At 44.3% G+C, this 268,912-nt stretch overlaps 6 protein-coding genes and 2 non-coding genes across 18 annotated transcripts; 2 read left to right on the top strand and 6 right to left on the bottom strand.

Moving 5' to 3' along the window:
* Positions 1-55,035: 55,035 nt before the first annotated feature.
* On the bottom strand, positions 55,036-74,721 carry POLR1D (RNA polymerase I and III subunit D). 4 transcript variants are annotated; one of them, XM_075742116.1, is made up of 3 exons: positions 74,582-74,721; positions 64,397-64,471; positions 55,036-56,395 (listed from the first exon to the last, which is right to left on the bottom strand). In XM_075742116.1, the coding sequence occupies exons 2-3, from the start codon at positions 64,411-64,413 to the stop codon at positions 56,110-56,112; spliced, it is 303 nt and encodes a 100-aa protein (XP_075598231.1). In that variant the 5' UTR covers positions 64,414-64,471; positions 74,582-74,721; the 3' UTR covers positions 55,036-56,109. The 4 variants fall into 4 exon arrangements, with proteins under 4 accessions (XP_075598231.1, XP_075598229.1, XP_075598232.1 ...); XM_075742114.1 differs by lacking the exon at positions 74,582-74,721 and adding an exon at positions 74,176-74,335; XM_075742117.1 differs by lacking the exon at positions 74,582-74,721 and adding an exon at positions 73,782-74,089.
* Positions 74,722-74,794: 73 nt separating this feature from the next.
* On the top strand, positions 74,795-135,639 carry LNX2 (ligand of numb-protein X 2). Of its 5 annotated transcripts, XM_075742109.1 has the most exons (11): positions 74,799-75,131; positions 90,070-90,166; positions 107,763-108,267; positions 117,052-117,290; positions 118,374-118,573; positions 121,825-122,196; positions 124,169-124,315; positions 126,558-126,735; positions 128,333-128,564; positions 130,331-130,489; positions 133,244-135,639. In XM_075742109.1, the coding sequence occupies exons 3-11, from the start codon at positions 107,867-107,869 to the stop codon at positions 133,377-133,379; spliced, it is 2,064 nt and encodes a 687-aa protein (XP_075598224.1). In that variant the 5' UTR covers positions 74,799-75,131; positions 90,070-90,166; positions 107,763-107,866; the 3' UTR covers positions 133,380-135,639. The 5 variants fall into 5 exon arrangements, with proteins under 5 accessions (XP_075598228.1, XP_075598224.1, XP_075598223.1 ...); XM_075742113.1 differs by lacking the exon at positions 90,070-90,166 and having other exon boundaries at positions 74,795-75,131; positions 134,253-135,639; XM_075742108.1 differs by lacking the exon at positions 90,070-90,166.
* Positions 135,640-160,361: 24,722 nt separating this feature from the next.
* Positions 160,362-185,421, bottom strand: GTF3A (general transcription factor IIIA). Of its 3 annotated transcripts, none has more exons than XM_075742127.1 (10): positions 185,142-185,421; positions 184,565-184,665; positions 183,932-184,028; positions 183,652-183,740; positions 182,654-182,727; positions 181,347-181,430; positions 180,716-180,945; positions 180,561-180,620; positions 180,184-180,292; positions 160,362-160,450 (listed from the first exon to the last, which is right to left on the bottom strand). In XM_075742127.1, exons 1-10 carry the CDS (start codon positions 185,331-185,333, stop codon positions 160,377-160,379), a joined length of 1,110 nt encoding a protein of 369 aa, XP_075598242.1. In that variant the 5' UTR covers positions 185,334-185,421; the 3' UTR covers positions 160,362-160,376. The 3 variants fall into 3 exon arrangements, with proteins under 3 accessions (XP_075598242.1, XP_075598241.1, XP_075598240.1); XM_075742126.1 differs by lacking the exon at positions 160,362-160,450 and adding an exon at positions 165,560-165,965; XM_075742125.1 differs by lacking the exon at positions 160,362-160,450 and adding an exon at positions 171,274-172,452.
* MTIF3 (mitochondrial translational initiation factor 3) lies at positions 176,544-180,085 on the top strand. The gene is made up of 3 exons (XM_010310388.2): positions 176,544-177,087; positions 178,332-178,477; positions 179,811-180,085. Exons 1-3 carry the CDS (start codon positions 176,625-176,627, stop codon positions 180,021-180,023), a joined length of 822 nt encoding a protein of 273 aa, XP_010308690.2. The 5' UTR covers positions 176,544-176,624; the 3' UTR covers positions 180,024-180,085.
* Positions 185,422-251,264: 65,843 nt separating the features above from the next.
* RASL11A (RAS like family 11 member A) lies at positions 251,265-252,568 on the bottom strand. The gene is made up of 4 exons (XM_075742118.1): positions 252,354-252,568; positions 252,162-252,218; positions 252,001-252,080; positions 251,265-251,798 (listed from the first exon to the last, which is right to left on the bottom strand). Exons 1-4 carry the CDS (start codon positions 252,472-252,474, stop codon positions 251,346-251,348), a joined length of 711 nt encoding a protein of 236 aa, XP_075598233.1. The 5' UTR covers positions 252,475-252,568; the 3' UTR covers positions 251,265-251,345.
* Positions 252,569-260,208: 7,640 nt separating this feature from the next.
* RPL21 (ribosomal protein L21) lies at positions 260,209-264,764 on the bottom strand. Of its 2 annotated transcripts, none has more exons than XM_075742119.1 (6): positions 264,651-264,764; positions 263,442-263,520; positions 262,751-262,812; positions 261,774-261,886; positions 261,178-261,328; positions 260,209-260,346 (listed from the first exon to the last, which is right to left on the bottom strand). In XM_075742119.1, the coding sequence occupies exons 2-6, from the start codon at positions 263,506-263,508 to the stop codon at positions 260,257-260,259; spliced, it is 483 nt and encodes a 160-aa protein (XP_075598234.1). In that variant the 5' UTR covers positions 263,509-263,520; positions 264,651-264,764; the 3' UTR covers positions 260,209-260,256. The 2 variants fall into 2 exon arrangements, with proteins under 2 accessions (XP_075598234.1, XP_075598235.1); XM_075742120.1 differs by having other exon boundaries at positions 264,622-264,745.
* LOC142600222 (small nucleolar RNA SNORA27) lies at positions 261,582-261,714 on the bottom strand. Its single transcript, XR_012833662.1, has one exon. It is a non-coding gene; the product is annotated as a small nucleolar RNA SNORA27 (small nucleolar RNA).
* On the bottom strand, positions 262,104-262,178 carry LOC142600207 (small nucleolar RNA SNORD102). The gene has a single exon (XR_012833647.1). It is a non-coding gene; the product is annotated as a small nucleolar RNA SNORD102 (small nucleolar RNA).
* Positions 264,765-268,912: the final 4,148 nt, after the last annotated feature.

The following is a 268,912-nucleotide window of genomic DNA, read 5'->3' on the forward strand; positions in this document are numbered from 1 at the left end:
CACTCAAGATCAAACTCTTTGCTTGCAAGAATATCAGGACTTTAACTTCCCAGTTCCTCAACACACAGAAGAGATTTCCTAGAGGGTTTTGCAATGCTGCTATAAAGCCACATGCAGAAGCACACCATGAGTGTAGCCAAAGGAGGAATATGGCGAACGGGGCAGAGTGTTTTACTCTGGATCAATGGCTGGTAGGTTGTGCACGGTGAGTGGCAAGGGTTGTGAGAAAAGAGGGAGGCTTGCTTGCCTGCAGAGGGTTTCCTGGCCATTGCTGGTGGCGTAGTGACAGACCCTGAAAGTTGCAGACGAGAACTGTGTAGCTTGGTTCCTTCTTTGATGTTGGCAAATGAATGTTCCTCAAGTGTTTATCACACATGAATGTGAAGTGATTATCTTAGATGTTTATTCAGCTTGTGTAAAGCAGACCTCACCAAGGTATGTTAATTCCTTTAGCTTGCCAGTCCTGGCAGTAGAGGAACACTCTCAACTGACAAAACAATTTTCTTCTTTTTACTACATTTTGAAGACTTAAAAAAAATCCCTTTTGAATACAGTAGAGTATTCAGAACATATTAGGTTAGATGTATTTCTGTCTGCATATCTGGATATGAACTTGTGTATTATATTATTAAACATATCAATTGATATATCAAGTGTATAGCATGGGAATGTAAAGCCATATACAACCATATTGTAGCAATTTTATAGAAATTGTTTCTTGGAAGCTGAGCACAGTCATTTGTTGGCCTCCTTATATTTGCATGAAAATCTTCCAGTACACAGCAGAATATTTTTTAGAGACACAAAACAAACATTAACAAACCCACCAGTACGGATATCCAAGTCAGTGTATGACAAATGTATGTGATGGCCCTGCATTTTTTTGTATACTTCAAATGCAAGTAAAGCCTGCAAACCTCATTCTTCCACTTCCTTGTGTTTGTGAGTATAATGACCCAACACATACAAAGTTTGGATTTGTAGTTGTTACAGTCTGTCCTGGGCTAGTAACAGACCTAGGAAGTCTCCTACTCAAAACGTGAACTTCACAAATCTGAGTTGTGCTTTACACCTTTTTGCTGTTAGATCTTAATCTTCCATTTTTGGACAGTGGTGTCAAAGACTCTCCTGTCCTGTGGCCCTGTGTACCTGGTGTGCAGAATTGCAGCTGAGCTACTGCTGGGGATGTGCATGAGCAAGGAGGCTCAAAGTTGCTCCTGAAGGAGCTCACTTCTTGGCTTTAGTCTATTGCTCCAGTTCCTCCTATTATGGGCTAAGGTGGTTCCCTCCATTGTGCTTCAGAGATACTGTCCATCACATGAACCCAAGTAGACCCGTGTTATGTTTTGGGGAGAAAACCTGAAGCCCTGTGCTCCGATAGCTCCATGAAAAAGAGTATCCCAAGTTATGGACCTTACAGCAGTGAAGTTAAGTGGGGAGACAGCATACCCCAAAATACAAGTTGTATATCATGGGCTTCTGGAATCCCACAGAGCTTGGCAGACCCTTGAACTTCGACTCTTGCAGTTCATGTGAAATACTTACCTATGAAAGGACACATTTGTGGCAATATAAATGCTTATTGGCAGCCATTCAAATTAATCTTTATGGAAGCTGCAACTCTTTGGAACATGGAGCCTCCAAAAGCCATGGGGTTGCACAGTGTGGTAGCCAGGAGCAGGCTGTGTGGAGCCCCTCTACTCTATGGCCTCTCCCACTTTTGACTTCTATGCTTGAATCATTGCTCTTCTGATACCTTTTGGCAACTTGTGTAGCTGAGGTCAGAGCCCTTTAACTCCAGTCCTGTCCCAGAGCATGGAAACTAATTAGAACCCTGTGTGTTAACAAATGTGTCCTGGGAGACTGAAGTAATCCATTAGATTTTAGTCAGCCATTTCTCTTTACTCTGTATTTTCTAACTTTTCCCTCTAGTTTTCCAACTCCACTCCTTCTTTGGATGCTCTCTGTACTTTTCCTCCTTGTCATCAGAGTGTTTATCATTTTCTCCATCACTATCTTCACTCGCTGTCTTTATTTTCTTCTCTTCAGCCAGACCACTATCTCAGTAAGTGAAGCAATTCTTCTAATAGCTTTTCGTGCAGAAGTGTGAGAGAAGAAGTCTGAGCCTGGATGAATGAAGACTTCCAATTATCCCCACCAAAAGATCAAACTAAGAGGGAGGACAAACAGGACTGATATAGTCTCTTCTCCAAATTTTTTGCATTGCCCAGACACAGGGCTAGAGAAAAAAAAAAAAAGAATATGCCATAAAAGGACAGCATTTTGTCTGCCACAGATTAGGAGACTCTACTGTCTTGATCACAGACACATAAAATTAAATGATAAATTAATCTCACTGTAAAGAACAGGCTAGGGGAAAATCAATGTTGCAATCAAGTAAGATGAGGAGAGAAATTCCAGAAATTTCTACAGATGTCAGGAGACCAATTGTGCCCAGAGATGAATAAATACTTAGACCAAATCTTTCAGCGCCAATTTGAAAAAACAACAGCAATTTGCACAAACCATCCCTTTTTCTTTTTGAAAGATTTTAACCAAAGTTCCACTTGTTCTTTTTTTCATCCCCAAGCTTTGATCAAATATTGAAATAATTTCTTTCATGGTTAAAAACAGCTGAAAAGGGACAGGAAGTGGGGAGGATGTCAGAAACCTCCAGACCCAGGTTGGATTTTGGTGTGTTCATTGATATACTTAATGTACACACAACAGCACCTAGGAGATCTTCTTTGCTAAGTAGTATCCTGGCCAGGTTGCTTAAGGAAAGGACAGGGGACTCTCTGCAGGCAGAACATCGTTATTATGGCAATGTCTGAAGGGTAAAATATGACCAATACATGTCCTCCAGCTGTTTTGTCATTAAAATTGCCACAGATTTGGCTTGACCAAACAGAGAAAGCAGGGTCACATAAAGGAGCTTAAATATCCTGGCAATGCTCACCAGTATTGTCATCACATAGACAGCTCTGGGCCTGGCTGGAGGTGTGTGGTGCAGAGCCCTCTCTGCAGCCTTGCTGCTACCCACAAGGACTCTTCAGTACTGGCAAAGGCACAGCAAGGAAAAGTGGGACTAAACCTCCTACTTTTGTTTTCAGTTTTACCCCATTTAACAGATGAGCTGTCCTACAGCAAGAAAAAACAGACCCGAGTGTGTCTGCCATGAGTTTCCATCTCATTTGTACTGTGGACACTCTCTGTCTTTCATGTCATGAAGCCCCCACCTTTCCAGCAGTATAATGAACCTCACATCAGGAAAGATCCTTCTCCCTTCAGAAGGGATGGGATTTTTTGGCCACTGATGGCCTCAAAACTACATCTTCTTTTTTGGAGTTGAGACAGTGAAGGAAGGCTCCTGAGCCCAATTTGCTTTGCTGTTCTGGGCAGGATCCTGCAGCATCTCTCAGTATAGGAAGCACTTTGCTCTCAAGTAGAGGCAGCAGCGCTTTGGAAGAGGCTCTGACCAGTCTGGGTACTGCTGGGCTTCCCTCTCTGGTACAGCAGTCATTTTAGTAGCTGTAGCTCACAAGTCTTGGCCTTACCATCATGCTCTTCGTGAAGCTGCAGCACGCTCTCCTCCCTTTGCCCAGGGTATTTGCCAGGGCTGATCTGTTTTAGGGCATCACCTTTTCCATCGGCTGGTCCATCCGCGCTTTGGTCAGAGTGCTATTTTTGGCCTAGGGAAGCTCAGCTTCTCTCAGCAGAGATAACAACCAAATCATTTGCAACCCTGAGTGCTTCCACAGGGAGAAAGAAATCCTACAGCTCTCCCTTTTTTTTAGACATTTTGGGGCACTTATTTTAAGGCTTGATTACTAATCATTTAACTTGCATGTACCTTTTGACTTACTATGGTACTTAAAGTGAAAAGTTACTTTAACATACAGGTTTAGCAGAACTTCCATGAGGCACAGCTGTTCAGCATCCCACTAGGTACAGTTCACAGCAGTTATAATTTTTTATGCACACACACATATACAGACAGTGAATGCAAATATGTGTCTCTCCCAGGGCAGCAAGGCTGCAGACCCATTCCTCACAGAGTTTGGCGCTTCGGCTCTGCTCCCAGGTGTGTCAGGACTGGAGAGGACCTGCACATGAATCCAGCTGCAGCTGGAGGCTGTTACTGCCCTGGCCTGGGGACATAGCCTCCTGGGGCTCTGGACTTATGCTGTCCCTGCCCCAGGGCCATCACGTCTGCTCCTGCACAGCCTGGGGTGCTGGGTAACCATCTTTTGCAAGCTCATCCAAAGCTGGATTTTCAAAGTAAGTGTCTGACTGGTTTAACCCTGTGTTTATTTAAGCAGTAGATTCAGCAGAGCACAGATGTGGTTCTTAGACGAAATGAAAAAGGGTTAGGAAGGAAGAGGAAAGCACTATTGTAAGGAGGCACAAGAGCAGGACTTCTGTTGTTGTGTGCCATGCTGTTGCATGAGGCTGTGTATCTGTGTGTTGGTAGTTTGCTCCCTTGGCGTGGTGGGTGACCCAGCAGAAACACACTTTTTTGAGGGATCTGACTGTCCCATTTTTGGAAACATGAGTTTTCTGTAAGGTGCTTCTGTGGCCTGTGGGGAGGGCAGTGCACAGCACGGCTGGCCCATCCCAGGGGTGATCATGGTCACTGAGCAGGAGAGGGGACTCATCACAGCCCGGGGTCCCCAGAGCGGAGCAGCCCATGGCCAGCCCTGCTCCCATCAATCACCCCCTCTCATGGCCAGCCAGGACTCCATGCCCGTGGTGGCTGGAGAGGCTCTCCAGGAGTCCCAAGCCATCCCCGGAGGGAACAGCAGTCCCAGAGCCAAGGCTGGGGTCAGAGTCGTTTGTTTCTCCCCAGCCAGTTTGCAAAGAACAAGCGTCATGCACGGCATCCCCCCGGCCCCATGCTCGGCTGGGGGGTGCAGCCGTCTCATTGCCCCTCGGCCTCTCCTGCTGACCTTTTCTCTGCTGCTGCTTTTTCTCACACAGGGGATGTTTGTGTGTGGCTCTGAAAGGCGGTCTCCTGTTTGTCCCGTGGCTGTCGCCGCGCAGCACACACCGAAAGGATCTGTGGCAGGACCAGGGCATTGCTCAGGGACAGCCGCCGAGGTGTCGGGGCCGGTGGGTTTGCAGCGCCTGCCGGCTGGGTATTGGTGGCACGTGGTGTTGGCGATAGCCAGGAGCCCTCAAGCTCGGTGTCTGTGAAGACAATAGCTCCACAACTTCTATATTGCTGCGTATTTCAGAAAGGCTCCTCTGCCTCTTCACAGAGTAACATGATTTAGATCAACAGTAAAATCTCCCTTTGAAGGGAGGAGACCCTAGAGTGAATGATTGCCCTGGATGCATGTCATAGGGAAAAGAAGCACAGGAGTGTGTGTGTGCTGTGCCTGTCTATTCAGGACCGTCCCAAGCTTGTCCGTAGATGAGATGCTCCTTTGAGGCACGTGTTTGCAATCTAAGTTAAATGTCAGAAATACTTTGCAGACATGACAGCTAATCAAATGTAAAGCATGCCCAAAAACAGACTGAAGGCCTGCTGAAGGCTGCTAATAGAGTCAAAGTCATGACAAATGTTTCCCTCTCCCTGTAAAACGAAGTTGAAGAAATACTGAAGACGCCAGTAAAACATTAAAAAAATCCAAAACACAAACACACTTACAAAGATGCAGTGCTGGAGGCTGAAAATCACTTTTGTGGGCCCCGTGAAGACTACCAGCAAGCAGAATCTAATTTAGCTGTTTGTTATATTATCTCAGATTATTTGTGAGGGATGAATACACTACTAGTGTTCTCCTGAGACCAACTCTTTCTGCAGACCTCTGGTGACTCCAGAAGCTACTGTCAGTGGCTCCTGCCTGGAAGCATCGCAGGTCCTGTCCCACCCTCTGCCACAGCTTTGTCATTTAGTTTTCCTGACTCCTTATACATTACTAGGATCGTGACATGCATCTTCTCTGGTCTGCATTTCTGACACTGATCTTTGTGTCCCGATTTGTATTTTTCAGATTTTTATTAGCACTGATACATATTTAACAGAAGAAGAGGTGCAGTGTTTTGGAAAGATGCTCAAATAGTAGCTGATACCTGTAGCAGCTGACAAAGCCCCCCCCCCCCCCCCCCCAACCCCCCCCCCCCCCCCCCCCCCGAAAAATCAACACGGAAAGTTTGCTGAGGATTTGAAGACCAGTTTATTGTTTTCTGCATTTCTTTTACATTCAGATCTTATTTCTCCTGTTTATATGGACTCGTTCAACACAGGCAATGCAGGCAAAGTGTCAGAAGTTCACCACCCCTTGTACATGTTCCTTTGGTGTCCCCTCAGCTATGCTCACAAGTGAGGAACGGGGGAGCGTTACCTCTGCTGCAGCTCCTGTAAGAGGTGGGGAAGGCAGCCAAGATGTGGGTGTTGGCAAAGGGAAGAGCTCTGCCACCACCAGACCAGAGCATGTGTGGCACTGGATGGGGGAGGCAAAATAGGGAAAGACAAAGACTAATTACCCTCCATCCCCCTCAGTGTCCAGGTAAAGCTTTGACCGCATAAGCTCCCACTAAACCCCCACAAGACTGCGTGGGTGCACACAGCCATTGTCCCATCTACCTTCCCTACACACACATTCCTCCCCACTGCCAGCTGCTTTCTCACAACTTCCTCAGCTCTGTATTTGCAGCATGTAATTTTTGCAGGGTAATGCCCATCTCTGCTGAAAAGCATCTCAAATTTGGGTTGAGTATCATGAGGAATAGTGTGGGGTACTCAAGTGGAGCATCTCCCTAGGTTTAAAAGTGTAAAAATCTCAGCTGTCTGTTCATTAACTAACGTGTACCAGAAGGCTAGAGTGCTGAGCATCGCAGTGCCAGAGAAACCTGGTCCAGAACAGCACAGCATGGTGGGGTTCAGACATACCAGCAGCAATAGCACACTGCAGACTGTTGCTGTGCTCGTTTCACTTGGCAGTCATATATTGTCTCACCTGGAATTAAAGGACATGGGTTAGACCCTCCTCAGGAAACAATAGTGTTGGATCCATGGGTTTGAGTTGATTTTTCTGTTGTTTCAATGTCGACTTTGCCATCTGGGAAGCCATTCTGAGGACAAGGCTGAGTTTGCATCTCCCTCCTGCAGAGACAGAGCTCACTCACTGTGGTTTCTGGAGCAGTAAATGAAAAGGAAGGGAAAGTCACCTTTGTGGTATTGCTGGCTGGAGGGTGAGAAATATGCACATTTAACTTTGCCCAAATCAAACGTGAAAATTGTTTCCCAGTATTGAAGCTTCACCTCTGTTCACACAGACAGAGCTTGCGCACAGAGAAAGGTCAGAAAAAGCACCAGCAAACAAGTGCTTGTGAGAAGAGCTTGGGACAGCTGAACGTGCATGCGTGTGCGTGCGTGTGCACATGTGTGTGTTAGCAGGTCTTTTGGTAGCATGACAAAGTCAACTTATACTTTGCCCTGAAGTTGTGGAGTTATGAAAAACTGGTGTGAGACATAAATGAGACTCCCAGTATACATTTATTTCCCTGTTATTTCCTACTATTTAAGTCCCTGCAGTGTTGAACCGTGTAACCAAAAACATGACTAATGAAGTTTTGACTTTTCTCAGAGCACTGGCTTCTTTATGTGTCATTTCACCACTAGCAGCAGCCCAGTTCACATTTTTGTCCAAAACAAGCAGAGAAAACCATGTAATGTCACAATGTTTTGAAATGCAACCCCTCCTGCACCCACACTGAACTTCAGTCTGCCTTTTGATGTCCATCCTCTGACTCTGCCTTAGGTTCCTCAGGGCAGAAACTACCTTCTGACCGGGTGTTTGTACAGCACCTGGGTCCCCCAGGGTCAGCCTCAAAAGCCTTCTATTTCTACAAGCTGACTCCAAACCAAGGTTATGGAAGCCCAAGTGATACTTCCATCACAGTGTTTTACAGCTCTTTCAGGTTCAGAGATCCTGGAGCAGCTCAGACATCAAATGTAAATCAAAGTGGAGATAGCGTTACTCTTCTCCAGCCCAGGGAAGGGGAGGAATCAGGTCCTTCCTGAAATGTCATTCAAAAAAGAGCATGTTTTTCAAGCAAGCATCCTTCTTTTGGGCAGATTGGAGAGATGGGCCCAAGAAGAGCAGAAGACAGAAGTCTTGTGACACATTCGTATTATTTTGTGTGGTGTCTCTTAATTCAGCATGCAGGCTGATACAGAGAAGTTTTTAACATTGAACGCCTGCGGCAGCATTTTAGATATTAAGGTAAATGATTTCTCCTACATGGGGAGCTTGTTCGGGGAAACTGATCTGGTACATCACGATCTCTTCACATATTTTAGTACATGCTTGCTCAGAAATATACTTATGGTAGAGATATAAAATACAGCAAATTAGGAGGAAGTAAAAGCCACAGAAGGATTTTCTGGTTAGCACAGCATTCAAAAAAGTTGTAAAATAATGAATAGTGAAGAGGATGGAGAATTCCAAAACAGGTAGAGTAATTCTTTTACCATGAGATATTTATGTGTGTTAAAATACAACGGAAGAGCACGGAGTTTGGTGGGTCAGAGGAGAAGCCTGACTCCTTTTGGTTGTGTTAGTCTCAAATCTGTGAGTGCACCTGCGTAACCTGTCCCTGGGAACAGAGGCTTCCCTCGTAGTTTCTCATTGCTTCAGGTTGGGAGTGTTAGCTTCACAGCTAGAGGAGAAAACTGCCAAAGGTTGTTTTTCTACTGGTTTCATATCTTAAAGTATCTTTTTCAGTATAGCTTAACAATATCCCACCATCAAACAAACAAACAAACAAACACCACAAACCTCCCTTTTTCAAGCTGGCTGTTGCTCACCACCACTCTCCATGTGCCCATCACCTCTTTCAAATGAAAACCAGCACCTCTGTAAATTGAACAGACTGAAAGAGTTTTCTCCAATTAGAGTTTATGGATTACGCTTTCTTGCAGAAAAGCCCCAACTTTCTGAAGCATTCAGTGGCATCCGAAAATACTAGATATTTAAATTATCACATTCCCCACAATTTCAACAAATACTAGGTTTACTATTTAAAACTTTATAGTAAAAATGAGATAATAATCAAGAGAAATTCTCCCTTAGTCATGGAAAAATGTCTCCAGCAGAGTCTCACAGAATAGCTCAGGAGAGGGGCACATCTTTCATTAGAACTAAAAACTAACTACAGACACAGTGAACACCCAAACATGAGAAACATAAACAAAAAAAAATAACCCATTCATTTGACTTTTTTAAAAACAGTGAGTCTAGAAAAAATAAAAACATTTTTGTAACAATGTTGCTGTTAATGCATATCCCATTTTTAAAATTTAATTTTCTCACACCAACTTATCATACCTGCTCTGTCACTGCTCCTCTCTGTTGCTTCACATCAGGCTCCAGGCAGTTGGGCACGATAGATGGCTCCTGACATTTGTCCACCTCTCAGCATCCAGACAGGACCAGCGCTGAGAGACTGTGGGTGCTTACAAGGGGAAAAACTACTACATCTATGCTTCCTTGCCTCAAAATAAATTTTGTTTACTACCACACCTTCAGGTTCCTGGTCAAATGTGCTCTGAAGTCAGTGGAAGAACTGCCACTACTTCCAATGGCTTTTGAATATCTATCACCTTGCAATGCTTTCCAGTGTTTTGCTGTTGTCCACTCTTCAATGAGTTTGTTTTGTTCTGTTCTCCACACCAGCATGGGGAATAAGTTTCAGAAGTTTCTGTTCCTCCTTTCCCTTCATGATTTATCTTCACAAAGCTTTGTTTCTTACTCTGATATCTGGGTGTCCCTGAAGCACGGTCCAGCTATCCTCCTTGTGTCCTGACGGTGCCAATAGCAACAGCAGCTGAGCACTTTAGGGGACCTGCGGACAAGGGGAAGTCTTGTGTGACAAAACCCAAGGTAGGAGCTCATGCCAGGCAACACATCTTGCTTAGGATGTGTTTATATTAGCATTTTTGTGGGGAGCAATAGCATGATTTTGAAGCAACTCCACAACCATCTCCTCATGTCACACTTGTGTTTGCTCAGCACAATGGTTTGAGTGTGTGTGAGCCAGATGCCTTCTGGAGAAAAGCAAAATGAGAAGCTCTGCCCAAGTGGCACATCAAGTGGGCTCCAATTCATAAACACGGACATGAAAGTCTGAACCAGTCACTGGCCCCTCGGGAAGCAAGAAAGCAGAGGCACAGTGGAGACTTCTAGGCTTCTCCTAGAGGACAATTGCCATGCTAGCTGCACACAATACAGCGTTTCTTCCAACACAGGAGGCTAAATCCCAAAGAGAGAATTATGGGGCACCTGAGTCATGCTCGCTACCTCCTCATCCATGAGAAACAGTGCAAGCAGAAGTAGGAAAGCACTGAAGAACAAGGGTGTTAAAGCACAGAAACAACTGAAGTCCCGTTTCCATGTTAAGTCCAGTACAATACATCCACCTTACTATACAGACTTGGTAAAATCAATGGTATTTTAACATTTGATGACACTAGGAGATGGCTCTAAATTTACAGGTTTTACATTGTCTGACATTTTAAACCATTTTACACGTTTTGCTTACTAGTTTTATCACTAGAATAGAATGAACAAATTTATGGGAGATAAGGACATAAATGCAATGCAATTAATTAATGCAATTAATAAAAGGAAGGACACTTGCTCTTCTATAGCACAAGAAGAAAACCAGACACAAACATATTCTTGAGCTTTTTTTCCTGCTTATGAAACTATCTTAGAGGTTTCTTTGTCTACTTTCTAGATTGCTCATAGAAATATTTTCTCAAGCAGTGATTATTCATGGTTTCACAATGGACATGCAGGTCACTGTTAGAATAAAAAAAGTAAAACCTCCGAATTTTTCTTTTGCTATTAACTTCAAATATGGAACAAAAAAGTCTTTATTTCCATCAATAATAGATAAGGGTCAAAGGCTACACATTAAAATCCCCTCCATTAGGCACAGTCAATTGAATTTTGAAGTTTGGTTTTCTATTCTGGAGTCTTGGTTGGGAACTAAACGTAAGAAGAAGTCACATTTCCTGGAAAAAAAAAAGTCTGAGGACAAAGGGACCTGCTGATGAGTGTTCACACGACTCTGGGCTATGGCAGCAATACGGACCAGGTTCTGACTCCTAGCTCTAAGGAGGCAGTGATGGATGATGTCCCAGTGTGAAGGCTGAGCAGTGATAAATGAGGCAGCCACGCTGAGCGCACTCAGGGTAGCATGGTAGTTTTACAACACATCATAAAACAACGCTGGCTGCTGCTTTGATGGACAAAACTCATGGAGACTGGAGAGGAAATATCAGCTGTCTGTGATAAGGCATTGGGAAGGTCTGGCTGGCAACCAAATGCAAACAGGAGCACCTTTGCTGGTGCCTCTGCTGGGAGAGCAACAGCCATTTGGTGGGTAAAGATAGCTTGTGCCTTTGCTCTGTGGATGGCCATCGAGGGGCTGTGGGGGAAGAACACTGAGCAACATGGGAGAGAAAGCCTCTGAGGTATTTCAAGCCTTGGTCTCAGACACACAGGTATGATGGGACATTTGGGACCTTGCTCCTGGACTTTGGAAAAAGACAGGCACTGAAACTGGGTGGTACAAAATTCAGAGAGATTAACTGAGTCTGGGTTCATGTTTGCATTGGTCGTTTGAGCAGATTTTCCATGCTGAAGGTATGGGCCCTCAAGCCTGGGTGAGAGGAGAGTGTCCAACCCATCTCTGCGACCTGCAGCTCTGCAAAAGCAACCAGGGCCGGAGCTGGGTCTGGCTGAGATGGGGGAGGTGGTGTGGGCAGTGGAGGGGAAAGAGATATTAAAGAGCATTGAGGTGAAATCAAAGTAACAGCCCTTTGCTAATGTCCATTCCATTGTCTGAGCTGCTGGCCATGGATGGTGCAGAGCAGCACGGTAAGTAAGGAGCCCTGATGCAGTGAAAGCTCCTCAGCGAGTGGAAGTTCAAGGTACTGAAGCACGGGCTTAGCAGAACAAACACTGACTAGGTTTGTGGTGGAATATAACACCAAACATACAATCTCCAACACACAGAGGCTGGAAAGGGAAAGTGTGAGGAACACTACGTAAGGGTGGGAGTCATCACATCCACCCTTGGCTGCCCAAAATGTTGGAGTCAAGAGGAAGTGAGTCAGATGGGCTCCTGCTGCAGCTCATGGAGGGAGGGAGGCATCTCCAGCTGGCAACTCATTCCCTGGCAGGGCAACCTCATTTCTCTAGGACCCCACTCCAAAACTCAACCACATATATCATCTGCCAGAGTCCCACTCCACCTCTGAGTAATGACTGTAACCACACTGCAGTTACATTACCCAAGGCTGCAAACTCTCCGGCACATGCCTGGCTTTCCACATGTGAGCAGTCCCTTTGAAGTAAGTGAAGTTAAGAACATGCATCAGGTGTTGCATTATCAATGACTAAATCAACTATACGAATCCTGAATTATTAGTACAGATCCTATATAAAAAATATGAAAATAAGTAAGTTTATGCAATACTGAGGTCATATGCTGAACACTATAAAAATCTCAAGCTGATTAATTTTTGTATTAACATAATTCTTTTTTTAAACTTTGATACATGTGACAATTTGCATACATTGCACAATCCAGCAGGCAGGCCATATACCACCTTCAGATTGTGATTAAATGTGTGGATCAGTGAAACCAACAAAATGAGCCAAGTTTGGAGGCGGAGATAAAAATGTTTGTTTGTTTATAAATGTTTGTTTTATTTGATCCAGAATTGCTAATTCAGCAGCATTTCTCAGAGGGAAGACTGAAGACAGAGAGAGCCTATAAGGTAACTTTCAGTTCCTTTTGCCCTCCACGATGTCACAGTGCCTTTAAAAAGGACTCATCCTTTATTCAATTGAATTATTCAATTTATCTTATTTAATTAAATTTATCCTGTGTAATGGGCTAGATAGATGACCTAGACTATCCCTAGAATATTGGCATTTTTTTAATCCCTAACTTCCTTGGTTCTGTAAATGTATGTATCACTGGGGTCCAGGTCCAGCCTGAAAACAGCAAATAGCTCAACTGAAATACGGAGATCTTCACCAAAAGAAGTAAAAGCCATGGGACACCGAGCTCCCAGGGAGATACCTGCACAGAAGGATCTGACCCTCCTGCCCAGTCCTACCCAGCCACCTACAGCAGTAAGGTCCTATGAAACGTATGGAAAGATTCAAAAATCAGATCTCAAAGGGGAAAAACCACGATGGTGGAATGTATCACAAACCCAACAAATCAAAAGAAGTGTGCTGTCCTGTACGCAGTCTGCTGTGCCTGCTAGAGGGGAAGTTCACTGGTAGGCATGTCCACATGGCAGATTTCTTGGCACCTCTCCTCTGAAAAACCGCCAGTCCCACTTCTTATCAACCCACTCTCCCGTAACCCTGAAGTTTGGACTACCCAGTCAAGGTGTTCCTTGCACAAGACATGGTAAAATAATATCATTGGACATTTTTGGGTAAAATACATTTTTCTGCCCATGTTTGATGCAACATTTTTATTCTGATGCAACATTTATACTGTGAAGCTGTATCATGTGCATTGGAGAAAGGACTGGGAATTTGCCCCACAGGAGGACAAAGAAGGGACGTTATTACGCCTTTGCTCTTTCTATTAGCTATCACCTCATTTTGCTCCAGGCTTTTAAGGAACACGTTGAGGCTTGAAAAGAGACAAAATGGGAAAAGATGGCAGAAATATGAGTCAGGGTGGTAAGGAGAAATGGGATGAGGAGCACGGTCAGAAGGGGTCAGACAAGGGCAGAAGAGCTGTAACATAGTACCATAGAAGGGAATTTCTGCTCCTTCATTGTGCCTAAGGCACACATTGAAGGGTAAAGCTGCCATAAACCCTGAGCATGGCTTGATAACCCCAGGCTCTCATGTATGCACTGCAGAGCACTCTCTGTGCAAAGCAAAGGAGAAGGAAGCACACTTCAGACCCATGAATTGCTAAATTGCAATTCATTGCAAACATTTCCCTATGGCTGCCAAAGTCAAATGCAGAGGAATAAGAAAACTGGGCCCAGTCCCAGGCAGGGTATGTTTGGTCTGATGTGAACAAACATGTTTCTCTTGATTTGGACCTCAAAAACACAGCAGGATATAAAAACAGTCCCTAAGCACGAGGACATTAGCCCTCCTGATTCAAAATCAAGATGTAAGAAATGCCACTGAGGAATTTACAGCAACAGTTTTGCAAGGCCATGGGACCTCAGAGCCACTGCTGTTGTCAGTTGCCTGCCTGTGGTGGGTTGACCCTGGCTGGGGGCCAGGTGCCCACCAGAGCCGCTCTATCACTCCCCTCATTCACTAGACAGGGGAGAAAAAGTACAACGAAAAGCTTATGGGTCGAGATAAGGACAGGGAGAGATCACTCACTAATTATCGTCACGAGCAAAACTGACTGAACTTAGAGAGGGAATTCATCTAATTCATTACTAAGCAAAACAGAGTAGAGAAATGAGAAATAAAATCAAGTCTTAAAACACCTCCCCCCACCCCTCCCATCTTCCTGGGCTCAACTTCACTCCAGGCTTCAACCTCCGCCCCCCTCAGTGGCACAGGGACAGGGAATGGGGTTATGGTCAGTTCATCACTCCGTGTTTCTGCCGCTTCTTCCTCCTCAAGGAGAGGACTCCTCTCATTGTTCCCCTGCTCCAGCATGGAGTCCCTCTCACGGGAGACAGTCCTTCATGAACTTCTCCAACGAGAGTCTCTCTCACGGGCTACAGTCCTTCATGAACTTCTCCAGCGTGGGCCTCTCCCATGGGGTGCAGACCTTCAGGAGCAGACTGCTCCAGCGTGGGTCCCCCATGGGGTCACAAGTCCTGCCAGCAAACCTGCTCTGGCGTGGGCTCCCCTCTCCACGGGGCCACAGGTCCTGCCAGGAGCTTGCTCCAGCCTGGGCTTCCCACAGGCCACAGCCTCCTTCAGGTGCCTCCACCTGCTCCGGCGTGGGGTCCTCCACGGGCTGCAGGTGGAATCTCTACACCCCCTCATCCTTCCTCCATGGGCTGCAGGGGGACAGCCTGCTTCACCATGGTCTTCTTCACCACAGGCTGCAGGGGGATCTCTGCTCCGGCGCCTGGAGCACCTCCTGCCCCTCCTTCTGCACTGACCTTGGTGTCTGCAGAGTTTCTTACATCTTCTCACTCCTCTCTCCAGCTGCAAAAAGTGCTCTCTAACTGTTTTTTCTCTTTCTTAAATATGTTATCACAGAGGCGCTGATTGGCTTGGCCTTGGCCAGTGGCGGGTCCATCTTGGAGCCGGCTGGCATTGGCTCTATCAGACACAGGGGAAGCTTCTAGCAGCTTCTCACAGAAGCCACCCCTGTAGCCCCCCCACTACCAAAACCTTGCCATGCAAACCTAACACAACCTCCCGGGGCACCCATCCTGCTGCGGGTTTCTCGAACCCTGCAGTGTCCCCCATCAAGATGGGCATTTGTCCCCAGAATACTCAGATTGGCTTTGTAGTTTTCCTTTCTTTTTCCCTTGTATTTTGAGAGGTATTAAGGTCTTCTGTTGTGTCTTTCCTTTTGATCAGTGCCACTGCAGCGAAGTATACACCTGCAAACTCCCTTTTTTGTATTCTGGGGAGGTAGTTCAGGTTTCCTGACAAGACAGTGTCTTTGCTGGTTCAGGATGCTCTTCAGGTTCAGAATGAGGGTAGACATCACTGCTGCATCTCATCTCCAAGATAAGTACTATAGAGAGCTCCAGACATGAGTGAATAATATGTCCAGCTCCCAGAAGCTATGCCTGTAATAATAAATCTGAGTTTCACTTTTTTCTTTCTGCTGTGTTTTAGCCAATAGTGACCACCTTCTCAAACTCTCCTCTGCAATCAGGACACCATGAAATATATTTATGGGTGTTTCTTAGCCCAAGCTGAGAACATTATATAACCATCCAGTACCTAAAAGGGTCCTAGAAGAGATCTGGAGAGGAACTGTTTACAAGGGCATGGAGTGATAGGACAAGGGGGAACAGCTTTAAGATGAAGGAGAGTAGATTTAGATTAGATATTAGGAAGAAATTCTTTACTATGAGGGCGGTGAGGCACTGGAAGAGGTTGCCCAGAGAAGCTGTGGATGCCCCATCCCTGGACGTGTTCAAGGCCAGGCTGGATGAGGCTTTGGGCAACCCGGTCTAGTGAAGGGAGTCCCGGCCCATGGCAGGGGGGGTGGAACTGGATGATCTTTGAGGTCCCTTCCAACCCAAACCATTCTATGATTCTATGATTCTGTGATAACTCAGAACTGTAGGAACTGGGACTGAGAAAAAATAGAAATCATGAGACATTTATCAAAACTGCCAAACCTGGCAAATGATGAAGCTCACTGGGTTTTTTTGCTGCTGCTGTCAGATCAGCCTGTCCAATTTGGTAGGCTGAGCTAAAAGACAGAAACCCAGATGAGGACCTTCTGTCCTTTTGTAGAGTCCCCACTCAAGGCTCTTCCCTCAGCCCTGTGTCCCTGAGTCTTTTCCCTCTCTGCTCCTTTTGATGTGGTCTCTCCCTTCTGTTACCTTGGACCAAAGGCTTGTGGTTGTAGCTGCTCTGCTTCTCACCTGCAGGACAAGTCAAGCTTCAACCACCATTCAATCTCTGAATTGTTTATTTTTTTCCTCCACTTTTCTTTCTTTACTTATCCTAGTTTTTTGGCTGGGATAGAGTTAATTTTCACAACAAGCTGGGAGGGGACACAGCCAGGACCCAAACTAGCCAAAGGGGTATTCGATACCATATGACGTCATGCTCAGTGTATAAAAAAAGAGAGTTGGCTGGGCAGGAGGGGTCACTGCTCAGGGACAGGCTGAGCATCGGACTCCAGGCTGTGAGCAAATTGCTTTTTGTATCAATGGCTTTGTATATTCTTTATTTTATTTTATTTTATTTTATTTTATTTTATTTTATTTTATTTTATTTTATTTTATTTTATTATTGTTTTTATTTTCCTCTTCCTTTGCTGTCCTAGTAAACTGTCCTTATCCCAACCCATAAGTTTTACCTTTTTCTTCCGATTCTCCTGCCCATCCCACTGGGGCAGGCAGGGAGGATTGAGCGAGCAGCCACGGGGTGCTCAGCTGCCAGCTGGGGTAAAACCATGTCAGTCCTTTTTGGTGCCCAATGCGGGGCTCGAAGGGTTGAGATAACGACAGATCTGACCAGAGCATGATAAAACAAATTTGTTATACGCATACATTATATTAGGTAAACAGTCGCTGGTCACAATGGTGTTTTGTTTGTTCACATGGCTGTGGTATGTAAACTCTTACTTGCTGTATGTATTCACTGCGGTGCTGTTTATCACCTCTGGGAGAGGGGTCAGGACTCTTATTTTGCTGTACTGTGTAATATCGACTTATCATATCATAACTTCACTGGTCGGGAGGTTAAGCTGGTATTTGTATGTGGCATTGCTGTCATGCCCATACCTCGGAGGACATCTCTCAAAATTTATTAATAATCGCACCCGATCTATGGGGAAGATGAGGGGGATAATTTCTCCAGCTCTTTCACCTCCCCTTTTTCCTTCAGGCTGGTTACAACAGCTTTTGAGAATTTTGAATACCCTTGGGATGTTTGGGCTAGCATGCTCCTATTGTTATGTCTCCTGAATGTGTTCAAAGTCTTGGCTGTGGTTACAAAAAATAGTTTGAAGAATACCACTCAGAGATCTGCCCTGAGGCTGGATAGTCATGGGTGGCATGGCATGTGGGAGAATATGGGCAGGTATCTAGAGAACTTCTCACCTCCAATGGTTTGGAACTTCACTCCACAACAGCTACAGGACCTTGATAAAGTGATAGAATATTTAAAAGGAAAATACTGTGGCTGTTCCAAGGAGGCACAACTTACTGCACTGTGCTGGGCCCTGGCCACTGTCTACCAAACACTGCTCAATAGTAGGCAGGACCCTCAGGGGAAATGAAGGAAAACAGACTGACAGACCCTGTGGCTACTCAAACCCTGGCAACAGGCACTGCAGCTGAACCAAAAAACCAATCCATGCTGTATCAGTTGCCCCTATAAAGAAGAGCAAATACACCAAAAAATCAGTGCTCTTAGTGAGGGATGACAATGAACCAGGACCATCACAAGAACAGGAGGAAGAGGCAAAACCAGAGGTCATCACCCCATCCCTGTCCCTGAGTGAGTTGCAAGATATGCGAAAAGGTTTCAGCTGCTGTCCAGGTGAGCACATTGTTACACGGATGCTCTGGTAACAGGGCTAGTAGTCTGGAATTGGAGGGTAGGGAAGCCAAGCAGCTGGGATTCCTGTCTAGGGAAGGGGGCATTGAAAAGGCAACTGGAAAAAAAGACACAAGCCCTCAGCCTCTGGAGGTTACTTTTGTCAGGTGTGAGGGAAAGGTGTCCCTTCAATGAAGATGTATGTCGCCCAGGCAAGTGGACTGCCATGGAGCAAGGTATCCAGTACCTGAGGGAATTAGCCATGCAGGAGATGGTTTATTTTGACCTGGACAATGTGCAGTTACCCACAGATCCAGATGAAGTCCAATGCACAAGACTCATGTGACGGAAATTTGTATGGAGTGCACCATCATCATATGCCAACTCACTGGCAGTAACAGACTGGAAAGGTGAAGAAGTATCAATGGTGGATGAAGTGGCTGGCCGATTCTGGTAATATGAAGAAAGTCTCTCTTCCTCCCTCATCTTGGCTGTGCAGAAACTGGACCAGTATCTCAGCTATTAGGAGTGGTTCCTCTGCTCAAGAGAGAGGATATAGAGGGTACACACCATGAGGCACCCTGTGGTTTTACCTGCGTGACCATGGAGAGGACATAAGGAAGTAGGATGGAAAACCTAATTCGACCCTTAGAGACACAGATATGTGAGTTGCAAGGGAAAACAATCATAAAAGAGGATTCTTCCAGGAAAAATGCCACTCTAGTTTCCAGCAGGCAGTTCCCCAGACCGAGTAGAAGGCCTGATCATACTTATGATCCTCTTGAAGGGACTTCTAAATCATTTTAACAAGAAGTAAGTAACAACTATGAAGAGCAGGATTAGAGGGGCCCTGCCTCCAGCCAGCTGGAGGAAAGAGACAACTGGGTTTACTGGACTGTGTGGATCTGATGGCCTGGCACGTCAGATCCACAAGAGTACAAGACTCTAGTGGACACCGGTGCACAGTGTACCCTAATGCCATCAAGCCATGAAAGGGCAGAATCCATTTCTATTTTTGGGGATCCCAACAGCTGACTCTACTGGAGCTGAAGTGAGTCTAACTGGGAATGACTGGGAAAAGCACCCCATTGTGACTCGCCCAGAGGCTCCGTGCATCCTGAGCACAGACTAGCTCTGGAGAGGGTATTTCAAGGACCCAAAAGGGTATCGGTGGGCTTTTGGTATAGCTGCCTTGGAGACAGAGGAAATGAAATTGCTGTCTACCTTGCCTGGTCTCTTGGAGGACTCTTCCACTGTGAGATTGCTCAGGGTCAAAGAACAACAGGTGCTGATCACTGTTGTGGTGAACAGCACACTGGCGGCAATATTGCACCAAGATTCCCTGGTTCCCATCCGTAAGCTGATTTGTCAACTGGACAGTCAGCGAGTGATCAGCAGTACCCGCTCACCCTTTAACAGCCCCATATGGTCAGTGCAGAAATCTACTGGAAAGTGGAGACTGACAGTAGACTATCGTGGCCTGAATGAAGTCACGCCGCCCATGAGTGCTGCTGTGCCAGACATGCTAGATCTTCAATATGAACTGGAGTCAAAGGCAGCCAAGTGGTACGCCGCGATTGATGCATTTTTCTCAATCCCTTGGGTAGCAGAGTGGAGGCCACAGTTTGCTTTCACTTGGAGGGGCATCCAGTACACCTGGAACCGACTGCCCCAGGGGTGTGTGTTGGGTTTGCGTGGCAAGGTTTTGGTAGCGGGGGGGCTACAGGGGTGGCTTCTGTGAGAAGCTGCTAGAAGCTTCCACTGTTTCTGATAGAGCCAATGCCAGCTGGATCCAAGATGGACCCGCCGCTGGCCAAGGCCAAGCCAATCAGTGCCTCTGTGATAACATATTTAAGAAGGGGAAAAAAAACCAGAGAGCGCTTTTTGCAGCTGGAGAGAGGAGTGAGAAGATGTAAGAAACTCTGCAGACACCAAGGTCAGTGCAGAAGGAGGGGCAGGAGGTGCTCCAGGCACCCGAGCAGAGATTCCCCTGCAGCCCATGGTGAAGACCATGGTGAAGCAGGCTGTCCCCCTGCAGCCCATGGAGGAAGGATGAGGGGGTGTAGAGATTCCACCTGCAGCCCGTGGAGGACCCCACGCCGGAGCTAGGTGGAGGCACCTGAAGGAGGCTGTGGCCTGTGGGAAGCCCAGGCTGGAGCAAGCTCCTGGCAGGACCTGTGGCCCCGTGGAGAGGGGAGCCCACGCCAGAGCAGGTTTGCTGGCAGGACTTGTGACCCCATGGGGGACCCACGCTGGAGCAGTCTGCTCCTGAAGGTCTGCACCCCATGGGAGAGGCCCACGCTGGAGAAGTTCATGAAGGACTGTAGCCCGTGAGAGAGACTCTCGTTGGAGAAGTTCATGAAGGACTGTCTCCCGTGAGAGGGACTCCATGCTGGAGCAGGGGAACAATGAGAGGAGTCCTCTCCTTGAGGAGGAAGAAGCGGCAGAAACACGGAGTGATGAACTGACCATAACCCCAATTCCCTGTCCGCTGTGCCACTGAGGGGGGCGGAGGTTGAAGCCTGGAGTGAAGTTGAGCCCAGGAAGATGGGAGGGGTGGGGGGAGGTGTTTTAAGACTTGATTTTATTTCTCATTTCTCTACTCTGTTTTGCTTAGTAATGAATTAGATGAATTCCCTCTCTAAGTTCAGTCAGTTTTGCTCGTGACGATAATTAGTGAGTGATCTCTCCCTGTCCTTATCTCGACCCATAAGCTTTTCGTTGTACTTTTTCTCCCCTGTCTAGTGAATGAGGGGAGTGATAGAGCGGCTCTGGTGGGCACCTGGCCCTCAGCCAGGGTCAACCCACCACAGGTGGAAACACAGCCCCACCATTTGCCATGTGCTGATCCAGAGCGCATTGGAACACCTGATATACGTTGATGACATCATCGTATGGGGCAACACAGCAGAAGTCTCTGAGAAAAGGAAGAAAATAGTCCAAATCCTTCTGAAAGCTGGTTTCACCATAAAATGAAATAAGGTCAAGGGACCTGCACAGGAGATCCAGTTTTTAGGAGCAAAATGGCAAGATGGACATTGTCAGATCCCAATGGATGTGATCAGCAAAATAGCAGCTATGTCTCCACCAACCAACAAAAAGGAAACACAGGCTTTCTTAGGCGTTGTGGGTTTCTGGCAAATGCACATTCCAAATTACAGTCTCATTGTAAGCCCTCTCTATGAGGTGACCCAGAAGAAGAATGATTTCAAACGGGGCCCTGAGCAATGAGGAGCCTTTGAACAAACTAAACAGGAAACAGTTCATGCAGTAGCCCTTGGGCCAGTCCAGGCAGGACCAGATGTAAAAAATGTGCTCTACACCACAGCTGGTGAGAATGGTCCTATCTGGAGGCTATGGCAGAAAGCACCAGGGGAGACTTGAGGCCAGCCCCTGGGGTTTTGGAGTTGGGGATACAGAGGATCCAAGGCCCAGCTGAAAAAGAGATATTGGCTGTGTATGAAGGGGGTTGAGCTGTTTTGGAGGTGGTTGGTACTGAAGCACAACTCCTCCTGGCACCCCAACTGCCAGTGCTGGGCTGGATGTTCAAAGAGAGGGTCTCTTCTACACACCATGCAACTGATGCTACATGGAGTAAGTGCGTTGCACTGATCGCACAGCAGGCTTGAATAGGAAACCCCAATCATCCAGGAATTCTGGAATTGATCATGGACTGGTCAGAAGGCAAAGATTTCAGAATGTCACCAGAGGAGGAGGTGACATGCGCTGAAGAGGCCCCATTGCATAATAAACCACCAGAAAATGAGAAGCCATATGCCCTGTTCACTGGTAGGTCATGTCGCATTGTGGGAAAGCATTGGAGGTGAAAGGCTGCTGTATGGAGTCCTACATGACACGTCACAGAAGCTGCTGAAGGAGAAGGTGAATTGAGCCAGTTTGCAGAGCTGAAAGCCATCCAGCTGGCTTTAGACACTGATAAAAGAGAAAAGTGGCTGATGCTCTACCTCTGTGCTGATTCATTGATGGTGACAAATGCCCTGTGGGGGTAGTTACAGCAATGGAAGCAGAGCAACTGGCAGCGCAGAGGCAAACCCATCTGGGCTGCCCCATTGTGGCAAGATATTGCTGCCTGGCTAGAGAAGCTGGTTGTGAAAGTACATCATGTAGATGTCCACGTACCCAAGAGTCGGGCCACTGAGGAACATCAAAACACCCAGCAAGTGGATCAGGCTGCTAAGATTGAAGTGAATCAGGTGGATTTGGATTGGCAACATAAGGATGAATCATTTATAGCTTGATGGGCCCATGACACCTCAGGCCACCAAGGAAGAGATGCAACATATAGATGGGCTTGTGACCAAGGGGTGGACTTGACCATGGATGCCATCTCACAGATCATCCATGAATGTGAAACAAATTGCACTGCAATCAAGCAAGCCAGGTGGTTAAAGCCTCTGGTATGGAGGACAATGGCTGAAATAAATACAAATATGGACAGGCCTGGAAGATTGATTATATCACCCTCACAAACCCGCCAAGGCAAGCGCTATCTGATTACAATGGTGGAAGCAACCACTGGATGGCTGGAAACACATCCTTTGTCCCATGCCACCGCCCAGAACACTATCCTGGGTCTTGAAAAGCAAGTCCTGTGGTAACATGGCACCCCAGAAAGAACTGAGTCAGACAACAGGACTTATTTTTGGAACAACCTCATAAATACCTGGGCCAAAGAGCATGGCATTGAGTGGGTGTATCACATCCCCTACCATGCACTGACCTCTGGGAAAATTGAATGATACAATGGACTGTTAAAGACTACACTGAGAGCAATGGGTGGTGGGACCCTTAAACACTGGGATACACATTCAGCAAAGGCCACCTGGTTAGTTAACAGTAGGGGATCTACCAATCAAGCTGGCCCTGCCAAATCAAAACTTTCACATACTGTAGAAGGGGATAAAGTCCCCATAGTGCGCATGAAGAATACGTTGGGGAAGACAGTCTGGGTTAGCCCTGCCTCGGGCAAAGGCAAACCCATCCATGGGATTGCTTTTGCTCAAGTACCTGGGTGCACTTGGTGAGAGATGTGGAAGGATGGGGAAGTCCGATGTGTACCTCAGAGAGATTTGATTTTGAGTGAGGATAGACAATAAATTAAATTGTATGATGTTAATTGCTAAATAACCCTGCCAGTGTATGTCATCACTACTACAATTGCTATATGCTGTATCAATGGTATTACAGTAAGAACCACTCAAATTAATGAAGGATGAACTTTGATGAAACCGAGCAAAGTGCAGCGATGGTGGAACCAGAACTGGCTTCAGCAACTGACACCCAGCAACTTCCTTGAAATGGACATCTTCAACCCGCAGACTGTGGGCATGGACTATGCCAGATATACCAGCCACGAGTTCCAGGTGCAGCATGGAACAATCCCACACCACACACCATCTCCCCTGCCCTGAGAGGCTGTTATGACAGATGGAGCCCAAAGTCGTGGACTAAATAAACTCAATGGACATTTTAGAGAGATGGCCCATAGACTAAGGGAATGATATCCGCATGTGTGTGTATATACACATATCCCAAAGGCATGAAGATTGGTGGTGATTAATTGGAAAGCATAGATTCTGGCTGTGACATAGATCATATAGAATAAGAGGTGGATAACGTCCTGGTTTTCAGCTGGGATAGAGTTAATTTTCACAAGAAGCTGGGAGGGGACACATGCAGGATAGCCGACTCAAAAACTAGCCAAAGGGATAATCAGTATCATGATGTCATGCTCAGTATATAAAAAAGGGGGCTGGTCAGGGAGGAGGATCACTGCTCAGGGATGGGATGGGCATTGGGCTCTGGGTGGTGAGCAAATTGCATTGTGTATAATCCACTTTGTATATTCTTTTGTAAGTTTTGCTGTTCCTATTTTCCTCTTCCTTGGCTGTACCAGTAAACTCTCCTTATCACTACCCACAAGATTTATCTTTTTCTTTCAAGTCTCCTCCCCATCCCACCGGGGTGGTGGGGGGAGGAGTGAGTGAGCAGCTGTGTGGTGCTTAGCTGCTAGCTGGGGCTAAACCACGACATTTACTCTTTACTTTCTTTTTCCCGACGTGCTCTAAAAAATAATATTCTTGTTTCATAAAGAAATAACCTGGCACATAAAAGAAAAAAGCACGACTATCACTGCTTTCACCTTCCCGAGTGAAACAACCTCCAAACTCCCAGATTTTGTCAAATGGATAACAGTGATAACTGAAACAGGGTAGAAACTCCTAATGACAATTTTCTACCATAAAGACAGCTTTGTCAAAATCAAAACATGTCCCAGGAAGGTACCAAGCCTGAAAAATTTTCAGTTAGAGGTTGCAGTGGTTTGTCCTGACTTTTTTACTCCTTACTAATAACATTGTAAAATATTCCATTTTGATAAAGTCAAAATAAAATGGTTTGATATTTTTATTCCAGTACTGGTGTTATGGTAGCACATATGTTTTACCATTACCTAACATTTTATTGTAATGCTTTCACTTTATTGAAGTTAAATGAATTGTAAAATGAAAAAGTTTTGAATTACCAAAGCAAAATCTTTCAAGGATCCTAAATCACTTCTTTTTTTTTTTTCACTTCAATGTGGCATTTGGCAGAAAGTTTAAAGCCCTGGCTTTGCATTTGGATGTAGTTCAATACAAAATGCCAACCCAGTGAGGTGTATCCACAGCATTCCTCTCCCTTCCTCCAGCCTCCTTGGCGTGGAGCAGTCAGCTCCTCACTGCTCTGAGCGTGCTCCCACCCGTCACAGGACGCCTTATACAGGTGGCAGGTCTCATAACTTGTTATTTAAAAACACACTTCATAAGCTGTTGGTAACATTATAGGCTGGCTTTAAAGATGACATGGCTGATAACAAAACCATCAAGCACAAACTATGTTGTAAACTATTGATGGGAAAGTCACCTGTTCTCAGGAGATTTTAACTGCTAAAAAAACTTATCAGTTCGAACGAAAACCCAGAAGCAAATAAAGTTCACATCAGTGGAGAGTAGACAAAAACGTAGTTCTCTGCCTACTTTGCAAATTCTTTTTTACTTCTGAAAAGCAGAATTTTCATGAAACTTGCCTAATAAAACACCAAATTGTGTGAACTCATCTGTTGGCACCAAGGCAGGGTGCACTGAAAACTCTCACTACAGCTTAAGCTTTTTGGTTTCAACTTAACTTAATGACATTATTCCTCGTTAACTTTAGTTAAAATGGGATGTGCATTCAAACAAACAAGGATGTTCCCAAGGCCTTTCCACCAGTTCAAACTCCTGATTTCAGGCAAGCCTTAGCCATATTCTGCCATTGATAAGGCCGAACTAATACATAGAAGGGAGATGTCTCTAAGAGCCTGCAAAGCTGAAACACGAGTGGTCGAAACAGGTCATGCTCCCACTGCTCTGCTGCAGGTTCAACTTCTTGACTTTCAGGAAGAGGCCTTTGTAGTCAAATCCTTGTCTGCATGCTCCTAAACAAAGAACATGCTTGAACAACACATCTGGGAGTGATCATACTTTTGAGTAGTTTTCATCTACCCTGCAAACACTTACCTGGAGCAACAGAGAAGCCAAGATGTTTGTTCAGTTGGTATCTACCACCTCATGTGGAGTTATGGCAACAATTAACTAAGCTAAACTAGCAAAGAATATAATCAAAACCCTATGGAAATTAACAGAACATCTCTGACTTCAATGGCATTATGAGAAATGATCCAAAATGTTATTCGAATGTTCATAATAGCTTGCAGCTCAGTGGGAAGACATTAATGTACCATGAACTTAAAAAAATTAATTTTCCTGCCCCAGTATTGTGTATCACTTCTCAGATCAAGATAGAGTTTGTCCATGTTCGTATGTATGAAGCAAAGTGAATTCATTAGCTGATGAGATGAAAAGTCTAGGGAGGAATCATAGGCAAATTACTGTTGAATTTCTTCTTCATGAGATAACCAAACAGAGATCACCTTCAGTATTTTCTGCTCCATGTGACCTTTGAATGGAGTAGAGATGATGCAGTATTTTTCCTTTTTTTTTTTCCTCACAGCCTGTGATGCCAGTCTGTTATGCACTGACTTTACCTTTTAGCCCTGCACAGGCGTAAATCACTTTGATGACATGCTCGCACCCCTGTAACCTCTTCTTGCGACCTCATCCAAAGAGTCAATCTCTGATCAACTCCCCTACATTAGGTCACCTATATCTGCCTTGGCACAGTGGAAGTGAAAAAAGCTGTTTTACATTACTACTACTACTACTACTACTACTACTACTAGCACATCCTCTCCTTTCCAATGATATCTTAAAATATCTTGTGAGAGACTTGGCAGTGGTCTTGTCCTCTCTTTCCAGTCCAGCTACCATGAGCAGAAATACTAGAAACTGAGGCTTTGACTCCAGGGGTGCACTGGTGCTGGGGTTGGACCCTCCCTGACTCTTGCTTGCAGGGTGGCAGACCCGTAAGAGAGTGGTTAGTCTTTACTGTGCACACCCTGTAGACCCGAATGGTAGAGAGAGCATGAACATTTGGCTTTTCCTTTCCAAAAACTGTAGTAGCTGCTATTCCTTTCCATGCCTCCTGGAAACAGTCCATCTACCTTAGATCTCACCTGGCCTTCAAACATTACAACATAGAAAATGCGCTGCCCACCAGACCTGTCCACCCTAGAGCTTTAGCAGCAGTGTCTTAGCCAGGCAACTGCTGCCATCCAGCTAGGATGCTGGTTAAGATGCTCAAGAGAAAGGTGAAAGGATCATAGTCATTATTATGCTCATTTCCAGCAGGCTTTGGTTCCGCAGTATTTTCCTTTCTTTAATGTAGAGTTGTGACAAGACATGAAATAGTGGGCAGCTGGAAGGTGTATTTCTCTCCATTGTCCAGCTGTGACTCTCAGAGGACTATAAATTGCTGAAGATGTTGATTTCCTGAATCTTCTATCCTTCTCCTTGCTGATGGATGTGAGGATAAGTATAATACCCCGTTGTCCGCAGTCCTACATGACACAGGCACTTGCTCGCTACTGTACTTTGGCTGGATTGTCCCCTCACATGTGGGAGTTTAATATACACACTGTCATCATCAGAATGAAACTTGTTTATACTCTCAACATTTTAAACTACTAAGTTGCTAAAACCTTTGGTTGTTGGTTTTGGTTTTTTTTAATGGAACTTAAACTTTTGAATCTAACATTTTTGGAGAAAGCTCAGATTGTTAAGGAATCAGCAGGACACATCACTGAGCTACAATAGGTTCACTTTCATGTGGATGCTGTAGCAGGCAAGCCTTCATGGAAAAACTCTGAATGTGAATTTAGCTAGTTTTGGATAAAGACGCCTTTCAGCGTCAATAAACACCATGAATGCAGCCACGGTAGAGTTACAACTTAATGAGATGAGGGGAAGTGCACAGGGTCAGGCCTCATCTCCCGGCCTCTGTCATGCTAATCAGCTGGGCAGCCTGCAGCTGAAAAACTGCTGGAATTTTTATTTGCATTTCATTTAGTTGGAAGGAAATTGACCCAGATGGTCCACAAAGGCAATAGAAGGCTGGCAAGCAGTCTAGTGCTGCACACTTTTCCGAGGGGCTGCACTTGTCCGCCCGTCCCTCTTGGAGCCCAAAACATAAAAGATTAAAACAGCGTAAGGGAATTGATTTCATGATTTTTAGATAATTTCCCTAAGATTTCAGAAAAGACCTAAAAAACCTAATTTAATCAGCCAGGAGCTCAATAGTAATTAAAGGGAAGAAAAGCTGAGATAATGAAAGAGGTGGTAGGAATTTTTGCTGTTGCTGGTGGGAACCTTTCTTAATTAGAAAAAGTCTAAAATCTAAATGATGTTAATGACGACAAGCATGAACACCTATTGCAAAGACACTCTATCCTTGGTCAACTTAGATGATTGATTGCCAAATCTGATAAACTTCCTTAGAAAAAAACAAAAATGATTTGCTATGCATTTGTCCAAGCCCAGTATTTCCATGTGTTTGCTCAAATGAACAATATTAGTGTCACTGTTATTCATTTGGCCAAAGCTTAGATATTTGTGCAAGTGATGTGTGATTCCGCACCATCTGCTCATGGTTTCACCTATTTTGATTTGAAAGCTGAGTTAAAACTAATAAAATAAAGGCACTTCAGATTATACCTACTTTTGCGTTGTAATCTGAGAGACTGTAAGATATCAGCGCAAGTACAGCAACCTCATGGAGGGCCAGCTGATGGCCTATCTGCTTCATTGGAAGATATAAAACATAACTGTAATCACATTACCAAAAGTATTTTGTAAGGGTGAACTTCCAGCCACAAATTTTCATGACACCCCAGAAGTGCATGGAGTTGGAGTAAATGGCTGGGGATCCCTTTTCTTCCAGTTACACCAGTGGAGGTGCTGCCACTTACCTCCACCCTGCCCTGAAAGGATGGAACTAACCGGTCTTTCATTTCTACCAGCATTACTCTAGTCAGGGTGAAGCTTCATCTCCTTGTACAAGCTGTCTTTCTAGATGATTATGTTGCCTCAAACAGCAGTGTGCTAATTCCTCTGGTCTGGATAATTATTGAACATGTGCAAATGAGTCGTCCCAGTGCAAGTCCTGGGGAATCAAACTCAACAACTTCCATGGAATTACTTCTGATTTGCACTTGTATGAAAGTGTGTGTAAATCTGGACTAACCCCCTTGGATTACTGGGCTGACACAGGCTTTTGTTTTCATTCCGCCTTTGGGGAAATGTGATAAAAAGAGTCTGAGGTAGCCACAAAACCACACGACGGTGTGGGCATTGTGACAGCTCGTGCAGGAATGGAAAGATCTGGGATTTTTCAGCTCCTTCTGGTTCTCTGAGGACTTGCGGTTGGTTCACCTTGTGGCAGTGCAACTGCTAAGCAGCCGTGTGAGTAGACAACCAAGGTAACCCAAACATACCACCTGGTCCCTGCTACAAGCCAGACAGAGACCTGGTCTTTGTCCTCCAAGGCATCAGTGACTCAGCCATGAGTTATCTCAAGGATTGTTCCTTCCCATGGTGATGACAGTCACACTTGAGATTTGATTTTATAAAGCTTACATAAAGCACTTTTCCACAGTCCTCTGCAAAGCAGATTGGGATAATTTACATTTCCAGCACAGTCAGAAGTCCCAAACTGCTCCTAATGTCCCTGTTAGCAGTTCAGTAGCTAAAAAAGAATGGAAGAGCAATAGGAGGTCATTAGCTCCATTTCTTGATCTGGCAGTGGCCTCTTTAGAAACCTAGGGCAATTTATAGGACAAATATTTGTAAGGGAACCAAGATTTGTGTGGTTCTGAAGACCAAATACTCAAGATATAACACCTTAAAATTGTACCTGAGAACCAGAAGGCAGCATGCATAGCCACTGACCACAGTGAAGGCGGCTGATAGAGCTTCTGGCACTGAAAGTCCTTGAATTATTGTCTCTGAAAGACAGGAAGAGATCAAGCTTTCAATGTGGGTTCCAATATCCCTGCTTGCCCTCCACCATAGAAGGGAAGGATGCTGACTATGGGCAACGTCTGTCTCACAGGGGTTGAACACACTGTGTAGGAGTGGTCTTGGCTTGCTTGAATGAGCAAGCTGGTTAAGAAACATTTTTATTGCATGCATCCTCCTATTCACTTAGGAACCTGGAGGTGAGAGGACTTGATAAAAAATATGGAGGGCTGGAGCATTCAGATGATGCACTAGTTACATTAAACCCTAAAGCACATGAGAAGCCCCTGATGAAGTTTAAAACACCTCTTCCCGGTGAGGGTAGCAAAGGCATCACTTCAGGATGCTCTCCTGGGAATAGCAGTGGGCTGAGCAACGAAATGGAGTAAAGGGCTTAGAAAGATCTGGATGGACATTCAACATCACTTGGACAAACTTACTCACAGATATGGGTATTTCTGTCTCCTCTGAAGTCTTGATACAACTCTTGAGTCTGATACAACTTGAGTCCTCTTGAGTCTGATACAACTCAACTTTGCAACTGAATAGGGACTCAGTACTAGAACCAAGTGTGGCAGGCACTGGTGTCAAGGCAGTGCCTAAGCCGCCTTCTGATCGGTGCCTGAAACCCAGATGTGAAACCAAAATTGCCTCCTCTTCATACTGACTAGGCAGAAGAAAAAAGTTTGAGGTGAACTTCAAGCTTTTCAATTGTAGCTGTGCCACTGCTGACCCAGTGCTGTACCATCTGCAGTGTCGGTGAGATGCTTGTCGCCAAGTTGCCCATTTCACATTTCCATGTTGCATGAAATCACCTTGTTGTTGCCACACTCTGTCTGGGGTAGCTGTGGTGTGTAGATGGAATGAATTCAATGCACTATACCTGAGGGCAGCAGCCTGCTGGGCCTCGTGAATCCCACTCGTCAGTCCTGCGGGATGCCCACAGCCACCTCAGGGCAGATGATGGACAGAGCTTTCTCTCTGGCCCATCATGCTCATGAAGGTCATGCTGGAGGAGTTTGGAAGAGCAGAGTAAAATTGAAGTTCAAATCTGAAAAAAATGAAAACACTCGTGAAAAACAGCAATTTCTTTAGAAGTCATTTAGTGTGGTTAGAGACGCTTACTATCTTCTTGGCATGCTTTTCAGCAGCTGTCACTAACAAGGGTTACCAGAGCACAAGCCGTAGCTCCTGGAGGAAATGGAAAGACTCAGTTCAAAGTATGAAGTCTAGCCCTTGGAAGAACAGTTAGGAATAAAACAAAAAGCTGTCAGATAAACTAAATGCAGTTCTGGGACTGGTGAGTCCAGTCGGCTCTCACTGCAGGACCCTGAGCACTGTTGGTTTCTCAGATGCTTTCTTTCAAACCATTTTAGTGTCCTTACCATATTTTTCTTAAAGACTGCAAAAGCCAAAATTTGTTTTTTGTGCTGAAATCCTGAGAAGGTCTCGGGGAAACCAAGAAATGCTTATTCAAACATCTGGCAAGGAGAGCTACAGACTGAGCTGGGCCCTGGCTAACTCTCCATCCCTGCTCAGCACTAGTCCATGCTGTGCTGGGGCTCAGCCTGGGACCTGCACATCTGAGAAGCTGCAGGCAAAACAGAGACCCCAGAGGAGGACAAGGAGAATGACAGTAAGTCCAGAAAGAGTGATATACAGTGAAATAACTGGGGTTGCTCTAGTGTATGCCAGGGATTTCCTGGTAATATTTTTCAAATACGCCAAGACCTACTGCAAAGAAGGAGCAAAACGCTCTTCATGCCCATATAGAACAAGAAATAACATAGGTGCAGTGAGGAGATTCCAGTAAGGCACTAGAAACACTTGCTGATGGTATGGACAGTGAAGGAGTGGAGTTGTGCTAGAGACGTGTGTGCTGTCCATCACAGAAAATCTTTAAGAACAGCTTGGAGAAACCTCCATCTGACAGGTAAGGGTGATTGTGTCTTGTGGCAATTGTCTGGACTAAAAGACTGATCGAAAACCCCTCCAACATTATTCTGGTACTTTGCTGTTTTGTAACCTTTCAGAGTGAATTTACTTGGATGACTTCAGCTCTCTGGATACTTTTGGTTTGATTATGTAGAGTCACCTCACATCATGCATAAGGATCATAGAACCATAGAATCATAGAATGGTTTGGGTTGGAAGGGACCTCAAAGATCATCCAGTTCCAACCCCCCTGCCATGGGCAGGGACACCCTCCATTAGACCAGGTTGCCCAAAGCCCCATTCAACCTGGTCTTAAACACTTCCAGGGAGGGGGCATCCACAACCTCTCTGGGCAACCTGTTCCAGTGCCCCACCACCCTCACAGTAAAGAATTTCTTTCTAACATCTAATCTAAATCGACCCTCCTTCAGCTTAAACCCATTACCCCTTGTCCTGTCACTACACTCCCTGATAAACAGTCCCTCTCCATCTTTCCTGTCTGCACTGTTTCATCTCTCTAAAAAATAAAATAGTGTCAAATATAGGGTTATAGTATGTGGATACAACTCAGCTAAATATAGCAGGTTTACAAATTCTTATCCTAAGTCTGAATTCAATCTCTGTGAACCCTATAGGAAAAGTGTCATAGAACCAGTAAATTAAAGGGAAATAATTTCAATGAGCTAAATGATTTTGACAGAAGAAAAATCGTGCTACAGAACTCTGTAGATTAGTTTAAAATTCAACAGAAAGTTAATTCATTAGTAAAGTCACTCAAGCTTGACTAATAACAGCCTGAGACAGAAAATCTAGCAATTTAAAGTAAACCTTTAGTTGCGAGCATAACTCGATGCATATGATGCCAGCTGCAGAAATTGCCATTTCAAACCTCACTCTGGTTGGCACAAAGGGAACAAATAGCTCTCAGCTGCAGGTGAAGCCTACCAGACCTTTCTCCTCAATCTTTGTATAGTGTCAGTTCTTCTTAAAAAACAGCCATTAAATTATCGCCATTGTCTTAGGGGAATGGTGATTGATGCCTCTCCTTTTATGCTAACTCAGCTTGTCTCTCTGCTCTAAATGGCCTTGTCTTTAGCGTGGATGTTGGTAGTACATCATTAGGTTTTGGTACGCTTCGTGCCACTCGCTCGTTCGCTAGCAGCTTGGCAAACAAGGCTGTCAGACGACGTGGCCATTCAGTGGATTAATACAACTGTCCCGAACCCCTTAACACAAAAAGCCACGGCCTCCCACCTGTTGGGCTCACGCAGGGTGCTTTGCAGGGAGCGCCCTCCTCGTGTGAATGCTAAGGTGACAAGGTAAAATAACCAGGCTTGGAGTTTCTGCTGTATCTGGTGGACTTCATCCCAGCTGCCACAGGTGGCATGGGAGGATGCGCGCGGGGGAGCGGGAGCCACGGGAACCCCCTACAATGGCAACAGAGCCCAAAACAGCTGTTTCAGGTGCTCATGTTTGCATTCGAGCACTGTAGCTTTGTTGTTGTACTGAAAATGTGAGGAACTCCCTCGTGTGCTGGTACGCTGCAGAGGAGGGCCATTTTTGTACAGAGCTGATCGCTGTTTGTAAAAGTACAACATATACCTTTGGAGAGGGACCAAAAAGAAAGTGAAAACAAGGAGAAAGAGAAAGCTCTGAGTCTGGAAAGAGCTAAAAGCCTGTTCTGCCAACACCAATACAAGCCCACAGCAAACTCAGAGACGCTGGTGGTGCAGTTATCCCTGTGACCATGGCCACTACGGTCCCATGTGCTGTTCGCCATCCCGGGTCCCCTGGGAAGCGCTGAGTGGTTTCAAAGGTGACCCTCACCCTCACGCTGGCAGAGCAGAGGGGCGGCTGCTGTGGCCAAGAACCGCTTCCCTGCTGCACCACCATGCTGGCCTGCGCTGCAATGGCAACTGAGCCCAGGGAGCCAGGAACTGGACTTGACAGCACTGCATTTTTGGATTGTCGTGGTTTAACCCCAGCTGGCAGCTCAGCCCCATGCAACTGCTCGCTCACTCACCCCCAGCTGGAAGGGGGAGAGAATCAGAAGAGTAAAAGTGACAAAACTCATGGGTTAAGATAAAGACAGTTTAATAAGTAAAGCAAAAGCTGTACGCACAAGCAAAGCAAGACAAGGAATTCATTCCCCACTTCCCATGGGCAGGCAGGTGTTCAGCCATCTCCAGGAAAGCAGGGCTCCGTCACGCGTAACGGTGACTTGGGAAGACAAAGACCATCACTCCTAATGTCCTTCCTCTTCCCCCAGCCCCTTATATGCTGAACATGACATCATATGGTATGGAATATCCCTTTGGTCAGTTGGGGTCAGCTGTTCTGGCTGTGTCCCCTCCCAGCTCCTTGTGCACCCCCAGCCTGCTGGCTGGTGGGGTGGTGTGAGGAGCAGAAAGGGCCTTGGCTCTGTGTAAGCACTGCTCAGCGGTAACAGAAACATCTCTGTGTTATCAGCACTGTTTTCAGCACAAATCCAAAACGCAGCCCCATACCAGCTACTATGAAGAAAATTAACTCTTTCCCAGCTGAAACCAGGACACGGATGAAGGGGGTTAGCAATGTGAGCTACTGTTCTACCCCAAGTGAGTTGTTTCGCTAGGTGTTTCTGCAAAGCAGGAATACCTGTGGGGTACTCACCAGGTGACTTTTGAGAGTAAATGAGCATTTCTAAAGAGCAATGAGATGCTTTGGCAAGATTGGGGGGCAGGGGGAAAAGGGTAGGAGTGTTTGAAGATACTTTTCTTGTGTGAAAAATCTTTCTCCTCAAGACTATAAACCTGGAAAGAAGCATCACCCTTCACTTCACTGATCCTGTTCCCCCTTTTCCTCCCTTGCTCATTTTGGTTGCAAGTTCTTCGAGCAAGGAAAGTTTCCTGCCACATGTTTGAATTGGCATAACATGCCAACGCTCTAGTGCTGACTGTGGTTTGTCAGAGTAAAATGAGCTTCAAATGCTTTATTTGTTCCTTTCTGCCCCTCGAACAGCCATAGTTTGAATCAGCTGTAATCTTCACAGCTTGTAGAATTCAAACTTCCAAGTAAAGACTGCAAGTACTGAAATAAATAGACACGTCAAAATTGCTATCTTAAATGAATAAAAACGCTTAGCCAATCAGCTATACATCCTACTTGGGGAGTGCGTGAGGCTTACCCATGCATCCGCACTTCAGAGATGGGTGACCTGAGCTCAGGGGTTGTTTTTCATATATTGAAGCAGCCTTTGCCTGAGGCGGCAGCCTATGTGTGCTGCTGCCACCAGAGCACCTGGCAGACTTCACATGGACAAAATCTCTCCCATTGGAAGCCTTGCTTGAACCGAGGCTACTCACAGGACACTACTAGTGAGACTACTATGGTGTTTATGGTATAGCATAATCCTCTTTAATTAGCACATAATGTGGTTTACTTTTAACTCAAGTTTTGTATTCTTTTTTGTTTTCTTTTTAGAATGAAGAGAAGTTGAAAACCTTATTTCTCCCATACATTGAGTATTGGGTGCAATTCGAGTCTCTGCATCTCAAGAAGGTTATAGTGAAGTCAGAAGATACAGAAAAAGGCAATGAAAATGACTGGGGAGTGAAGCAGCCACTTTATGTGAAGAGACTGAAAAGACTCCTCAGTTTAGAGGAGAGAAGGCTGAGGGGATACGTACAAAGTTCACAAAACCGTGAAGGTGATGGGTAAGGCAAACACGGAACTGCTGTTCACCAAATCCCTTACCACAAGCACCAGAGAGCGCTCAGGGAAACTCTGGGAGATCAGTTTAAAACAGACACAGGCCAGTACATGGCTGGTAGCAAACATCTGGAAATCAGGTCCATGCGAGGCCACAAAGCTGAATGGTATCAGCAGGTTCACAAGGGGATTAAACACATTTGAGGACAGCAGGTCCATGAGGTACTCAGAAGCCAGTGCAGGTACCTCCCACTAACATACCATCACCTCTGGGGCTGGGGCCTCCCAGCAGTGTGAATGGACCACAGAAAGTGGTGATACTCCTGTGTTCTCCCTCATAGCAGCTCCTACTGCCACCAGTGAGACAGAACAGGGGGGTATGGGACCACTGCTCTGCCCCAGCAGGGTGTTTCTCAAGGTCACCTTCTGCAATGTCTCCCCCAACAGCTTCTTGCTCTCCCCAGAGCCCAAAGAAAGCTCCACTGCAATGGGACCACCATGGGCTGGCAGGAAGGGGGAGCGTGCCATGGACTAGATGGTTCCCACATCTCTGAATGTGGTCCTGGAGTTACTTTTATTCTGCTTTGGTGGCCGGGAACAATACCCCTTTAATAGAGACACTGTTTTAGAGTGACTCTGTTTACAGCCAGCTCCAAACAGATTTTTGCAAATGTTTTCCAAAATACAAAATAATCAGTCTGCTTTGGTGGCATTCAATTCCTTCTTCATCTCATTCCTTTCCAGAGATGTGAGGGGAATATGGTTTGCTAGGATGCCCATGGACATAGAGCCTCTGGCAAACATGCTTCTCCATGAAGAGTCACAGTAGGAAAGGATCATCTGGTAAAACTTCAAAGCTCCAGGAATTGCTCAACTGGACATGAGAAAAAAAAGTATCTCAAAGTTACCAATTGTGGTCCAGTCACAAAACATGAAAAAAAAAGCATCTTAGGAATGCACAAAGCAATAGACAAAGAGTCTGCAGACAATCAAGAGGCTGCCCAACTGCTGAGCAAATTGCTACAGGTGAATAATAAATAAGACAAACAAAATTCTTTTGCAGATACTTTTGCAAACAAACTAGCCTTGTTTATGAGACTTATTCTAGATTTAGAATCTTGACTTTGTACAAAATCAGAATCATAGAAAATAATATCTCAAATGGCTGTTTTAGATCTGGGTTCAGTTTTTTTCTTAAATTTGCAATTGCTTCTTTTGAACAAACGCTATGCCCTTGAAGGTGTCACACTGACCTTTCTGGGAACTATAGAATTCATCCAAAAGCTAAAGAAACCTTTATTCCTCCATTTTTCCAGCCAGCCTTTCTGTAAGGTGACATTCTGCCGCTACCCAACACCAAAGGCTTTCCATGTGCTGTTTCTGCTGCTTCCTTTCCTCTATGTCTTTTAGGTGGTGAGATCTGTAAAATGATAATTATGTGAACCTAGAAATAGAAGCAGAACCTACTTTTTTAGAGACCTACTGCTAGATGAAGAGGATTTTACCTGTTCCTGGACTTTCTTTTGAACATTTAAACTCATCAATGATCTCTCTGAGCTGTGGTGTTTACTGAGTTCATTTGTTTTACAAATTAAAGCACTCGGTTTGCCCAGGTTCTAAATCAATTCAGAGCCAGATGCAGTCTGCTGGAAGCACCTGAGAAAGCCTTTTAACCACCTCAAAGCTCCTGAGAGCATTGCTGCTCCAAGGTGACCAAGAACAGATAGTTGTGTTTGGGGATTTAGAGGAGTAAGGGTGGGATGGCCAAACTTTGGCTTAGCAGGAATCCAAACACAGCACTGGCCCACACCTCTCCCTTTCGCTCATTCCTTCTGCTGTCTTACCACCACCATGTCTCTGGACTCTGCACTGCCTTAACATCTCTTAACTTCATAGTTGCTCATGCCTGTAAACAGCTCTCAAGATTCAAGTGGGTGAGATGTGAAAAATGAATGGTCAGGTCTCTGGAAAAGAAAATCCACTTCTGGAGCTGTACTCTGAGAGCCACCCTCTTCATGCTCCAGCCAATTTCTTCAGGAGTAAGGGTCACCCATGTTTCTGAAACTCATGCATCCCATGCCCATTGCCTGCAAGTCACTCTGTGTGCAGGGTGATGTGCAAGCTGGATGTGTGAACCACCCCAGCTCCCAGGAGTGGAAATGTCAGTGAGCCACTTGACTGGCTGCAAGGAGGAGATTTGCATCCAGCATTCAGCACAACATTCAGATAGCTAAAAGGCTTTATCCAGTTGCCTGACTCAGGTGTCCAGGACTATCTGAGAGGCTGCCACAGTTGATAGCACATGCGCATGTGAGGCTCGCAGCTCTGCTCTGGTTTCTGGTGCTCAGACCTCCATGCACACACAGGCACGCAGAGCCCCCGTGCCCAAGAAAGTAGCTGGAAATGGAGTTTAATGAGAAGATGGGATAGATTGCGGTGATCAGGCACATGGACAGACCAGTAGCTTCATTACATACAACCAGCCCTTTTTATTCTCTTCCCCTCTGTTTTCCAACACTTGTTTCTCCAAACAACCTCCATCTCTCTCTGTCCCCACCTTTAGTCCTTCCCTTACAAGTCCTGCAGCAAGTTTTGTACAATCCCAAAATGTTCTTCCCCTTCTTCCCATACTGAGTCCCACACACCCATAGGCACTAAGCCCCTCAGTCTGTAAGATGAGAGGCTGGTACCCCCAGACCATGGGGCTGATGCCGTGTTTGTGAAAGCCCTGGGAAGGGCAGGTTTTCTCCATTAGGTTATCTTGGTTTTCTCCAATTAGTTTACAGAGGGTCCTACCCTGTCATGGTCATTCCTCTGTGCTTCTTTGTGTTCACAGATATGAGCCTTCAGTCACATAATCTAACACCTCTAGACTGCTGAATCCCATTCCCAATGTGGAAATTATATGAAAATAATAGTTTCTGGAAAGCTGTACCAAATACTTGGATCATACACGTTCCTTTTTACTGAAATTAGAAGCCTGCAGATCTTCTCAAGGCAAGTTGTTGTTTTTGAAGACCTATGTGGCCTGCCATTTGGCTAAAGTTTACTTTCATATTTGTAATTTATTTTTCTTTCACTCCACTCTTCCTGGTGTAAATAAGCCATGATCGTCAGCCATCAGTGTGTGCAAGAGAAGGTAACCAGCCTGCCCCAGCCTTGCTCAAGTGCATCGTAGAGGCTAGCTGGGGGTCTTGGTGTCTCCTCTTGTTCACATCCCCACAGGGCAGAACATGCCTCCCTGGTCAGCCTGGACTGCGCCAGGCAGTTTACAAGCAATCTCTTCCTTCTCAGACCCACAACATCAGCTGGGTCAGCCTCATGCAGAAATATCTCTCGGTCCAAGACTGTACTCTTTACCAGGGATGAATGAAAACACCAGGTTTCAAGCTTTTTGATGTCTGAGTCCTAGTTGAAAACTAAATTAAGATTTAAACCTATGGTTTTTTTCTCTAAAGGCCTTGGGTTTTATGCTGTATTCCCAGGAAGAGTAAACACTAGTTCTGAAATTTGGTCTCCAAATGCAGAAGAGTCTTTATTTCTTGACACATAAAAGCTGATTGCTTATTTTCCCCTGACAGTGCAGTTGACCATGAGCATGTCAAGAGTCTAATGTAAAGCGACAAACCTCATTCCTGCCTGTCTGTGTGCTAAAGAGATTTAAATAATATTTATCTACCCCTGAACTTTGCTATGCCCTGTTGAACAGATGACTTGGAGCAAGAAAAAACGGTCAGTGGGACTGTCTGCAAGCTTCAACTTTTTTGTCCTCATTTAAGAGAGGGAAAGCTCTGATGAATCCCTTCAATGCTCTTGAAAAAACTGGACAAAACTGCCACTCCAGCTATAGCCCACACTTCAAATGGCCGTGAGATGGCCTTTTCTGAATGTTACATAGTTCAAGGAGGCAGTGAAGTGCTCGGTGGAAGATTTTGTATGGGAACTTTAACTTCCCATTCCATTTGACTTTTGGTCCTTAAAATACAGGTCAAATCAATGAATTTAATGAAGGCCGTGGAACACAAAGGCTTTGCCTTGCATTTTGACCTAGATAAAGGAGAGTCAGCCCAGGTCAAAAGGCTTTAGCAGCACTCTAAGTGGTTAGTACACAAATGTGACAGAGTGTTTAGACTCTTGGAGACTTGCAAGACTCAGTGACAAGCCGTTAAAAGTATTTGAAATAGCTGCTTGAATGAACTTTGATAAGGTACCGCTATTGTCTTCTATTGTCTCTCTCTTTTCATACCAAAACACCCCCAAAAGAACAAGAGTCAATGAATGTATAATGCAGTCCCACTTTTACTGGATTTGGGGCTTCTTTCGGCCCTTTGGACTTTTTTTGTGAACTGTTTATGCCATTTTCATTCATTTCCCCACATTAAGCCTTTCTCAGACACTAGTGATTAATGTGACTTGTCAGTAAGAGCTTTTAAAGTCCAATGATACTTTCAGAAGCTAGAACGTGTCCATCGAAGCCAAGATTAAGAACAAATTAAGAGTGAATTTACTCTTACTGAATCTTCTTGCAAGATGGAGCTACCATACGTGGAGGAGGTGGTGGCACTTTCCAGCTCCCGCACCACAGATTTGGGCATCTGAGGCAAAACTAGCACAGAGCAGCAGACCTGTATATTAAATTCTGGATTCGTACCTTTCCTCTCACTGGGATTAAATAGCCCGGTGAGACCATCAGGCACTTAACACACATTCACATACCCTGCGCAGGCATCTAAATTAGGTGGTTGAAATCAGCTTGTTGGTAAAGGTAAGTTTCTATTATCAACAATAAATATATTGTAATGGTGGAAAGCGTTCTGTCAGAAAGCACACGATCGTAAGATCTGCCAGAAAGCAAATCTCCATTTAAATATGTAATTATTCTCCATTACCAGAAAGCATTTGTCCAAGGAAAAGTGGTAAAATGTGTAACAGTTCATTATGCAGGATGAAATTTGTCTAGAAAGACCAAAATCCTAGTTAATTTGTGGAAGGCAGAAAGGTTCAGTTTTGTTTCGCTTTTCAATTTTGTTGTAAAAAGTCTGATTCTTGAAAGCTTTCCAGGCCAGAGATCAGGTTCCCCCTTTATAATGGGAGCTATTAATGCCTGAAATGGGCCGCTCTAAAGAACCACATGTCCGTTTCACATGGTTTGATAGCTCCAAGATTTTGCTCACTGTGCTTTTGGGACTTTTCTCAGTATTCTCTATAGCGAGATTTTTATTGTATTTTACTCTTTTGTCTGGTTTTTGTGTTCGAAAATTTTCCCTTATTCATTGACCAGCAACTTTCTGTCACCCATCTTTGACTTTTCTTCTTACATCTGCATTAAAGCTGTCATTTACTTCTGATTTTTCCCCTCTCTCCATATTTGACAGCAAAAGCCTTCATCAGCTTTTATCCCTTTTTGTTCACATTATGACATAACCTGCGCAAAGTGGCACAGCTCCCCAATTCTTGTATATAAAATTTGCAACATTTTTTGAGACGGGTCAATGCCCATTTTTGGGATCCTTTTCTTTATCTGAGTACCGTGTTAAAACTTTTTGCAGATGTGAGCTATTCAGGAGCAGCCTGCGGCTGCATGCAGAGATGGGGAAAAGAAGAAAAGGCCTTCCTATTTTGTGATTGCCATAGTAACTCAAACATTGCCAGGGTGTTTGTCAGTTTGGTAGGGCACAGCCAGGGAATTTTATTTCCTGTGCAATCAAGCCCTCTACTGGAGATCATGGCTTGTATGACACAGGGTTACAGAGAGGACAGTGGGCTTGTTAGGCCTGGGATTAAGCATTTCGCTTTAAAATAATACCCATTTGTATCCATTTTGTTCAACATAACAACAGCTGCTGGCCTTGGGATGACAGGCTTGCCTTTTTAACCAAAGTCTCCTATGACATTTATGAATGAGGCAGACTCCATTCATTTTCACTTTGAATTCACACTGGTTATTTTTGGTTGTTTGATTCCTTTTTTTTTTTTTTTAAGCATGTGGTGATAGTCAACATTGTTCCTGCAATTATAGTCGCGGTTTATGACAGAGGAAACCCCAGCTTTATTTGGGGTGTCGGATTATCACTTTCATTTGGGGGCAAACAGGTTAAAAAAAGAAGGAGAAAGCAGCAAAGAAAGCATCTTACGTCAGTATAGTGGAAGCCTTTTATTAGACCAATAGATAGAGAAACAAACTTTCTGGCACAGGAGCTTTTCTTCAGACCACAAACTGCAGGAGTTGCAACCTTCAGGTTCTGGTTTCTGACTCCAAGCTTCTCCAAGAGCTTCCCGTTTTTCCAGGCTGTGGCAGACACCACTTCTCCCTGCAAACAGTGCTTTGTGTGCAGCCCCCAGGTTATCCTTTAGCCACGGCTGCTGCTACTCCAAAGCACCCCAGCTTTCACCTGCCCGTGGCTTAACTGAGCAGCAATGGCTCTGCCAACCTCGGCTCCTGGCCACCTTCTGAAACGGGTCCTAGCAGAGGACTGGAGACAGATGCGCTGATGCAGGCAGGAGGAGGAAAATAACAGCTTATGGGGAGGCTCCTTCAATCTATTGATTTCAAAGGGAGTTCAATTTTCTGCTACATGATGGTCATGCTGTCTGCTAAGCACCTCAGGGCTGTAGTGAAAGGATTGACCCACCTGAGCTGAGAGCCACTCTTCATGCCTCATTCCTTCATCCTCACCAAAAGAGCTTGCTGTGTTGGTTTGCATTTTTAACCTGAAGCAAGAAGAGAAGCGAGGACTGTGTTGACCCTGGCAGCAAGTTTTCCACCCGGAGGATGCAGGGGAGCTTTGCAGCTGGGAGTCTCATGGTGTTTGACCCTGGTGAGCACTCTTACTGGTGTCAGGTAAGCAGAGGACATTCCCAGTTTAGTCAGGCAGCAATTGCTCTCCTTCGTGGGACAATGCAAAGGAGCAAGGCCAGTGTGAATCGTGCCTGTGGCTGCAGTTTCCTACTGCAGATCTGTGCAGGGGAGAGCGTTAGCCCTCCTTCCCCATCCCCACCCTCACAGAGCCACTCCTGAGGCCAGGGCTGCCCTGAAGTTTCTGAGGAAGAGTGCAAGTCCCACATGTCCCACCAGCTCCTCTCCTGACTTCCCTGCTTCTGCAGCAGGGCTTCAAGAGACTCCCAGACCTATCTTGATGCATCTCTCCAACCCAGGACTCCACATTTGCTGAAGACTTCCAACTCCATTTAAATACCAGCCAAAATACTTAAAATCTGGCACATTGGGAACGCTGTAAGGGAAGCCTCTCTTCTATAAAGCCAGAGATGGAATTTGACTCTTCTTTTCCCTGAAATATTTCCTAGATGAGACAGTCACACTGATCTTTCTCCTCCACTCAAGCTCATTTTTGTGAGCTTCCCCAATCCAGGACAGCAGCATGAAGCAGTTTGGTGGGGCCTCCTCATGAGTGCAGGTGATCCTCAGTAGAGTCTCACTGCTGCCTGGAGAAGCAGCAAGATGGAGTGGGAGATGGGAGAGTGCTCCTGGTGACACTGGCACAGCAAAGACCTGGAGCTTGGTATCAGATCCAGCCTGAAGGAGAGAAGCTGTGTCATGCCGTATCAGATCTTTAAAAAGCTCCCTCCCTCCCAGTGAGGTCCAAGCTTTTCATTCCTATATCATAAAAGTGGTTTCAAGTCAGATAGGACCTGAAAGCTTCCTTCAGTGCTGGTGACTAAGGGAACAAAGAAGAGAACTACTTGGGATACCAGAGGGGCTACAGTCTGACACACGAACTACTGGGAAACGTTTAATCCATCGTGCACTCCATCTTGTAAATCTGCCGTTGTGTAAACCAGAACTTCTCAGCCCTGTCTCCTAATATCTTCAGGGTCCAATTCCTGGCTTGCCAGTGAGATGTAGGAAAAGCCAGTGAAAACTGCAGTTATCTATCAACTTTGAAAATGAAATAAAAGCCCTTTTTCCCCTCTCAAAAATAGATGAATTAAGCTGATGTAGAATGAAGAGAAAAGAAAATCTTGTACATTAGGATGATGGAGTGGCTGATCTTAAGTTACCGTTTTCCATGAAAGTACTTGCTTTCAGATTGAAAAGGTTAAGTTCAATATCCAGCTGTCTCCCTGAAGCAGCCCATGAAGTAGCCCATGACTACTTCTTCAAAAATGCTCAAAGACCTGGATCCAGATCGCTCAGGCCACAACAGGAGCAAAGCCTAGGAGAAGCCTGAACACGCACGTGACTCCTTAACCCATGGAAGATCTTCCTCAAGGCCAGCACTCCTCTGTACTGCCCCCTCACTTTGTGCACAGAGGTGGAAAAGCGAATGTGGGTACTTCTGAAGGGGTTGCCCAACACGTGCACCTCTTCTGTATGTGCTGCCCAGCTGGTGGGTGGCACTGCCCAAAGCCACGTTTGGGCTGGATTGCAGCCGCTCTGTAACCCCTGCCCATTGCATGGGCTTGCTCACTAGAGACTCAAATCTGGAAAATGAATGCAGAAACTAAATGCAACAGAGAATAAGTTTCAGATGTGAATCATGTCCTCCTGCTCCGTGTGAGAGCACTTCTGCCATGCACAGGCAGCTGGCTTGGGGCAGGCATGGCCAGTCACTCTGCTGTGGGACTGGATGGGGCTGCGGTTCATGACCCACCAGCTTAGTGCTTGTGGCCATACAAAGCAGTACTGTAATCACTTGTACCTAAGAGAATCACACACAATAAGGCAGAAGCATCTGGAAATACCACTAAGTTCACCAATCTGACCAAGGGCAGGTTCTATCCATCCTAAAATCCAAATTCTGGTTGAGATAAATTCAGTGATCTCAAAAAGTCTCATATGCAACCCAGAGGAAGATTTCCCTCCTTAATGCAAAGCTGTCTACATCTTACATTCTTGTGACCTCTCTACTTTTGCCAATAAATCCATTTTCCCTTTTCATCTCTCCCTTCCCTTGCCCCAAACATACAACCCCATTGGGAGACCCACCATTTAGAAAATAAACTTCATCATGCTACGATGGCTGACATCATTACTGTATTCTTTAAATATTTCCCTGTTTCCACTACCAGGAATTCTTCCTCTCCCCTTACAGCAGGTAAAAATCTTTAGAGGGTTGGCACGCTTTTATGGTGTCCATTGTCTACATACAGTGACATCAGCCCTATTGTTATCAATAGAAGCTTCACCTATAGTAAATCATCACAATACGATAATGTAATGCTAGGATGCTCGGAGATACTCATAACTCTTTGGAGATATTCAGAAGCCACGTGGACATGGTCCTGGGCAACGAGCTGTAGGTGACCCTACTTGAGCAGTAAGGTTGGACCAGGGGACTTCCTGAAGTGCCTTCCAACTTCAACCCCTCTGTGATGCTAAGTTGAATGCTGGCCGTTACAATAATGCTAAAAACTCATTATGACATTGGTACGCTGCTGTGAACAGTCTTCAGAAAGTAAAGATAGCAAAAGTCAACAAAGGATGTTGAACTTTAAGGGTAAGAGAGACTATGAAACAGCTTTGCTTCTAATTTTCACCAGCATGAATTTACAGTAACTCTTCTGATGTTTATGGCTTTACACAGATGTAAGAAAGGAATCCTGCTCAAGACCCATGGCTCTGAAATAAGAAGATGTTTTAAAGGTCAGTCAAATACAGCAATGCATGCAAATCTGTTGTTGTAGAAGACTTCATTTGCAAGCCATATCACATCTTGCTTACTTATGTCATTTGCAGAAAAATTTAACTTTTTTTTGGCCATGTGGCACTTAATTTATAAGTTTTACAAGCCCAAGCAATTAAAAATGTATCTGAATGTAGCTGTTTTCACAATGGTTGGACTCAGGTTTGATGGGATCACCATCTTTTCTGCGAGTCAGTCACAATGCATTGGGCAGTAATGGATGCTGGGCCCTGGCCTCGCCCTTCTTACGACATAGGAATTAGGATCATAGAATCATGGAATGGTTTGGGTTGGAAGGGACCTTAAAGATCATCTAGCTCCAACCCCCCATGCCATGGGCAGGGACACCCTCCACTAGATCACATTGCCCAAAGCCCCATCCAACCTGGCCTTAAATGTTTCCAGGGATGGGGTTATATGTTTGCCTTTAGGTTAGAAATATTAAAATCCAGAGGGTCATTGACCTCTGAAATAGGGAGGTAATATGTCCTTCATATGAATTCCCAATTTTTTTCTGGAATTTTAAATAAATTCCCAAATATACTTTCAAAAAAAATCTCCCAAATTTACTTACACAAAAAACCTACTCAGTTCCCAGAACTGACCAATAGGAAAAACTTATTAAAATAGTGCATCACATGCTGTAATCTGTTTTTAGGGAGAGCATGAGTGTTGCTCAGAACTTGCCTTCAAGGTGTGCACATCTAAAACTCTGGTAGAACCTCAGTTGTCTTCACTACAGTTGCTATATGAACATTATTATGGGACACCTAAAACACACAGCTGTACAGGGAAAATCAGCTCTATTCAGCTCAAAAAAAACCCCAGTAAACTGCTATTTCATCTCACAAATTTTGAGTTTAACAGAGCTTAGAAGCTATTTCCATCAGTTTATCCTTTGCAGAGAAAAGGCTGCAAGGGACTTACCTAAACCTCGGTACAATTCTTCACTGTGTTACTGCCTCACCAGGTACTTTAACACGATATAAGCACAAGAAAAGCCAAATAAAACCTGTAGCCAGCTCCTCCTCAGCCAGGTACATGGTGTACAGCTTCATTGCCCTTGCTGTTGAAGAAAGATGCTGAGACCAGATGCGTAACGGCACAGGAGACAGGAGAAAAGAGCCTGCGCTAGCCATGGCACGTCTGCAGCTGGTTCTGGCCCAGGAAGGGTTAAATGCTTTGTGGTGAGGTGGGACAAACTTCACTTAAACTCAATTCTGCGGCCAGCCCGATTGTTTTGACACCTGCACTATGTGAGGGATGGCATGGTCTCCTTTGTGGCGCATAATGGCACATCTTCATTATTGTTCTAATACTCTGAAAAAAAAAAAAAAAAAAAAAAAAGAAAAAAAAATCCCTAATCTTTCTGTGGTGCCAGTGTAACAATGCCGGGACATTTTATTTTCCTCCTTGCTCTCTCTTTCCCTTAACCCGCTATTGTTGCCATAGCCACGATGGTGCAGTACTGCTGGTTCGGGGAAGTTTCTGTACTGTACCGCCCTGAGCTTATTGTTTAAATCTTTATTATTCAACTGTTCTGAAGATTTACATTTTTAATGGCTCATTTATGTAATCCCATAAATAAAGTAGCAGAAAAGCATCCCACACAAATGAGTGAATTGGAGTTTGAAAAAAGCTGCTGAAGCAGGTCACTCAGGGTCTCAGCTGCGGGGCCTTGATTGGTATCAGCGATATAGCCACTGTGGCAATGGACTTAAGACCACCCAGTCAGCCCCAAAATGGTGCATTACCAGGGAATAGTGGAATGGTGCTATAGTTCAATCTCCCCTATTTAGCAGGGAGCAGAGTTCTGCTGCAAAAAACCATTTCAGCCTCAGACTCATTTACCTTATTGCTTTGACAGCTGCACCTCTCCCGCAGTAAAGTTTAGATGATTAGCTTTTCCCTCCTAGCAGCTGATGGCGATAGTTGGTTTTTTTTTTTTCTTAACCAGTATATTCCTGGGGCTGATAAATTCCCTCTAAAGAGGCTGTGAATTCAAGCACCTGCCTGAAGAATTTGTTTTATAAACTGAGCGCTGAGATGGAGATATGTTCTAACAATTCACTTTTAAGCTTCTCCCCAGTGCTCCCCTTGCCGGCTCCCTCCCCACATACAAATCCTTCGCAAACTGTAAATCCTTTGAGCAGGGCGAGCGCATTCGTAGCCGCGGCCGTGCTAATGAAAGATGGGGAAGCTATTTTGTTTCCAGTCAGTTCTCACCCTTCAAAATCAATTTTTAGTTGCTATCTCAAAGAACAGCCGCACAGTCACTGCGCGTCCTGGGGACTCTGTCCTGGGGCATCCCCCACATCTCCCGAAGCACCCTGCTCTCGAGGGCAGGTACCAGCTGCCAGCTGCACGCCCCACACCTCGCACCCTTACGCGACTCCGCCGAGTCAGTGGGAGAAACCCACCTAACTCCAACCTTGTCTCTTTGGCACTGCCTTTGGCCGGTGCCACCCTGGCATGGCTTTGGCCCCACCGGGTAGCATCACCCGGAGGGTGCCCTGGCTCAGCGTGAGCAGTTTGCCCGGGGCTGCCCTGCTTAAGGGGCTGCAGACAGACAGACGCGAGCTGGCAGCTCCGAGGATGGAGGAGAACTCCTGCCCTGTGTCATTTATCAGCACAGACGTAACTGTACAGAGCTGGTCTTCAGCATGAGCCCTCATCACCTGGACAGCTTTGGGGCTCCGTGGTCACTCAGGTCACAGAAAAACAGGGTAGCCAGGGCAGAGGGACAAGCTGGTGCTGCCTGAGAAGGGGACACAGGACTGGCCACTCCTCCTCCTCCTCACCCCCAGGAGCTCTTCTGGGGACACCAGTTGGTGCAGCATGTTTGGGGAACAGTTTGCCCTCCTCTAAAATGGGAGGTGGAAGGCCCTGCAGCTGCAGAGGGAGAGCTTGGCGGCGGCAGGAGCCAGCGGTGGTGAGCACGTACCCTGGGGGTTGGCAGTGGCTCATCGCTGCCATGTCCCACCTCCCAGACTGGTCTGACAGGTAACAATGGGCACCAGCCTGTCCCCACCATGGGACACAGCACTGCTCCCACACACCTTCCTGTCCCGGAGAGCTGTGGGAGTGCACGGCAGCCCCATCGATCCTCCCCAGCCCTTCCCAACGCTGCCGGGATGAGCAGCAGCCAAGGCACGGGCTGCTGGACAGACAGCAACCAAACGGTCAGAGCCAAAACGATGCGACCCGTGCCCAGCACCCAAACCGTGATACGTGGTCTGCTCTTACCGAGACACATCAGTGCTGCATCCCCCATGCACAAGTATTTAAAGGGCAAAGAAACGACATGTTTTCCCCTAATTAAAAAGCAAAGCAGCTCTTTACAGAGGTACGGCCGCATGAAGCTCTGCCGGCAGATAAACCGCAGCGGTCCCCAGGCAAGGGGTGGCTGGACAATAGCCCTTCCTCAGTTTACCTGCTGGATCTCGTTCTGCCCGGCTGCGTGGAGCGGAGTCAAAGGAAGCTGCTCAGAGGCAGGGAGCAGGCAGCGAAACAAAGGCAGGGAGCATACCAGCCGGCCCAAAGGAACAGTGGGGAAGCTGGTAATTGGGCCGTGTGTGTTTGGCTTTCGCCAGGCTAGCAGGTTTGTTTTTCCCAGGCTGGAGCCTAGGCTGAAAGAGACATGAAATTATTAAAGACCTCAATCTAGAAAGGAGAAAAAAAAGGGAAAAAAAAGCTGGCAGCGGCGGCTGGAGGTGAATCTTGAGTAATGAGAACGCGGTGGGGGCTCTCTGCTCCCTCCTGAGGGCGGAGAGGCCTGGGAAATTATTTTCAACAGGCAAATAAAAATGAAGTTTAGGTAAAATTAATTCCTGTGGACTTTTATCGCTAGTTTAACTCATTTCTCAGACAGCAGGGAGCCTACTGGGCAGGGTGCAATAGGTCCTGCTACAGAAAGGTAGAGCTGTGCCTTCCTGGTCTCTTCCTTGTTGCAAAGAAGATTCCTGCAGGGATCCAAGTCCCAATGGGACCCAATGGTGAGGCAGACCCAGAGCCACCCTCGGGAAGGGCTGATCTTCAGTCTTTCACCAGGCAAATGCTGCAGGGAGCTGTACATCTACCTGCAGGTCTACAGAGCTGCTTGCAGGCAGGATGTGCACAGGAGCTCAGGGCAGACCAAAATCCATGCTAGTGCAGCACCAAGCTTGAGCTGCTTCACCCTGCTTTGGCCTAACACCCTCCTAACGCCAGGTGCTAGCATGGATTCCTTGTATAAATTTGCAAAGCACACTATAGATACAAAATTTTCAATAAGGTAACCAACCACCCTAAATATAAGCCTGGCGATAGGGAGGGAAAATACATTTGTAGCCCTTTCCCTTTTGGTTCAGGGAGAACATGCCTTGAGCCTCGTGGTCTTCATCCACAAGAAAAAGTGATGCAAAATCCTGCTGCTAGACAGGCAGTCGGGAGAGCGAGGGGAAGCAGTACCCAAATCGTGAGCCCCAGGATAAAATGGGACCGGTAGGAGCTGCTGGTGATCTCACATTGTTGTTTGGGCTTCCCTCCCCTTTCAACCCACATGTCAGCGGCTCGATGGAGCGAGGTGCCTAGCTGGTGCAAACCAGCCCAGCTCTGCTGACAGCAATACAACTTCACTGCTTCACACCAGATGAGGATTTACCAGCCGCTTTCCTAGGAGCCTACGCTTTCTCCCAGAGATTTATTTAACCAGAACGGTCTCGGATATTTGACATGAAGGGGGTCTTTGTGGTAGCCATCCCCCACACAGCGCCCTTCTGGGGTCCTCGGGGAGGGAGGCACACAGCCAGACCACAGGAAACTCCACCTGTCTCTCCTCGAGGCATCCCTCAGCTTAGTATATCGAGACCAGGAGAGAAAGCAGGAGGTAACACTCTGAGTCAAGCTCTTTTCTGGACAAAACGTATTCTGTCCTCCCAGGACTTTGCAAGCACCTTCTCTGCATGGAGGGGTTCAGAGAGGCACTAACCCCCCAGCACTGGCCAGAGGAGCATTAGAAACTCAACCAGAAATGCCAGGAAATCCCAGCAACACCACCCCTCCGGTGCTTCAGCAACACAGTGGATTACGCTGAAGAGCCATGTTTTAATTTAGGGGTCTGCTCTGGGCAGAGTTGCCTAAGTTTAGACATCCAGATTGACAATGCCAACTATTTTGCTTACTTTCCCTTTGGCTTTTGCTGTTACTCTGGTGTCTGCTAATATGGTTGGGAGAGAAGACTGAATTTGAATATAATATACAGAATTAAGACAAAGCAATAGCTCACATAGAGCCTTGGTTTTCTTCATGCATTGTACCCCTTTCTTAATATTCTTATTATTGAACTTAAACAATGGCTCATTACCAGGAATTGTCAGTCATTGCTGTTCCTTATGGATTAGCTGCTTGCTGGTGTTTTTCTCTCTCTGAGACATTTTGAATGACTAGCGTTGGGCACACTTTCATTTCTCATGGGACGTCTTAAAAGACACAGGCAGTTCCTCTCCAGGAAAAGCCGGAGAATTCAGAAGACACAGAGTCTCGAGCAGAATGCCCACTCACATTTCCCAAACCCAGACTTTGGTCATATTTACACAATTGATATTAAACTGCATGTAATATTGCCTCTGTAGCACTTTCTGCAGTCTTTCCCCACTCCCATCCACGTGCCCCTGGAAAGCACAGACGGCCTGGTTGGGCCGTGGGTTTCATGGAGAGCAGAGGACCAGGGACTCACCTGGCTGGAGGTGAATGTGTGTGCTCCTGCTTAGCAGGAGGGAGAAGCGAGACCACACTAAGACTACTCCGGCTGCCGACTGCCCAAGCAAACATCAGGCCACATTGCTGCATTCTCCCCTTCATACCATGGTCTGATGTTCATATTCCTCTTTCATAGAATCAGAGTCATAGAATGGTTTGGGTTGGAAGGGACCTCAAAGATCATCTAGTTCCAACCCCCTGCCATGGGCAGGGACACCCTCCACTAGACCAGATCCTCCATGACAAAATCGAACTCCCCCAAGCTGCAGCCCTGCAGTGGCCAGCCCACTGGAGCTGCGACCACACAGGCACAAACCAAGGAAGGATCTCCGCAAGGTGAACTTTTACTGAAACTGCTAAACATACAGTTTAAAAGGATCAATCATTAAGTAGCTACAGTATATGTTAGTTTTCTTTATTGTTCTAATTACCGTACATTTGTGACAAGCATCAGAGTCAAGTTCCAGGGCTTGTGCCTTTAGCCTTAAAGCTGACAAACGTTAAGGATCTTTGCCATCTCGGCACAGACCTGAGACGGGTCAGGACCAATGACACTCACCTTGTTGCATCTGCCACCCAAGGGAACGTGAACTGGGTGTGATGGTTCCTCCCACACAAAGACAAACCAGTGCAGGTGGGAGGGTGGCAGACAGCAGCAGGATTTCCTTTCTGCTCGCTAGCAAGAGCCTCTGTGGGATCTCTAGGGTTGTACTTTCAGACTTAGAGTCCAATAAAATCCTCAGTTACACTGGTTTTCTACTGTGGTCTAGACAACCTTTTCTCATCCACACCATTAAAGATGCCATTGCCTTCACTTTCCGACAAAGCTCTGATTTTTGCCTTTGTGACTGTAGTGTCATATCCTTGTAACGGTCTTTTTGTGACCATGTCCCAGCCCGTGATGACACCAAGATGGCAGAACACAAGCCTGTTTGTCATGCCGTGCTCCAGACCATAACGGCACTTGAGGTTATCACCATGAAGCTGTGATGCAATTTTTTTCAAAGCATCCCTACGCATCTTATGTTGGGTATTCCTAAATCTCAAATCCCCATTTATAGAGAAGAAACTAAGCCCCAGTTCTGCCCTACTCACTGCCAAAGCTGCAGTGGCCATGGCTTGCCCGCATCCACAGTCAAGGCTCATGGCAGTGGTGGCTAGCGGGTCTGGAGGCCACAGGGCTGCACAAGCCCATGGGATCTTATCAAACACGGCCACACTTGGAAGCTGATGGCCATCTGCACAGCAGCTAAGAGGACAGGAGGTGGGTGAGAAGCACAGTCTACAGTGCTTATGACCATGCAAAACCTACTTTTTATGGTACAGACATATCCAGAGCAACGAGGAAACCTGCTTACGATCCTACGAGGAAGCAGTAGCTGGGAACTGAACTCTTCTCCAGAGCCCTACACCAACATTACAGGCCAGTGCATCCCCTCTCCGGGGCACCAGGCCGCTTCACACACATTTGTGCAGTTAGACCTATGCAATCACAATATAAAAGACACTGGATGCTCTTCAGAGAACTATGCAGAACTCGCACTGTTCCTTAGCATAAAGTATTTGTCTCAAGATTCCAGTCGTAACACAAATCTCACCATTTTGGGTGGCAGTGAATATTGTATGAACAGCAATTTTGTGTAAAAATAACATATTCCTCTTGCTTTCCCTTACAAACAAAAGTTTATTTTTGCTGTATATAGATGGAGATTCAATGCTTTGAGATTCAATATAGATGCAGCCTTCTAGAAGCGTTTTAGAAGGTGGAGGGTAACTGCCTGAGAGTTACTAAAACTGTATTTGGTAAATTCAGAGTCTATGCAATACTGAACCAATGTAAAATAAATCAGGAAGGTACATCCAGTGTTCATTTGAGACTTTGAGAGACTGCTAAATATTTGACATAAAAAGTATTTGAGGTTTTTTCAGTCTTAAGAGTCTTGTATCTGGAAATGAGGGTGTTTACAAAATTTTTAGCTTTTTTTTTTAATTGGAGTTATGCCCTCTTTAACATTTACTCTTGACTATTTCCTATTGACAGTCACTAAAACAAAGAGTGTATATTAATGCAGACGAGAGTTTCATTCATAGATGATGAGCTACAACAGGATTATTTGCAAGTGCAAAGATCATTCACATGAATAAAGATTTGGTGGATCAGTGACTCTACTGATAAAATGAATAAAGTCCTTCTCCAAACACAGTCCAAATATGTTTTCCTGCTACTTATCCAAGCAAGCCTACTTTTGTGTTGTTCCACTTTAATTAACTGAAAACATAATTATTGATGAGAGCTCCGATACGGCAGGAGAGGAAACATGCTTCTCAGCGATCGACTTGCAGCCACAACACAAAAACCAGTTCTGTTTGTGCAGGAAAAGCAACCCCCTCCTGCTACATTATTCCATTGATCTACAAACATTTACATCTCCTTTGTTAACGAGTTGGCTGTAGAAATTTCATAATCACTAAGGAACGCTCTCACAACTGCACCTCAAGAAACTTCTGTGAAGTAAGCTTGGATCAGTCTAAAAACCAGGGTTTATTTTTGCCTTTAAGTCGTGTTATACATCAAATCTGTTGGGCTTTTCTTTGAGGTTCATGATTCATTGTAAATAATTCAAATTGGATTTACAAAAGAGAAGAGGCTGTACAATGAATCTAAGAACTGCACGTTACTACATCCCTGCCAGTCAAAACTAGTAACAGCATTTCATAAAGCCCAATCATAAAATGTTTTCTCCTCCTCTTTCACATTGTTTTGTGATCTACATTCAGCGTAAGGCTGATGAAAATGAACATTTTGGAGGATTTCTGTCCAACATAATAATAAAGTCTCATTAACAAGTTCTTGTGGCTATGCAAAAGAACAGCCTCACCTGAATAAACTCTTACCCATACAATGTGCACTGAAACTAAAAAAACCCCCCAACATTAGTAGCTCACAGATAAACAAGAAACACCTTCAAAGTATCATTGCAGCAACATGAACGTATGGTGCGTTCCCCTCCCATGTGAGTACCCAGGCTGCAATGCACTACTACGGGGAGCTGAGACCAAGAACACACTACTTATTTATGTATTTATTTTAAGGACTAGGCACTTTTACGAATAACAAGTGTTCTGAGTAACAGCAGTTAATAAAACATTTTGAAAAGTCACATTCAGCTTTAAGTTTCAGGATTTATATACTATCTTTAAGGTACCTTATAAACGCGATGCTGGTTGCTGCACAATATGAGCAACTGCAGACACAATACAAACTTGGCTTTATGCACCAATTTTTGCTTTAAAAAGCGATCAGCAGGTGAAGATTTGCCATAAGAACAGTTAATGAGCAGCCATTTTTTTGTTATGTATGCTTATGAAATACAGCACTAAAATATGCAATCAACCAATGAAAGAATAATTCATGTATGTTCTGTAAGCAAGAAAAAAAGTGGAACCACCACTGATAAAGACAGGCTTTCTCCAGCTATCTGGTTTAGGTCATGTCAGGTCCACTAGCTGAACATACTCTAATCACTTCCCCTATCCGAAAGCCTGGCTTAAATTAATGTAGAATCAACAGCAGCATGTACCCAAACCGAGTGTTTGAAGGCCTGAGTGTGGAAAACTCTCAGGACACCACATTATCACCGCAAGCCAGACCAGCAAGAATGCCCACGAACATCTCCAGACCCAATCCTGACCAACAGCGAGATGAATTCTCTGCTGCAAAGCCACATCTGTCCAGCACTGTCACTGCAGCAGAGTCTGGCTGGTATTATAGGTGCTGTCCTTCCAAAAATGATTATTAAAGAGAAAACAAGCAGTGTCCAGCAAAATAAGGACTGCAAACAAAAATCTCTTTATTTAAGCCAAAGATAGTCCTACATTCTCCAAAGATACTACTTTTTCCTTGATCCCACTTAAATAGTTGGAAATTTTCTGGAAGGTTGGGACTTCTATTATAGTACTATGGTTCCTGCAGGAAAATAGAGAAACTACCGCCAATTCCTCAGTGGAAATGTATAAGTATCCCACTTTGCTGGAGACACTGACCCTTGCAGCCAGCAGTGGCCTCAACACCAGCTTAACTACCTTCCCATTACTCAGAAGAGTAATTCCCAGCTCATGCATCAAAATTCAGCCACAGCAGATCTCCACTTTGGTCTCCCCATCTCCTAGCTAATGCGATCTTCCCAACAGCAACAGGCAAGTATATATAGCAAGATGAGGTATAGATATGCCTATAGGTGGCACTCTTGCCCTGACACAACACTGAAAGACCACGAAGCACTGGTCCGCCTTTCCCTTAGAGGACAGAGACCCAGCTCAGGTAAGAAACCCATTAAAAGCATTAATTCCACAAAGCGCTTTTAATGAACATTTTTGATTTTATTGTCAACACACTTAAAACCAGAAACCTATGTTCAAAACAATTATTTTTGAGAATACTGAAATACAAAATATTTCACAAGTTTGTTATTGTAACGCAAACAGAAGTGAGACATGGAATATGCCGATGTGTATTCTATGTGCTCCAAGTCACAAGTTTAAGAACTGTACCACTACAGAATTGTCACACATGTTTGGAAAGTGAGCATTTGACTGTTTTTAAGTATCATCTCTGCATTTCTAATATTACACACTTACTTGGAAACTTCTAGCAGTGGACAGAGAACATGATAATTTTGTCTTCAAGGTTTGTTTTGAAAGCACCATGACAACAGACTGTTCAAACTACTTCCTTACAGAGGGAAGTCTAAACAGAGACAATTATTGCAGTTATGGCTTTTTAGGGGTAATGTTTATTATCATCTATGACAGGTTTGTGAATATACAATAACAAGCAAAATCAGGATTTCCTGGTAGTTACTCCTGGAAAGCAAAACCAGCGTTGTCCATTTCAAATTTGTTCTTTTTATACTAAAGAAAGCAAAGTCTTATATTCTATACAAAATGTATGTGCTTGGCCAGGCACTGACCAGCTTTCTCTCTTCTAGATTCTGTAAAACTAAACTAACATGCAAAACTTCTTTATGGGTAAGCAGCAAAGAAGTTCTGCCAACTTTGCACAATAAATAGATTTCTCCTTAATTTAAATTTATTTCCAAAAGAATGACATGACTAAAGGAGTTGTATTGGACAGTGACACACATATTGCGCTCCATCACCATGGCCAAGCCTAGTCAGAAGAGGAGAGGAATGGAGCAAAGGGAAAGGAATGTCTGTTCTAAAACAACGGAAAGATTTATGCTGCGCTTTGCTTTTCTCTTAAAGGTCCTGAAGAAAGGTTTTCTAAAGCTACCTCAAGGTTACTTCTCACACAAGCAACTCAGTTCAAAATTCAATTTTGAACAGCACCTTTTCCTGAAAAACTGTGACATCCCTGCAGTCCAACGCTTCATGACATTCCTGGTTTGTAACAACACATACTTGTCACTCTCCTCATCGATTGCTCGATCGCTTTTCGTGCTTATCCTTTGTGTGCTGGTTCCTGTTTCGGTGCCTTGGAGGAGAGTAGCTGACTCGCCTTCTGGCCTGAAAGCTAGGTGTGTATGGATGAATTCTGCGTTTCTTTGGTTTTTCTTCTTTCCTGCTTTTGTTTGGCTCAGGCTCCTTACTGTCTTCTTTTTGCTCTCGTTCTTGGTCTTGTTCTTTTTGAGATGGTAATGTGTTTTTGATGGTATTAATAAGAAATCGTTTATTTGTACCAGCAAGAGGACATTTCAACCTGTAAAGACATTGAAAGGTGATCAAAAGACAAGATAAAAACATCCTGAAACAAGTTTGAGATTTTAACTTCAATAATTTTAAGACAGGTTTGTGCTTTTGGCTTTCCTTGCATGCCACCTAGTGTAAACTCTCAGTACAGAAAGATATGCTCAAGGTTGTCTCCATTCTCCTTTTATCTTATTCTTTATAGGATTAAAATTATTTTACTTCAATACAGTGAAAAACCACATGATGTTCACAAGGTAGTGTGTGCAGGGGGAAGCAGAGGATGACAATATATTGTAAGGTCAACAGTGCTTAACTTAGGTATTCAGGAATCAAATATTTAATAACATATTCTAAATCAAATTGGAATGGTTTACAAGATCATGATCTACTAAAGTCAGCATTATTTAATGAACTGAGATAAAGAAAGTAAAAGATACACTTGCATGAAGAACCCAAACAGCTGTAATAACAACACAGACAGGAGACACATCCATTTAAATTTATATTTGGCAACCACCAAACAAAATAGTTTATTTCTTTTTATTAAACAGAAAGGATACTTATCCAATGCTTTTCCATTGTTTCTGACTTTCTCCTCTTGCCCCTTAACATTTCTGCACGTAATTTATCAGCTAATTTTAGTAAACCAGTAGTCTACATTTTATTTATCTTGTTGGTACTAGTTGTATACTATATATTCCAAATTTGTCATCTCTTAAAGAATTGAATGAGAAGAAACAAGTTTGAATATATTCCTGCAGTAAGCAGAAATCATGCTGAAGACTGTTTATAGTGGGAGCTACTGTGGTGTTTGTCTTCACAACATTTTTTGAGTCTGCATGCTAATGGAGAAGCTACAGGATTACTCTAAAAAAGCAGAGCTGTTGGTGATCACAGTGCCACTTACTGACTCAACTATGGAGTCAATGAATCCTAAACACCACGTTAAGATCATCTATTCTACCAGAATATTTTGCGTAAGTGTAGAAAATATACCATGGCCATTTAAAAACCTTTGACATCTCTGAATAATCAGAGGTATCAGAACAAAAAGAAAATTGTAATGAAGATCATGTCTGATTATTTAGCTTACTTCATAATTTTTAACTGGACATGGCATTTACCATGGTGTTTGTTTCATGTCTGCCTACTAAGCATTACTGATAATTGTTCTTGTCCTAAATCCTCAAAGAATGTAAGAGACTCATTTTAGAATTATACATTGAACAGCCACACTGTTTTATTTCTGCCAGGTATTTCTTGACACATTGCTACAGTACAGCTAGTTTTAGAGTTTTCTAAACTTTCTGCATCTAAATCTACAACTGTTCTGCTCAAATCCTGGTTAAAAAAATCATTAAAAAAAACGTATAGATCTGTATCTAGTACAACTGTTTTGTAACTTAGGGAGACTGTATTTATCTATTAACTTCACTACTGAGTAAAAATACAAGGCTAAGGTATGCCAGTGGAATAGGGTTTCTAACTTCAAACTACATTGGCTATGAACATGGTGCCGAACATGCCATGACACAGGTTACCCTGAAGACATAACACAAACCAGCCAACATTTAAGTCCTCTGTATGTCTTATGCCAGCATTAAACTGTTGTACCTCAACGCTTCCTACCAAGGACGGCAGCTTTCTCTAGGCTGCGTCCAGGCAAAAACTATTTCACATTTGTCTCCTTCCTCTTGCTTTTTCTTAAGAGCTAATGCATTGATTAAGCACTAATATATATAGCACCAGAATGAGACAACCTGCCCTAAATAAATTCACTTTCTTGAAGTATTTATTTCTTTTTGGCACTATGAGTGCTGCCTGAGCTATACTAAGAACGAAAACTGATGAGAGATGCAGGGCTTCAGCGTCAGCTAAGAGATGCCATTAGTTCACCATCACACAGTGATAAAAGTGAGCCACCGGGCTTTCACAGAGCAGCTGTAAGTTACGACACCAAAGAGAAACATCAGTCCTTGGTTTTATTGACCTGACTTCAACAAAAGAAATTCTGCCTTTAAATCTTGAAGGAAATGAGAGGTATGGCACATGCTACATTACACATGCACATATACAGGCCCATAACGTTTACACATATCCATGGGATATATGGAACTGTGAAGATTAAAAGTGAACTGTATTAATCCACTGATATCTTTGAGAGCATTTCTAATGGTGAGAAAATACTTCCACAAGCCTTTGGCTTGCTGTAGGCTTGATCCTGCAACACACAGTTCAATGACAGCTTTGCTCTCAGTGTAAGTTCCGAAGGGCTGGAAGGCAAGCTCACCCTATCCAAGGTGGAACACAATATTGCTGATTAGTGAACAGTGCCAAAGAACAGATTTTAAAAGCTTTTCTTTAAAAAATAAAGTAAAAGACATGTTAAAAGAACATTCAAGTTCCAAACTGAAGTGTGCCTGAAGCAGAGCTGCAGGTGTGACCAAAGCAAGCACATAACCAGCAATTCTAGAGCAGTCTTGTCTACAAAACTGACTCCAGCTCTGTTGTACTCTATTCATTCAATGTAAGGGTTCACTTTTTGCTTTGCATGCTCCAGTAAGCTAAATCAAGCTATTCTTACCCGCAGAACCTCATCCCCCTCCACAGATAAGTCCCTCACACCCCAAAATCTCTCTACTATGCAACGATGAAATGTCAACATCACGTTTTGAGAAAAAAAATTAAATCCGTTATTGTGAACATAGGTCAAATCTTAACTCTACTTTTGACATTTTAAGCCAACTTCTGTGCATTAACACAGAATTTCCAGCCAACACTTGCCATCAAATGTAGCAGTGCAGTTCAGCACAGAAGTGTACCGTACAACTTCTTATCAGTAAAACATGCTGACACCATTTAAGACACAAGAGTACAGTCCCACGGGCCACAGTCTCTTCTCCGCTGAGCAACTGGACACATCAAACAGACTTGGCACAGTCAGCCTCAGTGTACAGCATAAATCGGTTCTTTCCAGGAAAGAGAGATTATGCATGAACTTGCAAGTACATTTCTACCATTTTCAAACTGCCACAGAAAATACAATACCTAACAGAAGATGGACTGAAGGCAAAAAAACCCAAACACAACAGCTAGCGGTTGCTTTGCCAAATCAACTAACCCAGGCTGTTATCCATTCACAGGGGATCTCACAAAAGAGGACACCTGGGATAGCACTGCAAGCTTTTCTGTATGGTCTTGACAGCTGATACAGCTGGCAGAACTTTGGATGGGAACCTGTGCTGTGATCACAAGATTTTAACGTATTTCCTTTGCAACCTCTGCCTGTGCCCTGTTTCTCCTCCTCTTCACATTCAAATGAAAGATGTAGTGGAATCACATTGCAGTGTTTCTGCACAGTCATGCAATACCCATTCAAAGACAAGATGAAATACAGCATTTTGCAGTTCCAGTGCTCTCAAACCCTTCGGCTTCATCTTCATTTTGTATTCTGCAGTACTTCTGACTAACAGATTTGACATTGAACAGAAAGCTATCTATAGGAGTAAAAGCAAATTTTAGGATTGGTTTACAATAGGGTTAAAAATAATTTAATGCTTCCAACATTTATCATCTTTTTGCTATTTCATCTCCTCTTACAATGCATAGCTGAACAAACCATCCCAAAATATCTTGTTTTCCATATCTTATTTTAGGTCGGCTTTTAAAGTAAGCCAAGAAGATTACATTCAGTTCAACCTTAGCTTACTTGCTACCAGCATTTTTGAAGACCATACCTATACACTGGAGAAAATAAAAATAATAGTCTCTAGAACTTGTCTACGCAGTAGCTTTTGTAGCACAACCCCTTAAACTGGGACCTAACTCCACTGCTATAAGAAGCTTGTGAATTATGTACATATATACACTTAAGGAAAGCTACGCTTTTAACTTGATTTTACCTAGACACACAATGGAAAACCCAATACCTTACAGATTTATTCCATCTGTTGAATCAAGGATATACTTATCTAACCATTCAAATGTTCTTACACTATTTGTCCACAACTTCCCATCCTGGATCCAGTTGGCCCTTCAATTGTTAACTTTCTGACAGCTGCTCTGGTGTCTTATCTCAGAAGTTCCAGCATCACAGTAGCATCACTGAGATTTAGCCACAGATTCTGCTCTCTTTTGCTCAACATTTTTAGGATTAGGACACCTTCAGAAGAGGATCCTCCTTTACCCTTCTCTCTTTGAACCAGATACATCATCAGCATGATCTACATCATGTGGTGTCATAAGGAAGTAGGAAACCCCCAACAAGAATCACTATGGCCACAGAGTACATACAAAAGGAGCACTGCAGTAACTAGAAATACTGCAGGGTTGAGAGCAGGAATCTTGAGGACATCCAAGGAACAAGTCCATACACCAGAGCCAATAATGTGAGATCTACAAATACGAATATCCAGTATTTCTTGGATTAATTTGCCATGGACCTAGGTACTGCCAATCTAAGCAGTCCTGAGAGCATGGAGGCCAGTGAGCTTAGACTCTTAACCAGCTAAGAGCTCACGCAGCCCATTGGCAATACTGACAGTTGTTCCATGTCCAGAGACTCTCAGATAATTTCCCTTCCCGCATAAGCTCTTGCTGGTATCACTGCCAACCTCCCTCTTTGGGACAAGCCTTTCTACTATTAGCATCTAACCCCTACAGGTTGCAGCACCTACCCAGGTCATCCACAGCAAACTTGTAACACAACATTAACATTGGCAAAACATTCCCAAACTGGAAGAAATACTAGCAACACTCCCATATTTCCAGGCTGAGTTTTTGTATCAGAGACTTTGGGCTAAAGAATGACTGCTTCGTACATTTTTTCTGTACCTCTCAGCTATGCTAGCTTGGATACTTGCAACTTGGGCTTAAACAGCAGCTGACTATCTATCTCACACAAGGAAACAGTAAAAAGTAAGGTAGGGGTGCTTGGGGAACTTCAAGCAGTGCACTTGAGCTACAGAGAACTAATAGCTCTGGACAGTAACAGAGCAGTGGCTTGAACCTGAAAGCAGTCCCAAAACAATGTTCAGAGGCTTGCTGGCTAAGGTTTTGCTGCCATCGACACCCACCAGGAGACTCGACTCCTTTGCAATGGTATGCACAATGTATTTCCCCAGGAACGCCACCTCCCCACACACCACCCTTTAGCCAATTCCTGTCAAATGTCACTGATTCCAGAAAAGTATTTTCCCGTATTCAATGGCTGCTGGAGAGCAACATAAACTGGAACCAGTGAAGTATGAGCAGCAGCAGCCTCTGCTTCTCCTTACCCAAAGAGAGATGACAGAACAAATCTTTTCTTCATAGGCTGAGTTGTTTCAACTATCCAGTGCCAATGCAGGACTGATGGCCTTACACTAGATGTCTCCAGGGTTTGTGCATCTCTCCTCCAGGACTCCTCTGACAAAGGGCTGAGGAAATCCCAGAAGTCCTCATGAAACACACCTGCAAGCATTTTGAGTTTGGCAAGGAAGGAAGGGTTTGTGTTTTACCTGTTAAGACTGCGCTTTTAGACAAGCTGGTGATGACCTTGTCTCTTTGCTTCTACCAGTTATGCTTTCCTGGATTTGGTCTACTAATACATATTTTCACAAGCTAACTCTTCTGCTCATTTTATTTGGTATTCACAAAGCTCAGAGCAGCAGTTACCTTCCGCTCAGTAGTTTACAGTTGCAAGGTTACATGTTAGTCCCAGATCTAATCTCTGAAGCCCTTCAGGATTTACTGTAACATCAGTTACATTTGATGGCATTTTGCTGAAGCGTGATACTCAACTGAGCATAGTTAAGTTTCCTTCCATATATCTTACTGGTTATCTCATTTCCCATGTATATATGCAATACCTAGTTGCTGGGCCAGTTCAGAAGGACCAGAACAGCACAAAAAATATTAAAGGGAAGAGAGCAGTGGCAGCTTCCAGCTGCTGTTCTGCCTCTTGCGCTTGCACAACTAGACACCAAGGATTTATTGGGTGCCTGCCTGTGAGGGGCTTTATACCTTCCTTATGGCCGTGCACACCAGCTATGCAGCAGCCTATGCCAAGCTCTACGGCAGCAGATTTGTGACAAATGAGATTATGACCAGTGTCTCTTAAGGATAAATTCAGAGAGGGAAAAATCCCTGGAGAAGCATCACATACAAAAAAATCATCTCTAAGTGCAGGATATCCTGAGCTGCAGACTGCCTGAAGCTGGGATAGGACCTTGAGGAAGTACGGCTACTTTCTTGTACTTTTCTTCCTCCATTTCCTAGGCACTGGCCGTCAGCCACTGATGGAGACAGGGCATTGCAGAGATGGATCCTTTGGTTGACCCAGTATAGCTATCCTCATGTTCCTCTGCAGTTGAAAGGATCCTTACTTCAACAGTCTCAGTTCAAGATATCACCATGCCAATCCCTATGTCAACAGTCTTCCTCTGCCTGAAGCCTTCTTGACAATTCTCTCCTCCTACACCTTTCACACAACCCTGGTCTGGCCAGCCACTATTTCACTCTGTAGGATCTGCAGCTGTTCTGAAGAAGAGGTCACCCTTGGTTATCCTCTCCTCTGGCAGGTCTTGGGCATCAGGCTTTAGCAAACTGCATGTTACCCTGAGCTGATCATCACAGCCAGGACTACTACTCTTCTACAGATAAGGAATAAGAAGTAGCTGGAACCAGGAGTAGAAGCCCATACACACTCCTGGCAGGTATTCCAGACTGCACAAGCAGCAGCAAAGTTGCCCAGGGACACTCGGTTATCCCCCAAGAGAAATCTTTAGTCTCCATACCTGGTATTAACTTGCAAATTCACAGTAACTGGATGCATGCAACACTTCACGGTGCTAATTATCTGCGCTGGTTTCCCTGGCCATTTGGCAAGGCTGACGGTAAAAGCATGCTGTATCAGTATAGCTATAACCACTCTAGGGGATTAAACCAATTTAACTATTTTAACATAAAGGGTATAAACTGCATCCCCAGCAGAAATACTGGGTAAAACATACAAAAAACCCAGAACTTGTTTAGAAAACATAAACATTAACTTTTTTCAGCAACACACTATTTTAATCTCTTCAGAGCTACTAAAACAAACATAGCCAAGAAATCAGCTGAGAACTTCATTAACTGCACAGGCTTATCTTTTACTACTGTTGGTGGAGAAAGCCAAACCTTATTTACAAAGGCATTTAACACAGTCAACTGGTGCACTACTTGTGTGAACATCCCTAGATCCGATAGCTTCTTATCAAAGTCATATGCATTATTTTAAGATTAATTACTTTTCTCAGCATGTTATTACTTCTTTAATTACAATTGCATGCATTATATTCCACAATAATCTAGCCGTAAAAACTAAAATACTGCATTGAAGAATTAACACTGTATTTCGCTTGAGATTTAAATACTGTGATTCTTTTCCCACTTGTTATACAAATTAGCCCCTGGGTTTCAGTATTTTGGTTTTTTGGTTGGTGGTTTGTTTTTTTTTTTTTTAGTATTAAAAAAATACCTCCTTCCAAAATTGGATTATACCTTGAGTTCATTTTTGGCTGCAATTTACACATGGATTCTCTACTAGAGGATCATTTTTAATTTTTATTGTTTTAAGGGTTTAGGTTTCTTTGCCAAGCTATGAATTCTTTTAACTTAGAATCTAACCCAGTAACATGGAGCCAGTATGTAAGTACATGCACACTGAAGCCACTCAGTATTTTGGCTCATGAGGTTCTGATCCAAACTTTGCAATTCCATCTATTATAAGGAAACACTATTACAGAAGCTACTCCCAGTTTTCCAATTGCTTTGACCTCAACACATTCAGTCAAGCAATTTCACGCAGGCAGAATGTACTTCAACTTCTTTCTTATCTGGACTCAATTTTTTGCCCAGACAAATTAATACCTGGATGAAGACAAATTATTTAAACATGAAGCAAATGAAAAGGTAGAGACTTCTACCGCATTAAATGTAAAATTTATTTTGGCATCAGTCATAGCATTCATTTCCTCTTGGCATCACTTACCAACCCATAGCTCCCATTGTTTCAGCTCTGGTTCTCCCACGTTTTGCCTCTTTAAGTAACTCTTCCACAGCCTTCCTAAATATGAGAAAAAGAAAAAAGTTAGCACTTGTGGAACATTAGAAGTTGCCACTTTATGCACTTATGTAAATAAAGTGGAGAGCTTCTTTACTGTAATGAATTAAGCAATAAAGAGGCTACCAAAATCACTGTGACTTAATTCACTTAAATCAGATTCCTATGCACCAAGATTAAAAGAAACATTTTGACATATTAATAGCAATTAAAGCTGTTGTGAATACAATTGCAATACTAATTGAAAAGTAGAAATAAAATGTGCAAAACTGGTGTACTACACTGAAAAGCACAGTCCCTGTTACTTTACCTTGTGAATGTTCTTCCCTGCTGTCACTTCACTTAGGTTCTTCCCAAAGTCCTTCAACCACAACAGACCTATTTTGAGCACAGTTTAACATCACCAGTAAAATAGCAAGCAGTCAGATGACGGTAAAATAACTGCAACTACCAGTTGTCAAACTGCACTAGCTTTGTGTAACAGTGGAAGAAAAGAGCTCATCTTTGTGACTATGATCCGCCATCATCCAAAATGACCAACCTTTACATTATCAGCATCCTCTAGAACAAACTGGCCAGACTAACACTAAAGCAATTAAATAACTATGCTCACATAAAAAGTAATCAGAGAGTGTAAATTATGCAATTTATAGATAACTCCTGCAATGTCAGTCTTTCAGTTCTCTTTACGAATTAATTTCGATCTCAAATAAAACTTAAGTAACTGCTCTACAGTACGTGGTTGAAGTTAATGGAAAAGCCAATGAACAGATAATGCGAGCCATCTATTATAAAACTTGAATGCATAAGATAACAGCTTGGTTAGTTAACTGTAAGTAACTATATATGTCAACCAAAAATAACTGCAAGACAGAAAAGGAAAGCTATGCACCTGGCCGTAACACCCAGTATATGACGCTAAGCATTAACAACACTGACATGGGTAAGACTGAAGGCTTGAGGAACTGAAGGTACGGGGTAATGAAGAGGGTGTTTATTGTTCAGCTCTCCCAGCTATGATGTGCCAGAGTGGCTGCTGGCCTTTGGACTATATGAGAAACAGAGTCATCATCTTGATAGTACAATTGTCTGTGTAGACCATGCAAAAAAGGTAAGTCAACAGACTTCAACTCAAACTTCAAGGGAGCCATGTCCCATCACGTTGTTATGATATTATCAGCATAGCAGGATTTTGCTGCTTTGCCACAGATAAAAAAAAGCCTGAGTATCAATTTTGTTGTCTAGCCAAAATTGAGACTAGAGAAGACAAGAGTCATCATCTAATAGCAGAAGCAGGTCTGAGAAGAAAAGCAAGCAATTTAAATGGCAGGTACACGTGAGGATCTAACAAGTTAATGCTGGGCTCTAAACATCTAACAGACTGGTTTATTACCACTTAGGTTATTAAAGTCTACATGGAAAACACAAGAGGACTTAGCTTTAAATGCATACACTGCATGTGTGAAACAGGGAATAAAAATAAGCAGTACAGAATTTCCTTCAGTAGCTAATGAGAAAACATTATGCAATTACACAGCAGCCTACATCTGTCACTCTAGATCTAACCTTCTTCAGTTTGTTATGGTCTTAACATAAGCCTTTACCAGCTCCCTTCACATTCGTGATCGTGGATTTGCTCATTCATTAGGATAGGCTGGTGACATTTTATGAACACATACTTTTTCTTCTGTCTGTATTGGGTTTGGACATGCTTTGGTTTTCCCTGGCAACAGAAAACAAATTGGTGCTAAATGAGTACAAGTGTAATATACACCAAGGTATAGCTACTCTTTCCACAGTTACTCTGCCATTCTGCTTGAATATAGTTTTCATATTTTATATTTACAACCAGCTATCACAGAACTACTTGCTCACTTTATAGTAATTTCCAGCAGGCAATACTTTAGCTAAACGTTCCTAAACAAGCCTCCAGAATCAGCCACAATTTCTCAAACAACATATAAATAAACCTTGATCAACACATATATATGTGTCTGTGTGTATATATATGTGTGTGTGTGTGTACATATATATTCCTTTGTTCCAAGGGGAAACCATTCCATCCAGCAAAAGCTGAGATCTGTGCCAGACATGCAAATACTCACAGGTCATAACATTTTCCTTTGAGAGTTTGCATTTGAAGGGCTTTGCAAAGGAAAGTGTCCAAGACTTCCACAAAAAACAATAGCAGAAAAGTGCACCAAAAATTATAGTATTGCTTCTCCACACACTAGTCTATTAAAGTCTGTTCCTTGCAGACGGTTATAGTATGATCTCAGTAGCAGCTGGGCTTATGGTACTTAGAATCCTTCTTTAAGCGTACATCCGATCGCAAGGACGTGTTGCATACCTAGTCATAGCATGGGCATTCATGGAAACTGAGTATCTGCCCAGGTGAGCTGTCACCTGTTTGAGTTACCTGCACCTAGATGCTAAGTAAGTACAGTGTTGACAGCCTCACGGTATGTGGGACAGCTACTCCTAAGAACAAAAAAAAAAGGGGTAAGAAACCCAGGCTCTACCACTGCAACATGGGAGATGTTGCATACACAGGTCTCCATTAAATCATAGCAAAATTTATTTTTTGCCCAGACCCAGAATTTGCTATCAGAGCAGCCTGAGCTTGTTTATAGTGATGACAGCAGGAAAAGGTGGCCTTTATAAAAGCTTGTCCTGAGTCTTCAAACAGCAATGTCAGATGAAAGGGAGGAAAAAGAAAAAAAAAAATCCTACTTTAACTCATCACAGTTACTAAACTTAGTGATTCTGTTTTGAGAAACCTGATCAGGAGGCAGATTAAAAGCCACTATATCTGTCATTATTTTATAATTACAATCATAAACCAAAGTATCTGAGGTACAAATCACTAATAAAACACACACACATACATATTTTAAACAGCTACAATTCAGTTTTAGGGAAAACATGATAACAAATTAATATGGTGACACCAATTCTATTAACTTAGGTAGGAAATACAAGCCATTAAGTATTTGAGACTTTTTTCCCCCCTCTGGTTATATCAAAGATCAGACTGACTTGGCATCCATCTTAACAGCCTTCTCAGTTGACATCTTCCTTTCTTATCAAACACTGTTTCCTAATATTGGTCTTTCAACATCCGCCTTATTCACTGCACCTTTACAAAGCCCTTTCGACTTGCACAGACAAATGAAAAAAATGCTCAGATCCTCTTTGAAATAATGCGTTTCCACTCATTGAACTTATATCCTCTACACAAGCAAGCCAAAAGCTTAAAAGCTATGCAAACAAGGTTTTTACATTTGCTTTTAGAGGTCTCTTGGGATTCTGCATTCCTTGCTCTCTTCATTTTTACAGCTTGGTTACAATACAAACAGTCCTGTGGCTGCCAGCTTCAACTCCAAGAGCAGCAGCATGCGCAAAGGGAACATAGCACGCAACCTTCACATGAGAAAAACCCAAACACTGGGAGATTGATAGGAGGGAAAATTAGGGGGAGGGGCACATTTAAGAACACTGGCATCATTCTGGACTCTTTTATAGCAAGCACCACTTAAAACTTGCTGTGGCAATCCTTTTTGAGCAATCAAGCTTAGCTGTGGAATTACAGTAACGTGAAGGTATAAGCAGTGATGTTTTTATTTTCAAGTGTATGGTTCAAGACCTATTTACATTTCTGAGGGATTAGACTCTTTCCTCTATATTCCAAAGTTACAGGCAAAGCTCCCGTTGCATAAATCCTAACAACTTGCATCACAAATACCTGTGCCTGAAGAATGAGAGAATGTTAAAGGCTCTGAAGTCAGGCAAAACCAGAGATATTTTCTCTTCCTCACTCAGGGAAAGAGCTTTATCATTTTTTTCCAAAAAATCAAACCGATAGACTGGAAAATGAATAATTGGTAATAAAGAGGTATGTCTGATACAGTTACAGGCAATGAAAACACCATGTCATTACAGAGACCACCCAATGTTTGTAATTATAGACCACTCTGTTAGGAGAGGACACATCATGCTGGATCTGACAGCCAAGAGAGGCTAGGCAGCCACAGCTCCGTGCCCAGGTCCAACAGTAGCAAGGCTGAAAATGTACTGCCAGCAGGCAGATGCGCACACCACACGTATATACCACTGGCCACACCGATCACAGACAGACACACAGAGCGCTCGCACCAACAGCTTCATCCTGCTCTTCTCTCTGTCTGGGTGTAGGAGCGCCCAAAGCTTCAGCCCAACTCCAGTTGCTGGTACAGACCATCACACAGAGCTGGCTAGGACCACCCAGGCCCCCCAGTACTCAACACCACTGCAGTCTTGCATGTGCCTGTATGTGTCTACGGACACGTGTCTCGGCCCTGGAGAGCCCCTGACCCTACTGTCTCTCCAGCAGCTGGCCAGGACTGCCCACTGCCTCTGCCAGCTAGCTCCTCCTGTGGGTCTTGCGCTCAGAGATACACGCTCATGTCCCACCTTATTCACCCACTCACCAGCTGGATCCAACTGGATGTTTACTAGCAGCCACACGCTCCCTTGCACATCCACACTTGCTCCAGTGCTGCAGCACAGATAAATGGGTCCCCAACCTCACTCCAGTGGCTGACACTTGGTTTTACTCACTCCATGAAGTGTCCCTGGCTGCTGGCACCCAGCCCTCCAGCCCAGGGTCCCAGTCCAACTGCTAGTATCCAGACCTGCACTTGTTCGCAACATGGACACGTGGTCGCTCCAACCCATGGTTTGACTCTAGTTCCTAGCACTGAGGTGCACACCCTCTCCCCTCAAATAGAGTCCCTCACCCAAGAAAGAGTTAGAAAGGAATTTCACAGGAAGACAGGACAGACTGCACTGATCAGGCACAGGGCATGGCCAGACAAGTGTACCAACCGGCAGCCTCTTTACACATGACCAGGCTGTTTTACCCCCTTATTCCTCTATTTTCCCACTCTTGCTTCTCCCCAAATCACCTAAACTCATCCCTTCCCCCACCCTTGGTTCCTCCCCTACACATCCCATAATAAAGCCCTGTGCAAGCTCAAAATGCTCTTCTCCTGCCTCCCACACCCTAGGCAGCAACACCCTGAAGTCCCAAAGGCGCCCCGGCATTGACTCATCTTGACGGGTGTCATGCCTGGAGGCTGGGGCTGTCTCTTGGGCCCAGCCGTGGGAGGGGCCCAGAGAAGATGTTCATCCCTCTGAGTCCTTACTGTGGGTTCCCACCTGCCACTGTGCCCAGTGCTCCTCCGGGCTCGTGGAGACGGACTTCTGATGGGCTGGTGGCTCCCGGGATGGGCCTGGGAGAAGCCAGGGCTGGGCACTGTTTGGGCTCCCCCATCCACTCTTCAGTCTTCTGTGGGTGTGCCCGGGAACTTTCGGCACATAACCTAACAACCTCTGCCATCTCCACCCATGCCATCATCTCATTAAAGATCCTGATGAAAACTTTAATGAAAATATATCTACTGGAATTGCTTCACAGCACGCAATCGGCTACAGAAGTGCACAGCCCTGGAGCAGGAGGGCAGCATTCATATTCAACATCTCCCAGAGTCAGAGAAGGGACATCTTTATCAAACACATCTTCCTTCACAGCACTAATAATTGCTTGCAGTCTTTACCGCTACTATTGAAGCTCAAAGGCCAGGCTGCTCGGCTACTGTGATCCCCAAAATCAGACTTAAATCCTGAGTCACTCCAGGTCCTGACAACAAGCTGCAAGCCCAGGAAAAAATTTAGCAGTTTTTTTTAATCAATTTTCTCAATGTAGTTTTATGCTGACTATACAACTTATTTTTAACCACGCGTGAGACTGGAAATAGAAGTGTATGTTGGTATTGTGATTACATCTGAATAATTAATATCAAGACCTTCGGTCAAGTAAAGGACTAAAGATACTGCCTTCTACAATAAAGGAATGGTAATGAAGGCCAGTGTTATTTATAATTAACTCCTGTGAGCTGGTTTGTCCTACCTGCTCACACTTACTAAGAAAACTGATGGAAAGGAATAAAGCCCAAGCCACAGCATAAAGAGTAAGAATGAAAAAAAGGCACAAATATGCCACAAACTTCCTAATGTTTGTTCAAAGGCAAAGACACTCCACGTCAGGGATGTGAATGCTTTCACTCTTTGTCGATCAGGTTTCTTACTTATTTAAATATTGTATTTGTCAGTCCCATGAATGCTATCTGCAGCACATTTCTGTGCTGTATTCTCATCAGCTTGAGTAGCAAACATACCACTCCATTTCACACAGCAATTTTAGCCTGCAGACCACTTTTTTTCGGCCATGAATATGGGAAAGAATGGCATATGAAATCCTGACACTTTAACTGTTAAAAAACGATAGTAAGAACCATCAATTAATTTCTCTAAGGCACAAAGCTTATTTGTTAAAAAGTGTAATCAGGATGCCTATGCAGCAAAAATATTAGACTATTAATTCTCAGCTCAACTACAGGCCTCTTGTTACAGAATTATAGCGTTCCTTGTGATTCAGAACAGCATCTCCTTAGAAAACACTTAATTTCAAGTAAATGATGCTCCAAACAAGCTTGGTAGGCACTTCTAATAAGGTATGATATCCAAGGTTGTGAAATACATACTGCTGTTGAAAGACAGAAGGGATTATGGAAGGATTTGGACACACAGTATAGAACAGCCACTTTCTTTATATTCTGAGAGAAACATTGTATTTTCTGTGCTTCAAACACATAGAACAACAATGAAGGCAATTTTGGAAAGGGAGGGAGGAAAAAAGATTTTTTTTTTTCTGCACAGAGATGAAAATGGTGACCTCCGTAATATCCCAAAGGATATTTAGTCGAAATTAAGTAAGAAAAGCAAGTACACATGCTTGCAGGGGAAACAAACAAAACAGATCCTAGTAGTTGATTTGTAATCTCTTTTTTCTACTCACTCTTGGGTCATATCTTCACAGTACCATCAATTATATATTAACAGAATTTAACTTAGAATTTTCTTGGAATCACACTGTACCTCAAGACTCTGGGTCTTCACTGATGTACCAGCAAATTCACAGCAAAAAAATGTCAGTTCATACTTCTAACAAACGTTACCAAGAGAGATGGAGCAGAGGAAATAAATCAGTAGAATGCAGCAAATATTACTATTTTACACACCTGTGGTATTTACAGCTTTTAAAGTATTAAAATCCAGAGTATGCAACATCACATGGTAAATTGTGAGTTAGTATTTAGCTTTGGTAGCGACTATCACTTCCTATTAAAGTGAGGAAAACATCAAACGCAACGTCAAGTGAGAGTCAGATGCAGTAAAACTGAAAAATAATAGCAGGAAAATGTGGCAGTAAGGACAAAATAGAACAAGCAAGATGGAGAGACCTCTGCTTTGATAATAACAAAAAAAAAAAAAAAAGACTGACTTGTCTTAACAGATCACTCTTTAGAATGCTGGGACACAAAATTTGCTTGAGACCTGAAAAAACATGCACGAAAATAGTTATACTTCTTTTCCCCCCTATGGCAGATTTAACAAACACACATAAAAAACCTTAAGCTGTTATTTATGACTTGTGTATTGCAAGACAAGGCCAAATTAAGAGAGACACTACTGAAAATATTAAAAAAAATATTTTTAAACCCTAAAAATTTACCTAAAATAGTTAATATTGTGGCTACAGAACAGAAATGTCATTATTTATATGCTAAAGCCACATTATAAAAGGCTTAAAAATTATAAAACCTAACTACCATCGCTGTGCTACTGACAGGAGACTATGATCAACAGGTTATTGAGCACAAAACTAACGAGCATTATCTGTAAATCAAAGGATAAAGACAAGTCAAGTATGACATCTAAATGCAGATAGCATGAACTGAATTCAGATTCCTGCTCATAATACAAGCTGTTATGAATGCTGAGGGTATGAAAAAGTAACTAATGATAGGTGGATCCAGGACAAAAAAGTGATAATCATTAAGTATGCTATATTGTACTTACAATGTGTTCAGAGACAATTAAATGCACAGACAGGTGAATAATAACTTGGATTGAAGACAGCTAAACCCTACCGTGCACCACTTGCTAAGCAATATTGAGCTTCATCCTCATTATCTACCATGCTGCCACAGAAAAGGAACGGAGAATCCCGACTCAGCTTGAAGCTATGAGGCAGGATAAAACTTCAGATCTGTTCCTGGGAAGGAAAGCATCAGCAGGAGTCTGTGGAGCACTCGGCTATAACCAGCGAGGGAGCAGCTATGCCCTGACCTGCCTGGAGGACTCCAAGTCCCCAGCACAGCAATAGCAGACAGAAGACAGCATGGAAGAACAGTGAAATGGTTTCAACTTGCTATGAATGAAAAAGGTTTAAATTTGGAATGGCACTAGTAAAAATAACATTCATGCATATCTAGAAAGAAGCTTTAATTATTAAACTGATGATCCGAGAGCAAAAGTAGCTTACCAAGCATTAAAGGCCTCTTAGAAAGCATTATGCTCTCTAGTTCTTCCATCACCCCAACGCTATTGCTTTTATCCCATTTAAAACACTTGCCAGACATAAGCAGAAACAAGTTATTTTGTATAAGCACTCTCAGACAGGGTTTCCTAAAAGTAAATGGAGAGAACCATGGGGAGAACGGTTCAGAAAGCCTCTGGCCATCACTTCGCCATAACAGTTTTAAACAGCCATAGGAAATGCGCAGTTACTCACTGACAAGCTTGCAAAAAAAAAATTTTAAAAAATCCAACAACTACAAATAGGAATATTACCCCAAAAATCTGTGATATAAACACCTAAAGTCCATTTCTAAAGCAAAAGTAAGAGATGCCTGCTGTGACTGAGTATCCAAATATAGAAATGTGCATTTTCATTCTCAATGTTTGCTTGGGAACACTGTAACTCACTATGCGCAGTGAGATGAATTCTCTCATCCCAATAAAATGCAAGGTACAAAGCAATTTTATTTTTTTAAGTAAATACCTGCTAAGCATTTTTGTATTATTCCATACAAGAACCAGGGCAATTGAACAATTAGTCAAGTGGCACATCTCCAACACTGAAAACCCAAATTCAGAACAGAAGTTTAACCTTTTTTTTGTTTTACCAAGTACACTTAATCACCAATTTCTAACTGATAAGCCACCTAACACTTTTCAGCCTTGTTTCTAAACGGTATCAGCATGCATCATAATAGTAATATTTTTTTTAAATAATGGATTTTTTTTCCCATTACATAGGAAGATGTATTTTCTATCGCAACTCCCTCAGCAAGGGCTCCCACGTTCCATCCCGAGGACACGGCACACGCCAGCTCCTGGCTGCGCGCCCCTCGGAGCGCACACTCACCGCCGCCCGAGGGGCTGCGGCAGACAGCGGGCCCCGGGGCTGCCGGGCAGGGCCAGGTCGGGCTCAGGGCCCTCCTCTCCACCGCCGTCCGGACCACCTGCCGCCACAGGCCGACAGCCGAGGCCCTCCGCCGGGAGGAGCCGTCCCACGGCCACAGCCAGCTCCGGAACGCACCGACGGGCAACGCTGGGCCCCGGCCGCTCGCACAGGGCCCCACAGCTCGCCCTCCGCTCCGCAGACGCCAGGGGCCCATCCCGGGCGGCCCCAGACCAGCGCTGCCCAGACCTTGCGGGGCGGGAGGCGACGCCAGGCCCTACTGGCGGAGAGGCCCCGCCGAGGCCGTGAGCTCCGGGGCCGCTCAGCCGGCCCCGCCCCGCGACCGCCCGCGCCTCACCTCTCTAGCTCCGGGTCCTCCTCCATGGCGGAGCGGCGAGGGCAGGCGACGCTCGCTCTTCCTCCCCTACGGCCCGACTCCTCAGGCGAAGGCCGGCGCCATGTCCCGCTCGCGGCCCGGCTCAGGGCGGAGCGGAGCGGCGGGGGCAGGCGCAGAGGACGGCGAGGACCCCGGCGGGGAGGAGCCGGGGCGGTGCGAGCGGGGCCGCCGCCACACCCCGCCGGGCACCTGAGGCCACCGGCGGCCGCACCTGGCCCCACCCGAGGGGAGAGCGGGGGCGACGGCTGGCCTGGTGGGCTCCTGCCGGCACCGCTGCATGCCAGCGGGACACACCATGAACCTCCGCCCCGGCAGCGGGAGCGCCGCGAGTCCCGCGCTGGGGGGGAAGCAAGGGTGGGGCGGCCACCGTGGCTGTAGCGGGAGCGGGCTCGGCTCAGCGTCAGGGAGGCGTGAGTGGCCTTGGCAGCAGCCCCCCGAGGTTTGCCCCTCAGCAGGGCCGCGGGGCTCGGGCGGGCAGGGCCAGGTCTCCAGGCAGGGCACGGCACGGCCTCGCCTCACGCGGGCGGCTCCCCCGGCGGCCCCTCCTCCGCCCCGCCCGCACCCCCCTGCCGCCCCCGGCCCCGCGCGGAGGGCTGCGATCAGGCGAGTGTCAGGGACACCCCGGCCCGGGGCTCCGCCGCGGCCCGCCCCGGCCCCGCTCCCATAGGCTGCGGCGCGCCCCGCCGCCCGGCCCCGCGCCCCGGGCTGCCGCCGGAGTGGCGGAGCGCGGCTGTCACTTGGGCCGCGCCGCTGCCCGGGGCGGAGGCGGGAGCACCGGCCCGGCCCGGCGGAGACGCGCTCCGCCAAGTGCTGCCCGGAGTTTGCCTCCCGCCAGGCGGAGCGGGCGGGCGGGCACAGCCGGCTCGGCTGAGGGGCGCGGCGGCGGCTGAGGAGAGCGCGGCGCGGAGCCGGCGGCGGTGAGTAACTTCCCTGCCCCGCCGCGGCGCCGGGCGGCTCAGCCTCCTCTCAGCCGGCGGCAGGGATGCCGGGCAGCTCGGCGGCCGCACCCTCTTTTCTCCTCTCGGCCGCGGCGGTGGCAGCGGCGCCGGGGGTCTCCCCGCGGGGGCGGCGGGGCCGGGCCTGCTGCGGACGCCAGGTTGGGCCGCCCTGCAGGGCAACAAGTACGGGAGAGGGGCCGGGGCCCGCCGTGCGGGGCTGAGGTGAGCGCGACTGTGAGCAGGGTCCCCTGGCCCGGAGCCCCGGCGGGAGCGGCGCTGCCCTCGCCCGGGAGGAGCGGGCTCTCCGCTGGGCCTCCCCGGGAGAGCGGGTGCCGGGTCTCTGCGAACGGGGGCTGCGCCTGGACTCGCAGCGCGTCTCGGCAAAGCTGAGCTGTGAGCTCAGGTGCTGGGGACCTGCTCCAAAGGCGCCTGGGTTTTGGGGTCCCTAAATAACACCTATGCTGCTTTAGTGTGGCTTTATTAAAGAAGCTGCTGCCTGAAAAGGAGTCAGATTACTGCGTGCGGGGGAGGCAGAGGAACAGCTGCGAGCAAACCCCTGCTGCAGGAGCTGGTTTCAGGTTATGTGTTTTACAGCTGCGCCAGAGGAACTCGGAGCTGTACGTAAAATGCCTCTGAAGCCAGTGCAGTTGGCAGCTATCTCAAAATGTTAACTCTAGTCCTTGGTGCTCGGACCCAGATTTTCCGTTTCCCCCCCCCATTTCTTGGCTCTTATCACTGAAAATGTGGTTGAAAAACTTAAAACCTCGTGGCTTTTAAACTTTAACTAAGCATACTTTTAGATCACTGTTGCTCGTCAGAATATTAGTACTCGATCAACTGACTGAGAAAACAATTGCTGGAGCTGTGGTAGTCACAAATCTGACCGTCCCTTGTGACTTTTTTTTACCGTGTTTCCTAATGTATAGCACTGATTGATTACTTCTGTAGAAATCCACTATTAAGTACTTCTGAGCTTCATTTAATTCCTTTTTTAATTACATGATATTGTGGGTTTGTTTTTGTCTCTGCAAAATAAAAAATGTCTGTTATGGATTAGCTTTGGGGTACATTTGATAGTCTCTAGAAATAAATTTCAAATCATAAAATGCATTTGAGTTTCTGTTCAAAAGAGAAACTGTTCTGAGCTAGGCTCTCATTAAATAAACACTTTGAATTATGATTTCTTTTTTTTTATTCCTCTACCCAATTCCTTTTAGCTTCGCAATGCTCTATTCTAAGCTGCAATCCAGCAGCAGATCAAGGAGGCTTAGGAAGAAACATCAGATGGTTTCTGTTAGTGTCCCTACCACTTGGAAAATAAACATGTTAGTACCATATGCTGCCCTGACTTTATTAAAGCAAATTTCCTCAAAATGGAAAGAGGGTATGTCACTGTACAGTGTAGTTGCTAGAACCATAAGATTTAATAGGGTCCTTTATAATTTTTTTTTTTTTTTTTAAGGATCAGCTCACTGAGGGAAGAATCCTCACACAATGCTATATAAAATGATTAACTCCAAATTCAGTAGGCTGCAGAGAACACCGTTGTGCCCAATTAGACTTATTTTTTTAAATAAAAAAGTGTGTAATGTTATGAAGTGCTTGTATTAATACAATTCTAAAATTTCTGGATAGTAAAAAAAAAAAAGCATAATTTTAAAATGAGAGTTTTCAGTACTGAATTTCTAACTGTACTGGCCCTTAACTCTGGCTAGTGACTTCAGCGAGAGATAGCCCAGGGCCTTGGACTCAGGTCTGAGATTTGCAAACACAGCATGATTTCCTAACACAGGACTTGAATATTTTAAAAAAAAATAAATAAAGCTGTAATTTAGGGATGAAACTTTGCAAGAGGAATATAAGCTGGTGATTGGCTAGAAAAGTACTGTTCTCTTGAGACAAGTTAAAAAATAGGTTAGGTTAAAAAATAAGCTTACTAAAACCTGTAATTACAAAAATGTTGGCTTTTGACATTGCAAGCTTTGGCTTTTGTTTTGGAGTCTACTGTTGTGGAAGCACTGATGACCTCAGTGATTTTTTTAATTTTTTTTTTTTTAAGGCTTTACCTGCACTGAACAGCCTGTCAGTCTCAATCTTGGTATATATTTATGGGCCTGTATCACTGAAAACCAGCAGAAGTTTGTTAGCTTCTAGTTAAAATTGTCACTTGAAAATGCTTAAAAATATCCCCCTCACTTTTTTATCTCACTTTTCTTTACTCTTAAAAAAATGTTTTAATGTAGTTGAAAGCAACTGTGAAGAAGTGGTACCAACAATATTAAAGTGAAATGTGTAAGGATGTGATGTATACTAGGCATTGAATTAATATAAATTAATGTCATAAATCAGCAAGATGTTGCTTATTTAAAGAGCTGTTAGATATTAAGAGCTGTAACTAATATGAAACCAGCATTCATTCAGTGTTAAAACGCTCCCTGGCGTAAAAGGCTCCAGAGAGGAAATGAGTTGCCTTTTGGTACAGCAGTGGCTTGGCTCTCATATTTGAAAATTCTTTGCTGATTTGGTTTGCAGAAGCAATTTTAACATGACCCCGTTGAAGTGCATGCTGCTTAATTGCTTTATTAGGCCAATGGAGTTTGTTGTTTAGAAATTGTAGTGCCTTTCGAAGATGAAAATTCCTTTAAATATCAGTATTAAATTATGTAATTATTGGGTCATAATGTCTGCGGAGCAATAAAAACTAATAACGTTGCAGTGTGTGCTTTTTGGGTTTTATGGCCCCAATTCTGTAGATGTGTGTGCTTACATATGTTTAATTTTAAACAACCAAGTATTTCTTTTGGAATTAGTGGGTCTTTTCTTAGGCTTAATGTTAAGCCTGCATGTAAATGTTTTCAGGGTCAGGATTTATGTTTGCAAAGTTCATGGGATAAACATGTCATGTGTTTTCATACTGGCTGTTTTGCATTCTGCATGAGATAATGTAGGTAGCTGACTTCTGCTTTGGAACTAGGGGCTGGTTTATCCACTGACACGTAAAGAGATGCTCCCAGCGCTGCTGCAGCGTTACAGTGCTGCACCTGTGCTGGCTTCATCCTTGCAACGTGCTTTGCAATACTACTGGCATCTCTTTTATTTCTAAAGTATTTTTGGTGATATAAATTTGCATAAATGTCAGTTCTTTACATTCTCGTAGATGTATTTCAACTGATGTTAGTTTTACAAATAATTTAGGAGCTGGAAGAGGGGGAGAGTCTCTTGTTGAGTCTCTCACACTGAGCTGTGCATTAGATGAAGAAAACAAAAGCTTAAATATGCAGTTATTTGGTATAAAATAAGGTATTTGATATAAAATCAGGTAACTTGTGAACATGCAAGATTTTAAATTGTTCTATATTTCTGTGATTTTTCCACACAATTAGTGGGAACTATTTTTATTTAAAAAATGGAACCTTGGGGTGACATAGCTCAATATTTGCAGCCTCATCTGTGCTTTAAGTAAGCAAGATGTGATGTTGCTCTGGGATTGTGGTATTTTGTTAAGACTGTCTAGAATTGTAGACTGCCAGCCCCCGAGATAGCATGGTTGCTTTGTATTCCCCTGTTCATCTCCGAAGAGGTTGCACAAGTCCAGTGGATGGTGTTGGGATGTCGGTGTTGTGCATCCCTGGTGGCTGGCTGGTTAGAAGACAACTGGGAATAAGCACAGTGTATTATTGGGTTTGAATCAATGTTCATATACGTTGACACTTTTATTGACTCTTGCAGTTGTACTCATCGCATAGATTTCTTTTTTCTTGGCATGCAATTTTTCCTTGAATCCGAGCTCTCTTCCAGTGACAAACCTCTCTTAATGCAGCGTCATTTTCAAAACTTTGGCCCTGAAAGGCCAACGAATACTAGTGATGGAGGTAGTGATGGAGGACTTTAAGCTCTTCCCTTCCTGTGGCTTTCTTTGTTCTTCAGATCGGTCCTAATCCTCATTTCTGAGTTCATACATAGGAAAAAGAAAGCTGGTGCAGCAGAGATTTTTGGCACAACAGAAGCAAATGGAAATTCAAGCAAAGCTAACAGAGGTAAAATGTCACTGACTTGTGTACTGAAACCAGTTCGTGGAAAGTGGTTTTCAGTGGTTGCTATATTGTGCTCAGATAAGCTGTCATATTCTGCCACAGGAATGTTATGTTTGCTTTGAAAGGACCAACCCATGGGTTGTTTTTTTTTCTGACACAAAGCAACATTTCAGAATCTAGGCGTGTCGTGATTTTTCTGGCTATCAAGTTTTGGTTGGCATTCCTGAATAAAGTCTTCATTTAAAAAAAAAACAAAAAAAAAAAAAGAAAGCTTGGCTGGCATCAGCAAGCCTTCTTTGTCGATGCATTTTACTTTGTCATAACGTGAATGTGCTATTGTCTGTGTACCTTGTATTAGTCCCCAGATGAATCAAGCTGTATCAGCAACATACTCTTAGGGCAGTAAAATAGAGCCTGTACTGGGGTTTTCTGTGGGTGTAGCGATGTCATCCCAATCATTCCCCTAATTGACATCATTACCTGCTACACCTGCAAAACCAAGAAGAAACACCACAACCCCCACAAGGCTCTTAAGCTAACCATATTTTGACTTCAACACAGTTGGTTCTTCTGCTGCGTTCAGTAGTCTGTGCAGAACAGTTTGTTCAAAGTCCATCTTATGGCTGGGTAGCCTACATCTAGAGCAAGCCATGTTTCACAGAGGACACTGGAGATATTATCTGTATAGGCCTCATGCATAGTGCACTGAATATCTGCAATAGATTAAATGCTTAAATATGGACCATAATGAGTTGCTTCTACAGGTTTGGAGGTTAAAAGTTATAGGAAAAAAAATCAGTAACAGCTATTGCCACTTCATGCAGAGGAGAATGCCTTATTGTTACTTCCAAGTTCACGCATGTCGTGGTTTTACCCCAGCCGGCAGCTAAGCCCCACATAGCTGCTTGCTCACTCCTCCCCTCAGTGGGATGGGGGAAAGAATTAGAAGAGAGAAAGTGAGAAAATTCATGGGTTGAGATAAAGACAGTTTAATAAGCAAAGCAAAAGCTGCACGCACAAGCAAAGCAAGACAAGGAATTCATTCCCCACTTCCCATGGGCAGGCAGGTGTTCAGCCATCTCCAGGAAAGCAGGGCTCCGTCATGCGTAACGGTGACTTGGGAAGACAAACGCCGTCACTCCTAATGTCCTTCCTCTTCCCCCAGCCCCTTACATGCTGAACATGACATCATATGGTGTGGAACATCCCTTTGGTCAGTTGGGGTCAGCTGTTCTGGCTGTGTCCCCTCCCAACTCCTTGTGCACCCCCAGCCTGCTCGCTGGTGGGGTGGTGTGAGGAGCAGAAAGGGCCTTGGCTCTGTGTAAGCACTGCTCAGCGGTAACAGAAACATCTCTGTGTTATCAGCACTGTTTTCAGCACAAATCCAAAACGCAGCCCCATACCAGCTACTATGAAGAAAATTAACTCTATCTCAGCTGAAACCAGGACAATGCATTTATTTACTAATAGTCCACCTTTCCTTGCGTTTTTCTCTTTTTTTATTAGATCTCTTCCCCTGCCTCATATCATGGTTTTCTTCTATATTTTTTTTTTAAATCAAGTTGTGTAAATTTTTTTTTGTAACCAGACTGAAATTACTGTAAGTGAAAGTTGATCAATACATCACGAGACCACATAGATCCTAATGCGTTGTATAAACTTTCCGATCATGTTCAAAGAGTTTGCTATGAACCCCATTCTGATCATCCAGCTGTAACTGTACCCTTGGTACAGTATGTGTGCACCAGAGCTGGGCACACTGGGGCTACCCTGACTGTTAATTGAAGTAACTTGTTTTTTTAAACTTTTAAAACAAACTTTTTCAGTCAAGCTTCTTCCGGAGCAGGTTGTTGATGACTTCCTTCTCTTCAGCCTCTTTTTCCTGTCTTTGTGGCTTGTTTGCTCTAGAGGGGTTTGTTCAGCCGTTTATTGTTACTGACAGAAGCTAATGAAGGCTCACCCAGTGAATTGGTAAAATAGTTCTGTGTCTGTGCTACATCTTGCATTTATGTTAATTAAAAATTAGTACAAGTCAATTCCTGGACTGTTTTTACAAGTAGTCCATTACTAAGCTGTCATTGCCGCTTCTAATGAAGATTGAAGCTTTAAAAATCACAGGGTTTCCTGCCTTATACTAAACCAGTATAAATGCTATTCATTCAGTATTGAATGACTTCAGAATTTAGGTTCACTTCTTAACTATTTTAATGCCTTTTAAATGCTAAAGGTAAAGCTCATCTCATCCAGGTAACATTAGGCTAAAAATACAGATATGGTTTTTGTACGTGTGGATCTGTCCTGCGTATCATCTGAATGTCTTAAAAAGGTACGTAACTTGGATCTTACACACTACAAAGCTTCATAAGAATTCAGTGACAACCAACAAATACGTTTCTTTTTTGGGTCATCAGTAAAAAAAGGTATCTTCCTACTTCATCTGACAAAATAACCACTCTTCATTCCTGTTATCTGGGGAGTGGCTCAGCATGCCTGTTCAGCGCTGATACTTTTATATTCTATAGCTTCTGCTACATGTCTGTCTATAGCTGGAAGTGACACAAACTGAATTAGGCTTCACCACATGTACAGCAGCAAATATACCTGTCGTGGTGTATTTATACAGTGTGGGCATGATCCTGCATAAATACTACTTGTGGTTTTAGTTGTGGGGAGGGTTTTTTTTTTCCCACTTTGAAACCCATTTTGACTGATAGCTGCTGACTTATCTATTGACTGTGGCTCTCCTGCTTTCTGTAGGGGAAAATAACTTTCCGGTAAAGCAAAAGTGAAGGTGATTCAGTGGTGGTAAAAAGGAGAATCAGCAGCACAGCTTGTCTGCGCACTTGACCTGAGGTGTCTTGCCATGTAAGCAGAAAGAGAGAATCTATGGGAAAATTAACACTAAAGTGAGCGGTAATGTAGAATTTTGGATTACTGGAGTGTGAAATGAAACTGTTAGAGTTCTTTCTTCTGCAGTAAGGGATGTGTGCCATTGACTAGAGAAATGCTGTAGAAGTGTAATGCTTTCCTAAGTCATATTTTGAAAAGTTTGGAAAGCTGTGAAGCCAGGAAACGTTCATAACTAAGTGTCAAGCAGAAGATATTTGATGAAGAACTTTTGGGTACAGCTGGACATGTTACCTCCTACAAATGGTCAGAACCATACGGATTTGACAACAGGAATCGTTTGTCTTTAAGTCTCAAGTTTAGCAAAGACAACTTTTTTCACACAGTAATGTCAACATTGTGCTGTGATTTTTTTTTTCCCCTCTTAAAGGGTCAAAGAGGAAAGATTTCTATTTTAGCTGTGATACTGACTTTGAGGATAAAGAAGATGGTTTGTTCTAAAGTGGGGCCATGTATACCTGAAAACCTGCTAAGCAGGTTACGTTGAAATGCAGGAGAGAAGGGACTTCATTACAATGCACCCACGTGTGTTAGGAGTAGTTGCTCCCCTGTATATGCTATTTTTCAGATGATCTGTCACATGCTAAGTCCTACTTAGCCATCCCTACAGCTTGACTGTACAATTGAATCTGCAGTGGTGACTTCATGGGGTCCTTTGTGGGCATGAGAGTCCTTCTGCTCCCGGGGAAGTCACTGAAGTCATTCACCACAGCTATGATGATGTAGTTACAGCAAAGCATCCCTTATGGGATTTCTTTGCTAGGGCTCAGTTGCTGCTGGTATAAATCTGGTTAGCATTCTATGTGTCATTGAACTTACTTTACATATATGTGTATATATATAAAATTAATTTCTATATATAAATAAAACAGTATAAAAAGAAAAAGCCCCTGTACTTATTTTTTTCTGTCAACAATTTGTTTTCTCCTTTCTTTCTTTTCAGTTCTTAACATGGAAATCCTTCCAAATTTAGCTCTAACATTAAGTGTTTTTTATGGAAGAATGAAGTTGAAATACAATATGTAAAGACATTCTAGAAATCTGATCCAGTATGTTTTTAGCAATTTAATTATTGTTCTATTCTGTAGTTTTTGCTTTTGCTTCTTAGTTGTGGAGTAGCTTTATTCTTCTGGTGCTGTCAGCTGTTATAGCAGTGAGGAGCGTCAATGTGTTGTTTAAATAGAAGATCTGTGTAAATGATTATCAACATCGATTATAGAAAATGTTATGAATTTATGGGTTTTATTGGGGGGATTTTCACATAAATCGCCACAACAAAAGTTTGGAAAAAAGTAAATGAGTGATGGAAAAGTAATAATAACATTTATAAAATAGAAGGAGTTATTTTCTTAATTTTCCAGCTGATGAATAGGTGCATATAAAAAGACAGACATCAGTTTTGCTTTTGCTACAGTGATCTATTTTTCTGTAGTCAAGAGGTTAAGTTCTGTCCTTATTTAATAATAAACTTACTCAGTTTCCTGACTTAAAATTAGCCAGCTTCTCAAATTTGAAATAAAATGAAAGTAATAAAAAGTGGACTAACCAATCATTTAATCAGATATTAAAACTGTATTTAAATCTATGTAAATATTTATTTATTTATAAAATTGCATTTAAATAGATTGATAAAACTCTTTATTGGAAAAATTTCTCTGCCTTAACATCAATTGAAGAGGATTAGGATTTAATAAAATGAATTACTGTTTTCTGTTTGAGGGGTAAAAATATTTTCCCCCAAGGTTTTGTTTTTAAAACTACCATCTTTCTTTCCAGATATTCTCGAATACATTCTGCATTGTTTTAAAACAACTCTAATCTTTAATACAATTATCTGTAAACTTCCTTTGTTTACTGAGGGATTTTTTCAGATTATCAAATCATTTTATATACAAATCCTCCTTTTCTTGGTGCATACCATAAGTCTCTATTGCATGCCCGATGCAGTGCCCCAAATGAAGCTAACTGACATCAATTATTGATGATTATTCTCTGCACACTGGGAAGTGAAATCGAGTCTCCGGTCTCAATTCATGGTTTGTATCAAATGTAGGGTAATCAGAGCAGGTGCAGGGAGACACCGGAGCCTCCGCACTGATTTGCAGCGTAAGCATAGGCAAGTTACTTAAGAGTGTATGGGACCGAGAAGAGAAAATGGTTGGAGCTGAAGTTGCCATGTGCTTTTAAAGAACTTGGTCGATATGTTTTCCTGGTACCCATAGAGCAGAATGAGAGGAGCTATTTTTTCTCGTGGTAGTGGTGATGTTTCATTCTGCTGGAGTACAGGATGGCACTTAACAGGAGGCAAGACCCCTCTGTCCCAGTTCTCCATCCCACCTAAGTGTGGCCTGATCTGATCTGATTCCGTCAGACTTCACAAGCTAAAATCGTACTCTGTATTTGTCATGCACCAATAACTTTCTTTCAGTGGGATTTTTTAAAGTGTGAAATCAAGCAACCTAACATTGGAAGTGTGCTTGTGCATCCCTCAAGCTACTCCCTTTTGTGTCCATCCTTTGCACAGGGCTAGGCTGCTGGGGAAAAAGGTTACAATAAAGGTTCAGGAGAGGTAGAGAAAAGTGAAAGGCAGTGGGTAAGCAAAAAAGTGGCATTTCTTAATGTTATAAATTAGCTTGCAACCTGAATCATCATGTTTTAATATTGCTACGTGTAATTTTTGACATTGTCTTTTTAAATGACTGCAGCAGTTGCAGCAACGACATCATTAGTAAAACCCTTACTGCTTACGAGGTTCAGAAGGAGCTGGCAATACTACCTGAGCTGCAAGACAGCTTGGAGACAGGAGAAAACTTTATTATCCTATAGAGGAAAAGAAGTCTGCTTGTTTTTTTTCTGGAAGACAAAAATGATCAGTGAGGATTTGGATCCAGCCAGGTTTCCCCCACTGCAAGTTCTTCCAGTGCTGGCAGCCTCTCACAGATCCAGCTGCCTGGGTTTCCCTGCAAAGCATTCGCTCTTGGGTATTGTTTTGGCAAGCTGTCTTCAGGCTTTCTGAAGAAAAGACAAAAGAAGCAAAATACAAATTTTTTTCAAAACCCAATGTGGAATTTCTTGGGACAGAGCAAGCTGCGCAGGCATGTGAGGATATTTCATGTTTGAAGTAGTCAGAATCTGTTGTGGGGAAAAAGGTCAGATGTGAATACAGGAACCTGATGTTTCCCCATCAGGACTGTCCCTCTGTCCTCTGGATGCAGGAGTTCAGACGCCAAATGTATTAGGGGGAAGTAAGAAGTAAGCAGGAGAGAATGTGTCTTCGAAGGATGAATCAGTGCGGTGAGATCTTCCCTTGCTGGCAAAAGCCTGAGTAAGCAGGTGGGGCTGGCAGCGTGCCCTGGAGGTTAATGTACTCAGTCGCCAGGCTGGAGGGGGAGGTGAAACCCTCCCTTCTGCCAGGGTTCTTGGGGAAAGATGCTCTCAGAAGGTTTCTGGCTGCTGCCTCTCATTTCACCTTGGGTGTTGGGAGAAAGAAATGGTAGCTAGGACCAAGATAATGCAAAGCTGGAAAAAAAAAAATCAATGTATATAGTATCGGTGGCATTTAGAACCATGTTGGTTTCTTTGGTGGACGCCGAGCAGCAGTGGGGCTGGTGTTTCGTATCTTCTGTAGGCCAGCTGCCCCAGCAGGCTCAGAGGCTGCCACCCACCCTCCCAGTGCGAGCTGCCCGCCGCAGTAGCTGAGGTTTTATGGTGCCTCTGAGGCTATTCCTGGATGTCAAGTCTATATTGGAGAAATACTGCCAAATTTTTTTTAGTGCTAATGCAGGAGAGGTCTAGCTGAGCACAGAGACAGTGATATTGTCAATTTTCCAGGCTGTTGCTATCTTACTCTCAGCTGTCCCTAGACGTACTCACCATTTTATGTTTCCTCTATAATGGCATAAGCAAGGATGTCATAATATCCAAAATCAAATGTACCAGAAAATATAATAAATTAGAGTGGGGCTAGCAGAGTAATTGAAGAATAAACTGAATTTTAAACAACACAAGATTGCGTTATGAACTGATTGCTATGCACAAAATGCACCAGAGGAGTGTAACTTCATGAAGATTTACTATTGATGGCAGCATTTCCTAGATGCTATAGGTAATAAAGAAATGAAAACGGTTTGAACTTTTGAATTAATACCACAACATAATATTGCAGCAAAGGAGAAGTACCATTCTGGTTATACTGCAAAGTAGTTCTGGAAGAAAAATTTTCTGGGTGCTTTATTTATTTATTTATTTAAGAGGTTTACATGTATTTAGCAATTCTGGAGTTTATAAAGCCACAAAGTGAATGCAGGCTTTGGCATGGAAAGAACTAAATTTATCCTCAACTCCTAATGTAATTCTTCTATAAGAAATTACTTAGGAAATGTAGTAGTAGAGTGGATTCCTCTCAATTCAGAAAATTGAGTTTAAGGACATTTTGTATCCTTAAGGAATTCTAAGGTTGCTTGCCAGGTCAGTTTTACAGCAGATAGCTTTTTTTTAAAAATAATTTTCTTGTATTTTTTATTTAATTAAAAACAGATAACGCACATACATGAGACATTAAAAAAAAAACCCAACCAAACTTTTAGCTGTGATGCTAGTAGAGATGTAGGGAGATGACATAAGAAGTTCTGGTTTTGTGAGCTAGAAGTTACCTCGGCTGAGCCCTGGAAGCTGAGCATCTGTGTTCTCCTGGTCTGGTGAAACGTGAAGTGAGATAGCGCTGGTGAAAGCCACCCTGAAGGTTGCTCTTACAACCAGAAGCTATGGGAAAGCCTGTAAAATGCAAATAGTCAGTAGCAGGTATTTGCTAAAAGATAACAAATATTGTTTGAGCTGATGGGTTGAAGAGTCTGAGTGGCCTCAATGAAAGTGGGTTTTGTGCGAGGTGTCGGTGTTGAGGTAGATGAGCTGCTGATGTGCAGAGAAACCTGAAAAACACTTTTGACCGTACTTTTATTTTCTATTCATCCAAATTTTGAGAATGCAAAGGAAACTTTGTAAGGATGGGATTTTTGGTGGCAGTAATTCAAGCTCAAGGCAAGACTCTGCCACTTTGAAAATTACGTTCTGTGGTGACATACCGGCGAATGGAAGGGCTGTTCAGTGGTAGAAATCAAACATAAGCCTTCTTTGGTGGCAGGGAGGGCAGGAAGGCAAAAAAAGCTATATAATGCACTGAAAGGGTCTAATTTTGTGGTGATAAGCAGTATGATTTGTTTAAGCGAATACGTTTAATAAAGGTTTAAGTTGTATTCAAACATTAAATAATATTGTTTATTTTCATTATTCTTGTAAAATTTAAATAAGGTTCTCTACCAGGACTGGTAATGTAATACATTTAATTTTTAAAATAATTTTATAAAATAGTGAAAAAAGGTAGCTCTTGTGAATTAAATGCTTGAATATATACAGTAAGCTTTAGCATTATTAAACTAGTTCAAAGTGCTGTAAATCCCTTGATTTAAATTACTTCACTGGGCCTAATGGAAGCAGAAATTAATCTAGAAGATGGAATTAATAAACTACTTATATCCCCCATGTAATATTTAAAATTAATTATTTTTCTGTATGCATTTTGATCAATTAATAACTTACCTTCTCGCATCTGTCCTGCGTCCCCATAGAAGTGGGCTGAGGGATCACTCACCGGGAGGCAGGAGGGAGGACGTCCGGCTGCTGCCTGCCCCTCCGGCTGCCTGGGGAGATGGTAAGGGCCAGTTTCATAACAAACAAGCCTCAGACCACCACAGGTCTGAATCTTAAACTTGTGTAGCAGAAAACTTGGGAGAATGGTGTTGTAAAGGAAAAAACTAATCTGTGTATCAGCAGGAGAAAATAGGCAGCATTTAACCCATTTAAAAAGCAACAATTGGAGCAGAACGGGAATTCCTACAGGCAGGTTTTGAGGAAGGTTATCTTTAAGATCTGGTATTTCAGAGCTGAATTTTCACTGAAGTGAAAAACTTGGAGCTGTCCTGTGCTACTGAGGAATCCCTGTTCCTCCTCCCTTGTCCCACATCCCAGGTGACTATTGGCAAGTTACACAAATATCATTTATCTTTGAGAGCTTTCCCCAGCGGGACCTGACACTTGTAATAAATATTTGTATGATTAAGCCTTTCTCTAGCTGTGGTCCATCTCTTTTCTACTGCGTGTTACCTAGTTAACCGAGCACATGAAATCTGTGTACTGCGGGCATGCTTTTATGGCAGGTAAGACCACTCAAGAAACCTTGAGTGCAGTTGTTATGGAGGAACATGATGGGTAAATGGAGTTCTTTCAAAGAGTCGTCAAGCATCGTTTTCTTTCAAAGTATATTAGTGGCACGGAAGAAGGCAAGCGTTTCTGATAAAGTTTATTGCAATAGTAAATGTTAGAAACAAGTCAGCAAAATTGAGCAGTCCAAACTGTTTTGGAAGCTGCAGACACTTGCATGATATATTACAATTTAAGCGATACATTTTCTATAACATTTAGAAGCAGAAAACCTAAACCATTTTGACAAGGTGAACGCATCCTGGAAACATGCAGTAGTCATCATGATTAACCATTGGAAAACAGCTCTGTGTTCAGTCCCGCAGTAAGATGCCTAGGAGTCCTGCAAGGAAGGATACGTAAGGGAGTATTAACAAGGAACCCAAAGGTGCTGTTGTGGAGTTAGGGGCGCAGGCAGTACCTGGGACCTGCTGGTTTCTGATGTGGATGCTCTTAAAGAGTTAACACATGACAGCTGGAAAGACTTTAAAAAAAAAAAAAAGTTACAAAAATTATTAGAGGCTGCTTTATGGTATTTATTCAAGGACCCCTCTTTCCTCATCTAATTGGTAAAAAACCATAGTGCATAAAAGTAATGGGAGGTTTCATCATTTTACAGAGATCTTTACATATCTGGTGGCATTGCTGACAGGCAGCTAATACAGCTAGGTAGGCCTGGTGATGGTTTGCTACAGACTGAGTAAATACCATAAACACTTATGGATGGGAAACCCTCAGGAACAGTAAACATGACTAGCTAATACCAGTAAGTAAAGATTTCACTGTTGGATGCAAACTTACAGAAATGTGTATTTAATTTGTACATGCAAACTAATCACTTCAGCTAGATACATTGTACAGGGATGCTGTTGCGGTCAGCACTTAATGATACGATTTCAATTAAGGAATGTTGTTCCTGTGGTAGGTGGGCAGGGAGCCAATGCTACGTAAAGTCCTTGATGTCATCCCAGGGCTGCTGATAGCGGGGACAGGTGGGACCAAAGATTCCGAGACCGATGTATGAGGTGGCCACATCCATCCATCATCCTTGCATGCCGCGGCTGCTGTAGTGTCAGACCACTGACGTTCATTTTATGCTATGTTGTTGAGTCCTGCAAGGCAAGTCTTTTAGTCTGGCGATCCACTTTCCAGTGGAGACTGCTATGCTTGAAGAGTCTCTTCAGTCTGTTATTTTAAATTATGTATGCCCCAAAGCAGGTATAAATGAATGCTGCTAGTGCATCCATTAGATAAGGAGATGGGCAGCTTGTAAATTCAGATGTTGCTGTGCTCATGTTCAGTCAAATAGACTTTGATGGTTGTAATGTAGCAGCACAAAGGCATTTTGAGTTTTGTGAATGCAAGAAGGAATATTAATTCAGTTCAGCTTTATCTCTGAAAAGTCCAGTGAAAAAAAATGAGGAAGAACCTTTCACCTATTCTGGTACATTGTTTTCCTACCTTGGTAAAAAACTGCTTCTCTTCAGCTTTAATAAGGGATGTAGTAGCTGAAAGGAAGCTTTTCCCAAGTGAAAGAAAAGGGTGAGAAATTGCAAAACGAGTTTACAAGATCGTCAGTAGAAATATTTCATGGGGCTTACAGAGGATCCCTTTGTATGAAAGTGAGAGCGCTACAGATAGAAACTAAGTCTCTACGTGAGGCAATAGTTTGTTTGAAGTGACTTACCAATAAAATTGTTTTGGTTTTTTTTTCCTCCCAGCTGTTCCGTGTTTTTGAAGAGGAGATGGAAAAAGCCCATCGAATGAGTTCATAAAGGGTAAGACCTTTATGGTCGTCAGTGACTTTGAGGTTCTTAGGTAAAGGCATTAAATAAGTGGAGTATACAGTGACTATATCATGGGCAATATGTTGTTCTGTCACACCTTACAAAGTTAAAAATGTCCTGAGTTCAAAACATGTTTCCTCATATTTATGCACAACATAGAACAGCACGATTGCTCAGCTAAATAAACAGGACATTTTCAATTATAAGGTGCCATTACCTTTGTGTGTTCTTGTCATTTATGAAATCGGCAGGTGGTTAATTAAATTGCTCCTTTGGACTCTTCTGAAGGCTGTGTATTAATTATATTGTAGCAGTGGTGTGCATATTTCTCAACTTTTTAATGAGGGTAAAAGTTGTTTACCTCTTCCTTTGGAAATAAGTATTTTTTTTCTTGAGGTTAGTATAATATGGGGTTTTGTGGTGGGTTTTCTTTCTTTCCAATAAAATCTTATTATTCAGCTGCTCACTGCAATCATTGTGGCATGCTTAGTTGAAATCCAATCTTAATTTTCCTGCTGCAAAGCACTGCTAAAACTGTGGAGTCTGTGCGTTAAGCCCATGTTGATGGAAGGAATAGGTTAATCGCTTAGGAGAAGAACATGCTTCCTTCAGCCATTCACGGCTTTTGAAGATGTGACTCCTGAAGGCAAGTTTGGGGCTCAAACCCAGAATTTTGGTTCAGCCCGTTGGCTGAGTAGGCAGATTCTGGCTGTCCTCCTCTGCCTTCATCAATAGTGAGAGCAATGCTGGTGTGGGGGGGTTTGGAGGGAACTTTGCAGTGGCGGAGCTGGGCTGGGGAGCAACTTTTGTGCATCTGGGCAAGGGCTCTGCTTTGCAATCATACAATAGAATCATAGAATTGTTTTGGTTGGAAAAGGCCTTTAAGATCATCAAGTCCAACTGTTAACGTAGTGCTGCCAAGTCCACCGCTAAACCATGTCCTTAAGCACCACATCTATGTGTGTTTTAAATACCTCCAGGGATGGTGACTCAACAACTTCCTTGGGCAGCCTGTTCCAGTGATTGACAACCCTTTTGGTGAAGACATTTTTTCCTAATATCCCATCTAAACCTCTCCTGGCACAACTTGAGGCCATTTCCTCTTGTCCTATTGCTTGTTGCTGGGGAGAAGAGACCAACACCCACCTGGCTACAACCTCCTGTCAGGTAGTTGTAGAGAGCCATCAGGTCTCCCCTCAGCCTCCTTTTCTCCAGGCTAAACAATCCCAGTTCCCTCAGCCACTCCTTATAAGACTTGTGCTCCAGACCTTTCACCAGCTTTGTTGCCCTTCTCTGGACACGCTCTAGCACCTCAACGTGTTTCTTGTAGTGAGGGGCCCAAAACTGAACACAGGACTCGAGGTGCAGCCTCACCAGTGCTGAGTACAGGGGGACACTCACTTCCCTAGTCTGGCTGGCCACACCATTTCTGATACAAGCCAGGATGCTGTTGGCCTCCTTGGCCACCTGGGCACACTGCTGGCTCATATTCAGCCGGCTGTTGATGAACACCCCCAGGTCTTTTTCTGCCAGGCAGCTTTTGAGCCACTCTTCCCTGAGCCTGTAGCGTTGCCTTGCGTTGTTGTGACCCAAGTGCAGGACCTGGCACTGAGCCTTGTTGAATCAAATCCATCCCTTCGCTCTGTGGCATTTCAGCACGCTGTTTCATGGTACAGCTAAGATCCCCATGTTAAAAACCTGGGTATCTTAGCAAATGCCATTTCCAGGCATGACTTTCTTTTTATTTTAATTAATGATACTTGCGTGCTAAAGGAAACCCCGTAGGCGTAGTGTTGGTGTGTTGACAGAGGAACGCTGTTGCCAGGATTGGTTTATATTTGTTCTTCAGATTAAATGGTGTATTACAGGCACATGCTCAAACTCAAAGAAAACGTCTCTAGCCTAGAATAAATAACATTGACATCATCATTTTAGTGCCATTGGAAATGTCTCTAGCAGAGGTCAAAATTTTCCATAGCACTGTCTGATCTTTGAAATACCATTGGAGGCTTTATCTCATGGGAAGGAGTGGAATGGGCCTCGCTTCTGATCAGACAATTTATTTAACTGGTCAAGTGGCCTCACTTGGGGTGATGTCTCGTCTAGGCCATGCAGCTCTGCTGTGAACCAGTAGGACATCAGTCCTCTTCCACTGTTTATCCATGTCCGTTTGTTTAAGACCAGGCCGAGGCAAGAAGAATCAAGAAAAACAAGTTTTGGTACTTTTTCAGATGGTAAATTTACTTCGCAATTGTGTTTTCTCAAGTGGGGGGTGGTATAAAGACCACCCTGAAGTCTTCTGAAGCATCCACTGAGACCTCAAACTGAACACTTCGGCGCTGGAGCATACTTGTCTGCTGCTGATCTATGGTGGTGTTCGTAGGTTTAGGGTTTTTCTTTTTTATCCACTTCATAGAACTAAGTAAGGGAAGGGAGGGAACGGTGTTGTGAGGGATATGGAGGTTATTGCATTTAGCTGGCTGTAGACTCTGCTGCATGTCATCTGTCCAGTATAATGGAAAAATAATACTTAAGTATTCAGTTTGAAAGTGGAGTTATTGAAGTCCAATATACTGGACTTTATAAAAGCTACTATGGAGGACAGTGGTTTGCAGTTTGTCAGTGCAAATATGCATTATATCTAATACATTCAAAAAGTCAGGAAGTTAGTTAATTTGAAAGAAAAAATATTTTTTTTTAAAAAAGTCTTTTTTTAATTGACAAAAGCAGAGTAATTTCAGGATGTAAAACTGACTTTCTGCACTAAATACTCCTCTAGTATTGAGATTCTGAATTATAAAACTATACAGAAGTTGAGACTTTCAGAAAGCATGCACAGTTTTGAGAACAGTTTCAACATTTCATTTTAATTCTCTTTTTTAAAAAGTAGGATTTTCTTAAATAGAGGAGGGGAGGAAATAAAAATAACGTTATATGATCCAATCTGTTGGTTTTTTTGCAAACGTTGCGTTGCTTTGCATAACATTCATAGCACATGGAGAGCATGGCAGAGACTTGAAATGCCCTGTATGTGTTGTAAATCTACTATATACGTGGAGTTATTGTAAGTATTCCTGTGTGTGTGATACCCGCACATGCTTGCCGAGCATGCTTACAAAACTGTGATGCGCTAGATGTAGTAGCACTGTTTCATTATGCATTCATGAGAAATTGCTGGCGACATTTTAGCCTGCGGTTAATTTTAATGTTAGGTTTAGGATTTGAAAATGACACAGTGCAAGAGAGTGCCTGCAGATCTTTTACGCTGCCTTCTGCTCTGGTTAGTATTTACCAAGCCACAGCTATTAGGGCTTCACTTGTATTTGTGCGAGGTTAGGTGATTAGATTGATTTACTGCTTTAAGTAAATCAAGCCCCGAGAGCTGCTTAGTGGTTATAGAAGGGGCTGGTCCTGTTTTAATTACCCACCAGTGAATTAATTTGTGTATACTGGCATGCCGACAACCTTTTTCTTGAAGTTCCCTGTTGTCATGTGATATCCCCTCCTCCAGGAGAACAGCAGTATATTCTTATTTTCCTTTATGTTGGGCAGGTGTGCCGTGCTCCCTCTTTTTCTCCGCTGGGATGGAAGGGTAAGAAACGTAGACTAAAAGGGTGATGAAGGGAAGGGGCTGCCGTGCTCTGTGTCGCAGGTTTTGTAACAGATCCTCGGTGCCGGCTGCCGAGGAATCGTACCTGGGTGTTTCCAGGGCTCCGCTCGGCATTTTAAAGATGCTCTTCTTCAGAGGCTGGGTGCCAAGTGCTTAATTGCAGGTTAGACCCTGTGACGAGAATTACAAACAAGAAACGAAGGGAATGCTTTGGATTCGGCTTGTTTCAAATGCACAGGCTATTCTAACCCGAAGTGGAAAGTGAGTCTGTCTCGAATTAGCTGGTTTGTGCTTTTTGTTGAATTTTTTTTTTTTTGCATTTCTTTTTCTGAGGGTTTTTCCTAAATTATATGGTTCTCTGATATGTTGTATGTAACAGGTTGATGCTTTGCAAAATGTTGTGGTAAGAAATCTAAATTTCACTTGCATGAATACAAAGGCTCTTTCTGGTGATTTGCATGTATGTATATGAATTTTTAAGGATTAAATATTTTTATCTTTGCTCAGTTGTAAAATTCAAGTTTAAAAACACATTTAATGAATTACATGAGATTTCTGACATCTTTTTAGTCAGAAGGTGAGAAAGAAGGAGAAGTGAAATAAAATGAAACATTTATGCTGATACAGGCAGAGGTCAGCATACGTTCTGGCTGAAATTAAACCAACGTCCTCCTTTCTCACAGCTATTTGTATTATTTATAAATGCATGAGATGTGTATCGAGAGGGTGGCTGGGAAATAAGCTCTTAAATGCGAATGCTCTTTGGTCTCCTAGGATACGTACGTAGTAATAGTTGTACGGTTATCCATAAGGTTTTCCAATAGGCATCCTAGAAACCCTGGTAAACTTCCAGGTAGCCTTTATAGCCACCTTGCAAAAAAGGCTTCTCATTTCTTTGGGCGTTGTGCAGTGCATTCAGACTTGAAGTAACACAAGTCCTCTGGTTAAGACTTTTTTTAAAAAACAAAAAGGATTTATATACTTCTGAAAAACAGAACAAGAAACAGAAGAGCATTCATGCATTTGTTCCTTCTTTTTATTAAATCTTTCAGGGCTTCTTGTTAAGAGCTCTGTATGTAGGTATTTTGAAATAACTGTACTTAATGTTTTCAAGTGGAAACATTTGTCCCAGAAGGATCATTCCTGTTTCACCGTGTTTCCAGGATTTGGGGAGGGGAAGGAGGGAGAGGCAGAATGGGAGGGCAAGTGAGGTGTCAGGGCTGGCTGTTAGGAGGTTTTCTAATTGAAGATTTGAAATTATTGGTGAGGTTCAATGGTTTTGTTTGTGTATTTTCTTACCCTAAGCATGTGTACCAATGTTTACAATAATTAATTTGGAACAAGGTTTTATAGCTAGTTCATCGCATGCTTTGAACCCCAGTTTGCAGCTAAATGGGAATCTCTGAGCCAAAGCATCCCCTCGGTTACATTCACAAGGTTGAAGGGAGTCAGGAGAGCAGTGGAGAACGTGGGTCTCCAGCCAGCCGGAACCTCAGCAGACGTGCTGTTCTCCAAATCCGGCATACAAAAAAAATCCGTCTTCTATTGCATATAGGAAAGGGGCAGTGATTTATTTTCATTTACCTAGTGAAAAAAAAAAACCAAGACACTTTGCAAACTCTTAGCTTTATATTTACTTCCATTTAGTAGTAGGGATTGGCTGAAGCTAAAACAACAAACATGCTTTAACAACAAAATAAGAATCAGTTCAGAATTCAACCTTGTTGAAACCTCATGTTCAGTTAAACCGGTCTGTATGGACGAGCGGTAAATCCAAGTTCATATATTTCCAGTTCTTAAGTTTATAAAGGGAAATGTATGCAGATTACTCCTTTTAGCCAAAGTATGCTATATTATTGCAGTAGCTTTCTACTGTAACTTCTGGGTTCTGTGAAAGGTTTTACCTTTTCCATCTCAAAATTGTTCAGCTAGGGTGACCTTTTCAGGACTCTTTTCTTTTCCCATATGTTTTCTTTACATTCACTCAATATATGGAGGCAGACTGGTTGCCTGGGATTTTATTTATTGTTTCTGTGTTCTCATCCCATGTGATTGTTAATAAGAGACAGTTTGTAGTTGAATCTACTGCTTTTAAAGTAAGATGTCTCCTTTGAATGAAAATCTCATCATGTTCTTGACTGCACTTCTGGTTTTCAGATTGCACGCAGAAAGGACAGGATGAAGGCTTTTAATTACTCTGCCCACCTCTTGGTTCATTAAATTGGAATTACTAGCTTTTTAACTCTCAAAACCAGTGAAAATCAAGGCTGGTTTTATTGCAGTAGTAAACAGTTCTTTAGAGAAATGTGAAAAGTTGTTTTTCTGACTCAAATGTCTGTGTCTAGCTGGAAACTAGTAACTCTAGAGCAGACTTTTTTTTTTTTTTTGGTGGGGATTCCCTCATACTTCTCTATATTACAAGTTTGATGCAGGATAAAGTGTGCACTCATTTTCTAGGTATTCCTTAGTTTTTTGGCGACTCTGCCAGGTGAAGATGACTTGTGGCATGGTCTCTTTGACCCACTAGACCCTGTTCCTGCAAGCCACTGGACTGCTCTGAACTTAATAGTAAGTTTGAGTCATTTTTTACAAGATCTGGATTTTATGAACTGGTAGTTTGCAGGTGAACTTCTGACTAATTCCCTGAATCTCCATTGTTGCTACTAGGAGCAGAGATGCTTTGAAATACGTTATTTCCAAATACTCCATTGCACGCTAGTGCCATTACATTAAGCTAACCTGGCCTTACCAGCACAGCTGCTGCTTCTGCATGAAGGGTGTCTCCAGCAGCATTGGACCTCGTGTGGCATTTCTGGGGTCTCATCGTTTTGAGGCACAGCACTGCTCCCATTTTATGAAAAAGAGATATATCCCATGGGAATGTGAGTCTTTATCTCAGAGACAGCGCAATCTTTTGGGTTCATTTGCACGGCTCCCAGTGCGGTAGGAGTGTTGTCTGTGATGGTTTCTGGCTCTTGGACGATATAGCAATTAAAAAAAAAAGGATTATAAAGTTTAAAAAGTGTTTCATCTGAGTATCTGGCATAAAACATGTGAAAGTGTTTAGCATGGGTTAGGAGTTAAAAAAAGTATGGAAACAAATGAGACTTTGAATTTTTTATGCCTGTGAACCTAACCTAACTTGTTGAGAAGTGCTTGGTTTGGGAAAATGCGCATTGTGGTTAGGGAGTGCAAAGAAGATGGGTATTCTGGAGGCTGAATTGTCTGCCTCTTAAAGACATTTTTCCAAAAGCAATGCTAATGAAGTAATATCCTTCAAAGCAAGACTGGTATTTTAAGAGCTAGCTCTTAAGGTTTGAATACATAGAATAAATGAGGAAGTGAAAATTGTGTCGTCCCCCGCAGAATCTCAAATGCAAAATTTCAGCATGCTGAGAAGAGATTGGACAGGGAGGAGGAGGAGGAGAAGGAGAAGGTTGGCTCCTTCCCAATGTAGCATGCTTCTGTCAGCCTCTGTTGCTGGAGCCATTTTGACCACAGATACAGAAAAGTGGTGCCTGAAGTTAGGAATCTCAGTGTCCTACCTGGTGGGGCTCTTAGCGCATCACTGCTTTCCCACTCTCTTCCCAGAATGTGGTGAAGCAGAATTCCCTACTGACGTGAGTAAACGTCTTCTATATGTTTTGCAAGTTCATTAGTAAGTACCTGAGAACTTAAATGCATTTTTATTTCATAATTCTAGGCCTTCAGTTTTTTAACAACTTGGCTTTTGTTTGCTAGATGAGCATAGCAGTTGGAGCCCTGATGCCTCCCCACTCCATCAAACTTCTGACCCTTCCCTCTGTTTGTTTGTAGGACAAGTACCCTTTTCTGAGCGCTTAACCCTCTTGGGCTTTTATTGGACAATTTTATTCTAGTTTATTTCTTTATTTAGTTATATAAATACGTATGTTCTATATAATTTCTGCATATGGCTACCAGTTTGGTGTTTTACATAGGTGCTACCACTTATGTGTCTTTAGAGTAATTTTTTTTTCCTTTGATTTTATTTTAATTTGTACTACTCACTTAGAAGCTAATGATTTTCATTTCTCTGCCATTGTTTAGGAATCTTTTTTTTTTTAAACAAAGAGAACGAGACTACCGAGGAAAGCGAACAGCAATGCTGTAACAGCAGTTCAGTGCTCACTCCTCCACGTTATTCATTCTGCAAGGGGGAGGTAGAAGATTGCTGCTTAATATTTAGCCCCTGTCACTCATTTGAGAATACATACCAGGACCTGTTGGCTTACTGTCTGTTACTATGCATCTTTGGTAACATTTTCACTTGAATATTAAACGACTGTTTTTCAGCAGTGTTCCTGCTGAAGTAGTTTCTTTTTGAGAGCACTAACAGGATTCAGGGGACGCACTGCAGCAGCCAAACTTTGCACCTCAGGCAGATAAATAACTGCAGAGAAATGTTTTAGGAAAAATGTTTTGGGGTTTTTTGTTGGCTTGTTTTCATTCAACAGATGTTGCCTCCACTCTTTCTTGGTGGCTCTGGAATTACAAGGGCTGAAGCAGAAAATATATGATTCAACAGTTGGACTGAAAACAAATGCTGTGCTTTCTTTGCTTCCATATTCTTTGTCTCTGTCAAATCTGTATAACCAGACTTGACTTTACATAGTCAACTCAAAATCCACTTCCCTCTCTGAATCCTGTCTGGAGGCCCCAGATCAAGTATTAGTCTACTGTGTATGTAAAGACCTGTTTACATACAAAATATTTAAATGTTTTTTATTTAAGATAATATTTGTATATTTAAGACTACAGCTTCTAGAGCTAACATGTTCTTGTTATGTAAATCCTGATGATGCATGGAGCCATTTGTTTTCAGTATCTGTGTCCAGAGTACATCTATGTGATACACAGTACATGTACATACAGAGAGCATAAGCAAAAGATCCCAATGTAAAGTTGTTATTTTCTGACAAGCGTCCTACAAAATAACACGGGAGTATTTTGTATAAATACACAAGAGCATGAGGACAGGTCGCGCTCTGCCTTTTCTGGGTGCTCAAAGCTGGGTCGGGCACCTGGCTCTGAAAGTAACCTTTTCGCGCCGATCAGAAGGAAAGTCCTCCCTGGAAATTAGGTGGAAATTAAGTTATGTAGAGCAGCAAAGTGAAATGTCTTCAGCGGAGTTAATAGGAAGAGGCGCAGCCATCACCCTAAAGCATTAAGAATCAAAGAACTTGCCTTTATTGTGGAGTTAATCTAAGTGACAGCTAGCGGATGGCATCCCAGCGCTGTTCCCAGGCACAGGTTAGGGACTGCTCAGGCATGGCGGTGCTTTCAGGACGAGTCACCGGCTGCCAAGGGGTGGCCGGGTCCAGCACAGCCTTCCCCGCTCCCTGGTCGTGCTGGGCTGCACACCACGTGGGGTTGTTTCACAGGTGAACCAGTCACTCTGTGTATGGTACCCCTGCTCACGAGCAAGTCGTGTCTCCTGGCTAATTTGGCCTGTGTGTACGTAGCCTGAGTTAAACACTGTTTTGACTGTGGGCTTAAGAAGGCTTTTATTTTCTTCTTTTTTTGGAGAGTCCTGATGTGGCAATAGTTTGTTTTCTTTCATTAGGGAGAAAATAAGCAGTCTGTAGGCAGGGCAGACCAGTTTAGGGCATTGCTTTAGCTCTTCAAGTGATGCTCCTGAGCTGCCAGGGTGCTGTTCACAGGTTGAGGCTGGAGGCTGAAGCCACAGACCTTCTGTCTAGACCATCCCCGTCCTCTGCACTCTTTCTCCCATACTTTCCGGTTTCTTCCTCTGGCCATGGGTTGTCATGGGTTCCTCACAGCCGATGGGCACTTGCTCCTGCCAAGGTCTCTGCCTGCTTTCCTGCGGAGCAAAGACAGCGTGTGGCTTATCATTTATCTGAGCCATCTCTAAAACTTGTCCGCTTGGCTCCATCTTGCACACATCTTAGAAATCCTTGTTTTGAGAGAGATTGTTCTTTTTTGTCAGCTTAGTAGAGGTTCATTTTTTTTATGAGCTAAAGAACTGCTTAGTAACAGTATAGTTTACCTTTCCAAACAGCTTTCCACCATCACTCAGGTTGTGGGTGATGGGGGAAACCAGCTGTAACACGTTACGCAAGGTGGCATACACCCAAAGGAAAAGATGGGGCTGGTGTGTCTCCCTGAAAATAGTTACTCCTGCGATTTAACTACCCAGAAAGTTCTTTTATCCTTCTTTCCACCCCTCCACCCCCAGCTTCTGTCTGTCATCAAAGCTGTTTTGTGATTAATCCAAGTGTTGTCTCCCTGAATTTTCTTTATACACACCTGTAGGGATGGAGACTGGTTATACAGAACAGAAAAAGGGAACGTAGCTCACCACTTCCTTCTTTATTTTCTTTGAATTGCTTCAGCTCCTTAAAATTTGAATTAATCAAATGAAATTCTGTCTGTGCACACCCAGGAACTGGCTACGTTTAATCTAGTTAAGTGTTTTCTGTTCATCCACAGAAGTCCCCATTTCAGGGCAAAGTGCACAGGGGAGGGCTTTCCAGAAGGTTTAGCATCTTGATGGACAGCTTTCTGCTGCCTTCATCTCTCCAAACAGAAAGAGTGGCACATATGGCAAGGGCTGGTGGACAGATTGCACTGCAGAAAATAACCATGGTGGATAAGCAAATGTTTTACTCTTTCCTGCCTTTCTCCTCTGCTCCATCAGTGAGAAGAAAGCCTCGCTAATTGTCCCCTTGCAGTGGATTTTTGACTGTCGGGGTACTTTTTTGGCTCCCACTGGATATAAAAGCCCACGCAGTAGAAGGGCGGTAATGAGATACGGCTTTCATTATGTTCTTTGCACTAGGAACGGAATTTGTCTTTGGCTCTACTGGCAGGTAAGTGTGGGTTATTTTCACTTTCATTTCACTTTGCTTCTTTCTATTTATTTTTTTTCACTGCTGCAAAATCCTAGAAGGTATTTAGGAGTTTGAAGGAGGGTTTGTGCAGAATTTTTTACATGCTCAGTCCTAAGTGTTGTAAGCCTGCTCAGTTGTTGGGAGACCTGGGAGCGTCTCAAGCCGCAGGGCACTTGTCCCGCATTCAGTGGTTTCTGCAGTGGGGTGGCTTCTGACACCAAACAGAGTTAGCCCCTGGAAACAGACTTTTCTCTTTCCACTTAGGAGAACATTGAATGTTAGCCACAGAAAATGGATTCTTCCAAATTGTAAAGGTGGCCACCACCTCTCTTGTGAAACAGGCTGGCAGAGAAGGGCAAATACTTGTGAGTGAGACTTGGAGTACGGTGGGCAGCAGTGGCTGCCATGCCTGCAGAAGAAGGGTGCAAGTTCAAGTCCTTTCTCCTCCGAGGGGTTCAGGCTTCCTGCAGGCCAGGAGAGCGGCCCAGCCATTCGAACCTGGGTGGCTCTCATCTAGCTTGGCTGGTGTGTCTTACTTCTTCCTTTTTCAGCACTCCTCTTGTTCAGTAGGAATATGCAAAGTTTAATCTGTAGATGCGTAGATGTGTCTTTGTTAAAGATTCATACTCTCATCTCCTTTTCTTCTAGTCTGAGATGATTTATTTGATATAGCTCAGTATTTGCTATAAAGAAAGGATATTTCATTGCAGACACATCCATAGGGTCACAATCCTCGTCTTCCCTGTCTCATTTGAAACCAATTTGACTAAAGTAAAGCTATTTTAATCTCCTGGTCCCAAAATAGAAGCCGTTCCATTTGTGCCGTAGAAAATGGCTGCAGGATGATCTTCATGTGTTTGAGCAAAACCTTCTGGCCACTTTATTTATCTCTGGGCACCGCGTCCTTCTCTTTCCTCCTGTCATCCCCTGGTGTCGAGCGTCCCTGAGTTTGAGGTGCTAGTTTTGGGAGGCAGGCATCATCCATCTTCTCTCCTAAGGTTGGATGGCCTTCCACTTCCCCTCACTTTCCCCTTTCTTTACATCTCTTCGTTCCCTGGTGGGATGGGTTGCTCAGACCCCCTAAGGCTCCGCAGGCAGCCGGGGCAGAGAGGGCAGCGCAGGCAGCGCAGGCATTCCTCCTGCCGGTTCCCCCCCCCAGGCAGCATCTCACATGTGCCACTGTACAGCGGGGACCCTTAACGTCGCAGCGGTAATTAAAGCCCGTAGCCCCCCGTTGCCACGGAAACACAGCACTCCACAAATACCGAACGCAACTTATGGTCCTGTTAATTTTCCCAAAGACTCCTTATTCGCCAGATTTAAGCAGGGTTTCATTTCGCAGCCTGGAAAAACACCGTACTCCAGAAATACCCAGCAAGGGGAGCGTGTGTGCACATCTTTTGTTAGGATATTGCATCTAAAAACCTGCACCCCTCAGGTGGGGAAGGGAAACCATTGCCTGCAACCTGTTACCTTTGCAGCGATGATGCCACATCAACATCTGGTGTAGGGCTGACACCTTGGCTCTGTGGGCATTGCTTTGATGGTGTAAAAAGACAAGCACAGAGGCAAAAAAATAAGCTGCGGAGAGGTGGTTTTATTGCAAACCCAGCATTGCCTGCTTGTGGTTCAGTGGAACAAAGTTACCGTTCAAGCACAGTTTTATTTAGTTTGAATCTAAAAATTCTAGTCATTCTGCTGAACGACTTAAAAAAACGTGGAAAAGGGTTGCTCATTGGCACAAAAAATAGATGTATTGGATAATTGGCATGCGGTGACAGTGTGGCTGCAGCGTTAGCAGAAATCTGTCCCAGTCTAGCTGCTGTGCTCTGCCCATCTCTCGTAGGTTTTTTCCTGACTTTGAGCTGCCAGGTGCCATTTTTTGACAACACTTTCAGTTGTTTGCTGTTTCAGTAGAGTAAGAGTCTAAGAGCATTACTGTCTCATAAACTTGGACTAGAATCGAATTGGGGTTTGGTGTTTGAAGACAGCGCAGCCCTCAAATATCGGTATAATTAACACGGATGTTGTAAAGTCAATACAAGTTGCTAGTTCTGCTTCACTTGTTTGCTGTATGGCTTTAATATTAAAGCAGAGATTGTATCTAATGAGCTAGGTCATGCTTATTGGAAGATGTGGATAACACGTTCCCCCTGTAGTGCTGTGCACCAGCTATTTATTCTCATCATGTTTTTTATTACAGTTTCTGCTGTCTTTTATTCTTCCACTTGAGCTAGGATCTGCTTTGAAAACACTATGAATCATCAGCCTGATGCTGTAATTCCTGTGAAGGATACTGGCCTGGGAACTAAGAACTAGTGTTTCATCGGTTAGGATGTGGTTTTAAGCAATGGATGTAACCACTGTCTAGTTTCCCTCTCCTGAGGTTTGTGTGGATCCGCTCCTGGCTGCTAAGAGATCCTGTTCACAGCCCTGGCCTTTGGAGAAGGCAGCGGAATTCGGGTACCCTGAGATCCTTCCTCACTAGCTTGGGTGCGCAGGTGCCATGGCCATGGAGAACAGACTTCAGAAATCCTGTGACATTTTCAAATTAAGCCAACCTTTCCTGAAACCCAGGGTGACGACCATACTGTTGTTCAGTTATTGATCGATAGTTACGTGTTTCCTTCCAAGTACAAATCTGACTGACCAGGAAGGGACTGCCTGTGTTGAGGGTCATAGGAACCTTCACCGTAGCTGTTACAACTTCTTTCCACACCCTCTCTTTCCCCACTGCGGAAGGATAAGAAAGGGACAAGCTGCGACGTTCCTGTGCCTGCCAGCAGGCAGCAAAATTTTGAGTCCTTTGGGATGAGAAGCAGCAGCCGGCACCCGGTGGCCTTGAATCGAGAAGACATACAGGTGGACGTTTTCTCACCTGCCGTTGGTTTAAGCTACATGGTAGAAATTAAACCTTGTTTCAGTGGTTAGGTGCATCTCAGTGAGAAGATGTTTATTTTTCTTAATTAGCCACAGAACTGAGAGATCTGCATCCTAGCTGTTTTGGGATACAGGGACACCGGAGTCCAGCAAAGGAACAGGGGTGTCATTCATCAAAGGGTGTTCCTTTGACCTTTGCATTTGGTTGAGGAAATTGCATAGGGTAGTAAACAAAACAGGAAATTGTGGTATATTAAAGATAATTTTTAGAGAGATTAGTTGGTAACGTGAGCATTTTGCTTAGCTGTTTGTTTCTGGGGTATAGTCAGATTTTTTTGGTAAAATTTTGAGCAGTCAGTTAATGGACTCTAAATCTCTAGGATTTAAATAAGAGAATTTAGAAATAGATTACTTAAATCTCTGAGAGCATTCATTGCAAAATACATATTTCCATTAACTTCAAACTGAAACTAGTGTTAATTATTTGTGACTTATGTGAAAAAAGACAGCCATAGTAAAAAGGCTAAGTTATTGCTACAATTCCAGTTTCCTTGTGGTTTGGTTTGGTTTTTTTTTATAGTGCCCATTCAGACAGAAGGAATAAGCATCATGAAATCTGATGTAGGTATAAAGCCTGACATCTTACGCTTTTGTAAAAATGTGTCAAGCTTCTCCAAAGAATGTTAGTTGAATCAATAAGTCAGAACTAGAGGAGGCCTAAGGATAAGACTGTCTTTTTCAGTCTAAAATCGCTCTCATGCACACTCCACTTAAATAAAATAAAAATTTGCACAGTTGGATGTCCAGTCTTGCCCAGTTCCCAAGTGGACTGTGATTTAAAACTGAAAGCAGGGCACCACCTGCACTGCTCGGCTGTTGTAATGAAGTCCCGGGAGAATTATTTCCTAGGGAATTATATGACTGGAATAACAGGCCTGTCTGGCTCCCTTACCCTCTTCGTATTTTTTATAATTCTGACTATTTTTCCTGTTTGCAGCTTTCCTGAGCTGATATCATCCTGAGGAGCTGGTGATTGGCAGTGATAAGAGATACAGCAAATAAGGGATGCATAAAGAGGGTTGAAGTAGGGTATTATAAATAGCAATGCTCCGCTATTGTGGATTTCAGGGATATAATGCTTTTCATCAGTGAAATTTAGACCCTGCCCGCCATCTCAGTTGTTGCTAGACCACAAATACTGTGTTTGTGGACTTTGTAAATCAGTTGATATTTAGCACTGAGAATAGCCTGTAAAAAGTCTTGGAATTGATAGTTAAGGACCTGGGGTATAAAATCAATACAAATCCTAGTGACTTGATTCCTCAGTCATGGAACAGTCTTGCCCCAAATGCAGCACAGCAGTGAAGGAAGCAGACAGCACTGCAAAAATGAAGAAATCTCAATGGGATTTTTTTGGTTGTTGGTTTTTGGGGTGGTGGTATTGGGTTTTGGTTTTGACTTTTTTAAAATTTTCATGTTGTAATCCACTATCTATTTCTCATGCAGCTCTGCCAGCAGAGAGATGGTGTAAGGGTGGTCACGTCAGCTGCAGAAAAGATGGTGGGGTTAGTTTATACAGTATTTATTGATGGTTTAAACTAACAGGGCACCGGCGACGCTGAGAAGCAGCCAGAGGCAATGTCAGCCACCAGCAGAAACAGCCTGGCCTGCAGTGGGACCTCTGCAGCAAAGTACGGCGAGGACACTTGTCCCTGCACTGGTAGCATTAAGGCACTGGGATGGTGTGGTCGTAGGAACAGGTCTGTGTGCTCACCTCCTTCAGTGGTGGGCAACAGAGGGTGACTGCCCATGTTTCACTGAGGACAAACTCTTGTGGTTTCAGTAAATAGAGCTTGTCTGTGGAGATACCTTCCCTAAGAAAGAAGGCTTGTCATGATAATTTAAAACATGGCAGTGAAAGCCTGATTGCTCAGTAACTTTTCTTATTTTATTTTTTGTTCAAAATTTAGCATAAGTTATTTAAAAAAGTTTTTAACATACAAAAGGACTTCATTCCAGCCTCCTAAAAGATGAGTGCAGGTATCGATTTGACCATAGCAAGTATATGGTCAAAGTATCTCATGGATATATTTACTGCCCGGTGCTCTGTAGCAGACTGCCATGTGAGTCATGTAGACTTCAAAGGATAGAAATACCAGAAGCCTTCAAGAAGGTGACTTCAGGATGCTCACTCTCAGGGGTCCATAACCGGAGCTCCTAACCGCAATGCACAGAATGGTCCCTGGGTTTTTCCATAGCCTTGCTGATGTAGGACTTGCTCCTTTCTTGGGACCTTGGTTACTTGGAGAAGGAGGAAGAGTCCTGGTCATAGTCGGTAGTAGGAGTGGGTCTAGCATTTGGGCAACACCCTCTTTCTCTGCCCATTCTGCATGTCCCTTTCCTCTGCCTTACCTGTTGGTGTCGCAGGTACCCCCAAGCACAATATGACACACGCCACGTGTTCCTCTCCTGGTGCCCTAAGGGGCAAAATAATTTGGTAAAGTCACAAATCAATGCAGTGTTTTTCTGGAACATTTATCTGGTTTATTTTGTATTACATAAAGAACAGCCATTAGACGGGTCTCATCCCTTCTGCGTTAATCCAGTAGCATCAAGGCAGAGCGAGAGCACTGCGGTTTGAGCACGAGGGCCCTGTGCGCTGCTCTCCTTATCTGCCTTCCAATCTTCAAACTCTTACATAATATGTTTAAGACTGTTTTTTGAGTAATCTCTTTTGGGGTCTCATTTTGCATTCTGAGTCTCCAGCAACAAAGAACTGCTATGCTCTTCCCTCGCGAAATCCTTTCCAGAAGGTGCACATTATCTACTACAAGGCAGGGCAACGATGAGCATCAATTTCCACAGCAGAATAGAAGCCTGGATTACAAATTACTGTTTAATCCTTTTTGCGTCAAAGGATATAATAATCCTTGTAAAATGTGCTCTAAGTCTTGTGCTTGGCTGTGTGAGGTTAAGGGGCAAAAACCAAAACAGGGATTCTCTTAAAAAGTAAGACATGGTGAAATGCATGTGTTCCACATGAATTTCAGAATATACTTATGACTACAGTTCAGCAGCTAAAAATAAAGATGATGGGCTGGTACCTAGACTAGCAGTTTTCATTTCTCCGTATGCTTGCTACTACTCTGCTTGAATACAGTAAGTGTCTGTCATGCGTGTTGCTTGCTGAATTGCAATAAAGAATTTAGGCACAAAGTAAGCATTGCTCGAATTTTATGTTGTTGGGTTTTTTTTTTCCCTACTGATGAGAACATACACGAAAACTAACTAATGAGCAGGTCTCTTAAGAATGTGAGAAAATTTTATTTTCTGAATCATCCTGTTGTAAGTGTCAAGCAGCGTGATTTTGTAAGGGAGAGAAGGGTAAATAAGGTTGGGAGGCGTAAGGGTTTAGCGTTTGAAATGGCAGACTGACGACTGCACAGTTTCCTGACCAGGCAGCTATTTTAAGAGGGGCAAAGTTTAATAACTTAGAAAGTTTAGAAAATAAATCCCACAGTCCTTTGACTGATATGATTATCGTCGCATCAAGTATGCGGTAATTTTGTTAGATAAAAAAGCAAAACAGGTTAGTTGTTTGGAACCAATAGCTTCATGTGATTAGTTTTTTCTGTATTTTTATTACTGCCCTCTGTACTAAATCAAATGTGGTGTATTAGGTAGAATCAGTCCCTCTTACTGTGTAGCAACCCACAGAGAAAACCTGAAGGTAAGTGGTGACATATATGCAATATTACTAATGGAAAGTAAGTGGTTTGTTGCTGTTATTTCTAATGCAATGTATTTAGACTTTAATGTGTAATATTCTACATTAATAGTCAAAATCCAAAAGAGAGAGTAGGACCAGATTAAAATCATAATCTCATATTAAAGAACACATTTAATTACTTGGTCATATAACCATTATTCCACAATAGGGTATTTTTGTGCTAGATGTTAATTGCACACTCGTAGTGTGACATTGCATAATGCAGTGTCCTTGCTGTCACAAACTGGTCATCTTGCAGGTGAAAACAGTGCAATGCAGCAGCTGTTATGAAGCTGTAAAACATTTATGTTGTAGAAGGAGTCGTACTTGAAGGTTTTTTTGTTGCTATCTTCTGTGACAAATTTACAGAAAACAGGAATGTTCTTTTAATCTAGCTAGCTGTTGTGTTTTGGTAAACCCAGAAGTCAAAAGTTCTGACAAGAACTTTCATTAATTCATGGAAAATGAATAATTTTTATTTCTTTATTTTCGGCAGAAAATGACACTTGACTGAAGAGCTGGAAGAAGTTGCTTCCCTCTCAGCTTTACGTGAGCAAGCCCATCCTATGAGGAGGATCCGTCAGCCTTCTTAGCTGTACAATGGGGACTACAGGTGATGACATGGCTGCGGTGGAGCAGAATACCTCCTTGAACCCGCTGTGCTTCGAGTGTGGCCAGCAGCACTGGACAAGGGAGAACCACCTCTACAACTACCAGAACGAAGTGGATGATGACTTGGTCTGCCACATTTGCCTTCAGCCCTTGTTGCAGCCATTGGACACTCCCTGTGGACACACTTTCTGCTACAAGTGCCTAAGGAACTTTCTGCAGGAGAAGGATTTCTGCCCGCTGGATCGGAAAAGACTCCATTTTAAACTCTGCAAAAAATCCAGCATTCTTGTTCATAAACTGCTAGACAAGCTATTTGTTTTGTGCCCCTTCTCTTCCGTGTGTCAGGAAGTCATGCAGCGATGTGACCTGGCAGCACATCTCAAAAACAGGTGAGCAGTGCAGACGCTTGCGTTGCATGTTCCTTACGCGCTTGGTAGGCCAGTTTGTGTAGCAGTAGAAATTGGGGGTAGGAGGGGGAAGGGGGTTGGTGCTGGTTTTTAAATTCACAGTAGAAAACCATAGGAAATGGTCAGTCTGTGTGTGCAACTAGAGCACCGGATCCCGTTTTGGACATTGCACCAGAAATAGTGAAGAACGCTTGAAAGAGAGTCATGGGGAGAAGAACGTGATTCATTAGAGGTCTCATAAACATGATTTAGCAGAAAAAGTTAAAGAAAATGGGGGTTGTTTATGGTAGGGGAAAAAAGGCTGAGGGAGGGGAAAAATGAGAGGTGTGCTAACTCAGTCTGCAAAGAGGAAGGAAAGAGTACAATAGGAACAAAGGAGATTTCGTTCAGGTTTTAGGAGAAAAAGTTTTACAATGGTCCGGCACTGGCATAGATTGCTCGAGTGGTGGTTGTATATTCCCCACTTTCAGAAGTGTTCATGAACATGTTAAACCAACCTTCATCAGGAACAGTTACGGCAGAATTGATTCTGCTTTGAGGTAGGCAGATGGACAGAGCATCTCTCAAGACTCCTGCAAGACCTATTTTTCTCTGTTTTAAAGAAGAATCTGTTTATTGAACAGGTTGATGGTATGTCGTGCAAGCACAATGCAGTTTCTAGGATTTTTTTTGTTTGTTTTGGTTGGTTATAGAACCCTTCCAACACCCTGTTAATTTGGTAGAAATTCATCACATTGCACTAGTGGGAAGTTTTGGTGCAGCTTTTGTGAGTGATTTTGTGTCAGAGAGGTGCATTCCAATATTGCCTACACCTAAATGTTTAGGACCTTATTTTGAACTGTTAATAATTTTATAGTTCCTCTGCTTTATGCTGTCCTACCTCAAATATTTAAATATTGAAAGGAGGCCATGATAGAAAGAGGGAAATAAGATTATTATAAGGTTGGACCAGATGATCCTTGTATCCCTTACAACCTGGTATTCTATGATTCTACAATTAATAAATTCAGATAGAATGATATTTGATATTGTGCAGACTAGTGCACTTTGTTTTTCCAGCAAAGGAATTGCTTTCGTACTGCCTGTGTGGTACCGTGCTACATGAAGATGTTTAATTCTTCTCTGTAAGGCAATGCCCTTTTTATAATGGAAAAATGTTAAACTTGTTTTGAGGGGTACATTTGACCTCTTTTGTTTCCTCTGTAGGTTGGAGAATATTTTCAGTAAATAAACCGACTTTTTTTTAATCATTAGCTATTTTGTTGCACGAGTCATGAATAAAAAGTTGGACATACCTTTTATGTTAAAGCTAAAATATGGTGGAATTAATGAGCCAGGGCTAAAAAGGTATTATGCATATCTATACCAACTAACTTTAAACTGCTTAGAGATTTATGAAATTATAAGAGGAGTATGGTGAAGAATTACGTAGGGAAGGAAATTATGTGTTCAAAGGAAATGTATCTGACTTCAAAGGATCCAGTTCAGGTGAATTGCAGCTGCTACCAGAAAATATTCCCTGTGTACAGCTCAATGCTATTTGAAAACCTACATTCATTTTGCAGAGGCAGGTTTCAGAAAAGTAATGTAACTGTCCCTGCAAAAAAGCATCAAACCCAAAAGAATAAGCATTGTGTATATCCATTGTACACAGACAAAAGGCACTAGGGAAATGTAATTCAATATGTGAGCAGTTTTGTCAGCAGCGTTCATAAAAACAAGCGTGTTGTCTGGTGACTCTTCATGAAAACGCATGGTAGGAGTCCTAACTCCTCTGGTCTCCTCAGTCCTGAGATGAGATCTTTTCATTTCCATGACTTCGTCATGGGCTTTGTTCTTACCTGCTTTGCTTTTTTTTTTTTTTTTTTTTTTTGGTGTCTTTATTTTTTAATAGACTTCAGCAGTTGCCCATTTCATGAGGGTATTTCATGGTTTGGTGGTCTTACCTGTGCCGGCTCTTTGGGCAAAGAGCCCTCTGCATTGGGATTGAAAACCCTGGGCCCAGAGGGAGGAACAGTGGCGGCTGCAGCGGGACGGGGAGAGGTTTCCTTTCCGTCACCCTCCCCAAAAGGAGGGTGGTATTAGCTGTGTGCCTCCTCCACCTGTCCTCGGTGCGGTCCAGCGACACTAGAAAGGTTTACTTGCGAGGTGATGGATCTACCCCATGAACTTCTTTCCAAGTCTTGGCCTTCATCCATTTGGACAGTCTTGGAGACCATCTTCGGGTGAAGGGTGACATTGCGGAGGAGATTGTTTGGGAGTCAGGCATGGTGTGGGTGTGCGTGCAGGCAAGTGCTCTGCAGAGAAGGGGAAGAGAGCAGCCACCGCCTGCCTTGGAAACAGTTTGTTCACATGTGCGTATTCCCAGCGTGCCCTCTTCCTTCTTCCCTACATCCTGAAGGCTTCCAGGGATTCAGAGCCTGGGAGGACCTCGGGCATGCAGGACATACAGCAACCCTGTGGACTGTGGTGAGCCTGGAGCTGCCTGGGTTTTGCTGGTCGTTGTACCCACAGCATGAATGTACACGTATGCGGTGTCCGTGGCAGGGAGGTACGGGAACTGATGAGGAGCCTTTCTCGCTAGGTTTTTTTCCTTTTTTTATTTCTCCACACGGTTTCCATGTTAGCTTAGGCTCTTGCTTATTTCCTCCAGGCAAGTAATTTTTGATCTATATGATGACTTGGGGCTGGTGAGGAAGCCTAACTGTTTCTTTGATTTATAACCCTAATATTAAACTGATTTGATTTTAATAAAAGGCAAAATGCTAGCAAGACTCCTGCTACATATTTGGTTCATCCTCTGTTTCCCACTGTCATATGCCTCACCTCTTCAGTCCATTTGCCTTAGTTGGCATCTCTTTGAATGATACTAGGGCTGTTTACAACAGGGCCACGTAGTTTATTTGTACCTGGAACACGTTGTATGCTCTCTTTCAGTATATATGAAATATTTATTTACTTAATGCACAAGGTTATTATAAAATTCAAGTGAGCTGAGTCACTGGCTTTTCCTGTTTGTTGGCTGGAAAAAAGCTTTCAGTCACAGAATGCTGCTTGTTTTTGATTCCTTCTGTTGTCTTGGGATGCTGATACACATTTTGAGTATATGGTGATTTACGGTTTTCAATTAAGTTTATTTGCAAACATCTGAACACCTGTAAATTATCATTGCTGACATAAATGATGGCAGCAACTGTGTATTTTGAATTTGATTTTATATGGATTACTGAATCCAGTAAAATTCTGCTAGTGATCATTAAATGTAGGAAAGAAATATAAAATTCAGTATTATTATAATTTTCAGCATAGGTTACTATAAACCAGTCTCAACAAGCCCTTACATGAGCTAGTTTGTATTTTGAAGAAATGCAGTATGGTTGGTTAGTTTTCACTGTCTAAAAACATTCACACTCAGGTTTTCCAGTGTTGTTTTAATCGGCTCCATTTGAGCGTAAAATCTGGAAGAAAAGGTCATCGTATCCACCGGGCACCTCAGAGTGTAAAGTTACTGCAAGCTGCTCCGGCAAGGAGATGAGAGGCACGAGACACAAACTTGATTACTTCATGGTCACTAATTGCACTCCATGATACCTCATTGCATAAAGAAGATATTCTTGATTTATCAGATGTTCCGTTTCATCACATTCACTTGGGAGCTGTGGTTTTCAAAGTTAAACACAATGCATATAATCTGATTTAATGGAAAAAACCAAGACATGAGTAATGCTGAGTTGTACTGTTTTTCCTAGTCACTTGGTGTGAAAAATTTGTTAATGTTTAGTAAAGTAGGTGCCGGTTCCACTTCTAAGTATCAGAGGTAAATTTATCAGAAGGAAATCTGACAAAAAAATTATTCAGCTTTTCTATGTATGATTTTAATTCAGTTAGTTCTTATGGATTATTCAGACCTGAAGAAACTCCATTGTACAAAAACATACTCTGAAATTCATACAACTTTTTAATGAGAGTGTTAGGTATTGTGTTCATGTGTTGCTTTTGAGTTGGGCTTCAGTTTTGCCCTCCTGTATTCTCCTATGGTAGTTTAAGTCATCGTTTTGGATGGAGACATTTTTCCATGTTTTAATGTTGAAGCCAACATTCAACCCAATTTTATGTCAGGTTAAGTTTGAACTTTATATAGGGTTGTTTTTTCTGAAATTGAAGGAATTATTGAACTATTCATTGTGTGTCAGTCAGCACGTTTAATATATGGATTTAGCTTAACACGACCCATGGGAAAATTAGTTGTATAGATACAGAATTTTATCATTCAAAATCTTGGCAATGCCAGTTGTTTTGGTGTTTCTGATAGTGCCGCTGAGTCCTGTTCTTCCCACCCTGTCCCATGTTAGCTGCGGGCACCGTCCTTACCCTGCTCTTCGTAGCGCCAGGAGAAGGGAAGAGGATCTGTAGGATTTAACTCTCTTTTGGCAGGTCTTTTCTTACACCTGAGTGAGTGGATAGGCAACAGATTGAGGGTTTCTCCGTGCCGTGTGGACCCTTGCCATTGCTGGGAAAGGTGAAAGATATTTCTCTGGTTGTTCTCTGAAGCCACTTGGCTCCTTGTAGGCTCCTCAGATTTTGGGGGTGAGAGAGAAATGTGCAACAAATCCTTTTTTTCTTTTTTCTTTTTTCTGAGTCTTCTCTGATTCCCAAACCTGGATACCTCCTATTGCCTCCTTTTTTTTTTTTTGCTGACAAAAGAAAAACCAAGACCCAAACACAACTTTCCAAAGCAGCACCCTGTTTTACTCTGAATTGCAGCTGTATATCTTGCCAGAATTACTGCTTAAGGTCACTTTGCTGGCAAAGTTTTATGAGCAATAGCAGAGGCATTCAGGTTGCTTCTCTCCAGTCTTTGCTTAAATTCAGCTCCTGCTTGGAAAACGATTTAGTGCAACTGGTTTGAGGCTATCTGGTGTATTTGCTTTTATCGAACCTCTAAACTGGGCAGAAGCTGATGGCATAAGTTACAATGAAGTCTTTCTTTTCAGTAGTCAGTGAGCAAATGTGTTTTTTGAGCCCCTACTGTTATTCCACGGAATACACTGTAAACTACATCTTAATTTTGTATGAAAGCTCTTTTTATCTGCAGAGAGGGATTGCTGCTAGTGTTCCAAGAAGTCAGCTTTTAAATGAGAAACCCAGCAGACTTGGCTGTAAAAAAAACCAACAAACAAAACCCAAAAAACCCCTTTTCTTCTCTGTCTGATATAGATTAAGAGAAGTTGAAGGTAAAAATGATGCTTTGTCACCATCCAGAATTGAGCAAAAGCTGGTGCTGAAGGGAAGAGAGGAGGGAGTCGATGAATATAAACAGAAAGTCATTCTATATCCCAAGAACAACCGCCCTTCGAGTTTTCCAGTAAATAACATCACTCAGTTGCTTTAGCTGGTTGTTTCAGTATGTCTACTCTTGAGCATCTTGATTCATGAAAGAAACTAAATAATTTCTGGACATTCAAAAAAACACGACTGCCTTTCGTCTCGCTCCTAGCCAAGATATTCTGGTTTTGTAGGTAGATGTGAAATGCTGCTCCTGTAAGACAGATTTCAGTCTCATTGCAGCTCTTCCTTAAGCAATTTGTTGCATGAGAATGGATCCTTATACCCATAAAAACAATCTTCAGTGCTCATTTTGATCTCAAGATGCCCATCTGTGTACATAACCTGTTTACAAGATTTAGTCCAAAATGCTCTTTATCCCAGATATTTGGCAAAAACAGAATTAGTGAAGGTGTGCATCTTTAGAGATTTATTGGCACTTGTTAACTGTTACAGCAACTGTATAGTTTTGCCATTTGTGAATAGTACATACCTACTGCCAATAAAAATCTTTATGTTGCAAGTAGAAATGAAAAATCTCCTTATTGATGTGCCTGAATACCAATACTGGGCTTTGCTGCTTGGTAGGTGGCATATCGTGTTTAAAGACCGAGGAATTGGCGTCCCGTGAATTAATGTCTCCACCAGAAAACTATTTTTCTGGCAATTTGGTTGAAATATACCAGGCTGAAAGTCATAGTCTGTTACTGGTTAATTTGGGGAAGAATCTAAGTTTTTTTCCTGTTTTGCCTTGTAGAGTGCTGCTCAAAAGGGATTCCGCTGAACGGAGTGGGTGTGCTCAGGAGGCTGTTTACATTTCTTGATATTAGCCTTTGAAATGATGATTAAATATCATTGGAAAAAATAAACCTTAAAATTTATTTATATTTTGTGTAACGACTTTCATCAGCTGCCAGGTAGCGATGGGGGAATGTGCTCTGTGAAGGAGGGTGGGAGGAGGACCTGGCTGTGGTTTGGAAGGCGTTGACAGAAATAGAACACTTCCAGGGGATATTTTTGTTCCGTCCTGGTTTGATACAGTTTAAAAAAAACCCCAAAATTCCAAGGTGTGTTTTGCCATCTACACTAGGTCCTTTGGGATCCACAGGCTTTGTGAGCTGGCTGGGTAAGAGTCAACAGCACAGTGTTTTGGGAGAAGATACCTAAGGAAGTATCTGGTTCACAGGAGTAGTCCAGTAAAGCTGGACTCTGCTGTCCAAGCCCAGTGGGATTGAAGCGTGGTCCTCTGACAGAGTCACTTTTGGTATCTTTGCTGAAAAATCACCACTCTTGTAGCAGAGCAGTTCAGGGACAGCAAGGGCATGCAGCTTGGGGTGGCTTTGTCCTAAACTCTTGCACATCAGTGGGGGAGAGCACATCTGAGCTCCCAGTAGACAAGAGGTTTCCTCTGCAAGGGCATTTACCCCTTGCCAGGTTGCTGCAGAAGTGAGTGATGTTGGAGATTGGTCTTTTTTTTTTTTTTTTTTCCTGTTGCCAGTGCTAAGATTTGGGGGAGTGTGAGGCTAGCCCATCAAGTCAAAGTATTTCAGAAATTTGGAGGGAAGAGATTGTATCTCTTCTTTTCTTGGCCTTTTGGGATTCTTGGTTTGAGGTTTGCATTGTGAAATGGTCAATGATAAAAACTTCCTGCTGAGTTTCACCTGTCACTGTGTGTCTCTGGCCACCAGAATAAATTGAGACTGGCCAAATTTCTTAACCATCAGTCCCACTATGCCAGTGATTTTATGTAATATATATTACCTGGGCAAAATCAAAAAGTAGGGTTGTGTTCCTTCATGAAAATCAGAGAAACATTTTCACAAAGCAAAACCTTTCAAGTAATTTTCATCTTTCATGCTTGGACTTTCTTAACTTCGAAGAACAAGATGATCAGCAGCTGCCTTGGGGAAAGCCCCAAGAAGTGATTTCTTAAGTGTGTCATTTCATAATGTGAACTGTCTCTAATTCATGTATGTATTTATGCATATTTCACAGCACATTTGGGTTACCTTATGCTATTCTTCTAAACATGTATATCATGACTTACAAATATAAAGATTGAGATATATATATACACACTTTATGTTTGTATAACACTGCTGGGGGTCACAAAAGCTATACAGGTGTCTTCATCAACATTCTTTGGAGCTGAATAACTTTGTTAACGTTTCTTCAAAATCCCTCATGTCAAAACAGTCTAACTGTATAATTATCAAATCCCCTTCGCAGAACGTCAGAACAGAATTGTGATTCTCAAAACATTCTGGTTTAACAAGTTTGGACATCGCTAGACTTCTGCTGTCTTTTACTTCGTTAACACATTTCTTCTCCTGTTGCAAAAATAAATAATTTCTTCTTTTGTTGTAACAATCTGTCAAGTTCCCAAACAGGGAGTCCTTTCAAGAACACGGTTCCTTTTTTTCTGACACTGCTACAGTATGAGCATCTTTAGGTGGTCAGCAGCTCCAGAAGCAGGAACTTTAAGAAGGACATCAAATACTGTAAGAAGTGATATATCAGACACCGGCAAAACTGTCACACAGGCAGATGTAAGATTGATGTCCACGTTCAAATATCTGCACATACATGTAAGACCATTTGATAAATGAAGGCTTTCTATGAATTTGCAACATTGCAGCCCTTCTTTGCAATAAACTATTGTAGGATTTTAAGCATAAGCAAAAAAAATCATTGCATTAAGAATAATGGGAGCTCACAAAAATGAGTTTATAGTGAAAAGCGCCAAATGCTGATGGAGCATTGTTACACGAGGGAAAGCAAAAAATTGCACCTCCTGTGTGAAGTGAGGAAGAAAAAAAGAGAAGACAGGAGGAGGATTAAACACCTTGTACTGACTCAAGAGGAGATGATGAGCAGAGCTGTTACTTTTGCCCAACTTTTCATACAAACTCCTAGACAAGCATAATTTTTTTTCAGTATTTTAACACTTAGATTGCGACATAGATGAAATTTTCATCTCTGTCCTCTCCCCAATGACCCCAGGAAAATATGATGCTTCCTTCTCTTGGCTCACTAAGGTGAAAGGAGATTGCTTTAGTGGGTCTCCACGTGTGTTTTTGAAGGGGGCTTCTCTTCTGTGGAATTTTATGCCAGTCCTGTTTAATCTTTTCCGCAAGGTTATCTTCCAGAAACTGGAATGTACCTAACAAAGTAAGTTCGCATTCAAAAAGTGTTACAGCACATATAGTTCATAGCCAAAAAACTACGTAGTAGAAGTTTGTGAAGCAGGCAGTATTGCTTCGGGGTTCCGTCCACTAAAACATATTTTGGCCTTAAAATCCAATGTGTTTAATATTTTTTATGATTGATTTAAAGCTGTGTCTTTGAAGAAGACTGATTTAATTTGGTGGAGTACTCAGGCATTTTGTGCTACAAAAATTACTGCAGGCTTGAAGCACGCTATAAACGTTGTCTTCACAGGTGTCCTGGGGCTTCTCATCGAAGGGTTGCTCTGGAGAGAAGGAAAACAAGCAAGCTGCAAGCGGAAGCAGAGGGCGAGAGTGGTCCCGGTGGGACGGAGCAGCCTAGCAGTTTATCTCCAGAAGCAGATCAGGGAATAGTGCCAGCCGAGCAGAGCTTCACCTCGCCCGCCCTTCCTGCATGGACGGACGAGCCCGGCATCGACAATCCGCCTTTTGAGGAGAACACAGTAGCAGACAGTATGTCACCACTTATCTTCTCAAGTCTCTTTTATCAGATGTGGAAACATTTGTGGTGTCAGAGCTTGTCTCTTGCCAGCCGTGAATGCACGTCTTCATTTTCTGCTCTTTTTTCTTGCGATTCCTGGAGAAATGTTAGTGGGTTTCAGTTACGTGCAAGTTTGCAACGGGGATAAGGTCACACTTAGGAAGGAAAGAAATATCTCGGAGTGTGTGCCAGATACCATGGTGCTCTATCATCGTGTGTCGTACCGTGGTGCAGTAGTTCATGTTAATCTGCTAGTGGCGCTGGCCTTGCAGCGAGATGGAAGGAGTGTATTTTCTGCAAAATTACCAAAGTTGTTTTCTAAGATGAGATTTCTTTTCCCCTCTTCCCCCCACCTGGATCAGCAGCCTTCCCACACACGGAGTGCTGGCCTGCTCGAACGAAAAGGCAGCTGAGTAACTCCTGCATCCATCTGCACCGAACGAGCAGTAACGTCTCTAGCATCTGGGATTTTAGAGAGGAAACGCTGAGCCTTACCACAGAGGAAGGTGGTCCTGTCCCCTTCCTTCTCCTCTGTATTTGCTATCTTTTAGCATCTCCCTTTTCCTCTTTAGTTGTCTCCATGTTTGCTTCAGAAATGGGCTCCTTCTCTTGACCATGGTAACTCCATGGCAGCAAATAGTGCAGTTGTGAGACCAGCTGACGAAGAGGCATGACCAAGTCATGCTCCATGGGGTAAGCCCCAAAACACACTTTTATTATCATCATCAAATGTGAATATACAAGTAATCAAATTGGAAATGAAATGTATAAAATTTATTATAAAGGACAGGATCCAAAGGGTTTCAGAATATCCTTTTCCAATACAAATAATCCCATTTCAAGAAGCATGGATGCTACTAAGTCGTTAGAGAGCTGTTTCTAACGAGCTAGGTGTTCCAGCAAGTAGTGGAACTAATCCAATTGCACTTGTTTAGTTTGTTGTTAAACCATTGTCGTGTGGCCTGTCTGCATTGTCCTTTAGTGATCTGCTTTACGGAAAGTGAATAAGGTATAAAGGATATTAATCATCTTTCTTTTTGTAAAATAATTGGCAGCAAATCAACAGCCACCTACCTTGCCTGAAGGAGAGATCACTACTATTGAAATTCATCGGTCCAATCCTTATATCGAATTAGGAATTAGCATAGTGGGTGGCAATGAAACGCCTTTGATCAACATTGTCATTCAAGAGGTTTATCGAGATGGGATCATTGCCAGAGATGGAAGACTTCTTGCTGGAGACCAAATACTGCAAGTATGCAACTAATTATGTATTCTGTCTGCTTGCTTTCCATTCAGGCCTTGCAGAACTGCCTGTTAAATGAGATGGGAGATTTTCCTCGTCAGACTATGTTGTATAAATGTTAGCTTTGCAATTATCAGTTGGAAGGCAAATTAATATTCAGAGCAGAGCCTGTTGTTCTAGCACTTTGGACTATCATGCTTTATGTTATTTGTCGGACCGACCCCTGGAATTAATTTTCCTCCTTAGCATCTCTGATCAATGTTTAAAATATGAGTTTATGTTTCTGTTTTTAAATGTTGTGGGACTTGGTCTTTATTTCAACTTTATGCATACTTTCCAAAGGAACCCAAGGTTTCTTCTGGCTAACAAGTTGGCATAATTTGTCTTATGTAAAAAGCAATTTGGGGATTGTAAGGCTGACTTCATCTAAACTGTTATTTTAATCTGGCTTCACTGTTACCTTCCAATAGCCGAGGCAGTTGATCTGTATCTTGTAGTATGTGTAAAGAAGTCAGTGATACTCTTCACTGGCATGGTTTGAAGCAAGATGCTTTAAATATTTTTCCAAAAAAAAAAGTAAACAATTATAATTTAAGTTGGTTATGATCGAATGTGTATTTTTGTTATAGCTTTAAGTAATTAGCCACAAACAGTGTAAAAAGATCAAATTCTATTAATTTTCAAGTTTAAATTTTATATTAGGGAAAGGGGCTGTTTATAGGACTCTCAAGAATGGCAGTAACTGAATTCTACCTAAGCAGGACAATTCTCCAGCTTTTTTCTATTTTTATTCATTCCACCTGAAGCAAATCTCTTACCATCATTTCAAAATGACTTCAGTAACAACGTTTGCTTTTGATCTGGTAGCCTAAGATCAGTCCAAAATTAGTATCGGCCTTTTTCATTTCACTTTTTTGAAATCAAGACGATAGAAGCAGCTTAAATACTGTAGTTACCCTTGGAATGAAATTAGTTTGCACTTCAGAAAATAAAGTCCCTTTTGAGAAACGTGCCTTTTTCCTCTCTTGGAGTGTTAGCGTAGTGGCTGGCCAAGAAATCAACCCAAGAGGTTGCCAAAATGTTGCCTTTTTAACAAGCAATTGCAGACACTGATTGAATGCTGCCTAATTTATTTCGATACTCGAGGGCTCTCCTCGGTTGCCAGAATAGGGAGCTTGAGCTCCAGTGAAGCTTTGGAAATTCTTGCTGTTTGGGAAGGTGTTAGTTATCGTTTCCAAAGCCGTAAGTGGCAATAAATTGCCTATAAATAGGATTTATAAGCTGCAGTGAGTCTTCCCTATCAATGTGCAGGCACTGGGGCTGTCAGATGCTGGGGGTTGTCCGTCAGAGTCTGTCGGTCACGCCGAGGGAGAGGTACAGGAGGTAAAAGCCAAACTTTTTGGAAGGTACAACATCTTTATTGCTTTAAATTTACCTGTGCAGGTGCTGAGCTGTTGTATTAAAATGACCAGGCTGTAATGAAGTGCAGAGTTAGTGCAGCTCAGCGTGCGCACTGCAGTCAGGTGTTTCTGAAAATGCCTTCAAAGGCTTTTATGAGCAGTAAAGGACTAAAAGAAAGACAGAAAGGACTGCGAGGTGAAACTCAGCATTTTCTTCCCCAGTCAAACAAGAAGTATTACCCTTTTAAGATCTGAGGGAACAGCATTTAATAACAGCTACATCAAAGCGTATGTTGTCTGCAAGGTAGAGATAGGTGCCTAACGGTTTTGAAGTGCGCTACAAATTGTTCCTCTTTTTTGTGCTGGGCTGTGACTGTAATTCATGTAAAACATGTCCTAATGAGAGTCTCTTTCCCCAAGAAACACTAAGGCTGTTTAATTCTGAAATTGTGAACTGCCTTGTAGAAAGAAGAATTATATTGTATTGCATATATATTCTTCTGTGCCCTTTGAATGTTTCCATATTTTATGTATTTACTTTAGCTAGAGACAGCTAAAAATAAAACTAGATTTAATTTAAGGGCTGTGACGGATGAGCCCTGGTGGGTTTTGCGGGTGGCAGCTCTAAATGTTATTTCTTCTAGCTATGCCTCTTTTCCCTCTGCCCGAGGGTGCAGCCTGTCTCGGGGCAGTAGCAGACCAGGACGCAGCCGTGGTTCGGCGGCTTCGTACTGGGCATCGGGCTGGAGGTGGCTCAGCGAGGGTGCGCCTGCCCCTTCGCCGTGCTGAAACCACCACGGCCGAATGGTTTGGCATTGACCTCTCGCAGCCCCTCAACTCAGATGCGTGATGTAAATGTGACGGCGTTTCTATATCGTACGTAGATTTCTGGGTCCTTTCTCTTCCTTTTCTTTTCTTTAAAGTGTTAATATTGCTATTAGATGGTGGGAAGCTGCAAGTTTATACTTTTACTTACTTAGGTTGCCATGGGGAGCATTAAAAGGGTCAGTGTAGTCCATTTGGCATTAGTTTCTATCTGCTGAAATGATGGAGCAGGAGTTCCTCCATCAGGGCACAATAGCACGTGCTGAGGATGAAGTTTTAGTGTTAATTTTGAACCCCTTCTTACAGAACAAGGCAAATACATGAACAAATTTAATTATTCTGAATTTCAGTGGATTTTTTAAATTTTTCGCATCATGGAAGTACTGCATATTGTTAGACATAAGCTTTTTTCAGAGATTTGCATGTATTCTTTTTATAGCTGTTATTTTACAATTTTAAGTGATGCTGGACTTGGCACTGAAAGCACATGCAAAGTTCTTGTCCTGGAGAACAATGTAAAGATCTGAGGAAGGCAAGTGTAGGAGACCAGGAGAAGAAAAACCCTAGACTATGATGACAGAGGGTGTTCATTGTTAGAGAGATGCTGTCACCTTTGTGTGAAAAGGCCTCAGTGGAGGTTTAGATTGGATATTAGGAAAAATTTCTTCACTGAAAGGGTCGTCAAGCACTGGAACAGGCTGCCGAGGGAAGTGGTTGAGTCACCATCCCTGGAGGTATTTAAAAGATGTGTAGATGTGGCGCTTAGGGACATGGTTTAGTGGTGGACTTGGCAGCGCTGAGGTTAATGGTTGGACTCAATGATCTTAAGGGTCTTTTCCAACTTAGAAATAGGTTTGTAGATTGAGCAGCTGAAAAGGATGGAAGGATGAGAGAAGAAGCCTGATAGATACTTCGGTTGCTCCAGGGTTGTTTTTGCAGCAAGCTCTGAACTTAGTTTGGAAAAGACTTTATTTCCATAACCAGGAACAATTAAACACATGAAAATACCATTCTGATTTTGTTGTTGTTTTGCAGGTTAATAGCTTTGACATAAGCAACGTGTCTCACAACCACGCTCGAGCCGTGCTTTCCCAGCCTTGCTCGGTGCTGCACCTCACCGTGCTGAGGGAGAGGCGGTTCGGCAGCCGCACACACAACCACGCGGACACCACCAGCTCCTTGCGGGAAGACAGCTTTCAAGTGACGCTGCATAAGCGCGACTCCAGCGAGCAGCTTGGCATTAAACTTGTACGCAGAACAGATGAGCCAGGAGTTTTTATTCTCGACCTTTTGGAAGGGGGGTTGGCTGCTCAAGACGGCAGGCTCTGCAGCAATGACCGCGTACTTGCGATTAACGGACATGACTTGAAGCATGGGACACCTGAGCTTGCTGCTCAGGTTATACAGGTAATTTGCATTCCCTACCTGAGTCCTTAGCTCAGCTTTATTTCTTGGGCAAAGCCTGGGGTAGAGTCTGTCCCGAACAGAACGACTTGTGGAACGCCTAAAAGCCTGCAGTGATGCAATTTGCTGTGTTTTATGTTCTGGAAATTATAGCGTGAAACAGGGTCTGCCTTGGCACCTAGCTGATGAACTTCTCCTCAGAAGTGAAAAGTGCATTAGTCTTCCCTGGCATATAGCCTGAAGGTTAGAAGACTGCTCGTGTGAGCAAGGAGAGTACCATGAAGCCTATTGCTTAGCAGGGAAAAAAAAGTGAGGATTATTATTATATTTATGTATGTACTGTAGTTTTAATCTCTTGGTAAGTGCTGTAAAAGTGGGCTTTGTTTTGTATTGAATTGCCTGTGTGTGGAATTGGGGTTAAAACAGGCAAGTGATTTGTCAGACTTCGTAGAAGGAACAGGTAGCAGCTGGGAAGGAAAAAAATAGGTCTTCCATGAGTCCTGTGCAGTAAAACTCATTTTCTGAGTGTTCAGGAAAGGGCTAGTCCCAATGTCTGGCTCTGCTCTGGACACAAATAGTACCCAAAGCTTGATGCAGTGTGACATATGACCCTTCCCTCTTCCCACAGGAAAACCTTTACTCCATGCCTTTCTCCCAGTCTGTAAGGAAACAGCTGCAGCACATTGCTGCTTCCTGCTGACGGGATGTTGGTGAAAATTCCTCTGTTTTTAGGAAAGTTGGGATAAACCAGTAGTAGGTTCTTGCAGTCTAGTGCAGTCATCTTTGCTTAACCCAGTACCACATAGAGAACTCCAACACAAATGAGTAGTCAGTATTTGTTTCAGGAATCATTTCAAAAGCTTCCCTTGCAGTTAAAGGAAAATAACAATGATCTCGGGAATTGTAATTTCAGTTTCTCAGGTTTTGCATACAATGAAGTGGTCAGATTTTTACACTGGGTAACATTTATCTATTGAGGTGTGGTTTTGCAGCAACAGAAAGACTTGATGTTTTATTTAACATCTGGTAGCCGAGTCTCCTGACATTCCCCAAGAATTTGGTGATCTGCTCATATATTACATCTTTCTTGGACATCTCTTTGGGAAGTACCAGAGGTGTTCAGAGCTTTTGAGCAAAATCTGCAGACCCTGGAGACATCATTTGGGTATTTCTTTCTTTATTGCTATGTGTTGCAGAAGTTCACAGAGGCTGCAAATGGAATTGGGTGATATTTAATGGTTGAAGCTTCATAACACAAAGTGAGAAACGGTCCTTTTGGCAAAGGATTTCCAGCTGATGTAAATGTAATGTCAGAGGCAAAGGAGGAGCGTTAATATCCCCTCTGCTCTAGGGGAAATTGTAGCAAGAAGCAAGTAAGGGATTGTGCAGTCTAAGAAGTTTGTGGCACTCCCTGGAACTGGAAAACAAGTTCTGCTGTTGTCTTGTTTCATATTTCATCATACATTTTCATCATAGAATCATGGAATGATATGGGTTGGAAGGGACCTTAAAGATCATCTAGTTCCAACCCCCCTGCCATGGGCAGGGACACCCTCCACTAGACCATGTTGCCCAAAGTCCCATCCAACCTGGCCTTGAACACTTCCAGGGATGGGGCATCCACAGTTTCTCTGGGCAACCTGTTCCAGTGCCTCACCACCCTCACAGGGAAGAATTTCTTTCTAACATCTAATCTAAATTTACCTTCCTTCAGCTTAAACCCATTACCCCTTGTGCTGTCACTCCATGCCCTTGTAAACAGTCCCTCTCCAGCTTTCCTGTAGGCCCCTTCAGGTACTGGAAGGCTGCTCTAAGGTCTCCCTGGAGCCTTCTCTTCTCCAGGCTGAACAATCCCAACTCTCTCAGCCTGTCCTCATAGGAAAGGTGCTCCAGCCCTCTCAACCTCAGTTTTCCTCCCTCGCTGCTGATAATCAGTATCCTATCAACTTCATTGCTTTGTTTTATATATTGACAGGCTAGTGGGGAGAGAGTGAATTTGATCATCTCTAGACCCCTGAAGTCACAGACGGTCAGCATTATCCGAGACACCGGGACTCATAACAGCAACCCACACCAACACCAGTCCCAGCAGCTGTTTCACAGCAGACCCAACTCACATAAGGTTGGTATTTCTCCTTCTAAGAGGTATAAATACCATTTTACTCATGTGATGGTCCAGCAAGGCAGGACTGGAACAAAGGGTTCTATCTTCTTTTTTACCCACTTAAAAAAAAACCAAAAACAACTTCCAAGTATTCAAGTCCTGCATCATGTCTGGAGTGGGAACAAAAAATATGCAACAGCTTTTCAGTATATTTTTTTAATTTATTTGCTGACTGCAGTGAAAGAAGCAAGTTCTCTGAGCTCATACAGCTGTACTTCTTAGACCTTGTCTAAGACAGTGGCTCATGTGTTACTGCTGTATGTGAGAGCTGTCATTCAAGGATGTTACTTGTTTTGTTGCAGCTGTGCTGGCTGCAACCAGCAAGGACAGGAGATGCAGTACACACTACCCAGCATATAAAGAGCATGTTGGAGGTATGTGTCATCTCCTCCATGAGCCTCCATGAGTGCTGACCACAAGACTTCTGAGTTCTGCAGGGTCAAGCAAGGAGAGAAAGGCAGAGTGAAGAGACTTTTGTGAAGCTAGTGTCAAATTATCTGGAAGACCTACAGAAATAAAGCCTGTGCTTGAGATGTTCTTGTAGTTAGAAAAATATGACTTATTACTGTTAAGAAGTTGATTTTGTTGAAATAATTGTCACGTTGACCTGGTCAACCAAGCCACCTTTCCTCCTGTCCACTCTGTTGACATCACTGTTTAATGTCATACTTCTGTTGGGAGGATTTACATGTGTTGATAGTATTTTCTTTTAAAGCTTTGGGTAATTTCAGAAAAGAGCAAGTGAGGGTCTAGGAAGCTTGTTTTCCTCCTGAGCGACAAAGGTGAAGCTCCTGAAGACAGTTAGTGGCTGTTAGTACTTGCCACAATGTTAGGCCATATCAACACAACGATTACAGCTCATCTATATCAGAGCTTGAACTCGCTTTTCATCTGCCAGCATGTTCCTATCGCAGTTCCAAAGCTGATCCATTAGCTGAGCTGATTTCCCTCACGTATCGATACCATCCCCGGGCTCTTTCAAAGTGGGAAGTCCCACGTAACTGCAAGCAGACATTTCCCATGTTCCACACCATTTATCTTTGTGTCTCTCTCATTAACCTACAGTTGGCTTAGAAGTCTTGTGGCTTAAAAAATATTTATATAATTGCATGGCACCAGCCAGTTAGTCCTAAAGCCTGAAGACTTAAGAAGGAGCTGTTTTTATAAGCTATGGTATGTATATGTATAGCTACATATGTGATTGACATGTATATGCAAGGAGCAGAGCCAGTCAGAAGGAGCATGTGGCACTGAAAGTTGAAGAAAGCAGTGTTGCCATTTTCTAAGAGAAGGCAGGGGAATAAATAAGTATTTGTAGTTGGAAGAATCTGCCAGTTATTTCTTCTGTTATTTTGGATTCCTTGCAAATATTCTGTTGATGTAAGATGCTACTACAGGTGTATGTACTGCGGTTTGAATGTATCACTAAATATCCTCCAGAGAAAGGGCTTCAGCAAATAAAATGTACTTTGATTCAGGTTTAGATCCTTTTGATGGGGCAAAACTAAATACGGGCTAAACTTTATAATTCAGGTGTTTTAAAATGAAATACAGGATTTCTTCTTGCTTCAAGTCTGGGTCTTTGTTGTAATCATTAGGGGAGTCTGCACAAGGCACCCATTACCAGCCTTGGCATTGATTAGCCTTAGTTACGTTGTGCTCTGGGAGATTCCACGTACCAGCTGCGAAAGAAAACATGACATATAAGGGCTTTAAATGGTCTCTCTTTGTCATCGTGAAACCGCATGTGTTTTCATTTCTTAGGAGCTGCTTTGTAGTTCTGGGCCATATTCTACTGGCAAATGAAGTAATGCTGATGTTCACCAAGTCATCAAAAGATTTGTTTCTGGCTTTTGTCCACTCTTTTGACCATATGGTTTTGTAATGCAGTCCTAAAATTTAGCCTATTCCAGTGTAGGATGCTAAGAAAAATTGGAGTGAGATTTGCAAGATGGACTTTTATAAACTTTTTGACTATATTTAAGTGTCTACATGAGTGGCTTTTTGGGGGTTTTTTTCTGACTTGGAGGAAATCCAGCTGAAGCTGATTTGCACTACTTAGTCCTTGTAAACCATTACATTAAAGTGCCAAAGTATAGCTTTGGGGTGTATTTAATTGTGTTTTGGTCTGGTTTTGCTCTTTGTGTTTTGGTTTTTTTTTTTTTAAGTTTTAACAATGTTATTTATCCTTGTCAAACAGGATCTCTCCCAGTGTGTTACATGCCAAGAAAAGCACATTACTGTGAAAAAAGAGCCACATGAATCTCTGGGAATGACAGTGGCAGGAGGCAGAGGCAGCAAAAGTGGCGAACTGCCCATCTTCGTGACAAGCGTGCAGCCTCACGGGTGTCTGGCAAGAGACGGCAGGATTAAACGAGGTGGGGCTTGGCTTTCCTGGTGGCACGGGTGGCCTCCAATTGCTGTTTGATGAATACGTTCTCTGGAGTCAGGTGGTGCCGGAAAGTCTTTTCACAGATGTAGGGAAGTGTTGATGGATGCTTTTCTTCTTGTTTCAATAATGGAAATACAGTATTTAGTATCACACTTCCACCTTTTCTAGGAAAAGGATGTTTAGAGAACGATAGCAGGGGAAGACCAGGAAATGTCTGGTTAAATTCTTTAAAGCTGATGGTAATCCCCTGAGCTGAGGGTCTGGGGATGCACACATCCTGTTTTTGTGTTTTGTGTGGTGGGCTGGGCCCCACCTCTGTCCGAGAAATCTCTGCTCCTCAGTGTAATATCTGAATAGTAGAGATGCTCTGATGGCAGACCACGGCTCACCTGTGCTAAGTTTACCCCCAAAGCTATGTTAGTGTTGACCCTGGTTCCTGAATGCTTTCTTATCCTTTGGGACAGCTTGGGTTTGCCAGTCTTCAGGGGTGCTACAGCACCCATCCTTGTTCCTTGCCTTTGCAGAAGGGAACCAGGAGGTAGAGGTTAGACTTGGTGTAGGCGAAGGCAGTCCTGCCTGATCCATAGCAAAGCATTTGATGATTAAAACATATTGTGCTGTATGTGAAACAAAGACTGCCTATGGGATCTCTGCGATTCAGAGTTCACAGAATTACAGATGGTTTTAGGAGAGAAATTTAGGGGGGGGGGAAATTCACAAATTGCAAATTTAAAAAGAACAGCGTGGGAGCATCCATATATGCTTCTGAGAGAGGGAGATTTACACCCACGTACCAACGGGTATGCTTTCTTTTTCTGTACTACTATGAAAAAACCCATACTTGATGGAAGAATCACAATTGCTCTGAAAATATGAAAAAGGAGATTGTCACTGCTTGGACAGTAAATAACATTTTTTATTTTATCCTGAGGCTTCTTAGAAATATTCTGAAATAAAATAAAAATTGTGGCAGTTTTTTTACAGTTTTTGGACTTGCTCCAGGTTATCTTTGTAGAGATGCTCGCTCATTCTTCTAATAGACTGGGTTCTGTACCAACCTTTCCAGTAGTTTGTGAATTCCATTTTGTTCGCCCAAGTAACAAGTTTGAAAAAGCAGAAGACCTAAAACAGCCAGTGGAGCCTCACTTATCTACAAGACTTGGTTACTTTGTGGTGCCTGTATTGTTCCTTCCATCATTCCTTCTTCCCTTTTAAAGTTAGGGTGGACCTGAGATACGCCACTGGAAACAATTATCTAGTGGCATCTGCAGTGGCAGTTATAGTCGAGACAGTGAAGTTATTAGGTAATTTCTATCTCAAATTTTCGGAGCGATATACCATAGAAGGCACAGCAGTGATGCATTATGTGGAAGTAAATGACACTGATCTAGCTTAGTAGTTCAATGCATGAATGTTTCAAACTGACAGTATGAGCCTTCAGAGCTATTCACATTCCCAGGCTGTTAGTTCAGACTGTCTCATCTCCAAAAACCATGGTATTAAATGAAACCCTGGCACGGGAGGTGCTTTCAGTAGGAGCGACTCTGATAGTATGATGTGTTCTCACTTGCACCTTTGAACAGGTGACGTGCTGCTGAACATCAATGGCATCGATTTGACTAACCTAAGTCACAGTGAGGCGGTGGCCATGCTGAAAGCTAGTGCTGCTTCTTCTGTAGTTGCCCTGAAAGCCCTGGAAGTCCAGATTGTAGAAGAACAGCCCCAGGCTAACGAAGAACAATTGAGTACCATCAGTGAAAATGAATACGATGCCAGTTGGTCACCGTCCTGGGTCATGTGGCTGGGACTTCCAAGGTACAGAATTTATTGATAAAGTAATTAGTTACCTGTTTTAAGCCAATTCTGAGAGAGGTACAAAAGCAGAGACCTTACCAGTTGCAGCACATCTGCCCTTATTTCTACCTAACTGACCGTCTCCGCTATATTCGGTTGGCAGTGTGCTTAGGAAGAGGCCTGGGAACAGGAGCAATGTTTACTTAGGAAAATGGAAGATGAATAGACTTGGTTTATCCCTTCGCAAACCGTAGTAACTACCCATGTGGATTCTTCTCACTGAACACAAGTCGTCTTTTCTATTGCTTAACCATATCGTAACTTCCTTTAGAATATCTAAAACTAGAGAGGTTATTAATAAAAACACAAAGTATTTACCCATATGTCTCTTTGCTAACCCATTACCTAAATTTATGAGGCCAAATATACAAGTTTAGAATATTGGATCAGACTTGCCATTCTGACAGACTCTTGACATGGGTCTCTTGCGCACGTACAAGTCCGTAGTTACAAATCCTCATGCATTTTTTTCGAGAACCCACTACCATCTCTGCCAAACACAAAAACTCTCCAAGATTTGCAGTGAGTTCCCTCCCCTTGACTAATCTGCGGTCTGCTGGACATCACCGTGTTTCATTTTTACTCTTCTGTTTTTCACTCTCTTGTGGCTACAGCTATAAGCTCATTCTGGCATTGCTTGCTATCAAGAAGAGCTCTCACTACAGAAAATAGTGGTGTTAACTTCAGTCAGGGAGTGCAGATTATTTCCCCTCTCTCTGAGTTTCCGGGCTCAGGTCTGTAGTTTAAGCATAAAACCACAAGAAACAGATGTATTGGTGGCAGAATTGCAGTCAAAGATAACAGAACCATGCGTTGGCCCTCCAAAGATTTCACACTTTTTCATTTAATTTTCTGAGTTTTACTATCAATTTCTCTTCCATTCAAGTATTAATGAGTTACCTAATCTCAATAAACAGCTCTCAGTTTTGGTGAATGTACTTGCTTTCCATGCTTCAGCAGTGGTTTATTGCTTATATACTACAGTTGCCCATGCATGGCTCCTAAAGTTACGCTATGCATTGTGCTGCTGTTCTTTAAAGGAATGTTCTACATCAATAAAGAACTTGGCATCTTTTTTACGCAAGCGTTGATTTCTATGGGGTTTTTTATTTATGTATTTTTATTACAGTCATTGCCAACTTCATTGGCAAGAATTAATTTTCACTGGGGGAGATACAGTTAGTGAAGCATGGTCTGGAGTATCTACATTCTGTGTAACAAAATGGTTAATAATTTATGTTTTCATTACTGGTGATGCTTCAGAGGTAGCAAAGATGATGCATGGATTTTTAGATCTTTACTTACAGTAGAAAAAGCCTAAATGGACTGGGGGTGGAAGAAAAATGCACTGCATTTTTGACTTGCAAACTAAACACATCAGGTATGTGTTCTCCACCCGCATTCTTGCCACCTGTGAAATCCCTAAAATGCCATTCTATTACTGTCAGTTTACAGTGTTAAGTGTGTTTAAGTAATATTCTAGTACTGCATTATTTCTTTGAAAACACTTTTCTGTCTCAAGATTGTGGGGGTTCTTTTCGTAATCAGTTTGAATACTGACTGCAAAATTACTTTGGGAACAGAAGTCTAATCACCACCCCTCCCCTCCTCTTCCACGCTTGGCACAGTGCTAATGATGAGACAGCAGGTGTTATGCCTACTATAAAAATGTCTGTATGTGGTATACGCAGCTTTTTCTCTTGCTATCCTGTCCTTTTATTCCACAGCTGCCTACATAGCTGCCATGACGTAGTACTGCGGCGAAGCAATTTAGGGAGCTGGGGTTTCAGCATCGTCGGAGGCTACGAGGAGAACCACACAAACCAGCCTTTCTTCATTAAAACGATTGTTCTTGGAACTCCCGCATACTTTGACGGAAGATTAAAGTAAGCTAAAATAATAGTAATAATAATAATAATCAATACTTTTTAATAGTTACACGCCGGTGTAACTAATTGCTTAAGGAAATACACTGTAGGATCTTGTGCTGGGGGGGATCACGCAGCCCAGGAGCGCTTTGCCTCCCTGATGAGCATGATGCAGGGAAGTACAGGGTGTTTCTGCTGGGAAGAGGGTGTCTGTCAGAGGTGGTGCTTGTGCTGGCACCTCTGCCAGTTCCCGTCCTCCTCCCCAGCTGCACCGCTGATGTCACCTGCTGCCTCCGTCTCCCTGTTGAACCCTTCTTTAGGCCAAGAGACATTGCAAAATGTCTATGTGCAGAACTGGCTAGTTTGTAATGCCTTTGTCTTCCTAGAGGACAGCTAAAAAATTCTGTAAAGTGGGGAGAACTGCTGTATCCTTTCATGTAGTCTTCTGAAGTCACTGCTGGAAACTCTGGTACTGAAGATGGGTGCTGCTGCTTTAATGGAAAGGCAAGAAAGCAGATGAAAAAGATCTCTGAAGAGATCATTAAGGAACCAAGTCCCCATGCCAGTGCCCTGAGAGTCACTAGTTGACAGGAAAGACACCGATAAATGAGGCAGGTTCAGTGAAGGCACATGAGATGGTGGGAGCTGGAGCACTTGCCCCACAAGGAGGGGGCTTCAGGGCAGCTAACAGCCCCTTCCAGTACCTACAAGGACATTATCAAGGAGACAGAGCCTGGTCTTTTCACAGTGGTGCAGGGCGAGAGGACGAGACAACTGGCACAAGTTGAACAAAAGAGGTTGAGACTTGATTATAAGGAGAAACTATTTCCCTCTGAGAACGGTCAGGCAGTGGCACAAGTTGCATGATCTCTGCGCCTGGGGGTTTCTGAGACCTGACTGGATAAAGCCCTGAGAGACCTGGTCAGATCTCACAGCTGACCTTGCTTTGAGCAGAAGGTAGGACTAGAGACCTCCTGAAGCCCCTTCTGACCTTAAAGATTATATGATTCTACTTACACATTATGTTTGGATGCAACGCCCAGGTCTAGTATGCGTATATGCATCTTAGCCTTCTGAAGGATTAGTTCAGAATTAAGATTTACAATTCCTATTAAAGATTCTCTTGTTCATAAACTGTATTTTTGTGAAGGTGGCAGTAAAGAATATGCAACTTGAAGTTTTATGGCATGATTTTTACATGTAGATTTACTTACAAAGTAACTTAAGAAAAAAATTGTACTTATGCCTAGAGCCTTGCCAGTAATTGATTTTTCAGTTCAATGACTAAATAAATAAATGAAAAAATAGCTTGGCTGAACACAAAATTATATTTTTTTGGCCAACTATGAAACAATTTGGGTTAAATGAAAGATTTCAGTTCAACCCAAAGTAAATCACTTCAGATTGAGGAATTAATAACTAGAAGTCTTCAACCAAATGTAAATTGAAGCATCATTCCTAAGAAGAGGAGTGGTCACATTCACCCCCTTGGTAAGGAGTGGAAAAGATGCTCTTGTGTGATATTGTCATATAGTACCCTCTGTTCAACGGTACTGTCTCACTGATAATGTGGGCTTAAAAATGGTCCATCAACAAGGGAGAGCTCCTTAGAACCTCCGTCATGAGTTATCCTGGGGCAGGGCTTTTGTGAAGCTGTTCTGTTTTGTTCAAATTTCTTCAATGTTTTGTTCGGCTAGAGAGGAAGGAAGAAAATAACTTCACAGTTTGACAGTGAAGACAGTATTGTGAGTACAGTATCTGTCTGGTGTGATTTTATAGAAGGTGAAATGACTTAAGCAGAAAGGCTGGGGGAGTGGGACCCCACTCAGTGAACTGTAGCATTGTGGTTTGGGTGATGGGGTACCTTGGTTCCGGCAGAAAGCACTTTTGAGTGCACATTTGACTGGTGTAGGTCACAAAGACTCTTCTTCCACTGTGCTGCCCTAGTGAAGGGCATGGGAGAGCTCAGGAGAGCATCTTTTTGCCATCCATTTTGGTGCCTCCAATAGTTGGGAGGATCGGTTTCATGAAAAGTCCTGGTTGATCTCCAGAGTCATTTTTGACACACACTCAAGTCACAGAGATGAGACGCTTGGAGATGGAGCATGCTCAACGTAGGAAGAACTTAGGTGCATTTTTAGAGTTTCTCTTGAGCTTGTAAAAACTGAAACTTAGCCCTTCAAGGTCAATTTTCCTAAGGCCAGAAAACAGCATCCTCCCAATTTCTGTTCCCCGTTTAAAAACATAGAGATGCTACAGCTTCTCAGTTGAACCATCTGCTGAGGGAGGTTTCAGCCAAACAGTTACATTTGACAAAATCGTAAGCCGTCGAAAACAAGGTTCTCGGTTGGAATGCGGTTGGTAACCATAAGTATCTTTACTTACACCTCCTACAGTAAAGGCATGTTTGGTGTAAACGTGTTCTAATCCACACAAGCAAAGAGAAATGCTTCTGTCGTGCACGTGCTATCCCATTATCTTCTCTTGACTCCGTTATATCTTGCCATCTCTCTTTCCTCACATTTCCCTACAGGTCAGCTCTTAATGCAGAACTAATTTTGTATTAGAATTGAAATCCAGTGATTTGGGCATTTCCCAGATGAGTTTCAGTAGTAAAACAGGCTTAAAATTGAACCCCTTGGGGTTTCTTAGCTACATTTCCAACCTGATGGAAACTGTCACCCCAGAGGTGAAGTGCTGTTCGTTGCTGTGTACTTGTTACAGCAGAGGAGTAATCATCATATGGTGTTTTTGTTCTTCTTGTGTTTTTAGGTGTGGTGATATGATTGTTGCTGTAAACGGACTATCCACGGTTGGAATGAGCCATTCTGCACTCGTTCCCATGCTGAAGGAGCAGAGGAACAAAGTAACTTTAACCGTGATTTGCTGGCCTGGAAGCCTCATATAAATTTGGGAATCGCTTTGGTTCAAGCAGCTTCTTTTTCTAGATAGCTGGCACAAAAATCTCCTCTATCTTTTTTCCCCTATTGATACAGCTGGTTATAAGCAGGGCCAAAACTGCTGTATTTTCTTTTTTTTTTATAGGGCTGTCAGACTCACTCTATGTATCTTTCCATCCTGAAATAGCCATTTCTGTTTGCTATATCCATTGCTGACGCAAATGCAAATATACACGAGCTCAGAGAGAAACTCGCACTCCGATACGGCTGTCATTGAGCTTTCCCCGCCAGGCTTGTAGAGTTAGCAGAAGAACTTAGTGGTTCTTTAGGTTTCTCTGCACAGTCCTCAAGTTATACGTGATATATAAACCTAATAGCCATGTGCCCGTTCTTCCCTGCGAAGAGAACATGTGTCAGTACCGCAATGACACATCTATCTGCTGCTATGAATCAAATTCTGTTTCCAAAGGTACATCTCTGCATTTTGTACGCCTTTTCATTTTTTGATTCGATGTTTCAGACTGATTCAAGTAATCCATTTTATTCATCTGAAATTATTTGGTCCCCCAAATTTTTCTTGCAGGGCATCAGTGTTCATAGAAAAGTAGGACAAAAGCCTGATATTACTGGAATTTTTATAAAGTGCAATAATTGGACTCTTTGTTAGGAAACTTTAATATATTACAGAGTTTGTATCCTATAATGACAAGAAATATGGAAGTAATTAGTGTTGCAACACTGGCAAGAATACACGTGCCCGAGGTCGCCTTTGAGTGAATGGCTTGCAGTATTAGACTTGACTTTACAAATGAATGTTTTGCTATGTCAGAGAATTTTGATGAACATTTTTACGAAGATCATTTTTACTGTTTCTATTGTAGTTGTCAGCTCTCTTTATTCACGTGTGGAAACAATACTACTTTGACTTTCTAAATGAGGGAACTATTTCAAGGAAAAAAAGCAAGCTATTAAGAAACCATACGTTATGGTTTACACGTGGGCAGGCTAGAAAGAAGGCTCTTTGAAATCAAGTCCAACTGCAAAGTAAGCTGCAAAGTTCACTCTTATTCTATCACCTCCTGACAAATGTGCAAATGCCTTGATATCAAATGCTGAAATGATCTCTCTTGCATTTCAGGATATTTTTTTTTTCCTTTAGAGAGCACCTGCTATTAAGTTGTCAGTAAGAGTAATACTATTTAACTTGGATTGTATTTAGCATTTTTACAGACCAACCTGTAACTTCTAGACTTTGCCTTTCCGTGATATTTGCAGGCTAAGCACCCATTTGTTTAAGAAAAGAGGGGTGGAGTGTGGAAAGAAATGTGCTGACCTGGAGCAAACCCCGTGTGTTGTCAGTGTTCTGCATATTTGAAAAAGAGCTTCGTTTATAAACCAGGTTCCCAACCTGAACTGATTTTATGAATGACCTCTGTATTGTATTATTAATTACCAGAGAATGTAATTGAGAATCACAACATATTTCAATTGTGAAGCATGAATTTTATTTTCAGATTTCGCCGGTATAATATCGGGGCATATTATCGCATGTCATTAATTCCAGTAGCTTTGTTTTCAAAAGAAATAAAGTTACTCTTTTGCAAAAAAAAATAATTGTAAAAATCTCATATGAATGAAGTGGTTTTATTCCTCTCTGTAATGTATGCTAACAATTTAATTTCATAATATTAAAATACGAAAGAATGTCCTCTACAGTATATTACTGTACTGAGAATCTTTGTTTCTGAAGTGAACACCAAACTTATTTGATACTCTAACTGATTTAATGACAAGTTTCCTCCCATCCCCAGATGCTGTTTCACTGTGTACTTTGCTCTTAATGCAGATTTTTTTTGTAAAGTACATCTTACTATAGACTTTAGGGAGATTTTGACATATGTACTAGATTTAATGGGGTTTTTATTTTTAAAGTTACACTTTTCATTCAAAACCCTGCAAAAATCAGATTTTTAGATTTTTTTTTTCTTTATATGTACCAAAAGCATGGGTTAGTTTAAACTATGTGGTTTTGTTTCTGTATGCTGTAGCTTTTGATCAGAATGTCTAGTGATAAAACCTTTCTGAATTAATTCCCTTCCTGAATCATTTTTCCCCTTTAGCTTGTAGCTGCATAGTTGGGTTTGGTTTTCCGTGCCTTCTGTTTTAAATTATTTCACGATTTTTTTTTTTTTTCCCAGATATTGATATCTAATTGTGTGGTATTAATGAAGGATGAATGAAAATAAAACTTCATTCTACTCATTGTAATAACTCAAAGTATTGTCTCGCTCTTTGCAAAAGATAGGGGTAGCTCAATGCCGAGTCAAAAACTGGGGGGGGGTTTCTGCTGTGATTTCTCATAAATTACAGTTAGTGAATGTACCAAAAGAGTCTGAGGGCATGCTCATCCAGCCAGGGTAACGTACCAGCTGTTTAACCAGTAGTTCCAGCACTGAGAAGCGTTTCTCAAGCGGGGGTAAGATCTACGCCTTATGGTACTTCGCCACAAGCAGCGTTTCCTCTTTCCCCCTCAACGCCAGCTGGTGCCGATCAGCTGGAGGATGTTTTCACAGCATAGGTTTAATGCAAGGCGACAGTCTTGCTGGAAACATCAGTTGTGCAGCTGAAACTTGAGCCTCCCGGTAATCAATTCCCATCTCCTGTGGGCAAGCATGCTCTATCTTTAGATGTCTGAGAAGCTGGAATGAGTCTAAAAGCAATTTCTTAATGATTTGCAGTAAAGTTGCCCAGAACCTGGGTTCTTATTCCTCGCAGTAGTTAGTGGGTTACGAGCAGGCAAGTTCCTTTAATAAAACCGTGCCTGTGTACAGAAACGCAGAAGAAATCAGCTGCGTCTGCAGGTCTGTTGGTAGCTCTTGTACTTCCCGTAAGGTAAGAGCCAGACCATCAGTGTTTTAATTACAGACAGATTAATGAATTTATTGTTGCAGCTGAAGGTGCACAGAGCTGTTGCGTGAGTTGGTGGACCTAGTCATCTGTGTGCTGGAGCTTCATGTGAGAAACACCTTCCCCAAACAACCCTAGGGATCTCCAGCAAAGAATGTAAAACAGTTTATTCTGCTTCACAGCATGCCAATGAAACGAAATCTGAAGATGTTTCATTTGCCGCTCTAAAGTCAGGAACAACTGAGGGGAAAATTCAACATCACAAAGGAATTAAGAATTCATTTATTTGCAAATTCCCTAGTAGATCGGGGGTGGGTATAATGAAAATCTAATCCTGGTTCTCAGATACAGCGTGACCCAGATTATACCAGAAGCAAGGCAAGTTCCTTTTAGTTAAGAAACTTGACCATTTACTTCTGAGGCAATTTTAATGGATCATAAAAATTTGTTAATGAGCTAAGGTAGGAGATCCTGATGAGTTAAAAGAATGAGTATGCTAGGCAGGACAGCAGCGATGGCAGATGTGGAGTTAAGGCCACACGTGTCTGTTGCCACACGGCCCAAGATGATGTAACAGTGGGGAAGGTCAGTGGACATCCTCATTCGAGTTGTCTCGGACAACTTGTAGGCAATCTGTCTTACCTAACAAGTGGATCTGCCCTGACACACAGAAAAACGGAGAGACAGAAAATGATTTGCAGTGACCTCATCACACCTGACGTAAATCTGTCCAGCTAGTGAAGAACAATTCTTAGACTACTTGATGCCCAGAAGATGGAGGAGGCTTTAGACTTTATGCTCCTGGGACAATTCAAATAATGTTATATGGGTAAGAAAGCTTAATTCTAGCTAAATGCTGATGCTGTCTTTCTGTTTGACGCCACGGATGGGTCCCCTGCATATTAGCAGTATGATATGGATGCCATGCCAATGTCAGTGATGCGTTGCAATTGTTACGATGGTGATGAGCCCCCTTCTGTAGAGTGATGCAGAAAACTTCAGACAACTCAGAAATCAAAGAGGTCTGAGAGTCCAGTGAGAAGCGCAGAGCCTGTTCGGCATCAGCTGTGGCATTCACTGCGCCTGAAGCTGTTTTAGAAGGAACAGGAATGGGTTTGGGTTTGGGGGTTGTTTTTGTTGTTAGACTATGCTGGTAAAGGCTGGCCGGAGGAATCTGTGGGTTGCAAGCACAGCCAAGCAGAAACAGCACACTCCTCAGCGGGGAAAGCCAAGTTTGTTTTGCCAAAGGGGGAATGAAAGCCAACCGCTCCCGTCGCAGGAGGGGGAGGAATTGGGCAAGAGATGGGTGGGGAGAGCATCTTCTGCAACTCTTAGGGGCAAATATCGCATCTAGGAGGGGCTGCCTCTCTCCACCCTCCTTCCCAAGTGGTAGTGGCTACCTTAAGCACCTCAACTCCCCTCCCAGACCTCTCCTATCCTGCCTTAGCCGTAGCAGCCAGCTGTGGAGACCGTGGCTCAGGTTTAGGCAGAAGAGGCAGTAGCATCGAGGCCGCATGGCATCCTGCCGCAGTGGTGAAGGCCAGATTTGGCTACACCGGAGTCAGCGATCATGGTCTCGGTGGTGACTCAGTCTTGGGCGTCTTGCAGGGAGGTGGTCTGCAAAACAGCCATCCCCACCTTTTCAGGTGCAGCTGCAAGGGTTCACATAAGCACGTCAGGAGCACTACCTCTGGTCTCGGAGCTAGGCTTGCCTAGCGCTCTGGATCCACAGCACACAGCATAACCTCTGCTGTGTAGGGGGTTCATCTAGCAGCTCTGCTTTACCCCCAAAGCATGGTGTCTGGTGGTGCAAAACCACCACTATTTCAGCAGTGATGTTTGGTCTCACTACAGCTCTTCTGCCATGCCAGCGTTGGCAATCATTAGAGGAAGACTTGAAGGAGAGGAGGTAAGTTTTAGTAAAACAGAGCTCGCTCTTGATGCTTTTACCTATTTGTGGACTAATCGTGTTCTCTGCAGCACATTTTCTGTACTATGCCTTCAGACTGATAATAAATTGTGGTGGATGAGCACTAAATGGCAATGGAAATTAGAGGTGGATGTGTTCTGTTGCATTAACTAGTTTACCGCTAGGCTGGATGAGATGCATCACGTAAGGGAGATGGTATCATAAGCAGTGAGAGAATTTAATTACGATGATGAATTTAATGCTATGGTGGGTTTTAGATGTAGCCGTGACATTAGCTACTTGTAGTGACTTCATTGCTTAGCAACCTCAGCACCAGGCAGCAAGACCCAAAATGCCTTTTTCTGCCCCTAAAGCAGGTGGGTATGGAACCTTAACCAGCCTCAGGGCCAGCCCGGGCACCCACCGGTTCCACAAGCCCTTTCTCAGTGAGCAGCTCCACTAAAGCCAAACGGGAGCTGGGCTTGCAGTTTGGTCCCAGCCCTGTACGGTAATGAATGAAGTATGCAATTAAGCAACCCGTTTGGTATTTCTTTCCATCTGGAACAAACCAAAGTGCTGGTGGCTTTCCTCCCAGGTTTTGCTATAAAGCGATTGCGGAAAGCTACTGAAGAGAAGCATTTTAATCAGATTAGAATAGATAAAGAGTATAACCCTTTGGTTATACAATTGAGCTTTCTAATCATATTAAACTTTAATACCAGCATCAGTGCCATATTGGAAAGACAATCACAAAAAGCTACAAGCATAAAATATTACAGAGCCTTAAACATTACAAAATGTCATCCACTAAAGTTAAAAAATGTTACCATGTTTGGGAAAACATGCCAGCTAAAAAAAATAATCCCAAACAACCCGGGAGCCTGCAGTCCTGCGTACATGTGCAGATTAAATGCAGCACAGCAGAGGCAAGGCTTGACCTTTTTGTTTCTTACTTTTTTATTAATTAAATTGCTTCCCCAGCAGCTACTTCTGCCACCGCTATTACCCACCTTAGTCCTCATCCACCGAGGTGCTAAGTACACTTAGCTCTTTTTGCAATCAATTAAAGGTCCCTCCTTGTGGGATGCAGCAAGAGGTGACTCCTCTTTACTAGTGAAGCAGCCCTGGGAAGAAACAGCTTCGGCTCTGTCGCACCTCTGCCGTTGCAGCCGCCACTCGGCATCCATCGGTGCTTAAAGCAGGAGAGGACTGAAGCCAGGAGCCAAAGGAGAGGGGCTGTTAAAGCACGTCAAACGCTTGATTGAAGTGGGTTGGTCTTCTGGCATCTATGTGTTTCCACTGATTTGAGTTTCCTCCATGATTCAGGTTTGAGAGTACAAAGGACCCTGCTTGGAAACAGTGGCCTTGCACTGAAACTCTGCCCATGGCCACAAGTTCTGCCGGTACAGCTCCGGGCTGCAGCGGCCTGGAATCCCAGCAGGCAGTCACAGCTATCCCTCCTTGAGTGAAACAGCCAAGCAATAATTCAAAACCAAAAGTTTTCCTTTCTTCTTCCCTCCAGCTGGAGTTTTCTCTTCCCACAGACATGCCGGAGGTGCTACGCGATTTGTTTTGATTGAATAGAGTCAACATAGCTGCAGCCGTCATCCTGTCCTGGGGAGCTGGTCCAGGGGTCCTGGGTCAGCCCTTGGGGTGAAATTTTATTCAACTGAGTATGCTGCACCTCATGGAGTCTTTCTCAACCTTAAACTAAATAGCATTTACTCTCAGATTTTTCTTCCCAAAATTTATTTTTTCTGACCATTTTGCTTGTTTCCTGCCCGCCATCCCGCTGCAGCGATGCTTGGCCGCTCCCCTACAACCTTTTAAGTCTTGCTTTGTCCAAGGCATCTTCCAGCCCACTGATGCTTCCTCCAGGCACAGGGTCTCTCTGCGTCATCCTCTGACAGGTAGCACACAGTCAGCGGTGTGGGGAGGCGTAAGGGGTATTTTGGGCTTTCCATCGCTGCCGGGACTGTTGGCACTGGGGGTGCAGCTGCTGGGTTTGCTGCTCCCCACCGTGGGGGAAGCATCACGGCTGGGTCCCACAGACGTCCCCCACCTCCAGCATCTACCCCAGCACCCCACACACCGTCTGAGCCCCGGAACAGTGGAAGGGGGGACACTGCTCTCTAACAGCCTGGGAAGTTTGGGTCTTTGTGTTTCTTTGCAATTGATGCTGTGGTAATTATGCACCTTATGAAGCTATGCGATGTAATCATACCCTTCTAAAAATGCCTTGGATTAAAAGCTTTTCCTGGGTCTTTAGGTGATGGGCCTGCAATTACAGAAAATGAACTGCATTTTAGCTTTCCATTGAAATTAATAACAGTGGTTCTCCAGTTGACTCCATGAGTAGTTAATGGAACAAACTGGGTGCTTCACTACAATACGGGTTTTAAAGCTATCTGAGAGAGATTCTGTGTTTCAAATAGGAAAATAATTTACATGATGCAAAACCATTTTGTTTGCATCTTTGTGAAATGATGGCTCCGCATAGGTTTGAGATGTAACTGTTTATCAATAATGATTTCAGTGTGCTCTTCCATCCCTTGCTGCACTTGGCGGGGAATGACCTGCAGAGAACTTTGGAAAAAGAAAAACAAGCCAAGGAATTAATGATGCAGAAAAGAGCTCCAGTCTGGCCTGAGCAGCACGACTGGCTTTTAGCATAAACCTTGAAAAATAGATTTGTGTGAGTTCATGCAGGGGCAGAACAGTAAATATTCTGAGACTTGCTGAATTTCAGTTACCCCATCTCCAACTTGGTTCGGTTAAAGTCAAACTGTGATAATCAGTAGATTTTGGAGTGCTGCTGCTGGGTTGCAACCGATCTCAGGGAGAGAGCAGCCAGCCTCTCTCCTCCATCCCAGTTAAACTGCCCCATAAGCAGGGCCAAAATAGTTCACGTGTCTTCTGCTGCATCAGGCGCCTTTCATAGCTCCTTGCCCAATGCACAGAGGTGCCTCCAGCACATCACTCTCCAGGCAAGCAGAAAAGCGAGTGGTCCCTCTTTCCCCTGTGCCTTTTGTATATGAACTGGGCTGAGGATGGTTCAAGATCCAACTCTGCACCTCCCACAGTGAAATCAGTCCCTCTGCTCCTCTACACTGGGGATACTGGAGGTCCAGAGCAGGTTTGGACCATTTTTCCCATGGAGCAGGTGTACCGCAGGGGCACCCTCTCTCACTCCGCCATCAGCACCCGTGTGCCACCAGCCCTGCCTGCTCCTTCAGTGCCACAGTTCACCCGAGAAACATTTCAATGCCTTTGCTCCCTGGTCAGCAAGTCCACTCTAACAGCAGCCGTGAGTAGCTACTCAGCCTTTTGGGTCACTCTTTGTCTCCCATGACCAGGAAGTTTGGCCTGGCACTGGCCGTTGCAGGGGTGGATGCCGACGGGGTGATCGCCATTGGCTCGTGCTGCAGCTGCTGCTTTCTGGCATCGGCCTCAGTGGTTTTGGGAACCTGTGACCCTGTCCCTTACAACTCTACAGACACTGTTTCAGTGTCCACATTTTTATCTTCCATCCAGTGAACACCTTTGCACCATGAAGCTAAAGCAGAGCGGGCGCTGAGTGCCACCAGCAGCTCCCCGGGACCGGCACCGGGGCTGGGGCTCACTCCCTGGTCCTGCTTCATGTACAAGGCAGGAAGAGCCCCGAGCACACCCGGCTCCTGCCCGAGAAGCCCTCTCCTCAGGCTGTCACCCCTGGGGTGCGTGGCTAGTTCTCACACCCACACGCTGCGTCCTGCCGGGACGCCCTGCTGCTCATGTGTCACTATTGCCAGTTTTACTGCCTTTCCCCTGGATGATAGCATCATCCCTGTGAGTTTTAGTACCTCCCCGACTTCAAAAATAGTTGTGTTTTCAGGGCGTATCTCTCAGCTGTCCAGAGCAACCTGAACCGCAATCTAAAGAAACTGTATTTCACCAGGAGCTTCTTGAATGAAACACTTGCTCTTTTTTCTTTTTTTCCTCTCCAAAAGCATCTGCCAGTAGTGTAGTGAGACATCAACCACAGAAAAATATTTTTCATCAGCTGAGTCTCGTGGCACTCACACACTCACAGGAAAATATCGCCTCAGTCAATGGCCACAGGTGCCCTCTGGGAGGTTGGGTGGTACCAATTGCCAAGAAGATGCTCTGAACCCCCTGGCCTGGGCCCAGAGCCGCTTCCCACGGCAGTGCTTGCACAAGGATGGGTTTTGGTAGCATCCTGCTTCCCAGCCAGATTGGATGCGGTCAGGAACAAGGGTGCATAATCAATCAAAACCTCAGGACAGGGAAATTGTACGTAATTATCTAGCATATTTTATAGATAATATATTTTTATGGCCTATATATTATGTATTACCCATATATTATAATTACCCATATAATTAACTGTAACTACCTATATGTTATAGGTAACAAATTATAGATAATTACCTAAAAGTCTGCAGCCTTTTGAGTGGCCCAGCATGGGCAAAACTGAATTTCACTTGTTTGTTTTCCTTCCAGATTCTCAGCTCCTCGAGGCACAGCTGTAAATCAGTCTTAGCGAGGTTAAAAAAAAACCCAACCAAACAAGCAGCTCATTTTTCTTTACTTCTTTCACCCCTAATTTGCCTTTCCCTCAACTTTTATATAATCTGTACCTTTCCCAAAGTACTGAGACCGGGGTGGGACTGACCCCGCCACCCTGGACCAGAACTGCTGCTGCAAGCTACAGCCAGGACAGGTTTTTCAACCCCAGGGCAGGCTTTGAAGGCCATCAGCTACGCTTCTGTCTACACTTACTTAATTTTATTTCTGTGTCTCATTCATTATTTTTGTTGGCAAGGAAGGTGGGGGGAAGGATTTTTTTTTTTTTATGAATCAGGAGTGGAGTCAATTGAGAAGCACTGTAGAAACATCTTGCAGCAGATGGCTGCTTCTGCACACCCATCTTCCATGAGGCAGAGGACAACTTGCCCCAATCTGATGAAGTTTAATGCATTTGTCTGCTTTTAGAAAATCCTTTGGTTATTGCTAGAGTTGGTTAATTCTATTAGCAAATAGAAATCCAGGTCTTTGTGTGTGTTATGGTCTCATGGGCTACATGACTACACTACACATTGATTATCAACAAGAGGTGTCTGTAATGACTTAACTTTGCATTAATTCATGCTGCGTCAGCACAAGAATCACAGAATCATTTAGGTTGGAGAAGACCTTTAAAATCATCAAGTCCGACCATAAACCTAACACTAAAAGTCCACCACAGCTTTTCAGCTAGTGCTGTTTATCATGGCTGGAGCATTCAAGTACCTGCTCTTTGAAATACAATTAAACCAAAAACTTGCTCCCTAAACAAACTGCTCTGTGCAGATCCCCAAAGCAAATCAACCTTTTACACACATGTGTGAAAGCCCTGAAAGAGGAGGTTTCAGCGGAAATGCTGACAGCCCACTGCTTAGAACCAGTCTGATGGCTGACCCAGCCATCACGCTGGGGGCCATCAGCTGCCGTGGGCAGGCAGGGTCTTCCTGACTCCAGGTAAAGTCAACCACAGTGAATAAGATGCGAGGCTTGTGGCTCATTCTTAGGTTATTATTCTACCATCAAACAGCCAGATGGACATCTTCCTTGGTTTAGGGTAAATATTTCTGTTGGGTTTGCGTGACAAGGTTTTTGGGGGCAGGGGCTACAGGGGTGGCTTCTGTGAGAAGCTGCTAGAAGCTTCCCCTGTGTCTGACAGAGCCAATGCCAGCCAGCTCCAAGACGGACCCGCTGCTGGCCAAGGCCAAGCCAATCAGTGCCTCTGTGATAACATATTTAAGAAAGAGAAAAACAGTTAGAGCTTTTGCAGCCAGAGAGAGGAGTGAGAAGATGTAAGAAACTCTGCAGACACCAAGGTCAGTGCAGAAGGAGGGGCAGGAGGTGCTCCAGGCGCTGGAGCAGAGATCCCCCTGCAGCCCGTGGTGAAGACCATGGTGAAGCAGGCTGTCCCCCTGCAGCCCATGGAGGGAGGATGAGGGGGTGTAGAGATTCCACCTGCAGCCCGTGGAGGACCCCACGCCGGAGCAGGTGGAGGCACCTGAAGGAGGCTGTGGCCTGTGGGAAGCCCATGCTGGAGCAAGCTCCTGGCAGGACCTGTGGATCCGTGGAGAGAGGAGCCCACGCTGGAGCAGGTTTGCTGGCAGGACTTGTGACCCCGTGGGGGACCCACGCTGGAGCAGTTAGTGAAGGACTGTAGCCCGTGGGAGAGACTCACATTGGAGAAGTTTGTGAAGGACTTTCTCCCGTGAGAGGGACTCCATGCTGGAGCAGGGGAATGATGAGAGTCCTCCTCCCCCTGAGGATGAAGAAGCGGCAGAAACACCGTGTGATGAACTGACCATAACCCCCATTCCCTGTCCCCCTGTGCCGCTGAGGGGGGCGGAGGTTGAAGCCGGGAGTGAAGTTGAGCCCGGGAAGATGGGAGGGGTGGGGGGAGGTGTTTTTAAGATTTGGTTTTCTCATTCCTCTACTCTGTTTTTCTTGGTAATAAATTAGATGAATTCCCTCTCAAAGTTCAGTCTGTTTTGCTCGTGACGATAATTAGTGAGTGATCTCTCCCTGTCCTTATCTCGACCCACAAGCTTTTTGTTGTACTTTTTCTCCCCTGTCTAGAGAAGGAGGGGAGTGATAGAGCGGCTCTGGTGGGCACCTGGCCCTCAGCCAGGGTCAACCCACCACAATATTGTATCAGCCATATCCTTCAGATGCTGCGTTGCTCTCCCGCTGTCTCCCATTCACGGCGAAGAATAAGCTCACCTGGGCTTGAGAGTGCTTTTTTACCGACTGTTGCAATGCTGAAATGAAAAACCTATCGACTTTATCACGAGAGGCGGGAGGCTGAGCACAGAGAAGCATCCTTGCGATGCAAATTTCCCCTTCATTTAGTGTGATTTTTCGTTGTCAAACAGATAAAAGCTAACCAGTGAGCAAGGAGCAAACCTGGCATGTTGTGACAGACACTTGAAAACAACAGATAAATGTGCCGTTTCCAGCTTCAGCCAGGTATGTCTGATTGTCACTCAGTGAGTCTTTGGAAGCTTTGAATATCAGATACTTTAATTATAAATGCTCAGTCAAGTCAATATATTTCTCAGTACAGGAGCAGTGACAGACAAAAACGATTTTCTTAAAATTCAGCGTGCACAGCGACATCCTCAGAATTTTAAAATAAGACCAGCACATCATTAAAAATAACAATTTGAAACTCATATATACAAAAAAGGAATGGCAAAATAGACTTCTGGGGAGACTGCAGGTAAGCTTCAGCCCAAACTTTACAAGAAACACAAGCTTTGGAAGTCCAGAAAGACTTCACAATGCATAATTACGTTGCACTTCCATACCTTGAAGTGAAACACGGCTATAGCTGTGCAATCTTTGAGCCACCCAGGAGCTTCATGATGGAGCAGGATTGCACTAGACAGCGTCTCTCCTGCTGACAGTCTGGATGTGAGGCATGAGAATAGAGATGCTCTGCCCAGGCACAGATATCTGTCATGTTGATGCCTAATGTTTACACCGGGGAGCTTGGGCTCCCTTTCTCCTTAATGGAGAGAAATTGGCACTTTTAGGTGCTGTTCATCTCATCCTAATGTAGTTGTCTAAAATAAATCAGATGACTCACACTTTAGACATAGCTTTTTTTTTTTTTTCCCCTGTCTTGAAAGTAAGTGGGGATGAGCAACCGAGGTACCAACTTTCATACAGTAGTATCTAAAGGTAGGTGAGATGAATCCTACCGTAGATAGTTAGTGCTTTGCAGCACTTCTCCAAATAAGTCAGATGTAAAGTTCCTGAGAGAAGCAGGTTTTGACAGCAGTCAAGAAAATCTAATCAATGAAGAATATTTCAGCTCCCCTCCCAGGATGCAGGTGGCGTTGGACAACATCAAGTATGTATGGTAAGACATAAAAATGGGGCATCCAAGGGAGTCACCAAGGTGGGGTACTCAGGGAAGTCCATGCTGGGGGACCATCACTGCAAGCCACCTCCTATATGGTGCTCCTGGGTTGGAAATGATGCATCTCAGACAAAACCCAGCTAAAAGCTTGTGGCCTGGGGGCCGTCAGGGAAATGTGACCTCTTTGGGGGTACCATTGGGTAGAGCCACCCCCCCCACAAGCACCTGCGCCCTCACTGGGTGCTGCTACCGGCTGCAGGGAGCCAGGCGGCAATGCCAACTGGCATTAGGGAACTCACCTTTGGGGTCCTAAATCCAGGTGAGAGGATCCCATCGTCACACCGTCACAACCAAGTGGCAACGTTAGGATGTGGACTTAAAGGGTGAACATTTACATCAGGCATAAGCAGCAGCTGATTTTAAAGACAAGTTTAAGATAACGCGTTGTTTTGACTATCATGTTAATTCCCGGTCTCTCAGAGGTGCATGTTGCCTGATACACCTAAACTGAAGAATATCAGCTCCTACCTTGGAGATATCCAAAAGCCATCTGAACATGGCCTTTGGCAACCAGCTTGAGGTGGCCTTGCTGGTATGGGGGGGAAAGTTGGACCAAATAAGATCCAGAGGTCTCTGCCAACCTCAACCATTCTGTGATTCTGTGAACACTAAAAACAATGTAAAAATAATTAAAAAATCAAGAACGTTCCTGATGAAGCTTTTTCTGAGACACAACTCAGAGATATCATAAAGTAGCAATTTTCAAAAATACTTTCATCACTCAGGAGCGCTTTCTCTTTGAAGTTTCATCAAAAAGACACACTTTAGTGGAAGCATTCACGTTGGCCTACTAAGATCCACAGTTCACTGAGTGCTTTCCAGCAGAAAGGGGCTGCCCACAAGGTCATCCCCCTCCCACCTGGTTGAACAGAGGTCACCACCATTCACCAGTGAGGCATCGCCAGGGCTGGAGCAAGGGCATCCTCCCCCAGACCAAAGCCCCTCTCTCCTCGTGGCCTGCCCCTGTTCCCCTGCCACACGCTGTGGACATGGCCAGGGTGTCAGGCATCCCTCCCTAGTCACCCCATGGCGGCCACCCTCGTGTCTCGCTGCTTCTGCTTGGGTTTTCATATACACTACGTACATGCTAGCAAGATACGGAGAGCAAAACCTCACCCCCTTCCTCCCCTTCCATTGCTCTGCATCTTTGCACCGGGAGGGGAAGAGGATGCCAGTGTTGATTAGATACAAAAGTGAAAAGAAAGAACAGGAGAAGACAGCAAAATAATCCTTCCTTGATGGAAAGCTCTCCTGTTTGTTCAGATCATTACCATATCAGCAAACCCACATAAAAGTACCGTTAATTTTAATACTTTCCCAAGACTAATTAGGTTTAAATTGGGTAGAAAATATTGTTCAAATAACTAGCCGTGCATAAAATCCTCAGTGAAGTTTAAACAGGAGTGGCAGAAAACAGGGAAAATAGTTTTTATTAATGCATTTACACCTTCTTAGAATTTCCCTGAATTGTGTTTTACCTTGGCTATAAAAATGAAAACATTTAAATTTCTTTAAAATTACATTTGACTTAATTACAGCCAATCCCTAATACCAGCAAACAACCCATTTTGCCTACTTTCCAGCATAAATAGCCACCAGCCTCATCATTTCATAAAGAGTTGTTTTTCTACATGATGTTCTCTATGTGCAGAATGTTAATAGCTACTATAGCTGAATATGAATAGGCTTTGTAGCTCCACTTGAAATATAGAAAAATGGCCCAGACATTAAAAAAGATAAAAGGGAAAAGGGCAGTAATGAATTTAGAGGAAAATGAACATTAATGGCACTAGCATTACCTCATGTTCCACATAACAAATTATTGGAAATCTGTCAAGCACACCAAATTATCTACTCATCTGCTGTTGTGGGGCCCTTTGGAGCCATCCAAAACCAGCAAAAGCAAGACAATTTAAGCTAATTTTACTATTTATAACAATAGAGCAGACCATTAAGATAAATTAATGTCATTATCAAGTTTCTATGAAAATGACAAATACCGCTATTTCAAGCAGCTTTAGAAGCTGTTGACTATAATGAAATCTGCTGTACAGGTACTAAAAAGAAACACTCCAAGTAATTATTTTCTAGTAGCTTGTTTGTTTCCTTCACATTCATTTACTTTCACCACAATTAGTTCTGTACACAATATATGGTAACTAAACAGTCAACACTACGCAGCATTAGGACTAATTGGGCAATTACGATGCAGTTTTCAGCCTTTTAGGTCCTAAAGAGAGCCAGGAGTAAACATTTTAGAGGCAACAATAGCGGCACCGCATCGATTTGCGGGGTTGGAGTTTGAAGGAATACAAAGCAATGCGAGAAATAAAGCCAGGTAAAATGCTTTACACAAAACAGCCCAAAATGAGATGGTTTATTAAATGATCTAATTGCTGAGGCTCAGAGCGTGAGGCTGGACAAGGCAGGCAGAAGCCAGCCAGGGTTAGGATTTTGGAGCAGGGGCGAGAGCGATGCCAGATCAGCACTGGCAACCTCCGGCCTCAGCCCCAGATGGGTACAGCTGTCTAACCAACAGCCGGTGTTACACTCAGCAGGGGTGGGAAAATATGTGTGCTGGAAAGATTTATTCATATTCTCTCAAAACTTGCTCAACGTTGTAACTCCAGGTGTTTCACACAGGCATGTCCCACCCTCTACAGGTCATTCCTGAGCCCCAGCACTACTGTGTTAGACAACAAATTACACAATAAAAATATTTTCCTACTGCCAGTCTTGTGTTTTTGCTTTGGAGAATAAAGAAAACAGAAGCTCCCAGTCCCTCCTTCTTTCTACCACTGACAATTTACTACACAAGGCCAGGAAGAATACACACGTACTGCAAATGCAGCACAGTTACAGCTCAATATGTGAATAAAATTCAGCCAAAGTGGCAGTCTTCAGCTGCATTAACCAAACATGATGGAGGCAGCCATGGAAAACTAGGTGGAGATGTCATGCTTTCTCAAGCCACCCTGGAGGGATTTTTTCCCCCCCATAGCTCACTGACACAGAAGACAAGAGAAGGACAAGGGGGCTTAGCATCCCTCTTTGAACTCGTTTTCACTTTCCTCATGGCTGTAGCTGCCAAGCTTTTATTTGCTCTGTGTTTGGCATTTCATGCCAGCAACATAATGAAATAATTTGCATATTTGCACATAATTTCCACACAACCATCTCTGACTTCACTATGAGGGGGGTGAGGCACTGGAACAGGTTGCCCAGAGAGGTTGTAGATGCCCCCTCCCCGGAAGTGTTCAAGGCCAGGTTGGATGGGGCTTTGGGCAACCTGGTCTAGTGGAGGGTGTCCCTGCCCACAGCAGAGGGGTTGGAACTGGATGATCTTTAAGGTCCCTTCCAACCCAAACCATTCTAGGATTCTACAACCTCAAAGATCATCCAGTTCCAACCCCCCTGTCATGGGCAGGGACACCCTCCACTAGACCATGTTGCCCAAAGCCCCATCCAACCTGACCCTGAACACTTCCGGGGATGGGGCATCCACAACCTCTCTGGGCAACCTGTTCCAGTGCCTCACCACCCCCACAGGGAAGAATTTCTTTCTAACATCTAATCTAAATCGACCCTCCTTCAGCTTAAAGCCATTACCCCTTGTCATGTCACTACACTCCCTGATAAACAGTCCCTCACCATCTTTCCTGTAGGCCCCTTCAGGTGCTGGTAGGCCACAATTAGATCTCCCCGGAGCCTTCTTTTCTCCAGGCTGAACAATCCCAACTCTCTCAGCCTGTCCTCATAGGAGAGGTGCTCCAGCCCTCTGATCAGCTTCGTGGCCTCCTCTGGACTTGCTCCAACAGCTCCATGTCTTCCCTATGTTGGGGCCCCCAGAGCTGGACACAGTACTCCAGGTGGGGTCTCACAAGAGTAGAGGGGCAGGATCACCTCCCTCGACCTGCTGGTCCCTTCCAACCCAAACCATTCTATGACTCTGATTCTCCTCTTCCTCTGGCCAGTCCCTGTCCTGCATCACACCACCACAGCACAGCAGTATCTTAGTCTGGGTACTGATCAGTTCTGTGCTAATGATAATGAAAGGCAATTAGTCTCTGAAAGCATTATCACAACATTCATTGCATATTTTATTAGTACTATTGGTCAGGGATTTTATGAAGCAGAAGTTTGCTTTTTCCTTAATTAGACATTTATGAGAGAATATCAGATCTGACAATCCATTTTAGTAACATATTACAGAATAGACTCCAGCTGAAATTCAGCTTTGGTTTATACACCTGGTTTTGCACTGGATATAACAGGACCTGCATCTTTTTGCAGCAGCACAAACTTGGCTCAGTGTCCTTGTGACAGACTATGCATTCATCAGTTTAGGGAACGCTGAACTGTCCACCCTGCTCACAGCTGCTTCCAAAGGCTGGAGATGCTCAGGTTGCATGGGGATGCACAGGCAAGAGCAAAGGTCCTCTGAGCTCTTGCACCAGGATGATTTTTAAATGGGTTTCTACAGTACCCTCCCAAGGGAGGATTTATGAAGTGCTGGAGCAGCTACTGGGGGACCTCTGCAAATCACAATTATTCAGGCCCCCAAGACAGATGTAAAACCCAACCAGGTGAGTGTGCTGGGCCAGGTTACACCATCCTGTCTGGGCTACAGCAGTTTTCTGACCCTGTTCTTCCACTGCCTATCAAAGGCAAGACATTGTGGTTGGGCTGGGCCTCTGTCCCTGCCAAGGAGGCTGATGTCCATTTCCTTGCCACTGCCTAAAAGCTCTTGCAGGAGCAGCTGGAGCCCAGCAGCCAGCACAGGCATGGTGAGCTCAGTCACTCAGAGCCCTCAGGACCTTTGGTTTCTGTCTCATTACTGTCTTTGGTCCCTGTGCTTTGTCCTGCATCTCCATTATATGGCCAGATTCTTGCATCACTCCATCTCTAAAAGATGCTAAAAGGAATTTCTTAGAAATTATTTTTAAAATTTCACACCTGAAAGGAGCAATGAGCCAGCTGCTGACCCCTCAGCAAGCAGCTGTCAGCAGCACTGGAGCACTCAGCCGGTGCATGCAGGAGAGGATGGCTTTGCCAGGAGTCAGCAGGGACTGGTGGTCGTCTTGGTGGCCAGGAGGGCAGCACCTTGCCAGGTGGTCCAGGGACCAGTGGAAGGCACAGGACAGCCGTGCACCATAAGCTGGATATTTCAGTCTGCCAAGCTCTACAAAGAAAAAGCTTTTGAATCTCAGAACCAGACGCAGAGTAGTAGGGAAAGCAGCAGAACAGTGGGGTTGTGTCCAAAGAAGGATGAGGAATTCAGGGGAAAAGTGGAAAAACACGTCCCTTGTGTGCCTGAAGGGCTTTTGTGATCCTTGTACATTCAACCAGGGCTGAAAGCGGTATTTTTACTGTGCACATTGATGACCCTAACACTGTATCCACTTCTGGCCTCTGCAATTTTGAAAGGTATTCAATATTTAAGTTACCAAAAAAAACCCCACCTATTTCAAAACTTGGAGAAAACACTGCTGTGAAAAACCTGAAGAGCTTATAAAGGACATTAAGATCTGACCTTGCTACAATTTGTATGAACTTGTTCAGAGAGAAAACAGAGTTTGCAAAGGGACTGGATGATAGAGGAGAAAGTCACAGCAAGAACTAAGGAATGAAGCCACAGCCACACAAATTCAGCTTGAATGTGGAGTGCAGATCTCCACCAGCCAGGGTGCTTAACCATTAACTCTCAGTGCCAAAGGTAACAGCTATCTCCAGCTCAAGGCTGGATGACTGTATTCCCACACAAGTAATTGGGCTCCAGACAGAGGTAAGCAAATGAAATCTAATAGCCTGTGATAGACAGGCAGGCTGCCCAGGCAATTTGAGGTTCTCTTTTTGCCCTTACATACTGCAAGTTTATGAGAAGGATCTGCAGACTGAAGAGCTAGGTCAGGGGGGAACTCAACTGGGCACACACCCACGATACAAATCAGAAAGGACTCTGATGGAGAAAATGTTCAAATAGCATGACTGTATCGTGTCTGCTGATTTTTCCAGACTTTTAGCTCTGTAAATAAAATATACCTTGTGAAATTTCTGATAAACCAGGATTTTTTGTGAGGTCTTCTCTACATCCACCAAAATGTGGTAGAGGCAGGAAGGGAGAGATTTATCATGGGAGAGCCAGATACATCCTTAAATACCAACTCTTCTCATTCCACTATAAACAGATGAAACCCAACAGATATCAACACTCATCTTTGTCTCTGATAAAGACAGCTCAAGGTTAGCTCCGGGTTTGGCAGTGACAAACACGGCAGCCGCCCTCGGTGCGGAACAGCAGATCCAGCCAGCAAACGTCAGCCGCTCGCCAGGCGACCGGCCCCACGTCTAGCACATCAGCTGTTCCACCACCGGCCCGGCTTCTGGCATTTCCTCAATGGATGCTGTTTAGCATTGACTTTATGTAATAGTAGTGAAAATTAACACTATTTATGCAAGAACAGACCCAATCAAGGAAAGGAATGTGCTTTTTTAGATCATTCATCCCACCTCTTGCCAAAACTTGCATTGTGTTAAGCAAAGAGACAGACACACAGACAGACGGTAGAAAAGCTGCAGGCACGCTGGTGAGAGCACAGAAAAAGATAAGACAGTTTTTTTCCTGTTTCCTCATGCTTTAGCAGGAGATGCAGGGTTGCAATGTCACCATGGCTGGCTCTTACCCCCCCCACCTTTGCCTGTGCAGCCTCCAAAAAACCCCAGTTCTGTTGGTGGGTCCCTCTGACATAGCACAAAGCAAACCACTAACAACAATCAGATTTCCTGCCAAGCAGGCTGATGCTTTGCAACAGATCTTAGCTTGAATAACCCAGAAAACCAAGTGGCGACTGGACTTTGAGTTCAGGTTTAAGTTTTCCTCTACACCCCAGAAGCACAGCCTGGATAGCGATGAAGAAATCCTCTCCTCCCACTCCCACAAGTATTCTTCCTTTCCCCTTGCTTACAGAGAGCATTAAGCCCTGATGTGAGCATGTTAAGATCAGGGCAGTAAGACTGTCTTAAAAGTCTGCAAGCAGCCTGGTACAAGGCACCCTGAGGCGTGGGCTAGCACGGTAACTGAAGCAGCAGCAAACCCAAATTCAAAGCAATCAATGTGAAAAAGGAGGTTTGTGAGCACAATGACAAATACATTAGTGTACTGGCAAACCAAACACCACCAAACTGATCCTATTACATAGTTATTGTCAGATGAATTCCATCAAATCTCTCTATTTTAAGAAGTGGATGGATTTTCAAGGACTTCTCCACCCAAAGAGCGCAGACAGCAGGAACCTCGTGCAGAGCTGACAACCAGCTCACTGCAGTGCTCGGTGACCTAGCTATTAGACACAATGCTAATAGCTGCTTGTTACATCTTTCTCCAGGATGGGTGCAGAAACACAGCCTCTTTCCCAGGAAAGAAATGCATGGGCATTATCCGAGTGGTGGTGGGACAATGCTGCGTGAGGGACCCTGGATATGGGGTATGTTGTAGCACTGTGAGGGACATGAAGAGCATAGAGCCTGGTTCTTGGGCTCTATACATTTCAAATATATTTGTATTGTGTACATTTCTACATTGCCAGTAACAAGACAGTCAATCCATATTTCCTCCCAACTCCATCTTCAGCACTTGCTTCTGCTCTACTCTGCCCACCAATTGTGCCAGCACAGTCATTTGTGCAACATAGGGCAACCAGAAACCCTGTACTTAGATTAAAAATAACCCACTTTTTTGCAAAGTAATTTTTCAGCTGTATCAGCTTTCTGGCTCAGCAGAATCACAAACCAGTACATGTGGTGGCATGGCGGGTGGGAATGAAAGGGCTGAGATCAGTGGCTGATGGAGAACTGTCTCCACATGAGGTTGTGGCTTTGTGGGGAGCAGCAATGCATCTCTGCCCCCTCCCTCCTGCAACACATTCCTTCGCCCACCTGGTACCATGTTACATCTTGGCTCTGGAGCAACTGTTTTGCAGCCACATAGTGAACTAAGTCAGGGCTCTTGGCTTTGCCTCTAAATAAAGCCTGCAAAATATTTTTAAGCCAGATGAGATTTTCAGTCACAATTCACAGCACATAGTTCCTGTACAATTCAATGGGTGGTATGACAAAGCATGGGTTGGAACAAGAGAAACGCGATTTACAGCAGCTGCTGAGACCACTTCATACAGTAACACCCTTGAGCAGGGTCAGTCAGGACCAAAGTGGGATATGGGTGTCTACAAAAGACTTCACAACATTTTTCACACACACACACCCTTTAAGCTTAGCTAATGCAATCTGTGTTGAATTCTTAATAATTTAAGACTTCTTAAAGGAGTTGGGTTTATTTCAAAATCAGTATGATAAAGATGGAAGTAGTACACAATGCATGTTTTCACACTTTGTGATGAAGACTGAAAAGAGACGTGGAAGATAAAGGGCATGGACTACAATATCACAAAACAGTTTATCTCCAAGCAAATTAAGATCTATACATAAAAAAATAAAGCAAACTCTGTAAATGAAATTCTGAAACTGCTCATTTTGGTTATTTGAAGAACAAAGAATACAGATATATTTTTAACCCCTGAGATTACGAGTCTTTGTAGTCTGAACAATGCTTTGAGTTCAGAGGAAAGTGGTAACCCCCCAAGGAGGAATAAGATAGGGTGAACACCGTGTACAGCTGCTCTAGTTTGGCTGGGGGTCTTGCCCTGCACCCAGGGGAGTTATTGCCAAGGTGGTTGCACATGGAGCAGTGAGAGAATCACAGAAGAGCTGAAGCTCTTTCCTCAGTGGGCCTCTCTGCTCACACTGGTGTTTTACTTCTCAACTGAAAGGGCACACATTCTCCATTACCAGGTGTGCTGGGGTGATGAGCTGCACCCCAGATCCCTGGTTCCACCCAAGGAGCTCACAGCACTCTCCAGACAGTGCAGTTCATACATCGCCTTTGCTGTTGGCCTGGACACAGGCAAGTCACTAAATCGCAAAATGGCAGCTTGAATTAAACAGTGATTCACTTTGTTACAGCCCATTAATAGCAAACCATCTCTAATTACAATAATTTGTGGTAATAAATAACAATATCAGATCTGTCTGGAAGAAAGATAATTTGCTATCTAAAACAAGGGATGTGAAATGATTTTGTATGCAGGTGCTGCTCAAAGACATGATTTGGGTTGCATGAGGAGACCATCACAGAAGGTTAGACCAACACTATCTTTGGCCAGGACAGTTACAGGACAACTTGACAAATAAAATATCCAGAGTTGCAGCTGCTGTGGATGGAGGTTTGGGACTTTGCACTGACTACTGGAAAGCATAATTTAAAAACTCAATCAGGTTTCTTAGAGCCTTCTCCAGTCAGAATCTGAAGCTCTGCAAGGACTGAGATTCCCTGGCTGCCTGGGAGAACGCCCTTGCTCCGTGGAGTGTCTGTTCATCCAAAGAGTTGCCTCAGATATTTCATTTTTCATTTGCTTGCATCTTACCTTCAGGTATGATGAGGTCAGCAGGAGCTTTGCTTCACCCACCTTCATAAACACTTTCTCCTCTGTGCACAAGGAACTACGTACTACTTCATACGTAGTTTTCCTTTCTTTTTCCAAAAAGCTCTCACTTGGGTTCTTCATGAAGGCTCTTACAGGAATGGAGCTGTCATGAAAGATTCTCCTATGAGGATTAATAACTAATCTAAAGTGGTTAAAAGATGTGAAACAAAAGGTGGAAGAGATGAGGCAGTTTTTCACAATGAAAGAGAACCACTGGGGAGCTGTGCTGGCCAACATTTTTGTAAGTGATTTGGACAAGGGGTGAATAGTGAGGTGACAAAGTTTGCTGATGTTGCAGAATTGTCAGGGAGTAACAATGACAACTGGCTATGAAGAGCTGCAGATGGATTTTATGCCGTGGAGTGACTTTGAGGATAAAATGGAAGATGAAATTCAACACTGATAAACGCGAAGTAATGTGCACAGGGGAAAACAATCCTAGCTATGTATGTTCTGTGATGGGCTCTAAATTAGCTATTATCACTGGGGAAGAGATCTTTGAATAGCTCTCTGAAATACCAGCTCATTACTCAGTGGTGGTCAGGAAGGTAAATATGATGTCAGGAGTTATTAGGAAAAGAACAGAGGAAAATAGAAAACACCATTATGCCATAGTAGGGATGTACTCAAACTTTGAATACTGTATACAGTTCTGGTCTCCCTACCTTAAAAGCATGTGCTAGAGCTGACGAACAATGAGATAAGGCTACTAAAGGTATGGAATGGCTTTTATGGTAATAGGAGGACACTGAAAGTTACAAAAAGAATGAGTGAACAGGGGTAAGACAGTGAAATGATAAATTATTAATGACATCAAAAAGCCATTCTCCTTTGTTTTCTCAAAGAATGACCTGGATAGGCTAGAGAGTTGGGCAGAGAAGAACCTAATGAAATTCAAGAAAGGCAAGTGTAGGGTCCTGCACCTGGAAAAGAATAACCCCAAGCACCAGTTCAGGTTAGGGGTTGATCTGCTGGGAAGCAGCACTGCTAAGAAGGACCTGGGAGTCCAGGTGGACAACAAGCTTTCCATGAGCCTTTGTGGCCAAGACCAATGGTATCCTGAAGTGCATTAAGAAGAGTGTGGCCAGCAGGTCAAGGGAGGTTATCCTCCTCCTCCACTCTGCCCTGGTGAGGCCACATCTGGAGTATTGTGTCCAGTTCTGGGCTCCCCAGTTCAAGACAGACAGGGAACTACTGGAGAGAGTCCTGTGCAGGGCTATGAGGATGATGAGGGAACTGGAGCATCTCTTGTATGATGAAAGGCTGAGAGAGCTGGGTCTGTTTAGCCTGGAGAAGAGAAGACTGAGAGGGGATCTCATCAACGCTTATAAATATCTAAAGGGTGGGTGTCAAGAGGATGGGGCCAGACTCTTCTCTGTGGTGCCCAGTGACAGGGCAAGGGGCAACAGGCACAAACTGGAACACAGGGAGTTCCATCTCAACATGAGGACAAACTTCTTCACTCTGAGGGTGACCGAGCACTGGGACAGGCTGCCCAGAGAGGTTGTGGAGTCTCCTTCTCTGGAGATATTCAAACCTCACCTGGACACGATCCTGTGCAACCTGCTCTGGGTGATCCTGTTCTAGCAGGGAGGTTGGACTAGATGATCTCCAGAGGTCCCTTCCAACCCCTACCGTTCTGTGTTGCCTATTTGCTATTTCTCAAAGAATAATGAGTTTTAAAACAAACAGAAACATACTATTTTACTTAAATTGTAGAAATCATCACAAGACAAGACACAGGCACAGATGAGTTGTAAAAGGGATTAGATACAAATACCATAAGAAAGAAATCAAGTGCTATTACAAACAAAGATGACAATGCAACCTCTAGCTTAAGAAAATGGAAATACATGTTTCCACAAGTATTAAGCAGGAATGGATATAGAAATATAAAAATGCACACAAACACAACTATCACTAAGCCAGAAGAATACACCAGGGAAGAATGTCTCTACCCGCTGTTTGTACATCCTTCTGCAAGCATCCATCACTAGTCACTGTCAGGTGCCAGTCTCTCCCAAGACCCATTCACATGTCTGTCTGTCCCTCGCTCCCTCTTAGGATCACTGTTGTAGATGTCAAGCACTGTTCCCTGCCCTCAGGTCTCTGGCTGGAGGTGATACTCCACACACAGCCAGCACCTGGCACTGGTAGCTGGCTTGAGCCTTCAGAAAGAGAAGGTGCATTTGTATGTGACCATCTCTGTTCAAGAACAGTATCTGTGTTTAAATAAGAAAGGCACAGCAAAAAAGTAATCCACAGTTTACACTGCTGTTTGCAAAATCCTGAAATCTACTGGGATTTGATGGGTAAGAAAGAACATTGTTTTTCTGTCCTCATACTAAGATTGGGAATGTTGCATGACAAAATTAACTTAATAAATACCATTTTTTACAGAGAAGCACTGACCATAAGAATGGGCAAACATCAAGAGGGTCCATCCTTGGACCTGCAAGGGCAGAATCAGTGCTTGCAATGAAATGTTTTGCTGTATGTCACTCTCCTTAGCCTGTGTTATAATCAAAGTGAGGGTCCCAATGCTAACCTTTGCTTTTATGATACAAAATAAACCTTGTGACTGATGGGAGGCACACGCTTGCAGGAAAAACACGTGATACTCTGCTCTAATGACACTGCATGTTCATTCCTTTCTCATGATTCAATGGACAGGTCTGGAAATGGTGAACATATAAAAGGACGCCACATTTCCAAATTGTGGAGAAATGAATAATGCATTGGGAAGCCAACATAAGCATTATTTCTCTTCTAATCAGTATCATGAAGCATTTTACAAATTAACCACTTTCCCCAGACACTTACTGTATTAAGTAGCACTAGGCTGAGCCCCTATCAGGGTGGACAGTGCCATCTGCATTTAGAAAATTGCCTATACATTTATTAAAGTGAAATTCACCCATTAATTAGTTCTGTCAGCATTTTCCCTGGAAAGTCTCATTAGCACATTGAGCTAATTACTACAACTACCAGCACTAAGGGGGGGTGTGTGTGTGTATGTGCAGGGTGGGGAGTATGGAAGGTGATTCTAACAACAATGGAAAGGATACCTCATTCCTAGATTTACATTAAAATCAAATTTACAAAGTCAGAATAACTCTGGAATGAGATAAACCTGCTATTTTATTTTCCTTCCATATTGGAATCTTTGCTGCAGGAGGAAAAAATATATTCAGAACATGACAGAAGTCTCCTGAAGCTGATAAACCAGGAAGAACAAGACATTCTTCTAGTTACCTATTCCTACTTAACTCTGATGTTAAGTATATTTTGACCTAGGAAAAGGAAATCTGCATTTGTGAAGCAATACTACTCAGTTCCTTTTCTACAGCTCTCCCTGCTCAGGATAGTTTCCTACTTGCTTATAAGACAGCAGCGCCTAGAGACTGTGGCCAGACAGGAGGACTCAGATGCACCACAGAGTTATCTTGACCTGCCTAGTTTCTTCAGGGTGAATGTGGTAAACTCTCGGCATGCCAAAACCAATCAACTACGTTAACTTGAACGTTTTTCACTGGAGGTTTATAATAAAAGATTTTCCCCTCACATGTCCCACAGGCTCAGAGTAGCTGTGTAGTCAGGGACTATGGCTCTGTTGATGGACAGTCCTTTTTTATACCATGGTAACCATATCCTCACAATGAGCATCACTGTATGAACATCAACTGAAACGAAGTGAAAACTCTTCCACGAGCCTGCTGGCTAACCTGACAAGATAGCAGGTGGGAGGGAGAATGACAGCACTGAGAAATGAAATTAAATTACTTTAAAGGTCTTATGGTAGAAGGAGGCAAATACTAAATCCAGGAATCTTAGCTCCTCATTGAGTCACCTTGCCAGCTCACACTGTCCCCTACACTAAGCATCTTACAAATTTTTCCTTTCTTTATAAATTTCTTTATAAATATGTTGCACATTGATACAAAGGAAAAAGTATTGTTAACAACTCTCCTCCTTCATCACACACTCATAGCATAAATACAAATATAGCCATTACTCCCAATACTGCCCACAACCTTTCTACATGGCCAGTCCTCCACCCTCAATATGGGAGCAGCTTGGGAGGGGAATGGCAACAGTCAGATCACACACAGCAAAATACAGCTGGTGGAGGAGCACATTATTCAGCTGACAATGCCCAGACACACATGGTGTGAATATCACAGCAACACCCACACATGTGGGCTTTCTAGAGTCACATAGTAAAGAGAGTGGGATCTGAAGGTGTGTGGTGAAAGCAAATATTAGGAATCTGTTAGAGACCCTGCTGTCAGGACTGATGTATGTGCTGAAAACTAGGTCAAGCTCCACAGGCTTGTGTTGCCAGGGAGAAGAATCAACTGCTGGTCATGCTACTCCTACATATACTACACAAGTATAAAAGTTGAGGGTCTTTTATCAAGATATAAGTGCATCCTGTGCTCTGCAGTAAGAGAGAAACTCTAGATAAGGTCATTGTAAAAAAATCCAGAACTATTCCACCCCAATTAAACATGATTTGCTCCTACTAATTTTACTGTAGTACAATTCTTGTAGCTATAATTATCTAAAGCTCTAAGCAAAGATACACACAGGTACTTACCAATGAGCCCATCAGCAGTCCCAGTTCTTAAGCACTCCCCTGCATACATAACTTTTCTCGAGCCTTTCATCCCTTCAAAGTCAGTAGGACAGTTCGATGTGTAAAGCAGCTCTTACACACACATCCCTTCAGAATCAGCCCTTAAATAAAGCACTTTCTGTTTAACAAAGAATAGTAAAAAGCATTTCTTTAAAAAAAAAAAAAATACTTGTAAGGAAGCTAGGATCCTGACCTCAAATAGAGAACTGGATTATTTTGACTTGCTAGGGCTTTCACTCGGCCTTTTTATGATATCCTTCCTTGCCTCCTAATCTTGATAGATTTCAGCTGTATTCCTCTAGCAACAAATGGATTGTCCTGTGGCTAAAATAATTGTATAAATAGGGATGCTAATGTACTCCCTTTAGCTGATTAGTATCAAGTTGTAAACAGTGAGTTCATCTTGTACTTCAATTTCTATTAACTTCTGTCCCACCCCCCATATCTCTACATAAAGATACTCTAGCAGAGAAATAACATGAAATAAGCACAACATTCAAAACAATTCTGGTGTTGAAAAATGAAAAGAAGAAGAATTTAAGGAAAAACTTCATCTGCATCATACATGCCAGATGGCTGCTTATTTAAGTAATCAAGTTAAGCAAGATACATTCAGGGTTATCTTGTTTAATTTGATTATTTAAATGGATAAACTGCCTGTAAGGCAGTGGTTTGTGCAGATGTAATCCGGTCATGTTCAACTCTGGTTCATATTTGCTGATTTTGATATGGTTAGATCCAAAATGAATTAGTTCATCATTTCTCTGTGTGGCTAAACTGTTTTGCTTACATGAGGAATGTTTTGGAGCAGATGAGAATTACCCGATGCACCAAGTGATATTATGTTAATGCCTAGGAGATTAATGCTCTAGCAAATTTGCATATAATGAACACAGACCATAACCCTTTGTTGAAGTGCACATCCCTGGGTGCCTGCCTGAGATAATGGGCCCTTTCCATATCGACAGGGAACTGAGAAGGGAGGAGAAGCAGGTTCTGTAATTCCTTTTTTTATGTGTTCAACAAAACTACCACCATAACTGTGGAAGTATTGAGTAGTTACTGGTACGGGAGTGATTATGCAAATAACATTATGCAATTTTAGTGACTGAACTAACACTACTCTAAAACTCTACATTTCTTCAGTCTACAGTTTCCAACCCATATAAACTTCAACAAAGATAAGTGCTTATATGGTCAATAAACAATGTTGTTCTGCCTTTTTTCCTGGCAAACTTTGGGAGTGCTGATTATTTAGGACTCATCCAAAAAATTTTCCACTGAAACTGTTTTTATGGAAAGCTTCAATTTAAAGCTGAACAGCTTTTCATTTTTACTGAAAGGATGTCTCCTGTCTGTGGAATATTCTGTGTCTTTTGTCCTGGTGAGCTATGTCCCAGGCAAAGCACATTTCGATGGGGACATGCCATTCTGAAGACTCAGAGGAACTCAAAGTGGGGATCCTTTGAAGGCTCAGCTTAATTGCTGAGGCATAGTTTACTAAAATTAGTAATTGGTGCACTTTGTGAAATTTAGTCCAGCTAGAAAACCCAGGCTGGAGAGGACAAGGAAGGTATAGAGCACCTTGATGATTTCCATATCAAAGCATTCACGTCTATAATTTGACAAAATCTGTTTTAAAAGCCAAGGAAAAAAACAATAGCTTTGCTCACTGTAAAAAAAAAATCTTGATTGCCAACCAAAAGCTAATAATTAGATTTAACTGAAATATCCAAATCTGGAAATTTTGCATACTTTTTCTGTTTGTCCTGCAGTCAGTTTGTAAATGGCTGGGGAGGACTGCATGGGAATGTGGAAAACTAGGTTCACATATCTAGCCTGGAGTGATGTGAGAGGGCAGATTTTGATATGAAGCTGATGCAGTAAAAACTTGAACCTGCCTTTCCTTCCTCTTGAGCCAAGATCCCTGAACAAAGCCTTTGGCTCAATGAAATGCTACATTTTTTCCAAAATTTAATTTTATTGGAAATATTCTAAAGGATCTACAATTAATTCTTTTAAAATAACAGAAGGAAACAGGGAGACCCTCTATATATTTCCTCAGATATTTGTTACAGTTACTCTATATAAATCACTTTGCTTAGTTCATGACTGGTTTTTAGACATAATTTGAAGAAACCATTTAACTTTTAGACCATCTGTTAATTATATTTCAAGCTCACAAAGTACAGTTGTTTTTCATTGCCCACATATGTAACTGTAAAAGCAAAGCAAATGTTAGTGTTATAACACAGCATTCCTCTCCGAAGTTTACAAAAGCAGGGTGAGCTCATGGAAAATGAACCACTAAATAAAGAACCAACTGGCCCGGTTTCTAGGCTTGTTTTTAACTTTTTCCCTTTTTTGGGCATTTAAGAAAAGACACTGTGATTTTTCCCACTTTATTTTTACCCAGACATGAAATAGCTAACAATAACTCTTATCTTTTTTCAGTGGCGTGTTGAAACATGTTGGTTCAGATGAATAAGTATGAGATTTGGGTGTTAGGAAAAAATAATTCCAGCTCAGTTGCTCTATTTCCTTGTAAACAAGCAGACAAACAAGAAATTTCAGTTTCTCTATGTATGCTAATTCCCTTACTTGTTAGGACCAGGCACAAATTTTATACTACCTTGAACATGGGGATTAATAAATTATATATAGACTATATATATACACACACACACACACACACACACAATTATATATAAACTATAAAGCTGCAGATTAATGAAGTAAGATTTTTTAAAGATCCCATTATGGTTAATAATATTTGCAGAACTTCTCATTAGTATATTTTGCAGAATGATTTTCCTTTGACAAATTTAAATACAATGAATGCATGTGAGCCTTTACAGCTTGAATAAATTCTGCTCAGTCCTTCTAATACCATGTTTGGTATGTTTGTGAGTTATCATAGAATGGTTTGGGTTGGAAGGGTCCTTAAAGATCATCCAGTTCCAACCCCCCTGCCATGGGCAGGGACACCCTCCACTAGACCACGTTGCCCAAAGCCCCATCCAACCTGGCCTTTAACACTTCCAGGGAGGGGGCATCCACAGCTTCTCTGGGCAACCTGTTCCAGTGCCTCACCACCCTCACAGGGAAGAATTTCTTCCTAACATCTAATCTAAATCGACCCTCTTTAAGGTTAAACCCATTACCCCTTGTCCTGTCACTCCATGCCCTTGTAAACAGTCCCTCTCCATCTTTCCTGTAGGCCCCTTCAGGTACTGGTAAGCCACAATTAGATCTCCCTGGAGCCTTCTCTTGTCCAGGCTGAACAATCCCAACTCTCTCAGCCTGTCCTCATAGGAGAGGTGCTCCAGCCCTCTGATCATTTTCATGGCCCTCCTCTGGACTCGCTCCAACAACTCAATGTCTCTCTTGTACTGGGAACCCCAGAGCTGGACACAGTACTCCAGGTGGGGTCTCAAGAGAGTGGAGTAGAGGGGCAGAATCCCCTCCCTCAACCTGCTGGTCACACCTCTTTTGATGCAGCCCAGGATATGGTTGGCTTTCTGGACTGCAAGTGCACGTTGCCAGGTCATGTTGAGGCTCCACCAACACCCCTAAGGCCTTCTCCTCAGGGCTGCTCTCAATTCATTCTCCACCCAGCCTGTAGTTGTGCAGGAGATTGCCCCAACCCACATGCAGGACCTTGCACTTGGCCTTGTTGAACTTCATGAGGTTCATATGGGCCCACCTCTCAAGCCTGTCATGGTCCCTCTGGATGGCATCCCTTCCCTCCTGCATGTCAACTGTTATACACAACTTGGTGTCATTGGCAAACTTGCTGAGTGTGCACTTGATCCCACTGTCCATGTTGCCGACAAAGGTGTTAAACAGCACCAGTCCCAGTACCGACCCCTGAGGAACACCACTCAATCAACTTACTTGATCTTACCTGAATATGGGAATAAATAATTTGATTTCTGAGTACAATTCTATGTGTGAATGCAGAGCTCATTTCTGAATTTCTTATCAAAACAATTACCTCCTGCTGCTCTTTATAGAAAAAAAATATGACTCATTTCTTGTGCCTCCATCATCCATGTTTATGTAAATAACTTATGGTGTGATACCATGTAAGTATTACTGGCGTACAAATCCAAATAAATACATAAATTGCTTGGAATGTAAAGATGCTCAGCACAATTAAAGTGCTTTAAAATTATTAACAAGTTCTCAATATTCTACTCAAATACAGATTAGATCCTTGTATTTCAAATGGACTGAGCTTGTAGGACTGTAATGACTTCTAAGAAAATGTATACACAAGGGTCCCAGTCCTTCATTAAAATGCAAAAGGGCAGAACCTGAAAATCACTTAGATTCTGCTGATTCCTGAAGTGATTCACAGATAAATAAGGGGCTTTTTTCTTTCAAGTGGAGGTCATAATCCAAAATTCTTAGTATGCCATTGGGGTAGATGACATCCCCGAGGTCCCTTCCAACCTGAATTATTCTCTGATACTACACTTCTATCACAAAGTAGTAAATTGTCTTTGACAGCTGTACCTCCTGGAGCCAAAAACTTGGTCCTGTAACCCTATAGCATGTGGAGGGAGGGCAGAAGGGACACGGGAGGGAGGCTATTGGAATTAAACATGAGGTAGGTAACGCACTGTGGGGTCTGAAAGTCACCAATGTACAAAGTCTGGGAACAGACAATTTACACAGGACCCTGAAAGCTGGCCTAGCTGTGAAAGGTTTGTTGTAGATGCTCTCTGAGAGCACATCTGATATAAAGAGAAAAGACAGAGCTTTGTAGGAATGGGTGAAATGCAAAACTGTAGATGATTTTTCCATATGTACCTCCTAGAAGAATCCAGCCCGGATTCTGGTAGGAATAGACAGAGCTGCAAGGGCAGGTATGGATTGGTGTGAATGCTTTGTTGCTGTAGATTTTTTTTTTTTTCCGAGGGTATAGTAATTTTTTTTTTTTAAGATGTTGACATCTTGGACTGGGTAGAGGAGCATCTACAGGGAAAGCTGATCTTAGAGAACATAGCCAATTTTGGTGAGATCATAGGGCAGAACCAGTAATGCTGACAGTGGTCCCCATCCTTATGGGGATAAAATAGAGTAGATTTTAGAGATACTGTGTAATTAATTCTGGAGGACACTTTGCCCCTATTCTCAGACACATGAACTGCACCTACACAAAACAGCAAAGTTCATGAAAAAATATCAAAATGAAGAAGATATATAGTGGCATAATGTTTTATAGCTCAGTTTGACAAAAATTAGGCACAGTGAAGTACTGAAGCTACCGCTGAGATTTCAAGAAGAGAAAAATACGTTACCAATAATTCAGAAAGCAGTAAATAGTACAAATCATTATTTTCTGACAATCCAGGGATCATAACTGATGTTTTTCATTGTTCAAAATGCTATACAAAAAGCAAGCAGTTGGGCAGTAGGCATGAATGCTCAGTCTTTTGAAGGACTTTTATTAAGGTTATCAGTGAAGCCCTGAGATAACAGGAGAGTCCTGGTGAAGTGCTCAGTGCAGTATTTCTTTATTGTTCATTCAGATTATAGCAGTGCCTAACCTGAGAGCACAGCTCTGTTGTGCTAGGCATGGTCCAGACGTGTAATTAGGGAAATACCCTGCAAGGAAAAAGGGAGAGAGATTCTAAGTGGGCAAAAAGATGAGAGGAGAAGCATGGAGATGAAGTGGTTTACCCAAGGTCACAGGGCACGTCAGTGGCAGCACTGCGGCCAAAACTCGCATCTCCTGACTCCCAAAGCCAAGAATCACCCAGCCAACATGAACACGAGGAGAAAGATGTAGGTGAAATTTAGGTCATATGAATCCAGGGCTCTTTGGGCTGCTCTAACTCTTCTTCTCTGTGGCTCTATCATTGAAAGCAAGCCACGATCGGTGACTTGTAACAATCAAATAACCTTGCTTTGGTGTGTCTACAGCCATCACCCACACAATTTACTTTGCAATTCTCCTCCCCAAGCTTCCACTCAGCCTGGGCCATTTGATGCCTGCTGCCTTTGTGAAGCTTTTGAAATTAATGCTTTAAAGCCTGTAAGAGCAGCTCAGAAGGGAAAAAAATGTCATTTTTACATTTTTAAAAAGATGCTCTTATTCTCCTCACAGCTGAGTTTCGGCGGCAGCTCGTGAGCAGAATAGTAAGTGGGAGTTTTTGTCGTGTTTTTCCAGGCCACTTTGTCTGGGCTGTGGAGAGCCATACTTTTTTCATTTGTTTTTTGCTGCAGGTAGGCCATAGGAAGTCACCTTCCTATGGTAGGCCATAGGAAGTCATAGGTGTGTGTGTGGACCACAGAGAGAGGACACACAGCCCTCAGCCATTCAAGCCAGATAGTGCCATTTTCCCCATCTTTGGGGACAGAGAAGGCCCCATATTTCTTCTCCTACTCCCTTTCTCTAGTCCTTTGCCAGTCAAGTGTCTATGCACATCTGTCAATACAACATGCCAGTACAAACACTTCTATCTGTGAGCTGAACAGACTTTCTCCAGGTCTGCTAGCCTTCCCATAGAGAAAATTTAGTCTAAACCAACAAAAAAAAAAGTTCATATTAACTGATTTCAGAAAGAACTCTCCCAGAAGTGTCAAAGTGATGGCGTGCATCTCAAAGGACTAACCCAGCCCTCTGGAGAGCAAAATCAGCTCTCAGTCATACAGCCGGGAACCCAGCGCAAGTCTGAGTTAACACAACAGCAAGTGAGGTCGAAGTCTCAAGCCTCGGTCACGCAGACTGCAATGACACCATAAATCAGATGAAATTTTTCCTGTAAGCAAACAAAAGTTGTCCCATGAGCACAGAAATAACTAGTACTTGAATTGACAAGGTTTGTGTTGACTCTCAGTTTCCACTGTAATAATTCCCACTGTTTTTTCTATCTCCTACAACAGACCTACAATATCAAATACCAAAATTAAAGATATCAATATCCCCCCAGCATGTCCCCTACACCTCTCTCTTGCCCTCAAAATGTCCTCGTTCCTTCTCCCACCTCTACATCCCCCACTGCAGCACTCCCTCAGCCTTCCACATCACCTACACATATGCTGTCTGGCCAGCTGGATGACCTCTTTTGCCAGAACAAGACATTAATTTGAGATTAAATCCCCTGTTTAACCACTAATTTTCATAAAGCTTGTTAGAAATCTTCATTTATAGTTACTATAAATATACAATATGTTTGAGGCCTCTATCTCTTTGCCGAACTGGGCTGAACTGTCCAGGAGATTAAAATTGTGCCAAGAGAACTTGTAGAAAGACAGATGGATAGGAAGACAGGAAGATCATATAAGCTTTTTTTTCTTTAGGAAAACATGTTAAAAAGAAAAAAAACCCACTTCCAAAATGCATAATTTGTACTTACAAATTATCATCAGATTTAATTAATTTCTGTTTTCAGATCTGAGTTCTGTACTTTGTACAAGGATAAAACAAAACAAAACAAAGCAGTGATTTTATCAATTAATTTTGAAGAAAAGATTGGCAGATGAACTGTTGTGTATAAACATGTGGAAAATCCTACAGAACTTTATTTTTTAAATTTATTTTTAAATAGTTTTCAGAAAGATTTAAACTTTTCTCATCTTGCATTCTAAGAAGCTGAATGAGAACTTCACAGTGGAGCTACCCACCAAGCGCATTTTGTAGTTTGTGCTTCTTCACTAAATTGGGAGGAAAAAACCCCCACCAAAAACTATCATCCTGCGTTATACGCTAAATATCTTGAAGGGAGATGATGAAGACTGTTGTTAAGGGCATTTGACTTTGATCATCTTTAGACAGAGATAAAAAAGAAAATAAGATTACTTTGGGAAAAAAATACATATAAAACCAGTCTGATTGTAAAGCTGCCAATAAAACACTACTCTTGGCAAGTTACATTAGGAAAAAAAAAACACACCAAAACCAGCTCCTCTGTCCGTAATGCGTATTTTTTTTTTAACATTTACAAATTATTTTTGACTTGGCCATGCAGGGAGCCTACTTTCAACCCTCAATTTGAAAATCATGGAGGCTTTATAAAGTCTTCCACCTGCATCTCTTTTTTGCATCACAGTTCTTTATCCTCTAAAGGATGAAAACCCTGGCATATAAAAACTTTGTTAAGCTGTCACTATCAATAGAGAAAAAAAAATAATGGTTGACAAAGAAGAAACAAATTGCATCTTCGAATAAGTTTCCTTCATGCTCTTGTTAAAAGCTATAACCTCTGATGTTAACTAAATTTAACCCATTCTGACCCTTGCAGTGGCCCTTAACCTCTTCTTTATTCTGCTTCCTGTGGTTGCTGAAGAAAACTGGCCCAGTCATTGGAAAAGCGCTCTCTGTTGCACACAAAGCCCCAGCCTCGCTGCTAGTCTGTCAGGAGGGATAGAATAGACGGGGAGGTCAGCACCTGTGCTGAGAAGCAGGTGACAGGGAACTGCTTGGACCATTCTAGGGCAAGTTGTAATAGTTTCTACCCTTTAAATATCACACTGTAGTTTCGGGTATTCAAGGCAGCGAAGTTCACGTTTTCTTTGTGAATGCAGACTTTAAACAAATTAATCTATTGCTGTTCAACTGACTGTAAAATTAGTAGATTTACTGTTGCAAAAAAAAAAAAAAAAAAAAAAAAAAGGAGAGCTTTCACTTCCACTTTAATAAGGTCACGGATGTGTCCTAGGCTGCCAACAAAAGCAGCTTTTAAAATCTTCGCAGCTGAACCCAGCAACTTCCAAAGGCTGCAGAACAATGTCTTAGATGTACAGTGGAAACTCCTCTCCCTACAGTCAAGATGTAAAACTAGACAGTTAAAAAACTTTCTATGCTGGGAAGTTTTAACTTTAATTGTGTCTCACCCCAGGGACCCACAGGCTTGCTTTATGATTAACATTTTAATAAATTCAGTCAGCCTTGCTCTCCAGGGATCAGAATCAGTTCTTTGCTGGGATTCAGTAAATCAGCCCATGCAATTTAACAGCAAAGCATGCATCTTCAAAAGATTTGTTTTAATTCATACAATAGAGGCAGATCTCAGAAACCAAACATAACTTCAGCTGTTTCAGCTGTATTTGTACATTCTGTGCAGGGCATCAGTTAACATTTACCACTCAACAGAATTTTTCGGTTTGCTTTAATTTTCTGCTGTCTCTTGTTAGAATAAAATAGAGAAGCGTGTGTAGGAAGAAAACTTTCAAAAGCTGAGGATGGAAAAAGAGTAAATGATCTACTGCAGAATCCAGGAATCTGGACCTACTACATACCCAGAATTTCTGTCCCCTTTAAATATCTGTTTACTCTGTCACGTTCTACTGCCATATGGCAATGCTCAGCTCAGCACAAGGGAGTTCTTCATCTGAGTTATGTGCGAAAGTCTTTTATAAACACTAAGGGGAAAATGAATACTAAGGAGTGCATAGGGGAGGCTACAGCCCCTCTCTGGGTCAGGGGACTGCAGAACCACACGGCCATGGTTCTAACTAGCAGTAAGGTGGAGGAGAGACATGCCAGCTGGTGCTAAAGAGCAGGGGTGGGGAGGAGGAAGTGACTCTTTCCAAGTCTTCCTCAAATTTCCCCACCGAAACGCCCTGCAGAGGAGGGAATTATACAGAAAAAGAGGAAAACAGAGGTGCATAGGGTAAGTGGCCCTCCAGGTGCTCAGTACTTTAGCAAGCACAACTGTGCTGGAGACTAATCACAGATTTAGTAGTAAGACTGGAAAAAACTGCTGTCCCACCCACTGCTACTGGTCCATGAACAAGAAATGCAAGCATTGCATAAACCCAACAATATCAGTAATAAATTCCTGATGATCTTGTTTGGCACTTGACATTTTTTGGACTGAATATTGAGAACTATAGCTCCAGTTTATAAAGCAGCAAGATGTGTTCCAGTACCTGAAGGGGCCTACAGGAAAGATGGAGAGGGACTGTTTATCAGGGAGTGTAGTGACAGGACAAGGGGTAATGGGTTTAAGCTGAAGGAGGGTCGATTTAGATCAGATATTAGGAAGAAATTCTTCCCTGTGAGGATGGTGAGGCACTGGAACAGGTTGCCCAGAGCGGTTGTGGTTGCCCCCTCCCTGGAAGTGTTCCGGGCCAGGTTGGGCAACCTGGTCTAGCGGACGGTTGGAACTAGGTGATCTTCCAACCCAAACCATTCTATGATTCTGTGATTCTATGAAACAAAGTAAGACCCATCCTCCACCCAGAGCCAGAAGGTACAAGCTCCTTGCAGGTGTAAAGCACTTCAGCAGCTCGCTTTGTCCTCCCACAAAATGAACAATGAAGTTTGAATGAAAGTAAACTACAGCCTTGGGTCTCCAGGTGGGCACTTTGTCATCCAGCTAAGGGCATTCTCATTCTCTGCTGGGCATTACAAGCAGCTAACTGTACCTAGAACAAATAGCTCCAGGGGTACATCAACCCCAAAACGCAGAAGGACTGGAACCAGTTTCCAACACCCTCAGGGGACAATCAAACCCTTAGTCCCCCACAGATCAGCTGTGAATGTGGAAGAAGCTTCCCAATAGCATCTTGAGTCTCACAAGAGCACATTAATAACATCCACACCGGCAGATCATCACATGGTTCATGTTTGAGGGTGAGAAATCTCTCCATACACCATCCTTTCTCCTCATATATTTGCATTTTAAATTCTCTGCGGCACAAATTAGCTATGGTTTGGCATGAGGTCTAGCAGAACAGGCCTTGATTTGGCACAAAAAATAATAAAGTGAAAACAACAACTTTGCTAACCAACTTGGGAAACTAAATGTCAAATGGAAAAAAAAGATGCAGATTTAGGAATTAAAAAACAAATAAATGACTGAGAATATTGTGGGATGGGCAGAGGATGATGTGCATCAGGCAAAATAGAAGGGAGAAAGTTATTATTAACTGCATTTATTATAATAGTGTCTTTCAAATAATTAAGACTGCAGTCCCACTGTGACAGGCACATATAAAACCACAGCCCCTGGACAATTACAGTGTAAACAGACATGGGACAAAGGACAAGGAGAAAGAGTACAATGAACCCCCAGGAAGATCATGTTCATTGAGGACAAACAGCATGAGAAGGCTGCACTATTTCTGGGCACACTAAATTTAATTAGAAAGGCATGAAGTAAAACAAACATCAGGTTTAAACAACAGAATAAATAAAGGGAAGAGAGAAGGAATGCAAATTGTACGCTTCGAAGTACCTTGCTTTCACGCAGGTAGTTTTTATCACAGTGGAGAGGATTATTAGCTTTACTGCTCCTACTAACACTGCTGAAAATTATCTGTCTTATGGGGATGGTTCTCAGACAGGCTATAGTAGCTAACCGCAAGCTGGGATGCTGACAAGCTCTCCTCTAATGCATATTGCAGAGCTGAGGATGAAAAAAAAAAAATCTCTCCAGGCTTCAGCTCTGCCAAAACTTCTCTTCATGGTTATTCAAATTCCACACTTGATTTCCAGACCATGAAAAGAGCAGTAAAAACCATTTTTGTCTCACTTTTTCTTATTGCAGAATATTTCGCTTTCCACAACTGGATACTGTAGAATTTCAATAACTTATGTTTCAAGAGCACCAAACTGAGATCCAGTTTTCTTAGGCACTCTACTGACAGAAGTGATGGCAATCCCTATTCCCAAAGAGCTTACAACTGTAAAGGTATAACGCCTGAGCAAAATCAAGAAATTAACAAAAGATCAGGATTGAAAAAATAGATGCTATTTGTATAGAATAGGTGAAGCTACAGTAGTCAGCCAGGCTGTTAACTCACCATCAAATTCTGTTAACTCATCATCAAATTCTGTTAATGGCATTTTTCCGTATTCATTACTGCAGGCAAGAAGTTTTAATGAGAATAAGGTGCTATGAATGAATTTCAGATTATGAATTGATTTAGTAAAGTTTTCTGGTTTCCCACACAACTACCATACGATGTCTTCTGTGAGGATGGAGAGCACAAAGCAATGACAGACTTTTTTGCATGTGTGTACCAAAATGACTGTACTAAAACAACCAGCACATGGGATTAAACCATGCTAAGACCACAGTTAAGAATATAAAGCTTTCAAACAAAAAAGATGAAGCTGACATTTTCATTGCATTTCTTCTTCCTGGGCAGGAAGGGGGAGAGGAAAGAGGGGTCACAAAGCAAATAAGCTAAAAAGTCATGATTTTTTAAGCAGGAAGGACAGTGAACAAGGCCTCCCTCCCAGCTGCTTCCTGTGGCTTCATTTTGTACCAAATTCTGAAGACAAGCACACTTTCAGCCAGCGTTGTTCTCAGCTCCAGCCTGGTTGGCCAAACACCATCCCTCAATAAACACAAACACCTCAGCTCCCAGAAAGATGTTCTCTGCAGACGCACTGCCCCACCAGAACAGGAGAACTGCAAACTCTCACCCTGATTAGTGCTTTACTCATTTTTTGTGTTACTGACAGCTGGGGACCTAGGGTTTGTCGTGAATTTCAGCTTCGCTGTCAAAGGCAAGGTTTCCTATTTCCAAACTGGAAGAAGGAGCCTGCAAACCTAAGGCAGAGCAGCCTGCCAAATCCGAACATCCAGCAGGCTTTCGGACTGCCTCACACAATGCACAAACACACACGCTACTGACCCCTGCAGACACATCTCTACCATGCAGCACCCACATCTTGCACACACAGGCACAACAAGCTGCACCGCTGACACAACCCACAGCACGACACACACCCGTGGCTCCTGGAAATCCTAGCACACCACACAAGCCCACACCGCTGCATGTTCTGTCACACTGGCAAGTGTGCAGTCTTACAGGTGGAGAGAGAGGGAGTGACATACTATGGTATGCAGCCAGGTACGCAGCCTTGACACACAACACACATGGAAAGGACTCAGCACGCACATCCCCCTCCTCGCAGCCACAAACTACCTTCCTGGGAGGACCACTGAGCACTGCGAGGAGCATCTCCTACCAGCGGTCCTTATACCCACACAAACCCCCCCAGCGCAGCAAAGACACACAGAGAATCGACAAAACGAGACAGCTCAGCGGTGGCACACCCAGGAGAACACCACAACCCCACAATTGCACATGCAGAACCAGACAGACACACCACACGTACGTCAGCATGGAAGCACGTGAACGCGACAAGAGAAACACACAGATACACAGACAAGCGCATGCATCCATAAAGAGGCAGAAACTCTCCACACATACAAACTGGCGTATGCAGAAATACGTGTGTATATCCCCGAGGCATGCACAACATGGAGATACGCGCAGAAACACGCGTGTGCACACAGGTATACAGACAGGCTAGCATGTACGCACGCACAGCGTGCCCACACAGGAACAAATGCACAGATACAGTCGCACCCATGTAGCAACTCCATGTGCACAAAAGGCGAGCACAGATACACGCACACAGCTGTGGAGAGGCGCACACGCACGCACGCGGGCGCACAGGGGCACGCCGGCGCAGCCGTAGGCAAGGGCGGCACACAGGAGCACGCCCAGCTCACGCTGACGCGCAGGGGGACGTACGTGGGCACAGACACGCACACACGCACGCGCAAGAGCACGCGCAGCCGTACGCGCGGGCAGACGGGGACGTGGGCACGGGCACACGCACACCTGTGCGCGCGCACCCCCGCACGGGGCGGGGGAAGGAGGCGGAGGAGGAAGAGGAAGGGGAAGGGGAAGAGGCGGGCCAGTCTCCACCTTCCCGGCAGCCCAGGCCGGTCCCTCGGCTGTTGCGGTGGGCTGGGGCCGGCTGCTCGGCCCGGCCCGGCCCGGCCCGGCAGGTAGGTAAGAGCCGCCCGGCGCGGGGGGAGGGCGCTGCAGGCCGGGCCGGGGAGGCCCAGCGGGCTCCGGACAGCGAGGCCGCAAGCGCCGCTGCCCCAGGGCCCGTCTGCACCGACACACCAGCGGGCCCGGGTCGCACAGGGACGCGCACACGGAGGCGGTCACAGGCACGATGACCTCCCCGACATGCAGGCCCGGGAATAGGGACGCAGCAGGTCACTTCCATGCACGGCCCTTCACCCCCGGCCCGCATAAATCCTCGCATAAAATGAAAATAGCGTCTTTTCAGCATGTGTTTACGCGAGACAGCACAGGGCAATACAGGCCAGCAGCACCTACAAGATCCACATCTCCCGTAACAGCTGCATGTAGCTGTGGGCGCTGAAGCAGTCACACGCACAGCAAAACACGAGTGCAGGTAGCACCGCTTTTCCCGCGGTTTCCAAGTGTGCGTGTAGCCTGCCTGCTCAGCAGAACTCCCCACAAAGTCAGCATGTGTATTAGCAAGGACAGCAAATAACCTAAGTGGCAGAAACGCACAAAACAAAACACGCTTACGTTGCCATATTATAGGAAGAAATATCCCTCCATAAAAAGAGTAACTTTCTTTCTCAAGTAAGGCAGGATTTATTAGATTTCAATAGCAATGAAGAACGAAGGAGAATAAAGGCAAAACCATGTGTTTAGCAGAGCAGGACTATCATTTCTTTAAAGTAAACTATCATTCCATTGCTTTATGTTCCTTCCTAGGCAAAAGAAGTCACGCTCTTGCCAACTCCTCTGGTATGACACGGTTTTGGTTTCCTGTATCATCTTTGGCTTTTCCTGTACTTGCTGCCTTTTAAACTTGGAATACCAAAACTGCAGATAATACTCCACAGTTTGCTCTTTATTTCTACTTTTTTTTGCAGCTGTTAAAAAGTGGCCAATTTCTGAAGTTTTTAACGAAACGCAAATAATGGTCAGGTGCACCAAAACTGCCAGGGGGATTCCATGAACCAGGGAAGAATGGGGAAAAAATAATTGAGGGAATGTCTCCAAGATCAGTTTCGCTAGTCTTCAGATTTCAAGCACTGGTGTATTTTAAGGCTTGTTTTGAAAGTCTATACCATGCCACGGTAGATGTCTGTAACAATTTGTTTACATTTTAATTTGCAAGTGGGGATCTTAGGCATGTGAAGGTATTGCTTATTTTCCAGTCCATGTATTGCAAGCAAGTCTTAACTCTGTCTCTGTTTTACTCTTTTTATTCCGCAAGCTTTTTTCATCATTCAAGAAGAAGAAAAATGTCATTATTGGTGTTTCTAGTAGATGGTTGGGGTGAAATGTCTACAGTAAATTGCACTTTCCAAACAATTAATGTTACTTAGGTGCATGCTTTCTGTAGGGAAGAAATCTAAATTGTTTTGATAACTGGAAAAAAATTAGCTTCGTATGAATAGGAATGTGCCACCCTAAATTTCATGTTTGTGAAAATCTGGGAAAGTCAATTGATACTTTAAATGCCTGATAAAATACGTTTAAAATTAAGGCACTGTTTTCACTTTGAAGCATGGCTGAATCTGTGCAACTTGAGCTCAAAAGTCAGTGAAGACTTTTTTTTTTTTTTAAAGTTACTGAAATATTAGTGCTTAATCCATCTAAGACCAAGTAACTAGGTGGATTACTTCCACAAAATTACATTTGGAAAACTGAGTAAAATACACAATTTGGGGTCAGTGGTGTAAGAATCTTGCAAGTTGCACACTAGCTATGGAAGAGTTTTCAACCCTGGGATAAACCATATCTTCAAGTACAGTACTGGTCACTTTGTCATGTTTTAATGCCAAGGTGAACACCGATTTTGCATGGCAGTCTTACTCTGTGTGATCAAGGTTTTTAAATTCCCAAACCTTACAAAACATACAAGACTCAGGCTGTAGATGTTGGGATGGCTGCTGATGGACGTCGCACAAATCACCACTTCATTCACTATGTGATTAGGGTGGTTCTGAATTCGTGTGGCTTAAATGAAACACTTTCCAAAGAAGAGTAGGAGAACCAGGTAGGAAGTCCTAGTGTAAGATACTTCATGAAAAAAATCTGGACTGAAAATATTGTGTGACATGCCTTTTTGTTTGACAACAAATTCTCCCTCTTAACCGTTGGCTAATCTCTCTATACACAAAAAAGCTATGTAAGAGTAGATACTCTTGTGAGGAGAAATGAACTAGAAGTTTTGGATTCTTTAAGGGAGTTCAGGCTCAGATTTTAAAATACTGAAGATAAGATCAACTCTTCATAAATGTTGTTCCTTTGTCAGATTGCCTCTCTGGGTTAAAGCCCTCTGTTACTGTAAAATTACTATTGATTGTTCATTCTGTGTAGTAACACCATGCATCTTTTTGAAAGAGTAGTTTTAAAGACGAGTGTGCTGAACTGGACCTCAGGTCTTTCTAATAGAACTAGAAAAATCTGACTGATGGGAGTAACTTGTTTTTTCTTCTTCCCTGCTTCCTCAGAATGACTACCTTTTGCATGATGAAACTTTTATGTCAAGCAACCAGCAATGAGAATAGATACGCAACAAAATTCTTTGGTACTCTTCTGACACAAACACCACAAAAGAGGGTCTTTTCTCCGTTCTGGATGGTGCTACCTGACCCTAGAAAGTCAACTGTGTTTGGACTTGCTCAACCATTTTGTACAGCTGAAAAATCTCACACAGAACCAAAAAGAAAAGCAGCATTTGGAAGTGTTGGGCGAAGAATTCCCTATCGGATTTTGCATGTAATTAACCAGGATGGAGAGAGCTTAGGAAACATGCACCGAGCAGAGGCACTCAAACTTATGGATCAACACGACCTGAAACTAGTTCTCCTTCGCGAGAACGCAGAACCCCCTGTATACAGACTAATGACTGGGCAGCAGATTCATGAAGAACAGCTTAAACGTGCAGAGAAGAAAAAAACAAGTCCAAACCCAGGTATGTACGTTGTCGACACTACAACACTGAGCACTCTGAAAAATGCTGCATTAAAAGTGGTTTCAGCAGATGAAATCCTCTTACTTGCATTTGTGTAAATTCAAGGCAATGTCACTGCAGTCCATGCTATTAAGGATTTGCAGTGGTGAAAATAAAATTTTGGATTAGTTTAGTCCTCCACAGAGAAGCCTTCTATTGCCTTCTCAGGATTTACTATTTTGGCATCTGTTTGCTTTTTTAAAAAAAAATCTATTTTTATGTAAGTGAATAGAACTAGACTCGGCTTCCATGAGACTCACTGAATTTCTTTTACTAAGGCATAAAAAGACAGGCAGTTTTGACAAACAGAGCACCAGAAACACCAATATTATTTTGTCACCAGTAGTCATTTCTAGCTTGCTGCTTGGAAGACAAAGTCTGGATCCCTTTCTTGCACAGAGTAAGAGAACAACTTTTTCAATATGGAACACTTTTCAATTTTTTTTTTTTTTTTTTTTTTTACATCAACCTGCTCCAGCAGCTTAAAAAACTGTTTGGCAAAGAGGTTTTGGAAAAGGCGTGTGACCTTGTATCCTCTTTTCTTACCCTCAGGCTAATGAAGGTATCTGTGCTTTGGGTAGAGTTCTGATCTTAGAGGAGAGCACTATTGTGGTAATGAGTTTTTCTGTTCAAGGAACTACAAAAAGATTATTTAAATAGTAACTACTTTAGAGAATCTTTAAGGAGGAAGAGACCATAAATTGTTCAAATATTACAAGGCATCATACTTCCAGTTGAATATTGCACTTCACCATTCAAGAAAATGGGCTCAAGATAAAGAGATGTCTAACTTCAAAGTTTTGTGTTTGTTGGGGTTTTTTTACATTCACCTATATTATGTGCAGAATGTAGGAATTGGCACACTAAGTCTTTAATTCCAATGCTGTCCTGCCTATCTTTGTTAGACCTGCATTGTGGGTGGTATGAACAGAATTGTAATTAAAATAAAAATATTTTAAGCCTTCTGACCGTGAAGAGACTTCCCTGTGTGCCTCAAACACGCACTCAGTCTCCCAGTTTCAGCACTGAGTGTGAGATACCAAGTAGCCACTTTCTAAGGTGTGTGGTGTGACAATGACATCAAGATGCTCTGTGTGTGGGGAAGGGAGTTAGGCAGACAAAGCACCACAGGCTGTTGAAAGACAGCAATTAATACAGGTTTGTCAGACATTAAGCCAACACAGTTTTAGTTCTGTTTTAAACAGGGATGGTTCAGAAGGAGTTATCCTTTTCTTCAGCTATTGCCAAGAACGACTTAGAGACCAAGACTAAACAGATAGCACAGTGGATTGAAAAGAAATACCGTGTTAAAGTTACCATCCGGCAACCAAAAGATAGCAATACAGACATGGTAAGTGCTCTCCTGAAAACTGGAACAATCAATTTCATGAAATAGGTGTACTTGGTATTAACTTCTCCTATTCAGTACTACCATTTTTTTTAATATATCATGCACTGACAAAATAAGCGAAGGTCTACGTCCCATGAAAGTAACGGTTGCCCCACCTTAAGCTGCACCTGTTCAAACACTGCAGTTCTAGAAAAATAGTCCCACAGAGACAATTCAAATACTGTGTTTTCTTAAGAAGGCAATTATAATACTGGCTTTGACAGCAGAGTCTAAGCCTACTCCTACTCCTTTGCAGCACCACCTTATTAACTGGGCCGGTGAAATTTTCCTGTCTATGCCTTAAGCCAGCTCACTCACTGAAAAGTTTTAACAGTAAGGTTTAAAAAATGCCTGCTGTGTTGTAGCTGGATTATTTCAATAACCTAAACTGTTCTTCTGAAGATCCATTTGTGTAACTGTGGCCAAGGTTAGTTTTCCACTGCTGTGTAGAAAGCTACTGGAATGATGTTCCAAGACTGGCAAAGTAAACATCTACAAAGATTTTAGGGAGCTGGTGGCAACTTACTAATATAATTCTAGGGCACTGAGACTTGTCTTCATTGTCATTTGCACAAATGGCTTTTTTATAAAGATTCCCTGTAAGATTTTTTTTTTCCTTTTAAATGTGTGTAGTGAATTGGGTTTCCTTGATGATTGTCTCTAATAAATTGCTGGGGAAAAAAGTGATATCGCTTCATCCAAAAGGAAAAAAACTTTTTATAGGAAGTTGAATTCACAGGGAAAGGGTAGCAGGAAGAAGAACTAGATATGGGAGGGAGCAGAACATTTCATGACACAGTCCAGATTTGGGTTATCCTTAAATGTAAAAGCTTAATTATGAGTTTCAGAGTTCAGCTTGTTATATGAATGCACTGTATGATTCAGTTCAATACTACCACTTTCTGGTAAACTTAGAATACTGCTGCCTCTTAAGAGGGGAGCCCCATAATAACATGCCCGAATCTAGTGGAAGAGGAGGGTGGGGAGGAGTCGGATGCAGTTGTTAATCACTTTCATGGACACCTTTAAACAGCAAAGTAGGACGAGTCAGAAAGTCAATGTAAGTGTTAGGAAATGGCTTAATCCCTCTGGTGACTTTCCGAAACCCGCTTATGAGTAAAGAACAAGTGGTTAGGAAAGGACAAACTGAACTGCTCAAACCAGGACTAGCGACTAGCTCATTTCAGCTAATAGATAAACCAGAAGCAGGAGATTGTTGTCATTACAGAACAGCCTGAAATATTTTTCTACCTGTGTTTGTGCATTTACTCCCTATTCTTCTCCTTCTTTTCAGCTCACGCTTTTTGATCAGATTTTAGAGACTGTGTCTGAGAAAGCCACTTATCTTTCCAAGCCAAAAGTTACTACAGAAGGAGTGAGTACCTGTATTTTGAGACACATGTCTGACAAAGAGTTGAAAGCATACCAGAAGATGGAAAAACAGAAAAACAGTACAGTAAAGAATGATGAAAATGAAGATCTGAAGTCAAGTGAGTTGCATCAGTGACTTTATGAAGAGGTATAAACAATATTAATTTCTTATTTAATAAAAAATAAAGTTATTGCTGAGTTTTGCAGTGGTCATTCCATGAAGAAAGTTGTCTCAGTTAACCTCTACTGCAGAGTCAGAATTTCAACAGTTGGCATTTCATTTTCCATGGGCTTACCCATTGTCTTGCTTTCTGTCACAACCGCATCCTTTCCTGGCTGTGTTTTAGGAGGAATGTAGCCGCTCAGACGAGAGGCTAAGCTCCTCTTAGGACGAGAACGTTTTGCCTGGCACAAATAAATCCAGAATTAGCAACTTAATGTATCTATGGAGCAAAGACTACTAATGGGGGGGGGGGGGGGGGGGCAAGAAGAAAACAATGAATAGGCCAGCACAGCATTATTTAAAGGATCTTCAGAAATTAAGAATCTCCCAAATTAAGTAGATAGCTGGCCTGTTTTCCTGCTTGAAGTCACATTCGAAAACACAGAATGTTTACCCTCCTCTGAAGCGACAGAGTATGGTTGAGAGGACTTTTTCAAGAGTATAACTTACTTTCAAGTTCAGCTTTCTCTTTTCAGGATCATGTACAACTGTGTGCCTTGCTAGGCTCTGCTACAGTTACCAAGAGCAAGAAAAAAAAGTTAGGGTTATCATTTGAGATTATGGAATTCAGATTAGGACAGCATTAAAAAAAAAAACAAAACTACCTTCATTGCAAACACTCTTCCACAGCCTGGATAATCACAAGAGAATGGTTTTTTCTCCTCATGAAAAGAGAGGATATGGCTTTGAAGGTTAAATACAGTTGTGTAAGTTCTCCCACATCCTTCTCTTGGGCATCGACAGACTTCCCTCTCCACAGCATGTGTTTTTTGATGCTGCTTGAGGTAATCTTTCCGTTTAAAAGTTTTGTAACACTCACCGCAAACTATTGGCTCTGAGTGGGAGAGAGACAGGCAGAATATAAATTAAGAGCTTCTTACAGGAGCTCAGAATCAAACCCCAGTAATCCTCCAGAACAATGCTAAAATCCACATGAAATGCAAAAAACTCAGAGACTGGAAGAGAATAGTGCAGTATGAATTATCCAGATCTGAAATTCTACATTATACAATTTCTTGTTAACTGGATCACAAAGCAAAGTTAGTATACCGAGTAGCATTTTCATCAGTTAAAGGTGTAGCCAGAGTGACTATTTTACCGATAAAGTGTTAGTAAACAAGTTTGTCTAGATACAATGACAAGTTGATGAAATTAGTTTAGCATGGACTTCTCAAATTAGCAGTTTGTTTCCTATTTGTACCAAAAGTTATATTTACTAAAGCATTTGGAGTTTACCTGTATGACGTTCTTTATTATGTTTTAGAAGCTCTGTCCAAGTTTTTCCAGTATATGAGCAGTTTTCTTTCCTGCACGTATAGCCTGGTAGACAGGGCAAACATTACAATCACAAAGCTTCTGGCAAACAGAGTCCACTTTTACAAGGGGGAACTCCACTTTCAACATTTGAAAATTAAAGACCAGTATTCCTCCTCCTCCCATACTGCACACTGATGGCACCAGAGGCAATGAACGCCAATTAGAGTATGAGAAAACCTTAACAGATTTAAGAAAGAAACCTTGTATCACTCATACAAGTTGTCCAGAGAGGCTGTAGAATCTCTACCCCTGGAAACATTTAAAACTCCACTGGACACGGCACTCAGCAACCTGGTCTAACTGACCTTGCCTTGAGCAGGGAGTTGGACCAGAGGTCCTTTCCAACCTAAATGATTTTATAAAACTCTATCTCTCCTTGCTTCAGTAAAAGTACTTCCTCACCAGTCATACCCTTTCACTCAAACAGATGAAAATAACTGAAATAATATATATTATTTCTGTATAAATATTTGTATTACATATTAAAAAAAAAATATCTTGACTGTACAGTAATATTCCAGAGTCTAAAGAGACTCTACCATTCTGTCAAGCAGACAGGATGGTTTTTAAATGAACCACAGAAAGTCAACAACACTATTTAAAACCCAGGACTAGAAAGGTCAAACAACTATGAACAAGTCCCTGTCTTAAGAAAGGAAGGCAGTATAAATTGCAGCTTTTTGGTACTCTTCCTAGTCCCTTGGGTTTGTGGAATTTTTTTTCCCTAGCACTGGAGGAATGGATAGGAGTGTAGCAGGATTAGCTCAAACATACGTGACCACCTCCTGACCACCTCCACTTAAATACCTTTCGCATAGGTACATTAACAACTTTAAAAAATGCAAGCCTACATAGTTTCGCCAAGGCTCCATAGGAAATTTGCTACCTGATCCTAACCTCTGGAGGTCTAGGCTAGTGCCTCAACCATTAGTCCATCTCCAGAAGATGGATTATTGACAAGGAAGCACATTAGGACAAGAAATTCCTAAGAAGGAATTCTGAACTATGTTCAGCCTGTCACAAATACACTGTAACTGAACATTGCAACGCCTTGCAATTGTATCCCATTTGACTATTCAAAACCCTTATTGTTGTTTTGTCTGGCTGGATCATTAGGCCCAGAATATTTTCATGTCTGTCATACATCCCTGCGTACTCTCTGTACTGGAAGAAGTCCTTTTTTGTTTGCTAAAACATAATTGGAGCAAGAAGAAAAACTGTATTACCTTCATGCATCTTCTCGTGCCGCTTTAGTCGACTAGGAGTAGAAAAATACTTCCCGCATCCTTCATTATTACATCTAGGTATAAAGTACAGTGGTTTAATTTCTTTCACTGCATCTGCATATTTTTTGTTAAGAACAATTCAAGTGGACAAAATAATCCAAGTTTCCCCTAGTCTAGATATCTGTTCTGTCCCCCTCCTGCCCTGTACAAGTAAATTCCATATTTTGTTTCTAATAGAGGACTCTGATCGTCTTGACAGTTAAAACTACAGTATGATTTCCAGGTATACAGGAAGTTAAACTTTATCTAAAGAATCAAGCCTCATACCATCCCTAAAGAGCAGGCTCTTCAAACATAAAAGAGAGATAGAAAGTGGAGGGTTTAAGTGGTTTGTACAGATCTAGCAGTCAGAGCAGCAGCAGAGCACTGACTGTTTTTGTGCTTGTCACCCAGCCATACTTGGGTACTTCACTTAAGTGGAGCGCTCCTGTAAAGTGTGTTCCATCTGTAAGAAATACAAGACTGAACTTTGTTTTCATCAGATCAATACTGATGTGTCAATGGAGTTGCAATGCACAGCTGCTCAGATTGGTGTCCAAGCCTCTCACGTTTTTTAAGCTACTACTCACTTCAACGTTAGCCAAGTCACTGCTTTTTACTGGAAAACAAGAGGTACCTGCGTTTTTCGTTACTGTGCAAGCTCTTATGCTTGTATTTCAGACTGTATGAACTCAAAACTGGGGGGTTTTGTTTATTTTTCCTGTGAACCTGTAATAAATCCTAAGAATGCTAAAGTTACAGAGCACCGAGACTGTTGCTCAAACCAGACTACTGAGCAAAAGACTAGTACAAGAAATGTACTTGCAGCCATGACTACCAATTCATGCCAGTTTTTTTTTAAATGCCACATCAGTGAAAAGGTTGAGAAAAGGCACCTGGCTTCACCTACAGTCTTTAAATGGAATTGTCAAAGTTCATTATTAAAATTATCCACCTACTTGAAGGGAGGTTCATTGGTGTGGTGACACTGATGAACTTTAAGTTGTTGATGTTTCCTGAAAGACTTGTTACAGCCTTCAAAGTCGCACTATTTAGGAAATTAAGTTATCATTAGAGGCCAAATAATGATAGCACAGTCCACGTGTGTTTGTTGAAATCCTAATCACAGTATTTGAACGTACACAAATACGGCATAATAACAAGTTGCAGTATTTCACTAGATACGCAAAAAGGAGCTTGTTTAGCCTCCAGTTTACAGTTTTAAAGGTAATTACTCACCACATATTGCTTTTGCTGATTCTCATGCTTGCGCTCAATGTGCTTCTTTAAGTTTGATTTTGTTCCAAATTTCTGATTGCATCCATCAGCTGTGCACCTACAAATGAACTGCATTTTCTTATTATCAAACAGTGATTTGTTTCCTAGGCAGGTGCACAAATAATTGGACAAGAGAAATACAGGAAGGATAACCAAATGCTCGCAACCCAAATATAAAAGTTTGCTTTACAGACACGAAAACCCAGAGGCTAAGCTACAATCAAAAGCCACAGGAAAACATATCAGAAGAGATTTTTAATAAAACACATAGGAACTCCTAGATCCTAGTCCATGAAATGCAGCTATTAGGGGCTTAGTAATAGGGTATAACTCCCCTTCCTTCATTTAATTCTGTATTCTAGGGAGAAATCTGCCCATTCCTTTAAGTATCTATTATGGATCACTGCCAGACAGGAGTTTTTAGGCTGAGGAGATTCCCCACATCTCGCCCTGCGTGCACGCTGTTATGGCAGTGCTCCTGACACCAAACCTAGGCATGCATGCTCTGTGGCACCCACACACCGGTTTTAACTCCCCTTCGTTTCCATAAGGACAAGCAAAATCCATTTTAAGAAGTAAAACATTTGGCCTTACTCAAACGGCTTTTCCCCAGTGTGCGTAAGAAGGTGTCGAGCGCGGTGGAAATCTCTCGTGAAAGCTTTACCGCAGCCTTCATAATCGCAGACGTATGGCCTCTGACAGAGAGAGAGAGGCAGAAAGTGTGTGTGTGTGTGTGTGTGTGTGAGAGAGAGAGAGAGAGAGAGAGGGAGAGAGGGGGAGAGAGAGAGAGAGAGAGAGGGAGAGAGGGGGGGAGAGAGAGAGAGAGAGAGAGAGAGAGAGAGAGAGAGTGTGTGAGTGAGTTCTTCAGAGATGACAAACCACATCTCCGGGGCCTCGGCTGTTTCCAGGCGGCTGCCTTCAGCAGGATGCCCCACGCACCCCCCTCGGTGTTCTGGGTCACCCCAAGCAGGGTCCCCGAGGGGGCCCAGGCCAGCAAGGGCCCGGGGCAGCCCTGGCCCGAGCCGCGCAGGCCGCTTGCAGGGCCGACGTTCCTCATCTCCGTCACTCAGAACCTCCCTCCCCTGCCGACGAGGAGACCCAAGCGGGAACCGCCGCCGTGGCCGCTCCCCGAGGCCACCGTCGCGCTGCCGGCGGCCCGGCACCGGCTCACCTCGCCCGTGTGCCGGCAGAGGTGGGCGTCCAGCCTCCAGGCCTTGTTGAAGGTGGCGTTGCAGTCGGGGAAGGAGCAGATGAAAGGACGAGCGGGGTGCGCGCTCCCGCCGCCGCCGCTGCCACCGGGAGACGACGCGCGCGCGACCCCTCCGCCCTCCTGCGCGCTCCCCGCCGCCCGCTCCCCGGCCATGCCGGAGGGCACGTGACCGGCCCCGCGCGGGCAGTGTCCCCTCCCGCCTCCCGTCCTGGCGCCGGTTCCGCAGGGGCCGGAGGGGGCGGGGCGCCGAGCCGGCGCATGCGCGGTGTGCCGGAGGCGGAGGCCGTGGCGCCGGCCCGTCGTGCCCCACACAGCTGGTTGCCCCGGCGAGGCCGCGGCTGCCATTCCCCGACGTGGCACGGCGGCCGTGATCCTGCCTGATCCGCCGTCGTCTTTGGGCCTGTGAGAGGTGCACTGGGCCACGTCCTCCTCACCTGAGAGTTTGATACCGAGAGCAGCCCAGATCCGGGGGTACCTTCTCCATTACCTCATGTGCCAGACACAGCCCCCCTGTTGCTGCCTGCTATGGGGCCGTCTCACACACTGAAGGAGATCCGATTATGAAGAGACCAAAAATACCTAATTCTGGGGTCCTTCCGCAGAGTAGCCCTTCTGGGGTTTTCGGGACATACGAGCTCCGCTGCCTCTCCAAGAAGCACTGCATGGATTTTGCAGGTGCCAGGTCCCGTCCTGGGGCAAGGTGTTTCCAAGCAGTTTGGGTTTGAGTCCCTGCTTTGCCAGGGGAGAGGATGGGTCAGCATGATGCTGGTTTGACCCAGGCATCAGCCTCTGCTACATGCTCTCTACCACCTGTCCCAAAATTCAGGCATTTACAGCCCAGGCTGAGGTGCATCTGCTGTCCGGGATCCTGTGGCAGAGGTGGCCTGTCACCCTGGCCTGTGGTCATGCTGTGTCCCCAAACTGCCTGAGGTCACAGCTAGGGGAAGAGGATACGGGACTGCACTGAGCTGAGGGGCTCTGATACCTTGTGCGGCACCTCCCTGGTACCTGCCATGCCAAGGTATCACATCATCTGCTCCGCTTTGCATTTTTTGAATCATCACTTGAGCTTTATTTTAGAAGACATTCCCCATCTGCTGCAATTCTCTCCACAGAGTGAGTGTGAGGGACAGGGGGAGAAAACTGGAATAAGACCGAGACAAGGAAACCATCCTGGGGAGAAAAACTCCCATTCCTTCTTCTCTGTTTGTGTCCTGAGATCTGGGAAAGACTGAGCAGATGGAGGTGCTTGGAGCAAGCTGCATAAATGGGGGAGGAAACATGGGGGAAATCAGGAGCAGGAATCAAACCTATGGGGGCTGGATGGGGGAAGGGACACATGAAGTGGGATGGCAAGAGTGACAGAGGATGGGGTACCTAACCTCTGTGCATAGAGGACCAGCGGACAGGGAAGCTGCTGGGCAGAGCGAGGAGCTCATGCTCATCTCTGTGGCCCTGGGGGACGGCTCTTATGTCGCTCATCTGTAGCAGGATTAAGGGGAAGGCTGAAACAGACCCTCACAAAGCAATGGCAAGAAATGACCTTATTTTTGGACAGGAAGTCAGCCTGAAAAAAATCTCAGCTTTTAACAAATACTAACCAAAACACTCGGAAGAAAAAGTTGCTACTTTTTTTTGGTCTCAGAATTGCAATGAAAAACAAACCTGAAATTTTAAAAAAGAAGTTATAAGTCTTACTTTGTGAGACTTTGCCTGTGAAAACATGATGTCTTCTGAGGTGACTACAGAGGGAGGATTTTGAAGAGTCCTCTAGTAGAGCTGGAAAGAGCAGTGGGTCCCCTTTCAGATTTGATCTTACCGTTTTCCACTGTGGGAGGTAGAAGGTAAACCTAGGTAAACATATGCAATGGAGAAAAATAAGCCTGAAGATGTACATTTGCGACACAAGGTCCACAATTCCACTGATGAATTTTAATAATTTGTAAACTGAAAAGGGACAAAAACCACAGAGGACTGAGATAGTTTATTCCCTCAAGAAAAAAACAACACACAACTCCCTCACACATAAAAAATCCACAGGATAGTAAATCCCTCACATTCTGATTAACACTACGCTTTTAAGCTGGCAGGATCTACCAGGATCTATTAAATATCAATCCAGGAAAGAATGCACATAGTGCCGTAAATACTCATTTCCCTCCAAAGAACTGCTGAGTGAATGGGCTGCATATCTTTGTCTACCAAAGGCTGTTTCATTTTCCCACCCCATTGTTCTGCTGTAGGCAAAGTTTTATTTACTTTGTCTCTAAGAACAGTCATTTCATAGAATCAGAGAATCATAGAATCAGAATGGTTTGGGTTGGAAGGGACCTCAGACATCACCTAGTTCCAACCCCCCTGCCATGGGCAGGGACACCCTCCACTAGACCACGGTGCCCAAAGCCCCATCCAACCTGGCCTTGAACACTTCCAGGGAGGGGGCATCCACAACTTCTCTGCGCAACCTGTTCCAGTGCCTCACCACCCTCACAGGGAAGAATTTCTTCCTTATATCTAATCTAAAACTACCCTCTTTCAGGTTAAACCCATTACCCCTTGTGCTGTCACTCCATGCCCTTGTAAACAGTCCCTCTCCAGCTTTCCTGTAGGCCCCTTCAGGTACTGGAAGGCTGCTCTAAGGTCTCCCTGGAGCCTTCTCTTCTCCAGGCTGAACAACCCCAACTCTCTCAGCCTGTCCTCATAGCAGAGGTGCTCCAGCCTTCTGATCATCTTCGTGACCCTCCTCTGGACTCTCTCCAACAGCTCCATGTCTCTCCTGTACTGGGGCCCCCACAGCTGGATGCAGTACTCCAGGTGGGGTCTCACGAGAGATTTCTCATGAGAGATTTCTCTTTATGCAGCACCATTGAATCCAAAGATCTTATGTTTATGAGCGTTACATGGAAATTATTCCGCTGTATACTAAAATGCAGATAAATAGGTTTTAAATATACTTACAGAGTAGCTGTAATTTGCTATTTTGCAGAAATTATTCCCCTGCATGAGAAAGTTTGCAAACTGACAGGTGACCTTTTCCTATAGATGCATTGCAAGCTGAATATTTTCTGTTTGAGGCACCATATCTAAGATCCCTTGGCCTGGTCCAGAGGAGGTGGGATGCAGAGTGTGACTTAAGAATGATGCTAACTACTATTTGTGGTTTTTTAGCTTGTCCGTACAAGTTTCAAGACCACAATTGCAATTGCAGTGTCAACAATCCTGCAAGAAGTCCAGGTGCATGTCTTAGACACCAAACAAAAAAGGCTTTCAGCTTTCCAGAGTATGTGGAGAAACAGTGTTGAGTAGCTCCATAAAGTTGGCAATAGTTGGCAGGAAACTTCCTGCAGTTTGTGGAGAAGTTCTTTGGCTATGCACTTCACAGTGAACTCTCATGTTATGTAGGATGGAAGTGGATAGAAGTGGAATAAAGCAAAGAAGAAATTCTAGCATTTCTTATAAAGGTGAAACTTTGAGCTTTTTATTAGTAGAAATGTGAAAATACTGCTGTGGCAGATGCGCTGGAAACCTATGGTCACATGATCGATAATCACTCCAATGGATTACTTGTTTGTGAAAGCAATAGTGTAGTTTTCCACCTACAGGTAAGGCAAATCATGTCTCTAGGAAGAGATCTTTGTGTATGCCAGCAATGTATTAGATCCTCTCTCACAGAGAAAGCAAACATGTAGCTGAAAAAGGCTTTTTCCCCTTTGGGCAAAAGATACCTCAAAGCATGAAAATGAGAAAGGTTTATTGGTAGTTGCTCATTTTTACACAGTTGAAAATGGAATTGACTGATGTCCGTTTGATTATTTCTAAGGCTGTAAGGAAGCTGCAGTAGTAATATTTGAAAAGACAAAAATAATGTACTGCAGTCAAATGTTTTTGATTTCGACAGTGTACTGATACTTGCAGCAGGTGATGCTAATGTGAACTCAAGATATCATTTCATCTAGAAGTTTGTGGGAAATCAGGACAAGTATTTCATTCCAAATGTTTGCTCAGCCCCTATACAACATACTGTAGGAAAAGGCATTGCAGATAATTTGTTACTTGGCTATAAAAGCTGTACAAGGTTTCAGGATTGCAGTTGCTGCTCTATTTTGGCAATATTGAATACATAGGAATGTTGAGGCATAACCCCACAGGATGTTTATTTCCATAATTTTTCAGTCAAAAGAATGTCAAAGTATTATCCAGATCTTGGCAGTCCCAGAAGACATGTAGTGCGAATACCTTTTTGGAACCGCTGTGTCCTTCGAGGCCGACAAAGGGATGCATCACCTCGATTTTATGCCAATGAATTACTTGAAAGGTAGCTTACACGAAGTGTAATCGTTCTTGAAGATTTCAGACTCGACAGAAGGCAGCATATGGATAATTGGAAGGAGGAATACTGTGTGACAAGTGGTCAGTAAAGCTCATGCTTCAGGAGCCTGGCATTAAGAAATTATCTACATCCCAACTGAAATTCTAGTCCCTGAAATTTCTTAAAAATTGTGGAATTAACTACTATTATCTGTCAAAATGCAGCAGAAAAAAACCATTTCTTTGGGTGAACAGCTTTGGGAAGATTGAAAAGAAACTTATTAAATGTTATGTTAACCTGAACTCTAAACTGAAGTTATTTTCACTTTTACAAATAAAAAAAATATTATTTGATTAAAATGCATTACAAGGCATCCAAGTTGCTTAGTATCTTTTTAGATAGTAAATTTTAAATTATCCTAACTGAATTATGCATTTGTACACTGCAGAAATGTACTGCTGAGGGAAAAAAAAAAGCCCTGCTACATGATGGGAAATGTATATTTCCCTTAGACAATCCTTAAAATGACATGTTGCATTTGTTTGCCGAGTGCTCATCCCTCATTCCCACCAAGGAGGACTCTCACTGTTCTGCGTGCCAGAGACCAGACTTGAGTCGCAGAGTACAGAACAGCCCAAGTTGGAAGGAACCTCGAAAGACAATCTGGTCCAACCTTCTGTGGAAAAGGAAGCCTAGATGAGATTATCTACCGCCTTGTCCAGTCATGTCTTGACAAAAATTGATGCAGAGGAGTGGATAGAAAAGGCTGTTCCTCTTAAGCATGTTCATCCCATGGGATTACTATAAACAGAAATGAAAGAAGACCAAAATGTCAAAAGCAATCAAGAGAAAGCCCCAGAAAGCTGGCTGCTTTCCTTGTGAGGACAAATGCAGAGGAGAAAAGCAGGGGGTGGGACAAGGACTGTGGTTGCTGTTCTCATTGAGGACGATCAGCCAAGCGCTTCCTGCGTCTACTGTATTATTGCTCTAATCTTCCCTGCCGTTTTCCCCAGCTCCAGCCTACTACAAGGTTATATGGACCCCAGCCTTCTTTTCTTCCTCACAACAACAATGGCTTTGTTCTTCATCAGAGCATGGGCTCTTCCTCTGTTCCTAAATCACAAGCTTGTCCCACAGTTAAGGGAGAGCAGATGAAGCACGTGTGAATTATGCAAACTGGATGCCAGAGGTAAACTGCAGTTAGGATAATGTTTCCTTGATCTCTCTGTTTACAGAATTATAGCTGGCTTGTAATGGTGGCAGTGTCCTCAGGAGCCCTTTCTAGGGTTTTCTGGGAACAACAAAAACATGTTAGGAAGAGGATGGAGTTAATCAATTGGGCTTTCCTGCTGCTATATTCAGCCTAGCAAGCTGCCTCTGACAGATGTTTCTGGTTTTAGGCCACAAGGAACTTTATTGACTGGCTTTCCCTGTGTTCAAAAAGCATGTAAAGCTATCAAAGACTTGTTTTCCATAAGAGCATTTTCTTGTCAGGTGATGTTTTTCTATCTCTGGCATAGTGGATTTTAATGCATCTCTCAATAGAGTGATCCTCCAAGAGACGAAATAGAGGAAATCTGCATTACCTGATTTTCTCTTCTGCCTGCGAGAGCCACGAGCTGTAAGTGACGTCAAAGTTACACAGCAGAGCTATGTGGAGCAGTGCCCAGAGCCCTCTGCTTGTCAACTCCCCATCGGCTATCCTGACCTGCCTAGTTTCAATAAAATTTCCTGCATGTCGTACAAATCAAATTAGAGCCAGCTCCCAGATGTTCCTTACACGGTTTGAGGCCAGTCAGTTAGTATTGCTGCCTGGGTCTTGTATCTCTACTTATCTCCCATGGCTTGCATGACAAGAAGGGAGACATGACTGTGTGAGCACCCGTGTGAGCTGGGTCCCCACGAGCTCTCTCCGGACGGGATGGGGGAAAGGAGGGCCTGGGCACGGCCCTTCTGCGGGCTGTGGGGAGATGGAGGACCCCTCTCCTGGCAAACACCTCCTCCTGCCCCTGACTCGCTGCCCTCGCCCTGAAGGATTTACCTACTCGAGCATTCAGCTCACCCAGCCATTAGACAGGATCAGACAAAACCAGGTTAAAGCAAAAATGGCCCAAATTCTCCATTTCACCATCATAGTCCCCTGAAGTGAGCAAAGTTACTCCTCAGTGTCCTGGCAAAACTCCAGGAAGGAGCTGTCTGCCCAAAGGATGTTGATGAGGTTATTGGTCCTCCCTGGCTCACGGCACAGCCAATTTTCAGAAGGGACATAACACCCAGCTTTATGTCTGCCCTGCAGATGGTGTCTTTTCTCATCAGTCACAACTATTTGTGCTCACAGCACTGGCCTCTCAAGGCATCGCGTTACATGGGTCAATCAGGACGGCAGTTATCTATCTGACCAAAACTACAGGTGCAAAATTATGCCTGCAGCTGTCTGTGGCCATAAAAACAAGGCATCCTCCGAAGGCAGGTTGCAACAGAAGCTGCCCCACAGTAGCTGTACGAGTCCTTCCTCTCCGGGCTGAGCGCCGCGGGGTGCTTCTCCGGCACGTAGTCTGTTCACCTGGAAGACGGAGAAATGCAATTTCACCCATCCTCTCCTGGCAGCAGTGGCTAGGAGGGATGGTTATTTTACTGGACCATAACATTATTATTATAATTGCTGCTTCATCAGACAGAATTATTAGTCTGTCAGTAATGCACTAGACAGCAACACTTGTCTCAAATGCCTGTTAATTATCTAAATAAGCAAATTTGCTTCCTTTCCCACTGTGGTCACTAGTCTCTTGTATCATTCGTGCAGCTGAAGCTGTGGTTTTGCAAATACCCCTGCAAGTAGTTGTTATTACAAGGATTGTCTCATTGAACACAGAGGCTGCCAATGCAAGGAAGAGATGCTAGACTAGTTCCCCAGGGCCGCATTCAAATGCTTTTGAAATCAGCAGAGAGATGCTCCCAGTCTTTCATGGCTTTAGGTTATATCCTCAGACAGGAATTTTTTCCAGGCAGGAACTTTGCTTCAAAAGTCTCTTGAATAAACTTGAGAGATCTGGTAGCTGATACAGCCAGTGGAGCCCCTGAATATATTGTACAGTTTTTTCAACATACAGTTTTTCTGCTGGGGAAAGCAACAATCTGATAATGCTTTCTTGTCCAGAGTCAGACCTGCAGTAGCAGGTTTGGAGACATCCAAAACCTTAAAATGTGGCTTTCAGTGTAAGGATTTGAGGCTGCAGACACCCACAGGATTTCAGTGCATACCCTCTGCTTGCTGCACAGCCAGGGTTTGCTCTCCTGTCACCACCACCACCACCCCCCCCCGCCTGCTCCACCTCACGCAAGCCAAAATCCTGGGAGAGTGTTCCCCCTGCCATCGTGGGCCAAACGATGAGAGGGATGGCTTCCCCACCCCCCCCCCCCCCCGCCCCCCGCTGCTCCCATCGCCCCAGTACAGCCCAGACCTTCCCCCAGGCTGCTGTGCACAGGCTGTAGCAGTGAGCTCCCTGTCCCTGAAGAAGAGCAGCTTCAGAGGGTAAATTTGTGCCTTGAAGCTGCAGCCCCCAAAAAGACGCAGCACAAAAGCAGGTCCCATGGGACGGCCATGGGGTGGGATGGCAGCGACTGGCATGGGTGCAGCGTCCCTTGGGCAGGGGCAGGGTGGCCCTGGGGGTGCCCAGTGGCACATGAGGAGCTCAGAAGGCATCGTCCCACCAACTGAGTTGTCTCAAGGTGTGCTGGGAGCCAGCCGCTCTTTGTCTCCCACCGAATGAAGGACAAAGAAAAGGAAGCTCCTAACTCTCCACCAGACTGCACTCGAGTTAAATGCCCAGCAGCCACCCAAATTTCTCCCTTTTTGGTTTAAATCTGCACAGAGTCTGGAGTGCAATGACTGCTGGAGGAGACCGAGACAAAGAAAACCAGAACTTGTTCCCGAGGGTACCATTTCATACAAATCTCAAACCATGAGGTTTCTCACAACAGTTTTCATTTTATTCAGGGATGTTAGCAAGAACATAATGAAAGCCATCATCAAAACCCAGGTGAATTTTACCACCTCCCAGAGATTTACCTTCCTGGCTGTGGCTGGTGACCCTACAAACGCAGAGCTGTAGGGCTGCTGCTCATTTGGGGCCATAAAAAGAAAACTGTGCACGTTTAATGAAAGCGGATAGAGCCATCTAGTGACAAGAGAAACACATTCTTCACTTCATGCTGTGAAAGACCTTCACAACCCCCAAAATCCTGTATTTGCCACCAGGACCTGTTGGCCCACAAGGCCTGGGCAGCCCCTCTCCCATGGCCGAGCCTTATGAGGTTCACACCACAGGAACGTCGCATGGTCCTCAGCAAAGCTTTTGGGAGCAGGAACAGCAATGTCAAGCGAAAAGGTGGCTTGATCAACAACAAGGTTTGGGTTTGGGAAGAGCCCACGATGCCTTGCACGACTGTGAGGGGCCAGGTGCAGGCAGAGCTTGCCCCCAGCCACACAGCGGGGAGATGGTGCTCTCATGTTTGTTGGGAGAAGGAGTTTCCCCAAGCTGTTTTTGAGCTGCTTTAGCCAAACAAGGAAAAATTCAGAACAGGGGAGATGCTTTTAAAAAGAAAAAAAAAAATCCAAATCCTTTGTTTCAAAATATGCATGAATTTTATTTTAAAAAAATAATAATTAAAGGGTGCTAGAAATTATGTCCTTTTAAAATAAGAAAATATTTGAGCATGGCATTCTCTCTGACCAAAACAAAACTCTTCCATAATTTTATATCATTAACATATTAAAAATTTTTGATTTCTTGGCAGAGGAAACATTTTTTCTTCTTTTTCCTTCTCTCTTTGTCTAGCACATTCCTCCTCTCCTCTGAAGAATTCACACAGCTAAGCTCGTTATCAATCTAGCTAATTACATTGCTGCACTTCCCAGCAAATTAAGATCCAAAGCCTGCTGGTTTACAGTAAACTCCCCAAAGAAAGGGATAATGAGGTTACTTAGCAGGTTTTGTTCCTCGGGTAATTTCTAAACACTTCTTAGTTTATAAAGTGGGAGATAAGGTAGCTGCCATGGCTTTCATGTTAGCCTTCCCAAGCATCATCCAGGTCTCCTAGCACTTCTGGGAAGGAAAGGATTCCCCTGATGAAGGCCCAGAGGTGAGACCGTTTGCCCCAGGGTAGAGAGAAACCAAAGCCAGCTCTGGCCCTACCTGTGCTGCAAAGCAAGCAAGACACAGACCATTTGGGAGCCTTAGGCTGTATCCACACTGCTCAGGGATGGACCTCCAGGGCAAAGTGACTGTGTCCCAACCACAGAGCCCTCAAGCCTGGGTCTTCTCCTCACCATGGTTTCCCCATGGCCAAAAGACAAGATTTCAGCTTGCGCCAGGAGCAGAAACTACTTCAAAGCATCTGAAATGGGTATGGGCTGCTCAGAGCCCATCAGAGTGATGCTTTTATAGCACAAGGGTGGAGATGCTGCAGGAGTGTGGCATGAGGCTGTCTGAAGGTGCGGAGCTGGGACCACCGCATCAGATCTGCAGTGAGTGGGCTGATAGCTGCCAGCATCACCTCAGCTCTGGGCAGATGGAGACAGACTGAACCATACCAAGCTGTGCTGGGAGGGGGAAGGACTTGAACTCCAATTTTGTGGAGAAATTCCAGCTGCAAAGCTTGGTTTGACTCAGAATGGAAACAAACCCAACGCTGTCTGCACCGCAAAACACCCCAAAGCCAAACAATTTGTTTGAGGTCAGCCTACATGTTTGGATTAGCCTCTGAGTTCTACTTTTCCTTTGAAAATACGAGGCCAAAGTGTTCCTTTCCTTGTTCCCACAGAAAGATTTTCTTTCTATCAGATGACACAGTTCTTTGGACATTTTCTACGTAATAATTTGTTTGTACCCACAGTCCCAGCCAAGAACTCAGCACTAGCATCCTGGTTGTTTTACACATCCCTAATTAAGCCAAGGTGAAATGAGTGGATGTAATGAGCTACCAGAGTGAAGGGTGTGGAAGGAGAACAAGGACAATGCAGTCATCAAAGGAGCAAAAATGCTTTTGTGTAGGCTTATGATTTAAAAAAAAGAATTCCCTGCCACTATTACCTGATTATGGTTGATCTCTACCACACTTAACCTTGTTCATTTAGTTATGAATTCCTCTTCCCAGGTCCTCTCAGCTCCCTTTGGCCATTTGTGGGTGAAAAATTCACCCACACGTTGTGTCTATTCATAAATCTGCATACTGAAATCTGGGGCAAGAGGCTGTGCTACATGCTTGTCCAGCACGTAGCACAGTAGGGGTTCCAGTCTTTCACTGGGCTGTTACAAATACAGCGCAAGTGCCTTTTAACGGTGTATGGTTCTCCCTTACCCTCTCATCCAAAGGTGTTACTTTGGTCACGGTTAATCAAGTATGAACCTAGGAGCGACAAGTTAGTTCACCCAAATCACTTTAATCACTTCGGAGTCGGGCCCAAAGCCTGTAGCTGGCTCACAGTGCTGGCTGTGACACGTAGCCAGGGTCAACCTTTAATTTTAAGGCCTAATTCTGAATTTGTTTAAACAGAAAGCTCTCTGTGAAGACCTAGTCCACCAGACCCTCTGAGTGCTGGAAGCTGGACAAACACATGTTGTGCTTTCTGCAAAGGACTCCAAGAAAAACAGCCTGCTGTTTTATTTGAAAAGTTTCCATCTCTCCAGCACAGTAAAGAGAAAATATGAAACCCTTCCTCAGCTCTGCATCAGACAGACAAAACCAACCATTTTTTCACAATTCTACCTCATATCTATTAATAGGACCATGACTACAACCAACTTGGATGATAAGTCATCAACCAGATTTACTCATCAGGCTCTCTGGCTCTCTCCTCCCTGCTCCATCTTCCCTGCCCACCTGCAAGCTGTTGCTGTGCCCCACAGGGAGCAGCTGCCACCCCTCTGATGGGTGTTGTGCCAACTCTTAAATACACCCTGTGTGCCTCAGCAGGACACTGCTTTTCCCTCCCGTAACAGATTTTGGGGGGTATAAGGCTAAGTCGTTCAACTCAGGCTCTTAGGAGAAGTCTCTTTCCTCATTAAGAGAACTAGCTCTCTTCTATAGCTTTTAATTTAATTAGCACATCTGGAACACATCCTTTCTCTCTTGCACCTCTCCTTTTGGCCATGCTGCCCCTCAGTCCTGCTTACTGCTGTTGCTTGTGTCATCCAAAAATGCACATCTCTGTGCCACTTGGGTGCCCATCAGAACAGGCCAACGCTCTCTGCAGCTCCAACCTAAAGTGTCAAACACCCGATGAGCCAGAGTGGCAGGGAAGGATGGCATCCGGACAGGGACGTTAGCCTTCGGATGCTGCGGCTGGCTTGGGGATGGTTTGCAGGCAGAAGGAGAGATTGCATCAATTAGCTAATGATATGCAGGGGGAGTGAGCTGAATCATTAAGAATTCATTTAGGGGCACATTTACATATTTGCCATACTCTGAAGGCACCATGCTGCTCTACGTGTGCACGGAGACGTGTTGCGATGGTTTGCAATCGCCCTCGTAAACTGCCTGTCACTTGAGTTCATTTATTCCTTTTCTGTATTCCGGTACGTTGGCTGGTCAGCAGCTTTCAGCTCTACCTCTTACTTGTAACAGTCCTGCTAAATAGACACCCGGTCTCTAATTAGAGGGATGAAGGAGCAAGGTTTCGGACCCTGGCACAAACACCTTTATTCAAAAATCCTGTTAGTTGAGTCATCTGTTTTCAAGGAAGAAAATTATGATTAATTGATTCCTGGGATCTGACTCGCTGACCGTCCCACTGAGCCCAGCAAAGCCGTACCAGTACAAGCCAGTTTAAGCAGAAGAGGCTCTATAGGCTCTAACAATGGACTCTCAACATATACCCCCTCCCCCACGCAACTTCTGAAGCTTGTAGATGGTTTCACTGAAGTTTTATGACAACAACTAGGGAAAACAACTTGGGGAACTAACATTGCCCAGCAAGACACAGCCTGCAGCATGTTTTTTATAGCCAAGAACTCGCAGTGTTCCTGGCTTCATTTCCTCACGGCTCGCCGCAGTCCCCCTTTATGGCAGGGCTGTGCACCCCCAACCCCCCGACGCTCAGGGCAGCATCGTGGGCTCAGACATGGTGAAGCAAATGACTGGGGCAGCAGAGAGCTGGGATTTGAAAACCTACATGAATTAAAACAAGGATAATCTGGGCTAGGTAAGAACTCCTAGCTTGCTCTTACAGCCAGCATCATCGAGGCACATCCCCATCGCCTAGGCAGGGCACCACTGACTTTGAGTGGCGGAGAGGGCTCCATCAGTGCAGGGCTGGGACTGTGGACAAACACAGAGAAACACCATGGTCTTATGGCTTCCAGTGCTTGAGATAACATGCTCAGGACCAGCTTGATCATCTCTGCCCAGCACTGCCCTGTGTGGTCCTCCCCTTGGGGCTGTTGCAGAAGTCACAAGCTGCAGATGCGTGAAAAGCTGCTGTCACTGATATCACTAATGTCAGGCTTCCTGGGCTGGTAGCCGGGGTTTTTCCTTATCAGCAGGTACTTTATGATGTAGCACTCCAGTTCACATAAAAAGGAAGGAAATACAGAAATACATTCTCAAAGGGATTTGTTCCTAAAAGGTCAGTGAGATTGGTACAGGACCTAAGAGCAGGATCTGGGCTGCAAAGCATGCAGTGAGAGCAATTGGTAATGAACATGCTGCATTTGGGAGGACAAGGTAAGACCATACAGTTCTGGGAATAATGTAAGAACCTTGGGAACCAGAAACATGTGTCAGAGCTTATTTTCTCCCAAGGCAGTTGAACATTAACAAAGCCTACATTAGCAGCAGCACTGTACCGCTGGCAGGAGGGGCTCTGACGCTCACTGCAATGGACCTTCCCCTTCTTCCAGGCTTCACTGGTCTGTCACTTCAGCTTCACGTGGCAGGTAGGCTGCAAGTCTCTGATCTTGCCCTCACCCCTCGGGACGGTTAGGTAAATCTCAGGCCAGCTGAAATCTGGATGGAGCACACCTGAGCTCTCCTGGGAGAGGAGGTTACTGTGGCTGAGCTCAGCTTCCCCCCAGCAGGGATTTCTGTGAGTCCTAACATTTTTTTTACTCTGACCTTTACTAAACTTGGCTGTTCCCCAGTCATTTTAGCCCAGATTTTTCTAGCAAGGGAGGCTTGGCTTTTGAAGTCATGCTGTCTATCCCATGAGGTTTTTACCTTGCTCGTTTGCAGGCAAAGAAAGTACCATTTGTTGCATGAGCATACGAGACAAGCAGCAGCTTATAGTTTCATTATTAATTATCTACCAGAGAAAGAAAACTTCCCCATCTAGGAACATTTTGTTTTCTTTGTGGACAGGAGATGATAGGGTAATGAATGGCCACTCGTGACATGAGAATGCAGGAGTGACCCTGGTGTCCTCGATGGTTAGACAAAGATGCATCCATTGATACAAAATCATTAGAAATCACTTTTCTGCACAGGGAGCCCAGTCACAACCCTTTTTGTGATGTTCCCATGCAGAATTGCACACTGCAGGAAGACAGCCTGGCAGCTACAGCCATCCTGATGGCACTGCCCAAGTAATGGCAGTTCAGGTTTTAATTGTAATGAGCTTAACTCAGTCTGGACATTTGAAAATTGTCCATCCACTCCCAATTTGAGTTTGCCCTGCCTGAATTTTAAGTTCGTAGATAACTTGGTAAAAGCATGAGCCAGTCGCAGTGAAACCCTCCTTAGCTCTGTTTGTTACACTGCAAAACCCCAGGCCTGCTGGAACTATTTGTGTTTGAGCACAAAGGGAGGTGCACAAGCTCCTTGCTGATCTCATGCTGCCCATCTTTTCCCTTTCTTCTGTGTGCATCAAGACAGGAGGACTCTGTCCTTGGTCAACCTTAGTTTTGATCCATTGGATGACAGTGGGAGGACGGTGGGCGCAGCTGGGATGAGCAGCATTTCTCTGCAGGCACCTCCAAGCACAGCAGCTTTTTGCACATTTTTGGTGTAAGAACTCTTGGGAGGTGGCTTTGCTTGTGTCACAGGAACACGGAGGGGCCGCAATCAGTGGCTTTGGCCAGACCTTCAGCTGCTGTAAATAGTCACAAGCTCATTTCACCACCTGAGATACATGTTTCCTCCTGTACACTGACCTTAAACCTCGTGTCACACTGTGGGAGCTCACATTAGAGAGGAAAACCAGCCAGCCTCGGGCAGAAGCGGCAGTAACCAAGCACCCTCTGGCTGCTGTTAGGATAACATAGCAATTTGCCATCTTCCTTCTCTTCTCTTGCCTGTAATTATGCTTTAGTCACTGGTCATCTGTTCTCATCAGACCTATAATCCGGCAACCTTTCCGGTCCTGTCACCTACAAGTACTTATTTGTTTGCACAGTTAGGAAGACTTAAACTTCTTTTCTTGCTCTTTTGGGAAAACATGAACTGCAGGCAATTTAACTGGCAATGTAACACCGATAATGTGTCTCACTTGGAAAAAAATCCATAGGTGCTTTAAGTGTTAAGCATATGGGGCATGACAGTAAACATGCTCTGAAAGACTCAGGAAATGTTAAATGAAAGCAGAGCTGCAGAGGGGGGAAGGCAGCGAGGCAGCTGTGACTCAGTGCAGGCAGAGATTCCCCTTCATGTTGTACATTTAGTGATGTCCATCTCAGACATATTTAACAAGATATAAAGTTGTAGTGTCCTGTATGGTCACTAAATTGTCTTCTGTAAGCGACTGTGCGTGTTTGACTTTGGCACCTTTCTAGCAGTGTGGAAAGCGTTTGTAAGGAACCATAAAAAGTCATTACATATGCAGAACAATTGAACCTCCTCAGCATCTGTGGTAGGAAACACATCTGTCTTCTGTCCCTTTCTTTCCTAAATGTCTCCCTGAATCAACTTTTATGGGAGGGTCATAAATATCCCTTTCTATTCGAATCCAGGAGTTAACAATACCCCCTGTGACCATAAACACAAGATGTTTCATTGAGGAAAGAGGTGCACTCAAGTAAGCAGAGATCTTTGTGACAGTTGCTGCCAGTATGGTCCCCATGCACCGCTAATCACATTAGTGGGAGAGCACGGAGGTGGCCAGCAGACAGCAAAAGAAAGAGGGAGAGAAAAGCAAGACTAATCTTGTTAAAAGGGAAGCAAAGATAGACGCTACTTTTACACAGAAGCTTATAACGTCCCCATTTTCCCAGGGCTGGAATCACCTGGATGCTCTCCGAGAGGCACGGCCGCTGCCCTCGTGGACACAAACAACCCCGCATCTCGCTTGTGTTTACTGAGGGCTGGTTTTCCTTGTGGCTCTTTGCCATCCATGTTCTCTTGTTTTCTGCACAGGCGACCTCGAATCCTTCCTGAAGTAGAGGTTTACTTGCCTCCAGATGACTTTAAAAGCAGTAGGAATATTTTTAACCCCTCCACATGTGATCCTTTTCCAACAGAGGAAGACCCCCAATTTTTAACAGATGAAACAAGCGCCTGATCTAAAATATCCCTGTGATTCATCATTTTTCCCTGGGGAGGCATCATCAGATGTCTGAAGGCACCTCCTCCCTGAATGAAGCCTTTTGCTCTCTGGCTGTGCGAGGATGATACGCGGATCACAGCTGTGCAGCTGCGACATGTTTTTCTTATTCGGGGAGTCCCAAAGCACCCCCAAGCTGGGAGCTAAAGATTTGCCAAGCAGTCACTACGTGACCTCTGAAAGTCCCCACAACAGGGTTTCATCCTCTAGGCAGGGCGCACAACATCATTGCCATGCTTTGAGCAGGATTTGAGGTGGTCGATGCAGAGGCGTTGCCCCAGGGCTGAGGTCCACTCTGCCCTTTCCCTCCTCCCGCATTTGGTGGAGATGGGGCGAGGGAACGGGGTGCAGGAGGAGAGGTTCTCCTGACCAGACGCTCACTGAAACATAGGCACCAACTCGTACACCAGCCCACACCTGCAGTCCTGCGCGCAGGATGCTGCGACGCAGTGCTGAGGCTCTCTAGCCCACTGGGAGTCCAGGGCAGGTGGTATCCAAAACAGTGAGCTTCCAGTTCAGCTAGGCAAGACATGCGTTTGGGGAAAAACTTTCCCCTCTTGGGGAACTGGAGGCTGGAGAGGCAGCACCACGTGCCCAGGGTGACCCTCCAAGCCAGCACTGGAGAGCTGATGGACCCAATGTTTCTGAGTATTTCTCCAGCACCTTGAGAGCAAGATGGTCCCTCCTCCCACCGCCCATCACTGTGAACCTCCCAGAGCTGTTTTAGTGGGCCCTCTCCCACAGCATTTAATGTTGGAAGGGGAAACAGCGCCTTGTTATCTGAAAGGAGCCTTAACTCGTTTTTATACCCACGACTGTTTAATCAGTATCACACTACTGTGCTGAGGATGGAAAAACAAAGCACTTGCATCACTAATGGCGTGTCTGTCGCTGCTGCGCCGGTGCCTCGCCAATTAATCAAACAGGGCAGGGGAGGGAGGACCCGACGGATGGGATGGAGAAATCCCTGATGGAAAATCTCACTTGTTGTCGCATTGGGTGCAGGGGTGGGGGAGCAAATGAAGAAGCAGCTGGACACCACTCTGGGGAGCAGACACTGCGCAAGGCAGAGACCCCTGCAATGAAGAGTAGCCCAGATAGACCCTAAATTTCTGAGCACCACCAGCTTGGCGGCTGGCTAATCGAGAGGTGAACCTTAAATTCATGTCTTGCTCTCCCAAGAACCTTCCCTGGCCCCTGCAGCCTCTCCCACCTCAAATGATACTGGCATTGACCGTTTAATCATGGATGGGTTTAGTGGCTGTTGGGGGCTGGCTGGGACCCAGGGAACCGGGAGCTGCGAGAGGAAGGAAAGGCAGCAAGGGGGATAAAGGGGAGCGGGCTACAGATGCCAGGGAAGGAGGCAAAGGGGGGCCTGGAAAGAGGAGAAAGAAAATCTAGAAACAGTGGAAGGGGGAAGCCTGTTTTCTCACCTGCGATGTCTCTGATGAGAAGGTAACAGATGAAGGAATGAGTATTGGGTATTGCAGAAAGTCAGCATTTATGTCCGTGCAAGCCCTTTGCAGACTGTAGGGGACATCCCCGGTGCGCGGGTCCCCATACGCACGCTGCATTTCAACTCCAAAGGCAACAGGCAGCCCAAGTCCTCGCCCCGCTCTCCCCTTCTGGAGCTGCACAGTCTGCATTGCTATTATTATCATTATTATTATTATTTCTGTTATTACTAATTGTTGTAGTACTGCTATTCATATTTTTACTATTATTATTTCCTGCTTTCCCAGGAATCCTTTGTCTCATACAGGCAAAAAAATCATCTGTGGTTTCTCTAAAGGACAGAAAACACCTTACTTTTTCTCTTGAGGATGTCTGTGTGGCCCTCAGATGCAATTCGTTCATCTCGGCTAAGCCAACATATTGATCTTTCCTCTGGGCTCTGACCCCTCCATGCCTTGTCTGTTTACAGAGTTATCTGTAGCATTCCTGCCTTCTCACCACTGCTCAGGGGCAGCAAACAGTTCAGATAAAATTGATCCGGCGGATACAAGGAAAGACGTCATGAAGAAACCCGGGGCACGAGGCCATTCGCAGTCTCTCTGCCATCACGTAAGCTGGCTGAGGGTCGATTCGACATTAACTGGCTCCCGAGATGGGTTCTCATAACAAGCAATGCTGAGCGCTCTGATCGTCCCTCACTAAGTGCAAACTGGGGTGTTACTACAATTGTCATCATCACTGCTTTTGTGCAACAAATTGTACAAACCCAAATTCCACCTTTCTCCTTAGACACACTCACGGGGTTTGGAGGCCAGAGAAATGATGCAGACCACCCAGCCTGACTGCGCAGTACAGCTCAGAGCCTCTCTGCCTTAGTTTCAGCTTCAGTCCCATGGTTTTGCACAAGTCCATGAGTGTCTGAAAGTGTCACAGGAGTCTTCTCAGTGTTTGTCAAGACCTTTGTCAGGGCTGTCTCTAGCTTTGCAAGGGCTACACAGAACAAATGCCCTCTTTTTGGGGACACCTTGTATCCTCTCCATTTTTTAACCTTAGATAGGGTACACAAAGTTTATATTAAAGTCACTGCTTGCAGCCCCAGTCCCTGGTCCTTGGTCCTTGGTCCTGCAGACCATATTCAAAGGATTACAGATCCACACAAGTCATACCAGAAACCCTCCGCTTCTTTTGGGGAAATGACTTCACCCCTGGGCTACAATGACAGACTCCCACACAGGCTCCCTGCTTGACCTCCTGAATTGTCACTTTTTTTCTGCAGAGTAGCCTAAATTCAACCAGAGAGGTGAGAAGGTGGTGCATGATTTCCCTCTGCAAAGGAAGGGAAACGTTTAACTTTCAGGCATCACCATGCCAGCATGGTGGCACCTGATTCCTGGCATAGCTCCTTTGCCTGCCTTTCCCCAGGGTGTGTGAGACCATAACTCCAACCATGCTGTGCTCAGAGAAGGCAGTGGGGAGCATGGGAGGGGGAAGAACCCATGGTGCACCCCACAGATCAGAAGCAACATCACAGAATCACAGAATCACAGATTCACAGATTGGTAGGGGTGGGAAGGGACCTCTGGAGACCATCCAGTCCAACCCCCCTGCTAAAGCAGGATCACCCAGAGCAGGTTGCACAGGATCACGTCCAGGTGGGGTTTGAATATCTCCAGAGAAGGAGACTCCACAACCTCTCTGGGCAGCCTGTCCCAGTGCTTGGTCACCCTCAGAGTGAAGAAGTTTGTCCTCATGTTGAGATGGAACTCCCTGTGTTCCAGTTTGTGCCTGTTGCCCCTTGTCCTGTCACTGGGCACCACAGAGAAGAGTCTGGCCCCATCCTCTTGACACCCACCCTTTAGATATTTATAAGTGTTGATGAGATCCCCTCTCAGTCTTCTCCAGGCTAAACAGACCCAGCTCTCTCAGCCTTTCCTCATACAAGAGATGCTCCAGTCCCCTCATCATCCTCGTAGCGCTCCGCTGGACTCTCTCCAGTAGTTCCCTGTCTTTCCTAAACTGGGGAGCCCAGAACTGGGCACAATGCCCCCCGTGAGGGTAGAGTAGAGGGTGAGGATAACACCCCTCGACCTGCTGGCCACGCTCTTCTCAATCCTCATTCCCCTTGCAAACAGCTGAACCTGCCAGAACACGATAAACCTGTAAATTAGCAAACACTAAGTACAAAAAAACCCCCAAACCAACCCACCCCCAAAACTCACGTTTCAGCCACTCTAGGTGACGGTAGCTTCAAGCATCATTAAGTGAGCATGCCTTTTCCAGCAGCTGCAGACCACTATTTACTCTCCAGGTTTTAATCAGCACAGGCACTCAAGCGGCACGCAGCTGCTGCAGGTAGACAGGCAGGGCTGATGGAGACGTTGCTGACCAGGAGAGGTCTGCTGGAGCGACTCAAGGGCTGTTTGCTTGCTGGTTGCCCTGGGCAAGCTCATCCGACTGACTTTCTCTTCTGAAAAGAATTAAATTCATCTAAAGAAGTTGGATATATAGGAGTCTTTCCTTCATCCTAGTTCTGTGTGGTTTAAATATGTCTCTTTTTATGTACAGTAATGACTGTATTTTCTATAGTGGTCTGTGTCAGAGGAAAACTATTTTCTAAGGTGTTGCCCTTGGTGGGAAAGTCTGTGAAAGGGGGTTGTAACTTCTCCCAAGGAAAGGCCAGGGCAGCTTAAAAAGTGGCATGGTGGGGCCAAGTTCACTTGATGTACCCCACAGCAACCTCCAGCTTTGGAGTGTTTTTGGAGCCTGATAATGAAAAGCACAGGAACACTGTTACTGGGGGGAGTGGGGAGCAGTAAGGGTGACACTCTGGCTGATACTGGGACCCATCTAGATCAGTATGAACGGGGATATAAGTGACTGGGTATTATCTGATCCACATACCAAACTAAAGTACACCAGCTCCAAAGCTTTATGGTCCCTAATAAAGTGATGTCCCTGAGCATACATCACTTAGAGGGTTTTGCTTGTCCATAATTTCTCAGGTGGGCACGTCAAATGCAGCCTGAAACAGGCTGCCACTTCTGGCCCGAGCAGCTGATGCTTATGCAGTCACAAGAACAGGGAAGAGTCAGGCAATTCTGCAATACAGTTATCTTGACTAATTTGAAAAAAAAAAGAAAAAGAAGAAAGAAAAGAAAAAAAAAAGAAAAGAAAAGAGAAAAGAAACAAGAAAAGAAGAAAAGAAAAGAGAAAAGAAAAGAAAAGAAAAGAAAAGAAAAGAAAAGAAAAGAAAAGAAAAGAAAAGAAAAGAAAAGAAAAGAAAAGAAAAGAAAAGAAAAGAAAAGAAAAGAAAAGAAAAGAAAAGAAAAGAAAAGAAAAGGAAAAGAAAGAAAACCAATGACCAACATAGGCACTGGGTTGCTGAGGGAACGGGACCTGTGTTGGTGTTCGTTATGTCAGGCACTTTCTCCAGCCTGCAATCTACACTTTTGTCCCCAGTTCATACTTTTCTAGCACTTCTGGAATTTCTCTCTGCTTGGTTTTGGTTGTATCTGTACACACAGCTACATCAAAAATAACAATTTCTTCCTTGTATTTGCAATCAGAGCTAATAAAAGTCCTCTGTTTACACAGCTTGGTTCGTGAGCAGGTTCTAAATTTATGTGTTTTCAGAGTTCACTCCTATTTTTCAGATCTCTTAAACAGAAGCTTAACTGCACCTACCATGTATTGCGAGGAGAAGGCAGGTGCCACACTGACCAGCTTCAACAAGTCTCCATTTTATCCTGCCTTACTGGGCAGATCAATATACTCCAAGTGTCCCATTCCAGTCTGAAACGCTTGGTTGGCTTGGTTGGCTTTGCAAGGTTTGGGGCTAATAGGAAAATAAATTGAGAAGGGCTAGGTGCTTCTTTGAGGCAACTGTATTTACCGCTGTGCTGCTGTAACCTTTTCTAGGATAACGACGTGTGCCTGCACAGTCTGCTCCATGGCTAGAGAGTGTGGTGGCATTGGCCCGCAGTGTGCTGGATTCGGTAAGAGTCAGACATTTGCTGAATTTTCTGCTAAATGGTTTCAGTTACGGTATTGGAAGAAAATAACTTTATGTTTAGAGTCCTTATAGCCAAGACCAGTGAGAACTAGGGCAGTTTGGCTGGGACAACGGTGCTGGGGGCTTGGGCACTGTGAGACACCAGAGATGCTGTGCTGTATCCCAGCACAGATAACGAATGGGCTTGCCTCTGCGCCTCTTGCAGTCAGCGGGAGAGGACGGGCTACAGTAAAGGTCTTTAACCCAAGCCTGTCGGCACAATCACCTTGCAGTAGCAAGGCTTCACCCTGTAATGCTGCAACCCGGGAAACTTTTGGGAACTAACTTCCCGGGCTGCGGGATAGGACCCAGATTCCTGCAGTGGTAGAGCCTCTGCTTGCAGCCAGGAGGTGGGTGTGCCGGAAGGATGGAGCAAACCACGAAGCTGTTGGCTGTATTCTGCTCAACCAGGAGACTGGACATGCACGTAGGAGCAGAGCTCACGTAACTTACCACTGCAGCCTGCAAATGAAGTGTATCTGCATTATCCCTGTGGGTTTGATTCACTTACTGCATTACCCCAGACTGATGCCTGTACTACTCAGCGAAAGCAATGCTGCAGTCAAATGGAGCAGTGAATCAGGCAGGCAGTGCTTATTTTCTTCTTGGCATGCCAAATGATGAGCTGCTTTTGGAGTTGCTACAAAAATGCATTTTAGAGGAAGAGAAAGGAAGGGTCAATACATTTCAAGAGACCGTTCCGCACTGAATTGTATGGCGCTTCCCAAATCGTCTGTGGCATATTAGCTGGTGAACGGCTAATACTGGCTGTGATCTCTCCGCAGTCTTACAGTAGTCGAAAATTTAAAGTTTAATTCACAATGTTTAGTTTATTGCTCTCTTTGAGCCAATATTTACCAGTGTTCATTAGTTGTCTGACAACAAATTAATTGCATGAAAGACATTTTACCTTTCAGACCCTAGTGGGCCTTGGGCAAGTGACTAATCTCTTTTATGATCCCCCAATGGGTCAAGCATCTGACGCAGTTAACAGGGAATAAAGCCATCACATTTTAGAGGCAAAACTCACCATGGACCCAGGTCCTCAGGCTGCCATGTGCCTTCACTTCCCAGAGAAGCTGTTTGATGCTCTGTGAAAGACACTCAGACCACATCAGGAGGTCCCATTTCTGCAGTATCTGGAAGAGCCTAATTTCAAACTTAAGTGGGCTGACACTTACTAGCTAGTAAAAATTTGAGAAATCTGAGCACATCACTTCCAGGGCTCAAGTACAGGTGAGAAAACCTAGAATAAGAAAAAAAAGAGAAGAGTAAAGAGATATTTAAATCACAAACAAAGGCATGATGAAGAAAAAGGAATCTTTTATACCTTTTCAGCTCCAGTTAACTCAGTGATCTGTGTGTTATTATACAGTATGCAAATGAGACTGTAGCAGTCCTCAGTCCGGGAGAGGAGTATTGTTCTCTCCAGCACCTCCTGTGCAGCGTAGTCCGTTCTCTGCATTGCCTCTGGTTGTCATCTCTACCCACACCGGGGAAAAGCCATCAGTAGTCGAACTGTTCATGGTGACTAAGGCACAGATATATGGAACCATAACTCCAGTCATCCAGGATCCTTCCCAGTGAGTTTGGGGGTTATTCCCTGACCTGAAGCTGGGGATGTGTCCTGTGAAAACCACACAGTGTATGGACCTTCTCTGGTGCTTTGGGGCAGGCTTTGACTGCCACCCAACATGTGTCAAAGCCCCCTTTCCTATGTTTTGGGGTTGGTTTTACACTGGGGATGTCCCAACTGTCAGGACCAAAGGTGGGCTCCCAGCACACTTCAGTTCGCTCTTGAAAGAAACCCAGGCATGCAAGCAGGGAGGGAAGTCACGCTGTGCATCGGTGGCTGTCCCCTGAAATGTGACCTGCTCATGGCCTGGGCGAAGCAGCTCTGCTTGTGCCACCAGATGAACCCTCCGCTGCTCTGCAGCAGACACGAGGCCGGAGAGAGGGCTTTCCCTACAGCTCCCTTGCGTGGACAGATTGCCACATGCCCAGGACACTGCTAAATGCCTAGCCTATCATCTGAGCTGGATCTTTAAATAGTACAGGAAGGTGCTGTGTTTGGTTCCAGGGTGTCTAATGGATCTCCCTGGAGGGAAATCAATGCCATTAATTTGGGAGCACTGGTCTGTTTTTTCACTGCCTCTCAGCACCAATCAATCACTCCAGGCTGCCACCATCTCATTCACTGTCCAGATGGCAATATCCAGTGCTTGCGTTTTTTAAGCTCTTGTATAAAAGAGAGAAAAGCAGGCTCTTCCCAGCTGTAATCAGGATATCTGCTTGGTAGCAACTGTACACAAAGAGCCTGGTGTTCCATCACCTAGCTCCCTCTCTTATGAAGTGTCTTCCTAGACTGTCTTCAGAGGATCACCCAAGCATTGCTTAACTTCTTCTGTTATACAGGAAAACAAATAGACACAGTCCGGTATTTTATTTAGAAGGGCTTTTACACCTCTTCTTGCCTTCAGATTGGTGCTTTTCTCTTTAAAGCAGCAGATCTGAGAATGATGCAGATTGTTACATGGATACATCAGATTTTGGAAGGAGGGGGGTGTTAAATCTTAAATTTTGTGATTTTTTCACCTTAGTTACTCCTAAAGACTCAAAACTCTCATTTTGGTACCGATCATAAGGTTTTAGGTGAGGATGACTTTGGAAACTTGAAAACATAAACAATGAGACTGGACAAATCTATGCATAGCAGCTACAACTCTTCACCGACTGAAAACCCAGAAAAGCTCTTCACGCTTTCAGAAAGCTACATAATAAAAATATAACCACATTTGTTCACTGCTTCAGATCAACAATGAGCTTACATACCGCCCTTGTGATATTTCTGAAACGTGCTTAGATAGCCATTGTCTTTGACTGACATTACTTGTACAAAACCAAGAAAATAATCAAAAATAGTACTATTTCTGATACTTTCTATCTTTACACTAATGTGATAAAAATTAGTGACTTTTCTGTAGTCGTCAAAGTGCTTTACTGGGCACTTATTCTGTGTTAACATTCACAGTCCAGAACCACCAAACTTCCATTTAGTAGAAAAGAAGAAATCTTTCTTTTACAAAAAGCAGTGAAAAAGATTCCTCTCCTTTCCCTTATTATTTCACCCAGAGATGAGTCTTACTCTTTTTTAAATTGAAAGCTTATAGTACACATTTTAAGTTTTTGGCAGACGTGCTGTAAGGTAACACCAACGTTGCATAGTTTCTGTATATTCTTTTGAACGTTGTCTACATCCTTGTGGGCAACAAGCTTAAAACTTTGCCGGTTGCTATTGTGAAGGATTTCTTGCACAAAGACCTCACCTTTTATGCTTGTGGTTATTAATATAAAGTTATCGTCCATGATATTTATGTGTCATTTAGCCAGCTGCTGTTCAGACACATAATAAGAGTCGTGCCCTGCCCATGTGCGTTAGATAACCAAGATTACTCAGTAAATATAATTCTCCTAAAGACTATGCAAACAATTCCACGTTGCACTTCCCCAGTTCTTCATTCTCTTTTGCTGGATTCATTGGTTCATTTTAACACCTTTCTAGGCTAATGTGACTGTCCCCGTGTTCCCCCAGCTTGCTTCACCATCGACTATCGTGATGAACTGAGTCGTTGCATCAAAGGAAATCCCAGTCTGATAAGAAGTGATAACGTGGTAAGCAGGTTTTCTGCCTCTTTCATAGATTGCTTGATTCAGCTGATAGAGCCTTAAATTATGATTGGCTCCATTTCCCTGCCATGGTCATTTGGCTGTAATGTCTCTCTGGTGCCCTGTCAACCTCACAGGCCTGCATAGTCAGAAGGCGGTGATAGTAAAGACAGATAGTGATCTCTCTTAATGTCAAACTCAAACTTCCTTGAAAAGGCATCAATGTGTGTTGAAAATAAGCCTACATCTAGTGGAATGCTGTATCTATTGCACAGAAGTATATTCATTGGAAATGCACCAAGTCAGAGCTTTCCAGCTGAGATAACCTTTCAGTAGAGCAAGAGATGCCACATGACCTTTATGCAATCTCACTGTGCTGCTTCTAAAACATCCTTTGTTGACAGATTTAGATATGTGAACCAGAGTAAGTCTTTGCTAAAATGCTCCGGCCCTGAGGGGGTCCCAGGTAAGTTTGAGCTACAAGCTGCAAGCCTCTACAAGCAATTGACCTGGGTTGAGAGCCAGCTGGATCACCTGCAGATGTTGGCTGTGGTGGTAGACACTTGCCCAAAGGGAACTGGATTGAAGTTACTCAGCTTTCATCAGATAGCAAATATTATTCCTCTCAGTTGCTTTGAACTGTGAGTGTCCAGTGAGAAATAGCTCTGGATTCCAGCTCCATTCGACCTACTTAACTCAGCCACTCCATTCAATAGGGGCAAAGTCACCATGGTTTCTTCCTGGCATTGGATGATCAGTGCAGAAAAAAGCCTTTATCATTCTGCCCTCAGCACTCATACTCTTGAGCTCAGCCAGACTCTTGACACAGCACCACAGACCACAGCCCTTACCTGAGAACTGCCTGCCTCCAGGTCTGTAATAGACACCACATCCTCATCTCTCAATGGATCATGGTAGAGGAGGCCTCTGAGATAACCTTGGCCAGTTAAAAACAGTCCTGATTAATACTCTCGGACCTGGACATGACTGTGGAGTTTGCTGAGGGCACGAATCACTAATGTAACAGCTTTGCGCCTGACTGCTATTGAGGAGATGGGGATGTGTCCCCTCACCAGGATAAGCCATGAACAACAGCTCAGGCCATTGGAGATGAAGTAAAGTACCATTACTGTGCTGTCTTTTAATGTATAACATTCTTTACCCATGCAATGTCTGCTGAAACGAGTGCAGATAGTATCAAGCCAGCTCACAGGGTGGGGTTGCTGGAGGCACTTTCTGGGAAGAGAACCATGCCTTGCCTTCATCCTCTCTGAAGTTTAAAGGCTGCTATGGCCAGCCCTCTCCAGCTAAAAGGCAGTGGAGATTTCCTGTGACAGGAAACTCAGAGCAAGGAAAATAACATGTTCAGGGAAGATTCACTGGGTATTGACTGTACGGGACAGCGGACCTCCCACATCTCCCTCAAAGCTGGACTTGCCCTTGAGGATCTCCTCCGAGCACTCATCTGCCAGAGCATCTGCTTTTGCTCTCTGAGGAACCTGGGGCCAGTTGAATTAGTTGCAACAGGCATGAAACCGTGGATGCTGTAATAAATGACATTCTTAGTTTAGGCAACAATCTTACTTTGATGAAGACTGTTTTTAAATACATTTCAAAGAAACATTGCAAGTTGGCCTGAGCATCTGGCAGCTCTTGTTGGGGTCAGAAAAGCACAAGTGTGTATGTTTGTAGGTGTATCTGCCCCTGAGAGCAGAAGCAGGAGTAAGTGTGGACCTCCTCAGGACTAGGAAGATGAGAGCCAGATCCCCAGCTGTGGCCAGAGTGGCAAGAGAGTGGTGAGTGAGCCAGACCACCCACTCTGCAGAGATGCAATCAGTGTAGGGACAAAGATGTAATGGCACCTTTAGTAAGCAGCCTGAAGAAACCTTAATTTCTTTCCATGGATGGTGATCAGTGCTCTGATTAACGCCTCTCAGAGCCACCTATTTGCCAGGCTTTGTAAGAAAGAGGTTCCAGCAAATGCTCTGAATTTCAGTGTAACGGGACGCCCACAGTAGATGACATGAAGCTCAGTATTCCTGCTTTGTCCACCTCAAAACTGAAATATTCTGTAGCAGAACTGAGAGGTGGATTGAGAAATGGAGGAAACAGTGGTTGCACACTTTACTGTCAGCAAACTCAGAGTGGTTCTTCCCACAGGTCTCCAGAACAGCAGTTCTTGAACTTGAGGTTGAAGGGAGGAGAAGGCCTTCTCTAGGGGCTCCAGTGTATATCTCAGGGATGTATGTCAGATGGTGAAAGATGGAGGTGAAAAGCCCCTGGTGGTTGTCTTTGCCCTCTTCAATTTTCTGTATCTTCCTCCCCACACACATATATCCATGAAATTCTTTTCTCTTCAGGAGCTGTATGAGGAAGACAATACTTGTCTGGAGCTAGTGACACCCTTTGGTGAGTCATCCCTTCTCTTGCCATCGGATCCAAGTGATCGATACATTCCTCAAAGGTTGAATCTGAGGCTGAAGTCCTGGCAGACATGAATGAGACTGGAAAGCCAGTTTTGGAGCAAGAATCGCAGGCTCTTGTGTGTGCAGCAAGAAGCCTGGGAGCAATGAGGACCCCAGCACACACCAAAATGTCACTATTTCCATACCTCACACAGTGACATCGACTCCTCCACATGAAGGAATCATGCTCAAGGTGGTTTCTCCTGGACACCAGAGCTCTGACTCCCCCAGAACCTGGGCTCCGTCTCACAGCTCTGCAACGGATGTCCACAAGCCCCGAAAGCCACCAAGTCCCCAGCATGTCATGGCCAGCCCTGGCTCAGCAGACCTCAAGAGTCCAGGCTGCCTCCCTACCTGCAAGACAAGCTGGCAGCATCTCAGAGTCCTATCTGACAGAGACCTGCCCACACCTATTTTCCAGAATATTCTGACTCCTGCGGATTGATATTCATGCCTGGAAACCTCGGTCGTTGCAGGACTCTCAGCCAGCCCTCGCTCTGCCCAAAGCCCTGCTCACTGGAGACCAGGGCAGCCACCTGGACATCTCCCTCTGCCTCCATCATCACAGCAGGCACTTCTACTTTGGTTATTTTCCACAGACCATGATTCCACCTGACTTGCAGTAAATGCTGTCATCCATGGGGGGGGAGTGTGTGATGTTTTGTGTCAAGTACCAACTTGGGAGATGGAGACCTTTGTGTTTGTGCTGGTGGGGATACGTAGTGGGTGTCAGCACGGTGTGATCGAAGAGCTTTCACTGAAGGAAGAATTAATAATATCTGCTTCTTTCTTTCACGCTTCTGCAAGACTCAGTCAACCCTGCCATCATGATTGATGGCATGAGCAAAGCCTTGTTGGCGCCATGTCGAAGGCAGGTGCCTATTAATGAAACAAAAAGACAAGGATGAAGGTGTCTTGCAGGGCTCAAAACTCCCCTATCAGTGCTGGAAAGTCGAAGTGAGTGGCTTGTTCAGGGGGGTGTATTTGCTGACAAAAGTCTGTGCAAACAAGAACCTTGCGAGAACGTACAGGGAACAGCTGCTCTGTATCTGGGAAAGGTAAATGCAGTTTGCAGAGCAAACTCACTCTAATTCAGGCAAATACTCTTACAAGCAGCGTAGCTGAAAAGAAAACACGTTTACTGGGATGTTAACATGACTCGTATCAAGTGCAAGGAAATGGGGAAAATGCCCGTGTCTGTGAGCCTGCTGCCTGAAGCAAATAATTCCTGTTAAGAAAATCCTTTTGCGTGAAGCATCTTGCCTTGAGCAAACATCCTCCCTACCTGAGGTGGAAAAGTGCTCAGTACGTGGCAGGATTTGGCCCAGTCCAAGCACCAGCTGTGTGCTTTTATTTGCAAAAAGAGCTTCAGACGTTGGGTACTGATTTGAGCTGCACCCAGGGCTGCGCTGCAGAGGCGGGGGGGTGCAGGGAATCGGCGCATCTCAGGAGGCTGACACTGAGCATCCCCACGCTGAGCATCTCGAATCACCAGCCCGTCAGCATTTCATCCCGTGTTTCTCTCTTTCCACCTCCAGGCCCGCTGCCATCGCCCTCAGCGCCCCAGAGGGAGAAGCTAGAGATGCCTTCAGGAGAGCAGGAGGAGCTGCAAAATCTGGGGACAGAGCCCCACCTTGTGGAAGCAACCTCAAGCCCTGCTCGCCAGAGGCATTCGTGGGGTGGCTTGTGAGCTTGGACCAGATGATCCTTGAGGTCCCTTCCAACCTGGTAGTCTATGACCTTGTGCCCCACACTGTACCTGCTGCCACACCGATTAGTCTAATAAAAGGTCTTATCTCAGTGTCACTCACAGCACAACATCGTCCCCACAGGCACACGGCACAAGCATGCGGCAGTGCCTGCGTCTTCCTCTCCCATAGCTCAAGATAATCTGTGCAGCACATGTGAATGGTAGTAATATTTGTGTTACTACTGGGGAAAAAAAAAAAGTTTTATTTGTTACAGCAGGTTTCTGATTTACAGTCAAAGAGCTGGTTGAAAGCCAGGCCAAGCAATTAAATGGCCTTTTATGTGATCAGAACAGGCGGCAATAGGAAGGCATCAGGCACAGCAGACATGAGGACCAAGGCATTACCCACGGCCGGGTCAGCCATCACTGGAGCGCTGCCTGGGGGAGCTGCTCAGCAAGCAAGAAGGACATGGCCCAGGAGAGGCTGCAAGTCAGCAGCTCTTTGAAGGCAGGTTTTTGCTGGGTTTCTGTATATAGAAATGGCCCTCTCCTCTTTTCCCCACCTGTACTCAGGGAAGATGGTATCTACCCACTTTGTTCATACATAGAGCAGGATGGTAAGAGCAAATCATTCTCCTCCTCCTCCTCGAAGGCCCCCCAGAAGATCCTGTGGCACCAAACTGAGCTGAGCAATGCCAGAGCAGAAGGGTAAGCTGCCTTGAAATCATTATCCAGTGGCACTCACAGAAAGCACCAGCAATCAGGCTCTGTGTCCAGGTGCGGAGATGCAGGACTGAATCTGCTCCATCAGATTAATTTGATTTCTGTTGACAGTTCCTTATTCCTGTCAGGAAAACAAAGTGAACTTGTCCTCTTCCAAAGGTTCTGATCTGGGAAATGAAATCTAGATCTGCCATATGGGTCAGAAAAGCAATACTTCATTTTTTCCAAACCCTATTATTCTGTCTGGAAAAAATAAAAATATTTATCAACCTGTTGCAGCCAACATGTGGCTGCTACCCTCAACATGCATGATCAGGGATCCTGGAGGGATTATTTAGCAGAGTTAGCGTGGTGGAAAAATCTTCTTTCCATTTGGTTGACACACAAAAAAACCCTAGCAACATCAGTGATGTTCTTTGATCCATTTGATATAATCGGGGATGATCACATCTCACACTGCTTGACTGATTTGGATTACTTTAAAAAAAAAAATCTTTTTTTTCCATCCTGTATTTCAATGCCTAAATTCCTGTAAACCACAGAGGTGGCTCAACATGAAAGTTGGTTAGATGGCAAAAAGTTCATCACCAGGCACTGGTGCGAGCCAGGAGGTGCTCAGCCAAAGCAGTTGCCTTCTGCCAGATCGTGGCAGCAGCAAAACCCTGGGCCAAGCCAGGCTTGTGACAAGCAGAGCAGGGTGTAAGCTTGGCTATTTCTAAACCTCTTGCAGTAAAAACGCAGGGCTGAGCAGCATGTTTATGTCTGGGATCAACGAGATTAATGAGACTCTTGGGGATGGGGTTTGGGAGGGATTGCAGAGTTTTGGTTTTAAATGTTTTATGGAAACACTGAACAAACACCATTAGCCAGCTCAGCACTTATTAATAATTAAGCTGGATAGCACCGAGCTGCTTTCAATTGATTTTTAGAGGGGAAAAAACAAGCTGGAAGTCTCATTTCCATGAGACATGCATGTAAAGAGGAGCGATGGGCTAGCAGTCTTGAGCTGTCACGCTGAGGAGCACGAGTCCTTCAGCACACAGGGCTGCAGAGGATGACACTCTGCCAGGGACATCCCCAGCCCTGTCCCCGCTGCCCCTCATCCACAGCAGGGACAGAAGACGGGGTGATGGTGGAGACCAGCTCCCCTGGGTGCTGGCATCCTGCTCGGGGCTGGTCTCCCCTTGCCCAGCGGAGCTGACAGCAACACTTGCAGGCTCACTCCTTGCACAGGTGCCAGAAGTGGAGGCAGAAGTTTTGACGCTCCCTCCATGTCCAACACAGGTCATGGGAGTTTTCATCTCTCAGGACGCCCCGGCTTGCCAGGACGCACGGTCAGAGGATGCACAGGGGCTGCCGGGCCACCGTGCATGGCCACCACGGCTGGCCACCCTCTGAACATCCCCGCACCCTCCATGGGCTGGTTTTGAAGAAAACCTTCCTCTGAAGCCTCCCTGCCTGGCCATGGCTCCTGCCTGCAGCAGCATTTTGGGAGGCTGTGGGCTGAGGTTTGCACACTTGGTGCCTGGTGCATGGGTGACATCTACCGACCATGTCTTCAGTTTCATGTTATGCTTTTATGACTCAATAAAACCATGCCAAGAAAGCGATATTTGAGATTGTGTGCTATTATAACTGCTCATTTACCTGTCCCAGGGTAAAAAGCCAATAAATTGTTTTTATAACTGCACGAAGGCTGTGTGCTCCACATCAGGGCCCTTCTCTAGGTTTTGACAAAAGGCCAAGAGCAGTGGAAAGCGGTAGGAAATCTTTAAACATGAATGGAGGTTATTCCCCTGTAATTTATTCTCTTGTAATTTATTCCCCTGAGATTTATTCCCCTGTAATTAAGATTAGATTTTGGATCTGTTTCTTTAATTGAAAGTTCACAACCAGTCCAGAGCAACTAAACACGTGAAAGAAAACCAGTGAAGTTCTCTTTACAGGAAAACACTGATGCTGGTCCTAGGATTTATTTTTAGATGGCAAACTAATGATCATTCCTCTAATGTTTTTTACCCTTTGAAGAATGGAAGGTAATTAAAAAAAACCCAAATACCTAAATGCTTTCAAAACCCATAATAATAATTAATCCAACAAATAATAAGCAAAAAGAAAATACCTGGGTCCTTTTTAAAAGAGTAGTTCCAGGCTGGTGGCCTTTGGTCTGATGCAATATTATAGTCCTGTAGGTAAGCTTGAGGTAATAACCCTTGGTTCCATCCTCAACAAAGTTCCCTGGCTGGATACACCTTGCTGTGTGCCTGGCCGGAGGCACAGACCGGCCAGAAGGCTGTAACTGGTGCAGTATTGCGTCATGTCTTGCTTCTTGCATGAGACTCTGAAGCTTGCTTTGCTTGTTTGGAAGTTCTTCACCCATGCAGCTGCAAAGAAAAGAATTGTAAATACAGTACCTAAAGGCTCAAATTCAAAGGTGAATATAAAGTAAACAACATTTGTTCTTTCAAATAATGTGATTTTTAAGCCTTTTATTATTTTGGCACCTGGCATATAATTTGTGAGTGTTTAAGCAAGGTGAGGCTGCTGTAAAGATTGTACTTTGGCATTCACACAGTATAATAACGCTTGCAGCCACTGCAATATCTGCAGTGCCGTAAATATTAATCCAGCTTGTCCTCTTTTCCTACATTATCTCTTCACACCTATTGTCAGCTCCTAAAGCGTAAAAACTGGGACAGGAGGAGTCCTACTGGAGGACCAGCAAGAATAACATGCCAAGCTGTGACACGGGTTAAAAAGTGAGCTGAGGATGAGAGAGCTGCTTCAGGCTGAGGGTAGCCCTAAACATGGGTGCTGCCAGATTCTGCGATACCACCTCTTTTCCACTGTTGGCCATTCCCGAAAGATGAGCATTCATCAATCACACTGGATTTCTTCGTGTCTGTTCCCAAGAGTGTGACTTTCCATTTGATACAGTTGCCCCACCATCTCACTGCTGCTGTTCCATCTCCAAGGCCACCAGTTCTTCCCCTACAATGCCCCGATCCTCCTGTGTACTGACGAGGATCTCCAGATACCATCCCAGGGTCCTGTTATCCACCTTGACCACCAAGGAAATTCTGTCTAAGACCACTCCTTGAAGAATGCTGCAAATTGTCTGCTGCTGCCCTGAAGCCTGGCCCTATGTATATGCCATGCTGGATCCCATTTTCTATAAGCAGCCTAGTAATTTCTCCTAAGGAATCCAATGGGATGCTTTTCGGATATGCACAGGGATTAAATACTGTTTTTCCCCTGTGAAAAAGGGCGGGAGGTTTATCTTGTGTGACCTATCTTTTGTAGATCCATGCTCTTTTTTATTCCAGTTTTATGTCCGCTTCCTTGGCTTTCATTACTCAGCCGTTCGTGGGCATGCAACCTAACGGGCCCATAGTTTCTTCAGTCTCCCATACTCCTGTGTAACCTCAGCTCAGTCCTCCTCGATCATATCTTCTGCAGATTTATAGGTTTCAACTGCTGCTGCTAAGCCCAGTTAAATTGCTTTTATTACTTCTTTTATATTTTTCTAATCTAAATCTCTCCAGATTACTTCCATCTGATCTGCAAGAAAGCTTCCCTATGCTCCAAAGCAGAGTGATAGTTCATCTATTAGTCACTACTCCCACATAGTTAACAGTCAGTGCTAAAAATTGGAACACTATAAGTAAGCATAGTATATTTTGCATGTGATACAATGAGTAATGTTATGCTGCATCTTATGAATTATAAAATAAACTCCTCCTGGAGATATAGGAATGGAAATCATGCAGAAAATTATTTGTTCAGATTGTCAACCATGCGGAAGAAGAGTGTTCAGCGGCTTTAATGTCTGATCTGAAATGCTAGACTGGCTGAAATTTAATGCAGGTTATTTTGTGGTGTTCTTTTAGATACAATCCTATAAGTAAAGCTCCTGCGTTTTAAGGTCCTGTACTTTTTTTTTTTTTTTTTTTAACCCAACATGATTTAGCTAGGATATCCTTTGGTAAAAATTCTCACTTCTATGAGAATTCTGCTCACCTACCCCCAGCTGACATCTTCCAGCCCAGAGACAATTTAATGGTGCCTTATAATTATTGCTTTTAAAGTCCTTTGGAATTTACAGCTGTACAAATGTCAGTGGTATTCTGTAAAATATCAGTTATGTGAAAATCTTGGAAATATGCCCAGCTATGATACAGCCAGGAATTTGGATATAAGTGCAACATGACTGTTTGGGGTAAGAAAGAGATGAGGGCAAGTTTCTTTGATTGATAGTTCCTAATAATCATGCTCTGAGCACCAGAATAGAGTTTGCTGTGGTTTTGATTTATCCATTCCCTTGAAGCATTGTCCATTCCTGCAGAGGAAGAAATTGGCTGGGCGCTGGCTGTGCTGGCAGCCTTCTGCTCGGCCAGGCTCCTCTGCTTCTCAATAAATAGTATTATTTCGGATGCCACAAGATGGTGCCAGCAGTCAGGGAAAACAAGGGCAGGCCAGACCCAAGGAAATCGGCCTGATTTGAGGTTGGGAGGATTAGTTAAACACTGCTCCTGGGACCTCTCCTCTCTGTTTCTAGTAAAGGACTTCAATCCCAATCTCTTCCAACTGCTCTTAAAATATTTTTCATGTTTCCGCGACGCACTTCAACAGCCTATTTTAGGATTCAGCTCAGGATGCTGTAGGGCAGTTGGCATTCCCTCAAAAATTTCGTTTTTATAAAAAGACAAGCTCTTCTGTTGTTCCTCCTAGTTCCTAACAACTGCTTAAAATCAAGTGACATGGAAAATCTAGTGATCTTTATGTCTTAATCCTTCATGCCTCATTTCTTTTGGATTAATGTTTGGCTGTGACTATTTTTGTTACTTAGTCATTGCAAAATCAAACCAAATTCCCATGTTTCTTTTAAGAAATCAGTTGTTCTAAGTTCTGCATAATCACGATGGTCTTCTTCAGGGAAAATGTTAGGACCCTCCCAACAAGGTGGACCAGAGTCTTTCTGCTGAGTGGGTATTGCTCACGTCCTAGTAAACGGCTGTCCAGATATTTCCCATCTTTGAGGCTGGATGTAAAATTAAGTCCTGCTTGAACTTCAACATTAAAACTCATCTGCACTTTTGTGGGAAAGCCTGGAGGTCCACGTAGAGTAGAGCTGTAACATTGCTCTTGCCATGGGGTGGAAATAGGGCCAGGGAAATACCATGTAGCCCCATCACTTCATACAAGCTGGGCAAAAGGATGAGGCACACAGACTGTTCCTCAGCCTTAGCTCATACGGGCTGAAATAACAGGAGCATTGCATTGGATCAAGGGAAGGGATTATCCCCTCTAATCAGCACTCACTAGACCACATCTACATGCTACAGCCAGTTTTGGGTTCCCCAACACAGTAAAGACATCGACCAGCTGGGGTGAGTTCAGCAGAGGCCACCAAGACATATTCCTGCAGGTGAGTAGGATGAATTATCTCTGAAGTGCCTTTCTCCCTCCACTGATTACAGAGGGATCCTAAATACCTAAAGTTAGGTGATACGAATCTAGTTTGAGGTGAACTGCCGAAGGTCATAGGGGGATCTGGACAACCAGGACCGAAATCCTAAGTTTCCTGAGTGTTTAGCAGCTACTCTAACAACTGACTTGGACTTCATTTTAAGCTTGCCCCGTGAGAGACCAGTTTGCCAGGCCTTTTTCATTGGTTTCCACACATGCAAATGTTAACCTTTACCCACGCTTTCATCATAGGTTGCTCAATGCATGTAACACCCCCATATCTACACCACCTTCTTTCAAGTGATCCAGTCATCATTTCAACAGTAACTTTTGCATTGACCCTAGAAGAATAAGTTAATGTCCTCATTTGGGTCAGCTTTTATGAGAAACAGACTTCACAGACCAGTAGCATCCTATAGACATATGTGTAGCACTGAAAAAGAATTGGGTATGATCAGCGGTTCCTGATCTGTGACTTGCATTTGGGTGTCTTGACAGCTGATGCTGTGGTGCTGAGGTAGCCATGGAAGTCAATATTTCCTGCTTTCAGTGTTCAGCCCCCTGAACCACGCTCATTTTCAAAGGTGGAAACTGAAGATGCTTGGCAGTGCAGGAAATTAGGCTTCTTGGGCAAGTCTATAAATACAGCTATAGATGCCAAGCTGAAGTACAGAAGAAAATAGATACAGCTGTCTCTAACATAGCTGCTGTCTTATAGACTCCCAAAAGTACCATTACACACAGCTCTTGTCAGCCATGATTTAAATGGTAACAATTGTAGAAGAAAATAACCACCCTAGTGTTTTCCTCACTGTACTGCAAGCCACAGGAAGAGACAATCATAGAATCACAGAATGGTTTGGGTTGGAAGGGACATCAAAAATCATCTAGTTACAACCCCCCTGCCGTGGGCAGGGACACCCTCCACTAGACCAGGTTGCCCAAAGCCTCATCCAACCTGGCCTTGAACACTTCCAGGGATGGGGCATCCACAGCTTCTCTGGGCAACCTGTTCCAGTGCCTCACCACCCTCACAGGGAAGAATTTCTTTCTAACATCTAATCTAAATCGACCCTCCTGCAGCTTAAACCCATTACCCCTTGTCTTGTCACTCCATGCCCTTGTAAACAGTCCCTCTCCAGCTTTCGTGTAGATCCCTTCAGGTACTGGAAGGCTGCTCTAAGGTCTCCCTGGAGCCTTCTCTTCTCCAGGCTGAACAATCCCAACTCTCTCAGCCTGTCCTCATAGGAGAGGTGCTCCAGCCCTCTGATCATCTTCGTGGCCCTCCTCTGGACTCGCTCCAACAGCTCTATGTCTTTCTTGTACTGGGGCCCCCAGAGCTGGACGCAGTACTCCAGGTGGGGTCTCACAAGAGCAGAGTAGAGGGGCAGGATCACCTCCCTCAACCTGCTGGTCATGCCTCTTTTGATGCAGCCCAGGACACGGTTGGCTTTCTGGGCTGCAGGTGCACGTTGCTGGCTCATGTTGAGCTTCTCATCAACCAACACCCCCAAGTCCTTCTCCTCGGGGCTGCTCTCAATCCATTCCTCGCCCAGCCTGTAGTTGTGCAGGGGATTGCCCTGACCCACGTGCAGGACCTTGCACTTGGCCTTGTTGAACTTCATGCGGTTCACACGGGCCCACCTCTCAAGCCTGTCATGATCCCTCTGGATAGCAATAAAGATTTAAAGATTTAAAATATTATTTTAATCTCAAAGACACAAAATATGCAGTGAGACTTTTGCTTTCCTTTAAGAAGCCAGTATTCTTGAAAGTTCAAATGGTTAAAAGCTGTTTGCGTTATATAATCACCTCAAAATGACTTCAAAATTTTAAAATCACATAAGGAAATTATACTTTTTTCTTTTATTCTGCTTAGTTTGCTGTCGCTGCAGTAGCTTTGTAGCAACAGAGCATGCAGTCTCCTCCCAGAACAGTGACATTTAGGCACAGCTATTTAAGAACTCAGTGTAAGATGCTCTGCTACGGGTTATATTTGATAACAGAAGAGGTGCCTGGGAGTCTATGACCTTTAGTGCAATAAAACAGTGAGATAACAAGGATCAAAATTTAAATCCTCACGACCCACAACCAGCATGGCTGGTGCTGGGCCCTCGGAGGAAAGGGATCTCTGGAGCTGTCTGTCATAGCTTGCTTGATATGCCACATTAGCATCTTTTCCACGCTGACCCCACTGAAATGTCACAGCCTATTTCTTTCAGTTCAAGCACCCAGTGCTAATGCTGGTGGCACAAGGTTGCGTTAGCTCTGAAAGATTTCCCGTGCATTGGCCTGAAGGTAGAAGACAAATAGGGGTGTTTTCTGCTCCAGGTCAGGCAGTCAGGTTGCCCTTCCAGGGCAGCCTCACATGGATTTATGTTTTCAGCACTGTAATCTGGGGGAAGTTTTGCGCTTGTGTTGCAGAGAAGCAGGCTCTCGTCCGAGAGGGCTGGCAGCAACGTGTGCGTGCAGCAACCCTGGCTCGTCCCTGCAGGAGAAGGAGCTCCTTTCCTTGGGGACAGGGAGAGAGGGGATGCTTGTAGCTGTGGAGGGGGTTCTGGGAAATGCTGTCACCTTCTTCACAGAGTGTAGGACTTGTTTCTTACCTCTTGCGTCGAGCATAAACACTTGTGTGCATACTTGCATGTGTCAGTGTTTATCTGAAACATTGGCTTCTCAACGCACTTGCCTCCAGAGGAGATGAGAGAAGAGACATGTCCCAGAAAACAGATACACAACTGAACACACTCCTCACTGGTGGTCAACACTACTGCATAAGCATGACGTAAGAACCTACATAGAACAGAGTAAAACTTTTCCAACTCTTACATTAACCTCCTTTTCTGGAGAAAAAAATAATAATAATTTTAAAAAGGATGCTTGAGAAGCACTTAAGATATGCATAAACTGATGACCAGATTATCTCTGTAAACCTTGGTCTACAGTTTTCAATACAGGGCAATAAAAGCTCCTGGGAAACAGGAGCTCAGTGTCCTTCAGCAAAAACCAAACAAAACCTCCCGGAGTTATTTTAGAAACCTGAACAGCACTGCATAAATATATTTTCCTCCTCCAAAAGGCAGGTCATAGCAGCCTTAATTATCAGAGGCCAGAATGGAAACAACATAAAAATAAATCTTTTCAGAGTTTGCTCTCATTACCACATTTGGCATATTTAAACATAAACACCATCTGTGTTTATCATGAAACACAGCGATAACTGTCGTCCGATTTTGCAGTTACACCAGTGTTTATGGAGTGTTACAGTAAGGGGCACATGCAATGCTTCCTCGGAAACTGAGCTCCCCTGAAATTATTTGCTCAGCCACCAGCTGCTTATGTAGACGGGAGGCACTTTTGCCAAGAAAAGGATTACCATGGAAGAAAAACAAAGCCTCAGATCTTGCTCTCATGGCAGCTTCTTCTAGCAACCCCAAGCAGGCAAATAGCAGAGAAAGTTACTCGTGGCAATGAATCAAGCCATAAAACACACTTTGTGCTTTTAATGTTTTAACTCCCACCAAGGGAGGAGGAGCATCTGCAGAGCTCTGGGGTAACCGCGCTGCTCTGCACCCTCACTGGCAGCATGGGGACCCGCTGCCCCGCTGCCCTTGCAGAGGCTGGGGATGCTGGGGAGGACCGTACACACGGGCTGGGCTCTCCTCATCCTTGCACACCGGCTCCCAGGTGGGGACAGCATGGTCTGCCACCAGACCAGGCACTATGTCCTTGCAGCAGTCCCTTTTGCCCAACTCTGGTGCAAAATCCCCAAGAGATCCGTGGGAGGTTTGAAGGCAACCAGGAGCTGATGGTGCCAGTGGGAACGATTCCTCTGCAGCTGCTGCAGGAGCCTGCTCTGCCAGCCACGCGTGCCCATGCGTCTGGGCACTGGATGATGTTTATTTGGGCTCCCTGTGGTCCTACAGCACAGGCTATTTCTGTGCAGAAACAAAAGCAGAATTAAAAGACAAGGGTGGGAGCAGAAGCAGGATACGCCCTGCCTAAAACCAGGATGCAATGCTGCCAAGGGGTGATGGCTTCATCACAGACTCTTCTAGACACCATTGTCTAGCTCAACACAGGCATTTGGAGTCCTCCCACAGGGGCAAAATTGCCCTGTGGATCTGGATCCAGAGGCCAATCAAGCCAGCAATACATCCTCTGTGAAAGCAAAGCCATCAGCTATCCAAAACATGAAGCCACAGGTAATGGCAGGTCTGCCTTCACTGCAGGCTGCGGCATCAGGACCAGTCTTCGGTTGTGCTTTGATGACACATGAGATTTAGGCAGACTGCTCATATTAAAATCACAGTGTGTTGTTTGCTTCACCACACGAAAAGAGCTGTGTGAATAATTTTGTAAAATGTCAGCTATTTTTAGATGATAGAAGTAATTATATGAAGATATAACAAGCTCTTTGACACTGAAAGATTTTTCTTAAAAAAAAAGTAGACATCCAAAATGTGTTACATCACCTAAACCTGAACAGCCTGGAACAGCATCTGATCTCCATTGCTCTAACATCACTTGCCCAAAACCAGTGAAGGTGAAGAAGAATGATGCTGGTGTCATTCAGAGCATAATTTGGCTCATTATCTCCCTTCTTGTAGAGGTGGCATTGAATGGTCTGATGTGTAACAGAAATAGATTGAACCATGCAAGGACATTTCAATTAAAACTAAAACAAATGGAAAATCCACAGTATTAATGTTAATTTGTTCAATTCCAGCCTGATGGCTTTATGAGAAGCAGAACTGCAGAAGTTAGCAAAACTGTAGATGGCAGTTTCACAGTATAAACTCTCTCATCAATAATATGTTCATACTGTTTAATTTGAATTTTCCTTTTCTTAATTTCCTCTCATTTACCCTAATTACACTGCCAGTGTGTTTGCCTAAGCAATTTTTCTCTATCAACGGTGTTTACTCTCCTCAGACATCTACAGAATATTTTCACATCTGCCCACACACTGTGTCATATTTTAGACAAACCCTAATTAGCTTTATAATTTTTCCCTTATAAGTTGATCCCTCTGGTCTTCTCCTGACATTGTGGCTTTACTCTGGACTCTGTCACCCCACCAAGACGGTGGTCTTGGGGCCCAACATACACCCGCAGAAGCTGTGAAGGCATCAAGGTTGACCTGCGTGGTAAGCACCTTGGCCCACAGCCAGAGAAGCAATTTTCAACTTGTGCTTAACTTTAAGCACATGAGTAATCCTACTTGCTTTACTGAGATTACACATGCCCTTAAAATAAAACCTTGCTCAGCTGCTGTGCTGGAGTGAGACCAGAGGTCTCTGTCTATTCTGCATCAAGCCCATCAAAACAAGGACTTTTCACTCATTTTCCATGACAAAATGCATGTGTATGAATGGAGTTCAGGGTGTGGTTTTTTTGCAAGTATTTGTCTGATTTGCTGCCCACAATCACTTCAGTGTCTCCAGACGTGCTCTTGTATCTGCGCTTCTCCTGTCTACAAATGTTTGGGCCTTAGGTACCTTTCCGGAATGTGCTCATGTTCTTCCAAGCCAAGTCATATTCTTGTTATCTTCTTTCTCTCCGGCTTCAAAAGAGCACTTGGACAATCGGGGGCATGAAGATAGCTTTGGCGATGGGTTTACTCTGAGAAAATATGACTTATGGTGGGAATGTAGGTGAAGAGCTCCCAGTGGCTAGCAGGCAGTGTAGGACTGGTTTTCTGGGGGGTTCTGCTGGGTCACTGGATTGTTTGTGTGGAAACTCCAAAGCTTTTTCTGGTGGCTAAGGAAGCCCTAATGTACCTCTCCCACAGGGCTTCCATGGTATCTGGAAAGACATCGGTCCTTCTCTCCTGCTTCCCCACAGAGACATTCACAGCATCTCTTTTTCTCCTGTACTTAGCCATTTATTTTTGTGAAACTTGTAGCAACTGAGCTCTGGGACACATTGTCTCGTGTCAATCACAGTTCGATAGTGCAGTAATAAGGAGGGACACCTGCACACATGCTCTTCTGCCTAAACCATGGTATCACAAGAGCTTCACTTTTGTAGCAAACTAGGCTAAAAGGAGATTTGCTTAAGGAAACAAGGAGTTATCCCAGATGAGTTACGAAGAGTTGTACTGTGCTTATCACATTCTCGTTCCTTTTAAGTGAACAACTGACAAAATCAGGGAGGTCTGCAGTGCTGAGTGCCTTTAAAGACTGATCTGTTTTATTTAGATGTCCAAGTATGGACTGAGGAGTGTAATGCTAGTCCTACAGATCTGTAGCTTGGGCCACAAAAAGCTGAGGCTCTTCACATCTGATTTTATAGCACTGGTAAAGCAGACAGATGTTGCTGACTGCTTCAAGTAGCGTAAGTTTGAAGATGCAACATCTGTGCTGTGAGGGAAAAACAGTATCGGTATGTTTGAACTCCAGGAAACCACATGAACAGCTGCAACACTCACCAGAGGCTTCATCTGCACTAGTCAGATAGTGAAGTGGCCACAAGCGCAGCTCAGAGAGCAGGAAGATGCGTGGGGGAAGAGTGAAGGACAACCAGTGGTCCCATGGTGAAAAATGGTGTGTGCCAATGGAGCTGCCACCTTGTCCCAGCTGCAGATGGCACGTGGACTCCCTGAACCAGGGCAGCCATAGCTCTACTCATGGTGAGGAGACCCAGGCTTACTGCTGGCAGCACTGGTGGAGGAATTTACTGGGATCTTTGAAACACCCATACACAGCACAAGGACAGCCTCACCTCCCAGCTACATGGTAGATCTGGGCACTTCCCTCTGTCAGACTTATTTTGTCATGAGTTGAGATCTCACAAGTCTTGTGTTACTGAGCCCAAGAGGCCAAAGAAGTTTTCTTCTCGGATGCCTGATTGTTCCTTTTGACTCTTCTGTGCCACAACAGATTGTCTCTGCTTGTCTGAAGAGCAGCCAAGTGTGAGGGGAGTGCAGAAGGATGGACCTCATTGACTGCAACTGTACATGTGAAATGAACATGTCCACGGCCTCTTCTCCAGCCTTTGAGGACAAGTGGCACAGCACAGTTTGCATTTGTTTGGCTAACCTGCCTTCACCTACAACTAAGGTGTAGATCCGATCCATACAGTCCATTTGGTCTATATGTAGATTGGGTCTATTGGGAGCTGAACTGTGCCCAGGCATTTGCTGCATAGAGGAGTAGCTGCCAGGGCCCGAAACCATGCCAGACAGTGTGCTGCTAAGTATCCCACCAGGACACCTGCAGGCCTTTGGTCAAAGCCCATGTCCTGTCCCTTTCTAGTTTACTTGCATAGGTGTAGCCTGAGACCAAAAGGAGGCCCAGGAGAAGACGGGCTGTGCTGGAAACTGGCTGATGAAGAGCAGGGCAAGGACAGTCTTTGGTGATAACATTAGAGCTAAGCCATAGCTGGAGTAACAAGCCAAGCTACCACGCCATCCATTTCAGTTGAGCTGCCGAGAGACGTGAGCCCTGACCCTCGCAGAGCGAGCAGGAGGGGTCAGGCTGGGAGGAGCAAGCAGGGCAGAGGGGGAATGACCTCGCACACCAGGCTGGATGGACCCGCCATGCACATGGGGGCCAGATGGACCATTTCTTTAAGAAAAAGCATCCTCTGGCTCGGAGCCCAGGCTCTCAAATCTCCTGTGAAGCAAGCTGCTCTCTTTCAGCACTGCACATACCTTTCATATTTCTTTCCCTCAAGGAAGTGTTTTGTGATGATTAATGAATTATGAAGGTCACCTTTTGGGTCTTCAGCTCTCACTGAACTCCAAAGAAAACAAAATCCGGAAGAGTTCCAGCTAAAAGTGTCATAGCAAATGCATCCAGTTTATTTATGATTATGCTCACAATGGACTTATTAAGTACATTTTTAAAATAAACCAAACTTGAAACTGTTTCTGAAATGCTGGGGGTTTCTGTCTTAAAACATCTGCTGCCTATTTCTTAAGGACCATTTAGGTAATGCCAGAGTGCATCCAAATATGTATCTATTTCCTGGAAATTGCTTAAACATTCTTCAAAAATGTAGAAAACTGCACCTTTACCACCCGAGGAAAAACTAAGAGTAAAACAAATGAGGCTGGGTAGCTGCTAGCTGAGAGAAATTCAATAAATCTACCCTGCATGTGAACTGGTATGTGAGACTGGAAAGCTTGCTGGCAGGAGACAGAGAAGTTGACTGTAAGCCTGAATAACTCAGACTAATAGTGCATGATGTTGCATAAAGCAGCCCAGCTATTTCAGCAGTGCACTTTTTCTAATGACGTGCCTATTAAATAAACAACTGGACTTGCATCTTCCTACACAACTGAAGATGCTTTGGACATGAATTTCCTTCTAAGTGTCTGTCTGATTAGATGGTTAATAATTGATATCCTTGGGGAATCTTCTTCTACATGCCAAGTATGAAGAGGTAGGAACATCTGCAGGATAACTTCTCCATGAGATGTGATCCTTGTGAAATATCTCCATGACGTTTCATGTCTCCCCTCCTCTCTGGCAATAAGAGTCCAGCTGCAGTGGTTTCCTATGGACAGTTTTAGACCTCTTCCAGTCTGGCTTCTTTTTAGATTTCATTTTCATAGCCATCTTCTCCTCTCTTGAAAGGAAGTCAGGGAATAAAGTCAGATTTCATACTCCACGTTCAGCTGCTGAAGAGTACTCCTGAAGAGTGCTCCATAACATTTATTGCTGCTTCCTTCCTTCCCTGTTCTTCAGCCCATCACAGCCTTAAAGTCCCTCTGACTAATGATACACCCTGTCCCAGTTCGCTTGAGCCACACTGAACTGACTCAAAGGATGCAGCTGAGGTTGCAAGAAGCCCCTTTGAACTTTGCTAAGCTGCTGTCATGTGGGTGTAGATATTCCATCCCACTCATTTATAGTGTCTATTACTGTTCTTTTCTAGAAGGAAACAGAGGTCCAGTGGCTCCAAGTGCACGCTGGAAACATCGCTAGACTTCATGATTACCTGCCTTTAGCACCTGTTACAGATTGCATGATAGGACTCATTGCCTGTTTTGCTGATTGCTGGTCTTTCCAATACATGAACAGAGCCCATATAAGCTTGTGAGTTTTGGATTAAAGCTCCCCTAGACTACTGCTTCCCTCTCACAGAACTACCATACCTCATTGGAGACTAATTTGTTCTAGACCTGGGCAAAAGAAGAGAAGAAACAAGCACCAGAGCTATAATGTGATGCAGTGCATCAAGTCTGGCTTGCAAGAGAGGCTTGAGAATCACACATAAGGACTTTGATAAGACCATGATGAAAAAAGCCTTCCCAACCACACTTTCCAGACTTAAATAGTAACCATGTGATCCCAGCAATGAACAACCACCCAGACAGTGATTGTTTAGGACATATGACTTCAAACTACCTTCAGAGCCCACAGATCAGCTTCACAGCAGAAAGGTAAGTTGCTCACAGCTGTGCCCACCACTCGGCTCATGAGTTGTCCCAGAGGTCTTACTTTTTGGAGCCTTTGCATAGGACTCTTCCAGCTGTGTGCTTGAAGATTTTACAAAGCATGATATGTGTGCAAAGGCTAAAGCGATAACCAGATTACTTTATATTTAGCTGGGGAAATAAAAACCACTATCACAATGCCTTAAGGATCATCTTAATTATTTACAAATGCAGAAATTCAAAACACTTGAAATCTAAAGTGCCTCCTTAGTGGTTTTGATCTTAGGTGCATTGCTCCTTTGTCCTTATTCTGCACTTAATGAATTAATTGAGAAACATCAGTCTCCTTCCTTGCCATGTCAAAAGAAACAACTGTATGCCAAACTCTTTTATACCTGCAGATGAAGGATTTATCACTTGATCGGCCAGCTAGCCACAAAGGTAAGCTCACAACATCTGGTTTTACACTGGTGATTGACAGCACATATACTTCTTCCTAACTGTCATTGTCTCTATAGTCATCAAATCAGCTGTATCTGCCAGGATGGTGCACATTGCACAGCCTCACTGGTGCTGAGCTCTGTCAGAGCATAGGTACCTTGACCCCTGGGCATCACTCCAAACACTTCATATCCTGGGGACAGCTGCAGTGACTTGCACATGCCTCTTGAAAAAGCATCAGTCTGGAACCTGTGTTGTTTGGATTTGTTATCAATGAAAATGCACTGATCCTACTGAAGTTTCTTTTCTCTAGTTCTTGTGTGGCTGAGAGGGAGGCTAAATCTGGGCATGACAGTGTGCTTGACTGTTAGGATTAAATACAATACCTCCAGGCCCTGATGTGTTGCTCCTTGTGCTATTTAGGAAGGTTATTAAAATTCTCCACCAAAACATCTGAGGAGTATTCTTAATTCTAGGAAAAGAAGGGGGTCAGCCTCATGCAGGTATGAATTAGCCATTCCTGTTCCCTCACTACAGAGGACATAGCAGAAGGAAGGGGAAATCGGGCAGGAGCATTGCCTTCCTTGGCTTGCTGAGAGAAAAAGATGGTGTGAGCCAGAATATGTCACCTGGAGAAAGTCATCCTGGTCAGAGTCTCAGAGAGAGAGGCAAAGGTCCTTCCTCAGATTAATCTCATTTTAGCGTACATTAGAGGGGCCCTGAAGCAATTCTCGTGTGCACTGCAGACTGGCAGGTAAGAGGGGTTTCCATGTCATCCAGGAGTCATTAGAAGAGAGAAAGCTTCCTTGTTTGAGGAACTTCAGCAGCCTCCCCACCAGGAGACTCCTGTTTTCCTGGCAGCAGCAACTGCCTGTTGATATGACTTCTGTCTCATCTGTGAAGAGAAAATATTTGCACTCTCTTGGGCATATGTTTGTGATGGAAGTTGCAGTTAAGAACAGAACCAAAGTCAGGATGCCAGAGTCTTGGCATCTCTCAGACGCAGAGGAATGGGTTTTCTGCTGCTGCATGGACCAGCAGCGGGGTGAGCAATGGTCCCCTTCTTGAGCAGGGGTTAGCTCATGTCCTCACTCCCTGGGCTGACAACCCCAAAATGGCACCTCTGTGCCACGTGTCCATGACATAGTGCACATAGTGTTGGGGATAGCTAGACAGGTGGGAAAGCAGGCTCGGCACCACAGCAGACCTTGCCAAAAAAGACCCTCAAACAAATCCTCAAATGAAGAATAAATATAATCTCTCAATAATAAAATCTCCCAGGATTAATCAGGTTCATCTGGATTTATGGGGTAGGAAGCATTTGCTCTGCTCTGATTCAGTTAAATAATGATCTGTACCAGCTGCCGTAAATTGGGTGAGTTCACTTCTTTGATTCAGTTATGCCTATGCACTTTGGAGTCAGCATCCTTCTCCTGTGCAGAGCTATCTTCAGAAAGTTTCTCACTCCCATGGGGCTGGGGGAGCTCGCCGGCTGGCAGCGGTGGGGCTGCACTACCCCACGGCCCATCGTTCGGGTAGGTACTGCCTCCCATCCTGCCCATCGTGCATGGACAAAACCCAAATACCCAGAGGCAATAGCCATAGCTTGCAATGAAATCCTCCTTAAAACCTTGTCTTTGTTCTGATGGCTTCAAAACTCTGGGTGATATTTCAGGTGCTGAGGTGCTGCATCACCACCTCGCATGTGTTCAAGGTGGTCCCAGTGTCTCCCTCAGCTCCTCACCTTGCCAAGAGATCTGCCATCTCCCACTACGTCCTGGGGCACTGAGCTCCTTGCAGGAAGGGACCGTGTCTCTGCACCACCAGCGAGACGGGGGCTGTGGCAAGAGCTCACAGCGGGTGGTTGGGGCTTGTGTAGTCTTGCATATACCTTCTTATATCACCACTGCATTAACCCATTGACTGGTAATTGATCACTGTCTGCACTATCAGCCTGGGGGGGGGGTTTGGTTGGTTTTAAGCTCTATCACCAAAATACCTCTTTTCAAGATTTCCTTCTGTTCTGTTTTTTTCTAGTCACTTAGCTGCAGTCCCGGTCCTTCTCCAGTCTGTGGGGCTGATGGACAGTGACCTCTTTCAAGAGTGACATGTTATTTCCCGAGGCATCTTTCACTTTGGGTGATATTCCCTTTACATGCAGACAGCTCTCCTTCTTGCTTCTAGAGAGAGAACACCTTAAAGGAAGATCTATATTAATAGATATTTTACACCCCGGACACAGACAGAGGTCATTTCAATTTGCTAGGTAGGCTCAACCTTCCAGGCACGACAATGAAGTTATTGCGGTCAAGACCTGTCTATTTTGGGTCTTTATGCCTAGGTCTCTGTGACATGTACCATGAGTAGATGTTGCACTTCACAGACATTTCTGCCAAACTTACTGACATCGCAGCAGTGGGAAGGGGCACTGTTGATTTTTATTGTGCTTTCCAGTTAGGAGGTAGGACGTCTTTCGTAAACCTTCAAGGAGAAGAAATATAGCAGTAAATAGCTTCAGGTTCTAGCCTTCTTTTGTTCTTGATTTTAACAGCTCCTGTCCTAATTATAATCATTTGCCATGTGATTTTAAAGCAATTATGAATTGACTGTAATGCATGCAGATTACTGATCTCTTTGTCATGCACAAAATTCATTCACTCTGCCAGCAATTTCAGACACTGAATTTCAGCTTGTGACTCACAGCTTTGCGTAAATGATTCTACAGTAAAACCTGTGGAATAGTAAACCTTCGATAAACATTTTTCTTTAACAGATTCTTCAATGTTATTACTCCTTATAAGGACTCTTTGCCAGCAGAAAAGAAAACACTCCCACACAAACATGGGCAATTTAACTGGAGACCTTTTATGAAGTAGGTGCTTGTTTTATACCTGAGCAGATATTTATTGTGAATTACACGTAGTTACAGCGAAAATATCATATGGGCAGAGATGCACTGGGGAAGCTGAGAGAAAAACCTTGCCAGATTCCTTGTCCAAGAGTCACTGGGTCATTTCCTTAGGCGCTGTGTGCAAATTGCTGCAGATCTAGTAACAGTGGCTGGAGGATGCAGCCAGGAGGGGAAGCTATAAAATACAGAGCTTCCCTTAAAAAATAGAAGCCCCTCCAAAACTACGTGCTGTTCATGAAAAAGACAAAATCAGTCAAAACAATGAACAGGCTTGCTTTGCAATTACTAAAGTAGACCTAAGTCTGATGAAATAATTGAAAGCTTCATGGAAATCTAGGTTGTGTTCCCAAAACGTGGTCAAGTTCCCTAGATTATTCAAAACAATTGCAGACAAGACTGCAAGGGTCTCCTCTCAGACCATTCAATATACCAACACTGGCATAATTGCTCTCCAATGTCAGGGAAGCAGCAGATCCCTATATATCCACAAAGGTGATTCATCTGGAATTTGTGGACATCTAGGAGCCTGGGAAGCCAGCCTGGAAACTCAGGAGATCGCTGCCCAAAGCAGTGGCCAACGATCTGAATCAACAAGTATTGATAGCTTGGCTGGTGACACTGTCAGGAGAGGGAACCAACCCCAAACCATCAGTTGCAGTTGAAGTTATGCCATGCACCTCGGGTTGCAGAATTAGACCAGACAATTCCTCTGGCTTTGTCATTGCCTGCCCAATACTCCTTTTAGCAGGGTTGTGATTACAAATTTACTACAGTTTCATAAAACATCAGGTAAATTGCTTGCTCGTGAACCACATTGTGGCTCTTTGGCAGCAGAGACTGGCTTCCAGCAGGCAAAACAGGTGAAAATTAACAGCATCATCTCTGGGAGGGCTGTCCATGGCTATGAATGTCAAGATCAGCCCCACTGACCAGAATGCCCAATACCCAGCTCTGGAGCAACTGTGCTTCTGTCCATCCTATACAACATTTCTGAAAGCTGGGCTTGTTCTTTTTGTACTTACTGATATCAGCCTCAGCATCTGAGGCTTAATTCATATCAAAACGAAGTCCTACTAGTTCCAGAGAGGTCCAAGCCAGGCCCATAATGATGGGAATTCTTTATTTTATGGAGAGTAAGTGTGCAGCTGCCTCACAAACCCTGGAGTTGTTAGCAAACAATGAATTAGTTCCATTTTAGCTCCCCATAATAAAGATCTTGCAGCAGTGAAATAAGGGAGAGGAAACATAAGAGCCACTTGGAAGGGAACACCACCACTACAGAGTGAATGAAGCCTTTATCGCACAGCAGTCCAACAAAAACAGGATTCCACGACTGTGGCAGAGGAGTAGCAGCTCGGCAGCAGTAGCGCGCAGCCCTACAGCTATACCTTCAGGCAATTACATAAGCTGTCACAGGATCCAATGCGGTTAATTGAAGGGGACCATTACGGAGACAAAGCGTAGGACAACGCTTTGTTCCACAGATTTACAAACACTTCACATCAGCAAACAGGTCAAAAGATCCTGGCCTCTTCTTGTTTTTGTGTCCTGAGTGTGCACACTTTGTGCCAGGGAGCAGCAAGAGCAAGGGCTCAGCAGGGGACATGGCCAGGCGCAGGCATGTCTGCGATGGAGCTCGAGCAGGGACCATGGGTGAGGGCCCGAACTTAAATATGGTTCTTGAGCTAAGGTGAAGTGACACCCAGGGTCCTGACACTCACCCTGCAAATGTCCCCAGAACAAAGCAGATACTGTTTTAGCAAAGGTACAGTCCTCCCACCTTGTTTATGGAGTGAGGGTGTCTGGAAAAGAGGCGGCAGGCGCAAGTGTGCAATGCAGGTGTATTACAGGGACATTACCTATGGAAATACTGGTGGCAAAACAGTGGATGCATGAGATACTGCTGTGGACAACAATTATTGGTTTTATTGAGTCAAGTGGAATTTGGTGGGACTTTCCCACAAGATAGAAAGTCCTGGAGACTAGATCCAGGCATTACTGTACTTGTACCATGTATTTGGTGGTATCTCTTTCAACTTCAAAGGCAACTGTGACCAACGTTTCCATGACTTGACATTACCTCGGACCTTATTTTTTGCCGTATTTCTGACAGCTCTAGCTCAGTTTTTCTGCTGCTCTGTTCTAAAGGTTTACTAGGAAGGACAGAAAGAAACCCAGGGAAAAATGCAGCGCAGGCAATTTACACATCAAACAGATTGTCTGTCTGTCTGTCTATCTATCTGTCCATCCATCCATCCCCTCCTTCTCAGGTATAGTCTACAGAGAGGGGTTGAATAGGGTCAATCAGGAGATGGGACAAGTGGTCATCTGGGACCTTCCTTGTCTTCTGACTTCCACTCCTTTTCTTTGCATGCCAGGCAGAAGTTGAACCCCAGTGGTACTTTCACTCCAGCACAAGTGACTTTTACAAGGCTACACTTGGCACAGGCTGTCCGTGTCCATGACCCTGTACAGGGGAGCTAGAGTAAGAACTTGCTGCCTTTGTATATGAAACAGGTGTCTTTGCTGGCCAAGGCCCAGAGGTGGTCTGCCCAGAACTGTCCTAAAAATGAAATTAAATATGAAAAGCACATAAACAAGTGGGCTAAAAGTATAAGACCAAGCAGTCTTAAAGGATGTACCTACACTACTGAGTAAAAGAGACCCAGGAAGAGAGCTCAAGCACTGGATCCCCTGTGCGGTTGTCCGCACTTTGAACTCAGACCCTGGTTCCAATTTGGATCTCTTCAACTAGCTCTTTCCAAGAGAAATCTTCTACAGAAGGACTACCCCTAAGCAGTGTGGACACCCAGAGCAGCTTGGCGGTGAGGCTGGGGTCTGTCTCCAGCAGTATTTCATCTCCAGAAATACTGGTCTAGCCTCCACTGTATTTAGCAGTATGGACAAAGCCATGCATACTTTGGGTATTTCGTACATGGATAGCTGGTCTGTCCTCAGGCCATTAGCATATCCCTAGACTTCCAGATCCAAAAAGAGGTTCATGCTCACATGAAGTAGGATATGAAGTTTGCTCATGGTCCTGGAAGTAGGATAGGGTTGAAAGTGAACCAAGAAGTACAAACAGAGGTGAGGTTATGAGCATAAAAGTTCGGGTAGCAGTGATTCAGTCCTAAATAGGATTTATCAGGTTTTCTGGGCTGAAAGCAAATGTATTGCTCTTTAAGGAGATGTATGCAGTGTTTCCCATCCCTGAATCCTAAATATATTTTTATCAAGTCAAAGGCAACTTGAGTTCATCCCTTCTCCACTGGGAACTAAAAGTGAGATAAGAATCTGTTGGCAGCAACTCTTTCTCTAGAATCACCAGATGGATCTTAAATAATCATCACATAATATTTCCTTCTGTTCAGGAGAGATTTTTTTTTAGTAGCTGGCTGGTTTGGTCATGCTGCACTGCCCAAAATGTGAAGCCTGGGACTGGCAAACCCCAATTCAAACCCTTACTTCTTCTTTGGTGCCTCAGGCAGTACCTTGAGTGGGTTCCCCTGGAAGTGGGAGTTAGAGGACTTTGAGAAGTTCAGCTACCAGCAGCCATTAAGACCTGGAGGAGCATCTCTTCTGCATGGAAAAGCATTCCTCCTTCTTCTTTGTATCTGCTCAGAGGTTTTTCTCTCCATCCTTTTAGTACCTCCCCTATAAAAAGGAACATAGTGATGCTTTGCCCACCTCTGTGGCATCCTTTGGATGACTAAGAAGCACTGCGTGTAATTTTATGACATAAAAGATAAAGAGGGAAGGGCAGAGCTCTACCATTTGCTACTGTACTTAAAGCTGTAATTGTGTGTAAGTACTTGTAAATATCAAGGCCACCTTTGTGAACAACGTTGTGTAATGGCTCTTCTTGCTATATTCCGTTTGTCCAGTAGAACATAATGGCTGAATCAATGTAAAGTGTCATGCATTTTCTTCTGCTCTCCCTGGGGCTATTCTTTCTGGTTATGTATGTTCAGCTTTGATCTCCAGAAAAATCAATGAAGATTTTGTTGCTCTCTAAAAAAACCCACAAACCGAAAGCTAAACATTTAAAGCATTTTCTGTCATCTTGGTGCAGAATATGTAATCCCTCTCCCCCTCAGGTTGCCAGAAAGAGTGCCAGACTCAGCAAGCTTTTGTGAAATGAGCAGTAGCATGAAAACAGGTTTATACTTAAAGGTTGTTTTTCTTGGGTCTCATTCTTAACCATAATCAGTGAAATTGTTTTTACTTGTATTCTTATAAAAGAACCACTACCACTTTGCTGTTCCTGAAAAATAAAGGCAATTTTCTCAAAAAAAAAAACCCAAAACAAAAAAACCCAGAAAAAAAAAAGAAAAGAAAGAAAAAGAGCTGACCTATGTATCCATCCTCTGACATTCTCTTTGTGTCAAACCCTGACTTTTCAGTTCACTTCTACGCACGGCTGTGAGCACAACAGAGATGTTCATGATGCAGTCAACCAGTGACTGCAAGAAGACACGGCATAGCTATCAGACTGTATGTGGGAGTAATCTGAAAATAATAAAAAATGAGAAAGCACGTTAAGCACAAACTGAAATTTATCTATGTCTATACAGAAATAAATCTTTACAGGAGATGTAGGAATACATTTGTAATAAATTTTGGCAGTAGGTCTTCACAGTGGCTCTTGCCTCCAGTACAACCTTCTGTGCTTTTCTAAAGGTCAGATATCACAGTCAGTAAACTAATGCCTTACTTCTCAAGCAGCCTTGAGAAGTGGTAAGATTTCTAAGATATAATTCTGCTCTTATTACAGAAAACAATTTTCAGGAATGATGCAATACCATCAGAACATCTCTCTGCAAAGCGTAGCGGGGGCCTAGGAGATGAAAGGCGTTGCACCCAGGAAGTTTGGCATCACAATTCACAGGCTGGCTGCTCAGCAAGGCAGGTGGGGAAGCTGAGCAATCCGGGGCGACTGGAGCAATTCGCTACCATTTTGGAAAGTACTTGGCTCTGATTTTAGCAGCTCAAATACTAAAGTTGCCTGGATGTTGGAAAGGCAAGACATCTGCTTAGGAGCATCAGAGTTTCAACAGGTAGAAGGTAATAGCTGTGAAAAGTACCTTCCTGAGGCCCCTTGACCCATTCCTCTCACTTAATCATCCTTCCTGTGGGTTGTGTGGAGGTTTGGGAGGTTTTGCTTTGCAAACAGAAGCAGACTGAAGCAGATTTGACAGTCCAGTTCAACCAGTTGATTGATTGCATTTCTTATGAGGAGGAAGGAAAGAAGCCAAATCCTCCTGCAGCGTGTGGGTGTAGCGGCATACCAGCTGTGTTCTTACTGACATTACCAACCAGGCAAGATGCATGGTGTAGCCGTTACGGCACTGATCACACCCTCCGTGCCCCAAGCACCCTCGGCTCCCACGGCACTGAGCGCAGTGTCGGTGTGGGATACACTTGGGTCTGGTAGGAGGAAAACAATGCATAGCCTCGTTTTTGGGGGAAAAAAAAAAGAAAATGTTTTGTTTATCGGTAGCTGCTTGGCAAATGATGCCATCAAGACTCTGTTTTATTGCTCTAAGTGGAAAATGTTTGTGTCAAGCACCTTCCCCAATGCTTGTGTAAGGACACAGTGCGGAGGGTGGAGAGTGCTGGGAACCGACACACGCACACACCCCTACAGCTGTGGTCACTCGTGACATCAGCACCACTTGCTCTTGGCAGCAGCTTAGTCGGCGGCGGACAGCAGAGAGGAGCTCGAGAACTCAAAAAGTTTCTCCCAGTGCCAGTCATCAAATGTGATGTCCTTGCAGGGCATTTGTGGTGGGCAGATAAGACCAGAAATGAGGTCGGAGGATATGTGGTGTTTGCCTCTGCAGGGAAGCGATGGTGAAATAGCCCACGACATCATTTCCCGGTTATCTCACTCTCTCTCCCAGCTTCTGTGGCTCAGCTGAGCATCAGCAGCCACACTGCAGAAATCTCCTAGCACTTTTCTTAAAAGCCACAAGCCAGCTGCAACTTGACCGGTGTCTTCAAAGTAATCCGTGGGAAGTTAAACCAGCAAATTAATCACATTTTCTCCTCATTTGACCAGCAAAAATTTCTGGAGGGCAAACTGAAGCAGCCCAGGCGCGTGGGCCACTGTGTGCTACTGACAGAAAGAGGCAAGTCTGGGCTCCACAGGCATTAAGCCCAGCCCTGCCAAAACCAGGCAGCAGCTACACATCAGAGGTGGCTCTGGAGGAGGGCTCAAGCACACAGGAGTTGGAAACACTGTGTCTGAAATTGCCTAATGCAACTGGGGCTTCTGAAGAAAAAATAAACATCAGCCAGCACTTTGAGGCTGTACTGGGAGGGGTGCAGGGCCAGAGAACGAAGGTCTGAGTAAACCTGGCACTTTCCAAACCTCAGTGTCCCAACTGAGCAGATGTGGAGCAGTGTGTGCAAATGCTTCTCCCTTCCAGAAGGCTCCCAAAGGCTGTCCTCTCGAGACACCTTCCCTCAGAAAGAGTGCGGGAGGTGTGTTAGCAGGGGATGACAGCACCTCCTTCCCCCTCCTGGCTGGACCATCCATCACCCATTTGGGCCACTGCAGCAGAGACAAACCCAATTACCTGCTGACCCATCAGCTCCTCTGTTCATCTCCTTCTTCAAGAAAAAAATACCACACCGAGCTACGTAGCAAACACCAAACCTGCTACCGCAATAACTCATGCTGGGGAATGACAGGAGGACAGGGTGCTAAGCCATGCCTGCGATGGAGGGGTGCTGCCCGCCCTCTTGGCACAAACAGGGGGCAGGGAGGGGAGCCAGCACCCCAGCGAGGGGAGCAGGGACAGGGATGGGGACAGGGATGGGCAGGGAGTGCAGCTGGGATGCGCTGCCCTGCACCCCACCATGGGGGACCAGGAGTTTGTCCTCAGCAGGCCTGGTGCCAGTGCCTCTGCTTGGTGGGGAGCTCAGCAGAAAATGTTGTGCACACATAGAACTCAACAGATGTTTAGCACAACAATATTACACACAAACAGTACAGCTATGTATTAATGACACAATGCTAACAAGATGAGAATATTCATTTATTATGTGCTGGCAAAGAGGAAAAAAACAACCCTTAGTTTACAAAAGACCTTGTAACTTTCTCCTGTGCTCCCTTTTTTGTGCTCAGCCCAAGCTGCCACATGCCGGTCTCTGCGAGGTTGGGACAGCCAGCAAAATCCCCACGTTGTGCCGCCACGCAGCCATGGGTGCTCCCTGCTGCAGCAATCCATCCTCCCCAGGTGCCTTGGCATTCCTGGGCTTGGTGTTAGCCTGTGCACAGAGGCAAATAATACTCAGAAAGACTTTTCTGAGCATTTTAAGTTTCTGTTGGGGATGGACCCTACTAGCCCTGGGGTAAGAACCTGCCATGGCTGCTCACATGTCATTGATCCCTGATACGCTTATTGAGCTTGTTTTAGGACACAGGACTAATGCCCACTCCCCACCCTCTTTAGAGGCTTATTTCTCTGATTCAGTGCTAAGATGGTGCCAGTACCTCCTGCCCTTCTCCATGCAACCTCACCCAGGCAGCAACCCTCAGCTCAGGCTGGTGCCCACAAGGTGTCTGCTTTCTGCGGGTTTCCTTCCTCAGCCGCCTGCTCTGGGTCTCCTGGCTGAGTGTGACCCTCTGCCCGGCGTTGATTGATAGCAACAAGGTCCTGATTCAAATTATAGCTGTTGCTGGTAACAACTTGCTCAAGCCTGTGAGCACAGCCCCGGGAAGATTAAACAAAGCTGTCTGAGTCTTCAGTGAGCAACATTTTCTCCGAGCATAAGGGATGAATCAAGGGGCTCAGCAAATCTGGAGGAAGAAAAGGGCAACAGGAGAACAAGCAGATGATGTACAGTAACCAGCAGTTTCTTTCCCAAAGCACAGCCGGCCCTGTCTGGAGCTCCAGGAAGGTCCCTTCAAGAGCTTCATCTCCCAGGTTTCTAGGAGCCGATGATTTCTGCTGACACCACTTTCCCCAGCTCCCTCCTATGGATTTCATGGTCATTTCCTTAAAGTACAGAAAAGCTGGAGAAGGGAGAAAATCACTGCAAGCCATCCTCCCTCTTTCCGTCCTCTGTCTCCACATCAGCATATTGACTTAAAAATCATATCATTTGAAAAATAAGCTTTGGAGCTCAGGATGCCCTCTCATTTTCTGAGCCTTTGGGTCACATTAGATCATAGCTCATCACTTTTTTTTTGTCACATATGAAGGCTTGAAATTTGCCTTGAATGGCAGCAGAGATTCATCTCCAGTAGCCCAGGGTTTTTAAGTAAAAGTCTATTTTAAAAATAGAATAGAATAGAATAGAATAGAATAGAATAGAATAGAATAGAATAGAATAGAATAGAATGACTATTTCAGTTGGAAGGGACCTACAACAATCATCTAGTGTCCAAGTCACACCATGGAACTTGTACTCTGAATGCAAAAACACATAACATTAGAAATAATTTAGAAAAATGAATAAGAAAAGAAGTCTGGCTTGCCTTTGTGGAGGGTTTCTTTGGGGAAAGCTACATTTTCTTGAGAGTGGCAGCAATGGCTACACAAATCTATCTTTATTATTCAGGAAGGAGAAACACTGTCAGTGTTTGTCAGTATTAAATCTTCTCTCAGTCCATCTGCTTGTAGATAGATTATACAGAGTTTATGGTTAGGAGCAGAAAGAGAATATAAGAAATATAAGTATTCCAAGTTTCCATTTGCTTTGGGAAATCTTTCATTAAGGAGTTTGCTGCTCTAAAGTGTCCTTAGGACAAAAATTGCTGTTGACAAACTGCAGGACACCTCCTGAGGTTTTCCCATTTTAAATGTTGTTTAAATACTGTAAACTATTACAGCAGTTGTGTTACAGGGTCCATAATATCCTTGCTTGAGTGCACGCCGTTATATGTACACTACTCACCCCACAAAAGAAACATCATCTTCCTTTCCCTCATCCTTTGCAGCATGCAAAATACCATCCCCAAACTAGATCCCACCTTGCTTACAGTTTTGCAGCAAATCCTGAGTGTTCACCGGGAACTAACACAAAACAGTGAATATCCGTGGGTTAATATTCTTATAAACCACTTTTGAGGTGCTGTGAAACTGCACATTGCACAAGCTCACAAAGGAATAGGTTGATTTCGTTAGGAAATGTGGAGGTCTGGGGTTGGTTTTGCTTTTATCGCATCTGGCTTTAGCTAAGTGGGGCAGAGATACTGATTTGTGACTCCGGACGGCAGTGAGCATCTGGGTCTTTAACTGCTGCTCCCGTGGGGTAAAGCCGACCTGCAGGAGGGACGGGGAAGGGCTAATATGATTAGATGCCGCTGTTTTTCCTGGAGATGCACATGCTGAAGGGAAGAGCTTCAGCCCAGGCCTGGCTGAAGCTTTCGGGGGCAGCTCCTGCCCTCACAAGGGTGGCAGCTCTCGGAGCCTCCCCTGGAGAGCAGAGCTGCGCCCAGAGCCCCAGGGCTTTCTTCTCCAGCGAGTACAGAGACCCACATCTCGCGTTTGATAATGATTGATGCAGTGGTTCAGTGTTTCCATGACACGCTGCTGAATTGGAGATGGAGAAAGTGTCCTGACCACTGGACCACAGACCACGGGTCTGTTGCTTTTTGACATGGGGACACCAAAAAGGACTTACTATTGAGAGTGGAAATTATGACAATTATACCAGATTTCTGCTGGTATTTGCCGAGTAATTCTCTAAATTAAGTAATCTAAAAATGCCCCTCGGCAGTGTCCAAGCCACAGCTGATGGTCATGCTTGAGGGCATGGGTTCCCCTCTAGATGGGAGCTGCTCCAGCAGCCAGAGGGAGGGTGCTACATCCATCCTACCTGGCAATAAACCCAACACCTCTGGGGGTAGCTGTGCTGGGGGGAGACTTGTTCTGTTTTATTTTTCCAGATCCCTTTCACCCTCTCTAGGCTTCGCTGGGTGCTCCAGAAAGTCCAGCTGATCCTCCAGCCCCCCAGGGGAGGATAACATGCCATTTCTCCAAGGAGCTCATGCTCTCACAGGCACCCACTAGTATGGCTCCGTCATGTTTCAAGCCATGAAAAGAAGGAGCTCTTGGTAGTGAAGAAATGAAATGCATTTCTCTAGGATCAGGGATGGCCCTTGAGGACCTGGTCCTGTGGAGAAAGGAGCTGAAATGGGCAGAGACTTGCAGCTGAACAAAGCAGATGGTGCACTGAAGAGATGACAGAAAGCTGCGGCTGAGCAGTGCAAGAGATCTGCAAGGAGATGCTGGGGGACATGGGTTTGGGTAATCTGGCAAAGAGGTGGCTTAGGAGAGGTCTAAAACCAGCCTGCACCTACATGAAGGGAAATGACAAAGACAATGGAGCCAAACTCTCCACGTTAGTGGCGAGCTATACAGAAAAATCCTGGTCTTCACTGGAGTGAACAGGTTTGTCTCTTCAGGGGCCTGAAGGAGGGTCATGGAGTGGACCTCTGCGGTGGACCTCTGACCACCAGCTGACAGCTCACTGCCTAGCTCTACCTTAGGTGGCCCCAAGGCACTGCTCTGGGAACAGCTCATTCACACAAGTTGTCCCCAAAAGACAGCAAGGACAGGATGGTGCTAGGTTCCTCCAAAACAACCTTTAACAGGACCTGATCAGGCATTGCACCCTGAAACGCCTCCACAAGCCTCATGCCACACTGCATGGCATGCAACACAAAGCCTGTTTTGCGTTATAAAAATGCCACTCTCATGTGCTCAAACCCAGTTTTTGTATCATTTTGGATATTTTGAACTGCAGGAGAAAAAAAAAGGGAAAAATTGTCATTAGGGACCTGAGTATCCCAGAGGGCCCAGAAGAGACCCAGAACTGAATGCTATTTCATGTAGACCTGTCTAATCTAGCGACAATTAGTTTTAAGCAGAGTGAATAGGGACCAGTCCACAGGTCCTTGGGGCTGGGATTGAGTCAGCTGGCAGCATAGGCACAACTGTGGAAACTTAAGGTTGATTGCCAGGGGAAGGCCCCCCGTGGCTGTAAGTCGTGTCCCCCAGCTCAGCACCCTACTAGCAGGACGTTGAAGACCAGGGCAGGCACAAGCAATGAAAGATGGAGCCCACCGTGTTACCTCTGCCTAAGTAAGAAGATTTTATAATTATCAATTTGCTTTGTACAGCATGGTGGGGAGCAGAAGCGACCTCTCCTTACCTCTCTTTCTCTACTGTGTCCACATGGAGGTAGACCCATGAAAGTGCCAGTTTCCTCCCATGTTTTCACCTTACTGTGCAAGGGGGTGATGTAGGCAGCAAGGCACCTCATTGCTCAGATTAAAATAACACGGTTCTGCTTCAGATCTTGCTTATATTTTACCAGCTTCGTATCTGAACATCTCATTAACAAAAGCAAATGGACTATAACATCTTCTAAGCAAGCTTGCTCAGAAATCCCTAAATCAATCAAAAGCCAGGGAAAACAATTGATTGCATCTGATGCATGAGTTCTTGGAATTTTAGCTATATTAGGCAATACCTCTTTGTTCACTCAAATTAGCCTAATTGCATGCATATTTATTGTCCACTGTTCCTTAGTATCTAGGCAAAATCAAAGTAGGCTGGTTTACTACTGAGATGGCAATTTTGCGTAAGAAATATGGACAGTTTTACATCAGACTAATAACACTATTCTGTTATTCAAAACCAGAGCTAAAATTAGCAGGCACCTCAACAATCAGACACATATTTTATCTTCAAGGTATGAGCCTGAATTAGCACAGAGCTCTGCTTCCTATCAATAGCCCTTATTTCTATATAGGCTCTTCTACGCCAAGATCATTGGCATGAGATAGACACGTGAGACTCAGACTATCTCTTACATTTGTATCTTCCTATTTAAATACTAAAGGGACTCCAGAAGTCATGCTCCATCTGCATCCATTTGCTATGTGCCAGAAAACTACATAAACCTCCGTATCTGACATTTTATATACCTTTAAAATAGCCAATCACTTGCTGGTATCTATTTAAAGGAAATGGAGTCAAACCGACCTGCAGAACTGCACCTGCTTGTGCTCACTCCAGAAGCACCAGTGCTTTCTTAAGGCCCTCCTTGAAATGATACGGCATCTTTCCCCCGTTGGGTGGCCGAGGGATGGGGAGCCCCTAGCACAGAGCAGGTGCTGTAGCTCATCGGCACATTCTAAATAACAGCCAAAGCCTTGTTGTGCAACAGCAAAATGGTCCATTAGGAGGTCTTTTATTAGGCCATATGTGAGCAGCACTCGGAAAGATGGAAAAATTCCCTCTTGACAAACACCGTGTTTTAAGCACCCTTAATCTGCAGGGACATTGCCACTTGAATGGAATACTGGGCACCTTGAAGAATGCGATAAACCCCAACAAAGCTCTCTTATTTTAGCCTCTATACACTGTTTGAGACATGAAAGGGTAAGAGAAAGGGTAACAAAATCATAGTTCTGGTATAAAATGCTCAAATGTCCCTCCTGCCTGTGCTGATGGAGTGGTTACTTCATGTCTAAAACCTGCACCAGCTTTTTCCCAACTCATTTCAGAGGCAGGTGGAGGAAATGTGGCTGCTCAAAGATGGCGAAGAATGATGAAATACTGTAAATCTGGACCATGGACTTGTCTCCTCATTGCTGCAGTGCACAGACGGGGGCGGGGCGGTGGCTGCCCAAGACAGGGGTTTCAGCCAGGGTGGTTCCTCCCTGTGGGGGTGCAAAATGGTCAGATGTGCCTCCTTCTCTTCATGGGCTGTAGAGGAAGGTTTGCTCAGAAGCTGCTGAGATGTCTCGGCTCAGGTGTGGGGCAGGGCCCAGGGCTAACTCCTGTAGCTGGGGGGGCAGTTGCCCCCATCGCTGGCACTGGGCATCACAGGGTAGCAGCCAGGCCTTTTTCGTCCCAGCAGCTGTGTGCAACCCATCTGTTTTCACCCAAATCAGCCTAATCACATCCATATTTATTGCCTGCTGTCGTATTACAGGTAGGCAACATCTCCTTGCTGTTTTAGATCCTAAGAGACTGCCAAATCATGCTGCTGTTGCTGTGGTTTCTCCAAGATCTCTGCACTCCTTGGGCTTCTGCCAGTTCCATCTCCTAGGGTTAAAGAGACCTTTGGATTTCTTAGTATCAAAAGAAACGGTGTCAGTGGGAAGTCTGCTAGCTGAGTGTGGGTCAGATCAAACCATGTTCTTAAAGGCTCCTGGAAGCGTTCAGGGCTGTGAGCTTCGGACAACTGGCGCTTTGCCTGTGCTGGGATTTGTTTGCAGGAGGGGAAGGATGCATCAGCTGCAGGACCGGAGTTTGTAATTCACCTCGCTGCCCCAGCGTGGGGAGAGTTTAGTCCCCTCTTCTCAGAGCTGCACCCAGAAACAATATTTGCTGATATTGGCTTACCATCCCAAGGGGAAAAATTACTATGAAATGTTTACCAAGACCATTTGAAACCTGAGAAGAGGATGTTTTTAGTAATGGGGAAAGTGCCAAATACCTTAGAAGATAAATATTCGAGCTTTAAGAATTAATTACTGTTTCCCAGTAATGCAGGTTGACTATTAAATAACCTTGCGCAATTTCCTGGACAGATACATTTTATTGGTGATATCGTGCACAGATTAAGAGCAAAATACAGTTCGCCCCGCAAAGCTCAGGCACATCGGCAGATGCCTTTGTCCGAAGCCCAGAGGACGAGGCATGGGGCTAAAGCAGCCACCTCTACACAGCAGCTCACACCATGATGACCTCTGGGTGAGGATTTCTCTTACGGATTTTTTTTTCAGTCCAGGAAGGAAAGCATGGAGAGTAAACAACCAAGTGCATTTTCAAATACAGCATCTGTAATGTCTATGGAGCTCTATAATCATTATGCTGACTTTACTCCATAGCTTTTCAGTTGTAAATTGAGTATCATAGGCTAGTGAAATGGATGCTCAATTTCTAGATCCTATTTTTTCTTTTGGTAATGTGGGAAGCTAGCAGATAACTGGTTGTGCTCCACAATGTACACTGGCATAACAAGTCACAATATGTATTTATGCTTCTTTCAGTCAAGAGTATAAACAATGAATGTAGTAAGAAAACCTCATAAACCAGTTATCTGAAAACTATTTTCAGTAAAAAGGCATTGTTTTCTCCTTCTTTTTAGATAGGTGGAAAGAGGAGAGCAGTGGAAGAGCAAGTCTGAGAATCAGTGGGGTTTTCTGGAAGTCTGAATTGTCAGCAATTACCCAAAATCCAAGCTGAGCAGCTGTTTTGTGAGCCATGCTCTAACTCAAAATAAGCTTTTCAGGGACATCACTTTGAAGGTGTCTCAGGAAGACAGGTCTTTGGAGGGTTGCATTGTATCTCAATGCAGTGATGCAGCAACAGCATCAACCCCAGAGATATTGCTCCTAGAAGGACAACTGGCTTCAGATCCTGGCTTTCAGAGCAGCTGAAGAGATCCTGTTGTCTTACTGGTGTGACTAGCCAACAATCATGTGCCAAGTCCAACAACTGCCGCAAAAGGTCGACTTTCCTTAAGGAGTTTATTCTAAACCTATTCAGACCTTCCTAAATAAACAGCAGCTTCACCAAAAGCTGTTGAAGTCCCCCAGGACTGAAATTGCTTTATAGGAGGTCCAGGCATGGGATGCAGATTTGTTTCTAGTTGTCTGTCCATCTGAGCCTCAACCACTTTTGCTCGCTGTCTGAAGCTGGAACCCAACTCTTGCCCAACATATGAACACGGTCCATCTTGTCCACAGTCCTTCATCCAAACAAACCACAGAAATACAGCATGGACCTGCAGCACTGACCACTGCATGTGCTGATGGCCTGCGCCCTGCCAGGAGGCAGCGAGGAAGCAGCCCGGGTGCAGGCTGCTCGGGCAGGGCAGAAAATGAGAGGACATCCATAAAGCCTTTTGAAGAAAATATCCCTATCTCTGTCTCAGGATCTGTGGCACACGGAACAGGTTGATGGCAGCAGCTGTTTTAAAATTCATGAAGTCTTAAAGCATTACTGGATTATTTCAGTGCTGGGAGATAACTAGACAAAATAGCCTGAGAGGGGGGAGATGCTGATGTAGTAGCAGCCATAATAGTGCGTGATGCCGCACATAGCCCTGCTTCTGAAAACCCACTCATCCGTCTTGTCAGGGGAAATTGCTGTGATTCTGTTTCATAGCGGAGGTGGTGGGAGGAAGGAGGCAGACGCGTATTTTCCTCTGATCAAGGAGAAAGGCCAGGCCGTGCCCCACTTACTCTCCTGAAACTGCCCTGGCCTCTGGGTGGAAGGCTTAGAGACTAGTGATGGCAAGTATTCAGTAGGGAGGGTGCAAGTGGCCGTGGTCCAAGAGAAACAAGGCTTTGGAGCTCCTCTGCTAGCAGTTGAGAGATGGCTTTCCCTCCCTGCCCCGGCCTGCCCCTCTTTGTGTGCTCACCCGGGACTGAAGAAAATGCCAGGGCAAAACGAGCTGGGAGCCAGCTCAGCTCAGGGTCGCACGGGCTGCAGACAACTGGGTGAAGATAAATCTGTGCCAGCTGGGTCAAATTCTGACAAACAGCTTAAATGCCTAATTTATGTATCTGTACTCAAAAGCGTTATCCAGAACACCCCAGCTCAGCCGCTGCCTTAGACTGGAGGCAGGTCAGAGCAGCCCTCCCTCCCTGCCGTGGGCACGCTTTACCCACTGAGATTCCCTATCATATCCCCAAGACGCCTCATCCTGCTCCTGACATGTGGCCGAGCCAGCCCGACAGCATGGAGACAGGCTGGGAGGGTTTGCACCTCCACCTGAATGTAGGTGCCTATGTAATGAGGGACATCTCTTTAGGTTCTCCCCATAGGAGAGAGATGGGGCAAACCCCTGTATTTACCCTCCTGCTCTTCTCTCCCCCTCGTGTGCCCGGCAGCGTCCTGCCCAAACTCTCCCCCTGTACCACGGCACAGCCAGGACAGCTGCCGGTGGCTTTTAAAGGCTCACGGGGGGGCAGCGGGAGGCACCAAAGGTCGGTGCCTATTGCTTTTTTTCACCTGGCCTTTGATGACCACGGCGAGATGCAGAGGTCCAGTACACAGTACCTGCCCTTTTAGCGTATTTTGTGTCCATGTATGAGCTGCACACCTTTAGCAACTTGCTCAGTGAAAATCTGTACTGGGTGCATGAGTAGGAAATCGAGCTTCATCATTTCCAAAGACAAAAGATACAGTTCAAGAAATTACCAAAAACATATCATAGTGTTAATTTTCTCTCGGAAACAATTTGTTATCCCTAATTTCAGGATGGTGAAATGCTGCATAAACATCCCACTTGTGACTTTTTCAAACTCCCCTTCAAATTTCCCCATGAATAGGTATAGCCTATGTGGTGAGTTCAAGCCTGCCAGGGACGTGCTCATTCTGATCAACCCCATCCCCCTGCTCCCCTCAAGCCCCCAGCCCAGAGTCCTGGGCCTGGCAGAGCAACTCTCACAGCGAAGAGATATTTAAAATGTGTTTTAAACAGTACTTTTATTTGTCCAAGCTGTTCCTGTGCTTTTGCGCTTCCATTAATTCAAGAGTTTTGGACCCAGTTTGCAGTCCCAGTTTCAGTCTGGTCCTGCAGGGCTGGAGCTGCTCCCTTCAGCTCTCCAGCTCACTCTGGTAGGCGGCACAGGACCTTCAGAGAGGAGACACACAGGTAACACGCCTGGACTGATGTTGTGCACGTAGCCCTGGATGAGGAATAGTGCTGCCGGCACCCCATACACCCCCAGCAGTAAAATCAGCCTCTGGTGCTTCCTTGCAGACTACCACCTTGTTCAGCCAACCCTTCCCTCCATTACCACCAGCATGAAGACTTTTATCTGCAGATCAGGAGCGGAGGTATCCCAGCATGTTCCAAGTCCCAGAGGTCAGAAATAACAGATACTGCCCACTAAGTACAAGGGGTTTACACAGTGGTTACCTGCCTTTCCTAACAAAGGCAAGAAGAAAAGGGTCTTTAGACTTAACCTATGAAAATAAAGTAATTTAAAAAAAAACCCAACCAGATCACTTACTGGAGTTGCGTGTGAGCAGGGACAGCAAGTTTCCTCCTGTACAGGTTACTCCACTTCCACACATTCTACTCAGCATGGAGCAGAGCTTTATTTTTTACCAACACAACGCACACATACTTCAGAGGCACATTTGAAGTACAAAACCCACATTCCATGCTTAGATATCCATCAAACAGTTAATAAAAACCATTTTAGTATGATGTAGAGCTTTTGTGAAATAAGAGTGAAAAGTCTAACCTGTTTCCAATGACTACAAAATCGCCCTGGGGAAGATAAAGATGTGATTCCTTTTAAATGTAGCTGTTTTCTGTTAAGGGAACCTACACATCAGTCCGTCCTATCACACTTCTCCAGAGAAAGCAACAGCCATCCCACACACTCCTCTGCTGCAGATTGCTCAGCACTTTGTCCCACGGTAATCGGTAGGTGAAACTCAACCTTCCTGTTAAATGCCTTGGGCTCAAAAGATTAATCTGCAGGATAGATCTCCAAAGCACAGCAGAAATTGGAACTCATTCCTAATGGCTTATTGTCATTCAGGTGGTTACAGGTGCAAGCAAAACAGCAGTCATTGAGGGAGGAAAATAATCCTATTATAATCAGAATGCTTACAGACAGTTTTGTATTTTCATGTTTAATAAAGCTTTTTCTTTTTCTCGCCATATAAAGCTTTCCATCAAAGGAAAGCTTTCCAGGCATTTTATAAAGGCAGGAGAGAGTTACATCATCATTCCCATTTTACAAACAGGAAACTGAGGCCCAAAATAGTCATTTGAACAGAGCAAAACAGCAACTCCCAGACCAAAACAGAAATGAAATCAAAACTTCTTGGCAAAAAACCCCTTCTCCAACTACCTCTATCTAGTTGCTATGTAGCCTTTTTTTTTTCTTTTTTTCTTTTTGTAAAAATAACTAACCAGTCAAACAAGAGAGAATGGCAAGGAAATCGCAAGCTTCAGCATACTTACTTCCATACTGCTGGCATTAGTACAAAAATAAAGATTTTTATTAACTAGTTTACAAAAATAAAGTATATTGAGTCACGCAGCATCTCATCAGCAGGGTTTATTTGACTTTGGAAGACAAAGCCTGTTTGAAACGTCTCTTTAGATCTTGCATGTTGGGAGATTTGGGCCGAGGGATGATGGACGACCGCCTCCTGTCCGTGCTGCCGGCGTGCTGTAGTTTGCTGACCTCTTTGCAAAGATACTGGAAAACATCACAGACGCCTTGGGAGTCGTCACTCGTGGAGATTTCCAAGAACAGGCTGCCCAGTTCGTTTGCCAGCTGTAGTCCCTCTTTCGCCTGTACCTGCCTGGCGTGGAGGAGGTCTGCTTTGTTCCCCACGATAATGATGGGAGTCCTGGCATCTGGGTGGACCTTGCGGATGTACTGGTAGAGAGGTCGGACTGACTGGTAGCTGCTGTAGTCCGTGATGGAGTAAACCAGGAGGAAACCCTCTGCCCACTTCACGCACCTGGAGAGGGAGTCCAGCACCTGCACGCAGTCTTCCTGCACCTGCGGTACGACAGAGAGCACAAATTTAGCATCGGGGTGTGAAAGTCTAAAACCTGTATCATAAATAGCACCGTAAACAGGTCCAAAGGGAAGCCTGAGCTCAGTCTTAGGAGACTAAGCCTGGCCCCATAGGAAGCTGGAGCTCAAGACCTGAGCCTTGAGGTGGCAGAGAAGAACCGACCGATCCGAAGCGTCTCCGTACCTGGATGCACCCCGGCGTGTCTTGGATCTGCACGGCAACGTGGTCCCCCTCCAGACGGACCAGCCTGGAGTAGAGGTTGCCTGGGGAGCAGAGAGCCGTCAGCCACACGCCGCGGCCCCGGGGGTCCCCGCCGCGCCCCGATGAACCGCCCGCCGCCTCACCTGTGTTGGGCTCGTAGTCCCCGATGAACCGCTTCGTCAGGAACCGCACGATCATCGCTGAAACGCAGAGCGGACGCGTTACGCGGGACGGACGGACGGAGAGAGGGACGGGGGAACGGAGAGAGGGATGGGGGGACGGAGAGAGGGACGGGGGGACGGACAGCCCCGCGCACACTCCCCCCCCCCACTCACCGCTCTTGCCGACGCCGCGGGCGCCCAGCACGGCCAGACGGACCTGGGCGCCGGGCGGCCCCGGGGCGCACTCGGCGATGGGCGCCAGCAGGAACGGCTGGGACATGCTCGGCAGGCGCATGGGAGGGGCGCCCGGCGGCCGGATACCTCGGCTCGGCTCGGCTCGGCCCGGCTCAGTCCGGCTCGGCTCGGCCAGCAGCACCCAGCGCGCGCAGCCGCCGACGGCTTTTTAAAGGCTCCGCCGGCAGTGTCGTCCGCGGGGCCGCTCCGCAGCGTGCGCACAGCGCCCATTGGCTGTGCCGTCCCGCTGCACCGCCCCCAGCCGGGCCGCCTCCCCGGCTGTGCCGCCCAGCAGCCCCCCGCCGCCGTCCCTCGCCCGGCTGTCCGCCCGCAGCTCTCCCCCCAGTTGCTCGCCGGCTGCCCCGCTCGCCCCTCGGCTGTACCCCTGCCCCTCGCTCCCCACCTTCCCCATCCCCAGGGTGCGGGGTGACCACAGTGGCTGCAGGCCCCCGGGCAGGCGGTGTAGCCTGCAGCCCCGGCTGGGGGGCGGGCACGGCAGCGCCCTGCTGTGCATCACCCTCGGCCGAGGCAGGCAGACGGCAGCACAGGTCGGGCTGTGTTTGGGAGGGTGCGTTTCCACACCCCACGCCAGCCCCAACCACGGCAACAGGCTCCTGCTTTATGCACCCTCCCTGCAGCAAGGGACTGGAGTCATGAACAAAGGGAAACGATTTATAGAATCACAGAATGGTTTGGGTTTGAAGGGACCTCACAGATCATCCAGTTACAACCCCCCTGCCATGGGCAGGGACACCCTCCACTAGACCAGCTTGCCCAAAGCCCCATCCAACCTGGCCTTGAACACTTCCAGGGAGGGGGCATCCACAGCTTCTCTGGGCAACCTGTTCCAGTGCCTCACCACCCTCACAGGGAAGAATTTCTTCCTTATATCTAATCTAAAACTACCCTCTTTCAGGTTAAACCCATTACCCCTTGTCCTATCACTCCATGCCCTTGTAAACAGTCCCTCTCCAGCTTTCCTGTAGGCCCCTTCAGGTTCTGGAAGGCTGCTCTAAGGTCTCCCTGGAGCTTTCTCTTCTCCAGGCTGAACAACCCCAACTCTCTCAGCCTGTCCTCATAGGAGAGGTGCTCCAGCCCTCTCATCATCTTTGTGGCCCTCCTCTGGACTCGCTCCAACAGCTCCATGTCTTTTTTGTACTGGGGCCCCCAGAGCTGGGTGCAGTACTCCAGGTGGGGTCTCAAGAGAGTGGAGTAGAGGGGCAGGATCACCTCCCTCAACCTGCTGCTCACACTTCTTTTGATGCAGCCCATTTTATCTCAGACTATTTTGTTTCATACATCCAGATACATCCCTCCACAGCTGGTGTTGAAATCCCCATTTGTGAATCAAGCAACAGCCAACCCTGAAACCAAAGTGGTCCACGGTGCCTTGAGGTCTGGATTAGGCCCTGCAGGTTTTTAAAGTGGAAGAAAGTTTCAGAGAAAAACAGCACCCACCACGGGGTGCCATTAAAGGAGCCTCAAACCTGCAAACAGCTGTGTGGATGCTTCAGTCTCCCTGCAAAGCTGCTTCCACAGCATGCTGCTTTGCAAGCATGTAAGTGTTTATGAGATAAATAATTCATTCAGGGGCTGCTTTATTTTTATTATTATCAAGGAGATAACACAAGCCAGTAGGAAACAACACATAAGATGCCAGCAGGTGGGTACTCAAAAGGAGCAGGAGGGGTCTGTGGTCCCACAGTCCAGCACCACACAGGGACTGAGCCACTTTGGGAGCTGCTGGGCCCCGGCTGCAGGGTTGATGCCCAAGGGCACCCAGGTGGCCCTGGACACCCACACACAGGCAGCTGAGCTGAACCTTGGCAGTAGGAGGCCTGTGCAATGGTGCTACTCTCGGTCACCTTCCCCCTCATACAGCTCTCGGAAGACACATGCATTGACAACATCATGTTTTCCCTCGCTTTCCTCTTGTCCTTCCTCTTACTTTCTCCCTACATCCATGCAGGAGTCCAGGTACCTGATCCGCTACACGCTTCTCTGGACACCCTCAGCCCCAGTCCCTCCAGTGACATGAAAACTCAGAACAAGGGCACCAGATAACGCTGTCAGTTCTGCTCTACCACAGCCAAGCTGCTCCTGAGGAAAGTCAGCCCTCGGCACCACAAGGGCAAGCATGGGAAGAAACTGCTCCCCTGGCTTCACGCCAGGAGCAGAGGCTCAGCTCGGACTCTGCACCCTGCAGTGGCCAGAGGACCACCTACCTCCCCAAAGCAACGTTCTGCCCCATTTAAAGATTCTCCTCTGGTGCCCCAGAAACTGCAGAAGTTTTCTACCTGATAATAATTCCATCCCGCTCTTTGCTGAAGATGTGTGATTACACACACTTCACAGTAGTTAATACAATGCTAATTAACATCAGTTAAAGTAGTGACTGCAGAAAAGCACGTGGAAGAAGTGTTGTTGATTGTGTTATTCTAGCGCCTAAGAACCCCTATGGTAACATCAAGGCCACTTTTAACCTCAAAAGCTGATTGCCTCTGAAATTTCTACTTCACTTCCCATCATGCCAGTGAGCCCTTTTCTTTTTGTAAACAAGATTTCTCTTGTATCACTAAAAGCTTTTGGTTGCCAGAGGTTCATGCTACTGTCATCTGCTCCCATTGTCATGCACCACCACTTGTCTTTGGCCTCGCTCACAGTGCCAACACAGGCTATTTTTATAGATTTCTTTACAAAAGAGCTATCAGAGTACATTCAGCGTACCCTTGGAAAAACGCTACTGAAATGAGTCCATTCCAGGCAGATGATTACCAGGCGCTGAGCTGTGAAAGCAGTAGCATTAAACAACCACCTTTCACAAAACATGAGGAGCTCCCCATGTCTGGGCAGCTGTAGAGCTCGTGCTGCCTCGCCTGCTGCTGAGAGCATCCCCAAAGGGCAAATGGCAATGGTCAAGCACAGAGATGACAGCGCACAAAGCCAGGTAGGAAACCCTGCAAAGGAATTAATTTCCAGGGAACGACAGACTGTCTCCATCAACATTTAATTTGGTGCAACAGCAGCAGGTGCAACTGGTGCAACAGTAGTAGTAGTTGGGGCTCAGGTTCCTCACACATGGGGACTGTCTCCATTCTGTGGACTAAGCAAGTCCTGGGATGTACGGGCCTCAAAGCTATTCCAAGAAGCCCTTCCTTTCTTGGCCGGAGGTCCTACTTGGAAGCACTAGGCTATACTTTCACCCATCCCATGCAGATGGCCCATGCCACCATCCCTATTGGCTATCACTATCCCCTCTCCCACTCATGCGGGGTCCCAGGGACACCGTAGTGCTGCCTGACCCACCTCCCTGTTCCAAGCTTTGGTAACATTCAACAGCAGGTTCATTTGGGGAGGGAGTAGGTGGCTTCCTCCTGTGCTGCAGCAGGGAGGACATCCTGAGAGCCTCAGAGGCTCCTTTCTCCTCTAAAAAAAAAAAAATGCAGTGTTTTCCTGGGAGTCTTTGCTGATAGTGTGGAATCACCCAGAAGTTCTGGGCTTGACTGGCAGGACCACATGATAACAGGCAGCAGGCACAAAGGTTTTCCATGTGGAAGAGCACTGGTGAGAACCTTTGCTGTGAGCTGGCATGGCTTCACCACTCTCCTACGAGCTTTCAGAAGCACAAGCCCGTGTTCAAGACTGCAGCTATTCCTTATGCTCCCCAATTCCTTCTGATCAATGGCTAAACAGTTTGGAATGGGCATGGACAAAAAGGTGACTGAGGGCCCATGGGCCATCACCCAAAGCCTCTTCCTCCAGATAGTGGAAAATGAAATCAGCAACCTCAACCAGAGCTTTGCATTTTTGTGGGTTCCTGAGCTGTATGGACACCACCCGGGCTGGTGGGAGCGATGTCCCTATCCAACGCTTCAGCAAGGATAGTTATGACTATCTAAATCCCAGCAGCTATGACTTGATTCCTATATAGACCTTGGTAGTACATCCACTGAGGTAGATGCACAGACATGAAAAGCTCATCATCTGTCTTCCATACCACCACCCTCAGCATTGCAGGGACAGCTGGTACCTTCTTCCCATGCAAGATGACCGTTTGCAGCAGCAAGGTGCCCCCTGCACTATGGGAGACACTACCCACACCCCTGAGTCATGAGGTGCCACCAGGCAAGGATGAGCCATTCAACCATGCCTTTTCACCACACCCCCTGGACTACAGGAACCGCTGGCACCTTGCTGTCTCTGCAAGGACGAGGAGATCCTATCTGCTCATGCTGGAATAGGGAGGACCACTTTCTCTGGCAGGCGTACACACTGCTCTTGGCATCCTCTGAACCAGTCCAGGATTGCACTGCAAGGACAAGGGAGGGAACATCAAGACTGTTTTCCCCCCATCTGATACAGACAACAGGAAGATTACAAAAGCATGAATTGTTTAAACATTCCTGCCTGCCCCCAGGAATGGGGCAGGAGGTGTCTGCACACCCCTCACTCCCCTCAGGCATGCATGCTTCCCCTGCCTGGGGTTGTCTGTCTGAAGCCCCTCTGCACCAGCATGGTTCCTCCTCCCCAGTCCTTTCTGCCCTTTCATTGACCTTCCTGCCCACACACAGGATTAGCACTAACACTGCCTACACAGCCCTCAAACCTCAGAGCTCAGTGTCATCGATATGCTAAAAAAGACAAAGCTGACAGCTCAGGAGAAGGCCTCCTTGCTGCTTCTCCAAGGGACAACAGGAGATTTTTAGCAGGGAACCAGCTGTAAAGGTTTGAGGCAGTAAAACCTGGTATGGAGAAGACAGCTCAGCCCCCACGTCCTAATTAGGCTCTGTGGAACAGAGACAAAGCACTACACTGAAGTGTAACGGCTTGTGCTAATCCATAAGCACTTCACTCTCCACATGGTGGATCGGGACAGCCTGTCCACCAGCTGTCTGTGCTGGAAGGGGCCTGGTAACATGTAATCCTGAACTTCTGCACAACTGCCTTGTAACTAGGGATTCCTGAATTTTCCCGAATTCTGCTAGCTCCAGGTGTGTCCAATTACAGGTGAAACCTATAGCTTTGCAGCTCTCACAACAGTTCTCCACAATTCAAAGTATCATGGAATGAAACAAAAGTCAACCATCACTGTGTGGACAGGAAACACCTAGCCTGTAGCTGGCATGCCCGCTGCAAGGTTTTGCTTGCCAGGCACGGCCTCAGAACAGGACGGCAGAGAACTGGTCACAGTGTATGGGTCTAGCATGTAAAACCCCTCCAGAGCAAGTACAGGGGAGAGGAACTTGCAACTCCAAACACCGTAAGGAAACACAATTCCTCCAGAGCGGCAGAGAGGCTGGACTGCTGAAATCACCCCCCTTCCCTCCCAAATCTCCTGCAAGTTCTGCATACACCTATTTTATCAAGAAGGATGCATTTCAATTTAAACACTAGTTTCATGACTGAAGATGTCCTGACAGGCAGTTCTTCAACAACTCTTCTCAATTCACAGATCTCCCTCTTTTGTCAGGACTGTGCAAAAACAGGACAGCTGAACATACAGGAAGCAAACTTTAACAGCAGATACCGAGATCTGTAAGTATCTGAGCTGTGCTTCTGCAAACCTGAGATTACCAGGAAAACCACCACTGCACCAAGAGCAACTAACAGGTAGTGTCCATAAACCCAAGACAGGCTAACTCTGTCCTGTTTTCAAACATTTAAAAAAAAACCCAAAACAAAAAAGCTATTCTCTTGCTCGTAAAACCTAGTTTCATTTTCAGTCATTTCTGGGAATCTTGACCAAGGAAAGCATTCCCTCCGTCTCCTCCCAGCCTACACCAGACTTCCAAATACACATTTAAGAGCATCTACTGTCGGCACAGTGACCTTAAAACCACTGAGACTAAATAAATTAAAAACTGTTGCAATGCACAGCACCTCTGGAAGCACAGCTCTTAAATGAGACCACTGCATGCTGCCTAGTGTTATTACTCCACATTATTGAAAATAAATTTGAAAGTTTAGAACTACCCACCACTTACTGTTAACAACTTCATCATGATGCTACAGCTAATCCACGTGAGTCTTGATAGGAGTCACAGAACCAAAATAACTTGCACAAGCATGCACGAGGAGGAAATTTAAAATACCATCACCAGAGATCACACCTGTAAAATCTCCCACTTAACTCCTTCAGATGCAAAGCCTAATGGAAAACAACACTTATCTTGTGGGTCAAATACTGATTTTAAATTGCTGTGGAAGTCCACAAGCCAAAGAAGCTATTAAAAGTTTAAGGCTTAGTATACAGATCTAGCTGCTCCAAGAAAACCCCACTTGATCATACAAACTAAATGCATAAGCTGCAACAGTGAAAGTTAAGGTAGAGTCATCAACCCTGCTTCAGGAGATGGTGGTGCTCACCATGCCCAATACATACTGTGTCAAAATACAATGCTAATATCACGTCAGTCTGTTGATGGGTAAGATTTGTTCCATTTTCTTCAAAGCATTTCCAAAGTCATTCCAGGTCCGTCTTGAGATGGGAGCTTGGAGAACCTTCAAATGCAGTACCTGCTCACTGTGACTTTGAACCTCCAGTGCCTAAAGCCCGTCATCCTTAAATACCAGGCCAAACCAGACAATGACTTCAATGTCCAAGAACTACATTCCATGAGAATGGGAATACCCACAATTAAATGTTAGGTAAAAGCAAACAGGTATTAATACCTTAGTTTACAACCAACCTGTACACAGTTTGACACTTGTGCTCATTAAGGCACTTCAGTATTAAGGGAAAAAGCAAACATCATCTCTCCATTTCTTACTCCCAAGCCTACTAGCTGCCCTGCAATTGACTATTCAGGAATTTTCAAGTCAATACCTACAAATTGCTTGAGGTCACTAGCTTCTCTAGTATTTTACACTCTCTACATGTAGAGAGTTTTACATCACTTGAGCTAGCTAAGCAACGCCTTATGTCACGCTGAGAAAAGTGTAAGATTATTTATCCGTAACAGCAAAGCTCGAGTTTACACATGTTCAAAGCGAACTAAGCAGGTTACTTTCATGCTGTTTCAAACACAGCTCACAAAAATAGCTTTGGTTAGTAAGTAGTTGGCTGAAGATGTTCTTCCACTCAAGAAACCCTGGGCAGGTAGCACTGGGCTTTTGTGAATTGTCACTAAAATCAATGGGATGAGAGGAACGCATTAGAACATCCAGGTAGATGTTTAGATTCATCAGACACATAATAAATGTACAAAATGCCAACTGTTCAGCTATGCCAGCCAATTAAAATGATAAAAATCAAATTACAAGGCTGGCAGTTTCAGAAAAGCCTTGTTTCTAAACTATTACTATTTCAAAAGAACACTTATTGGCCTGGGGATGGTCTAAAAATCCTTCTTTTGCAGGTTACAGTGGTGAAAAACCAAAATCCCCTCACAGCCATTTCTCAAGAGGTTGCTTTCAAAAACAGTTTCCACAATTCTTTGGTATTAATCTGAGGCCCCTTGGCCAAAAGCTTCTACCAATGAAATCTCAAGCCCATTATCTCTTTTCCCACAAAAAAACCCCAAAACCTTCAAGTGACCCTGTACAATTCTTGGTATAGGCTCTTAGTTTGCTGGTGAAATATTCCACGTTCTCTCATATTACTTCATGATCATCACTAAGCATTAGTGAATTTCAGAATTTATGGTCTATATAAATGACTAAGCTGACCAGCAAAAGCTGCAGATGATTTAAATGACCAAGCACCCTCTAAGGCAAGTTAAATAAACTTCAAGAAAAGAAGAGTTTTCTAAAGCATCTGTTCCAAAAAATCCTAAAGGAATAAGGCACAATCGCATACGCTTGTCCAAAACCAGAACTTTAATTTATTTTTTTTAAATGTGCATTATGCCATGAATTCATAGGGAATTGGCTCCAGCAGCTCTGGATCCTTGCCATTAGTTCTCACAAAGTGTGCTTCTCTTGGTGGAGCAGGCTGTAAACAGAAAAAAAAAAAAGAAAAAAACTCATGGCACAAACTCAAAAGCAACCCTACAGAAAATTAATTTTGACAACCATTTATCACACTATCATATAAACATTACAGCAATTTTACCATTCCTAGTCTCTTTAAAATTTGATTCAAAGAGTAACAGTAAGAAAATGATCTGCTAGAAAGTGTGCTTGACTATCACTGCTGAATGAAAAAACCTACACTTTACCCTCTGCAATTTACTAATCTGAATTATCACGAAGTGATATACCCCAGGGTTCCAGAAGCAACAGCCATTATCCCCTCTCTAAGGTCTCGTTATTCCTTCTTTTCTTAAAGAGTTACAACACAAACTGTTGCAGCTAAATTCAACTAAACCAAAAGATAACACTGATCCCAGAAATCAGCCAGAGCTTCTGCTGCCGATCAGCAACAGGAAGCATCCGTCCCTTTGCCCACAGCCAAGGCACCCAGGAACAGCGCAGTGTTGTTCAGACACCAAGCGTGTCAGACAGCTCAGATGCAGACACACTGATGCTGCCACTCTACTCTTAAAAAAAGAGTAACCTCCCACAAAAGGATTACAAACACAAGCAAGGGTGGCAGCAACAGACACCTCCAACACCATTTGCCACAGACCTGGATTTTTCAGAATGCTATAAGCAGCTGCATTAATGTGAGGTGGTTTTTTTCTTTATTTTTTAAAAATGGACAGAAAGAGTTCAATTAACACACTGTTGTTTTGGAAGAAAGTAACATTTTACTCAACTAGTTTGGTTCTAGCTTTTTTTGTGACCTGAATGAACAATGTGTCAACTACAATAAAAATACTACCTGACGTTTCAGCTGAACCCAAATGCCTTTTTCTTTTGCTTCCTTTTTCTTCTTTTCATTCTCCTTCACACGCTGCAGAAAGCTGTCTCTGCTCTTGGAATGCTTAATATGCTCAATACGCACATTAATTCTCTTGGCAAGAATCTTGCCCCTAATAAAAGAAATCAGTTTTTAATCTATTGCACTTAAGCTTGTAGCACACAAAGAATTGTATTACCACTGTATTCCAGCCCAGTCCCCCCCCAAAAAAAACCCCTACAGCTTGTCCTTTTCTGACTAAATGGTACAAAATCCAGCTGAATACAGCTACAAATTAATATTTAAAAAGGGGTTCAGTACCAACATGAAAGTTGGCTGAAAATCCCCATTAGGCAACGTCACTAAGTACTGCTCAGAAAAATAAAAACTGTTTCCTCTGACAGGATCCAAGTCAAATGAGCATCATTTGCTTGGGTTATTAAAAGGATATACACTTTACCCACCTTGAATGACCAATCAAGACAATAACTGTCTAACTGGTAAAGTGAAAGGAGGGTGCAATTACAGATCAACTTTCCCAAATACAAAGTTTTGATACATGGAATTTCATTACTTACTTAACCTGCTTGTTAACAATAATGCCCACAGCGTGCTGAGTAACATTATATACCCTTCCAGTCTTGCCATGGTAACACTTGTGGGGCATACCTTTTTGAACAGTACCCATACCCTGTTAAGAAGTAAAACAAGAATAAAGGGTAAATTTTAACTTGAAAAGAAAAAAAAAAAAAAGCAACATCAAGGACTTTTTTATAAATTATTTAAAGAACACATTTCAAATTACTTGAGACTGATTTAAAAATACTCCTATTTTATTTGTAGATTAGAATTTATAACCATGCATTTTACATCTGAAGACTACCAAATTTTGCTATGACAATTCTGGTCGCTTTCAGTGTCGGTGAAATGACTGATCACTTTGCTTTCAGTAAGCAATCACAGGAGACAATCATCATCAAGCTCCAGTGTGTCAAGAAGTATTAATTTGGAACAGTGCAGTTCTCCAAGATTCAAGTAACAAACAAGCAAATTACACAGCATCTTCTGTGCGATTGTTACAAAACCCCTACATTTCAAATGAAACTAAAGGATTCAACCAAGTAGGACTCCCTGGTGAAAGGCTTTCAGATTCACTACAACTTAATTTTTAAAGTACAGTTGATTTTAAAGGACAAATTCTAGAAAATACCAAGTAATGGAAAATGCTGTTTCACTTTTCCCCCCTGTATTAATATGTATGCTGTATCCTTACATTACTTTTTTCAGCTGAACACACAGTAATGGAGCACAGGCAAATATATAAATATATATACACAGACATATATATAAAGAACCCACATAAACCAGCATGTGACACCGAAGCATTACTATTGGTTCAGTAGCACTGCCATTCCATTATCACTTCAATAGTGAGCAGTGGGTACTTGTGTTGACACACATGACCCAAGCAATAAAAAAGACTACCTCAAGAAACTGGAGACTGAAAAAGATTATACTGCTTTAGCTTTTAATTATGTAGCACTCTAGAAAGTACCTTGATATCAACTATATCACCCTTCTTGTAGATGCGCATGTAGGTAGCCAGAGGGACAACTCCTGTCAAGAGATACAAATTTGGATACTTATGAAGCTCACGATTGCACAGAGACATCCCCCCCGCCCCCGCCAAATGGGGTGGGGGACACAGATGCATTTGATAAAATTGTCTCAAAAATATCTCAAATTTAAATTAAATTTAAAAAACAAAAATCTGAGAAATCAAGCCATCTTCTACAATTACCTCTCCACCTGCTCCAATTTAAAAAAAAAATCCAGCTAAGGAAAAAGTACAGCTTTCATCCCGTTCCTAATGCAGAAGTTAAAAAGACATTACAACTACTTACTACTTCATTGTGAACACAGCTGTTATCACTTCTCATTGCTAAGAGGCAACAAACTGTACATTTTAAGTATGTGTAACCATTGAAATATTTTCTTCACTTCACCTTCAAATTAATTTTCAAGCACTGATAGAATTAGCAGTTACTACTGTGAAGTAATTGGAATACCAGTACAAAAACTGTAAGAGCTCAGAGTTTACTTGCACATTGTTCTATAGTTTTTAGCCCTAGTTGTCAGATATCCTTTGATACAAACCATTGTTTTACAAATGCTACTTAGGGGACTGTTGACATCCAACAGGTCAGTAACTTAATACAGCGTTCTTACTACAAGGTTGTACTTACCATGCTTGCGAAATGGCCTTGAGAACATATAACGCGTCCCCCTCCTCTTTCCCTTTGTGTTCGTCATTTTGGCTGATTACTGTAAAAATGAATGCAAAGTCTTCAGATTCACTAAAAATTTGATTGATGGCATTTTCAGACATTTTAGAAAAATCAAATCTTTAAGCCTATGCAGAACAACAGCACTTCCAAATTGCTGGGGCAATTCAAGCAATGTTATTAACTTAGACATTCATAGAACAGAGTATTTAGAGGACCATAAGGTTAGAATGGATGCTAACAAGTCACCTAGCTCAAACTCCTGCTTAAAGCAAGGCCTACTATGAGATCAGACCAGGTTGCTCAGGGCTTTGTCCAGTCAGGTCTCGAAACCCTTCAAGGATGGAGAGGGACTGCACAGCCTCCCTGGGCAGCCTCTTTGGAGGCCCGGCTGTCCTCACGACAAAAAACTTTTTCCTTATAACTGGTCTGAGCTTCTCATTTTGACTTAAGCCAGTTGTCTTGTATTGTGCCACACAACCCTGGTCAAGCACCAGAATCCATCTTTGTGATCACGGTGCTGTTAGGTGTCCCCAAAGACACCTCTGCTCCAGGTCGAGTAAGCCCCATTCCCTCAGCTCCTCCTCTCAAGGCCCCCAAAACGCACCATCACCACTACCGCATTTATCGGCCGCTACTGCATCTGACACAAGACGCGCACACTACGCAGGCTGACAGGGACACCAGCCACATTAGCGAAGCCCGAGTCCCGCCGCACCCGGCAACCCCCACTCCGGGGCCTACGCCGGGGAGCTGCCCCAGCCGCCCGGCCTACGAGAGGCCGCTCCCCAGACCTCGGCATCCCGCCGGCAGCCGCAGGGCTGACCAGGCCCGGGGCCACGTGCCGCTGTCTCGGCGGAGCCCAGCTCCCCCTCGCCTACACTCCGCGCGTCGCCGACCTCGGCGATCACTTCCCTCCTTCCCTCCATGCCTCGGCAGCCGCCCGGCCCGGCCCGGTCCAGCCCGGCTCCCTGCACCGCGGCCTACAGGCCGCGGCCTCCCCGCTCCCTCAGCCCCCCTTGCTCCAGCAAGGCCGTGCCGCCCCAGTCGGAGCCACCAGCCAGCCAGCCACCCGCCCCGCCGCCATCGTGGCCCGACCGCCCTCCGGCCTCCCCACCACCACCCGGAGCCGCGGAGACACCTGAGGCCGGCGAGCGGAGCTCGACGCACCTCCCCGTGTGTGCCTACAAAATGGCGGCTCGGAGCGAAAGGAAAGAGGCGGTGCCGCGGCCGCCCTTAACAGCGGGGCCTTCGCGGGGCTGCCCGCGCCGCGCCTGAGAGAAAGTCCTGGGGAGGCGCCTGCCCGCCTGCCTAAGGTAAATCTGGTGAAGGAAGCCGTTGTACGTCGATCCTGATAAACAGCCACGAACCTGCCCCAGCAGAAGTTTGACCCTTTCGCTAAAGCAGGCACAAATGCCGGTGTGTGGGTGGGGGTGTGGGTGTTGTTGTTGGGGTGGGGTTTTTTTGTTTTGTTTTGTTTTTTACTTTCCCGGCTGTGCCGTGAGAGGAGGCTAGGAGAGGTTTGACAGCGGGGGTGGCAGGGAAGCGGGAAAACGAGCCAGGTGTCTGTCGGGGATCCTGAAGAGCGCGTTGTGTGGTGGAGTGGCTGGCCTGCCGTCCATAAGGAATTATGTTTAGCAATTTAAAATATAAGCAGCCAAGAAGTTGTTTTACATCATTAAAGAAGTGCACCGAAATTTAAATTTGCAGTAATGTGACCCTTCTGCTACTATGTGTCAGTCACAGCTGCCTGACTGGAGATCCAGGCAGTCCTGGGCAGGAAAGCATGGTGGGAGAAACAAACCAACGGCAGAAGCAAAAAGGCTGCACAGGTTTGGAGTTTCTTATTATTGTAATGGCGTTTCTTATTATTATAATGCCATAATCTCCAATTTGTGTGGCAGCTTTTCCATAAACATAAATAAAGCACAGATTCTGAACAAAGATCCTTTATACAGCGACAGGTTGCATCAGCTGTGTGGTGCCTGGAAATGAAGCAGAATGGTGAGCAGCTTCCAGAGCTGACGGCATGACTCATTGTGTTTGTGCATCCTCAATATTAGAGCAGACGGGAATCATCATGGGAAGGCGATTGCAGGCAGGAGTGAGTCAAAAGAGGGCCTCCCTCCCCTGAGCTAAACACGCAGGGACAGTTCAAAACTTGTCTCAGCGAGAAGTTGCCCTTATTGCAGGAATTTTTGTTTTGAATGAAAGAAGCACTTATTTAATTTAGGGGAGGGATGATTACTTAAAGTGGCATATAAAAACATATTTGATCCTCTGACTAACTTCACAGTTATTCTAATGTTGTCTTGCAAAACTTAAGCTTAAGCCCTTTCTATCATCATTTGAAAGATAGTTTAATATTTATGGATCGCAAAATGGATATGGAGGATTAAATACACTATCAGGTTCTGCCTGCAAAGCTAGCTGTCAGGGCATGTTATGACAGACAGAGGCCCTGTCTACACACAAAATCTCATGGAGTAAAGTGTTATATTTAGAAAAATGTGCCTGTATTCTACCTCTGCACCATGAAAAATCTAGAATTTACAGCACCTGGTATCTGCGCAGAGAAAATCTATATCACTTAATACACATTCAGCCTAGGTACCATGAAACTTCCAAGTGTGAAGATAGTTATAAGCCTGGACAGCTGTTAGGTGGGGAAGCATATTGGAAACAGATAGACTTCAGGGAGGATATCAAGCAAAGTGCAGACAGGAACCCAAATCCTGAAAAGGCTGTGGTTTAACCCCGGCCGGCAACTAAGCACCACGCAGCTGCTCACTCCCCCTCGGGTGGGATGGGGGAGAGAATTGGAAGAGTAAAAGTGAGAAAACTCGTGGGCTGAGATAAAGGCAATTTAATAGGTAAAGCAAAACCTGTGCATGCAAGCAAAGCAAGACAAGGAATTCATTCCCCACTTCCCATGGGCAGGCAGGTGTTCAGCCATCTCCAGGAAAGCAGGGCTCCATCACGCTAACGGTTACTTGGGAAGACAAACGCCATCACTCCTAATGTCCTTCCTCTTCCCCCAGCCCCTTATATGCTGAACATGACATCATATGGTGTGGAACATCCCTTTGGTCAGTTGGGGTCAGCTGTTGTGGCTGTGTCCCCTCCCAGCTCCTTGTTGCACCCCCAGCCTCCTCGCTGGTGGGGTGGTGTGAGGAGCAGAAAGGGCCTTGGCTCTGTGTAAGCACTGCTCAGCGGTAACAGAAACATCCCTGTGTTATCAGCACTGTAACCAGCACAAATCCAAAACACAGCCCCACCCCAGCTACTATGAAGAAAATTAACTCTATCCCAGCCAAAACCAGCACAAAGGCATTATTCAATAAAGGCAGGCAGGCATTTTCAGTGAGCTGAACTCTTTATTCTTGCCAGTGATTTACATAGAGGCCAAATCTTCTCCACATCAAGCAGGAAAGAATGGGGAAGAAACTCCACATGTTGAAACTCATGTCCACATATAGAGCATGTAACTGCAATTCATAAGGGAGCAGTAACTGTCAACTTAATTGAACTCTGCTTTATTGGGGACCAAGTAAGACATTCAGGATTTGCTACATGTTTTTCCTGAATAAATTGCATGACAGGTTTATTCAAAATTTCAATAATGTTTTTATCCATAAAATTTACCTTGATTAGCACATTCCCAGGATCCTTTAGCTCCACATTTCAAAGAAGCAGTCATGTTTCAGTTTGTCTCCATTGAATCATTCCGCGCGCATGCTGTCTGGGTCTGATCCACAAGTCCATCCTATCTAGCAACACTTGATACATGGTTTCCCAAATCCATGGCAAATCTGTGGCCTACTGAGCACTTAGACTGCAGAGCCTTTATATGTTGTTCACAAAAGGACCTTAATAATGGCTGTCTCCAGCAGATAAAGGTGCATGAGTTGTGGGGTGAGTTCTGGTCTGGAAACCAGAGCAAGCAGCCAAGCAGACGTGGGAGAGACCTACAGCTCTACATTCCAGACTGCAGGTGCTTCCCTTGCTGTCCTGCCTCATCCCCTCAGAAAGCCATCCTGAACTGCTCTTCCTTGATCAAACTGTAGTTGTTGGATTCCAGTTTCTCCTAGGCTGTACAGCAAACACATCTGGTTGTGCTTCAGAAACACCACATCCTCAAGATGTGGGGTGAACATCCTCAAGACTGGGGTGAACGCGAGCGGCAATGCCCAGCTTAACGTGAAGATCTAAAACCCCGTGAAGGTCCCAGGCTGGTGCTCCACCCATTCACGTACTCTGGAAATCTTACTACACCATGGTAGACTGAGTTTCCCTCCTACTCTCCCCGGCTTGGAGGAAGAGCAAGACAGAGAAAGCAGCTTCAATGGGAACCAACTCAAAAGTTGCCGGGGAAAGGAGCTTGACAGGGAGGGCTCATTAGAAGCCTGAGGAGTGGGGACTAGATAAACATCACTTTGTTTTTCAGAGTGGAAAGTACCACGCCAAAAAAAAACCCCATTTCCAATCCCCAAGCTCCCATAGTCAGGATTCTGGTATCTTCTTTGGGAGAGCTTCATTTTGTTTCTGACATTTCTCTGCAGCATCTGTCTGGACAACAGCTCTCTCTCTAAAGAATAAATGTGCTATGACGATTCTGCACATGGGGTTGTCAGGAATTCTTCACTGAAATTTTAATGCACAGTGGGATCTGGCTTGCTCCTTAGCTCAGAGAACCAAGTGATACACACAGAGGTCTTGAGCGTGACATTCCATTTGTGTTAGGTTATTCAGCAGGGGTGTGGAAGGAATTTAAATTAATGAGAGTTTGTAAAGGGCTTTGAGGTGAAAAATGAAAAATATTCCCTTCAGTAGGGTGTAGGTGTCCTGTGTCTAACATAATGCATTCATTATATTAAAAAAAAAAAAAAAGATAGCCGATTATGACTGGAGCAAAATTTTAACAGAAATAATTGAGAATAGGTGTTAGATAAAGAGGATTGAAATCTGCAGTTCCTCTTGTCATAATACTGAAAAACCAAGAGTCTAAATTGAAAATCAAGATTGTGAAGTTAATTGGTTACCCCATGGCAGGCTCCCATCCATAGAAGTGCAGCATCTCCCCTGCGCTTTTGATCAAAAAGTTACTGACCAAAGTCATCTGTGTCACCTCTAAGTTGACCCTGTTGTTCCATTGTTCATTATTTTCAAAGGAATCTTGTTATGTGCCACCTCAGAATCATGCTTCTGTCCCCTTTCATGGTCTCTAGCTCCCCGATGATTCTATCGCTAACAACTTTTTTATTTCTGGTAGTCAGTTCAACCCCTCATCCACAAACCCCATTCTGTAAATATAAGCCTAAGCATAGTTTCATGGGAATTAAAATCAATAAAATTTGTTTCTAATCAACCTATCACCTCCCAAAAATGACTGTACAGACAAACTCCTTGAATGGGCTCACTGTGGAATCGCA

This window comes from Balearica regulorum, chromosome 1, assembly GCF_011004875.1.
Source record: "Balearica regulorum gibbericeps isolate bBalReg1 chromosome 1, bBalReg1.pri, whole genome shotgun sequence".
NCBI classification, from domain to species: Eukaryota; Metazoa; Chordata; class Aves; order Gruiformes; family Gruidae; genus Balearica; species Balearica regulorum.

Excerpts from the sequence above, each read along its gene's own strand:
- POLR1D (XM_075742114.1), bottom strand. The coding sequence starts at position 74,201 with ATGGAGGAGGACCCGGAGCTAGAGAG. Across the intron at positions 64,472-74,175 it reads GAGGACCCGGAGCTAGAGAG|GAAGGCTGTGGAAGAGTTAC; the intron begins GTGAGGCGCGGG and ends TCTCATATTTAG. Across the intron at positions 56,396-64,396 it reads ACAATGGGAGCTATGGGTTG|GTTGAAATGTCCTCTTGCTG; the intron begins GTAAGTGATGCC and ends ATGTCTTTACAG.
- LNX2 (XM_075742109.1), top strand. The coding sequence starts at position 107,867 with ATGGGGACTACAGGTGATGACATGGCTGCGGTGGAGCAGAATACCTCC. Across the intron at positions 126,736-128,332 it reads AGACGGCAGGATTAAACGAG|GTGACGTGCTGCTGAACATC; the intron begins GTGGGGCTTGGC and ends ACCTTTGAACAG. Across the intron at positions 130,490-133,243 it reads TACTTTGACGGAAGATTAAA|GTGTGGTGATATGATTGTTG; the intron begins GTAAGCTAAAAT and ends TTGTGTTTTTAG.
- MTIF3 (XM_010310388.2), top strand. The coding sequence starts at position 176,625 with ATGACTACCTTTTGCATGATGAAACTTTTATGTCAAGCAACCAGCAAT. Across the intron at positions 177,088-178,331 it reads AAAAACAAGTCCAAACCCAG|GGATGGTTCAGAAGGAGTTA; the intron begins GTATGTACGTTG and ends TGTTTTAAACAG. Across the intron at positions 178,478-179,810 it reads AAGATAGCAATACAGACATG|CTCACGCTTTTTGATCAGAT; the intron begins GTAAGTGCTCTC and ends CCTTCTTTTCAG.
- GTF3A (XM_075742125.1), bottom strand. The coding sequence starts at position 185,333 with ATGGCCGGGGAGCGGGCGGCGGGGAGCGCGCAGGAGGGCGGAGGGGTC. Across the intron at positions 180,946-181,346 it reads TAATAAAGAACGTCATACAG|AGCCAATAGTTTGCGGTGAG; the intron begins GTAAACTCCAAA and ends TCTCCCACTCAG. Across the intron at positions 180,293-180,560 it reads AGAGAAAGCTGAACTTGAAA|GCAAAACGTTCTCGTCCTAA; the intron begins GTAAGTTATACT and ends TATTTGTGCCAG.
- RASL11A (XM_075742118.1), bottom strand. The coding sequence starts at position 252,474 with ATGCGCCTGCCGAGCATGTCCCAGCCGTTCCTGCTGGCGCCCATCGCC. Across the intron at positions 252,219-252,353 it reads CCGCGGCGTCGGCAAGAGCG|CGATGATCGTGCGGTTCCTG; the intron begins GTGAGTGGGGGG and ends TCTGCGTTTCAG. Across the intron at positions 251,799-252,000 it reads ACACGCCGGGGTGCATCCAG|GTGCAGGAAGACTGCGTGCA; the intron begins GTACGGAGACGC and ends GTCGTACCGCAG.
- RPL21 (XM_075742119.1), bottom strand. The coding sequence starts at position 263,508 with ATGACGAACACAAAGGGAAAGAGGAGGGGGACGCGTTATATGTTCTCA. Across the intron at positions 261,887-262,750 it reads GTGATATAGTTGATATCAAG|GGTATGGGTACTGTTCAAAA; the intron begins GTACTTTCTAGA and ends ACTTCTTAACAG. Across the intron at positions 260,347-261,177 it reads GGGTTCAGCTGAAACGTCAG|CCTGCTCCACCAAGAGAAGC; the intron begins GTAGTATTTTTA and ends TTCTGTTTACAG.